The 288,358-nt window shown below is 44.3% G+C and overlaps 7 protein-coding genes across 8 annotated transcripts in view; 1 reads left to right on the plus strand and 6 right to left on the minus strand.

Annotated features, from left to right (window-relative positions):
* LOC145850357 (membrane-associated guanylate kinase, WW and PDZ domain-containing protein 2) overlaps positions 1-14,337 on the minus strand; it is a 184,672-nt gene extending 170,335 nt beyond the window's left edge. The window contains exon 1 of the mRNA XM_045722163.2: positions 13,594-14,337. Coding sequence (XP_045578119.2) covers positions 13,594-13,891 — 298 coding nt within the window. The 5' untranslated portion in view covers positions 13,892-14,337. The remainder of the gene's footprint in view (positions 1-13,593) is intronic.
* A 50,511-nt stretch (positions 14,338-64,848) lies between these two features.
* On the minus strand, positions 64,849-85,812 carry LOC106609493 (guanine nucleotide-binding protein G(i) subunit alpha-1). Its single transcript, XM_014208366.3, has 9 exons — positions 85,356-85,812; positions 75,934-75,976; positions 75,107-75,248; positions 74,744-74,901; positions 73,296-73,424; positions 71,450-71,579; positions 69,399-69,552; positions 66,673-66,894; positions 64,849-65,758 (listed from the first exon to the last, which is right to left on the minus strand). The coding sequence occupies exons 1-8, from the start codon at positions 85,471-85,473 to the stop codon at positions 66,704-66,706; spliced, it is 1,065 nt and encodes a 354-aa protein (XP_014063841.1). The 5' UTR covers positions 85,474-85,812; the 3' UTR covers positions 64,849-65,758; positions 66,673-66,703.
* Positions 85,813-93,478: 7,666 nt separating this feature from the next.
* On the plus strand, positions 93,479-101,384 carry LOC106609495 (platelet glycoprotein 4). Its single transcript, XM_014208370.3, has 12 exons — positions 93,479-93,754; positions 94,116-94,276; positions 94,633-94,780; positions 96,713-96,859; positions 97,066-97,157; positions 97,956-98,005; positions 98,242-98,311; positions 98,865-99,049; positions 99,391-99,509; positions 99,742-99,815; positions 99,913-99,967; positions 100,105-101,384. Exons 1-12 carry the CDS (start codon positions 93,632-93,634, stop codon positions 100,273-100,275), a joined length of 1,395 nt encoding a protein of 464 aa, XP_014063845.1. The 5' UTR covers positions 93,479-93,631; the 3' UTR covers positions 100,276-101,384.
* A 642-nt stretch (positions 101,385-102,026) lies between these two features.
* On the minus strand, positions 102,027-154,055 carry LOC106609494 (semaphorin-3C). 2 transcript variants are annotated; one of them, XM_014208368.3, is made up of 18 exons: positions 153,872-154,055; positions 139,025-139,199; positions 120,912-121,072; positions 119,330-119,392; positions 117,097-117,216; positions 115,760-115,850; positions 114,473-114,592; positions 114,095-114,237; positions 113,881-113,995; positions 113,238-113,307; positions 111,477-111,621; positions 110,982-111,204; positions 109,427-109,515; positions 108,756-108,797; positions 108,368-108,525; positions 106,710-106,777; positions 105,714-105,844; positions 102,027-104,556 (listed from the first exon to the last, which is right to left on the minus strand). In XM_014208368.3, exons 2-18 carry the CDS (start codon positions 139,158-139,160, stop codon positions 104,125-104,127), a joined length of 2,307 nt encoding a protein of 768 aa, XP_014063843.2. In that variant the 5' UTR covers positions 139,161-139,199; positions 153,872-154,055; the 3' UTR covers positions 102,027-104,124. The 2 variants fall into 2 exon arrangements, with proteins under 2 accessions (XP_014063843.2, XP_014063842.2); XM_014208367.3 differs by lacking the exon at positions 153,872-154,055 and adding an exon at positions 146,095-146,311.
* Positions 154,056-162,111: 8,056 nt separating this feature from the next.
* On the minus strand, positions 162,112-166,613 carry LOC106609489 (bile acid-CoA:amino acid N-acyltransferase). The gene is made up of 4 exons (XM_082977757.1): positions 165,227-166,613; positions 164,116-165,054; positions 163,684-163,837; positions 162,112-163,512 (listed from the first exon to the last, which is right to left on the minus strand). The coding sequence occupies exons 2-4, from the start codon at positions 164,167-164,169 to the stop codon at positions 163,409-163,411; spliced, it is 312 nt and encodes a 103-aa protein (XP_082833883.1). The 5' UTR covers positions 164,170-165,054; positions 165,227-166,613; the 3' UTR covers positions 162,112-163,408.
* Positions 166,614-166,684: 71 nt separating this feature from the next.
* LOC106609496 (protein FAM180A) lies at positions 166,685-181,442 on the minus strand. Its single transcript, XM_014208371.3, has 3 exons — positions 181,077-181,442; positions 175,086-175,183; positions 166,685-167,668 (listed from the first exon to the last, which is right to left on the minus strand). The coding sequence occupies exons 1-3, from the start codon at positions 181,156-181,158 to the stop codon at positions 167,321-167,323; spliced, it is 528 nt and encodes a 175-aa protein (XP_014063846.1). The 5' UTR covers positions 181,159-181,442; the 3' UTR covers positions 166,685-167,320.
* Positions 181,443-216,499: 35,057 nt separating this feature from the next.
* Positions 216,500-233,379, minus strand: mtpn (myotrophin). Its single transcript, NM_001165386.1, is given in 4 exon segments — positions 216,500-217,795; positions 226,809-226,892; positions 228,585-228,698; positions 233,128-233,379. Coding segments are annotated over 4 exon segments (354 nt in total). The 5' UTR covers positions 233,197-233,379; the 3' UTR covers positions 216,500-217,708.
* Between the last annotated feature and the right edge of the window lie 54,979 nt (positions 233,380-288,358).

A 288,358-nucleotide genomic window follows, 5' to 3' on the forward strand; every position in this document is an offset into this window, starting at 1 on the left:
GATTATTTACATAGTATTTTCGATTTTAGATCTCCCCAACATGACGACTAGTCTGTATCGCAACGCGTATTTTTCTGGGCGCAGTGCTCAGATTATTGCAAAGTGTGATTTCCCAGTAAGGTTATTTTTAAATCTGGCAAGTTGATTGCGTTCAAGAGATGTAAATCTATAATTCTTTAAATGACAATATAATATTTTACCAATGTTTTCTAATTTTAATTATTTAATTTGTGATGCTGACTTGACTGCCGGTTATTGGAGGGAAACGATTTCCTCAACATCAATGCCATAGTAAAACGCTGTTTTTGGATATAAATATGAACTTGATAGAACTAAAAATGCATGCATTGTCTAACATAATGTCCTAGGAGTGTCATCTGATGGAGATTGTAAAAGGTTAGTGCATCATTTTAGCTGGTTTTATGGTTTTGGTGACCCTGTCTTTGAATTGACAAAACATTACACACAACTCTTGTAAATGTACTGTCCTAACATACTCTAAATTTATGCTTTCGCCGTAAAACCTTTTTGAAATCGTAAAACATGGTTAGATTAAGGAGATGTTTATCTTTCAAAGGGTGTAAAATAGTTGTATGTTTGAAAAATTTGAATTTTGACATTTATTTGGATTCAAATTTGCCGCTCTTGAAATGCACCTGCTGTTGATGGAGTGCACCACGGGGGGGACGCCTGCGTCCCACCTAGCCCATAGAGGTTAACTTCCTGACTGATGTCTTGAGTTGTTGCTTCAATATATCCACATAATTTTCCTGCCTCATGATGTCATCTATTTTGTGAAGTGCACCAGGCACTGAGTTTGAAGGTTATCCTTGAAATACATCCACAGGTACACCTCCAATTGACTCAAATGATGTCAATTAGCCTATCAGAAGCTTCTAAAGCCATGACATCATTTTCTGGAATTTTCCAAGCTGTTTAAAAGGCACAGTCAACTTAGTGTATGTAAACTTCTGACCCACTGGAATTGTGATACAGTGAATTATAAGTGAAATAATCTGTCTGTAAACAATTGTTGGAAAAATTACTTGTGTCATGCCCTAAGTAGGTGTCCTAACCGACTTGCCAAAACTATAGTTTGTTAACAAGAAATTTGTGGAGTGGTTTAAAAACGAGTTTTAATGACTCCAACCTAAGTGTATGTAAACTTCCGACTTCAACTGTATCCAAAGTGATTATACCAATAATTCTGACCAACTGTGCAACATATGAGTGCCAAACAGACAGGCTGAGCTGCAACACAATTCAACGTCCAGTAGCTCAGACAGGCTGTGCATTCCTGTCTGTGGATGTTGTTACTAGTGGGGGAAAAATGTACCCCCCTGTGTGGGGCGCGCATGCTGGAGAGGGTGTTGCTGAGTCAGGTCCTCCTCCCTATCCTCCTCTCTCCTTCCGATAAAATGCTCTTGACAGGTCAGAGCGCTCGAGGAGAAAAAGACGGAAAGACGGAGTGGTTTTAAAATGAAGCCAGCAAAGTTTATAGATGCCTTCTTGCTTGGAGGGTAGTCATGGACATGGTTGCTTGTTGCTGTGCAGAGTGCCAATGCTCCAGGAGTCCACAGATTCTAGAGCCCATGCCACTCAGATGTAATTCATTTTTCTAGCCAGGGTGCCTAGTGGGCCACAGATGAGGACCACTAACGCCTCGACCTGAGTCTGAATCTTGGGCACTCAGCCAGTCTCTCACTAATCTCAGAACCAAATCTCATGTTCACGCTGGCCTGGCCAGCTACTCAACGTTTCGTCTGTCACGAGAAACTGGTGTCTCACTATGGTGCCATACACTCCCACTTCCGTACCCACTCGCTGACTAAGACTGGCTGAGAAGCAGAGCCTGGCTGTGAGGGAAAGCAGACTGGTTTGCTGAACCATAGCTTAGCCTCTGGAAAACAGAGCAGGAGTTGATGGGTTTAGTGACAAACATACAATCACCTTTACATAAGAGTACACCGCTAGTGTCAGTCCACTGACTGAGGCAATACCAGAATACAGAGCTGGTTCTGCTGCCTTCCAGTCACACCTCTTTTGTGTCCTTCTCACAGTGAAGATTTATTAGACTGCAGTTGCCTGAGTCTATCCATTCAAATTCAGGGTGTCACTGTCCTATGTTGGGTCCTATCTTGGGTAATGTCCCAATCAGCTGTAGTTGAGATATTCTAATTACATCCTGAGCACAGAGTTGATTGCTGCTGGCAATCTCATCTAATCCTCTCCTAGAGGACCAATGAAGACCTCAGATTCTCAAATGTAGGTCCGGTGTGTGTGTGGACTGCAACAGGAATACTTGGATTACTTACACAGGTCATGAAAAATGTACGGGAAATTGTGGGACCCATTTTCAATGTTTATTAAAAGAAAAATGATACAATGAATTATTTTTTCAACCTGAGACTCATTGGCATTGGCTCATTTTCTGTGAAGAACATGTAAAAGAACACATTTCCATTGAGTGCACACGGTGCACCCCCTACACATTTATATTACATATGTGCTGTTCGTGTCCACTGGACCCGAGGATAATAGAAGTGTGGAAAAGTGTGTGTGTAGGTGAAAACAAGTAAAAATGAAACAAAAAGGTTTGCTGTGTGCCTTCACTCTGTCTTAATCCTCCCTGGGCCTGCTGTTTCAACATAGCACTAATAACCTGTCTGTCTCCTTGCCTGTCTGCCTGTCTCCCGCTTTTCTTGTACTCTTTACCCTTTGTAGTGTGTGAAACTACACAATGTCTTGTGGGAACCTGCACAATGTTATTACAATACATTATTTCGATACATTGTAAAACAAAAAATATAAAAACTGTTCCCACCCTCTACCCCAGCCAGGTGCAAATTGGGGGAGGGACACAACAAATAAATAGCTTTGCATGTGTGGCTCTTTACCACAATCAATCAAAATGGCAAAAATGGCAAAAAAAAATCTCTGCTCAGAAGGCCTTAGAAATAATTTTTGCAGAGAGAGAAGCTAGTGTGGAAGGAAAGTCTTCCACTTTGGAAGATGAAGAATTTTCAGAATATGAGGATCATGTCTCTGTCAATTCGGAGTCTGACATTGAGTTGGAAGAAGAGGATGAGATTGACCCTCAGCCAGCCTCAAGATCAGCCCGTCAGCAGCCAGCCCCAGGACCAGCCCGACAGCAACCAGCTCATCAGCAGCCTGCAGGAGGAGAAATATGGATGTCAAAAAATTGTGAAATTGAATGGTTTTCTTGCCCAAGGAATGAGCCACCCCGCATGGCTGCCAATGTGATGAGGATGCAACCAGGGCTGATACAGATGGTGGTTACTCAAGTGCAGGACATAAAGTATTCTTTTGAACTGTTCATCCCAGACACCATCCAGAAAATAATTCTGGACTGCATTAATTTGGGGGGGGAAGGCGTGTTTTGGAGAGGTGGAAGGAGATGGACTAAACTCATTTACATGCATACTTTGGGGTTCTTATCCTTGCTGGTGTTTTTATATCCAATGGGGAATCCACAGAATCCCTGTGGGATGCAGAAACTGGCAGAGAACTTTTCAGTGCAACAATGTCTCTGGAAAACTTCCACACTATTTCCAGGATTATCCGCTTCGATAACCGAGACACCAGACCAGCTCGGCGGCAGAGAGACAAGCTAGCTACAATCAGGTCAGTGAAGGACAAGTGAGTGGATCACCTTCCTCTGTTTTACAACCCTGGGCCCAATGTTACTGTTGATGAGCAGCTTATGTCATTTAGGGGCCGCTGCCCCTTCAGGCAGCACATACTGTTTAAACCCGCAAAATATGGAATCAAGATCTGGGCTGCCTGTGATGCTGCTTCATCATATGCGTGGAACTTGCAAGTGCATATGGGGAAGCCAGATGGAGGAGCCCCTGAGAAGAACCAAGGGATATGGGTTGTCCTGGATGTGACACAGGGACTCCGTCGCCACAACGTCACTTAAGCTGACGATGGTTGGAACAGTACGAAAAAACAAGCCAGAGCTCCCACCTCAGCTATTGAATACACGGAACAGGCCTATCCATTCATCGAGGTTCGTGTTCACAGCCGACACATCCCTAGTGTCCTACTGGCCAAAGAAAGGCAAAAATGTGGTACTCATGAGTACGCTGCATAGGAATGGAAGAATCTGTGGCCAGGAACATCAAAAATAAGAAATCATAATGGATTAAAATGCCACAAAAGGAAGGGTGGAAAATGTAGACAAGCTGGTGACTGGCTACAGCTGCAAAAGAAGAACCCTAAACTGGCCACCACTGATATTCTTCAACATCTTGGACATCTCGGCGTACAGCGCGTTTGTCATCTGGATGGCGTTGAACCCAGATTGGAACAGAGGGAAGCTCCAGAAGAGATGGTTCTTTCTCGAGGAGCTGTGCAAGGCATTGGTAAGACCTCAAATCCAGAGGAGGCAACATATCCCAAGGACCCCAGCTTCTGCAGCCATCATGAGGAGGATTCAGGAGGAGGATGCTGGTACCCCATCCGCCCGACCCACAGAACTAACAACTCCAATATCGGAAGTAAGTGTGTGTGTGTGTGTGTGTGTGTGTGTGTGTGTGTGTGTGTGTGTGTGTCTGACTCTCCACCCTTGCCTGCTGTAACTACACTACCGTTCAAAGTTTTGGAGTCACTTAGAAATGTCCTTGTTTTTGAAAGAAAAGCACATTTCTTGTCCATTACAATAACATCAAATTGATCAGAAATACATTGTAGACATTGTTAATGTTGTAAATGACTATTGTAGCTGGAAACGGCAGATGTTCTTATGGAATATCTACATAGGCGTACAGAGGCCCATTATCAACAACCACCACTCCTGTGTTCCAATAGCACATTGTGTTAGCTAATCCTTTTGCAATTATGTTAGCACAGCTGAAAACTGTTGTGCTGATTAAAGCAGCAATAAAACTGGCCTTCTTTAGACTAGTTGAGTATCTGGAGTATCAGCATTTGTGGGTTCGATTACAGGCTCAAAATGGCCAGAAACATTGAACTTTCTTATGAAACTTTTTAGTCTATTCTTGTTCTGCGAAAAGGCTATTCCATGCGAGAAATTGCCAAGAAACTGAAGATCTCGTACAAGGCTGCGTACTACTCCCTTCACAGAACAGCGCAAACTGGCGCAAACCAGAATAGAAAGGCGACTCCCGGAAGCTGGCCTTCTAGGCAGAGTTCCTCTGTCCAGTGTCTGTGTTCTTTTGCCCATCTTAATCTTTTCTTTTTATTGGCCAGTCTGAGATATGGCTTTTTCTTTGCAACTCTGTCTAGAAGTCAAGCATCCCGGAGTCACCTCTTCACTGTTGACGTTGAGACTGGTGTTTTGCGGGTACTATTTAATGAAGCTGCCAGTTGAGGACTTGTGAGGCATCTGTTTCTCAAACTAGACACTCTAATGTACTTGTCCTCTTACTCAGTTGTGCACCGGGGCCTCCCACTCCTCTTTCTATTCTGGTTAGGGCCAGTTTGCGCTGTTCTGCAAAGGGAGTAGTACACAGCATTGTATGAGATCTTCAGTTTCTTGGCAATTTCTCGCATGGAATAGCCTTCATTTGTCAGAACAAGAATAGACTGAAGAGTTTCAGAAGAAAGTAGTTTGTTTCTGGCCATGTTGAGCCTGTAATCGAACCCACAAATGCTGATGCTCCAGATACTCAACTAGTCTAAAGAACGCCAGTTTTATTGCTGCTTTAAACAGCACAACAGTTTTCAGCTGTGCTAACATAATTGCAAAAGGGGTTTCTAATGATCAATTAGCTTTTTAAAATGATCAACTTGGATTAGCTAACACAACGTTCCATTGGAACACAAGAGTGATGGTCGATGATAATGAGCCTCTGTACTCCTATGTAGATATTCCATAAAAACATGTGACCCCAAACCTTTGAACAGTAGTGTATGTATGTGAGTGTGTGAGTGAGATGTTAGTAAAATTCCTTTACTAAGTGTTTTCATCATTCTTGATTTCAGCCGGTAGCAACAAGAAGAAGCGCTGCGTTGTGTGGGGACCCAAGAAGGACAGGAAGACACAGTACACATGCATCAAGTGCAAGAAATACATTTGCAACACACACACACACAGTAAAACTCTGTCCCTCATGTTTTTTGTAGACCGGCCATAATTTGTGTTCAATGGGGCTCATTTATCATTTCCATAAAATACTGTATGTAAAATGTGTCCTTCCAATTTCTTCAGTTCAAAGCAATAAACATCAATAGTGATGAAAACCTTGTATTATTTATATTTGTTCAATATACAGATGAAGTTGGAAGTTTACATACACTTAGGTTGGAGTCATTACAACTCATTTTTCAACCACTCCACAAATTTCTTGTTAACAAACTATAGTTTTGGCAAGGCGGTTAGGACATCTACTTTGTGCATGACACAAGTCATTTTTCCAACAATTGTTTACAGACAGATTATGTCACTGTATCACAATTCCGGTGGGTCAGAAGTTTACATACACTAAGTTGACTGAGCCTTTAAACAGCTTGGAAAATTCCAGAAAGTTATGTCATGGCTTTTGAAGCTTCTGATAGGCTAATTGACATAATTTGAGTCAATTGGAGGTGTACCTGTGGATGTATTTCAAGGCCTACCTTCAAACTCTGTGCCTCTTTGCTTGACATCATGGGAAAAATCAAAAGAAATCAGCCAAGACCTCAGAAAAAATATTGTAGACCTCCACAAGTCTGGTTCATCCTTGGGAGCAATTTCCAAACGCTTGAAGGTACCACGTTCATCGGTACAAACAATAGTACGCAAGTATAAACAACAGGGGACCACGTAGCCGTCATAAAGCTCAGGAAGAAGACGCATTCTGTCTCCTAGAGATGAACGTACTTTGGTGCGAAAAGTGCAAATCAATCCCAGAACAACAGCAAAGGACCTTGTGAAGATATTGGAGGAAACAGGTACAAAAGTATCTATATCCACAGTAAAACAAGTCCTATATCAACATAACCTGAAAGGCGCTCAGCAAGGAAGAAGCCATTGCTCCAAAACCACCATTAAAAAGCCAGACTACGGTTTGCAAATGCACATGGGGACAAAGATTGTACTTTTTGGAGAAATGTCCTCTGGTCTGATGAAACAAAATCAGAACTGTTTAGCCATAATGACCATCATTATGTTTGGAGTAATAAGGGGGATGTCACGTCCTGACCAGTATTTAGGTATTATTTGTATTATATTTGGTCAGGGCGTGGCAGAGGTATGTTTGTTTTGTATGGTGGGTTTTTTTCTTGTGTGTGGTTTAGAGGGGTGTGTTATTTATGTGTTCCTGGGTTTTGGGTGTATGTTTCTGAATTAGTATGTTCTAGGTTCATTTTTCTATGTGTAGGTTTGGGTGCTGGACTCTCAATTGGAGGCAGGTGTTTCTAGTTGCCTCTGATTGGGAGTCCTATAAGTAGGTGTGTGTTTGGTTTGTCATTTGTGGGGAGTTACATTTTGCACTGCTAAGTATTATTGCTTTAGCCTGTGAAACTGTCCTTTGTCATTCTTGTTTTCTGTGTATGCGTCATTATATCTAATTAAAAGATGAGCATCCACATTCCTGCTGCGTATTGGTCCTCCCTTCAACACGGCAATACATGTGACAGGGGAGGCTTGCAAGCCGAAGAACACCATTCCAACCGTGAAGCATGGGGGTGGCAGCATCATGTTGTGAGGGTGCTTTGCTGCAGGAGGGTGCACTTCACAAAATAGATGGCATCATGAGGATGGAAAATTATGTGGATATATTGAAGCAACATCTCAAGACATCAGTAAAGGAAGTTAAAGCTTGGTCGCAAATGGGTCTTCCAAATTGACAATGACCACAAGCATACTTCCAAAGTTGTGGCAAAATGGCTTATTAAGGAAAACAAAGTCAAGGTATTGGAGTGGCCATCACAAAGCCCTGACCTCAGTCCTATAGAAATTTTGTGGGCAGAACTGAAAAAATGTGTGCGAGCAAGGAGGCCTACAAACCTGACTCAGTTACACCAGCTCTGTCAGGAGAAATGGGCCAAAATTCACCCAACTTATTGTGGAAAGCTTGTGGAAGGCTACCTGAAACATTTGACCCAAGTTAAACAATTTAAAGGCAATGCTACCAAATACTCATTGAGTGTATGGAAACTTCTGACCCACTGGGAATGTGATGAAAGAAATAAAAGCTGAAATAAATCATTCTCTCTACTATTATTCTGACATTTCACATTCTTAAAATAAAGTGGTGATCCTAACTGACCTAAGATAGGGAATTCTTACTAGGATTAAATGTCAGGGATTGTGAAAAACTGAGTTTAAATGTATTTGGCTAAGGTGTATGTAAACTTCCGACTTCAACTGTGTGTGTATGTATATATATATATATACAGTCGTATGAAAAGGTTTGGGCACCCCTCTGAGGCTGCATAATAATGTATTCTGTCATCACAGAAAATGATCACAGTGGCATGCCATTCATTTTCTAATAAAAGCAGAGTACTGGGGTATTGTCCAGACAAAGATTTTTAGTGTAGCAATATTAAGCTGTTTGAAATTAAATCAGATGTGAAAAATAGGCTATGCAAAAATTTGGGCACCCTTGTCATTCTGTTGATTTGAATACCTGTAACTACTTAGCACTGATTAATTGGAACACACAATTGGTTTGGTGAGCTCATTAAGTCTTGAACTTCATAGACAAGTGCATCCAATCACGTGAAAAGGTATTTAAGGTGGCCAATTGCAAGTTGTTGTTCTCTTTGACTCTCCTCTGAAGAATGGCAACATGGGGGCCTCAAAACAACTCTCAAATGACCTGAAAACAAAGATTGTTCAACATTATGGTTTAGAGGAAGGCTACAAAAAGCTATCGCAGAGATGTAAGCTGTCAGGTCCACCGTGAGGAACATAGTGTGGAAATGGAAGACCACAGGCACAGTTCTTGTTAAGGCCAGAAGTGGCAGGCTAAGTAAAATATCGGAGAGGCAAAGGCGAAGGATAGTGATAACGGTCAAAAACAGCCCACAGACCACCTCCAAAGACCTACAACATCATCTTGCTGCAGATGGTGTCACTGTGCATCGTTCAACAATTCAGCGCACTTTGCACAAGGAGAAGCTGTATGGGAGAGTGATGCGGAAGAAGCCTTTTCTGCACACACGCCACAAACAGAGTCGCTTGAGGTATGCAAACGCACATTTGGACAAGCCAGCTTCATTTTGGAATAAGGTGCTGTGGACTGATGAAACAAAGATTGAGTTATTTGGTCATAACAAGGGACATTATGCATGGCGGCAAAAGAACACAGCATTCCAAGAAAAACACTTGCTACCCACAGTAAAATTTGGTGGGGGTTCCATCATGCTGTGGGGCTGTGTGGCAAGTGCCGGTACTGGGAATCTTGTTAAAGTTGAGGGTCGCATGGATTCCACTCAATATCAGCAGATTCTTGGGAATAATGTTGAAGAATCAGTCACAAAGTTGAAGTTACGCCGGGGCTGGATATTTCAACAAGACAACGACCCAAAACACTGCTCAAAATCTACCCGAGCATTTATGCAGAGGAACAAGTACAATGTTCTGGAATGGCCATCCCAGTCCCCAGACCTGAATATCATTGAGAATCTGTGGGATGATTTGAAGCGGGCTGTCCATGCTCGGCAACCATCAAACCTAACTGAACTGGAGATGTTTTGTAAGGAGGAATGGTCCAAAATACCTTCATCCAGAATCCAGACACTCATTAGACACTATAGGAAGCATCTAGAGGCTGTTATTTTAGCAAAAGGAGGCTCTACTAAATATTGATGTGATTTTTCTATTGGGGTGCCCAAATTTATGCACCTGTCTAATTTTGTTTTGATGCATATTGCACATTTTCTGTTAATCCAATAAACCTCATTTCACTACTGAAATATTACTGTGTCCATCAGTTATTTGATAGATCAAAATGAAATTGCTGATCCAAACACCCAATTATTTATAAATGGAAATCATGAAAATTGTCAGGGGTGCCCAAACTTTTTCATACGACTGTATATATATATATATATGAGATTGTATTAGATCTTTTTTTTGTACAAAAATCACATTTTATTTAAAAAAATTAACAGCGCTTTTATTGATAAATGTGATCTAGCAGAGGTAAATGGCAAGTATTAACCATGTTTGCGGTGTATATTGCTTGTAAATGATATGCGTAGATTTTTACGTAAATTGTTATGGCTGTATTGTTTTAAAAACCCAATAATGTTGTGGGTCCATCAGACCCGCGAACATTGGTTGAATAACAAAAACATGAACACCACACGGGTTAAAGCGCAACGGAAATGGAGCACTCCAGCACGGCTAATCACATAAACTGTGCCCATCACTACTGCAAAACAGAGATGCAGGGCTGTAAACCCATTAAACTAGGATCTAGAACTATTTAATGGCATCAAAGACCACAATGAAGGAGGAAGGAATGTGTAAAGCAATAGTCTGAGGGGGAGGATGTGTTCGAGTTATGACCTTATTGAAGCATCACACCGTTCAACATGAGCTCTATTATTTAAAACATCCTGATCAACCATTGGAGATTAACCAAGTGTGTAAACTTGCCAGCGATACTGCCCTTCAACTGGAAGGTATAAGAAGAGGCAGAGTGACGCTTTGGCTTCGTTGAGCTATCTAGGACAGGCAAGCCATTGGTTTATTGTGCTAAAATAGGACTTGGAGAAATGTATCTTTGCTTATAACACTGTCATGGCTGAGAATGATGAGCACTTTGTCTACGTTCAGCGGTGTCCCCAGCTCTCTTGATAAGAGGACTGGCATGTGGCATCAAAACGTTCAAGGTCACTATCAGACTTGTGCCGCTGTGCTGTATATATTACTGTGTAATCTATTCTGAACGGGTAAGACAGTAGCAGTCGGGATAAACTGTCTACCCTGCCAATCTGCATGGGGAATCTCCATATCATGTCATATCAGACCTGACACGCACCGTCTCTCTGGCATACCAAAGCTCTTTGGACTGGAAAGATACAAAGAGCATCTAAATGGAACAGATCTGAGCCATCTGAATCATCTTCACTGAAAGATACCAAGAGCTTCTAAATGGAACAGATTTGAGCCAGCTGAATCATCTTCACTGAAAGATACCAAGAGCTTCTAAATGGAACAGATCTGAGCCAGCTGAATCATCTTCACTGAAAGATACCAAGAGCTTCTAAATGGAACAGATTTGAGCCAGCTGAATCATCTTCACTGAAAGATACCAAGAGCTTCTAAATGGAACAGATCTGAGCCAGCTGAATCATCTTCACTGAAAGATACCAAGAGCTTCTAAATGGAACAGATCTGAGCCAGCTGAATCATCTTCACTGAAAGATACCAAGAGCTTCTAAATGGAACAGATTTGAGCCAGCTGAATCATCTTCACTGAAAGATACCAAGAGCTTCTAAATGGAACAGATCTGAGCCAGCTGAATCATCTTCACTGAAACATGACCTCTACAACATAATGTATCAAGAATGCCAATACATTACAAGGTATCATTCATCTGATAAAAAAGCAATTGAATTAAACTCATTAGTATTTGATCATTTAAAAATGAACATATTACTGTCCAATCAAAGTATGTCCACATCTGTAATTAAAAGATTTGCTTTGGCACAAGCAAAACCTGCTTGATAAACAACTACAGCAAGAGAGAGTTATTAAAGTGATCCAAACAAAGCCATGACAAAACTTCCACAGCTTGAGCAATCCGATGGGGACGTGTCTAACAGAGGAAGTGTGAAAATGAGGTTCATATTTCTTTAATTTGAGAAAATCCCCTGGGTATGACGTGGAACGGCCTCCCAATCACACAAAGCACACAGCCAAAGACATTGATCCAAAGCTCCTTACAGGGTTATGCTTATTTTTTACCCCAAAGAGGATAGATGACAGATCTCTCACCCAGCCTGAAATGCAAAACATCCCATGTTATTAGCTCAGAGGAGATGAAAAAAAATCTATAAGGAAGGGCATAGGATAGTCACAATGTACAATGCAAATATAGGTTTTCCTGCAAGTGTTATATCTCTATAGGCTCTCTATCATAACTACTGTGTGTGTTTAAAGCTGCCCATAATCAGAAAGTAGGCCTACATTCAGTAAAACCCCATAGCCTATGCAGTTGAAAGGTTCATAGCAGCATGTTATTTATATGGAGCTGTCTACTGCTCACATTCATGGAGCTAAAGAAGACACTCTGAACCAACGGCGTCTTGCAGCTGAAACACTTTGTGATGTGTTGCTTTGAGTTTCTTTTGTTTCTTTTGTGATCCATGTATGTTCATTTCATTTGATCCCTTAGGTTCTCAGGTGGGGTGGGATTGGGATGGGAGGTGAAACTTCATTTTGTATGTATGTGTTCATGTTTGCTGAAAATTATGACTAAATAAAAAAACATTTGATCACAAAAAAAAAGGTTCATAGCTGCCACCTTCACTTTTATTACAACCATAATGAGTCCAGTTTTCACCACAGGCTACATTCTCCATGCATACTGAGAATGTATGTTTTCTATCATTTATTTAACTAGGTAAGTCAATTAAGAACAAATTCTTATTTTTGATGACGGCCTAGGAACAGTGGATTAACTGCCTTGTTCAGGTGTAAAACGACTAATTTGTACCTTGTCAGCTCGGGGATTCGATCTTGCAACCATTCGGTTACTAGTCCAACGCTCTAACCACTAGGCTACGCTCCCTTCCAAAAGACTGTTGACCTTGAGGTGCCCAAAACAATACAAGGCTAATCAATGAACGTTGCTGTTCAATAGCCTTGTCTCCTGATATGGTTTACAAATAATACACGGTCACGTAGGCTACATATTGTAATGCATAACTGAATACTGTATCCATAAAAATGTCAAAAATTCGCCCATGGCATGGGTGACTTATTTCTCATGCAACCGTAGTTAAACTTCAGTACCTTTTTCCGCTAAATTAATTCAAGAAATGTGATACTTATGTAGTAGAATATATGTCCCTGAAAGTAAATTATAACATTTAAATGTTCCAACATCAGAACTCACATTACTAAATCATTAAAGAAAATGCCACACCCACACGCCTGACAATAACATTCCAGAGTGACATTCCACCCTGTCTGACAGCCAGGCCAACGACATAAATCCCAAAACATGACTCAATGCAGAATATTTACAAACCATTCAAAATATATAGCATATTTTACAAGATCATAGATAGCTGCCGACCGCCTCCGGGATATGCAAACTGAATCCGATTACACCTCCTCCTCAAACATAACACACCCCCATTCCAGTCATGACACCAAGTCTGCTACTTAGCAACATGAACTGTACAATAGAGAAATACAAGGAGCTGTGCTACAAAATAACCATCATTTGAATGTAACTTTGTTGCACGTCCGCCCTTTGAACACAATAGATTAGGAAGCAAAAATAAAAGTTTGCGCTCCCCTAGCCGCGTCTTCTTTCAATTTAAGATTCATTATTTCAATATTTCGGGGGGAACAATAGAAATACGTGTCAAAGCATTTGTTTAATCAACAGCAGACAAAAGAGTGCATAACTGAGTTGTGCAAACAGTTCACTCACCTTGTTTGACACACTTAAGGCGGACAGGGTCTTTGCTGTGTCTGACCACTGCATGTACGTCCCTGATGGTTAGTCCGGCCACTGGCGTTTCATTTACCTCAAGGAGTAGTTCATCTTGGGACAGTCTGCCGCTCTGGCAGGCCACCTTGCCTTGCCTAACCTCCCCAAGATATGGGAACTGTCCATTCTCCGCGCCTCCCTTCAACTCGAACCCAAGCTCCCCTTCCTTATTCCTGCAAAGGACACTCTCATAGACTTTGTTGGTCCAGTGGTTTTTCTTCTTCAGGCTTTTGGACATGGCTGAATAGTGGTTATCCCTTGAGGGCACCCATGCAAGAAATGATCGGTCCTGTCCGCGGGCGTCCCTGGTTTTAGCTTCCCAGCTTGATGTAATGGTGAACAGTTTCAACAAACGCCTGTGGTAGTATCCATGTCAGCACAGGATACACAGCAGCTGTCTCAGCCTGCGTTGCTGTACTGAGCTCGCTATACACACAGTTGCAGCCAACTGACCCGGATGTGATGTCTGTAGGAGGAGAGAAGGCAAGGCTCCCGAATCCGAAGCTTCCCGCAGAAAGGAAAAAATGAAGGAGAGAAATTAACGGCATTTTCCACTGGCATAGCCACACGCATCAGATCAGACTGAACTGGGAAGAAGCAGAAAGCAGCTGCCTCGCCTCCATCTCTCACAGACACAATTTCCGAGTTCTTATAGGCATGGATTTGTTGCCGAAATTCCACAGTCGTAGGATGCAGAGTTGCCTATAGTGAAAGTGGCATTTAAAAAAAAAAGAGGATATTTTCTGTATGCCCATTGTTCTCGTGTTCGATTTTGAAACCTATTGTATGCTGCTACACTTACATATAGCCTATTCTCGATAATATCTACAACAACCAAAAAATCACTGTAGGCTATTCAGTTCCACAATATGTATTTATTTCATGGTAATTACATTGGTATACGTTTAACAAGTTGAACAGTTGAAATTGTATGCTGTAACAACATTGACCTGCACTGTAATGACACTAACTTAATTGTTATGTAAATACCTATTTATTTAAGCTTGAATAAAACGAAATGTAATTGCAAACACTTACTGTGGCACAATGGTCCTCCTGTCAGACACTCCTACTGTATGTCAACTATTCACATGGGACTAGTCCTCTAGTATGGCCATACATGTTTGAATGAGTGGAGGCCTTTTAGTTGATATTACAATTTAAAAGGGTAGGCTACACAGCTACCGTACAGTACAAAGTTAGTTTCATACAATATTCAATACTGTTGTTGCAGATTTTTCCCCAGGTTCCACTCTGTTTATTTAGGTTTTTGGGAAAAGTTTTATTCACTTGTTTACTTATTTGTTTCCCCTAGTACAACATGCATTATGGTCAGGCGACTCTTATGCAAACAGTCTCTGATTGCAGTCCAGGATGCTAGCCTACAAGTCCCTGTCACATAACCACACACAACCCTCACTTCACAGCACACCTTGGCCTGAATGTTACTGTATATGCTAGAGTTGATATCTGGCAAGACAGAACACATTTCTATACATTCACATACTGGATTCAGATATCAAAATCTGAATCCATGCACTGGAATCTGATGCACCAGCACTGGTCTCTGTGATACTTTTTCTTGAATACATTCATTCCTTTGTTTACCCTGAGCATTGATGCAGGGAAAAGACAAATGAAAGACAATCTGAAGCCTTTAAGTGAGACTGCTGCCACCCTCGGTTTCTATTTCTCTCCAAATGAGAACAGATTAACTGTAATTAAATAATGCAGATTATACAGGACTATCCCACGGCCATTGTAGATTAGAGTGAATATGACAGGAAAGTGGATGGAAGTGTATATCTGGATGAATGAGGAGATAATCCGATGATGGTGTACATGGCCTGTAGTGGCCACAGAGCCTCATGTCCCTGCTCAGTAAGACAACATGCTCTTCAACTGACACAGTGAGAAGAGCACAATTAAAACACTGTGGTCTAGTATACTGAAATAGATTTGCCCAAAAGTGCAGTCATCTCTCCACATCCTGACAATCACAAGACAATTAAATATTTATTGCTCTTTTTTGCCCAGATTTCCAATGAGATTTTCTTCAAATGAAGCAAATTCCCATTCCTCTAAAATGAGTCTAAAAGGAGCCAAATGAGTTTAAAAGTTATTATTTCTCCCAGTATAATCCATCTTCAAACAGGAACGTAAGTATTTCATTTAGGAACCACCTTCTCCCAGGAGACATACAGTTTTTAGTTCTATAAGCAGTGTAGTATCTTCAACTCTGTGGGCAATCCACTTTCAACTTTCTCCCTCAAAGCGGCTCAATCTCTCTGATGATAAGTAGGCCAACGCAGTATGCCACTCCGTCTTCATTCAGAATATCCCAATTATTATGTCATAATTATCAAGTCCTTCCTATGGAGGGTCTTTTAGTTCTTTTTACTCAGTAGTTGAATATGCCTTGTAACACAGAAACGTTCATTTAGATAGAGATTCCTACAGCTTTCTCTAACTCCATTATAATTATGTTTTCTAAAAGTCACTTTTGGTGTCCTTGATAAGTGATGGCAACAATGGCCAGTGGATAGACTCCTCCCCAGCAACCAGAGAAGTGGCCCCCTGCATTCCAGAGGTGGGAGTACCACTGACTCCGGTCAAACTGAGAAAGAGGAGTGTTTTGAAGGCTGGAATTTCGTGGAAGAAGGAGGAGTTCAGGCCATCGTCTACACAATGGGTGAGATGAATGGGACGAGAATAACAGACTGTGAATCGACTGAGTCAGGGTGACATGAAGGATGTGCTCTGGTATGGCACATCCAGGACTGGTGGATTCACCGTTATTTAACCAGGTAGGCTAGTTGAGAACAAGTTCTCATTTGCAACTGCGACCTGGCCAAGATAAAGCAAAACAGTTTGACACATACAACAACACAGAGTTACACATGGAATAAACAAACATACAGTCAATAATACAGCAGAAAAAGTCTATATACAGTATGTGCAAATGAGGTAGGATAAGGGAGGTAAGGCAATAAATGGGCCATGGTGGCGAAGTAATTACAATATAGCAATTAAACACTGGAATGGTAGATGTGCAGTAATATATATATAAATGTGCAAGTAGAGATATTGGTGCAAAGGAGCAAGATATATAAATAAATACAGTATGGGGATGAGGTGGTTGGATGGGCTATTTACAGATGGGCTATGTACAGGTGCAGGGATCTGTGAGCTGCTCTGACAGCTGTTGCTTAAAGCTAGTGAGGGAGATATGAGTCTCCAGCTTCAGTGATTTTTGCAGTTCGTTCCAGTCATTGGCAGCAGAGAACTAGAAGGAAAGGCAGCCAAAGGAAGAATTGGCTTTGGGAGTGACCAGTGAGATATACCTGCTGGAGCGCGTGCTACGGGTGGGTGCTGCTATGGTGACCAGTGAGCTGAGATAAGGCGGGGCTTTACCTAGCAGAGACTTGTAGATGACCTGGAGCCAGTGGGTTTGGCGACGAGTATGAAGCGAGGGCCAGCCAACGAGAGCATACAGGTCGCAGTGGTGGGTAGTATATGGGGCTTTGGTGACAAAACGGAAGGCACTGTGATAGACTGCATCCGATTTGTTGAGTAGAGTGTTGGAGGCTATTTTGTAAATGACATCGCCGAAGTCGACGATCGGTAGGATGGTCAGTTTTACGAGGGTATGTTTGGCAGCATGAGTGAAGGATGCTTTGTTGCGAAATAGAAAGCCGATTCTAGATTTAATTTTGGATTGGAGATGCTTAATGTGAGTCTGGAAGGAGAGTTTACAGTCTAACCAGACACCTAGGTATTTGTAGTTGTCCACATATTCTAAGACAGAACCGTCCAGACTAGTGATGCTGGACGAGCTGACAGGTGCGGGCAGCGATCGGTTGAAGAGCATGCATTTAGTTTTACTTGCATTTAAGAGCAGTTGGAGGCCACGGAAGGAGAGTTGTATGGCATTGAAGCTCGTCTGGAGGTTAGTTAACACAGTGTCCAAAGAAGGGCCAGAGGTATACAGAATGTTGTCGTCTGCGTAGAGGTGGATCAGAGAATCACCAGCAGCAAGAGCGACATCATTGATGTATACAGAGAAGAGAGTCAGCCCGAGAATTGAACCCTGTGGCACCCCCATAGAGACTGCCAGAGGTCCGGACAACAGGCCCTCCGATTTGACACACTGAACTCTATCAGAGAAGTAGTTGGTGAACCAGGCGAGGCAATCATTTGAGAAACCAAGGCTGTTGAGTCTGCCGATAAGAATGTGGTGATTGACAGAGTCGAAGCCTTGACCAGGGTGATGAATACGGCTGCACAGTAATGTCTCTTATCGATGGCGGTTATGATGTAGTTTAGGACCTTGAGCGTGGCTGAGGTGCACCCATGACCAGCTCTGAAACCAGATTGCATAGCGGAGAAGGTACGGTGGGATTCGAAATGGTCGGTAATCTGTTTGTTAACTTGGCTTTCGAAGACCTTAGAAAGGCAGAGTAGGATAGATAATCATGTACGCTAATGTTTAAGTGTGAAAGATTGTGCATTAGCCATATCAGAATGTGAAAACATTATAGCCCTTGCAGTATCTTCAGGAACTTTTTAAGTACATACCCATCGCTCTGTTTCGTCGACTGAGTGGTTCACAGTAGGAGGGACTGCAGGTGTGATACTGGTATGGGAGTTGGCACAATGGGCTTTGGAGTTGTGAAGGACTGCTGTGGGAACTGTCCACTCTTCCATAATGCACTGCTCCAGATGGGAGCTGCCAATTGGCTCTAACGGTGATGCTGCCTCCAGGACCTCTGTATGCTACGCTGCTACGTGATGTAATGATTATGACAGGGGTAATTTCAAGGCAATTAAAGTCGGTCCAGGAATAAAGCAATGTGGCTGATGGCTCCAATTGTGTTGCTACACAGCATAAAGAGAGAGGTGTGATTGGAGAGGACAATGGCCACTTTGTGCCATCCCTTACAGTGATGCTCATTGTCGCCGCAATGAAGTGTGTAAGTCTTGTTGACGGTGATTTGGCAGCTTGAGTTTTCATATCGCAATATAAAAAGCGGTGGAGTAATTGAACGGGGCCATGATTGTTCCAGGCCGTCGGCAGGGCAAGGAGATAATAAACGGGCCGTCTGCGATCCTGCGTTTGCTTCATTTGACGTGTTTTTTTGCCCTGCCATCTGTTCAACCTAGCTAGCTGCCTAATAAAGGGTTTTCTCTCTCTTATGCGCGCCCAAAGGAATTGAATATGCCAAGAGAAGTAGGGTGGCCGAACCGATACAGCTGCCGGCATCCTCTGGTTTTACTGGGGCACAGAATGGCTGTGAAAGAGAAGGAGATTCAAATCTCTCGCCATGTTGACAATTAGCCAGTCCTTGTGTTTGAAATGCGTCAAGGACGTCACAATGAATGTATTGCTGTTTATTGAGGGGGAAATGGAAGAGGCCTGAAAAACTGAGCTGCATGTTCAGTTCACCAATGAATCAGTCGATACACCACCGTCTCACAATGCTCTCAGATAACAGAACATCTCAGAGTTATATTATTTATACCTTTCAATGAGGGAACTAGCTAGTAGAACCCTGTTTTGATTGATTTCCACAGACTCTAGAGACTGCTTCATATACGAAGCTCTGGTCTTCATAAACTCTTTTGTTCCTTCAGCGGAGTCCCTTGCCACACTACCATGTTTTTTTTAGTTGTCTCACGGTACTCAGTGTGCGAATGAGAAACACCACTACTTGTTGTATGGCAAGGACATGAACCAGTCTACCAGCTCTGACAAGCTGATCCTCTTTAAAACAATGAACGGCAGATGACCTCCCTCCCTCCCTGGAGGATATATTTAGGGATTTTACAGTGAGTGATTGAGGCGGAATCACAGCGTAGCAATAGCGACGGCAGTCACTCTGGAGAGTCCCAGTGAGAAGCACACACTGCTTCAGGACATAAATGAGGACAAGTGTCTCCTCCCTATCGGCTCAGAGATAAGTTCCCCTTCCTTCTCCCAACACTCTAGGCTTTTAACCCCTCTTAGTTACACACATGGGTCAGGTCATCTGAAAACAGAGCCTCCCACTGCTGTATCTAGTGTAGTCCTCTGCTGATTCTATGGTGTGATGAGAGGGAAAGTTCCAGTCATACGGTGTAATCTGTCATGGACTGACGTCCCAGGGCCCCTCATCCATCAACGCGGAATGCTGTCTTTATTGCACAATCAACGCCACACTGACGGTTTGATGGACTTAACCGGAACTGGCTTTAACATCATGTCACAAAGCATGCTTGACAAACACGTAGAGACAGATCGAACTGTGACACCTTTCTGCTCTTCTGACATCTCACCGACCATACTCCTTTCACTGATATTATTACCACCTAAAGCTGCTGCTGAAGATGAATACAACAACGCTACATCAACAGTGTCAAAGGTCATATCTGAAGCATGGCAACCTCTTTTTTGGCCTTTAGAAGAATGCATGTAGGTTAACCTTATTACACATTTTCCAACATAGGATCTCTCTGTGGCGCTCTGTGATCCATGACTCATAGGTAAAGCCTGCAACTTCTAACCCTGACATTTCCCCATAGCTTCTATCAGATGTAATTCTAAAGACATGGGAGTATTAGCCCTGTTACAGCAGCCACCTTTAGCTGTTGGCTGTGGATGTTTCATCTCGACCTGGCATAACCCTGTGATGAGGCACAGGCAGATGACAGTCTTGAATCATGCCGTTGAGGGCCGTGTGGTGCAGTGGCAGATGACAGTCTTTAATCATGCCGTTCAGGGCCATGTGGTGCAGTGGCAGAGGCGGAAAGGGCAAGGAATTAAAGCACTTCACCAACGGTGACAGGGAATGATCCAAAGGGTGTCCTTGTTGCGAGGTCGTTAGTTAGCGCCGAGCCCGGGGCGGTGACAGCATCGGCTGGCATTGTCAGCGAGCCCACATTATGAGAGGGAAGGCGGGACCGGCTGAGAAAGGAGGAAACAACAGGCCTAGAACTGGGTTCACATAATATTTGAGCATTTGCTTGAACCCTTCTGGAGTTCCAGATGGACGGAGTTTGCACTTTTGGGACTATACAATTGGGTCCAATGCATCAGGCAAGTTCGAAAAAGTACAGCATAAAGTACACTGCTCAAAAAAATAAAGGGAACACTTAAACAACACAATGTAACTCCAAGTCAATGACACGTCTGTGAAATCAAACTGTCCACTTAGGAAGCAACACTGATTGACAATACATTTCACATGCTGTTGTGCAAATGGAATAGACAACAGGTGGAAATTATAGGCAATTAGCAAGACACCCCCAATAAAGGAGTGGTTCTGCAGGTGGGGACCACAGACCACTTCTCAGTTCCTACGCTTCCTGGCTGATGTTTTGGTCACTTTTGAATGCTGGCGGTGCTTTCACTCTAGTGGTAGCATGAGACGGAGTCTACAACCCACACAAGTGGCTCAGGTAGTGCAGCTCATCCAGGATGGCACATCAATGCGAGCTGTGGCAAGAAGGTTTGCTGTGTCTGTCAGCGTAGTGTCCAGAGCATGGAGGCGCTACCAGGAGACAGGCCAGTACATCAGGAAACGTGGAGGAGGCCGTAGGAGGGCAACAACCCAGCAGCAGGACCGCTATCTCCGCCTTTGTGCAAGGAGGAGCAGGAGAAGCACTTGCCAGAGCCCTGCAAAATGACCTCCAGCAGGCCACAAATGTGCATGTGTCTGCTCAAACGGTCAGAAACAGACTCCATGAGGGTGGTATGAGGGCCCAACGTCCACAGGTGGGGGTTGTGCTTACAGCCCAACACCGTGCAGGACGTTTGGCATTTGCCAGAGAACACCAAGATTGGCAAATTCGCCACTGGCGCCCTGTGCTCTTCACAGATGAAAGCAGGTTCACACTGAGCACGTGACAGATGTGACAGAGTCTGGAGACGCCGAGGAGAATGTTCTGCTGCCTGCAACATCCTCCAGCATGACCGGTTTGGCAGTGGGTCAGTCATGGTGTGGGGTGGCATTTCTTTGGGGGGCCACACAGCCCTCCATGTGCTCGCCAGAGGTAGCCTGACTGCCATTTGGTACCGAGATGAGATCCTCAGACCCCTTGTGAGACCATATGCTGGTGCGGTTGGCCCTGGGTTCCTCCTAATGCAAGACAATGCTAGACCTCATGTGGCTGGAGTGTGTCAGCAGTTCCTGCAAGAGGAAGGCATTGATGCTATGGACTGGCCTGCCCGTTCCCCAGACCTGAATCCAATTGAGCACATCTGGGACATCATGTCTCGCTCCATCCACCAACGCCACGTTGCACCACAGACTGTCCAGGAGTTGGCGAATGCTTTAGTCCAGGTCTGGGAGGAGATCCCTCAGGAGACCATCTGCCACCTCATCAGGAGCATGCCCAGGCGTTGTAGGGAGGTCATACAGGCACGTGGAGGCCACACACACTACTGGGCCTCATTTTGACTTGTTTTAAGGACATTACATCAAAGTTGGATCAGCCTGTAGTGTGGTTTTCCACTTTAATTTTGAGTGTGACTCCAAATCCAGACCTCCATGGGTTGATAAATTGGATTTCCATTGATTATTTTTGTGTGATTTTGTTGTCAGCACATTAAACTATGTAAAGAAAAAAGTATTTAATAAGATTATTTCTTTCATTCAGATCTACGATGTGTTGTTTAAGTGTTCCCTTTATTTTTTTGAGCAGTATATTTTAAATATTGAATTTACTATTTGAACCCAGATCTATTGAGGGTTGAAAAGGAAGGAGGTTGAGAGGTTAGGAGGGCGGCTCATAGGACCATGCAGGCAGTAGTCCTCATTGTCTGGGTCTGGTTCAAAGGTAGATCTCTCACTAACAGCCCATGGACTGAGTGGAGCCGGCATCAGCCTGGCTGCTGATGAATGGCTGGATGACCCCAGTCAGATCTCCCAGAGTCCTCTTCTCTGTGTTCCTTTCATACAGCCTAGCCCGCCTAAAGGCTTCCAATGGTCTATTTTCTCCCTGTGTTCCTCTCTCTAGGCCCACAGTACAGTATTACATCACTGTCATACACTATATCTAGGGCCCTGTGTTTTGGACAATCATGTCCAAAACACAGGGCCATATTTTAACCTTTATTTAAAGCCTTTTCCAAAAAGGAGAATTACACCAAAAATGAAAGGAATTGTCTAAGGATGGTGCTGAAGGATTGGTTCTGGACCATCTGACATCAAAAGAAAAGGGCGCAGTTTGATGAAAAAATCCAGGTCATGTGATTGTCCAAAACATAGGGCCCTAACTCTATAGTATCAAACTTAGAAACAAGTAGACATTAATATTACTGGTGGTAGGCCCATGTTTCTTCTCTCCTCCACCTAGTCCCAGAATGAATAACAGACTGAGCACTGAACAAATGACAAGACAACTTGGTCTGTTCGAAATAAATGAAGTGAGACTATGATAGGCATGTTTCACAATAAAAGTAAGTCCGTTTTTATTTGGCAACAGTTGAACAGGCTCATGGTTTTGACAGGTATGATGCTCTTTGACATTCATGATTAGAGTAAAATGGATTAAAGGGGCAATATGTCACTTTTTGGGCGAGCAGACCAAATTCACATAGAAATGTGAGTTATAGATCTATAATTCTACTTAAAAGCCTAAGAAGCGGTAGATCTGTTATATGTGCGCTATTTCTATGCTTCCCGTTAGGTACCATTATTGTTTAATTGTGCTATACTTTACACAGGTGTGTGTTGGTCTAGTACCTTGCTGAGGCACTTAACCAGTGACATGATCAACTGAAATGAACCAGACATATGGATTACATTTCAAATGTTGGTAGTAATGAAACTAAGCATAATGGTGTGTGTTTTTCCATTGATAATGAGCTAATTGGAGGGAGAAATGATTAAGAGAACTATCAGACACTCACTCTATAAGACACTCACTCTCCTACCTTGCATATAGCAAAAATCAGACTAACATCAAACCTTTTCTTTAAAAATTCCCTCTTCTTCTACGTATCCTCTCTAATTAATGAGACTCAGGCCTGATTTTCCCTTCTGCTTCCCCCTTTCCTCCCACAGGTCTTTTGAAGAGGTGATGTGGGCTATGACAGGGGTGACACCTTGCCCCCTTCACCATCTTATCTGTTTTGCGGATGCTTCCCACCACAACTCTATAATTCATCCCTGAATTCTGATTTATAACAGCTCGCAGCAGTGCATGTCGCTCACTGCTGGTCAATAAATATTTTCTTTGCCGAGATTAGATTGTTTCAGATGACCCAGATATTAAATCATGTTTCTTCTCCCAACCTCGTTTATGGTAGATTTTCTCAGAGAGAGGAGTTGAGAAGGAATGCTCTAGTTCAACAGTGACCCCTGCTGTAGAGATCCTCTTATTCCAGTGTTGAGACTGCAAGTTGACGTTTATTGTCATGAATCATCCCCTGGAGGCAGAACTGAGCGATTTCTGCTAGATGGGCCAGCCGCAAATTCAAAATTGGTTATATTGTAAAAAAATCATCAAAACAAAAATGTAAGGTTATGGTTAAGCATTGGGTTAACAGTGTGGTTAAGGTTAGGTTCAAAATCTGATTTGATGACTTTGTGGCTGTGCCAGCTAGTGACCACTTTGCAGAGCTGCCTCCAGGGCAAGATTCATGACAACATTTAACACCAACCCGCATTGAGATTCCTACCAGGATGTATTATAACAGGTGACAGGATGTGCTGAAGGACAAAAGGCTATTCTGAAGTCGGAGACAATCCTCCCCAAAAGGAGATGTACTTATTTACTTGCTACTGAATTGGCTCCAGTGTGACTTTGTCCATCCATGTTTTTGTCACTGACTGCACTGTAGGGCAGAGTGGGGTAAGTTGAGCCACTCTTGTTTCTAGGATACCATACACAAAATGTATAATTTTACCAAATATTTAGGAAATGATCATTTCATGGAGTCTGTGAAGGAAGAAACCACATAGAAAAGTGCTAAGCAAGTTAGGTCCCAAAACCAGATTTTCACCAAGTCAAATGAATGTATTGTGTTAGAGGTTTCAATATATAATTGCAAGATTGTTCTATACATCAGCTGGGGTCTCTGCAAGCTTCAATATGAGGTTCTAAACCTTGCATGAAAGAGCATTCTTGTAGCTGTGTGGGCTAAAATAGTCTAAATGTTTGCCTTGCGGTAAGTTGAGCCAATGGCCAAGGGGTACGTTGAGCAAACTGAAGTGTTTTCTTCCCAGGCTTAATGCAAGGCATTCACCAGGGTTGGGGGCCACCGTCACTGTCATATTTCTACCCGGTGGTGACAGTATGATATTCTTTGTGAGTTTACTGATCCTGTCCTGCATGTGTGACCGCTCCATGTGTTTTATGTGGCTGGCCAGAGGTAAAGAATAATCACAGATTCCCTGACGCCAGGGAAGATTTAAGGCTTTCACCGTCAGCCCTGACCGCCAGACACTCAGAGAGGAGCAGCTGCCCTGGGCTTCCAACGAACTTGTACTGAACATCATCCGCCTGTCATAGGCCTCCTCCTGTCCCACACAGTTGTTACCCACCCACATGCACTACGAGTCAGCCTGTCAACCTCATTATTCATGAATGCAATGAAAATAACTAACTTCTACACAGCCAAAACACTAGGCTTGACCAGATTACCATCACTACTAATATTTATTATAGAGGTATTGGAAGATCAAAGGCTTTTTCAGTGTAAAGCCGAATATTTACAGAGCCATATAAAAGCTGAGAGATTCACTGGAGTGTGTGTGTTCAGTAGTTGTGAGTTTATGTTCATTAAATTATGTTGATTTAGACAGGCACCATGGGGTTGTGGGTAGCCCAGAGCAGGAAGGCTTGAGTGCTGGTGTAAGAGAAGGTGCTTATCAGATCTCTCTAGCTCTCAAAGCAATTGGGAGGCATTTCTTACAATGAAGGAAAGTGCTTCTGTTTGAAAAGGATGAAAATATGGGGGAAACCTTGGGTCCATTTCAAGTATTTCACTGAAGAGATATGTGACATCGGTTTCTACGCTACAGCACACCTGAAGCATAACTGACAGCTCAGCGAGGCAGACTGCTCGTTTACATTCAGGTCAAATCATACCATCAGCTTTCAGACTGAATGAGCTCTAAAGGCCTCTAGCGTTGTCGGAGCCACTGATGTCAACCACTTAAGATTCCACTCAGACAATAAGGTAAAGATGAAACTTTCTCTACAGGGCCAGATAAAACTAAGCAAACGAATGTCAGACAAGGACATAGGAAAGTGGTCGATACCGTGCCGGTGCCCACAAGCGAGCAAGTTTGAGGATGACTTTCCATGTCACCTGCAGGCAGGGGAATGGGATGGAGGGATAAAAAGGGGGAGGAGGAAAGAGAGATGAATGACATGGACAGTCGTTACTTTAGTCCCTTCTCCTTCCTCTCAGGTAACCATCGGCTTTCTTATCTGGACGGGCTGATTTGAGGGCCCAGATACCCTCCTCTACCCTCGCCACGTACCCAAAACACACTTCAGTTCTACCAATGAGCTCACAGGATGGGAGACGGGAGGATGGCGTCATTCAGGGCGACAGGTAAGGTGATGGTGTCAGGGAGGTTTGCGTCATTCAGGGTGACAGGTAAGGTGATGGCGTTAGGGAGGTTGGCGTCATTCAGGGTGACAGGTAAGGTGATGGCGTCAGGACTGTCAGTCTATGTCCTGACTTTGCCCTCTCCTCTGAAACTTTTACAACTCTATAAACTCAGAAGAGAAGCTGAGGATCCCAAGAGGGAGAGACAGGCTGGCACAACTGTTGAATAAAATGGCCACCTCAAAAGGTTCATAAATTCACTAGGTTATTAAAGACGAATATCCAGACTATCCATCAATATACAAGTATTGCATTTTCACAGTGGAAATGTCAAAATTCACTGTAACACAAATCATATTGCCATCTGGGGAGTCTATTACTGGGGTGAGCTACAGATGTAGGATCTTAATTTGAATAAGTTTTCTACAGTAGGGAAATACTCCTGCAGCAACAGTAAACCTGAAATATTATGTGGATTATAATTAATGAACATTTACAGTATGTAGGGGTTGATACATTTTTCGTAAGGAAAAATCTAATGGAAATGACAAACTTCATAAGCCTTTTTAAACCGAAAATAAAATGTTCTGCATTGCAGGAAGGTTCTCCTGCAACAGGGTGATCAAATTAAGATCCTACATCTGGAATGGACTGTAATGACCCACAAGTAATGAAACTGTAGGACCACAGCTAACAAACCATTTACAGGGTCAGTACACTTTCTAGATCCGGTCACCTGAGCTGACCATAGACAATGCTGCAGTGTGAACCTTTGGGGACATTTTCTCAAAGGAGAGACAAATTGTTTGGGGAAAGAAAACAAGGAATTATAGGTCTGAATGCAGCAGACCCAATCTCTTATCAGAGTAGCCCAGGGCAGTAGGCTTACCTCAGAGACCAATGTGGGCTGAGGCTGGCCTGGCACTAACTATACCTAGTTTAAAGTGCCAACTTGGCACTGGAAGAGACAGACATTCAGCTCAATAGTAACATCTTGTCAGCGCTTTGATTCTACATTCACTACAGGAGATAAGACAGTGATAAGATAGTGTTTTGAAAATCACATGATTCCTTGTCTTTGAGGCCAGGCTGGATTGCTGCAAGCGAGAGACTGACTGAATAAGCATCTCTGTATAGCTCTCTTCCTCTGTAATTCTGACTCCCCCCCTCTTTCCCTCCATTTGCTGTGACTGTTTTTTTCATGTAGATGTACCCAGTGCGCTCCGATCTCTGCTATGGGAGAAATATCTGTCCCTAATACCATGCTGACAGATTGCTTTCTGCTCGGAGAACGATAGCCCTCAAAGCTCCATTGCTAATTCCCCTGACATCACACACGCTCGTGGAAAAACTACTCCACTTGATTCCCTATATTCTCAAAGAGAAAACAACTCTAATAGTAGAGGTAAAACCCCAAAGGCTAGTAGCAACGCCCGCATCCCAGTAACCCAGCCTCGTCCAACAGCAGAGAGGAGACCCAGATGAAAGACACACATGCTGAACAGAGAGGATGGAGATTATGATGGAGACACACATCACACACCAAGAACGAGGAAGTCGTGTGAGATTACAGTTGTTGACTGTTATACTAACCACACATACCGTCAGCAGTACTGAGTAGACTAACATCTATCATTTGTTGATGGATATGTGGTGTGTATGTTTAGTGCTCATAGCGAGTGCCCACTGGGCACAGACGTCAGTTCAACCTCTAGTTGGGATTTACATTTGGTTCAGTTGTCAACTAATGTGATTTCAACTTGAAATCAACAAAACATTTCACCATGTCATTGGATTTAGGTTAAACTTTGGCTAAAAAAAAGACTAAATGACCTTATGTTGATGACTTTTTGCAAATCCAATCAGTTTTCCACATTGATTCAACATCATCGCATAGATTTTTTTTCTCACTGAAATGACATAGAAACAACGTTGATTCAACCAGTGGGCGTGTTCTCCTCTATGGTGCTGTGTGTGAGAGGCTGAACAGGGAGAATAGACATGAGCAGCTCTCCCCCTATGGGCTTCATTAGATGGTTGGATATATCATTAGGAATGTGCTGTTGGTTGTCTCTCTACATCTTCTATTGAATAACAGGTAGAATGGAATCACGGCAATGAAGAGACGCAGCGACAGAGAGACAGAGGAAGATCATTTACATATTGCGCTGTAATGATGTGCAGCGCTAGCCTGGTAATACACACACGCTCACAAACACACACATTCACACACACTCAAGGACGCGTTCTTAACTCCGTCCCTTCCACACTGTTCAGCTCATGCTGTCATTTTATAAACGAAGGGGGAGAAATGTGTCAGGGAATGATAGAACTGTGCTTGGCTTATTACAGACCTATTTGAAGTGGCCTATTTGGAGAGAACGCTGTCAGGGAAAGTGTTTTTTGTTTTTTTAATGGTTGTTGGTGGGTAAATGGCATCTGCTATCTGTGCCAACCCTTGTCATGCCTTTGCGGATGGGATGGGACAGGGTCAATGATACACCCTATGGCTATCAGTGGCGTGTATTCATGGATGCCAGGAGAAGCCAAGCTTCCCCAAATATTTGACCAACAAAACAAATTAAGATTTCTCTTTCGTCTCTCTCTGTTTCCACAATCTCCCGTCAATTTGCTTATTGGCTATGTTTCATCATTAAGGACTACCCTGCTATCAGATCAGTTTGTGTGGCCCATTCCAAATCAGCATCACAGCCCATGGACTTTGAAGGAGTTCATGTGAAGAATTTGCGAAGATCAAAGTGATGGTCAATGCATATGTGCACACGCATGAACGTACAGGGACACACACTGATGATTTGCACTAGAGAGCAGTCGTTCATGGGTGCTTCTTGAATTACGGTGGCATTTGGGTATAGCATTTGGGAAAACATTTGCAGAATTTTTGTAGATTGTTTTTATTTAAATGAATTTGGGTTTTGTACATCTTACCATTCTAAATAAACTAATACGGTATCTACATGACTTTAAATAAGTGTTACCCTTATGATAACGTTGTGCCACCAGTAGGAATAGTAACACCAATGATGGTAACACCAATGAGACATTTGAGGTAAATTAAGATTTTCGAAAATGGCAGCCACAAATGCTCCAATCTAAGGTCATCAATCCTTTCCAAATAATTTTGTTTAAAGTTATGCCAGGCCATACTTGCGAACATTAGAAAAGATTAAGTGAAAACCTTTTCTCTGTCTCAAAATGCACATCAACCAATTAAAATCGTTGATGTGGTTCCACGTGATCAAACGCTACACGTTAACTGTTTCCATTAGATAAAATGCACATGTAGCCCTATGCTAACCTCACAACTGGCCGCGATTATATGTAGTTACAAATTCTGTATCAGCCAATTATATTTGTGAAAATAGTTGAACGTGATCCAACACTTGTTCATGAAAGCGTCCTCAACAGAAGTCCAACGGCACGTTCAAATAGCTAGGATTGGAATCCCACATGAGTTTCCCTCCCTATGAAATGTATAATTACATTTACTGTGTTAGTGTGTTGAGAAAGGAGTTGCAGCGAACATCTTGAAAGTGAAGAATAACAATACATTTAATGAGGAGCTGCATAATTCTTATGAAAAAAGTGTCATGTCATACATTATTTTCCATATAACGCATGGCCCCTCGTTGATTATCCTTCACATATATTACATAGAACTTTGTGACATGCATTGTTTGAATCGAGCATTGAGGACCAGCAGTGTAGTGTTTTCCTTAACAAAACTGCTTAACTCAAGGGGGGCTCGTACCCACGGTTAATTTGCACTATAATTTTAGAGTCAACAGCTTTAGCAGTGTGTGCCACCTGGAAGCAGTAACAATAACGATACATAATGGTTATTTGGTAAGTCCATAAGGCTCTTCGACCTTTTACAATATATGATGAACTTAAATGTTGTATAGACCTCCGTTCTTTTTTTCTCTCGTAAAAGCACATGGATGTGTGTGAAATGGATGAGCAAAACGTGGGATTTTGTCATACATGCGAAAATGTGCCTTTTTACTTTTGTCTAACGTTAGCAGCAAGTAGCGTAGTCATGGACGCATCATGCAATATTGGCACTCTACACATGAGACAGACCAATTGGAACAAAAGTAAACATTCGGAGGTTAAAATTTTCCCTCTGGTGGCCAAGTTTACCTATTTTAAGAAATGCCATTGGTTGGTGATTATAAAGCCTAACTTCTTTGATAGGCTGATGCAGAATTTACTACTGGAAATAATCAATGCCATCTCGTCAGGTTAGTTTAGGGATACATGTGCCAGGTTATGTAATGGGAACGAGGTGTTTGATCACGTACGTCAACGAATTGAATTAGCTGCATTTTGAGACCGAGAGAAAGTTTTAACTTTTTCTAATGTTTGCAAGTACAGCTCCATAGTATCCACGACTTGTACTCACCCCCCAACCACGGATTGTTTGTTTGTGGACTGATTCTTAGAGTGTGCTCACTGGTCCCGTGTGCATTGTCATCCAGCAGATGCGCCCGCTCAGTAATTAGAATCTTCAGTTGAGGGTTAATTTTTATTAGTTGAATGTTTGTGATATTATGTCCCGAGACAGTGAAATGTATTGGGCATTAATATTTAAACTATTGATAAGTGGGTATTTACTTTGGAGTGACATGTTAATTGATTAAATACCTGCTTAGGTACATTTTGGATTAGTTGCTACTGTTAGGGGCTGGATCCACTATTTTACACACACACACACACACACACACACACACACACACACAATCTTGCATATTCTCACTATTTGATATACAGTGACATACAGTGCATAACAGAAAGTATTCAGACCAATTAACTTTTTCCACATATTGTTACGTTACAGCCTTATTCTAAAATTGATTAAATTATGTTTTTCCCTCATCAATCTACACACAATACACCATAATGACAAAGCAATAATAGGTTTAGACATTTTTGCAAATTTATGAACTTACTTTGGTGCGAAAAGTACAAATCAATCCCAGAACAACAGCAAATGACCTTGTGAAGATGCTGGAGGAAACAGGAACAAAAGTATCTATATCCACAGTAAAACGAGTCCTATATCGATATAACTTGAAAGGCCGCTCAGCAAGGAGGAAGCCACTGCTCCAAAACCGCCCTAAAAAAGACAGACTACGGTTTGCAACTGCACATGGGGACAAAGATTGTACTTTTTGGAGAAATGTCCTCTGGTCTGATGAAACAAAAATAGAACTGTTGGGCCATAATGACCATCGTGATAATTGGAGGAAAAAGGGGGATGCTTGCAAGCCAAAGAACACCACCCCAACTGTGAAGCACGGGGGTGGCAGCATCATGTTGTGGGGGTGCTTTGCTGCAGGAGGGACTGGTGCACCTCACAAAATAGATGGCATCATGACGTAGGAAAATGATGTGGGTATATTGAAGCAACATCTCAAGACATCAGTCAGGAAGTTAAAGCTTGGTTGAAAATGGGTCTTCCAAATGGACAATGACCCCAAGCACACTTCCAAAGTTGTGGCAAAATGGCTTAAGGACAACAAAGTCAAGGTATTGGATTGGCCATCACAAAGCCCTGACCTCAATCCTATAGAAAATTTGTGGGCAGAACTGAAAAAGCATGTGCGAGCAAGGAGGCCTACAAACCGGACTCAGTTACACCAGCTCTGTCAGGAGGAATGGGTCGAAATTCACCCAACTTATTGTGGGAAGCTTGTGGAAGGCTACCCGAAATGTTTGACCCAAGTTAAACAATTTAAAGGCAATGCTACCAAATACTAATTGAGTGTATGGAAACTTCTGACCCACTGGGAATGTGATGAAAGAAATAAAAGCTGAAATAAATCACTCTCTCTACTATTATTCTGACATTTCACATTCTTAAAATAAAGGAGTGATCCTAACTGACCTAAGACAGGGAATTTTTACTAGGATTAAATGTCAGGAATTGTGAAAAACTGAGTTTAAGTGTATTTGGCTAAGGTGTATGTAAACTTCCGACTTCAACTGTAAGTATTCAGACTTTCTGTTATGAAACTCGAAATTGAGCTCAGCTGCATCCTGTTTCCATTAATCATCCTTGAGATGTTTCTACAACTTGTTCGGAGTCCACCTGTGGTAAATCCAGCTGATAGGACATTATTTGGAAAAACACACATCTGTCTACGTAAGGTCCCACAGTTGACAGAGCAAAAACGAAGCCATGAGACAAGAGGATGATGAATGGAAACAGGATGCTGCTGAGCTCAATTTCGAGTCTCATAACAAAAGGTCTGAATACATATAATGTATTTCAGTTAATTAAAAAAAAAATTGCAAAAATGTCTAAAAACCTGTTATTGCTTTGTCATTATGGTGAATTGTGTGTAGATTGATGAGGGAAACAAATATTTAATACATTTTAGAATAAGGCTGTAACATAACAAAAGTTAAGGGGTCTGAATGCTTTCCGAATGGACTGTATACCACTCTTAAGGAATTGTCCGTAGAGCTCTGAGACAGGATTGGGTTGAGGCACAGATCTGTGGAAGGGTACCAAAAAATGTCTGCAGCATTGAAGGTCCACAAGAACACAGTGGCCTCCATCATTCTTAAATGGAAGAAGTCTGGAACCACCAAGACTCTTCCTAGAGCTGGCCGCCGGGTCAAACTGGGGGAAAGGGGCCTTGGTCAGAGAGGTGAGCAAGATCCCGATGGTCACTCTGACAGAGGTCCTCTGTGGAGATGGGAGAACCTTCCAGATGGACAACAATCTCTGCAGCACTCCACCAATCAGGCCTTTATGGTAGAGTGGCCAGACAGAAGACACTCCTTAGTAAATGGCACATGACAGCCTGCTTGGAGTTTGCCAAAGGGTACCCAAAACTCTCAGACCATGAGAAACAAGATTATCTCAGCTGATGAAACCAAGATTGAACTCTTTGGCCTGAATGCCAAGCGTCACGTCTGGAGGAAACCTGCCAACATACATACGGTGAAACATGGTGGTGACAGCATCATGCTGTGGGGATGTTTTTCAGTGGCAGGGACTGGGAGACTAGTCAGGATTGAGGGAAAGATGAATGGAGCAAAGTTCAGAGGGATCATTGATGAAAATCTGCTCTAGAGTGCTCAGGACCTCAGACTCAGAGTTGCCCAGCCAGAGCCCAGACTTGAACCCAATCGAACATCTCTGGAGAGACCTGAAAATAGCTGTGCAGCAACACTCCTCATCCCACCTGACCGAGCTTGAGAGGATCTGCAGAGAGGAATGGGAGAAATTCCCCAAATACCGGTGTGCCAAGCTTGCAGTGTCATACCCAATAAGACTCAAGGCTGTAATTGCTGCCAAAGGTGCTTCATCAAAGTACTGAGTAAGGGTCTGAATATTTATGTAAATGTGATATTTCAGGGCTTTTTTATACATTTTTATTTTTAATAACATTTCTACAAACCTGTTTTTTTCATTGTCATTATAGGTTATTGTGTGTAGATTGATGAGGATTTTTTAAATCCATTTTAGAATAAGGCTGCAACGTAACAAAATGTGGAAAAAGTCAAGGGATCTGAATACTTTCCTAATGCACTGTATGCATGGCATCACCTTTTGCCCTCAGAACAGCCTCAATTCGTCGGGTTATGGACTCAACAAGGTGTCAAACATTCCACAGGGGTGCTGGTGCATGTTGACTCCAATGCTTTCCACAGTTGTGTCTAATTGGCTGGACGTCCTTTTGGTGGTGGACCATTCTTGACACGTGAAACTGTTGTGTGAAAAACCCAGCAACGTTGCAGTTTCTGACACACTCAAACTAGTGGATTTAACAAGTGACATCAATAAGGGATCATATCTTTCACCTGGATTCAGAGACGCGTACAAAGCTCTCCCTCGCCCTCCATTTGGCATATCTGACCATCCTCCTGATTCCTGCTTACAAGCAAAAATTAAAGCAAGAAGCACAAGTGACTCGTCTATAAAATGTGGTCAGATGAAGCAGATGATAAACTACAGGACTGGAACATGTTCCGGGATTCTTCCCATAGCATTGAGGAGTACACCACATCAGTCACTGGCTTTATCAATAAGTGCATTGAGGACGTCATCCCCACAGTGACTGTACGTACATACCCCAGCAGAAGCCATGGATTACAGGCAACATTCACACTGAGCTAAAGGGTAGAGGTGCTGCTTTCAAAGAGCGGGACTCTAACCCGGAAGCTTATAAAGAAATCCAGCTATGCAATCCGACAAACCATCAAACAGGCAAAGCATCAAAACAGGACTAAGATCGAATCGTACTACACCGGCTCCGACGCTTGTCGGATGTGGTAGGGCTTGCAAACTATTACACACTACAAAGGGAAGCACAGCTGAGAGCTGCCCAGTGACACAAACCTACCAGACGAGCTAAATAACATATGCTCGCTTCGAGGCAAGTAACACTGAAACATGAATGAGAGCATCAGCTGCTCCGGACGACTGTGTGATCACGCTCTCCGCAGCCGGTGTGAGTAAGACCTTTAAACAGATCACCATTCACAAGGCCGCTGGGCCAGACGGAGTACCAGGATGTGTACTCCGAGCATGCGCTGACCAACTGGCAAGTTGAACAGCTAATCAAATGGCTACCCAGACTATTTTCACCCCCCCCCCCCTTTACACCGCTGCTACTCTGTTGTTATCTTGTATACATAGTCATTTTAATAAATGACTCTGGCCTGCTGGCCCCCCTACCTCTGAGGAAGCACAGTTCCCGCTCAGCCCAGTCAAAACTGTTCGCTGCTCTGGCACCCCAATGGTGGAACAAGCTCCCTCACGACGCCAGGACAGCGGAGTCAATCACCACCTTCCGGAGACACCTGAAACCCCACCTCTTTAAGGAATACCTAGGATAGGATAAAGTAATCCTTCTAACCCCCCCCCCCCCCCCTTAAAAGATTTAGATGCACTATTGTAAAGTGGTTGTTCCACTGGATATCATAAGGTGAATGCACCAATTTGTAAGTCGCTCTGGATAAGAGCGTCTGCTAAATGACTTTAATGTAATGTAATGTAATGTAATAAGTCAACCTACATGTACAGTTTTTCACAATTCCTGACATTTAATCCTAGGAAAATTCCCTGTTTTAGGTCAGTTAGTATCACCACTTTATTTTAAGAATGTGAAATGTCAGAATAATAGAAGAGAGAATGATTTCTTTCAGCTTTTATTTCTTTCATCACATTCCCAGTGGGCCAGAAGTTTCCATACACTCAATTAGTATTCGGTAGCATTGCCTTTACATTTTTTAACTTGGGTCAAATGTTTTGGGTAGCCTTCCACAAGCTTCCCACAACAAGTTGGGTGAATTCTGGCCCATTCCTCCTGACCGAGCTGGTGTAACAATCAGGTTTGTAGGCCTCCTTGCTTACACACGCTTTTTCAGTTCTGCCCACTCCAATACCTTGACTTTGTTGTCCTTAAGCCATTTTGGAAGAACCATTTGCGACCAAGCTTTAACTTCCTGACTGATGTCTTGAGATGTTTCTTCAATTATCCACATCATTTTCCTGCGTCATGATGCCATCTGTTTTGTGAAGAGCACCAGTCCCTCTTTCAGCAAAGCACCCCCAGAACATGATGCAGCCACCCCCGTGCTTCACGGTTGGCATGGTGTTCTTCGGCTTGCAAGCCTCCCCCTTTTTCCTCCAAACATAACGATGGTCATTATGGCCAAACAGTTCTATTTTTATTTCATCAAACCAGAAAAGTACGATCTTTGTCCCCATGTGCAGTTGCAAACCGTAGTCTGGCTTTTTTATGGCAGTTTTGGAGCAGTGGCTTCTTCCTTGCTGTGCGGCCTTTCAGGTTATGTCAATATAGGACTCGTTTTACTGTAGATATAAATACTTTTGTACCTGTTTCCTCCAGCATCTTCACAATGTCCTTTTCTGTTGTTCTGGGATTGTTTTGCACTTTTCACACCAAAGTACGTTCATCTCTAGGAGACAGAACGCATCTCCTTCCTGAGCGGTATGACAGCTGCGTGGTCCCATGGTGTTTATATTTTTGTACTATTGTTTTTACAGATGAACGTGATACCTTCAAGCGTTTGGAAATTGCTCCCAAGGATGAACCAGACTTGTGGAGGTCTACAATTCTTTTCTGAGGTCTTGGCAGATTTCTTTTGATTTTCCCATGATGTCAAGCAAAGAGGCACTGAGTTTGATGGTAGGCCTTGAAATACACCCACAGGTACACCTCCAATTGAATCAAATTATGTCAATTAGCCTATCAGAATTTTCTAAAGCTATGAAATCATTTTCTGGAGTTTTCCAAGCTGTTTAAAGGCTCAGTCAAGTTAGCTTATGTAAATTTCTGACCCACTGGAATTGTGATTAAGTGAAATAATGTCACGCCCATGACCGTAGAGACCCTTGTTATTTCTCTATTTGGTTAGGTCAGGGTGTGATTTGGGTGGGCATTCTAGATTATGTATATCTATGTTTTTATTTCTATGTTGGCCTGATATGGTTCCCAATCAGAGGCAGCTGTCTTTCGTTGTCTCTGATTGGGGATCATATTTAGGCAGCCTTTTCCAACTGGGTTTTTGTGGGATCTTGTTTTTGTATAGTTGCCTTGTGCACTGCATTACTGCACGTTTGTTATTCTTTGTTGATTTGGTTGTAAGTTTCACGATTAAAGAGAATGTGGAACTCTACGCACGCTGCGACTTGGTCTCCTTCATACGACGAACGTGACAAATAATCTGTCTGTAAACAATTTTGAAAGATTGTCATGCACAAAGTAGATGTCCTAACCAACTTGCCAAAACTATAGTTTGTTAACAAGAAATTTGTGGAGTGGTTGAAAAACGAGTTTTAATGACTCCGATTTGATTCGTCTGGTCAGTCCATCATGGCAAGAGCATGTTTTGTACACTCAGTGCTCATTCTGATATTTCTTCATTTCTTTATTTATATTTTGGGGATTTTGTTTGTATTGCTAGTTATTACTGCACTTTTGGAGCTAGAAACAAACATTTCGCTGCACACGTGATAACATCTGCAAATCTGTATACGCGACCAATATTTTGATTTGTAATATTTCATCATGTGGTCTAGTAGACAAACAGATCTGCAGACAGTTCCACCCCATCATCCATTTCGCAGGCATCTTAAATAATAAACTAACTATTAAATTGCCGGAGACATGTTGAAAAGCAAACACACTGGATAATTGAAATAGCTTCCGACAAACCCTACAATCTTTAATTAATAACACACTGTGATAACGTTAACAAAGAGGTAAACACTAATCAACACACACAGAGTAATGAGGAGATGGACATGTAATTGGAGGCAAACAGCAGCAGACCTGGGTTCAAATACTGTTTGAAACGCTCCAAATACTTTGAGCATTTGCATAAGCCTGCGTGGAGCGCCAGATGGGCGTGGTTTACACTTATGAGACCATTTTTTCGTGGTCCCATTTCGCCAGGCAAGTTCAATCGACGAGAGCTTATGTTTTTGAAATGATCTCAAATACTATTTGAACCCAGCTCTGAACAGCAGAGGCTTCCAAGAGACCTCCCTCATTTGAGCGACGAAGAGAATTTAAGTATATGTAACAAAGCAGTGGCTTGAGGTAATAGGGAGAGCCCCCCACTGTTTGTTTGCAAGAATACAGGAGAGGCAGGCACTCTGTGGGGAAATGGTTCTCTTCAGTCAACAACAACAACAACTGCAGAGCAGGAATACCAATGAGAAATTCATAACTAGGAATGCTGCCAAAAAAAAGAGCTCTCAAATTGTCTAAATGGGTTCTGAAGTCCTATGTGTTGTATACAAGCAGCCAGAATTAAGTGTCGAGCTATGTGGTATTCATTTTCAATGAAGAATCCTCTGTTCTTTTTACCATATACGTCTGGATGTGAGGGTTAAGTACACATTAGTCTGGGATCAAAGGGAAGATGAGGCTGTGAAGTTGCTCTAAAATGCTAGCTAGCTGTAAATGTGAACAACACTTGTTGTAAATCCAGATGATAGAGTCTGGCTGCTGCAGCAGGGTAGGACAAAACACAGGACATCCAATATCAAGATCAGTGTTCCAATGCATTAAACTGGCCATGCAAGTTCCCTGTCATCTTGTAATCCACAGATGAGTCATACTGCCAAGGGGCCTAGTTGAAAAGATGGTGTGTATGATGCAGGTGAACCCAGCTGCAGTGAGTCTTCCCACCCTGTGGAGGGCAGTGTCTCAGCGACAGGCTGTTTTCACCACCATCAGTGTAACCTTACAATCATGAATCTGTCACAGCCCCTGAATTCTCTGTTATTTTTCCTTATTTGTCACATAAGCATTATGTTGTGGTGTGTTGTCTGTCACAAAGCCAGACATGTTAGGAGAGTGTTTTAACGTGGAGAACAGCAGGACTTTGCAGGTGTGTCCAGTCGAGCCAGTGAGTATGTGTCAGCTCCTGCTCCAGACGAACAGCGCTCAGACAAGCCGTAACTGGCATTTCAGAAGGACAAAGAGAGCGTGAGAGAGAGAGGGGGAGGAGAGGGAAAGCAGGGTATGGGGTCCTAAGCAGTGAGCACTCAACTGGCTGCTTCTTACTTGAGTGGAGTTTCATGGCCCCCTCACTAAGTACCACCTCTCTCCCACCTGAGTTCACGTCTCACATGTTCTCTCTCTTTCTCTCCCTCTCTCAAGCTTGCTGTGTTCGTCCCCACCATTTCTCACATCTCTCTTCTTCTGTTTCTTCCTCCTATTCATTGTGTAGGGGTGTTTATCAGAGAGAGGCTAAGATAAGAACTGACCAGCATGAATGTTTTGGCTTGTTGTTGGTCCTGAGGTTTGCTCTCAAAATACAGTTGATGTTTCAGTCCCTGATGAACTCACTCACCATCATCTGAGTTTATCCCCCTGAACTATTGACAGGAAGAGAGAGGGAGAGAGAGACAGGGAGATTAAGAGCATGTCAAGGGGTTCTGAGCAGTGCACTCACCTCACCTGCCTCTCACTTGAGTGGCCTTTCATAGGCTCCTCTCTGAGTGCGACCTCTCCCCCACCTGCTTCCGAGCCTCAATCTCTCTCTCTCTATTTCACTCTCTTCAGAGCTTGTTGTGTTTATCCCTACCATTGATCACGTCTCTCCTCCTCCTCTGTTTCTCCATGAAGAGGGGTAAGAGCTGGAGCAGAATGAGTGTTGTGGGTTGTTGTCCGCGCTTTCAGAATAGTACTGATGTTTCTATCTGTGATTAACTTTGTCTCTCTCACCTCAGCTGCTATGGATGTAGTTTATCAATATCCCTAACCTCAGTGAAAGTGACCGCTCAAAAGGAGCTACGGCTATCAGACTCTTTCTATCGGAAGTGGTTCTTTCAAACGGGCCCCTCGCGATGCGGCTGCTGCTGCTGATGATCTAGCCCCGGCAGAAGGTCAGACTAACAATTTCAGCTCGATGGGTGGAAATGTCATGATATTACCCACACAGCCTGCAAAGGTCACATGGATCTGTGACTCTAAAACACAGACGGGAAACACAGAGATGGGAGAGGAGAGGTTGGTCTGTAGGCCGTCTGCCTGAGTGCCTGTTTCCACTTCTAAAGAGCTCTCTTAGAGCAAAGTGTGCCATCGCCATAACTTCTCCCTCCTCCGCCTTCATTCAGAGCCATTTCACTCTCATAAACAACAAGGTGCGAGAGTGATGGTCGAGACTAGCCTAGCGCCATGCATAAAAGATGAGCTATCAAACAGTGTGTGTGGCTGTAACACAGAGAATAATAGAGGGCTCTAGTGGCCAGAAGGCAGCATCAATATGAGCAGTGCCATTGAGAGCTTCCACCATTTCAATGTAGTTAACTGGGTGGGACTTTCAACTTCATTGACTGATCTCTCCTGCTGACCCTGTTGGAGTCATGTCCAACCAGGTCATCAGGAGGGATCAGCCAATCGTGAAGAAGAACATTTACTACTTCTGTTGTGGAAAATATTGAGTCAAATATTTTCATAGATACCAGATTCAGTTTAGACTTTACTACAGAGTAACAGAGCTGAGCCATTCCATGGAAAATGCTAAATTCTCTAAATCAGAGTCCTGCCTTTATAGTATTCTGTCTTTGCATAACGTAAAGAATCCCCTCCCTCTATACGAAAGTAACTCCTCTTGACCTTTCTCCACCATCATCTTTCCGTCTCAGTTCTTGCCTGTTAACGTCCACATCTGACAGCTGTCTAGGTTATAATGGTAGCGGGCCCTGTTCATATATATATTCCATTCCCCATATAGCCACTCTGTCTCAGCACCTCAAAGTGGACAGTCCAAATACTGCCTGCTTATATTGGAAATGTAATCATAGTCATGTGCTTTTCTCCCACACTTCAAAATAGAGATTGCCTCAACTTTGTGTCTGAGAGAGAAGAGAGGACAGCATGGACTGGTGACTGGTGTCTCAGGAGTTTCTGAAGGAAACGGAAGGTAAAGTACAGACAAGGTGAGGAGAGACGAGGTAAAGTAAACTCTGCAGAATGTGGGACCAAAGGCACTCTCACTGTGTGTGTGTGTGTGTGTGTGAGAGAATGATTATGTATTCCCCGCCCAGCCACAATCCCCATCTCTCAGGCCCACACAGGAGGGGGGAGAGAGAGAGGGAGGGAGGGATGACAGATCTCTCTCCCCTTGAGTGTCAGGGCCCTGGTCCCTGTGTGTGCAGATAACACACGCCGGGCTAATTAATTACCCTCCGCCGCATACATCGTCCAGCACAAACATTCATAACAGTCACAGAGGCCTTCAGTAGTGGGAGAGCCACACACACGCTGCAGTTGCCTCTCAAGACAAAGTCACCCCACTCCTCCCCTCTGCAACTGGCAGCCTATGTCCCCAAAATGGACAGGTGCTGAGGGGGACATTTCTCTGTTCAATCCTGTCATTTATCAATAGAATGAGCCAATATGAGCCATATTAATTTACTATCTATTTTTCACAAGGCTAGTGCTTCACCAGGGCGGAATTCTCTCTCCATCCAGACAAGAAAGCCTAGGAATGTATAGCTTCAGTGTGAATTCATTTTTGCGGCTACACTTGTTATTTACCAAAATAAATCAGTTGCTTCCCATTTGTTATGTTTGGAATACTTCATCCTGTAGATCTTCACAGAATGAGAGAGGTAGATAAGAGGGTGTGTGTGTGTCATCTTCTTGATGCAAAAACAGACAATGACCTGAAATTGATGGTTTATCAAGTTCTACAGTATAGGGAGATCAAACAGTGTGGAAAACACATGTAAATGGTTACAGAATGAAGAACACGCTACATTGCTGCCCTGTCCTTGGATATTCAACTTGTCCTCATCAGCTCCACTATATCCTAAAGAACACAGGGTCTCTTGCTAAGCATGGACTCTGACAGCCAGGGCCCTGTTTGGACTGTACAAGGCCCTTAGCTGTGACATGGCTTTATTCAAGTGCAGGAGTGGGGATCTCTGGGCCAAAAAGCCCTGAGGCTCAGTAGTGGGGAAAAGACAGTACCTTCAGTCAAAGTCTGATTTAAGAGAGAGCCCTGTCAAGGTTGCTCCCTCTCAGGGATGTCTGCTTCTCTCCCCTGTGTAGCCTCACTCACAGAGGTAGATAGACAGGGTCCATGACATGCATCCATAACAACATCAGGTGCAGAGAGGCAGAGTTGTCTCTAAGGTGTGTGTGTGTGTGTGTGTGTGTGTGTGTGTGTGTGTGTGTGTGTGTGTGCCCACTTGCTACTGGCTTTGCATAGTGATGTGTTATTCAAGTCCTTATTCCCCTCCTGATGCCTGTCTGCCACGATCCTTGACTTTCCTCCAGTGGGAGAGAGGGAGAGAGAAGGAGAGAGGGAGAGGGCTGCCAGTCTGAGTCTCAGTGCACTAATACATTGAGATTAGAAGTGACATAGGGGATCATTAACAGTACAGCCGTACACTGTCTCCCTGAACAGCAGTCATACGGCAGCTCCATTTTAATCCACACCAACAGGACGAAACGGTGCCAGAGTTATCACTGGCATCCATTTTCTTTTCACCTTCCTCCCTCTTAAATCTCTGCCTTTCCTCCAGAACTCTCATTACAGATCTGCATCTGCCTCGTCTGTGCCGCTGCCAACTAACGGATTCTCACTCCACTGAGTTCTGCACTGGCAGGCTCTAAAGGCTCTCTCTCCCAGACCCATACACACTGCTGTCTCTGTCAGGGAGCTGTGAGGGGTACAGCTGAGGTGTATGTGGGGTATGCTGGATAGGTCAATCTAGACCTGATTGGTTGAGAGATGGATCATGCACTGGGATAATTCTATCTAAAGTGACCAATCTATCTAGGGAGAGATGAAGGAGAGAAGAGAGTAGAGAGAGGCGAGAGAGAGAAGAGGGGCGAGAGAGAGAGAGGAAGAGAATAGAGAGTAGAGAGAGGCGAGAGAGAGAGAAAGAGAGAGGCGAGAGAGAGAGAGAGAGGAAGAGAGTAGAGAGAGGCGAGAGAGAGAGAGGAAGAGAGTAGAGAGAGGCGAGAGAGAGAGAGGAAGAGAGTAGAGAGAGGCGAGAGAGAGAGGAAGAGAGTAGAGAGAGGCGAGAGAGAGAGGAAGAGAGTAGAGAGAGAGGAAGAGAGTAGAGAAAGAGAGTAGAGAGAGAGGAAGAGAGTAGAGAGAGGCGAGAGAGACGAGAGAGAGAGAGGAAGAGAGTAGAGAGAGAGAGAGGAAGAGAGTAGAGAGAGGCGAGGAAGAGAGTAGAGAGAGGCGAGAGAGAGGAAGAGAGTAGAGAGAGGCGAGAGAGAGGAAGAGAGTAGAGAGAGGCGAGAGAGAGGAAGAGCATAGAGAGAGGCGAGAGAGAGAGAGAGGAAGAGCGTAGAGAGGCGAGAGAGAGAGAGGAAGGGCGTAGAGAGAGGCGAGAGAGAGAGAGGAAGAGCGTAGAGAGAGAGGAAGAGCGTAGAGAGAGAGAGGAAGAGCGTAGAGAGAGAGGAAGAGCGTAGAGAGAGAGAGGAAGAGCGTAGAGAGAGAGAGGAAGAGCGTAGAGAGAGAGAGGAAGAGCGTAGAGAGAGAGGAAGAGCGTAGAGAGAGAGAGGAAGAGCGTAGAGAGAGAGAGGAAGAGCGTAGAGAGAGGCGAGAGAGAGAGACACCATTAGATCTTATTGTATACTTGGAGGTACAAAGGCTGTTTCACTGCTGCATGCTACACAAATTGCTTTCAGGGAGTAATCCATACTGTTAACACAAGCTGCTCATATTTAACACCATGTCATTACAGCCCGAGGGAGATGTTTAGAAAATGAAGCACTACACAGAAGTAACAGTCAACCACATACAGACAAAGTGCATACACACAACCACATCGATATCAACAAGCCTGCCCTTGTCTCTGCAAGTGACAGGCATGGTGTGGGCTGTACTGCTCTTATCCTCTCTCTGTGTGTGTGTGTGCTCACTACTGAACACAACGCATGTTCCCCTCGCGCTCCACTGATCCATGAAACACATTGGCCACTAGCAGCCAGACTCCTGGCTAAATCAACAGATGCAGCTCTCTCTCGCTCTCCCTTCGCAGGCAGAGCGTTTAACCTTTTCCTTCTCAGAGACGACCTATGAGAACAGAAAACTCAAACGAAAATCCATTCTCTCCTCCTCTGAAGGACCTCGGATCTGTGGTGAAATCTCTCTGAATGGGTGGGTGGAGCAGCGATTCATAAAGGAAGGCTGTACTGTAACATTCAAAACATAAAGCAAAAGGTAGGCTATCAGCTGGGACATCTGGATCATATTCAACCAACGCCTGCTGTTTGTTTGTTTACCTGTATTTATGAGCCATGAACACTTACCTATTGCTCAACAGGTAATCTCATCATGTATATTTGGTAATGTGAAGGAGGGTATCTATTACAAGCCGTCTCAGTAAGAGGCCGACTGCACACTTGGTGTTGACTGATGCCAAGCATCACCTTCCACATTCAGCGTCTCTCAGGCTGTCACACAGGAAATGTTAGAAGCAAAGCAAATCAGAGCAATTTTCCTAGGAATTATGTTTTCAACTTCTGAAACGTCAATGGAAATTCAAATAGACTTGGCTGAGGGAGTGAAGGTGGTAAGCGGGTAGGCTATGAAATACATGCGCTGTGTGTAATCCTGAGAACAGAATAGGGGAATATATGTTATACACATCTATGTAAACACGGTATGACACTGAGTGTTCCCCGTACTCCCCGAGGCAGTGGATGAGTGTATCATCGATTCAGCAGCATCTCCACACCACCATTACCCAAACAGACTGGAACGTCTCCTATTGATCTGTGTCCCCTGTACAGCCCCAGCCATGTGACTGGCCTATGACCATGTGATTACAGATACATTTCACAGCCATAATAAGATTATTATCACCGCCTAGAGCCAGCCACTGTTTAATCCATTAAATATGCTTTTCTAATTACTAAAATGCCAGCAGAGAACAGATTGCATCAGAATGCAATTTATTTTCAAAATGTGGCCAGCGCACTGAAACAACTCACAGGCTGTCCCAAATAGCACCCTACAGTATATCCCTATGGGTCTTGGTCCAAAATAGTGCAGTATACAGGGAATAGGGTCCCATTTGTAACGCATACATATTCCTTTTTGAGATGTGTCCTGCACACCAAAACAACACATCGTCCATCTCATTCTCAGCCCTGTGTTGCACCTGTGACAGGGTTTTCAATGGGTGTCTGACAGACCAAGGACAATTTCTCAGAAATGGGATGCTGTTGTGGATTGATTGATAAACAGTAAGACATGATCGCCTTTGTGAGAAACAAGTGGGTATTGTGGAGCTGTAATCAGATCGATAAGGAGGGCCTGTGGGAGACAAATACAACACTCCACATACGGATCAATGGCCGTTTACACCGACTGACCGCACGCACACTCCATGGGATCAACAGTATACAATAGTCACTTGTTGAAACTACAGGTAAGATGAGAATCACTGATAAATAATTGATTTGAAAATATTGAGCGTTTTTTTTTTCTTCTCAATTTGAGTAACTGGTGCTGCTGATGCACACTGGAGCAAGCCAAGCTTCTGTTGGTTGGGATTGTAGGCTACCACACAATCCATCAAATCAGAGTCTGTAGTTGGCATTAACATTTTTGCCTTGCAGAGATAGAAAAATCTGTTTAAGGGTCTGACATAACCTGTCATGTGTTCTTGTAAGCTTGAAGTGTAAACTGGTTTACATGACAACCACTGAAATGTTTTTCCTTATTTAATGGACATCTGTTCAGTTTCTCAACCACTTTCCACCAGAATAAACAACCTGGTGAAGAATTCCACTTCAGACCTTTAGCTGGAACACATCTACGGTGATGAAATGAAATACTGCAGCAAATGGGTACATGCAGGGAATGTGCACTCTGTGGCGAACCATAGCAAACCGTTTCGAAGCTGAAACGAGTTCCTATTGGCGAATTCAGGTAGGTCCCTCCCCGTTTGGTTCCAAGCGAATACATTCCTGTTCCCACAGAGAGGCTGTGGTGTCCAGTGGAGCAGTTTCCCTCTCCCCGTGCACATTTTGGTTTTTGCCCTATCAATACACAGCTGATTAAAATAATCAAAGCTTGATAGTTGGTTATTTGAATCAGCTGTGTCAAATCAAAAACATGCTCCCGGGGGGAGGGGGCACATCCTTGGTTGATGTGCCGTTTCCACGGGCAACTAGTGTCCTTATCACATGGAGAGAGGGTTGCTATGCCAGAAAGCCAGAGCGGGCTCAGATAGCCTACCTCTGCTTTATATTTTGAATGTAACTATCAGTTGGGTAATCTGGATCATATTCAACCAATGCTTCCTGTTTACATGTATTTATGAGCCATGAACATTTGTCTATTGCTCAACAGGTACAGTAATCTCATCATATATATATATATATTCTTTTTTTTATTGATTTATTTAACTAGGCACGTCAGAACAAATAATTATTTACAATGACGGCCTAGAAACAAACAATGGTCAGGGGCAGAACGACAGATTTTTACCGAATCACCGAGCTGACAAGATCTAGCAACCTTTCGGTTACTAGTCCAACGCTAGAACCACTATGTTACCTGCCGCCCCAAATGTATATTTGATGATGTGAAGGAGGGCATCTATTACATGCCCAAGCATCACCTTCCACATTCAGTCTCTCTCAGACTGGCACACAGGAAATGTTAGAAGCAAGGCAAACCAGAGCACATTTCAAGGGATATGTCTTCGATTTTTAAAATGGAAATTCAAATAGACTTGGCTGAGGGAGTGAAGAGCCCATACTGCCATCTAGTGGCTAAGATATAAGCAGACAATCCATGAAATACAGAGTACAAACATTAAGAACACCTTACTAATATTGAGTTGCACTCCCCTTATGCCCTCAGAACAACCTCAACTTGCCAGGGCCTGGACTCTACAAAAAGGTGTTGAAAGCGTTGGAGCCCATGGTGACTCCAATGCTTCCCACAGTTTGTCAAGTTGGGTGGTGGACAATTGTTGTTAAAAAAAAAATAAAAAAATGTAACCCCTTTTTCTGCCCAATTTTGTGATTACGATCTTGTTTCATCGCTGCAACTCCCGAAACATGACCCGCCAAACCGCGCTTCTTATAACACCCGCCCACACCAATGTGTCGGAGGAAACACGGTTCACCTGACGACCGAAGTCAGCCTGCAAGCGCTTGACCCGCCACAAGGAGTCACTAGAGCTCAATGAGCCAAGTAAAGCCCCCCCCTCCGGCCAAACTCTTCCCTAACCCGGAAAACGCTGGGCTAATTGTGCACCGCCCTATGGGATTGAACCCCAGGCTGTAGTGATGCCGCAATACTGTGATGCAGTGCCTTAGACCACTGCGGAGGCTTGGTGGACCATTCTTGATACACACGGGAAACTGTTGAGCACAAAAAAAACAGGAGCATTGCAGTTCTTGAGACAAACCGGTGCGCCTGGCACCTACTACCATACCCTGTTCAAATGCACTGAAATATTTTGTCTTGCCCATTCACCCTCTGAATGGCACACATACACCATCTGTGTCAATGCTTAAACATCCTTCTTTAACCTGCCTCCTCCCCTTCATCTACTCTCATTGAAATGGATTTAACAGGAGACATCAATAAGGGATCATAGCTTTCACCTGGTCAGGCTATATCATGGAAAGAGCAGGTGTTCCTAATGTTTTGTACACTGTGTAGATCCATTATGCTGTGCGTGTAATCCTGTGAACAGAATATAATAAGGGAATATATATGTTGATTGTTAAACAGTAAGACATGATTCCCTTTGTGGGAAACAACTGGGTATTGTGGAGCTGTAATCGATAAGGAGGGTTGTGTGAGACAAATACGACATTCCACATGCTTCCCATCTGGAGCAAGCAAAGCGTCTGTTGGTTGGGATTGTAGGCTACCACACAATCAACCAAATCCAAGTCTGTAGTTGGCATACCATTTTGCCCGTGCAAAGATAGAAAAAAAAATAATCGAAATATCTGTGTAAGGTTTTTTTTAAGGGTCTGACATGAAGTTTCGTCCCGTTTACTTACATTTGGTTCCCAGTAAATACACCCCTGTTCTCACAGAGAATCTGTGGTGTCCAGTGTTTGTTGGCTCCCATGCACGTCCTTGGTTGATGTGCCGTTTCCACTGGCAACAGGGTCCTTATGACATGGAGAGGGCTGCTATGCCATAGAGCCAGAGCGGGCTCAGATAGGGGGCTTTAAATAGCCGTCTGTAGATTACTACTCCGCTCTGGCTGGCTAAGACGAGGGTTAACTGCCTAGGGCGATGTGAGCACCCTCCAAACAAATAGCCCTGCCCTGTCTGGCCTAAATAACTCCCTGAAATAACCCTGACTTAAACACCTCTAGCCCTCTTATTCACGCCCAGTTAGTCTCGATAACCTGCGTACGGTTCTATTCTATCAACAAATTTAACCGGAAGGCTACTCACGCTACACATCAAAGGAACTGTGTTGTAAATGAACGTTTCTGGATAAAGAGAGCTCAGGGTTTAGCTGTCTTCCACAAGTGTTCATCCACAGAATGCGGCACATCTAGCACTGAGAGGAATAGAAACGGTTCCTGGAAATCGATTGCATGTGTGCCAGGTAGTGAGTTAACAAGGCATTTGAACGACGGGTTGCGAGGTTGCTTGCTTGTTTATCTTGTGGTACACACATTCCAGTAGCCTAATGGTCTGTTTAGCAGAACGGGCTGAATGTGTTTATTGCCTGTTGACATGGTTCGATTCTGATGAGATTTAAAAAAAAATAATGTTTAACACTTGCTTCAATAAGATAGTGACAAGATATTGCTGTGAAGGCCTAGATCATAGAACTGCAGTTAGTCAGAAGAACTATTTGCAACAGGCCACCATAGCTTGGGGGGTGGGGGGGCTTGTCTGACTGACATTGGCTTGGTTTCAATTTACTTCTTAAAGCTATTTTTAAAACAAGCGTTTTAGTCGTTTCCATTAATTGCATTGAGTCCTTTCCACTCACCACACTGCCGCCCTAGAGACGAATTAATGGTTAGCAAACACACTGGGTGGACTGTTAGTAGATGCTTACCCTGCATTAGCATCTTCTCAACTCCCCCTAAAAGGCTGTTATGTTGTTTGAAGGTTATTTTTGTGTTCAGGATGACAAACATTAATGAAATCCTATTTGGACGGTGAATCTAAATTTGGATCTGAACCATCTTCCTTTGAAGTCATTATCAATCTAATCTCACACAAGCCCTTTTCTTCAACCCTCACACTGAAAAACAGCTTTCTCATCAAGAAATGATGAAGACAGAAAGATGGCTTACTGTTAACACATGAATAGGTCCTATGAATAGCAGGCAGCATCTCTGCAAACCAAAAACTATTATACCAAGGTGGTTACAGAAGGGTGAGAGTGATTTAATAAGAGTTTACAGTTCTGATGCGAGTTGGGATTGGAGGAGACGGCCGTGCAGTCTCAAATCACCACGCTCATTAGTCAGAGCACATTACAGAACTATTGAAAAGACACACGAGCTATTAATAATCATTCAACACTACTTCACAGACCAGTTGGGTCTGAGATCCCATTGTTTACAAAATATACTGTTTTTCTTGAAATATCCATCTTGTCCACTGAATGAATAGATTATAAAAATGCACTATAAAAATAACTTGACAAAAAAAATGTAGAAAATGCATATTTTTAAGGGGATGACTGAATTATTGGCACTTCATTCTTGGGATTGGTTGACTGCTCCAGTGATAATGATGCAGCTTTGTTATGGTTACGTCAGCATTTATTGGCCAATCCTTTCCTGAGAAAAATCAATGCTGTCATGCTGATGACGATAGCATAACCGTGCCTTTAATTACATACAGAGAGAGGTTACATCTCGACTCCAGGGGGTGCTATAGTAGTCTGACTCCAGGGGGTGCTATAGCCTATGAGTCAGGTGGTCTGCTGTCGAGTCCACAGCCACTGTTCAAGCCTGTCTAAAACTGTAAAACTATACTGTAGAACAACAAGTGTGAAAGTGCCAATCTATCTCAAACCCTGATTTCAGGCTAAATACTTAGCAATCATTGCACCTCGTTATCAGACTCAGAACAGTATGATTACTTTAGTTTTACCTTGGAAAGGACCCAAACCCACCATTAGCAGCAGCCTAAGTGCTAGACGCCCTGAGCACTCAGTGAATGGTTTACAGTAACACCCCAATCCTCTCCTTCACTCCCTCAGACCTCTGCTCAGTTCTACAGACACAGCCTGGTCTCATAGCCTAGACGTACCATAGTAAATGTAAATCCGGGTCACTCAAATGAGTAAGATATGTTACGTTTGGCATGGTTAGATAAGACAGAAGGTTGCAACCCCCGTGCATCAATCTAAGTTACTTAACAAAAAAAATCCCCATCAAATCAGTCAGTTGAAGTTAGAGATATCAGTTGTTTTGCATTGCATGCGTCTCAATCCACCTCATCTTCCAGTGTCGCACTTCTGTATCTGCGGTGAAAGGTGGCAGAGCTAGAGCTGTGTTTTTCAGACAATGAGACATCCTGAAAATTGGTCTTCAAATCAAATGTTATTTGTGACATGCGCCAAATACAACAGGTGTACACCTTACTGTTAAATGCTTACTTACACACCCTTAACCAACAATGCAGTTCAAGAAAGAGTTAATAAAAATATTTACTAAATAAACTAAAGTAAAAATCAACATTGATTACATAACAATTACGCGGCATTATACACAATGGGTACCGGTACCGAGTCATTTTACATTTACATTTTTGTCATTTAGCAGACGCTCTTATCCAGAGCGACTTACAGTAGTGAATGCATACATTTCATTTCATACATTTTTTTTTTGTGCTGGCCCCCCGTGGGAATCGAACCCACAACCCTGGCGTTGCAAACACCATGCTCTACCAACTGAGCTACAGGGAGTCAATGTGCGGGGGTACAGGTTAATCGAGGTCATTTGTAAAGTGACTATGTAAATAGTCTGGGTGGCAATTTGATTAGTTTAGTTGTTCAGCAATCTTATGGCTTGGGGGTAGAAGCTGTTAAGGAGCCTTTTGGTCCTAGACTTGGCGCTCCGGTACTGCTTGCCGTGCGGAAGTAGAGAGAACAGTCTATGACTTGGATGACTGGAGTCTTTGACAATTTGTTGGGCCTTTCTCTGACACCGCCTAGTATATAGGTCCTGGATGTCAGGAAGCTTGGCCCCAGTGATGTACTGGGCCGTATGCACTACCCTCTGTAGCGCCTTCCGGTCAGACGCCGAGCAGTTGCCATAACAGGCGGTAATGCAACCAGTCAGTCTTCTCAAGTAAATGTCTGTAGCATCTAAACGGTTTGACCTACAAACTATTATGACCACTCTATGGAGGTTCTCGTGAGGTGCTCAACGACCTCCACAAGTGTCACAGGACTTGTCTGAAGGTAACCGGTACCGGTTTAAAAAAATACATGTAAGTATGAAGGTAGTTTTGTGCCTAACCAAAAAAAGGGGTTAAAGCTGTTAGGGCTAGGGGGCAGTATTTACACCGCCGGATAAAAAACGTACCCGATTTAATCTGGTTACCACTCCTACCCAGTAACTAGAATATGCATATACTTATTACATATGGATAGAAAACACCCTAAAGTTTCTAAAACTGTTTGAATGGTGTCTGTGAGTATAACAGAACTCATTTGGCAGGCAAAAACCTGAGAAGGTTTCATGCAGGAAGTGGCCTGTCTGACAAGGTGTTGTTGTTCTTGCTTCTGTTTATTGAAGAGTCAGGATCTTAGCTGTAACGTAACATTTCCTAGGGCTCCAATAGGCTCTCAGAGCCCAGGAAAAACCTGAACGATGACGAGGCAGCCTCAGGCTGAAACACATAATCGCCTTTGCCAAGTGGCCCATCAGAGGACAATGGAATTAGGCGCGTGCCCGATTCGACCCAGTGATATATTTTCCTTCGGCTGTTTATCTAATTGCAGATTCCCGGTCGGAATATTATCGCTTTTTTAGGAGAAAAATTGATTTTAAACAGCGGTTGACATGCTTCGAAGTACGGTAATGAAATATTTAGAAATCTTTTGTCACGAAATGCGCCGTGCGCACGACCGTTATTTACCATTGGGATAGTGTCTGGGACGCACGAACAAAACGTCACTGTTGGAACATAACTATGGATTATTTTGGACCAAACCTACATTTGTTATTGAAGTAGAAGTCCTGGGAGTGCATTCTGACGAAGAACAGGAAAGGTAAGACCATTTTTCTTATAGTAAATCTGATATTGGTGAGTGCTAAACCTGCTGGGTGTCTAAATAGCTAGCTCTGTGATGCCGGGCTATGTACTTAGAATATTGCAAAATGTGCTTTCACCGAAAAGCTATTTTAAAATCGGACATATCGAGTGCATAGAGGAGTAATGTATCTATAATTCTTAAAATAATTGTTATGCTTTTTGTGAACGTTTATCGTGAGTAATTTAGTAAATTGTTAGTAAATTCGCTGGAAGTTTGCGGGGGTATGCTACTTCTGAACGTCACATGCTAATGTAAAAAGCTGTTTTTTGATATAAATATGAACTTGATTGAACAAAACATGCATGTATTGTATAACATAATGTCCTAGGTGTGTCATCTGATGAAGATCAAAGGTTAGTGCTGCATTTAGCTGTGGTTTTGTTTTTTGTGACATTATATGCTAGCTTGAAAAATGGGTGTCTGATTATTTCTGGCTTGGTACTCTGCTGACATAATCTAATGTTTTGCTTTCGTTGTAAAGCCTTTTTGAAATCGGACAGTGTGGTTAGATTAACGAGAGTCTTGTCTTTAAATAGCTGTAAAATAGTCATATGTTTGAGAAATTGAAGTAATAGGATTTAAAAGGTTTTGAAAATCGCGCCACAGGATTCAACTGGCTGTTACGTAGGTGGGACGAATTCGTCCCGCCTGCCCCATAGAGGTTAAATCCCGGTCAAAAGTTTTAGAACGGTAGTAAATCTCACATTTGGACTCCAGGCCAAAAGGACAGACTTCCACCGGTCTAATGTCCATTGCTTGTGTCTCTTGGCCCAAGCAAGTCTCTTCTTATTGGTGTCCTTTAGTAGTGATTTCTTGGCAGCAATTCGACCATGAAGGCCTGATCCACAGTCTCCTCTGAACAGTTGATGTTGAGATGTGTCTGTTACTTGAACTCTGAAGCATTTATTTGGGCTGTAATTTCTGAGGCTGGTAACTCTAATGAACTTATCCTCTGCAGCAGAGGTAACTCTGGGTCTTCCATTCCTGTGGCGGTCTTCATGAGAGCCAGTTTCATCATAGCGCTTGATAGTTTTTGCGACTGCACTTGATGAAACTTTCAAAGTTCTTGACATTTTCCGTATTGACTGACCTTCATGTCTTAAAGTAATGGACTGTCATTTCTCTTTGCTTATTTGAGTTGTTCTTGCCATAATATGGACTTGGTCTTTTATCAAATAGGGCTATCTTCTGTAAACCCCCCTACCCTTGTCACAACACAACTGATTGGCTCCAACGCATTAAGGAGGAAAGAAATTCCACAAATGAACTTCAGGCACACCTGTTAATTGAAATGCATTCCAGGTAACTACCTCATGAAGCTGGTTGAGAGAATGCCAAAAGTGTGCAAAGCTGTCATCAAGGCAAAGGGTGGCTACTTTGAAGGAACTAAAATATATTTTGATTTGTTTAACACTTGTTTGGTTACTACGATTCCATATGTTATTTAATAGTTTTGATGTCTTCATTATTATTCTACAATGTAGAAAATAGTCAAAGTAAAGAAAAACCCTTGAATGAGTAGGTGTTCTAAAACTTTGGACCGGTAGTGTATATGTGAAGATAAAAAAAGTATATATTACACACACACACACACACACACACACACACACACACACACACACACACACACACACACTATATATATTTCCTGAGATTTAGGGACAGACACTTAAAACCTTGTTTCCTATGATTTTTTTACTCTCCTTTTTGCAATTTATTAATGTTATTCAATGCGTTTCTATGGCCTTTAGTAGTAAAGGCCAAAATAAATACTTATTCAAATAATAGTTAAATTAGCTAAATTATCCATAGTGTGACCATCTTAAAACAATTCCATATTTCAGCTTAGCACCCCCCCAACATCTTAAAGGCAAAAACAAAATGAAAAGTTGGTCGGGCGCATAATGTGAATGTCTAGCAAACCAAATGTTGTGTATTCAAATCTCATCACGGACAACTTCAGTATTTTAGCTAATTAGCAACTTTTCAACTTACAACTTTTTAGTTACTTATCATGTTCGGTAACCCTTCCCCTAACCCTTTAACCTAACTCCTATCCTTAACCCTAACCCCTAGACTAGCTAACGTTAACCACCTAGTTAACATTATCCACAACCAATTTTTTACATATCATACATTTTCAAATTCGTAACATATTGTACCTTTTGCAAATTTCGTAACGTATCATATGAATTGTAATTCATATCATACGAAATGGATGATGGATATCCAGAAATTAATACATACCATACGAAACATCTTACTAAAAACGGTGTCTCGGATTTACGTACAGAATAATATGAAATGCTCTGACACCAGGTTGACAGACAACTCTTCCAGGAAAACCACCAAAGAGGCCCGTAAACAATCATGCAATGCCATGAATAATGAAAGTAAATTGCTCCAGACATTAAAATAGATGTGGGAGCTAGACAGAGGGGTTGATAATTACTGGCTCTGTGTTATGCAATGGTAGCCTATTGATTTCTGCTTTGCCTTGGGAAGATTTTTCCTTTTAATTTTTATTATGCATCAGGTTCCAGTGGCTCTAAATGGCCAATTATCTTCTGAAATATAGATGGGCCCCTCTCTGGCTCCATGCATCCATTAGGTCCTATCTATTCATGATGTATAGAGGATGAATATTAATTAAGGATCTACGTGTTGGAACATATCAGGCTGCATTAGCAATGCCATTATCCTCCTTTACTGTATTGGATGTTTTGAATAATTTACATTTTTAAGTGCTTTTCATTATAGAGCAAAGGGCATAAAATGTAAAAGAAACAGAAACAAAACGGAAACAACTAGACAGGGTAAACACAAAGAAAACAGCTGACGCTACACAGGACAAGGACACCAAGGAGCACAGCTATCAACAGAAGGCCATCCTGAAGAGAAAGGTCTTTGGGCCCGTTTTAAAGGAGCCTTCAGGCAGTAGTATTTATTAGGATCACCAATTAGCAGCTGCCGAGGCAGTGGCTACTCTTCCTGGGGTCCAAACAGCAATCAAAACAACAAATAAAATACATAGCACTACATTTGTTACAATTGACCATTTAGCAGATGCTCCCATCCAGAGCGACCCACAGCTAGTGCATTCATCTCAAGACAACCAGGCGAGACAACAGCATATCACAGTCGTATCGCATTATCACTACATAATACAATACAACATACACAGTGCCCGTCATGTTTTTGAATCTGGTTTTATTGCAAGCTTGAGTTACCTGGGGTGGCAGAGAGTTCCATGTAGTCTGGCACTATTTAATACTGTGCGTTTCCCAGCCTCTGTTCTTGACCTGGGGACTGTAAAAATACCTCTGGTTGCATGTCTTGTGTGGTACCGATGAGTGTCTGAACGGTGTGCAAACAGCTTGAACAGACAGTTCGGTACCTTCAACAACTTGCAAAGGCCAATAGTGATGCAGTCAGTGTCTCCTTAACTTTGAGCCAGGAGAGATTGACATGCATGTTGACATTTGCCCTCCGTGTACATCTAAGTGCAATACGTGCTGCTCTGTTCTGGACCAACTGCAAATCGCATATGTCCTTTGCCACACCTGACCACACATCTGGACAGTAGTCTACGTGCGACAAAACTAGGCCCTGTGGGACCTGTCTGGTTGATTGAGATGTCAAGAAAGCAGAGCAATGCCTTATCATGGACAGACCTCTTCCTATTTTAGCAACCATTGAGTCCATACGTTTTGACCATGACGGCTTGCTATCTAGGGTTACACCCAGCAGTTTAGTCTCAACTTGCTCAATGGCCACATTATTCAATAGTAGATGAGGTTTAGATTTGATTTGTCCAAAATAAGATGTTTTTAGTTTGAGCTATTTAGCACCAGCCTATTGTCATGACTGTCCTGTGAGGATCTGAATGGGTCAGATCAGCTCGGCAATGGATGACAATAACCAGACCCTCTCTCACCCACAGAAGAGGGGAGGAGGGAACTGCTGCTGGTTCCACAGCTCACACCCTGTCGTAAATTAAAGGAGAGGGGATCTAGGGTTTTCCCCACCAGTATTAACCAAAGGAACGTTTTTATTAACAGACTCTTCCCGCCGAAACTCTAACACATTCTAAAGCGAATACTGGAACATTATTTCTAACATAAGAATGTAGGGAATGGTCAGAAATGATCTATAGAAAACTGTCATATTGGTTTTTATTTTGTGATGTCATTAAAAAGGTTATAAAGGAAATACTGTAACTTGGAAAGTATATCCCCTTTATCTGTCAAGTTTCCATCCTTAACGTTGTCTATGAAATATGAAAAATTATGAACGTATTTTTGTTAAGATGGGAATGTGATTTTAGGAGGTATAAGAGAATCTCTCTCCTATAAAAACTGTGCATAGTAAGAAGCCACACCGAGTGAGGTCAGACTGATGGAATTGTCCGGTCGGCCAGAGTGAAAAAAAGGATTGGTAACAGAAATTAACATTAGACCAGAAAGCGTGGAGCATAGCTACACATTGGAACTTTGAACCTCAACACGAGGTGAAGGAAATAAACATACCTCCCAGACTAGACCAGAATATCGCCAGGCTGCAGCTGCACGTGTAAAGGGGTGCAAACTGACTATCAACACGAGGTGGAGAGAGGAGAAATCTCCCTTCTCGGACAATCACTGGTATGACTGATTAGCTGACTTGAGTCGAATATCTAGAAAAGAGAATCTAAGGTGGGACCATCCTACTACTCTTCAAATCATCCTGCTTTACTACTCTTCTCAAATCACCTTAGTACACTACTCTAAATCACCCTGAGGGAACCATCGACACGGCTAGCTAGCTATCTTCCCAGGAGCATCTTCCAGAGTGAACAACAGTAGAAGAGAAGGGTCCGGACCCTTTCGGACAATCCGAGCATTACAAGCGTGCCGCTGAAAGGCCAACCCATCACCCTTCCTAAGGAGGGCTAGTTCCGACAGAGATAAGGCATTCACACGTAAATACTTTCATGATTTTTTTTTTACTCCAAAATGGGCGGCGGTTCATGTGCAAAGTATATGATTACTGTGAGAATAGTTCTAAAAATGTATCAACGATAAGTCTCTCTCTCTCTCTCTCTCTCTCTCTCTCTCTCTCTCTCTCTCTCTCATATATGTTGTCGGTCCGTTAATACATGAGAAACAGGTCCCTAAGTTAATAAATAAATAAACCAATTTGTGTAGTACTGAAATCATGATTAAGGATGGGCTTTTGCAGATTCATGAGGTTACGACTGTTCAGACTGATAAGAGGTAATGATTGTTTTATGGATGTGATAGGAAAAGACCTTTAGAGTTTAATTCGGGAGATGGTAACTCGATAAAAAAAACACTCTCGTGGTGCCCCAAATCCTATTGAGTTAATCGTTACATGATTCATTTAAAAATTGGGTAACAATTAAACATAGTTAGTTGATTGTTATTTAGTCATCAGATTAATGTAAAGTCACAACACTATTGCTAGTGACATTTTAAAACTGACTGTAGCTCTCTGTTAAAGGTGTCAGTTATTTTACTGTTGTAGCTGACTTGTATACTGTTGAGTCATCATCGTACATAGACACACAGGCTGTATTCAAGGTCAGTGGAAGGTCATTAGTAAAAACAGAAAACAATAATGCACCCACCCCACCACTTTATTTTTACACTGCTGCTATTCGCTGTTTATTATCTATGCATAGTCACTTTACAAATTACCTTGACTAACCTGTAGCCTCGCACATTAACTCGGTACCACCCTGTATATAGCCTCGTCATTGTTATGTACATTTCTTGTGTTAATATTGATTGATTTGATTTCTTTACTTTATTTAGTAAATATTTTATTAACTATTTCTTGAACTGCATTGTTGGTTAAGGGCTTGTAAGTAAGCATTTCACGGTAACTTCTGTACACCTGTTGTATTCGGCGCATGTGACAAATACAATTTGATGCTTCCATAAAAGAAAACACTGTGTTCTATTAGATAGGCAACTCTCCATCCATGATAAGACAGGATGGAAATCCATGACGCCTACATTTTTCCGGCAGTAGGTTATGATCAATGATAGTTTTTTCAAACGTAAAATAGCCTTGTAGTATTTGGTCAAAAACAATTTTTTCAAAAGTTTGCTAAACCCCGGGAACAGGCTGATTGGTCAGCTGTTTGAACCATTAAAAAGGGTGCTTTGCTATTCTTGGGCAGCGGAATGACCTTCGGAATGACCTGTGCCCCGAGTGCATACTCCGTCTTCTAGGCATAAATTGAAGATGTGGCAAATAAACTCAGCAAAGAAAGAAACGTCCCTTTTTCAGGACCCTGTCTTTCAAAGACAATTTGTAAAAATCCAAGTAACTTGACAGATCTTCATTGTAAAGTGTTTAAACACTGTTCCCATGCTTGTTCAATGAACCATAAACAATTAATTAACATGCACCTGTGGAACGGTCGTTAAGACACTAACAACTTACAGACGGTAGGCAATTAAGGTCACAATTATGAAAACTAAGGACACTAAAGAGGCCTTTCTACTGACTTTGAAAAACACAAAGAAAGATGCCCAGGATCCCTGCTCATCTTTGTGAACATGCCTTAGGCATGCTGCAAGGATGCATGAGGACTGCAGATGTGGCCAGGGCAATAAATTGCTATGTCCGTACTGTGAGACGCCTAAGACTGCGCTACAGAGACAGGACGGACAGCTGATCGTCCTCGCAGTGGCAGACCATGTGTAACAACACCTGCACAGGATCGGTACATCTGAACATCACACCTGCGGGACAGGTACAGGATGGCAACAACTGCCCGAGTTACACCAGGAACGCACAATCCTTCCATCAGTGCTCAGACTGTCCGCAATAGGCTGAGAGAGGCTGGACTGAGGGCTTGTAGGCCTGTTGTATGGCAGGTCCTCACCAGACATCACCGGCAACAGCGTCGCCTATGGGCACAAACCCACCGTCGCTGGAACAGACAGGACTGTCCAAAAGTGCTCTTCTCTGACGAGTCGCGGTTGTCTCACCAGGGGTGATGGTTGGATTCGCGTTTATCGTCGAAGGAATGAGCGTTACACCGAGGCCTGTACTCTGGAGCCGGATCGATTTGGAGGTGGAGGGTCCGTCATGGTCTGGGGCGGTGTGTCACAGAATCATCGGACTGAGCTTGTCGTCATTGCAGGCAAGCTCAACGCTGTGCGTTAGAGGGAAGACATCCTCCTCCCTCATGTGGTACCCTTCCTGCACTCATCCTGACATGACCCTCCAGCATGACAATGCCGCTAGCCATACTGCTCCTTCTGTGCGGGATTTCCTGCAAGACAGGAATGTCAGTGTTCTACCATGGCCAGTGAAGAGCCCGGATCTCAATCTCATTTAGCACGTCTGGGACCTGTTGGATCGGAGGGTGAGGGCTAGGGCCATTCCCCCCGGAAATGTCCGGGAACTTGCAGGTGCCTTGGTGGAAGAGTGTGGTAACATCTCACAGCAAGAACTGGCAAATCTGGTGCAGTACATAAGGAGGAGATGCTGCATTAAGTACTGCAGTGCTGGTGGCCACACCAGACACTGACTGTTACTTTTGATTTTGACCCCTCCCCCTTTGTTCAGGGATACATAATTCTATTTCTGTTAGTCACGTCTTTGGAACTTGTTCAGTTTATGTCTCAGTTGTTGAATCTTATGTTCATACAAATAATTACACGTCAAGTTTGCTGAAAATAAAAACGCAGTTGACAGTGAGAGGATGTTTCTTTTTTTGCTGAGTTTAGGAGTCAATGTATTCCGCTACCAACCTCAGTAATTTACCATCCATGTTGTCGGCACCAGGTGGTTTGTCCTTATTGATAATATTATTGCTATCACCTCTTCCACACTAACTTTGCATTATTTAAAACTACAGTGCTTGTCTTATGTTATTTGGTCCGTTATACATGAATATTTAGGCTCAGCATTTGTTTGCATGTAAATCCCACAATTTGCTAATCTTGTTAACAAAAAAGTTATTAAAAGTGTTTGCAATAAAGGGTTTTGTTATGAACAAACCATCTGCCTCAATGAAGGATGGGGCTAGATTTAGTTTGTTTTTCTTGCCTAGAATTATATTTAAGGCACTCTAGAGCTTTTTCACCATCATTCATCTTTGTTCCATAGTATAGATTCTTCTTGTTTTTGTCAGTTATGGGATTTCTCAATTTATGTTTGCCAATCTGCTGTGTTGCCAGATTTATTTGCTATTCCCTTTGCTTCATCCCTCTCAGCCCTGGAGTTTTTCAATTCATCATCTATTCATTGGGATTTGGCAGTTCTAACGATCCGTTTGTTGATGGGAGCACGACTATCAATAACCGGAAGAAGCAATGGTCAGAGAAGGCATTCCATATCATATGTACAGTGGGCTATTAGGCTACTTAGCTTGGCTGAAGTAGATGCTCTGGTCTGAGTACCACTCATCACTGTCTGGAAGGAGAAACCTGAGTCCAACTCCAAAAGCCTTCCAGTAGCAATCAGCCTGAGAGGTATAGTTACACCAGCCAGGTCGCAAGCATCCTTACAAAGTGGACAGTTTGGTTTCTATGAGCATAGTACACAAACAAATACATGACATCACCATTGCCCCATTTTCCCAAAGTAGGACAAAACAAGTACATGAGCCATAGTCTTTTGCATAATGAATGATTCATTCACAGGAAATCAGCAGAGGCCCGCCCACGGACAGACAGAGAGCGGGAGCTTGAGAGTTCCTCAGCGGTGGCCCAGTGAGCAGCCATAGTGGTAGGGCAAACTACACCGCCTGGCTCCGGACTTCATCTTCCATAAGCCTTCGTGGCAGCCTGATGGGCACAAACTCCTGTCCGGAGGTAGGTAACCCTTGACCCTCCATGACCACCACCCTACCCCAGCCAGCCATGCAGCTCATGTGACTGGGTCATTCTTTTCTCCCACCTTTATTTAACCAGGCAGGCTAGTTGAGAACAAGTTCTCATTTACAACTGCGACCTGACCAAGATAAAGCAAAGCAGTGCAACACAAACAACAACACAGAGTTACACATGGAATAAACAAGTGTAGTCAATAACACAATAGAAAAAAAATTAAGTCTATATACAGTGTGTGCAAATGGCGTGAGGAGGTAAGGCAATAAATAGGCCATAGTAGCGGAGTATGGTATGGGTTGTTGGTCAGCCCAGGCAGTGGGCACACAGGAATGTTAAGTCTGCAAAGGCTGTTTAATCCCAGGCATTTCACATCAAAGCACAGAGAGAGCTAACTCTCCCTGGACTATTGTTCAGGCTGCAGCAAGGAGTGGATGAGGTGTGAGAGCTGGAACTGTTCCAAACACATCTGGGTCCCTGGGCTCTCTGCACCGAGGCCTGCGGAAAAGAAGGGTTCTTTATCACACACACACACGCTGTGTTATGGATTTGATGTGGGTGGTGGTGGCATAGTGTAGTACACACACGTTACTAGATTTAGGCACACACTGCAGTGGAGAAGTGATCAGTGAATCTGTTGGTGTTTCTGCATCAAACTAAATGAAGCATTATCACACAGCAGTCAAGGACAGGAGAGAATGAATGAGAACTGGAAAAAGAACTGGAAAAAAGCGGAATAAAAAAAGTTGGAAATGACAACATTGCTCAATGCTGTTGTGACGATTCTGTGAAACGCTTCTCTTGGCTCAATGCATGCACTCTACTTAAGGAGACGTACTGTCATTGATAATAAAAATACATCTTTTTTTTTTTACTAAATCTTGGGTCAGCGTCATTCTTCAATTGGCCCCGTAGAATCACATGACCGCTTCGTCAAAGGCCCAATGTTCAATATGCAGAAAATAGCTCGGTGACGAACGACGGCGTCTTACGTCCCATCATTTCCCAACACATAGAAACATCAGGAGCTATTTATAACACGTCTCTTCTCCACTGAGCTGAAGGTAATGCCTGTCTAAAGAAATATCTCTGCCTGTTGCCATGGAGCCCAGCGTCGATGACATCACGGGGAGAGGACGAAGATGAAAGCGAGTCGTGGGGACTGAACAAGAGCAACAAAGATCAGGTGACGTTGTGGGGGGGCTGGGGAGAAAAAGATAAGCAAGGAGCGTAACCAAAGGCTGTATAGTAACACACAGATAAAAGAGTAGATTGATATCACACACGTTTAACTATCCTTGTGGGGACCAAACAATTGATTCCCATTAAAAATAATTTTAGTGGGGTGGAGAAATGCTTCCAGTTTTAAAGCTAATTCCCTGCAATTCTACACATTACGCCATGACTAATGCCATGTTAATGATATCCGAGTGAGAGTGACTAACAATATCAAAATGGAGGTCAGGGCCCCTGGGCACGTGCCCTGCGTGCCTGGTCAGTATTCGGCCATGATTACTACAAAAATAGACAGCTGGCTAGACTAACTTCCCAATCAACATTTATTTTGCCGACATGGCTAATTGATTGACTGCCACGCCAACTACACCACATCTGTGAAAACTAAAATCCTTCAGGGAAACACTGTCTCACACACCACAACGTTACAGAAAGAGAGAACATCCATACACAATATCAACAGGTCCTCTGACTGGTAATAACAGGAGAACTGATAAGACCAGGGTTGGTCAGCTGTGGACAGTTTCCAGGCTTTGGAAAGTGACATTGATAAATGTATCCTTCTCATGTCACAGCTTCAGTGGTGTATCATATAGTATCTTAACTGGTTTTGAATTGCTAATAGCCACACTGATGCTGTGCACTGACTATAGTCTCCAATCAGCTGTTCTCTATATGGACATGCAGAAGTGTGTGTTGGTGCTCCCCAGGGTTGTAATACAAACAATGTGTGTGTGTGTGTGTGTGTGTGTGTGTGTGTGTGTGTGTGTGTGTGTGTGTGTGTGAGAGAGTGTGAGTCCTGGGGAATGTGTCTACACCGGTAGGCTGAAAGCAAAACATTGCAGATTTTGTGTGTGTGTGCATACAGCACCCATAGTGACTTGGTGGTAGCCAGACAGACAAAGTGTGGCTAGTTTAACCATGTGGCCGGTCCAACACAGCCACCACCGGGACCAGATCACACAGATAAGCCTGTCTTCGCCCTCCTGCGGCCAGCTGCTTCATACAGAGATACCAGACACAGTAAACAAAGAGTAAACGCTGTACAGTTCCAGGCAGCACAGGAATAATGTGTCCATTGTTCTGTCACACACACACACACAACAACCTCCCTCTGCTCTTCAGCGTTACCCATTCATTAACAGTGTCACTATTGTTTTAGTGTTTCACACCGAAGCTGCTGCAGGGGGTGCTAAAAATATCTCCCGCCAAACATGGTGCCCATGGGAGCCAAATCCCTGAGCCCCGCTTCACATAAATACATTTTCCTCCCTCTGTCCGTCACACATCTGTCTCTCCCTCCCTCTCTGTCATATTGTAATGACAGCTAAACTATGCAAATGTAGCTTTCCTGCACAGACACGCTGCCACAGGGATGTGCACACATCTATAGATGCAAATCAGCGTGTCTATCATGTGCACACATTATGCAAACTATGGTGCCCGACCCAGTCCTTAGAAAGTCCTTAGAGAATAGAGATCCCCGGGTGGAAGACAATCTGTCCAGGGATGTATGGAGGAAGTAGTGAACGCTCCACAGCGTTGAAGGCCAATGCCTCCTCGGGATCCCCTGAGGTAGCCCAGATCTGACTTGGGATATGGGAACGCACAAGAGCATGTCACAGAAGTGGACAGTAGTGGTCTCTGCTTACGTAAAGTGCGAACTCATTTACATTGCAAACAGTGTTTCTGGGATAACATCTATGACCAATACAAATTTGTCAGCTAATCTTAACAAGCTCACACAATATGGGAACTGAGTAGGTGTGTCACACACACACACACAACGTTGATTCAAACAGTATGCCCCCAGTGGGAGGTTACGGAGGAGATTCACCATAGAGAACCTCATCTCTCATGACAGGCCCTTCTGGGTTGTAAGGTTATAAAGACCCTGTAAACTACATCAAAGGTTATAAAGAACCTGTAAACGACATGAACGCGTTTTGTTTCCCCCGAAAACCCAAACCAACAATAGCCCTGCAGGGTAATCTGGCTAATGAGATTAGAGAAACGAGAGTGATTTTTTTATGTCATTATGACTAAACATGTCACCATGGACACGGACCAGACTCTGCTCAAGTCACCCACAACCCAATGACAACAGGATGTCAATCATTCAACACCCAACGAACAACAGTAGTGCCACGCTCCATACAGCTGTATATTCAAACAGACAGGGAAATCCCACCGGAGAATATTCTAGACAAAGAATTATCTCCAGTTTGCCAGTTTCCTTGATCACACACACTATGATCTGATGTGTTTTGTACGTGTTTGTGCCAAACACTCAAGAAACACTTGAATTTCAAAAATGTTACGGTACGTTAAAATGAAAAAGTTACAGAACAAAGACACTGGGAATTAGCATGGTGGAAAAATCACTCCCATTATACCACTGTTTCACAGTGAAGTGTGTCACACCGTGTGAAGTTAAACAAAAGTGAAACAGAAGGATTCATTTTGGGGTTTTCCCCAGCCAACTGGATATGGCAGTGTGACATCAACATGGCATAAAGAAACAGGATGGTAAGACATAACAATGATGACATAAGGATGACTACATGACATAAGGACGAATGCATGACAAGGATGAATAAATAAGGACGACTACATGACATAAGGACGAATGCATGACAAGGATGAATACATAAGGACGACTACATGACATAAGGATGAATAGATGAAGGTGACTAGAGGAAATGCTCAAACTCACCTGCAGTAAGTTGACTCCCTCTCCCTTTTCACCAACTGTAACTCAGGAGAGCAGTGAAGACGCCAGGTTCACTGAATGGTTTGTAAAGGGTTTTATTAGCAAAATAAGGGAATGAGTGTACAAAGGCTCCCGTCTGTTGGAGAACACTGACAGCTGTGGCTGGTTACAGACCATAACCATGTGTTTGTTCCCCATTCATGTTTACAATTGTGATTCTGCAGTGATCGCAGAGACCAAGTCCCCGAAGCCACCTTAAATAAATCTTAAAATATACAGTAAAATATGACTCCGGTTTAGCTATTCTGTATTTCCACAGCATAACGTAAGCTCCTTGACCTAGCTAGGGTTCCTATTGGATACACATTGGATATGGTGTACTGTTAAAAACCACATCCCTTTGTCAGTATGGGACAGCCTGTGGGCGGGGCTGTGTTGGTCACCATCGAGACACACATACACACCTTTGGACCACGGGGAATCTCGCCACTAAATTGGTTGGGAATGTGCACAAAAGATTGTGAATATCCCTCAGGAAACGTTTGACCTTTTATGTTGGAACGATTTCAGCAGGCAAAAAAAAATTGCAATTTGGTCAGTGACTGCAGAGAAAAAGGACATGCAAAAGGCACAAGTACAAACAAACTGAGCTCAAATCAAATCCTTTTCACCTAACAATTGGGGAGGGAGAAAAGGAATACTTTCACCAAAAGGCAAGCTTCCTTTTCAAGAGAGGGCTTAAAAAAGGAACAAACTAAATAAAACAAGCTTGCTCTTCCAAAAAAGAAAAAAGTGTGAAAATGATTTTACAACGACACAAACATCCAACACAAATGTTTTAACGCTAATTCAAAATGTTCCAAGACAAAAACATAAATAAATCCATTAAAAGTGGCATATAGTACAGCAATGGTCCATAATTGATTCTCCCCACTCAGATTCTTGTGAACTTCTCCCCGAAAACGCACATTATGCTGGCTTTTCACCGCCTAGAGAGAGAAAGAACGAGAAATAGAGAAAGAGTGAGAAATAGAGAAAGAGTGAGAGAGAGAGAGAAATAGACACCATTAGATCTTATTGAATGCTTGGAGGTACAAAAGGCCATTCCATTCAAATATCCTTAAAATATTGTTTGACCATGCCATGATCATCTCCCAAACATCTTAATGGAGCGGAACATTTAATTAGGCTCCCGAATGAAGAGGGCCTTGATTTCAGCTGATTAGATTTAACAAGCATTTGATCATGAAAGGGTTAAACTGCATCTCTGAGGCAGCCTGGAAGCAGCATAACTTGGAACAAATCAAATACTCAACTGATTTTAAAACGTTTGAAGTTAGATGCCAGTCGTCAGGAGGTAGAGATACACACGACAACAAGAGCTCCTGTGGATAACTTTCACCATCTGGGAAAGCTAGCATACTAGTTTAGCACACTGGCAATGTGGATAATACCACGCAGCCTGCCTGAAACCAGCCTTGGCTATGATTGCAGCATGCTAGTGTAACGGATCTCATTGTGCTGCTAACAGTTCGCTTCCTCCACTCTCCCTGTCCCCATACTGGGCTCGAACCAGTGATCCTCTGCTTCGCAACACACGTGGCCTCCCACCGTGACAACGTACCAACCGTTTGAGCTATCGAACTGGTGGTTGCGACATTTGAAGCTCGCTGTGGGGTGAGCATATGGTATGTTTGTAAGTCCTCAACACTGGCACTGTGAGCACTCATGGCAGCCACCAGTCAGACATGTGCCCTCAACCATGTAGCCCCAACATCGATCCCCCAGCACTCTACACATACGAACACAAGTTCACAAGTCTGCAGTGTATGGGCAGGGCTATGTTGCACAAGGAGAAGTGATGAGAAGGGAGAAAGGGAACGAAAAAAAAAGGTTGGCTCACCAGAAAAACTTCCATCGATCAAATCCAGGTCTTAGAAGAGTCCACAGTCCTTCAGGTTGTTCTTGATGATGACGTCAGTGACGGCGTCGAAGACGAACTGCACGTTCTTGGTGTCGGTGGCGCAGGTGAAGTGGGTGTAGATCTCCTTGGTGTCCTTCCTCTTGTTCAGGTCCTCAAACTGACACTGGATGTAGGCCGCAGCTTCCTCGTACGTGTTGGAGCCTGGCCGCAAGACAACAAGAAAACCCCCACACTTCTAATGACTTGACTCATAAGGGGGAATCCCAGCCTCTATTTCAGGCATTCTCACTATGTCATGAATTGATGTCAACAGGAGACTAAGTGAGAATTCAACTGAAGTGCAAGACAGTACATCAACTCAGCAAAAAAAGAAACATCCTCGCACTGTCAACTGCATTTATTTTCAGCAAACTTAACATGTGTAAATATTTGTATGAACATAACAAGATTCAACAACTGAGACATAAAATGAACAAGTTCCACAGACATGTGATTAACAGAAAGTGAATAATGTGTCCCTGAACAAACAGGGAGGGGTCAAAATCAAAAGTAACAGTCAGTATCTGGTGTGGCAACCAGCTGCATTAAGTACTGCAGTTCATCTCCTCCTCATGGACTGCACCAGATTTGCCAGTTCTTACTGTGAGATGTTACCCCACTCTTCCACCAAGGCACCTGCAAGTTACCGGACATTTCTGGGGGGAATGGCCCTAGCCCTCACCCTCCGATCCAACAGGTCCCAGACGTGCTCAATGGGATTGAGATCCAGGCTCTTCGCTGGCCATGGCAGAACACTGACATTACTGTCTTGCAGGAAATCATGCACAGAATGAGCAGTATGGCTGGTGGCATTGTCAAGCTGGAGGGTCATGTCAGGATGAGCCTGCAGGAAGGGTAGCACATGAGGGTGGAGGATGTCTTCCCTGTAACGCACAGCGTTGAGATTGCCTGCAATGACAAGCTCAGTCCGATGATGCTGTGACACACTGCCCCAGACCATGACAGACCCTCCACCCTCGATCCCGCTCCAGAGTACAGGCCTCGGTGTAACGCTCATTCCTTAGACGATAAACGCAAATCTGACCATCACCCCTGGTCAGACAAAACCACAACTCGTCAGAGAAGAGCACTTTTTGCCAGTCCTGTGTGGTCCAGCGGCGGTGGGTTTGTGCCTATAGACGACGCCGTTGCCGGTGATGTCTGGTGAGGACCTGCCTTACAACAGGCCTTACAACAAGCCCTCAGTCCAGCCTCTCTCAGCCTATTGCGGACAATCTGAGCACTGATGGAGGGATTGTGCGTTCCTGGTGTAACTCGGGCAGTTGTTGTTGCCATCCTGTACCTGCCCTGCAGGTGTGACGTTCGGATGTACCGATCCTGTACAGGTGTTACACGTGGTCTGCCACTGCGAGGACGATCAGCTGTCCGTCCTGTCTCCCTGTAGCGCTGTCTTAGGCGTCTCACAGTACGGACATTGCAATTTATTGCCCTGGCCACATCTGCAGTCCTCATGCCTCCTTGAAGCAGGCCTAAGGCACGTTCATGCAGATGAGCAGGGACCCTGGGCATCTTTCTTTTGGTGTTTTTCAGAGTCAGTAGAAGGGCCTCTTTAGTGTCCTAAATTTTCTTAACTGTGACCTTAATTGCCTACTGTTTGTAAGCCGTTAGTGTCTTAACAACCGTTCCACAGGTGCATGTTGATTGATTGTTTATAGTTCATTGAACAAGCATGGGAAACAGTGTTTAAACCCTTTACAACGAACATCTGTGAAGTTCTTAGGGACAGCTCCCCTTTTTTAAAGTTTCGCCTAAAATGACATACCCAAATCTAACTACCCATTGCTCAGGCCCTGAAGCAAGGATATGCATATTCTTGGTACCATTTGAAAGGAAACACTGACGTTTATGGAAATATGCAAGGAATATAGAAGAATATAACACAATAGATCTAGTAAAAGATAATACAAAGAAAAAAACCAACCGCTCTTTTGTATTTTTTTGTACCATCATCTTTGAAATGCAAGAGAAAGGCTATAATGTATTATTCCAGCCAACGTGCAATTTAGATTTTGGCCACTAGATGGAATCAGTATGTGCAACGTTTTAGACTGATCCAATGAACCATTGCATTTCCGCAAAAAAAATTGGCGTGACTGCCCAAATGTGCTTAATTGGTTTAATAACTTCTCATGTTGAAAACTGTGCACTCAAACAATAGCAGGGTATTCTTTCACCGTAATAGCTACTGTAAATTGGACAGTGCAGTTAGATTAACAAGAATTTAAGCTTTCTGCCAATATCAGATATGTCTATGTCCTGGGAAATGTTCTTCTTTCTTACAACCTCACGTTAAATCGCATTAGCCTACGTGTCCCATCCCGTGGAAGGGACACCGATCCCGAAGAACCTTTTAAAAAGGTAGAAGTGACTAATGTCTGTTGAACGTCTCCTGTCACAACACTGATGGGTGGAACATACCATCTGCATATGTTCAGTAACTACAGTATATTACCAGCGCTATATGTTTATATGAGATCCTCTTTCCACTCATGTAGACATTCAATTATATTTGTTCAGGTGTGCAAATGACAAAGAAATCATAGAAAATGTACAGACAACTCCAGTGATAAGTCACACATAATTCACAGTTATCCCCAATCATTCTATAAACAGTCTACCATGGCTGGTTGGCTGTGTTACTGTACCTGCGTATTCTGGGTAACAGATAGTTAGAGGACTCTTCTTGATCTTCTCCTCAAACAGGTCTTTCTTGTTAAGGAAGAGGATGATTGAGGTGTCTGTGAACCACTTGTTGTTGCAGATGGAGTCAAACAGCTTCATGCTCTCATGCATCCGGTTCTGGGGAGAGAAGAAGGCAACATTGGACAATGGTTTTTGTGGGGCTTTGAGCTACAGGCCTTCATCTGCACTGATGTGGAAAAACGGACAGGTGAAAGCAAACACCTGCTAGGACGTCCACCATATTGCTTTATGTTTTCAGATCAGTACAGATGAAGGAAAGGAGTTGAGGAGAGAAAGCCTCTTTAGACTATCGAGATATACTCAGAAACATGTTTGGACTCGTAGAGACAGTTTCACAGACCCAGAATGAAGCTTAGTCCAGCACTAACATGCATGTTCAATGTAAATATTATATTGAGAACGATTTTTTGTTCAGGACTTGGTTGGTTTCATACAGATATACAGTACCAGTCAAAAGTTTGTACACACTACTCATTCCAGAGTTCTCTTTATAGAATAATAGTGAAGACATCAAAACTATGAAATAACACATATGGAATCATGTAGTAACCAAAACAGTGTTAAACAAATCAAAATATATTTTATATTTGAGATTCTTCAAAGTAGCCACCCTTTTCCTTGACAGCGTTGCACACTTGGCGTTCTCTCAACAAGCTTCATGATGTAGTCACAATTTGCAGGTGTGGCTTGTTAAAAGTTAGTTTGTGGGATTTCTTTCCTTCTTAATGCATTTGAGCCAATCAGTTGAGTTGTGACAAAGTAGGGCTGGTATACAGAAGATAGCCCTATTTGATAAAAGACCAAGTCCATATTATGGCAAGAACAGCTCAAATAAGCAATGAGAAACGATAGTCCATAATTCATTTAAGACATGAAGGTAAGTCAATCCGTAAAAGTTCAAGAACTTTGAAAGTTTTCAAGAGCAGTCACAAAAAACAAAATGCTATGACGAAACTGCTACAGGAAAGGAAGACCCAGAGTTACCTCTGCTGCAGAGGATAAGTTCATTAGAGTTATCAGCACAGAAATTGCAGCCCAAATAAATGCTTCAGAGTTCAAGTAACAGACACATCTCAACATCAACTGTTTCAGAGGAGACTGCGTGAATCAGGCCTTCATGGTTGAATTGCTGCAAAGAAACCACTATTAAAAGACACCAATAAGAAGAAGAGACTTGCTTGGGCCAAGAGACACAAGCAATGGACATTAGACTGGTGGAAATCTGTCCTTTGGTCTGATGAGTCCAAATTTGAGATGTTTGGTTCCAACCGCCGTGTCTTTGTGAGACGCAGAGTAGGTGAACGGATGACCTTCGCATGTGTGGTTTCCACCATGAACATGAAGCATTGAGGAAGAGATGTGATGGTGTGGGGGTGCTTTTCTGGTGACACTGTCAGTGATTTATTTAGAATTCAAGGCACACTTAACCAGCATGGCTACCAGAGCATTCTGCAGCGGTACGTCATCCCATCTGGTTCGCGCTTAGTGGGACTATCTTTTTTTTTTTTCAACGGGACAATAACCTAACACCTCCAGGCTGTGCAAGGGCTATTTGACTAAGAAGGAGAGTGATGGAGTGCTGCATCAGATCACCCAACCTCAACCCAATTGAGATGGTTTGGGATGAGTTGGACCGCAGAGTGAAGGAAAAGCAGCCAACAAGTGCTCAGCGTATGTGAGAACTCCTTCAAGACTGTTGGAAATGCATTCCAGGTGAAGCTGGTTGAGAGAACGCCAAGCGTGTACAAAGCTGTTATCAAGGCAAAGGATGGCTACTTTGAAGAATCTAAAATATATTTCAATTTGTTTAACACTTTTTTGGTTACTACATGATTCCATGTGTTATTTCATAGTTTTGATGTCTTCACTATTATTCTACAATGTAGAAAATAGTAAAAATAAAGAAACCCTTGAATGAGTAGGTGTTTTCAAACTTTTGACTGGTACTGTACATGTACTCTTATTTAATGTCCATGGTTGGACAGGAACTCACCATCTCCTCATCTTCAGCCAGCACCAGATCATAGTCGCTGAGCGCCACACAGAAGATGATGGCAGTGACACCCTCGAAGCAGTGGATCCACTTCTTCCTCTCTGACCTCTGACCTCCAACATCAAACATCCTAAGGAGGAAGTGGTGGATAATGCACCAGACAATATAAACGGAGCATGTTTCCAGGCATGTCGCACACAAGACAAACAACTTTATTTGCCATTGGCCACTAGGGAAAACATAGAGCTGTGGCCTGGGGCTCTGGGTTTAAGTGTTAGTTGGTTAAACAGGCCACCAAGTGGAAATGACAGAATAAATGCATTTTTCTTTTTTTTGAGGCTTTTCTGTGTTGTGGAGAGATGGTATACAGTAGAAATGTTCAACACAGAATAAATTATTTAGAAGGGAGGGTATACATTTTTTATAGGGTATAAATTGATACACTTTGTTAAATGTAATGTTTTTGTATTTTAAATAACCTATTCTTGTTTATACCCTTACCAATTTGCACTTTGAGCTGTATAACCCATTAACGCAACCCAAGGGAACAAGCCCTAATAATGTCACCCGCTTTGTGAGCCAGTTTTCACCCATTGGCACACAGACGGCTGTGGGGCTCTAATGTACTTAGATATGGTTTGCGTTGGAATGGCTCCACATAGTTCTCTCTGCTGAGTTGCACCGAGTGGCTTGGCTGAACAAACTGTTGAGAAAGAGCATTTTTAAAGGGCTTGCTATTCGAATAGGATGTGGAGTGGGGGACAGACATGAAAAAACAACTAAATATGCAGTGTTGGGGAAGCTAGCCTGAAAATATAGTTTACCAAGCTACTGATTACTTCACACTGGAAGAAGTTAAGCTACACTAATGCTACCATTAAGGAAAATATAGTTTACTTAACTAAAGTTACTTTGAATGTGTAATTTAGCCAATTTAACAAAACAACTGTTTCAAGTGACAATTAGGCAGGTATGATTATTTTTTTGTTGTTGCAAAAGAAGTAGTGTGCAGTTCCAGTAGTTAGCTACACCGCTACATGGTAAAGAAGTAGTGTGTAGTTCCAGTAGTTAGCTACACGGTAAAGAAGTAGTGTGCAGTTACAGTAGTTATCTACACCGCTACATGGTAAAGAAGTAGTGTGTAGTTCCAGTAGTTAGCTACACCACTACATGGTAAAGAAGTAGTGTGTAGTTCCAGTTGTTAGCTACACCACTACATGGTAAAGAAGTAGTGTGCAGTTCCAGTAGTTAGCTACACGGTAAAGAAGTAGTGTGCAGTTCCAGTAGTTAGCTACACGGTAAAGAAGTAGTGTGCAGTTCCAGTAGTTAGCTACACCGCTACATGGTAAAGAAGTAGTGTGCATTTCCAGCAGTTAGCTACACCGCTACATGGTAAAGAAGTAGTGTGCATTTCCAGTAGTTAGCTACACGGTAAAGAAGTAGTGTGCAGTTCCAGGAGTTAGCCACAACACTACATAGTAAAACAGTTCACTACTGAAAACACTACCTAGATTTGAATTTAGTTGAACTACCACCAAGCTACTGTAAAATGCAGTTCAATTACTAGTTCACTAATCCCCAACACTGGAAATATGGGTATTGACCAGTGAGCCAACCATTTCCCTTTCCTCTCTGGCATCAGCCAATGGAATGCTAGAACAGATATGATTCACTGCTGATGTCATATGGTCAGCTCTGTCATCCAGTCACAATGAAACCACTGGACTAAGGACATTTCTATGGGTTTGAGAGATTCAATACGCACAGTAGGGAAGTAGATTAAATAGGATAACTCAAAGTAGGGAATATGACTACACTTAAAAAGGGATTTGGAGGAAGTGCTCACTTAAAGTGGAGGTCCTTGAAGGTGAAATGTGTCTCCACAATGCCTGTGGTTTTGACTCTGGTCCTCAGGACATCCTGCTGGGTTGGGATATAGGTGGCTTGTGATATCCTGTCCAAATCATTTAAGTAACTGGAGAAAGGAGGGAGGGGGAGAGAGAGAATGTTTAGATGGGAGTCAATGCATCCAATACACATACTTCAATGGAACAACAGGACAATAAGCTATTCAAATAATAAACAGATCTTGTCTGGCCATGAACCATGTCTGCTTCTATATCTTGAACTGGGAAAAACAAGTGACATTTTTTTCCACTCTCTTCCACACTATCAGTGCCCCCTTCTGTTGCCTCAGAATGGTCCCTCATCCAATATTTCCACAAATAATCCACATAGGGCTCAGTTCTGGACTCGTCGCACACACCTGCCCCTTCCTCAACAGTAAAATCTACAGTAGAACCCCCCCCCCCCCAGCTCAAACAGCCTACCCTGTATTACTCTTCCAAAAGATTACGGCAGCAGTAATTACACACGACTCAGCAGCACTGGTGTTTTAACCCAAACAAACAGCAGAGATCGGCGTCAGCAGCCTCGCTGTAGAGGCCGGTCGGCAGGCTACGTGACACTGGTCTGTGTCTCTCTCTCTCTCTGTGTGTGTGTGTGTGTGTGTGGTAGCCCTGGCCAAAAGGATTCTGGGTATTGATTTGGAAATGGCCAGCAGTTGCGGCACCCGAGGCCAGAGAGCCAATCGGTGAAGTCTGTTCCGTTCCAAAAGAAGGTGGAAGGGTTTCTCATGACACACCGCAGGGGCTGCCGCTCTGGTGACTTCACTGGCTAATGGAAAGGTTGTGGCACAATGCGTACGAAAAAAGAACCACTTCAGAAGAAAAAAAAAAACTGAACCAAGGGAGTTTCGAGCTCAAACGCTGCTCACTGTCTGAAAGGGATTTGGACATGTTTTCTAGCTCTTCTGTCTGTGGTGTTTTGCTACCAGGGTTTGGTAAACACAACAGCCCTGGCCAATCTGCTGTTAGACAGCTACATGAGCTAAATTCTAAGGTCAAGGACTCAGCAGACACGCTGCAGCCTGCGTGTTACAGTCCTGCTACAGGGGTGACACCCCCACACAAAACAAATATTGACAGTCTCACTCAAGGTTGAAACACCAAGCGGGCTGGACCGTAGGCAGTAGAGATATGTCTGCCAGAGAGTGGGCGGGCATCTGTAATAAATGGACTGCTCAAGGCCTTTGGTTATTGCAGAGGAATGAGAATGTATTTACTTCCAGCAGAAGAGAATTAGGGAGGAAGAGGAACTGCAGGAGGTCTGTGTGTGTGTGTGTGTGTGTGTGTGTGTGTGTGTGTGTGTGTGTGTGTGTGTGTGTGTGTATCAGACCAAACTGAGCAGACTGTGTGAGCAGGACAAGGTGGTGTGGGTGTGTGTGTGACCCACTATGCTGCAGAGTCGTTGAGCTGGTACTCTCGTGAGCGGCTGAAGCAGGCCTGTACCCCTCCGTCCTTCCACAGGCGTTTGATGACCCCGGCCAGCTCCGCCGTCATGAAGCCTTCCTCTGCCGACCCCGCCAGCACAAACAGCTGTCTCGCATCATCCTGGGAGAGAGCAGTCTGTCAGCACAACCATCACTATTACCATCACCATCAGCTCCACTGTGAAAATCATCCCTACCATCATAACCATCAATAGCATTAATAATTCTGCCATGGCATCAGTGTTGGGCATGTGATTGGGTGTGTTTATAGTTTTAGTCAGAAGGCTTTGATAAATGCAATCCGTCATCATGTCTAGCCCACTCACGGCTCTGGCGGCGTCTCCAAAGTCGATCTTGAGTCGTCCCATGGCTCGGATGACGGCGATGATGGACTGGATGGTATTGCTGTAGACCACAGCTCTGTACTGTTTACACTCCTCCTCCGAGTAGCCTGCCTCGTGGATGATCCTGACACACGGGACGGAGGACACAACTACAGTCAGCCACCATGAGGAACATGGAGCGACAAGTCAGTCAGTCACATGGAGCGACAAGTCAGTCAGTCACATGGAGCGACAAGTCAGTCAGTCACAAGGAGCGACAAGTCAGTCAGTCACAAGGAGCGACAAGTCAGTCAGTCACAAGGAGCGACAAGTCAGTCAGTCACAAGGAGCGACAAGTCAGTCAGTCACAAGGAGCGACAAGTCAGTCAGTCACAAGGAGCGACAAGTCAGTCAGTCACAAGGAGAAACATGGAGCGACAAGTCAGTCACAAGGAGAAACATGGAGCGACAAGTCAGTCACAAGGAGAAACATGGAGCAACAACAGTCAGTCACAAGGAGAAACATGGAGCAACACTTTGTTTTTGAGAACATGTTATGTTCATTTTTATTAACAGAAAAAAATAAGACAGAAAAACAGCAGACGAATAACCCCCAACACAATGGCAACCTTTCCATCATAAAATTACGGGGGAAAAGCAAACATTGATAACAACACTATCCAGGTAACAATGTTTACAGCATCTGAATTGAATGGGGCACTAGCACAATAACAATGACTCATTTCTGAGAACTGTCCCCACAGAAGGGCAAAAACAATGCTTTGTTTTGATTGTGTGGCAGATACGGCCTTTGGAAGGAACATACTCACTTCATCTGTTTGACTATTGTGCTCTTCCCCGACTCACCAGCACCTGAGAGAGAGAACACATTTATCAAACCAGTCAAAGCCTATCATTTAACTAATTGCAATTATGTGATTAGAGCGATGTGTTCCGAATCTGCAGTGGAATTTGAAGCCAACACTGACCATAATTTATATTGCCTGGTATGGGATTACACTGACAAACATACTGAGAAAGAAAAGTCAATTGTAAAGAGCTACTCATTACAGGCCATTATCCAACCCCTTTTGAAATGGACCATAGTGGAGAACCCTGAGGTGGTCAAATTCACTGATCATTTCCCTTCCTGCATTTCTGTATTGACGTCTCTCACCCACAGCGTCGCTCTGCAGCCGTCCGGTCGATACAGACCCTCCCCACCTCTCCCTTTATCGGCACATTTCAACAGCAGCACTAACACAGCATTATGGAACTACCTACTGCAGCAGGAACCAACGACCCATCTCAGGCAGCATCACAAGACTCACTGAATGAACAGCACCATAGCAAAACACAGTAACATTCAGAGAGTGCAGAGTGATGAGTGAGTTGGGATGGGAGTACAGTGAAGGGACAGAGGTGAATACATTATGGTCCTCAGTATTATTGCAAAGGCCAAATCACAGGCAGTACAGTACTCATCTTCATTAAGAGCAGTGAAGCATGCAGCCTGCAGTAGTTCCCAGCAACCACTAACACACCATCAACACAAGGCTGCTATCACCCAGTTCATATCTGGTCATTGGGTCTTTGTACATTAAATGAGTTAGTTGTGAGCTCTGATCTACCACCAGAAAGACAACGATCACCAGTTGTAACTAGGGCCTGCTGCCTTAAAGGGCCTGCCTTAAAGGGCCTATGAACACATAGTGTTACTTCAAGATGGTACAAGCCTTCTATATTGAATTACACATTACTGACTGGCTGTGTAAACCACTCACACACGGGGACAAGAGCCAGGAGGGAGGACACTAAGCTAGCAGCCAATGAGTGTGAGGCGGAGAGGTGATTGACATGGCAATACTCCTATGAGAGAGGCAGGGAACACAGAATAGGCGTTGCTTGGGCCTGGCTGCTGCTAGGGGCTCCGTGCCTCCGTCACACATGTCACACTGCCATGGCAACCGGGTCCGTTACCAAAGACATCTCAGCGCTCGCCACACGGTCACCTGAGGAGGATTAGGGGTGGTTGTGTAGTGATGGCTCATCTCCATAGCCAGGGCATGTATTATTGATCGGCAAATGTCCCCAAAATGCACGCAATGTCCCCAAAACACATAAGTAGAGGATGTGTCATGGAGACTGACTAAGCCAGGCCTCTCCTCGACATAACGTCCACCGGTGGGTTTTTCCACTCAGGGACAGTCAGGCCACTGGGAAATATGGCTTGTCCCTGAAAACAAACATGTTATCACGTGTTTGGTGGGCTTGCTAAGTCCCTTCCCATAGGGGTTGCTCAGCTCGGACACAAACACAGTCAGAGAAAAGGGGAACTGTAGCCATGTCAGTCTAAACTTTACTCATTAGTATTACTTTGTAATTCTATAGAAGTTCAGCAGTGGATTAAAAAAAGTCCCAATTTATGTTGTGTAATTACAAACGCCATTGCTGTGCAATAAAATGCAATTACCAAAGTAGTATATAACATTTTAATACAATGTTGTTACTAGTGTGATTAAAGTTCTTCACTGTTTATTCAGAACGGTCCAGGCTGTACTAACACCCATCTGAGTTGCCAGGAGGAAGCTAGTTCTGTAACACCCAATCTTCCCATTTCACAAGAACCAGCTAGTACTGCATTACAGCAAGACAATGAGCACACGCACGCCACACACACACACACACACACACACCAGGGCTTCTCGTTGTGGCAAGTGAAACGTAGGGGCCTGGAACTTTCCCTAACGCAGAAGAGAACCTGAAACCAACATGTAGAAGTGAATTCCTGTGGACAAGCCTTTCTCCAGAGCCTTAGAGCATGCTGATACAGAGTGCGTGTGTGAGAATGTGTGTGTTTTAACAGTGGCTTTCACCAGAGGACTAATTGTTTTAATTACATGTCACTGCTGTGGCCCTGGCCCCAGAGAGGACGACTAACACGTCTCATTGCTACGGAGCCAAACAGTCACATGTGCCACTAAGAACCCCAGAGGGACTATGAGACAGCAGACACACGTGCACTGTAACACACACACACACACACACACACACACACACACACACACACACACACACACACACACATTGGCAGCAGGTAAAGTCACCTCCCTCCTTTTGCTAAGGGCCTTGGTGCCAAGGCAGCGACACAACACAGCATTCCACTCCCTACCACACTGGCTGGCTGCCTCTCAATCTAGATTAAACAAACCCTGTTTACAGGCCGTTGTGTTCACTGAACCCTCCCTCTAGATATGTTTTACTGTCTGACCAACACACACTTGATTTCTCAATATGGAACACAAAACCCTGCATAGGGCCAACAAAATGTATGCTAGCAAGTCACAGGAATAATTATTGGATGATATCGCCACGGTACTGTTCCCTTATGACATTTCTTTAAGTCAGGCAAACAAACGCTCCAGTCTAGACTGACTGACCTTGCTCTGTCCTTCAACTCTAAAGTTACTGGGGTGGGGCCACACCCCTATGACATCACTAAAGTCTAATGGCCCTGATTTGAGCCACATGGGCCATTAAAGAAAGCAAAGGCAGAAAAGTGGACCTCATGGGCTGGGATAGACAGTCACGTTACCCACCCACAATTTGATACACCCATCAAAGAGCCAGACCAAAACCACAGTGAGGCAGCTACTTTCTGGCGGTTGGGAAAAGACTATTTTAAGAAAAATTGTTGAGGCCTGCAAATAAAATGGACGTTTACAGAACAGTACTTCTAAAGCCCACCAACCATCCAACCAATCTCTCCTGGATCTTCCGCCAAGGTTGTTTTCCACAGAGTAAAGAGGACATGCATGTAGACAATGAAGGAACGTTTTACAAAGTGCTGTGGTAGGATTGGCTCCAATCAAGTCTTCATTCCAAATGACAGCTCTGTTAGATTTTAATCTTAAATGATGATTAAGTTAGAGCTTTTATATAATACCAGGGTGGGGAGAATAGCTTTTGGAGTTCCTCCCACTCTCCCTCTCTCTCAGAGCTCAGTCTCTCTGCCTGTCCCAGAGTTGAGGGCTTTCAGATCTAATGAGCTGAGGGGTTTTCTGTCTGGGTCACCAGAAGAACCAGGGCACGTCCTGCCTGGGGTTCAGTTAGGCTGGCCAGGTCATACAGTCCTCTGGGAGAGGGGGACAGAGGGAGAGAGGAAGCGAAGGACAGGGCTGAGAGGGAGTGAGGGACAGGGCTGAACGGACTTACAGCTGGGCCTGGCTCACTCTCCATGAACCACATGAGCTGGCACCATCCCCCGTTACCATCGGGAGCTGTTGAGCCTGTGAGTGACTCACAAGGGAACCCAGGAAGTTACAGTAGCATTAACCCATCAGGGAGTCATGTAGCTAAATCAGCTCGATTCATCTGCCCACATCCAGATCAATGGATAATAGATTTAGGAAACAAACTCCATGCAGGCCGATACTTTACTGGAAGAGACCAGTAACAGATCTAACGGGACGGTGCTGGACAAGTGGAAGCTACTGAATTCATCATAATTCATAAGCACTTCAGTTTACAGTAGACCTACATAAATCACCAAATGTGATAAATGACATGGTAAAATAGCAGATACAGTGATAACCTAGGAATTGCTTGTTTGTTTATTTGAGAGTTATTACTGCAAATTTGGTAACAGGTAATTACCATGTGTTGAACTATTTGAAGTACAAGAAAGACAGACAATTTCCTATCAAACATCCGGGAAATACAAGTGGAAGCATTAGTACTGTAAAATAAAGTACTACCCATAATGCTTTACATAAAATGTAACATAGACCACCTACAGAAACCTCTCGACACCAATGTGGTTAGGTCTAGTAGGCCTAATATAGACAAGACGTTTGCTTGTACAGACTTGACAGCATACACCCAAACATTCATAGCACTCCTCATACAAATGATTGTTCCTCTGACAGCAGGATGCTGGTATACTCTGCTGACAGACTGCTCATTATGCTGTGTGTGTGTTTCAAGTTTTATTAGTCATATAGGATACACATGGTATACACTGGCCAATGAAATGGTTACATGCAGGTTCCTTCTGGACAATGCAACAATTGTTTTGTGTTTGTGCGTGCGTCCTACCGTATGCCACCCCCCATGAAGTCCACAGTACAGACATGGACAGGGTCGGCCCATCAACGCCACCCAATGTAAAACACGGATGCTTGACGGTTGGTGTCCTTGAAGTGATTTAGTAGTCAATATTCACCACCGTTTCTGAGGTGCTGCCTGTGCCGATGTACGCACCATCAGCATCACTGATATGGTTGTGACCTCTTAACCAGGATGTAATTAAACAAAGTATGTTTAGTGGGGCGGCTAGGAGGCAGATGAGAGGAATTGAGACTTTTGTGATAGAAGTATATTAACTGAAAAGACTAATATGTAAACAAAACATCTTCCTCCTCTCCATGAGTACACCTCAATGTGTGTTAGAGTTTAGACCTGATCTAGAACATTCCTTCCTGTTGCTCCTTTATTAGCATATCTCACGGTCATCTGACGAGGCTGGGTGTGTTACCTGGTTACCAACCTGAATGGCTGACACAGGAAGCAGGTCAGGGTGCCAACTCGCAAACAAGTTTCAATGTCACGCACACAAGTACAGTGAAATGCCTTTCTTGCAAGTTCCAACATGCTGACCTTGCGTTGCAAAATAAATTGACAAATGCATGTTAGTCGATCATTTCATCTAAACTGCTCACGCGCGTCAACAAACATCTGCATAGCCAAGTGAAAAGTTAAACTTGGTTCGATTTTTTACGTGCTGCAAGTCCCACCTCTCCCATCTTCTCATTGGTTTTTAGGAGCATATACCCACGTGGGTGATTGAAAGATGAACTGCGGTCCACACTCCAGTTAGTGGTGGTAATACACCTTAAAGTTGGTTGCCCACCGACAAAGTCCGACGACCACCACCACGACCATATTACCTTTAGGAATAAGGTGACAAGTCATCAGGATATATGATTAAATGTATGATTTTTTTAAAAAGAGTAGCAGCAGCGTAACTGATGATTGTATGCGAGTGTGTGTGCGTAGTCCATATAAATGTGTGTGCATGTTATGGGTGTTGGAGTGTTAGTGTGTGTGCAGAGTCCTATGAGTGTGCATAGACAGGGGTCAATTCATTTAGTCTGTATCTATTCTGTTAGCTATTTAGCACTCTTATGGCTTGGGGATAGAAGCTATTCAGGAGCCTGTTGGTGTCAGACTTGATGCACCGGTACCGCTTGCCGTGTGGAAGCAGAGAGAACAGTCTATGGCTCAGGTGGCTGGAGTCTAATGATTTTCCGGACCTTCCATTCACACCGCCTGATATAGAGATTCTGGATGGCAGGGAGCTCGGCCCCTGTGAAGTACTGGGCTGTCTGCAACACCCTCTGTAGCACCATGCGATCGAGGGCGGTGCTATTGCCATACCAAGCAGTGACGCAGCTAGTCAAGATGCTCTCAATGGTGCAGCTGTAGAACTTTGAGGATTTGAGGACCCATGCCAAACCGTTTCAACTTCCTGACATTGAGGGAGAGGTTGTTGTCCTTGCACCAGACTGCCAGGTCACTGACTTCCTACCTATAGGCTGTTTCCTCATCACCGGTGATCAGGCCTAGTCATGTCATCAGCAAACTTGATGGTGTTGGAGTCGTGCGTGGCCACGCAGTCGTGGGTGAACAGGGAGTACAGGAGGGGACTAAACACACACCCCTGTGGGGCCCATGTGTTGAGGGTGAGCGTGGCAGCCTGGGGTCAGTCCGTCAGGAAGTCCAGGATCCAGTTACAGAGGCAGGTGTTTAGTCCCAGGGTCTTAAGCTTGGTGATGAGCTTTGAGGGGACAATGGTGTTGAACGCTGAGCTGTAATCAATGAACAGCATTCTTACATAGGTATTCCTCTTATCTAGGTGGGTGAGGGCAGTATGGAGTGCAATTGAGATTGCGTCGTCTAGAGATCTGTTTGAGTGGTATACAGATTGGAGTGGGTCTAGGGTGTCTGGAATGATGGAGTTGATGTGTGCCATAACCAGCCTTTCAAAGCACTTCATGATTACAGAATAATGGAAGTCATCTGAAAATATGGGGATTACAGACTGGGACAAGGACAAGTTGAAAATTACTGTGACTATGCCTGCCATCTGATCTACGCATTCCCTGAGAACACGCCCTGGAATACTGTCCGGACCTGTGGCCTTGCGACTGTTTACCTGATTAAAGATCTTACATCGGCCTCGGAGAACGAGATCAACAACCGAAGCAACAGCATGTAACATAGCACCTACTTGTATAGGTATGTATGATATTGGGGGAGACCATTTCTATTTCTTATTAATACATTAAACAAAAATGATTTTACTGAGTTACAGTTCATATGAGGAAATCAGTCCATTGAAATAAATTCATTAGGCCCTAATCTATGGATTTCACATGACTGGGAATACAGATATGCATCTGTTGGTCACAGATACATTTAAGGTAGGGGCGTGGATCAGAAAACCAGTCAGTATCTGGTGTGACCACCATTTGCCTCGTGCAGCGCAACATCTCCTTCACATAGTGTTGACCAGGCTGTTGATTGTGGCCTGTGGAATGTTGTCCCACTCCTCTTCAACGGCTGTGCGAAGTTGCTGGACATTGTCGGGAACTGGAACACGCGGTCGTCCGGACACGTCGATCCAGTGCATCCCAAACATGCTCTGGTGAGTATGCAGTCCATGGTATAACTGGGCCATTTTCAGCTTCCAGGAATTGTGTACAGATCCTTGCGACATGGGTCCGTGTATTATCATGCTGAAACGTGAGGTGATGGTGGCAGATGAATGACACGACAACAGGCCTCAGGATCTCGTCACAGGTTGTCTGTGCATTCAAATTGTCCTTGATAGAAGGTAATTGTGTTCGTTGACCGTAAGCTTAGGCCTGCCCATACCATAACCCCACTATGGGGATCTCTGTTCACAACATTGCCATCAGCAAACCGCTCGCACACACAACGCTATACACGCTGTCTGCCATCTGCTCGGAACAGTTGAAACTGGGATTCAACCATGAAGAGCACACTTCTACAGCGTGCCAGTGGCCATGAAAGGTGAGCATTTGCCCACTGAAGTCGGTTACGACACGAAACTGCAGTCAGGTCAAGTGGTGAGGATGATGAGCATGCAGAGGAGCTTCCCTGAGGCGGTTTCTGACAGATTGTGCAGAAATTCTTCTGTTGTACAAACCCACAGTTTCATCAGCTGTCCGGGTGGCTGGTCTCAAATTACCCCGCAGGTGAAGAAGCCAGATGTTGAGGGCCTGGGCTGCCATGGTTACACATGGCCTGCGGTTGTGAGGCCGGTTGGATGTACTGCCAAATGATCTAAAACGATGTTGGAGGCAGCTTATGGTAGAGAAATTCTCTGGCAACAGCTCTGTTGTACATTCCTGCAGTCAAGCATGCCAATTGCACACATCCTCAAAATTTGAGACATCTATGACATTGCGTTGTGTGACAAAAATGTACATTTTAGAGTGTCCTTTTATTGTCCCCAGCACAAGGTGTACCTGTGTAGTAATCATGCTGTTTAATACAGCTTATTGATATGCCACACTTGGCAAATGAGAAATGCTCACTAACAAGGATGTAAACAATTTGTGCGTATGGAAAAGAGAAAATATTTTTGTGTGTATGGAAAATGTCACTTTACATGTTGTGTTAATATTTTTGTTCAGTAAATGATTTTGGGAGAGACCATTTTCAAAAGAGTTCAAAATATTGGACGTCACAGGTCTGGGATTGACTTTACACAAACTTTATAATTTCACTCAGAGGAATATTTGGAGACCTAAGTCGCAGCAAGACCATAGTACTTGACCCGACTTGCTTCGAATCAGTTTTATCATTCATAGCAATGCAGATGAATGTAGCCTAGGCTCTCAACAACAAGGAAGAGGCTTATACCATATAACCATACACCACAAACCTCCGAAGTGCCTTACTGCTATTATAAACTGATTACCAACGTAATTAGAAAAGTAATAATAAAAGTTGTCATACCCGTGGTATACCACGGGTGTCAGCAAATTCTCGAACCACCCAGTTATAAATGGAAAATATCAGCATGTACAACTAGAAGAAAATATCAGGAATACAAAACAAAAAACACAGGGACAATGTCCTCACCAAAAGCTTTCATAGCCATCCAATGACAGGCCTACAGTTTTACAGGACAGCCATTCTTACTCACGGCATCAGTGAAGAATACCCATATTTATAGAGAAGACACATCCCTTCCTTCTCTTCCCCAATGGAGTGGATGGTAGAGCAGTATTTCATAAACAATCACTAGTTTCTGTCAAGGGAATGGGCTCCTTTGTTTGTCAATGGAATATCCACGATTTTAATGGCTTTTAGGTAAAACATATTTAGCAGTAGGCTAAACTCAGAGATAAGTCCATCCACTATTGCACCAACCAATGAGAGTAGCGGTAAGAAAGAGCCTGAAGTTTAATTTAGACCTATGTTTATCTAAGCAATGGCGGAATCATAAACAGCATACATCCATGCCTGAAGTAGCAAAAAAGGCGATGAGGTCTCAAACAAATGTTTTGAACATAGTAGTATGGTTATTGCAATTCTTTATTCCAACAGTTTCTGGGCCAATTTCCAATTTGGAAACATCATATGCACTCAGCTGGACATAGCATTCAAACACAATGCTGCAGACAGGCGACAAGGTGTCAAATGCTGGAGGATTAAGCCAATGAATATGGCCCATAGAAACCATTTGTGTTGCTGGACAAGCGTAACAAAAGGGGGCTACTTTGTTGCAACTGCCTGTAAGGGTGATAACATACCGAAGGCTGGAACTGATGAGCCAGCGTGGACAACGACCTTTGTTCTGCTTATAGGCTAAATCGGAAAAAAAATCTTAAACTTTTGTTTCATTAGGTAGTCCAATTTCGCCAATATGCTTTGATTTCAAGGTAGTCCATGCAAAAGCTGACCGTTTTAAATTTGACGACGACAGTTTGTGTGCTATGCGGAATTGTATGAAATCGTGTTAGAATTCTCAATTAAAATTGATGCCATTATATGTATCCAGACCAATTGTATATCACTGTAAATAGTGCGTTTGACATTTAGTTACAATGTCGCAATCGCAGCTAATATTACAGTTAGTGAAGTTCACGGATAACCACTGCTTCGTCCCACAATGTTTCACGTTGCGGGACGAAGCAAGGACAACCACGTCCCTTACCGAGGAGCAGTAGCTTGACCTCTCTTGCTGCTTTCTCCCCGTCGTCCCGCAGATTCCTGTCGATCATTTTACTGCGCTCCACCGCCGCCTTATCGTCCGTGCTCAGGGTACACCCCATCCTCAAGCAAATCCTCTGGAGCCGAGTGATGCAAAAATATAAAATATATACAGTACCAACATGCAAGGGTTAAAAAGCGAGCCGCTGCTCCCCGAGATCCACACACGCCCTTGTGTGAAAGCTATCCGGTCGCTTGGATTTATACTTTTTTTAAAGATTAAAAAAAGGACCAGGATTGTGCTTCTTTAGTCCACTATATTCCTATTCTTCCAGTCAGCGTAAGCTATTTCTCTCGTCGTGGCATAAATAGTTGTAAATGAAAACAGTTCCACGGCGAATTGCTCTCTCTGTCTCAGCGCGTTCGTCTTTCACTGCCACAGTGAGCTCTGCTCATTCAACTACAATTACCACCAGCTGGCTACACGAATACTTCCTGTTTCAGTTTTTTTCTGTCGAAATACCAGACTGACCTTTGAGTCAATATATTGTGGTCTTTGGAAATGCCTAATACTGTAAGTGACACTTGATATCACATGAGAAAACAATGTACTGTACTTTACTGTTTCTTGTCTGTGTATAGAATATTATAGGGAACACTGGGGCCATCCCACTTCTGACACCGATATAGCTAAACCAAGGCAAACATGATATTCACCCCCAAGAGAGACCTCAAGAGATATATTATACGGTTCATGCAGATTATTAGGCTACTAGGGTGTTATAATATATTTTCATCATCAAACCATGAGGATACGTGAATTCTTATTCCACAGCCTTATTCTTTGATTCTAGTAGCCTACTCCTAAAGTTAATATACAAGTTACAGTACACATATAATAAAAAAAAAAAATATTCCAGAATAAAACAATATCAAAGTGTATGCAACACCTGAGTTGTAGTTGCATTTCTGCCCCCTGGTGGTTTTATAGAGAAAAGACTGATCTCCATGGAAAGACCTCATCTCCACCTGATAGAGATACCATGTGAATAGTCTGCATCACAGGAGACTGCTGAGGGGAGGATGACTCATAACAATGGCCGGAATGGAGTGAATGTAATTGAATCAAACATGTGTTTGATACTATTCCATGTATTTCTTTCCAGCCAGGCATGCAGGGAACATTTCCAGCATGCCTTTTACATAACATTTTACTTTCAAATGGGGATGTTTAGGAGTACATGCAAAATAATGGTGGTGACCCCTGCTATTCTAATGGTTTCCTATGAACAGATTTCCCTTTGTGACCACAGATACAGGCCAGGTGCTGAGGAGAGTAGAAGAGGTAGATACAGAATTATAACGTGGTATGAGACAGCTCCATACAGCGTTACAGCTTGGCTAATGGAAAGCGCCAGCACCCATTTTTCAACTAATCTGTTCTGGGTGATACTTTCTTCGTTCTCGAATGTCCGTGCCCAGTTGGAGGTGGTTCTCCACCTGTGGTCTGTCTGTCTTACAGAAAAGCCAGGGAGATGTGGTGATGGAGATGGTGAGCCTGGTCAGAGAGACCATCGGACCAGTGGCTGCTTTCACGAAGGTGCTGATTGTCAGAGGTCTCCCCAAGAGCGGTTCTGGGAAGATCCCCATGCCAACCTGGTCAACAGGAAGCCATTCACCTAATCTAAATTTAGGATGAATTCAACAAGCCCATTGAATCATATTAAAAAACGTGAGACATTCAGGCCCACTTTGAGGGATAGTTGCATAGAAATTAATAATGGTTGTTTCTGGACAACAAAGGTGGAATTATTCAGTAAGATTCCTGTACAGCTGCCTGTACAGCTGCCAATTCAGTTTTCTGGTGAGCCAGTTGTTGGATAAATTTAATTCATACCAACAAATTGGATAAAGGCTTGAGGATCATATCAAATATCAAATGTAATTCAATTTAAACTGATTTAATATATAAAAAAGGCTACTGGGGAAGCGTCTGTCTCCACAGATCACTCCTACCATTGAGGACCCAGATGTGGGCAAGGACATTGAGAGGATGGTGAAACAGGAGCTGAGACCTGCTGAACAGTGACACTCTATAGGCTGCTCCTGTAACCTCTAACCTCTCACCTGGGCAGCAGTCTAATTAGCTATACTGTCCTTCGCCCGAGTTGTGATGCCGTGAATGAACATTATAACCGACTTCCTACCGTAGGGGGCCATCTTCACAAACCAACACTCGACCCCCAAGCAGTAAGCTATCCAACGGAATATGCTTAAGCCCTCATCAAGATCCAAAATAAAAGATATTGTGATTGTAATGAACACAAGGTGAGACAGAGAGCTGGTTTCAAGCGCAGGGCACAGCAGGTGTTTATCGCAAAGGACCACAGGAGGAGGCAGGTAGCTGGGTCCAGGGGCAGGCAGAAGGTCACACACAGGGGTCCAAAAGGGCTAGTAACCTAGTCCAGGGGATCAGGCAATAGGTAGATAACAGGAAATCCAATAGGCTAAAGTACAGGCAAAAACTATCATACACGCGCGGCGTAAATCACAGTGGAAACCCCAGCGCTCAGAACAACATGTGTCACAAAACAAACAATTCCTCACAGTGATGGGGTGCAAAGAACTGAACTAAATAGTGTGTGTAAATGACATACAGGTGAGTGAACAGGTGATTATAATTCAGGTGATTGGGATCTGGAGTGTGAGCTGCGCTCAGGGGATCTAGGTGTTTGAGAGTGAGCTGGAAAGTGAGCTGCGCTCAGGGGATCTAGGTGTTTGAGAGTGAGCTGGAAAGTGAGCTGCGCTCAGGGGATCTAGGTGTTTGAGAGTGAGCTGGAAAGTGAGCTGCGCTCAGGGGATCTAGGTGTTTGAGAGTGTGAGCTGGAAAGTGAGCTGCGCTCAGGGGATCTAGGTGTTTGAGAGTGAGCTGGAAAGTGAGCTGCGCTCAGGGGATCTAGGTGTTTGAGAGTGAGCTGGAAAGTGAGCTACGTTCAGGGGATCTACGTGTTTGAGGGTGTGAGTTGGAAGCAGATGTTACAGTGATATCAATTAAAAAAATTAAACTTGCCATGAATGGGATCTTTTTCACTTACTAATACACTGGAGCCTTCAGTGGCCTCTCATTTAAACTGCACAGGATCATGCTGGTGGCCATCTGGTGGAGAATACAAGTGAAGAGAACATAGTGATGAATACTCATTTGAAGCTCTGAACCCCTGAGTTCCTTGATAGCTCAACAGGTTAGTGCTGGAGAGGCAAGCCAACTCCAACATGGGTTTGAATGCTAGCTTTGCCCAAGATGTTTGTATTTAAGTGTTCTAGAATTGTCTGGTTAAATATCACGGATGAGCACTGGTCAGATCTCAGGAGTGGCTCATGAGGTATATGCTGGGTTTTACACACCCAGCACTTCAAGGTCACATTCCTTGTAATGTGGGTTTGAGCCCCACTCAGTCTGTCTCTCCTTCACGGTGAAGTGGGAGGAGGTGTTTCTGGATCCAGGATCAGGTAAGTGGGCTGGGGTTGCCCAGGATGGTGCACTGGTAGGGATACCCCATAGGGGAGGGGTAGATGGGGGCACTGGCTCCCCTGGGGATAGTGGGAAGGAAAGGAGGGGCTATTAGCGAAGGTGAAGACAAACAGGGCGGCGGTCGACGTCACCGGCTTTCTAGCCATCGCCGCTCCATTTTTCATGTATTTTGTACGCACTATGCTTGCGTGCGTTTTTTCCGTGTTATTTCACGAAGCCTGTTTGTATACATTTGATGTGTTTTGACTGTTTTGCGCGGTTTACATTTTTACATTTACATTTTAGTCATTTAGCAGACGCTCTTATCCAGAGAGACTTGAAGTAGTGAATGCGTTCATTTCATACATTTTCTTTTTTTTCTTTTTTGTACTGGCCCCCCGTGGGAATCGAACCCACAACCCTGGCGTTGCACACACCATGCTGGCGTTGCAAACACCATGCTCTACCAACTGAGCCGGTTTACACTTTGACCTTACACTGAGCCGGGTTTACACTTTGACCTTGTTGGCTGGAGGGTTTTGGACAGCTGCGTCTGTCTGTATATCTCTCCTGCCATAATAAAGTGTGCGCCTGTTCACAATTCTCTGCTCTCCTGCACCTGACTTCAGCACAAGTACGCACATGCCTGACACAAGGGCTAACGCAGGCATCTCCTTCATGTGAGGCATGGGTTCAAATCCTGCAATTATTATCTAAAAGCCTCTGATCATTTGCATGATTAGATATGTCATGTCTCGATGGGTTAATGCACACTCATTCAATTCCTAAACAATCAGCTCATTGACAGACACAGAGGTACAGCTCACAGCACATTTTTGTTTTAACCTTTGACAGCTCTTCCAACCTATGTGAAATGAAAAGCAAACAAGACTGATCTGAGAACCTTGCGCCTATTAATAATCATGGCAGTAATCTGAAATGGTAATGTTAGTCATGACCCCAGTCTTGCAATGTCATTAAATATAACTATTTAATTAAATACATCTTCTAATGTCATTTCTTATATATTGTAACTATTTGATAAGAGAATTATCTAATATAGGTAAATGAATCAATAAACCATGATGAATTATTAGTCATACAGCAATGTAATGATCAATGTAGGGATCGATTAGTCTGATTAGTTCCGGAAAGTCCAGGAACCACTGGAGAGGGAAAGAAATGTGTGTATGCAATTAGTATAGAGAGATAGAGAAGCAGATGGTCAAGGGAGTAAAACCTCAGAGAGTTCCTAACCTTGAAGGAAAGGAACAGGGTGAGCCAGAAGGTGATAAACAGTGTGAGAAGTTTATGGGGGTTGCAGGTCACCAACGGATTGTGTGTAAATGCATGTGCGTAAGTAAGCAAGAACTATATAATGACTGTTTTGTTATCCTGACGCCAGAACGTTCTCTGAATAAAGCTACAGAAACCTTTTGCAGAAAGCTGAGTCCTTGCCTAATTATTTTAACCCATTGTCTTACAAACCTTGGGCATTAGTCAAGGCGAATTGATTATTGATTATTATCATCAAGATATAAAATTCTTATAACACTATTCCAAATGGTTTCACATGAAGAGAGGCCTGCTTATGTGCCTGTTTGCGAAGCAAGGACCAAACATTGAAATAGGTTTAGAACCTTTATTGTGGAAATGGAATGGAGATGAGAATGAGAATTGGAGGGCAGGAAGCCAAGCTCTGTAGATGAAAGATCCAACAGGTGGAATGTGGTGTAATAACACATAATAACACCTAGCTGTGGTAGGCTGTTGTGGTGATGGTGTCATTCTGAAGTATCTTAATGTGTGAAAGACAGTCATTTCAACCAATATTTTGCTGACAGTATTTTTTGTTGTTGACAATTAACATTTGCTTGATCAGCCTCTTTCAGATCGCAGTTTATTATGTAGAATGCATATGCTGCTTTGGCATATTGAACAAGGAATCACACGTAAGCTTTATTCATCCAGGTTTGTGCACCTGTTGTAATGATTCTTCAGGTGGAGTTTGATGCCCTCCTGTGCATTAAATACATTTAAATAAAAATGTGTCATTTAGCAGATGCTCAAATCCAGAGTGATTTACAGGAACAATTTGGTTTGAGTGCCTTACTCAAGGGCAAATCAATAGATTTTTATTTAGTCAGCTTGGGGATTCAAACCAGAAACTTTTTGGTTACTGGCCCAACGCTCTTAACCACTAGCTACCTTGTGCCCGTAAAAGCGAAGAACAGGGTGTGGCAGGTCAGGGGGGCAGAGGAGGCTGGTGGGAGGTGCCATAGGAGGATGTACTCATTGTAATGGCTGGAATGGATTATATTGAACTGTATCAAACATATGGAAACCACACGTTTGAATCCGTTCCATTAATTCCAATCCAGCCATTACAATGAGCCCATCCTCCTAAACTCAGCAAAAAAAGAAACATCCCTTTTTCATTATCTCTCAAAGATAATTCGTAAAATTCCAAGTAACTTCACAGATCTTCATTGTAAAGGGTTTAAACACTGTTTCCCAATTTAATGAACATGCACCTGTGAAACGGTCATTAAGACACTAACAGCTTACAGATGGTAGGCAATTAAGGTCACAGTTATGAAAACTTAGGACACTAAAGAGGCCTTTCTACTGACTTTGAAAAACACAGAAAGAAAGATGCCCAGGATCCCTGCTCATCTTTGTGAACATGCCTTAGGCATGCTGCAAGGAGGCATGAGGACTGCAGATGTGGCCAGGGCAATAAATTGCTATGTCTGTACTGTGAGATGCCTAAGACTGCGCTACAGGGAGACAGGATGGACAGCTGATCGTCCTCACAGTGGCAGACCATGTGTAACAACACCTGCACAGGATCGGTACATCTGAACATCACACCTGCGGGACAGGTACAGCATGGCAACAACAACAGCCCGAGTTACACCAGGAACGCACAATCCTTCCATCAGTGCTCAGACTGTCCGCAATAGGCTGAGAGAGGCTGGACTGAGGGCTTGTAGGCCTGTTGTAAGGCAGGTCCTCACCAGACATCACCGGCAACAACGTTGCCTATTGTCACAAACCCACCGTCGCTGGACCAGACAGGACTGTCAAAAAGTGCTCTTCACTGACGAGTCGCAGTTTTGTCTCACCAGGGGTGATGGTCGGATTTGCGTTTATCGTCGAAGGAATGAGCGTTACACTGAGGCCTGTACTCTGGAGCAGGATTGATTTGGAGGTGGAGGGTCCGTCATGGTCTGGGGCGGTGTGTCACAGCATCATCGGACTGAGCTTGTTGTCATTGCAAGCAATCTCAACATTGCACGTTACAGGGAAGACATCCTCCTCCCTCATGTGGTACCCTTCCTGCAGGCTCATCCTGACATGACCCTCCTGCATGACAATGCCACCAGCCATACTGCCCATTCTGTGCATGATTTCCTGCAAGACAGGAATGTCAGTGTTCTGCCATGGCCAGCGAAGTGTCCGGATCTCAATCCCATTGAGCACGTCTGGGACCTGTTGGATCGGAGGGTGAGGGCTAGGGCCATTCTCCCCAGAAATGTCTGGGAACTTGTAGGTGCCTTGGTGGAAGAGTGGGGTAACATCTCACAGCAAGAACTGGCAAATTTGGTGCAGTCCATGAGGAGGAGATGCACTGCAGTACTTAATGCAGCTGGTGGCCACACCAGATACTGACTGTTACTTTTGATTATGACCCCTCCCCTTTGTTCAGGGACACATTATTCAATTTCTGTTAGTCACATGTCTGTGGAACTTGTTCAGTTTATGTCTCAGTTATTGAATCTTGTTATGTTCATACAAATATTTACACATGTTAAGTTTGCTGAAAATAATTGCAGTTGACAGTGAGAGGACGTTTCCTTTTTTGCTGAGTTTATATGTCCTCCCACCAGGTTCCTCTGGGTCAGGGTGTTTAGTAAAGTAGAGATATGGATGTGGGACTGAGGGTCACCTGGAGGGAAGAGGAGGAACCTATTAACTCTAAGATAACCACACCTGAATAAAGCATGTCAGTACGGTACTGCAATAATAAATACACCCGTTCAACAAAAGATGTAGGTCTGTATTTGTAACACCAGGGGGCATATTTGTGACACAATCTCCCACATACTGAATGACCTGACATTTGAACAGACAGAGGGAGAAGATAACTCCAATATCACTCAAATTTATGGCTGTCATAACCGTGGTTTACCATAATCATATAATCAAGATTACGCATCTACTTCTTTGATATCAGCATGGGATTAATAAAGCTCTGCAAATTCCATTGAAAACCTACAGTTGTGGATATATTATCTGAAAAGTACCCAATTTGTCTCCTCTGACACACCTCCAACAGTGACCATCTCATCTCTTCCACTAAGCAGGGGGAGAGCATAAAGCAACCCCCATCCCATCAGGAAATAATATTAGAATAGAATATCCAGTTAACACAGCATGATACACAGAGACCTGCTCTGTATTTAAAGGTACAGAAATCACAGTGCCTCTCAGAGCATCTCCTTCCTTCTTGACTCCGCCTCAGTTAAGCAGAGCTCTAATCAGCTGTCATATAGTGTAGTGATATCTTTTGGCCAGGAGTCACCATCACTCAACCTTCAACCCCCAGCTGTCACATTATTATATACCTCTTATCAGTAGGTGGCCTGGTTTAGGACCAGCTACGTCTGCCTGTACTTGTCCTTCAGTCTCAGTCTCTCGGGCTCTCCACTGGCACAGCTGCTGCTGGGACCTACATACACCCACAGACAGAAACACACACCACCATGGGTTGCTGTAACAAGCTGTGTGGGCTAAAGGCTGGAATTGGGGCTGGAATTGCAGTGGCCATATTAGGTATAATCCTTATCCCTGTGGGGAACAATATCATCCGTGAGACTGTTACAAAGGTGAGTGTCAGCTTGCTAGAGGTGTAAACATTGTGGAGGTGGTCAATCAAGTGCATGAGAGGTGGGCAAGAGAAACATAGAAATAAGAGCGGTAAGAGGTAATAAGAGGTCCATTTAGGAAAAAGTGGTTTTCTGCTAGCAAGAAAGGGACATGAGAGTAGATTCTAAACAGTAAGTGAAAGAAATATCTTCATTTGTTCAATCTCTTGCATTACTAGGTCCCCGGTCATATTTTCCAAATGCATCTAAAAAGTTGACAGCCACTTTGGACATAACTTAAATAAATGAGTCAAAAGATTGCTGCTTTACCTAAAACCAGGGCACTGTATAGAAAGAGTTTATGTCTGTCTGGTGAATGCAGGAATCGGTCATCGAGCCTGGGACCACAGCCTGGAACAACTGGGTGTCTGCAGACGCACCTGTGTATAGGCAGTTCTGGCTCTTTGACGTGCAGAACCCACTGGACGTGGTGGAGAATGGGTCAAAGCCAAAATTGGTGGAGAAAGGGCCCTATACATACAAGTAGGTCCCTACTCACTCAAATGTCTCTAAAAGATCAACAAAATGATGTATATACGATGTGCATCATCTCTGTTGGGTGATTTCAACGCTGTATAGAGGAAAACCTATGGTGTTGTTCATCTCCACTTTGTATTCTAAATATAATTGGATGACTTGAATTATAAATTGCTCTTTAATATCTACAATTCATATAGATGAAAAGAAAATACCTATATTTTACTAAATCTAATCTAGAATCTAATCTAGAATCTAATCTAATATGGTATAATGTACGAGAGATTAAAAGTCACTGGGTGAGAAAGCAGGAGATGAAAGGGTGGGTGACACTCGTCCGTGTGTCTCTCTCTACCCATCAGGACACGGTACCTGCCCAAAGAGAACATCACGGCCAACCCAGAAAACCACACCATCTCCTTCCTGCTCCCTGCGGGGGCCATATTTGAGCCCTCCATGTCTGTGGGGTCTGAGGAGGACAGTGTCACCTCCCTCAACCTGGCTGTGGCTGTAAGTGGGTGACACCTCATTACCTTGTGATGGCTCTCTACCTGTCTGAGTGGATACTGTGTATTCCACCTCTGTCGGGGTTACTTTGTCTGGAGTAGAGAAAAGGGACAATAACGAGAGCTGGGGTTGAAGGGAACTAAGTGTCTGGTTTGTACGAGCACAACATACATTATGGGGCCCTAGCTTTTACTGTTTTTACATACCACAACTTATTTAGTTGTGAGTCTGGCTGTGGTGGTCTCAGTGTTATTGTGAATGTTTGGTTGAAGTGCACATGTACAGTGCCTTCGGAAAGTGTTCAGATCCCTTGACTTTTTCCACATTTTGTTACATTACAGCCTTATTCTAATATGGATTAAATAGTTTTTCCCCTCATCAATCTACACACAATACCCCATATTGACAAAGCAAAAACAGCCTTTAAGAAATTTAAATATCACATTTACATAAGTATTCAGACCCTTTACTCAGTACTTTGTTGACGCTACAAGCTTGGCACACCTGTATTTGGGGAGTTTCTCCCATTCTTCTCTGCAGATCCTCTCAAGCTCTGTCAGGTTGGATGGGGAGCCTCGCTGTACAGCTATTTTCAGGTCTCTCCAGAGATGTTCGATCAAGTTCAAGTCCGAGCTCTGGCTGGGCCACTCAAGGACATTCAGAGACTTGTCCCGAAGCCACTCCTGTGTTGTCTTGTCAAGTTTCCTCCAGACGTGATGCTTGGCATTCAGGCCAAACAGTTCATTCTTGGTTCCATCAGACCAGAGAATCTTGTTTCTCATGGTCTGAGAGTCTTTAGGTGCCTTTTGGCAAACTCCAAGTGGGCTGTCGTGCCTTTTACTGAGGAGTGGCTTCCGTCTGGCCACTCTACCATAAAGGCTTGATTGGGGGAGTGTTGCGGAGATGCTTGTTTTTCTAGAAAGTTCTCCCATCTCCACAGAGGAGCTCTAGAGCTCTGTCAGAGTGACCATCAAAAATCCTTCGACCTCATGGCTTGGTTTTTGCTCTGACATGCACTGTCAACTGTGGGACCTTATATAGACAGGTGTGTGCCTTTCTCAATCATGAATGTACCACAGGTGGACTCCAATGAAGTTGTAGAAACAGGGAGACCCATGGGGCAACGCACAATTGTCCCAGCGTTGTCCGGGTTAGGGGAGGGTTTGGCCGGCAGGGATGTTCGTCCGATCGCGCACTAGTAACTCCTGTGGCGGGCCGGGCGCAATGCAGGCTGACACGGTCGCCAGGTGTACGGTGTTTCCTCCGACACATTGGCGGCTGGCTTCCGGGTTAAGCGGACATTGTGTCAAGAAGCAGTGCGGCTTGGCTGGGTTGTGTTTCGGAGGACGCACGGCCTTCCTGACCCTTGCCTCTCCCGAGTCCGTATGGGAGTTGCAGCGATGGGACAAGACTAACTACCAATTGGATACCACGAAATTGGGGAGAAAAAAGGGGCATTTAGAAAAAGGATGATCAATGGAAACAGGATGAACCTGAGCTTAATTTCGAGTCTCATAGCAAAGGGTCTGAATACTTATGTAAATAAGGAATTTCTGTTTTTTATATGTTATATATTTGCGAATTAAAACCTGTTTTTGCATTGTCATTATGGGGTATTGTGTGTAGATTGCTGAGGATTCTTTTTATTTAATCCATTTTAGAACAAGGCTGTAACCTAACAAAATGTCAAGTGGTCTGACTACTTCCCGAAGGCACTTTATGTTCAAGGATCTATAAGGTTAGAGGCAATAATACAACCATTTGTAGGACACAGCCCTCTCTCGCATGTCACCACATCAGTCATAAAACGTTTCTGTTGTAATCCTCTATCTGTATGAGCCGGGGAATCTGTAATATGCAGGTGAGCTGAATTATGTCATGTACTCGTTTTGAATAATGGAAATGCAACTTCCTTTTTCTTCTCCTTCCTTTCAGGGTGGGTACAAGTTGTTTCCCCCATGGGTACTGGAAGCTGCAATAAAGTTAAACAATGTCTCACTCTTCCAGCGACGGACAGTGAGGGAAATCCTCTGGGGTTATAAAGACCCCATTCTGAAAGGGACACTGGGCCTCTTTTTTCCTGTAAGCTCACATGCATATCATTTTCATACACCTTCCCTATACAGAATAATACCAATTCTTTATTTAGTTTTATATGTACATCATTCCAAAAAATACCAATCTACATGATTTATGTGACATTCACTGAAAATGTAAGAGTAACTTAATGAAATGTAATGTTGTGTAGCTACCTAACTGTACTATGGTGTGATGTGCTGTTTCCTCAGTACAACGGCACCTATGATGGGCCATACAGTGTCTTCACAGGCAAGGATGACATCTCTAAAGTGTCTATCATTGACAGCTGGCAGGGGGAAAAGTGAGTCTATCTTGAGCCTCAACACACTAAAGTTGATGGAGAGTTGTTGTGAGGGTTGAATCCGAATAGTGAAATGAGTACACACTAACCTTCCCCTCATATCATAACAGGGACCCATGATGTTATTCTCTTACCGTTATTCCGTTACCGGATGTAAATCCACTTCACCTACTGTAATATCAATAAACAAAATAAAAAATTAACTAATTCTGTTAGAAAAATGTGCATCTGCACAGTTCTAGTAAATGTGTTTGAAATTTTCTGTGTAAATTGTTCAAAGTAGTCCTTGTGCATAGAGTTGCATGGTTTGTTATTAAACTTTTAAATCAATGCTTTTTGTTTGGCATACATTTTAAAGTGAAACATCTGAGTCTGTTACCGTTATCGTAGGGTCCATATTGTCAATTCAGTCTAATGGCGTCATGGATTTACAGCATCATCTGTAGAATTCTCCTGGCAAACCATGTAAAACCACAGGTCTTTGGTGAGTGTAGGCAGGCGCGGACTGGCCATCTGGTATTTTGGGCAAAAGCCTGATGGGCTGGTCCATTTGTAGCCCAGTAGGCCTGTCTAACTAGTTTTTTTTGTGCCCCAAATAATTATCTGGCTAATAATGGGGGCCTCTAAGAAAATAAATAGGCCGGTGTGGGGGCCTCAAGGAAAAAAATATGCTGGTATGTTTGAAATGCCAGGGCCAATTTATTGTCCCAGTCCGCCCCTGATCGTAGGTAGTTTTTGTCTGGGTCGTATTACCCAATAACTGATGGCTTTACTGATGAGCCCATTTCTCTCTAATAGGAAGGTGTCTTTCTGGAACAACACATACTGCGACATGATCAACGGCACAGGTACAGTCACCCAAATACCCAGGCAGCAGACAACTTCCATTGCATCACTGTCTTGTTGAATTACATTTTACGCTATCATCACACAACCAAAACATTTCAAATGCGTAAGAAATCAATTAAGAACACTGGAGAATCGTTACTAAGTCATCTTATACTCCCATGGTTAATATATTAAATTCTATGTTCTTTACCATTGTTCTGACTAACTTTACCATTGTTCTGACTATTTTCATCAGATGGCTCGTCATTCTCTCCCTTCCTGGACAAGAAGAAGCCTCTGTACTTCTTCTCCCCTGACATCAGCAGGTGGAGTGATCATTTACCTATTGGGGTGGATAGTAATGTTCAGATCTCATGTAGACTGGTGTTACGGTATACGAAGACAAGTGGAGATAACTCATCAATGTTCAGATCTCATGTAGACTGGTGTTACGGTATACGAAGACAAGTGGAGATAACTGATTATGTTTTGCAGTGGCCCTAGACTGTAAAGCAACTTCTATCAGCTTTAATCCTGTTCACTGCCGTCATACAGCCAATAGAAATGTACTACTTGTTTATCACCCCCCTTGAAGTCTGGAATGGACTCTTCACTATGTCCTTTGGCCTAATATTCAGAGACACTGTAGTCAGATCTGCAGCCATATGCAATAAGCATCTCAGAGTATTGCTGATCTAGGAACCACCCTCCATGCAATCTTATTCATTCATCTAAAAGACTAAACTGATCCCAAATCAGCACTCTTTATTCCCATCATCACTTTTGAAGATGCCTTTCTAATCATGACCACAAGAGGTCAGGCCCCGGCAAAAACAAAGAGCCTTGTCTCCTAAAAGCACTGTTCTTCAATGTCTTCAGGTCTGTGTCGGCTGAGTATGAGAGGAGCCTGAACTTGAAGGGGATCGAGGTGTACCGGTTCAAACTGCCCCCGCTCACCCTAGCCTCACCTGCAGTCAACCCAGACAACCAGTGCTTCTGCACGGACTCTGTGGTCTCTAAGAACTGCACATTGGCCGGAGTCCTGGACATCACCTCCTCTCGTGGTGAGAGACACGGGCAACAGTCACCAACTGGTTCCTGCACTGCTGGACATCAGCGGATGCAAATCATAATATGATCTAATGATCTATTAGCACTGTATGAATGGCACAGAAGTCTAATAATGCATATTATAGTCATGTTAGCAGACGCTCTTATCCAGAGAGACTTACAGGAGCAATAAAGGGTTAATATCAACTAGCATTTACTGCAGTTCCGTTCCAATATAAGCAGGTCCCAGAGTTTTTCCTGGTCAGGGAAAACTGTGGGTTCTACACGTACTGTATGCATGTCCTGTGTACAGTACCAGGTGATCAACGTGTCCATCTTTGATATTCTCAACCAGGACAACCAGTCTACATCTCCCTGCCTCACTTCCTGCATGGTAGTCCATACCTGGTTGAAGATGTGGAGGGCCTTGGTCCTAGTGAGGAGCATCACGTCACGTTCCTGGATGTGGAACCGGTGAGAGCCCTGCATCCATTCACCTTTCACCTCTGATCTCTGTGCATATGCTAACGCTCCCAAAAAAGTCTCAGCACGCATGGTATTCTTGTGCTGTTCTCTCAATAAGCGACATCCCTTTGCTCTCGCATCTATTTAGATTTTGACAGATCCTGATTGTCTGTTGCTGGCGTGTACAGTACAGTAGGCCTAACTGCTGTGGGAATAAATGTGTTTGGTGTTTGTTTGTCAGACCACAGGGTTCAGTCTGAGGTTCGCTAAGAGACTGCAGGTGAACATGATGTACGGCCCCTCCAAGATCATCACGTAGGTTTAATGTCTTGGTTTATTATTTCCCGTACTTTGCTATTGCATATACAGACACTCATCCAAGGATATCTCTCTCTCATTACATATTCTCCAGGGTGTTAAAGAAAGTGAAGGATTACACCATACTCCCTATAGTTTGGCTAAACGAGGTAAGTCATTTGAGCTGTACTTACTGCTGCCAGGTCTTACTTAGAAAACGTTTAAACTTGCGTTTGTTATTGCATATTTCCAATGTATATAACCACTCGTTTCTGTACATGCTATACCTCAACGACTGTTTCTACAGACGGCATCCCTGGATGACGAGACAGCGGACAGGTTTAAGAAGGAGCTGTTATCTCGTGTTGACATGCTGGAGACGGTGCAGTTCACGCTGATAGGCTTAGGGTCAGCAGCCTTTGTACTCTGCGCAGTGGCACATTGTTTGGTAAGCAGAAACAACAACAAGCTTGTGTGAGAGGGACAATGCTGCTGTACAACAGAGGAACAGCGGGGGAACAAGGATGTCAGTGAGCTGTAACTTGTCAGTTTTAATATCATGCACGTTCTTCATTTGTGTTATTTACAATGTCAAAATTCTTGCTCTGGTACATAGCGAGGATATATTGTAGACATTGTGTGAGTTCATTTGTACAAAAACAAAAGTACATTCTATTATATACTGTTCTTTTATGTTACTGTAATTTGATTTGCACACACCTCCCTGCTAGATTTTGGTCAGGGATCTTGAAAGCTAGAATATACGGCAGTTGAAATTGCTATAACATTCATGTAGCGAACATTCATGACTCCAATAAAAATAAATCAATGCCGATTCAAAATGTATTCAACTTAATCTCGGCTTACACTGAAGTTGAGCAATGAATATCAATGGAGGCAGGAAGTGAAGTCATTTTTTTGATACCCTGCTTCTCAAGGGGTCTTAAATAGGATTATGACACGGCATGAGTCTAGCAAAACTGGACCACATCCCCATGAGAAGTAACCAGCTTAGGTTCTCTCATTATTGGAACAAACCGCTCTATTGTACATTTGAAGCAAAAATGATTCAGTTTCCCTTTCACCTCATGTGGCCCGTAAATCAAAATGACAGTGAAAACACCCCCCATACAGATGATTATTCTGTGGTTTCTGCATGGCACTTGGGTTTGTTTGGTGAGAAAGCACTGTTTTTGGTTTAAGGGGGTTTAAAATGACCATTTCCCGGTTCCTGGGGCTCTTTGATACCTCTGTCTACTCTAGATTTTCCACTGTTACTGTACAGTGTTTCATTGAGATTGAAGGAGACATCTTTACTTGCCTTAGTGCTCCTCAGCCTTCTCTGCACCAGCGCACTCTAAAGCAGCCATTTTCTTTCTATGCCATATTTTCTAAGATGTGTGGCTGTTTGAAAATGAATATTAAATACTGAATATGAATCTACAAATGAAAACTAACCAATATGCAATGCTAGTTCTAACAGCAGCTATTGATGTCTTCATTTAAATTTTCTGAAGTAGGCCAGGCCCAAGTATAATTTCAAGTATTTAAACTTGTGGGTACCTAATAAATCACATTGTAAATCTATTCAGCTTCACTTTGAGTCATTACACTGTTTCCCAGAATTCTTTCCCGTTTCCCATATCCACCCCATTTGCATGGGCAGCTTCTTCCTACCCATAATTTATCAGAAGTGACCCCTGACCTTTTTCTCGATATTAATGCCGCATTCACGTGCGAGTCGGAACTAGGAAACTTACATTTTCGACTTGCTAACTGGTTGTAGTTATTAGACACGTGCCGCGTTCAACCAGTTAGCAAGATGGACATTTCAGATTTCCGACTAGCACATGAACACGGCAAATATCTTGCCAATAGAACAGTAATGTGATTGTTTTCATTCATCATACAATTTCATCAGTGGAGGCTGCTGAGGGGAAGATTGCTCATAATAATGGCTGAAATGGAGTAAATGGAATGGCATTCCACCTATTCCACTCCAGTCATTACCACAAGCCTGTCCTCCCCAATTACGGTGCCACCAACCTCAAATGAATTTCATACGTTCAATAAATCTATGTAAAGCCTAAGCGTGACTGTAAATGGTGAAAGTGTATCACATCTGAAGAGATAAGTGAAATATGGGGACTTACTGCTCCTTGGAATGATCCTGCTGTTCCTCTGTCAGATTCATCTAGGACTACTTACCTAAATGTGTGGAATTCACAGTAGTTTCTAAATGCATTTATTCAGGCTGTCATTACATTAATAAATAGAAATACACCAATTTTATGATAACATGGAAATGACATTAAACGTCACTATGACGACACTTCTTTGTTAAAAGTTTGAATCGATCAAAACTTAAACGAGTCATCAGTCTAGAGATATGTTAAGGAAAAGCCAGACCTTCAAAAAATGTCAAAATGAAAATATATCTCTACGATTTGCAGATACGGTCGAGAATATTTGATGAAATGTGTTAAATTATATACACTAGGGTCACATTCAAAAGCGCAGATCCACAAAAACTGGACACAATGACATAAGTTATGATGAAAATATAGAATGAAAAACACTCTGTACACATACCAACCATGAATATATCTACACAGACTATACTTCTGAGACAAACAGGAAAGAGCTATTCACACTATATAAAACAGAGCGCGCCAATCTGACCAGCTCAAACTGTGAATTAAATGCATTATTCAAATGAAATGGCCATCATGGTTATTTTTGATCATGCACGTCTGCCTTGCTGTACGTGAAATTAAAACTCGGGTAAGGAGATGAAATATATCTCCTCAAATCATGGATCAAGAAAAAGCAAACCCCAAAATCAGGAGTGTATGTACCCGAATACAAAAGCCAGGATGTGCGTGACTGCTATACTCCATCGGTATTAAACCAACCCAGCGATGTATTGCAAATAGCCACAGTTTAGATGGCTTTTATATACATTAACATGCTTATGTGCTGATAACACAGTATCATACACTATCGAAGAGATACTTGTACAGTATGGCACAATGTCCCGTACCGTTTAAGAACATAAATGTTCCAAGTAACGTGAATAAATACAGGAAAGACAGAACGTAAGGATGCTGTGACCTAACGTTTTACATGACCTTTGTCCTATTAAACGTGATGTTTAGAAAATGACTGAGTAAAGATTGTGAACATGTAGGGTGGTCTTGCCCGTGTTCCTGTAATAAATTGAGCAGAATCCCTCCCAACAAAGGTTCTTTGCTCACACAGCGCTACATGTTTAAGTGTAACGGTACTGTCCATATGGGTGGCAGCTGAGCTGGAGGTGTACTTTGGCCTAGCCACTATGTTTTAATTTCCAAGGATGGAATATTTTTATTGGGACCACTTAGTATGGACAATATGCCCTTTGTATAGGCAGTGCTGCTATTTTATCTGGTGTTAGGAGGGTTAGAGTTCCTCCATATAGACAGAGCTACAACGGGAACATAGAAACGGGTCATACAATGAGAGATTTGTTTCTGATATTGACGATAGCCCTGTCGTTTTGTCAAATGGAAAACTGTAATAGGTGGTAGTTGTAAACAATGTTCATATGGATGAATATGATATGAATATGAGTCAATGTACAGTTGCAGAGCAGAGTGTAAACAGCTAGCTCCCTATAAAACAACCCTCTTGGATATACACATTAATACGCCAATGATTTCCCTACTCAATCACAATCTTTACCATCTGTAACTCCAGGTTTGTTATCCTTGGACCAGACATCCATCCATCCATACTCAACCATTACATGCTGCCTGATGCATTTCCCCATGCTGTAAATGTCTACACTGCATTATACTACAATACTGCTATCAGACCATTGCCTACTGTATAGCGTGACTACAGTATATATGTGTGGCAAGTATTATCATAGAACTATGGGAGCAGCATTGAATGCAGTAAGTCATCCTGTGTATGTAGCCTACGACACCTGAACCCGATGGCTTAACCCACACATCTCCATGTGTCCTGATCCAGGGTCAGGTCTTACATCTCTGTCTAATTGGCGAGTGTGATAGGATGTGAGGTGTGCATGTATATCACAGTCATCTGGTCAGTGTACCTCATGCATATAAGACTACAGACAGCCCCAGGTAGGGTGAGTCCCACTCTCTCCTTGTAAACCTACAGTAGCTGGAGCTGGGGAAGTGTTCAGTTCAGGTCCATTGCCTCTGGGCAGGGTGGGAGCTCGGGGGTTGTGTGTGTGTGTGGCCAGGTGTGTGTGTGTGTGTGTGTGCTCATGTATACCCCCCTCTACACAGCCCTGTTAACCCCTTGTCTCCCCCAGTCAGACATCAGGTAGTTCCAGGTGGTTCCTGCGGTTACGGCTCTTCCGGAGGTCTAGCAGGGGCTTGAGCTTGGCCATGTCTCCCCGTAGAGGAGGCCCTCCTTTCATCCCCTTCTGCTGCCTGGCCCCCTGCAGGCTCTGGAGCTGCTTTCTCTCCTTACAGTACTGCTGTATGGCCAGGCTCTCTGCAGGGCTGAAGGCTGACAGCAGGGCCTTGGGGTGCAGGGTGCTGGCCCAGGCCCAGGGAGACTGCTGCTTGTCCATCAGCACTGACACCATGGCCTCACTCAGGACACGCAGGCGGAGCTTGGCCACGGTGCGCTTGAAGGTGTTCTCTGTGGCCAGGCAATAGTACAGGCCCTGGTCGGACAGCTGGACGGAGCGGATGAGCAGGCCATGGTCAGTGGCGACCACACGGTCACCCAGCTTCACCTGGAAGGGGGAAAGAGAGGTGTCAGCAGAATGGTCTTAATTGTCCTATAGCATAACACATTATCCCACAGCATGATCTATAGTCAAGTAAATCGAGCAAAGACAAATCAACTTAAAGTGGCACTCCAGTCTCCTTTTCACCTCATTTAACACTGGATTTACTTAACGTAAGGCACATCTCAATAGGTGGTCCAGATATGTCATGACATAGCACAAGGGGGGGGGGGCTTTCCTCCTTTGTTCTCTATTGTTCCTCAAGCAAGGGGGAGGCCCATGACATCACAACTTCCCATCATCCATGAATGCCCTACTCCTTGAAGTTTGCAGTTGTGTCTAAAAAAAACACAATTTTGTTGAAAACAAATGTTTTACCCTCTAGTGTGGCCTTTACTGTATGTATACTGGGGATATCACTTTTCAACAGTAAAAGGTCAAAAATGTCTGGAGAGAGATTCACATCTTTAAACGGCTCACCTGGAGTACTCATTTTCATAGAATCTCTGATATAAATTTGATGCATGAGCTACAAACAGCGAAATCTGTAAAAGATGTGAATCTTTATCAAAGAGCAGGTTCTCTTTGCACAGCCCCGTATCATTTCTCATGGCCTGATGGGTAGCAGGAAGTCTTAGAGGGTGTCAGTAATGTGAAATGTTTCCCCCCGTTGAGAATAAACTCATTAGTTAGGTCCCATATCACATCTGATCTACAGTATATCACTACTCATTATCTTGTTACACAGACAATAAATACATTGTAATGTCATCCCCGAGGCGTGACACGTTAGTGATCTGATATTATTTCAAACACGGCATCACAATCAAAGGATTGTGTCGAATTCCTTGATCTAGTTCCAACTAGATCAAGGCATTCGACACGATCATTCGATTGTAATGACGTGTTTGATATTGTAATCGACCACCAACAGCCTTTGTACTCAGTCTGTCCCTTGTGTTACTGACTGAGGAAAAATGATACCTACTCAATCCTCCTTCACGTCATGGGATTACATTTTTGCCTTAAACGTCATTGATTTGCAAGAAACTGGAGTCGGAATTGAGCCTCCTCTGACGTTGAACACACAGAATGAATCATTCCATTTCTATGGTTCAACCCATCTTCTCAGTTGACTTTGACTCAGGAAGTTGTTTTCTGACCTCTTTCCTCCTGTCATTGTCTCTGTGGATGAGCCAGCGGACGGAGGCCTGAGGGGACTTAGGAAGACACTCCAGGAAGGTGGTGTTGTTCTTCACCCCATACTGGGTCATCTCCACCGCGTTCCTGTACGCTGAAACAAGGGTGTTTCACACACACGTCAACTCATTGACAGACATGAACCACACAACGGGGTGATGTAGGTCTGAAGAGTCAGGGTCAAAAGTAGACCGGAGGGTTAGTGACACCTGCAGTACAACCAAACCCTCCCAGTCACTCGTGGGCAAATCCTAACTTACACTTAAGTCTAATTTTCAATTAGTCTCCCATTGACTTCAATGTACTAAAGACATTTGACTCAAGTTAAGATCATCCCCATGTAAGCTTGTTTGTCAGATTGCATTCCCACTGAGATGCACTTTATATCTGTATAGTAGAACAAGCTAGGTTGACCTGGTCTTTAACTGACAGCATTGCCATCTGATGTTTATGTCCCAGACAACTAGCTCATCTCCATGCTGGATGGATGACAGGGTATAGACTAATTAGCACCAATGACCATATGGTTTAGTCCCATGACATATGTTCAATTACACAGACTTATACTGGAATGTAGCACTATGAGGGCCGTAGCGCCTCCCCTTGTTAGACCGCTTGCTGACAGCTGATTGAGTGAATCATCTCTGTATAGTGTGTTTGCTTACTCACTCACACACACACACACACACACACAGTCTCAAAGGGACAATACAGTAAAACACTATGCACCTGCTACTGAACCACGAGAGGGCCTGAACTCAAATTACCCATAAACCAACAGAATCTATGTTAGACCCTTTTAGAGTAAAATGAGTACAGCTGGGATAGACCAGGCACATAACAAATGAGTTGAGGAAATCAGATAAATGGATAAGCACACCAATGCCCGCTGTTGGCAAATTCAACAGAGCTGTGGGTTTCTCAGGCATTTGGTGCACGTTGGCTGGATGTTGTCATACCTTTCAGGTTGAATCCTCTGCACTGAGTTAGTGGGTTGCCATGGATGATGTCCTGTCTTCTGCTCCTTCTGTATAGAAACCATAACCATCCATAAATATTTCCAATGCCACAATACAGTACCATATATATGTACTGTGAAGTGGCCTAACCGTTGAATCCTGTCAAATATATTGTATATCTAGTTTCATTGCCTACATAAACTAGTTGGAGAATAAATGCCTTTCACAAAGCCCAGTAGCTTAGAAACATGGTTATACCAACCCTCCAGCCCATTATGAAAATCTCTAAAATCCCATAATATCAACAGTGAGGAAGGACCACTGAGCCAGACAGCGGTGTGATGAACATTTGGCAGTGTTATTCCACTATATGGTTCAGTCGCATCCCATCCAACAGCTACAGGGAGAGAGCTTAAACAGCAGGCACATTTCCAGCAGGATTTCTGTGGTGTAAAGGGGCAGAGCCTCTGTTCCCTAACCAAGCTACACTTGAACTGCGGTTGACTGTAATGGCAGCTGAGCAGCCGGTGAGGAGGGAAACCAGAAGGGGGACTGTTCAAAGTAGAACGGTATCACTCACAGTGCTACGGCTGTGTTATGGCTATGGTTGGATCAATTCAAGAACACATGGTGTATACACTGAGTATACCAAACACAGACAAGGAACAGGACAGGAACAGTGTCAGAACAGAGGGAACAGAACGACATGACAACAATAATGCTGAAGCGGGGAACAACCTCTGGAACAGACAGATATAGGGGAGGTAATGAAAGCAGGTGATTGAGTCCAGGTGAGCCCAATGAACCGCTGATGCGCGTGACAAGGGAAACAGGTGTGCGTAATGGTGGCAGGAGTGCGTAGTGTTGGGCAGCCTGGCGCCCTCGAGCGCCAGGGAGGGAGAGCGGGAGTAGGTGTGACAATTATTTATACACACAGGAAACTGTTGAGCGTGGAAACCCCAGCAGCGTTGCAGTTCTTGACACAAACCGGTGCACCTGGCACCTACTACCATACCCCGTTCAAAGGCACTTAAATCTGTTGCCTTGCCCATTCACCCTCTGAATGGCACACATACACAATCCATGTCTCAAGGCTTAAAAATCCTTCTTGAACCCGTCTCCTCCCCTTCATCTACACTGATTGAAGTGGATTTAACAAGTGACATCAATAAGGGATCCTAGCCTTTACCCGGATTCATCAGGTCTGTTGGTCATGGAAAGAGCAGGCGCTCTTAACGTTTTCTATAGTGTATAATATCATTACGACCTGCAGATACATTGTATAACCAGCCTAATACATTTCCTTATACCAGTGAAATAACCTAGCTAAGTAATTACAGTAACAGGCTAGGACGTGCATGCAGTATGTACATTTCTGGGAAAACCAAACAAACATCTAAGAGCTGTATAATGGCTTGTCTTTATTCCCAACTAATTCCCCATGAATAACACCTAAGCTATGTGAAGTGTTGCCCTATACTGTAACCCTTAACAACCTGGGTCCTCAGCACCAATGTTTTATGGGTAAAAGCAGATTGCACCATAGAGTGGCATAACACTGTAAAATGTTAATTGTGCCACTCGGTTTGCTTTAGAGTGGTCTTTTCTCACAGTTGGTATTGTACTGTTGACCCAAACCAGGGTCTGTAGTACCGTACCTCTTGCCAGTGGGGTAGAAGCGGGAGCAGCTCAGGCCGTCCCAGGCACAGTAGGGGTCTCTGGCCAGGCAGCAGTCGGCGCAGGCTGAGCCGTAGGCATGGCAACGGTGCAGAGACACTTGGGACACGCCGTGCTCTGAACTTACGTACAGCTGTTGCTGCAAGGCAAAACAGTTCAAATGTCAACCACACTGTTTGTTTTAATAAGTGGAAGAGTGACTTAACTAAGTTAAGCTCACGGACAATTATGGCTTATTATCTGGCTTTCCGGCTGAGTCACAATTTTAATGCAGAAAATAAACTATTGCACTAGGCGATAGCAATGAGTTAATCAGAAGCATTTTGAAACAATATAGAGATACATTAAGCACTGCTTGCATATACTAACTTTTTTGGAAGATATTCTCAAGTTTGTCACTGGAGCTTGGTTCTGGGAAGAGAGAAACATGCCACAATGTCAATAATATTATGAAACAAATGTTGTGATCCTATGTCATAAAAGTAATGGACCATAATAACTTTCTTATCTTATCATGTCATATTACATAAGATTGTAGGTGTGTTTGAGCTAGTCCTTGTTGCACACCGTAAATCTTAGGAAATACATTTGGTCCTTTACATTCTGTGTAGGGATCTTTTTACCAACACTCAGGTTATCTAACATCCAATTGAATACCACATCACCTTCCACCGCGCGGCACTAGTAGGAACACTGTGAGAGATCTCTATGACACGTCAAACTATACTAGTGGGAGACCGGTGTCGTCCAGGTGCAGAGAGAGATTAAAGCTTGGTTGGGCCTTGATCACACGGATGACTTGCTTTGTTTATCAGGCTGAGATAAAACAGAGCGTATGAGGGTTGATATGGGTGACCGGCACCACCCTCTAATGTCAGTTTGCTTCCCATCAGTCTTGTGTGGTGGTCTAGTGCCCAGGTCATCACTCTCCCTTAGGAGTACAGTCTGCGACCCTTTGTGAAAAAGTCAAGAGCTCCTATTCTGTCTGCATTTGACGTCTGTCTGTCTGTCTGTCTGTGTTTGAGAGAGAGAATTCAAACCTTAAAAACTTCCAGCTCGTCTAGTATCAGATCCTGGTCCAGGGAGCGGTTTGTGGGGAGAGCGATGACCTTTTGCACTGTCCCTTTGTCTGAGGGAACACACAAACACAGAGAAATTTTGATTTGATTTAATAGGATCCCCATTAGCCAACACAACGAAAAATACATTACAGACAAAAGACTTCACAATTGATATACTACATGTTATTGTTTTAAAGTGAGTGTGTGTGCGCATCTATGAGTTCTATATACACGTCAGAGAATGGAGAGTCATTAGACAACCACTTCACAGGCACAAACCCCTACACACACACACACACACACACACACACACCTCACCACAGACCCAACATTGACACATGTGGCTAGCAAAATTAGAACGGCTAGCAAAATTAGAATGAAAAAGTAAATAAATACAGTGCTGGCTCTTCTTCTCACACATATTTGGGTTTGAATTTAACATGACTGCTGTGACTGGTATCCACAGTCAAGTCAGTTGTGGGTTTGTGAGCTTTAGAACCCACAGAGAGGAGAATGGACAAAGGCCACGGAAAGGGGCAGAACTATGTTTGTCCAGGAGTTAGCTAGCGAGCAGAGGAAGGAGAGAGGAGAGTTACAGCAAGATCTCCTGGAAATCCTTGAAAAAAAAACTCTCCACATCCCTGAAACAAAGCCCCCACCTCTCCACCCTGCAGTCTGACATTACTGGCATGTCTTCAGGAATCTTGGAGGACTGGAAGGCTGATAAACATAAACAGCTGTGAGTGAGAGAAAGGAGAGAGGCTCCCTGGGCTGCATGACGTACAGCCAGCTCCACACTCCCCTCTGTGTTGCTCAGACCTGTCCTCCTCCTCCTCTTCCTCCACCCAGTGGGCTGCATCGCCCTCCTGAACGTCTATTTGTCTCTCTTGCAGCTCGTTATAGTGTAGTCTATTGTTCTATTCACTGAAGAGCGAGACAGACTACTTATCTTGAGTTCATATCCCCTCTGTAATCGTTTGCTTATGAAACGCCAACGTTATGGCATGAGAGAGCAGAGATGGATTACTGCAATATAGAATAAAATGGAATTAAGTGGGTTATCTATAATGAGGGCATTGTGGTGGTGCCACCCCCTGGTGACAGAGAGAACAGGTCATTTATGCTGTCATGCTGGGGCCTGGAGATCTATTAGCATCCGTAGCCAACATGGATGCTCCACCATGGACGATGTCACACTCTTTATGAAGCATCCCACTCATATAACCCACCGCATTAGTCAGAGCTCTTTAAAAGTGTAACTCTGATGGTTATGGAACACAAGTGGCGAGACGAGGAATATGAGAATGTTAGTCTGAGGGCATCCTGAACAGGCATCCTGAACAGGCATCCTGAACAGGCATCCTGAACAGGCATCCTGAACAGGCATCCTGAACAGCTACTTAGGTGCTGATGTAGGCGATGTACAGGCGTGACCCTGTGCTGCTCCCAGCCTGTGGTGTGTGTATGTTGTGTGGTGGGAATGGGTGCTAGTTGTCTCTAATAGATAAATAAGGACGTATCGTTCAGTACAAACCTGTGCCCAGGAAGAGGACCTGGTAGTGCCCGTCTGCGGCGGTCACCTGGTCCACAGCGATGGAGGTGTACTTGTAGTCAGCTTGCGTTCTGACCACCAGGGGCCTCCTGCCCACGGGGTGGATAGGATTGAACATGACCGGGTGGTTCCTGACAAACGTCACCACGTCGTCAGGGAACTCCTTGGTGCTCTGAATGTGAGGGGTGAAGGCTCCGCCTGGACACTGGAGGGAGGGAGAAAGAGGAGAGATGCTAGAGGTGAATAAATCCCTATCACTCAGCTCTGTGACAAAGGTACAGAAAGGAAAAGCCTAACCCCTGACCCTGAACTCTGCTGTCCTCATCCTCATTAATTCATGTTTCTCTGACCTGGTTTCCTCAACCACACTGTTAGACACAGTAGATACTGTGTAGGAGAACAACAAGGAACTGTACATTTGCATTGGAGCTCTTGTCTTATTTTGAGTTCAATACAGATATTAGACCCTAAACTCACTGTTCCAGGCCGGGGGTAAGGGATCCGTCCCTGGTACGCCACCCACTGAAAGTTCGGCCCATCCCTGTGAGCGAACGGCCCGTTGAAGACTGTCAAGATGTCTGCCATGTTGTAGACACACACGGCCGAGCCCTTAAACACTGAGCTGTGGGAAACGACACACACACATTCCGGCAGTCAGTGTGATGTGGATAACTGACATCCCAGAAGCCCCCAGATCCACCCAGTTAAAACATCAGTCCTTTAAATCCTGCTGTTCATAGGATATCCAAGCCATCAAATCTGGGTGAAGTTTACTGCCACCCCACTTCACCCTACCCAACTTGCCCCTCTTCCCCCATTCTTGCTTCATTCCCAGAAGGATATGATGTGGTTTGGACCAGACCCTAAAAACCACATGACCATCAGTAATACAGAGAGAGCCTGTGTTCAGCGAGCAAAACAAAGGAGAAAGCCTGAAGGAGCAAAAGGAAGAAATACATTGTGCTGGTTGGAATGACAACGTTTCATAGAGTCTGTCTGTCGCTTTCTTTATATATATATATATATATATATATATATATATATATATATATATATATATATATATATATATATATATATATATATATATACACACAAACAAGAAAGAAAGAGCGAGCTTGGAGATATGGAGACTACAGACTGTTTGTGTTGGCTATAGAGAGAGGATGAGTCTCAACTGCCTGGGTTAAAAGATACAAGTGTTTCCTTAGGATTTAGGGAAGGGTCACGGTACAAGGTTGAGTAACCCTGATCTAGCCTTGATGACTGAAGAAACCAGGGTTGTATTCATTAGTGCACACCATTGCAAAATGTTTTGCAATGTAAAAAAACGTGTTTCTTATTGATAGTTCCCTTCCTGTTTCTGCGCGTTTGCTTCCGTTTAGTTCCTAGTGAATACAAACCAGTGAGTACACATAACAGGCCATCCATACACATCTATAGCCATCCTGCAAAAGCCCTTGAGGATAAATAAAGTTATTGAACACATATATAGTGTCTGATTTACCATATACAGTAACAGTAGACCTCAGGAAACACCAGGGGTACTACATGGTGATACTCATACATAATGAACTTGCTGTCAACATTGCGAAAGGAAGCAGAGCTCACTAACTGCATTGCTAGTACATAAGGAAAAGTGATCAATGAAATGCGAACGGTATGGTAAAGTTAAGTCAATGAGCCAAATACTGTAGTGCCAGAGGAGGCTGGTGGGAGGAGCTATAGGAGGATGGGCTCATTGATACTGTTCCATTCCAGCCATGACAAACACATCAAACATATGGTAACCACATGTATGACTCCGTTCCATTTATCCCATTACAATGAGCCCATCCTCCTATAGCTCCTCCAACCAGCCTCCTCTGGTACTACATGCAGGTCACTAGTGTTCTCCCAAGTGGCGCAGGGGTCTAAGACACTGAATCTCAGTGCAGGAGGCGTCACTGCAGTACCTGGTTTGAATCCAGGCTGCATCACATCCGGCCGTGATTGGGAGTCCCATTGGGCGGCCGGGGTAGGCCGTTGTTGTAAATAAGAATTTGTTCTTAACTGACTTGCCTAGTTAAATAAAGGTTAAATAAAAAATGTTTTTAAATGAAATGCTACATTAAGGTGATACTGGGGGTCTTTATCTAGGAGCTCCTGTCATGTCTGCTTCATTCCTAATGACATCCGGTGCTGCCATGCCAGTCAGCATAGCCACTAATGCTCAAGCAATATTACCATTGGCCTCACCTTGTGGACGTGAAGACGCCGAACACCAGGAGGCTCTTGGGGTGATCGGTTTCCAGCAAAAACACACTCTCTGGAAGGGAAAACACAACGTTGTGTTTAAGGAGTCAACGTCCATCATGCACCTTATCGTTTAATATTCCTGGAATGGAAGAGTCTGAAGTGGAGATGAATTGAATGAATGTCCGTGTTGACAGACCTCCATAGACTCACAGAAGACTAAAATAATACTAAGGGATGAGTTGGGTCACTCTGCTTGAATAGTCCGGATTGTCATATTATCAACAAGCGATCTGTTGATAAGCAACTGCTTGTTAGGGTTAGGTTTAGACTAAACATTAGGGTAAGGGTTAAGGTTGGGGTTAGAGCTAGAAGATGTTACTAATAGTCTGTAGAGCATCTACAGGTGGACTAGACAACTAAAGTGCAACCATGAATTCTTTCAATACTGAGGAGCAGGTCAAGACACAGGTGTAAAGACCCTGTTTATAATCCAAAACACCTGAGAATCTGAGATACATTGGTATTTGTAGAGACTGGCCAGGGAGATGTTTAGTTCTAGGTAAACAGGAGAAGTGGTTTGGGTTGGAACAGAATGTTCCAGGCCTTGGTAAACACAGTAGGTAGGTGATGGTGTATTCCTCACCGAGCTCGTCAAAGTGTGTCTCGGTGCCATCCTCCTCCAGAACTGAACACACCATCCGGGCCTTCAGGAATGTGGTCCACTTGTTCACCAGGCTACGCTGGCCACCTATGTCATTCTGTACACATCGAAAGAGATGCATGTCTCATGTATGCACACATATGTAATGCACACACGCACGTACACACACACACACACTTCCTGAACACACACTTACAGGACACACTCTAGCGACCATGGTGTGGATGTTCTTGGTATTCCCACTGTTGTCCGTCAGTCTCTCCCGGAAGAAGAAATACAGTTTAGCATCGTTGGGATCCGATCCATCTGGGATTAACTGGGCGTCTATGAAGATGGGTTCTATGGAAAATAAATAAACAGGGTAAAATGTTATACTATAACATGCTGTCCATTGTCTCCAGTATCAAAGTAGTTGAAGTACATTTGACGTAGTAAATGTGGATCTCCAACTCCAGATGTTTTAGTGCAGGGCTGGAACAAACCCCTGCCCAACCTCTAGCTCTTCAGGGTCACAGTTGAAGACTTCTGGTGTACATTTACATGTGCTTCATATATTTCTGCTGTATGTGCTCACCGCTCAGCCACTTGGAGTTGTGCTGGTCTGTCCTCACTGCGTTCCTCCTGGTGAGGCTCCTGAAGATGGCAGCGTCCGTCCCCATGAAGTCTATGTACATGCCTGAGAACAGCTCCTGGTCTGGAACACAGAGACACATACAGGGCTGTGTTCATCATGGCACAACATGGAAGAAAACAAAGTAAAACAGGGAGGTACTACCTGAACTTGTCCACTAAGAAAAGCTTGTTTTCATTTTCCATTGCAAAAAGTTTTGCTACGGTGTGCCCTAATGAACACAACCCTGGATCATAGCTGAACCATCTTACTCCCATCTGATCAAACAGAACACTCTCTCCCCCCCCCCACCCCCCACGAGCCCTAAAGACTTACTGACTATTAATGGCCAAGGGAACAAAAATGTGCCTGTCTCAATTTCCATTGACAGCAACGGAAATTCTGGGTTCATATTCAATGGTGATGGACTTTTTTCATTTAACTAGGCAAGTTGTTATTTACAATGACAGTCTTTGTTTACAGAGACAGTACATCACTGTGGACAGGGAATGGTGACAGTAAACAATAATGGAGCCAACAGAGGATTTACAGCCATAGTGTTTGATCTCCCTGTACTCGGCTAATGACCCTGACAGTTAGCCCGCACGCTCTCTTTCCTCTCTCCACACCCTCTGTGCATTTCATCATTCCATTACTGTGTCACTTCATCATTCCATCAGCCCCAGCCCAGCAGCATGTACTCTGGCGGTGTGGCTCAGGTCCAAGTGTGAGTGTTTGTATGTGGTTGGCTGCTCTGAGGGGAGCAGTGGTGTCAACATCCCCCAGACAGCACAGGCTCATATGAGGGGTTCAGTATGAGATGGAGCCTTTAATCTAGCCCAGACACAGGCCTGATTGTCCCCTAGTCTGACTCAGAGGTCCCCTCCCTGCCACCACTACCCCTCCTCTCTGCCAACCCTCTCCTTGTGACCGGACGTCCCGGGCTTGAGGGGCTGATGATGGGTAAGGCTGCTGATGCCACAGGGCTTGGGTGTCAGAAAGTCAAGCTGTGCGTGCGACTCGGTGCCTCTGGCTATTTCGTCAGCAACTTGACACCCGGCAACCAACCAGAGACCAAAGGACGACACAGACTGACAAGGGTGTGCGGCCCGACCTACGGCAGGGTCACCGATAAGGGGGATGGGGAGTCGGGTTAACCATAGGGTGGGGAAGTATAGCGATTTGGGTTTTTGTATGATGCGTCCTGCAGAGACATAAATAGAGCCAATAGAGGGACAGAGGAGAACTTACTAAGCATGACGGAGACGGTATTGACTCTAGGATTGAAGGAGCACCTTCCCTTCCCAGATTCCGCTCTGGAGTCAATGTGGAACACTTGCTCCTACAGGAAAAGAAAATGTAAATAACAGATTTTATATGGGAATTTGGTGGAATTCTACCCTCTGCTCTTTTAAGCAATAAATATGAGATTATGAGCATTCCAAATGTTCAAGGTAATCCAGAGTAAGGTTTTTCCCTCTGATTTAAGATACAAAGCCAGCGCTGGGCTTTACATTTACTGGTCTGCACGGGACATTAAAAGAACATTCCTCCAATGTCCTCCGATGGGCTGAGATGCTGTGGTTCCATCTCAGACCTGGCCCTCTGCCACCCCTCACAGTGAAATGGATCATCCGAATTTACTATCTCGGCGGTCAGCGGAAAATCCCCCCGTCCCATCCCCCCGGTTTGGTCGTACCCACACTTCGACAGTTCTGACGGGGATAATGAAGGGGAAGGGGGTGCCGTCAGCCCAGGGACGTTCTCCAGAAAAGTGCGGCTGCTCTCCAAGTGGTGCGTGAAGATTTCCCGTGGCTCTGGCGGCGATCCATGGCCATTCATCACAGGGTCTGTACGGCGACACACTCACACAAAGGTGACCTGTCTGTGACACTGAAATCCTCCTCACTAGGCTCCCATACAACAATGTGACACACGCTTAGGGGCCAAAGAGCCCAGGGAGTTATGCGTCAAAGTCCGACAATGGCAGCTTGATACTGTTAGCAAACCCAGTCTGAGAAACGATACTGACACATCCAAGCATTGGCGGATGGGAAAAACAGAGCAATGCTGCTTTTTAAACAAACCCTAAATGACAGAAGATACCATACTGAAGAAAGAGCCTGGTTTCGAACTCTGTGCCGATTAGCATTTGGCAGGCGCTGCAGACTGCTGTAAGTGCGAGTGAGTTCAGTGAGCGCTTTTCTCCTGGAGGGGTTTCCCAGTCTCGTTTTCAGGGCCAGGTGGCCAAAGACCGGGGCAGATGGCTCCTCCTCCATCCCTCTTCTCTGTCTCAGAGAGACTGACACACAAGGCTAAACTCAACTGTCATGGCTGCTTTTCTGAGGATGTCTTGGATTAAGACAGACTTCCTCTTGTCCCAGATGAAACATTAAAAAAATCCCATAGTTTGGTTTCAGAAGCAGAGGCGCCCAGCTGTAAACCTACCAACTCTAGTTTCAGCAATAACCACGTCACATATCCACAGGAATTTCCATTTGTATGAGAATATGGTGGTAGAGATTGTACTGTAGGTGAACTATAGCATAGCTCTCATGGTCTGATTATAAGTCAAGGAGCATACTAACCTCTGGTCTCCTGCCCCTGTTGATGAAGGCACAGACAGGACTGTAGGCACCACTCCCACAGATGAACAGATGGGTTCTGTTGAACGGCTGGACCACCCGGATGAAGTTCCCACATCCATGCTGCAGAGAGATGGGGAGGAAATTGGTTAGTACATGTATGGAATCACCAAAGTATCCATACATCAGTCAATCAATCTATCATGCAATATTGCATGTTCAACAGCAACATCCTTCCAGACTGCAATTGTTGAGAAGGTCATAAAGCTAACAGTGGCCAAGTTGTGATTGGTCAGGGCCTATGCTTCATAAAGAGCAATTACACAGTTCCAAATGGTTAGCTACCAATGTTATTCCAACTTTCCTCACTTGCTACTTATATACTGTCATTAAGTACAATCATAATAGCTATTTCCAGTTTGCTCCCTGGCACTGGTGGAGTGGAAAAAAGGGTGTCAACAGTGAAGTGATATTTCATCAAAGCCCTGTCTACAGGGCTGAGTATATACAGCCCTGTGATCTGATTACAGACCCAATCGAGATCTTTCCCTCTTCAGCACGAGGTGAGATTGGCCGGAGCACTGGGCTTTGTGCGTAATAAAAAGTCAGACCGCGGAGCGAGCCAGTGGAGGAGAGGAGCACCCAGGGAGCCATTAGGAACTTGGCCATCCCCACGGAAACGGAGCAGCTGCGCCCACTCACACTCCGCACACCAACTCCGCCGAGAAAAACAATGATACGTCCAACATTACACACCCTTCATTCCCTCTCGCTTTTTCACTTTCTCTTTCATTTCCCCTCTCCTCCTAGCAGATAAACACCCCTCAGATGACACCCTCCATCAACTCTACACCCCCCACTGTCTGCTCATATCCAATAGCAGATTCACATATAAACTAATATCATGTCCCAGAGCTTTCTGGGGTTAACTATCCAGCCACAGCCCCCCTTCAGAGACAAGCCAGAGCAACTGTAGCCGGGGATTTAAAACCAGGCTGATGGCCTTTAAGGGAGGATCACACAGCGAGGGAACTTTTAAACATGGATTTAATCAATCTCAACCTTTTATACATACAATAAAGGAATATTTCTCCCCAAATGCCATCCTCCAGTGCTTAACAATGTGTGGGCGTAGTCTGGAGGCCCGGTGACCCCAGATTCTATCGTAAAGGAGGAGTTGAATATATACACACACACACATCAGGAGGGTAACCATAACAACCTGACAAGGGCTGCGATTCAGGAAGACAAATAAAATGTCCGGGAGAAACTGCATTATAAAAACAGAGTTTAAACAGAGAGAGAGAAAGAAAGAGCGAGTGAGGGGTAGAGAGGGACAGTAAGAGTAAAGCGCGAGAGAGAGGGGAGAGGCCGAGACTGCAAGATAGAGAAACCAGGCAGGGCTGCGAAAGAGAGGGATGGCAGAGTAGAGGCGGAGGAGGGCGGTAAGCCGACCACTGGGCTTCTCCACACAGAGACGCTCAGCCAAATATTGTGCGAGGCTGTCCACAGAGCTGGAGCCGTGACTCTAGGCAGCACTAATCACCATCCACTGACTGGAAACAGCTTCTTCTCTACCCCTACAGTACAAGACTATGGTCCTACACTATAGTACTGAACAAGACCACAGCTCTCTGCCATGGTGGCCATTGTTACTAACTACGACTGCTAGCTTCATAACAGTACACCACATGAATGCCTTTGAAGTCACAGTCCAAATAAAAAATAAAAAAAATAGGCCAACACAGTCCAATAAAAACAATGGAAAAAAAACAGAATGTTTGTCCTAACATGCAAAACAGCCTAATTAGTTACAGAAAACTGAATCACCAGCTGCTGTTTTGAGGTTGTCAATGTTGTATATGCTAATACAGAGACGCAGTGCAGTAAGGGATCAGGGCAGGTTATGGGATCTGTTGTCAGTCACAGTAGTTAGCGTACTGCTTTGATGCTTGTTTATTTTCTCTGGGTGGATTTGAGCACTCCTCTGCCTCATTCATCTATCGAATAACATAAGGAATACCAGGAGGAGTCAATGACTCTCCTCAACTCCACATCTGCAGTCCCACGCGTTTGGAAACCAGGATGCTAACACATGCTAACACATGCTAATGGAGAAGGACCAGAGACATCAGTATAGTGTGTTCGTTCATTTAGTTAGCGGTTAACATCACACATGACTTTCAGTGGATTTAGTTAGCGGTTAGTGCTACATATTGAGTGTAACTGTTCTTACCGTGGGGTCCTTGCCAGCCATTTGGCATTCCTCAATCTTGCTAACAGATGCAGGCCAAAACACCTGGTGAGAAACACAGAAAAAAGCTTCATTAGGGACCATTGCACATCCTGGTCTTCTCGGAAAGTTGGGAATTTTTTAAAACCCAGAAACCAGGGATAGCGTGTGGAGCGGAAGGGATGGCCGCTACGCTGTAGTGGACTTCCTAGTAGGGATGCCCTACGCTGTAGTGACTTCCTAGTAGGGATGCCCTACGCTGTAGTGACTTCCTAGTAGGGATGCCCTACGCTGTAGTGACTTCCTAGTAGGGATGCCCTACGCTGTAGTGACTTCCTAGTAGGGATGCCCTACGCTGTAGTGACTTCCTAGTAGGGATGCCCTACGCTGTAGTGACTTCCTAGTAGGGATGCCCTACGCTGTAGTGACTTCCTAGTAGGGATGCCCTACGCTGTAGTGACTTCCTAGTAGGGATGCCCTACACTGTAGTGACTTCCTAGTAGGGATGCCCTACACTGTAGTGACTTCCTAGTAGGGATGCCCTACACTGTAGTGACTTCCTAGTAGGGATGCCCTACACTGTAGTGACTTCCTAGTAGGGATGCCCTACACTGTAGTGACTTCCTAGTAGGGATGCCCTACACTGTAGTGACTTCCTAGTAGGGATGCCCTACACTGTAGTGACTTCCTAGTAGGGATGCCCTACACTGTAGTGACTTCCTAGTAGGGATGCCCTACACTGTAGTGACTTCCTAGTAGGGATGCCCTACACTGTAGTGACTTCCTAGTAGGGATGCCCTACACTGTAGTGACTTCCTAGTAGGGATGCCCTACACTGTAGTGACTTCCTAATAGGGATGCCCTACACTGTAGTGACTTCCTAATAGGGATGCTCTATACTGTAGTGAACTTCCCAATAATGATGATAACTTGTCTCCAGTAAATGCTAGATTTCCAATCCCGTGAGGAGCTTGAAGGATCTAATGCTGGGAACGTATCAGGCAATTACTTTGCAAATGGATGTGCTACAGCTCTCTCTGGGGTAAACTAAATGCATTCCCATCTGTTCTGCTCTTCACGCCTGTCAGTTATAGACAGGATAGCTCCCTCACTGCACAGATACAATTAGCTGAGAACTTCTGTTACAGAATCACAGAACTGCATCAAGCACCACTAATATATGTCATATTTTGCTCCATGAAATGGGTGTGATCTAGCATATAAAATGTACTATATTTTAACTTAATTACCACCATTACGGCTTTTGTATAATTAGCATAATGTATTCAGCCATGATCTGCCACATGCAAGGAAAGCTAAATGAGATCAAGGTCATTTTGTCTCCTTTATTGAGAGCTTGATAAATAGGATGGAAAGTAATAGAACTCATGTTGGTATCGGACAGAGAGTTATGAGTCATCACACCATCATACTATAATACTGTAAGGCAGAGGAAGTCAGTATCCTGCTATATCCATTCTCTACTTGCAATACTATCACAACAAGCAATGATCAACTAAACATTTCCCTGATGCTGTAAGGAAAATCCTCTTAACAGTTTAACGGACTGCTAAGAGGACCTCACCTTGAGTGTCCCATGGGTGATGTTGTTGATGTCCATAGACAGGACATGGTCCTTACAGCCTACATACATCCTGTCCTGGTCCTCATCCATCAACAGGACCCTGTAGTCCATGGCCTTGTCTGACAGACTGTAGTACTCCACCGTCTGGGACGCCTGCAGGTCTGTGGGATACAAACAGACAATGTTATGGTGGGAAATAATGAGGAATCTGTTGCGTTTACAGCAGGACTATACCAAGTCAGCTAACACTGACTAAACAACAAGTGCATAAAAGGTGATTGCATCCGTTTTGCAACGCATGCAGTAGATTCCAAACAGCGCCACTTTATGAACACTGGACAGTCATGGTGAGCAAAATAAATCTGTGGAAAAACCATTTTACTTGGTTGTCTCTCTGACCGACCAGCTACTGTAAAAGCCCGTATTGTCCTAAAGCTAGAAGGAAGAAGTAAATGTCCTCTGTCTCTAAGCGTCCAGAGCTCTCCATCCAAACCATCAAAGGCCTTCACTGTCTATGCCAAACTCATGCATATTCATCACTATTGACAGGGGGCAGGAGTGGAGGAGTTGAGAGCAAGTTGATCCTTCTCTCTCTAATCAACAAACAGGCTGGCTATGCTCTCCTTGAGGCCTCCAGGCTAAAATCACTTTTCATTACTCTATTCAATAGTATTGCACATTGCTTTTGGAGGTCGAGGCCCTTTTATCCTGAATGAAAGCTGTTTTCCAGTGCCTCACCTCCCCCTCTCTTTCTGATCATGGATGTGTGTTTAGTGCTGTTGCCGTATGGAATAAAGCTAGAGTTGTTTACATGAATAAGTACCATTTCCCACGCCTCTTCACTCTATTGATCTTGACATCTATAAGCATCCTCATATCCTTTATTTGTTTATCCATTTGGTAGTTACAGTCTTGTCTCATCGCTACAACTCCCGTACGGACTCGGGAGAGGCGAAGGTCGAGAGCTATGCATCCTCCGAAACACGACCCAACCAAGACGCACTGCTTCTTGACACAAAGCCTGCTTAACCCAGAAGCCAGTCACACCAATGTGTCAGAGCAAACACCATACACCTGGCGACCATGTCAGCGTGCATGCGCCCGGCCCACCACAGGAGTCGCAAGAGCGCGATGGGACAAGGGCATCCCTGCCGGCCAAACCCTCCCCTAACTCGGACGACGCTCGGCCAATTGTGCTCCGCCCCATGGGTCTCCCAGGCGCGGCCGGCTGCGACAGAGCCTGGACGCGAACTAGGATCTCTAGCGGTACAACTAGCAACTGCGATGCAGTGCCTTAGATCACTGCGCCACTCTGGAGGCCCAAGCATCCTCATATCCTACGCCCCAATCATATGTTAGAGAAATCAACTTAGGCGATATTGTAAAAAAAAAAAGCACAAAGCAGTCGGTTGGTGTATCATGTATATGTTTAGGCATGAGCATTATCTCACAGCGCCTAATGAACAACACACAATGCTTTGTTTCCACCAGACTCAAATGTAATACCCTAGGCCCTTGTCAAACTCCAACAAGTACAATGTGCATTTAACAAAGAGAACCTCTGGAAAAAGGAGAAGATCACGTGTCCAAAGCTTTAGAGCTGAGGAGATAGTGTCGCATTGGGCTCAGGGAGATATTAGGTTAGCTCAAGCATTCGGCTCATCAGGCTACAGATGTTCAACGGCCTGCTCTGCCAGAGATCAGGGAAGCCAGGCGTGCCACCAGGGGTGAAGGAGTAAGTATAAGAACTAATTAAAACCATGCTTCACTCCAAACCACTCTTACCTACATCTCTCCAGAATAAGCAGGCAGGGGAGAGATTTAAAGACCTTCTTGGAAAGGGTTTTATTTTATCTTTTTGTTATGCTTGAGTGAAAGGAGTGTTCAGTTTACAAGCCTGCGGGCTCCTGCTTCTGTTTTTCCTGGAGCAAAAGGTGCTGACTCTCACTTAATGATTCCTGTTTACAGAAAGGTTTATTGTAGCTCTGCTCAATGTGGCTCTGGAAACCCCCCTAAAGTCAATGCTCTTGGTACAGTCTGATTCTATCCATATTGTCCCTCTGGAACATTCCACAAGGGGAACAAAGTGTTCAGAGGGGTGTGGCGGCCCGGGTGAAATAATGATAATAAGTTAACTCTATTGTTTTCTCAGTGGAGGAATTGGAGACTTTCATGTTTCCTACCGTGGGTGGAAGCCCTAACTAAGTCCAGTGTTTTGGGGGGAAACAGCGCGGCAGGCATGCGTCACATGACCCCGCCACCCAGCTGATCCTCTGTGAGGCGAGCATAGCCTCTGGTGCATACCATGGGATCCAGTGTCTGCTCATCATGACCCCAGCAGGAAACACAGGAGTCATGCCTAGGTAAGCATTACAGCCTTTTATCAAAATGTCACAATAGCCATTGGTGTACCGCACCTGCACTGTCTGAAGAAAACATGAAGACTCAAGTGCTTCTCCACCATTTTCTGCCTGAGATACATGGGATTTGCACAATTTAATGTGTCTAATTTATAATGAGATCGGCTTACAAAGAGAGATGGAGGCAGGCAAGTCTGTGGATGTTTATTCTACAACCCATTGACCTTTGACCTGATGGGATCGGAGGTCAGCCTTGTGGGACGAGTTAAGCTTTTGACGCCATAACATTAATACGTGGCTGTGGAAATGTAATCAAAGCAAACCTTAAACAATATATTGGCTGTCATAGATCAGTAATAATGAGTCCCAGAAGTATCGCTTAAACCAGGCATCATGGACAGGATACAAAAACATTTCTGCCCTCGTTACAGAACACGCCCGCAGTAGGAGAATGCAGAGCAGTGGTGAGGACTCAGTAGAGTATTGTGGGTAGTCTATTATTTATGTGGGCAGGTGGGCCGCACCTTCCCCTGCGCGTCTCCTGGTAGGACTCCCGAGTTCACTTTGACTGTGAGCGTTCACCCATGGGGGCTCCGCTGTGCAGGAATAGCGTTCTGACTAGGAGCGGTCATCCACGTTGTGGACTGCGGGTTGCAGAGCAGCCGACCGCTGCAGGTGATCGCACAGTAATACCTCTAGTCCCTTTGAAGAGTGGTTCATTTGTGAGAGCTTGGTCACGCGGAAGCGGCACAAAAACCTTTCGTAGGGGCCAAGAGACCACAACGGTCATTCAATATTTAAGAGTGGTGGTGGGTTGCGGGCTTCGCATGGTCGTACACTGCCGCAGAGCAACTGCAGATGATGTTATCTAGTCTGAGTGAAGTAGTCCACATATTTTGCATGCAAGACTAAAACCCAGATATAAATCCATACTAGCGGTCACCCAAGACAGGTCAGACATCCTCGGTGATAATGTAACTAACGAGCCTAATGAATACACATTCACCTTGACATCACAGCAGGATCTCAGATGATCTATATTTCAGCTTATTAACACACTTTCGATTCACATTTGCATTGATCCCCAATCCAGTGAACCTTGCACGGAGGGCGAATCTGTTTAAGACAGCAGACTTTTAATTCAGTCTAAAAATGTATCCACCAGGAACATCTGATGACATGACCAGACTACAAGCTTTGATCTTCATTCCCTATAAACGAGTCCTCTAAACTAAGGGAGGACAGCAGAGAAAGGCAACAACCGTCCTGCATGCCACATAGTACTGTCCAAAAGGAACAAAACAGTTGTGATGTCAGTCTGTAGAATCTAAGTGAAGGATTTGGGCAGCAGCAGGGACTTGTCCTTCCGCCCATGATGGTTTTACTGTAATTAAAATCGTGGAAGAGATTGCAGTGTTCATTTCATAATTTTATAAATGTAGATGGGATAGGCCTTGTCTTGTTTCATGGTGCTGTGATTACATTGAGGGGGGAGTGAAAGGGAGGGAGACGGGAATGGTGCCACCACAGAGAATAAGAAGTTTCCCTCCGGCGAAGTGAAAACCCATAACACAGAATGACAGACTAACTCTCCCATTTACATTTACGTCATTTAGCAGATGCTCTTATCCAGAGCGACTTACAAATTGTTAGGCTGATCAAAGTAGTGGGCCTCCACCATGATCCCCACCAGTAAACAAGCCAGTGGTGTTTTAGGTTTGGCTCGCCATACAAGGAACAGTTTATCACATTGCAGAATTTTAAAAAGAGAGATTCAGCGCCTCTGGAAAGTACGCCGTCTGGCTTTTACAAGAGTGATGACTATGTGGGTCCCCCCCAAGATCGGGTTCAAGGACACGGAGTCAGCAGTCTGTGCTGGTCGGCCCACTGAGCCACCCTGACAGGCTCATTCTACTCTCCCTATGTAGGGGGGCACCAGCTGGGGACTGACACACTCAGGCTGTACAGAGCCATTACACCTGTAGTCCAGCTGTGTCCAGGCAGGGTCAGGTGCACAAAGAGGCAGGAGAGGTATCAAAGGATCAGGATTACGACAACTTCCTAATATGGATGCCATACACAGTATAGGATGGTTCAAGTCAATGCTCATCTGGAGCTGAAGTTTAAGAGAACCAAGTCTACTCAACCAAGATTTAAATCAGCTCTACTCATAGGAGTACTGAAAAGCTAGACTAGGTTAAATGGTTAACTAGGCCTGTGGAGTGTGAATTCTTTCTGGATGTTGGCTACCTCAGTGTGAGAGCCAAAGGCCCAGAGGTCTTCAGACCCCATTAACACCACAGAGCTGGGCAGGCGGCCAATCAAAAACCTCCCTTTGTGTCTCAGATTCAATGCAGTCCTTTTCAAAATGGACCGCACCCTCAAAGGCCATCATGAATTCATTAATCACATGCAAATGAGGCATCATCTATTTTCAGCGAATAGGACCTGTGTTCCACTGTTTTCAGGGGCAGGAGTAGGCGCATCCCAATCACTCGCCTTGATAAATATTGAAGCATGGGCTTAGTACACTCCCACCCCCTGATTCATGTACCCACTGAAGATGGAGTGGGTTTCTTTATAAACGTCTGACTTTAGACCTCTTGCCAAGTGTCGGTGCTCTTTGTGAGGACAATGCCACATCTCCTTGGGTTCAGTTCTGCATGACTACACTCCTTTAATACAATGTTGGTACATTCACACATACTGCGCCACTCACAACCTTTATCCTGGCAACTCAAAGCGTCAGTCTGGCTCTGGAGACGCTGACCCGCACGGGGACATTTCTTCCATCTCCATGGGGATATAGGCCTAGCCTACAGTACACAGTGTTTTGGGTGGTATATAGGCAGGTAAAGCAGAGGGGGCGGGTTGGGTATCGTGCCAGAGCATGGTCTCATGGTCATATGTAGGATGACTATTCTCCTATCAGCCTTTGGTATGACCTCCCCATCATTGATTTCTCACTCCATCTTCACTACGTAGGACACAAGGGTATAACACGAAGGACAGAGTAATCTTTCTCCTTGGCAGTGAGAGTGTGGTTCTCTAAGACTCTGCAGGGTGAGGTTACCCAGCACCAGCGTCAGAGCAGTCTTGGGTAATATCCCCTCCAGGAGTCTGAAACCGGAGACGCAAACCAACCTGTCCATCACGCTAGCTAGCGTTAGCCTTAATTAGCACCTGGCCTCTTCTTCAACCCCCCTTAGGGCCTCTCATGACCTTTCACTTAACCAGTCCTCCAGTTACTCCTTCACCCCGCCCGCAGGTACTAAATCAATGTATTTTTACTGTCAGTTCAGCTACAGACTACAGGCCCCATGAGACCAGAGGGAGTATCAATATTGGACTATAAAATGTGCCTTCTTGTATTATACTTATGCTAAAATGTTTATTCTATTCTACTGAGTCATTTACTTTACGTTCGTATTCTTATCTTGTATTATTTATTATTGTTGTTGCATTGTTAAGGAAACTGCAAGTAAGCATTTGGTTGGCCGGTGTATACTATGTGTATCCCATACATAGGACTAATAAAACTTGAAACTGTCGGGTGTAGGGGAGGTTTAATAGACAGTACTGGGCAGTGGTGTAAAGTACTTAAATAAAAATACTTTCAAGTCATTTTGGTATTTGTACTTGACCATTTTTGACGACTTTTACTTTACTACATTCCTAAAGAAAATAATGTACTTTTTTAATCCATACATTTTCCCTGACACCCGAAAGTACTCGTTACATTTTGAATGCTTATCAAGAGAACATCCCTGGTCATCCCTACTACCTCTGATCAGGCGGATTCACTAAACAAATGTTTTGTAGTGGTGGTGTGCCCCTGGCTAGCCGTAAATTTAAAGAAAAGGGTGCCGTGTGGATTACTTAATAAGGAATTTTAAATGATTTATACTTTTGATACTTAAGTACATTTGATCAATTACATTTACTTTTGATACTTAAGTATATTTAAAACGAAATACTTTTAGACTTTACTCAAGTAGTATTTAACTGGGTGACTTTCACGTGAGTCATTTTCTAATAACATATCTTTACTTTTACTCAAGTATGACAGTAGGGTAATTTTTCCACCACTGGTGAGGGTACAGAGAGTAGTAACTGGTAACAGACCTGCAGTTTCTTTTAACCTTCACTCAAAACCTATATGTTATGACCAAGATGTCAGAAAATGGTCTTGACCTCCAAAAGGCTAAAATAACTCACATTTTGTCATTGATCCCATCAATAAATGTCACGGCTGTCAAAAGGAGAGGACCAAGGTGCAGCGTGTGGGTAGTTCCACATTTTATTTACTCTCTTAAACTATGCAATACATCCAATAACTGAATAGACAAAACAAACCGTGACGCAGAGGAGAAACAAACACTACTCAAAAATAATTACCCACAAAACCCAGGAGAAAAAAATATATATACTTAAGCATGAACTCCAATTAGAGACAACAAGGACCAGCTGCCTCTAATTGGAGATCATCCCAAACAAACCAACATAAAAATGCCAAAACTAGAACCTAACATAGACATAGAATCAACCCCCCGTCACGCCCTGACCTACTCTACCATAGAAAATAACAACTTACCATGGTCAGGACGTGACAATAAAATACAAACATTTTCACTGGTATAATAAAAAATTATTCCAAAAGAGTCACTTTTTCCATTGTTATTGAATACAGTGCATTTGGAATGTATTCAGACCACTTGATTTTTTTTCACATCTTGTTACATTACAGCCTTATTATAAAATTGATTAAATTGTTTCCCCCTCCCCAATCTACACACAATACCCCATAATGTCAAAGCAAAAAGTTTTTTTAGAAATTTTTGAAAATGTACAAAAATAAATTGCCACATTTACAGAAGTATTCAGACCCTTTACTCAGTACTTTGTTGAAGCACCTTTGATAGGGATTACAGCCTAGAGTCTTCTTGGTATGACGCTACAAGCTTGGCACACTGGTTTTTGGGGAGTTTCTCCCATTCTTCTCTGCAGATCCTCTCAAGCTCTGTCAGGTTGGATGGAGAGCGTCGCTGCACAGCTATTGTCAAGTCTCTCCAGAGATGTTCGATCGGGTTCAAGTCCGGGCTTTGGCTGAACCACTCAAGGACATTCAGAGACTTGTCCCAAAGCCACTCCTGCGTTGTCTTGGCTGTGTGCTTAGGTTTGTTATCCTGTTGGAAGGTGAACCGTCGCCCCAGTCTGAGGTCGTGAGCGATCTGGAGCAGGTTTTCAATCAAGGATCTCTCTGTACTTTGCTCCGTTCATCTTTCCCCTCGATCCTGACTAGTCTCCCAGTCCCTGCAGCTGAAAAACATCCCCAAAAACATGCTTTTTTGGCAAACTCCAAGCGGACTGTCATGTGCCTTTTACTGAGGAGGGGCTTCCGTCTGGTCACACTAACATAAAGACCTGATTGGTGGAGTGCTGCAGAGATGTCCTTCTGGAAGGTTCTGTTCTCCCATTTCCACAGACAAACTCTGGAGCTCTGTCAAAGTGACCATCGGGTTCTTGGTCACCTCCCTGACCAAGGCCCTTCTCCCCCGATTGCTCAGTTTAGCTGGGCGGTCAGCTCTAGGAAGAGTCTTGGTGTTTCCAAACTTCTTCCATTTAAGAATGATGGAGGCCACTGTGTTCTTGGGGACCTTCAATGCTGCAGACATTTTTTGGTACCCTTCCCCAGATCTGAGTTTTACGGACAATTCCTTCGACCTCATGGCTTGGTGTTTGCTCTGACATGCACTGTCAACTGTGGGACCTTATATAGAAAGCTGTGTGCCTTTCCAAACCATGTCCAATCAATTGAATTTATTACAGGTGGACTCCAATCAAGTTGTAGATACATCAAGGATGATCAATGGAAACAGGATGCACCTGAGCTCAATTTCAAGTCTCATAGCAAAGGGTCTGAATACTTATGTAAATAAGGTATCCGTTTGCAAAAATTTCTAGAAACCAGTTTTCGCTTTGTCATTATGGGGTATTGTGTATAGATCCATGAGATGTTTCTATATTTTTTTTTATCCATGTTACAAAGAGGCTGTAACGTAACAAAATATAGAAGGGAAGGGGTCGGAATACTTTCCAAAAGAACTGTATGTAATAGTCTAGCTGTGTTAATTTAGCCTTTTCCATTTTATTATGTAAAGAACCATTGCCTTTTCTATGGAAACGCACTTAAGCTCAAAGCCAGTATGAGAATAGTTCTGTGTGCAAGATAAAATATTTAATGATACATCTGTAAATTCCCAAAGACCAACCGTCACCATTTCCATTTGACCTTGTGCATCTTCCAGAAAGATACCGTCTCTTCCATATTGATGGCCATTGATTACCTTTCAACATGGTGCACGGGATGAACACTAAAACATTCATCTGGGGCGGCAAGGTCAAAGACAGAAATGTCAAAACACAGAGACAGGAAGAGAAAGGAGGAGAAAAGAGAGACAAGGTATGACTGACAGAAGGCTTGTCAAACCCTATCCGCAAACATAGCAGCCGTAGGCTTTGCTGCAGCCTGTACCTGCTAACCTTCATTGGAGAATGTCCAGGTTCTAACTCAATCAATTAGCTCGGCTAGCAACAGGACACATGCCTGGAGACACAAACAACAACCACACAAAAAACGACCCCAGTCAGTTATTTGTACATCTAAACATCTCTCTGTCGACAGTAATGACAGGTCACTGGTTTGTATAGCCTTGAACTCCCTGGAGCATACCATCATGGCACTAGCGGTTCTGTGGCGGGGGGGGGTGGCAACGATGATGATTATGAACATGGTCTTTTGTGTCTGCTAATACCTGCAATGCAGTGAAGAAAACGATATGACAACAATAACGTCTAATGTAACTGGCCCCTCTAACAGTACAACTGGCCCCAGCTTGGCCCCCCCAGTTGAAATGGTCTAGAACCGCCACTAAATCACAGATTTGTGATTTGCAGATATGGGATGCTCTGTGAAATCATAAGCATTTTACTTTAATTCCATGCCCCTGAGCACTAATGCAGACACACTGGTCCACTTTTGCCCTGCGTCAGCCCTGCCTATAACCTTTGACTTCCTATTGACCCTGCTGACGACCATGCAGGCTGCGGTCTGTTTGACCTATCCAGGCCCCGTAATTGCAGAGGGGTCAGAGATAGAAGACAAAAGGTCAAACCCATAGAGAACACATTATCATGAGATCTGGGGCAAGTTAGGCGATTTATGATCAGGTTGAGGTTTAGGTTCGGCAGGGATAAAACCTTGAATATCAAACCCCTGGCTCGGACCTTCCCATTAAATTTAAAGTTTGAGACATTATCTTACAGGAGGTGAATGCTACATTGGCAAGGCTCTGCTGTTTATCTTCCAAATGAGTCCCTCACGTAGGAATTCGGAAAATGTTTACCTTGGCTACGTTTCAATTCCACTGAATTCACCTCTTGATTTTCCTCAGTAAAACGCTGAGGAGTCTTAGAGTTAAATCTGAAAGGGGTCAAACATTTTTCAGGATACCTGAAGTATTCCAAATATTCACTTAACAGCTCACAGCCTCAATTTGTTTTATTAAAAGGGACGTAAAAAAACTGTCAGTTTCCATGGTGATTCAGGGAAAAGTAGAAAGTAATCAAATGTGAAGAATTTGCATGCGCACACACCCACCATCCCACAATTAAATAAACATACTTCACAGTTGGACGACCTCCTGATAGTCATCCTTTATGAATAATGAGGGCTAGGAGGAGATTCTAATGACGCATGATAAAAGAAGGAACTCATCTCTGGAAGCTGGGGAACCAGAACATCCGTTCTATGGTGAAAGGCTGTGAGACAGGCGGCTGTGTGTGTGTGTGACGTCTGGTTCCGCTCAGGGTTTGGGAACAGGAGTAGCTCCCAGAGAGAGGGAACACTCACTACAAGAACACCATCTTAATCCATCTCCCACACGTCTCAAACTACAGCTACACGACCAAGGCTCTCTGCCAAGGTCTAGACAGGAGGATTCAAATAGACACCTGCTAAAACACACACATTTTTTTTACATCCAAATACTTATATATTTTCTTAAGCCTCATTTACACAGTGACACCCTGACCGCCAGCAGTGTTTTACCAGGACAGATGACATTAATGACACCTTAAATAAAGACCAGCACCCACCCTGAGCCACACGTACCCTGTCAGCAGCGACAGTGACCATGACTCGCAACACCCACTGCGTTAGTGTAGAATCCTCTTCACAAATCACCCAGAGAGAGAAACAAAACCCAAATCATCCTACCAGACCGTATACAGACAGCCTTAGATGTGTGATAAGTACCATATAGCCATAGCCCTGGACAGGCAACTCATTAACACGGCCTCCTAACAATTAGATCAGGGCTAAAACATTGTCGTATTGGCTTGTAAACTCACTGGTAGGTGCAGAACGCAGCCAACAAAAGGTTGTCAAATGTTTCACATGGGTCAAACGACAAAGTATCAATATGGCATGAGCCAGGGCCTTTCTGATGATCTAACGTTTTCTTCTATGCTCAGCAATTTGGCCAAATAAACTGAGATGAAATCCAGATACTGTATGTTTGAAAGTATATTTTGCAGGGTAAAAAGCAAAGAGAGAAAAGTGAATTCTGTTTCTGATTAATAGCATATCACCTATGTCACTGAATCGGGTTGAGAAAGGACAATGCTATATGACAACTGGACCAGACCCAGATTCATTTTCCACCTTAGTTGAAATTGAAACATTTCTCCATATAATCTATGGCAGGGATTTAAATAAACACAGATTATCGACATCGCAGTGCACTTGACTTGTACAGTCGTGGCCAAAAGTTGAGAATGACACAAATATACATTTTTCACAAAGTCTGCATGATGGCAATTTGCATATACTCCAGAATGTTATGAAGAGTGATCAGATGAATTGCAATTAATTGCAAAGTCCCTCTTTGACATGCAAAGGAACTGAATCCCCAAAAAACATTTCCACTGCATTTCAGCCCTGCAACAAAAGGACCATCTGACATGTCAGTGATTCTCTCATTAACACAGGTGTGAGTGTTGACGAGGACAAGGCTGGAGATCACTCTGTCATGCTGATTGAGTTTGAATAACAGACTGGAAGCTTCAAAAGGAGGGTGGTGCTTGGAATCATTGTTCTTCCTCCGTCAACCATGGTTACCTCCAAGGAAACACGTGTCGTCATCATTGCTTTGCACAAAAAGGGCTTCACAGGCAAGGATATTGCTGCCAGTAAGATTACACCTAAAATCAACCATTTATTGGATCATCAAGAACTTCAAGGAGAGCGGTTCAATCATTGTGAAGAAGGCTTCAGGGCACCCAAGAAAGTCCAGCAAGCGACAGGACCACCTCCTAAAGTTGATTCTGGAGTATATGCAAATTGCCATCATGCAGACTTTGTGAAAAATGTATATTTGTGTCATTCTCTAAAGTTGATCAGAGCACCACCAGTACAGAGCTAGCTCAGGAATGACAGCAGGCAGGTGTGAGTGCATCTGCATGCACAGTGAGGCGAAGACTTTGAGGATGGCCTGGTGTCAAGAAGGGCAGCAAAGAAGCCATTTCTCTCCAGGAAAAATATCAGGGACAGACTGATATTCTGCAAAAGGTACAGGAATTGGACTGCTGAGGACTGGGGTAAAGTCATTTTCTCTGATGAATCGCCTTTCTGATTGTTTGGGGCATCCGGAAAAAAAGCTTGCCCGGAGAAGACAAGGTGAGCACTACCATCAGTCCTGTGTCATGCCAACAGTAAAGCATCCTGAGACCATTCATGTGTGGGGTTGCTTCTCAGCCAAGGGAGTGGGCTCACTCACAATTCTGCCAAAGAACACAGCCATGAATAAAGAATGGCACAAACACATCCTCCGAGAAAAACTTCTCCCAACCATCCAGGAACAGTTTGGTGACGAACAATGCCTTTTCCAGCATGATGGAGCAACTTGCCATAAGGCAAAAGTGATAACTAAGTGGCTCGGGGAACAAAACATAGATATTTTGGGTCCATGGCCAGGAAACTCCCCAGACCTTAATCCCATTGAGAACTTGTGGTCAATCCTCAAGAGGCGGGTGGACAAACAAAAACCCACAAATTCTGACAAACTTCAAGCATTGATTATGCAAGAATGGGCTGCCATCAGTCAGGATGTGGCCCAGAAGTTAATTGACAGCCTAGGATTAGACCAAGTCCAGTCTAATCTACACCTCACCTGCTCAGAGAAAGATATAGGACGCCTCAATGTTAGTGGTTTATTATTCAGTCCTCAGTCCTGGGCTTTGTACCATTCTCACATTTGAATGATTCATGGGAAAATATGGCCCTTATCTTATCCGTGGTTGACAAAACACAGACTTCGGAGCGGTCCGCTATTCATTATTTTAACTTTCACTGAGACAGATGGAGTTTGTGTTTTGGAATATGTCAAATGAAAGGCGACGCTAGACTAAATATTGGGGAAAATAAAAGTGATTGAAAACAAATTTAAAAACAATCTCTTATCATTCATAATAATTTTTGCTACAAATTGAAACCCCTCATATATTTTCCAGCTTCACTGAAACGTATGGCCGTATTTGACTGTTTATTATATAGGGCTGCGTTCTGGGGCCTGCGTTTCTCAGTGTTTATTATTGTGTTTTGGTTGCCGTCCCATTTGCTTCTCCAAGACAAGATTAAGCAGTGTGAGGGAGCAGGAATGTCAGTGATGGCAACTACTCCTGGAGACGCGAGCTGACTCACTCAGCCACGTGAACTTGCCTTACCCTCGGCTAGAGTTTCAGGAGAGGCAAGAAAAGATGGGTAGCGAGAGGGGTAGCGAGAGAGAGAGGGGTAGCGAGAGAGAGAGAGAGAGAGAGAGAGACTGTGTACTGACAAGTCTCCTCCCAGAGTTTATTTTCTCTTTTTTGGTTTAGTCAGTTTAGGCTGTAATAATAAAGAGTCTTTACTCTAGGGAACTACAGTATATCTCGCCTCCAGTGCAGAACCTTTGACACACACCCTTACACTTGCTGCTGACTGGACCCCCCACCTGTTACCCTCTCTGGGCCCTGCACCTCACCTCTCCCCAACCTGGTACTGGAGAGAGCTCATGCACCCCAAATACTTCCCTCAGTGAGGACGTCCACACTGGAGTTTATTGGAGAGAAGAGCCCTCTCCCTGGGTCAGAGGAGTCTCAAACTCCCTACATCTGGATCTCTCCCAGGCAGAAGCTCCACTGAAGGCAGGGTGAAATATGGAGCCTGTCCGCCCCAACGAAAAAGGATTTCCAGCTCCACCAACATAGATCAGTTCAGCTCAACTCCCGTGCTTAACATCCCGGACAGAATAGCTTTAAAAATCACAGCATGGAAGCTAACCAACACCTGAAATCTTGGCTCACAATCAAATCTCCATTCCTTTATTTACCTTGAAATGTCCTTCCAGTCACTGCCAAATCCCCTTCGCTTCTGTTTTCACACTAATTCAATCCAATGAGTCCCATGGGAATGAAGCACAGCAAAGCACCTACATAGATCATCCTAAGTGACACACACACCTGACTTTTCAAATAAAAAAAATAAATCGAGCTACTACCGGTCCACCACAAAACCAGAGCTACCCAACCAAGAACCACTTTAGGAACTATTTGACTGATAATCGTTCCCTTTGACGTTACACTCAGATACAGTAGAACCAAACTAAAGCAGGAAATGGGGACAAATCATATCCACACATGGAAAAGGGATTAACCAATCACATGATCAGCAGCAGGGATAGATTCATTCCCTGCATGTTGACCGTGAATCCTGGAGGTCAGCCATTTTAACAGGGCAGGAGTGAATAGGCCTACCGTGGTTGTATGTAAAAGCCAGAGGTATTTCAGTGGTTTGGTCTGTTTGCAGTGAGCGAGCAGGCTTTTTCCAAGCCACCCGCAACGCTCCACACATCCCCTAGACAAGTCTATACAGCCTGGGTCCTGTCTGTGAGCAGCTCTGCTGAGTGGGGCGTTTCACTGACCGTCTGTCTGACAGCTGGGCTACAGCACTCGAGACAATCACAGAGAGAAGAAGAGAGGGAGAGGAGAGAGAAAGTCAGGGAAGGAAAGAAGGAGACAGTAGGAGAAAAGGGGCGGAAAGAGGATGAGAGCCAGTTAGAGGAAGAGAAAGGTGCTGGGAGTCAAGGAAAAAGATGACCACAGTATGTATGTATATATATATATCACAGCTTTTCCAAAGACAATGAGTCACAGTCACAACACCTCTTCACACTCAGATGCCGCACAGACACATGTGCAACAAAGACATAGCACAGCCACAGTGTTTCCTGCATTGGACTAAATAAATCAGCCTGGAGGTACTGAAAGATAATCAAACATACCCAGCAGTTGCTGTACAACATCAACACCAGTGTACAGTTACACCACTTATGAGGGGTAGGTGGTTCCTGAAAGCATGAGAAACAACCCCTCCAGCCTCCTCCCCAGTTCAGAGGGTTAATAATTCATCCAATCATCTGTGTCAAGGAAATTAAATAAAACAGAATCAAACCAAGAGGCTGTAACACTCACAGGGAAAGGAAACAGTGCCTCCACCCACTGGGTGTGTTTAAAGTTTAACCAGGACCAGGCTGAGCCAGGGCAGTCAGTCATGACACAGTACAATCTCACAGAGGTACGGCTCTGGCTCGCCGCAATGACATGGAATAGAACTGAAAAATGGAACCACGATCTCAGGGTCTCACAGGCCCAAACCAAGAACCTGACAATTTTTTTATTTATTTCACGTTTATTTAACCAGGTAGGCTAGTTGAGAACAAGTTCTCATTTGCAACTGCGACCTGGCCAAGATAAAGCGTAGCAATTCGACACATACAACAGAGTTACACATGGAATGAACAAAACATACAGTCAATAATACAGTAGAACAAAAGAAAACAAAAAGTCTATACAGTGAGTGCAAATGAGGTAAGTTAAGGCACTAAATAGGCCATGGTGGCGAAGTAATTACAATACAGCAATTAAACACTGGAATGGTAGATGTGCAGAAGATGAATGTGCAAGTAGAGATACTGGGGTGCAAAGGAGCAAGATAAATAAATGAATACAGTATGGGAATGAGGTAGGTAGATAGCCCATCTGTAAACAGCCCATCTATGTACAGGTGCAGTGATCTGTGAGCTGCTCTGACAGTTGGTGCTTAAAGCTAATGAGGGAGATATGAGTCTCGAGTTTCAGAGATTTCTGCAGTTCGTTCCAGTCATTGGCAGCAGAGAACTGGAAGGAAAGATGACCAAAGGAGGAATTGGCTTTGTTTGGGGGTGACCAGTGAGATATACCTGCTGTAGCAGGTATGCTACGAGTGGGTGCTGCTATGGTGACCAGTGAGCTGAGATAAGGCGGGGCTTTACCTAGCAGAGACTTGTAGATGACCTGGAGCCAGTGGGTTTGGCGACGAGTATGACGAGGGCCAACCAACGAGAGCGTACAGGTCGCAATGGTGGGTAGTGTATGGGGCTTTGGTGACAAAACGGATGGCACTGTGATAGACTGCATCCAGTTTGTTGAGTAGAGTGTTGGAGGCTATTTTATAGATGACATCACCGAAGTCGAGGATCGGTAGGAGGGTCAGTTTTACGAGGGCGTGTTTGGCAGCATGAGTGAATGATGCTTTGTTGCGATATAGGAAGCCGATTCTAGATTTCATTTTGGATTGAGATGCTTAATGTGAGTCTGGAAGGAGAGTTTACAGTCTAACCAGACACCTAGGTATTAGTAGTTGTTCACGTATTCTAAGTCAGAGCCGTCCAGACTAGTGATGCTGGACGAGCTGACAGGTGCGGGCAGCAATCGGTTGAAGAGCATGCATTTAGTTTTACCTGCGTTTAAGAGCAGTTGGAGGCCACAGAAGGAGAGTTGTATGGCATTGAAGCTCGTCTGGAGGTTAGTTAACACAGTGTCCAAAGAAGGGCCAGATGTATACAGAATGGTGTCATCTGCGTAGAGGTGGATCAGGGAATCACCCAAAGCAAGAGCGACATCGTTGATATATACAGAGAAAAGAGTCAGCCTGAGAATTGAACTCTCTGGTACCCCCATAGAGACTGCCAGAGGTCCGGACAACAGGCCCTCCGATTTGACACACTGAACTTTATCAGAGAAGTAGTTGGTAAACCAGGCGAGGCAATCATTTGAGAAACCAAGGCTGTTGAGTCTGCCAATAAGAATGTGGTGATTGACAGAGTCGAAAGCCTTGGCCAGGTTGATGAATACGGCTGCACAGTATTTTCTCTTATCGATGGCAGTTATGATGACGTTTAGGACCTTGAGCGTGGCTAAGGTGCACCCATGACCAGCTCTGAAACCAAATTGCATAGCGGAGAAGGTACGGTGGGATTCGAAATGGTCAGTAATCTGTTTGTTAACTTGGCTTTCGAAGACCTTAGAAAGACAGGGTAGGATAGATATATGTCTGTAGCAGTTTGGGTCTAGAGTGTCACCCCCTTTGAAGAGGCGGATGACCGCGGCAGCTTTCCAATCTTTGGGAATCTCAGACGATACGAGAGAGAGGTTGAACAGGCTAGTAATAGGGGTTGCAACAATTTCGGGAGAGATCATTTTAGAAAGACAGGGTCCAGATTGTCTAGCCCGGCTGATTTGTATGGGTCCAGATTTTGCAGCTCTTTCAGAACATCAGCTATCTGGATTTGGGTGAAGGAGAAATGGTGGGGGCTTTGGCAGGTTGCTGTGGAGGGTGCCGGGCAGTTGACCGGGGTAGGGGTAGCCAGGTGGAAAGCATGGCCAGCCGTAGAGAAATGCTTATTGAAATTCTCAATTATAGTGGATTTAAAAAAATACAAAAAAATACAAAAAAATAAATAAAATAAAAAAATCGGTGGTAACAGTGTTTCCTAGCCTCAGAGCAGTGGGCAGCTGGGAGGAGGTGCTCTTATTCTCCATCGACTTTAGTGTCCCAGAACCTTTTTGAGTTAGTACTACAGGATGCAAATTTGTGTTTGAAAAAGCTAGCCTTAGCTTTTCTAACTGCCTGTGTATATTTGTTCCTAACTTCCCTGAAAAGTTGCATATCACTGGGGCTATTCGATGCTAATGCCGAACGCCACAGGATGTTGTGCTGGTCAAGGGCAGACAGGTCTGGAGTGAACCAAGGACTATATCTATTCCTAGTTCAATTTTTTTTTTTGGAGTGGGGCATGCTTATTTAAGATGGTGAGGAAGGCACTTTTAAAGAATATCCAGGCATCATCTACTGACGGGATGAGGTCAATGTCATTCCAGGATACCCCGGCAATACCCCGACAATGTTAAGTCCCACAGGGACTAAGCAGCATCGGTACTATAAAGGTTAGAGCCGCCCTCCCACTATCTGGCACAGAACACTGATTAAATGTCAAACACAAACATCTAAGGGAATGTCTGAGATGGCCTCATCTCAGACATTGCAGAGAAGGTAATTATATAGTATTTTCTTGTTAGTTCAAAATGACGAAGATGATTGTACATCCTGTGGATGGGCATCAATCTGTTATTGACCATATGTTACCCATTAACACCATAAACTAATAGCTTCATTGTGTTCTGTAAGCTCATCACAGCTGTGGTGAAACACAGCAGACCAGGATGAGACTAAGCCTGAGGTAATGCTTTACTGGTGTTCTGGAGAAGGTTAGATGGAGGACATGTCTGTCCGATGCTTAGGGATTCACTGTTGGAGTAAACAGGACATTTCTTTACCTTCGAAGGAGAGGAAGACTCTTGGCAGTGGCTGGAGGAAGCTGGAGACACAAGTGAGGAGGAGAGAGAGAGCCAGGAGGGTAGGTCCAACTCCTATCCAGGGCGGGGTCTTCACGACCCCCTCCAGCGACCTCATGGCAGCAGGGCCTCAGGAATCACACCTAGTCCAAACGACCTGAGGGAGGAGGAGAGAGGTACATCACTGGTCAGACTACAGTACCACAGATACGGCAGGGATGCTCAAATCCAGTCCGAGGGCTACAGCACTGCTGATTTTCTTCTCTTCCCGGTTGTTAATAGATCCCAGTAATTGATTGATTCACTCATCTGGTTTCCCAGGTCTGAAACAATTCCTGATTAGAAAGGTAGGATGAAAATGGAGGGCTGCAGCACTGCTAGTTAACTATTCCTGTCCTATGGCGTCTACTTCCTGTTAAAGGAGAGAGAGAGTGTCACATGACAGTTAAATCCATCAGTTACCATGTCCTTTAACATGGCTCACTGTTATGGATGAGATTCATCTACACAAAAGAGCTGAAGGAGAATCTCCTCTCTGCCTTCACTCGGCTTCCATTACTGGACAAGAGGAGCTCCATTATTGATAAAGACTGGTAATACCTGAGGACTTTCTCCTGTAGAGAGATTATCTTACTGCTAACCAAAGACTGAGCTTCTCACTGCCTCTGAAAAACTGAGCAGGCTCTTCTGCCCATGGCCACGCCACTCAATGTATTGTGCACAAAGGATCCATTTTGGTTTAATAGAAAATAAAATAAAAATGGGGGAAACAAAATGTACCCACACAAAGGCAGATCTATATTCTCATGGCTTATAGATGAGGGTGAGATATCTATGAAACTTTCAGTTTGGTATGCAGCTGATGGAAAGTTTGAGGTACTGGGATCAGATGAACCATATGTCACCCAGCTGAAATGTAACCTGCATGATGGGCTTGGGTCGTCGTGTGAAGAGTTAGAACGCATATGGAAAAGTGCAGAAGGGCTAAGATCTTTGGCAGCATGGCTTCCTAAACCGGCCCTGGCCCTAGCCCCAGCCCTCCCGATCCCAGCCCACCCTAGCTGGGGTGAGTTCCCGGAGAGAGAAGCCCTTACGCCGGACTGGAGATGTCAGCCTCACAGCTGCTTAAACCATCACTGGAGACCGGAGCCTCTACTGCTGCTGAGTGCCAAGAGTCATTACTGTGAGATAAGACACAGGCCTGCCATGACACACCACCTCACCAGACACATACAACTGGAACTTCTCTCCTGCTTTAAATCTACCACTGTATAACCTGTCCGGTGATATCATGGAGATCCCTACAAATATGACTGGCACCTAACTAGTACAACTGACCTGCCTAACCTCCTAAGGCATGTCTAGCAGTGCTCCATGTACACAATCAAGCTCCACATTGATAAACATAACAGCCTTATAAGGAGCAATGCTACACATTCTGGTGTACAAAGCCATGTGGATCGCCATAAACATTCATTTGTCTGGCGAGACTAGTCAGTTCAGAAATATTTCTGCTTGTCGAAGCCTTGCCAGGAATCCTGGAGATGACAATTAAATCGGTCTCCATAAAGGAGGTGGACTTGAATAAATACAGCAATGCATTACCGAAGGGGTATAACGATAATTGGGTTTATTGTGTGTTGCTTGGCCCTTTGCCTAATGAATTTCCTATCTCTTTTCAAAAACGACTAATTGATGAATGTATGATGACATTTTAAGACCAATTTGTTTTTCTTAGATGCCGAACAGGAGATCTGATTGTCTGGCCCTGCCGTCATGTCTTTACTGAATGAGAGCAATTCCCCTGTCTGTCTTTTGTAATGGACTATTAACATTTTAAACAATTGAGCATGTTTACAGTGCATTGGGAAAGTATTCAGACCCCTTGACTTTTTCCACTTGTTAGGTTAGACTTATTCTAAAATTAATTAAATTAATATTTTTCCTCAATCTACACACAATATCAAAACGGCAAACCGAATACAGGTTTAGATTTTTTTTAAATAAAAAATAAAATACAGAAATACCTTATTTACATAAGTATTCAGACCCTTTGCTATGAGACTTGAAATTGAACTCAGATGCATCCCGTTTCCATTGATCATCCTTGAGATGTTTTTACAAAATGATTGGAGCCCACCTGTGGTAAATTCAATTGATTGGAGATGATTTGGAAAGGCACACACCTGTCTATATAAGGTCCCACTGTTGACAGGGCATGTCAGAGCAAAAACCAAGCCATGAGGTCGATGGAATTGTCCGTAGAGCTCCGAGACAGGATTGTGTCAAGGCACAGATCTGGGAAGGTTACCAAAAAATGTCTGCAGCATTGAAGGTCCCCAAGAACACTGCATCATTCTTAAATGGAAGAAGTTTGGAACCACTAAGACTCTTCCTAGAGCTGGCATCCTGGCCAAACTGAGCAATCGGGGAAGAAGGGCCTTGGAAAGGGAGGTGACCAAGAACCCGATGGTCACTCTGACAGAGCTCCAGAGTTCCACTGTGGAGATGAGAGAACCTTCCAGAAGGACAACCATCTCTGCAGCACTCCACCAATCAGGCCTTAATAGTAGTGGTCAGACGGAAGCCGCTCCTCAGTAAAGGACACATGACAGCCCGCTTGGAATTTGCCAAAAGGCACTTAAAGACCCTCAGACCATGAGAAACAAGATTCTCTGGTCTAATTGAACATGAGCGAGTCACACGCTCAAGCATTGCTACCACTTCTACAATGCATACAAGGCCCTCCCCTGCACTCCATTTGGCAAATCTGACCATGACGCCACCTTGTTGCTTCCTTCCTTCCTTCCTTCCTTCCTTCCTTCCTTCCTATAGGCAGAAAATAAAACAGGAAGCGCCCGTTCTTAGGTCTATCCAATCAGTTTCCACACTTCAAAATTGCTTCGATCACGTGGACTGGGATATGTTCCGGATAGCCTCAGAGAATAACATTGACGTATACGCTGACTCGGTGAGCGAGTTTAAGGAAGTGTATGGGAGATGTTGTACCCACTGTGACTATTAAAACCTTCCCTAACCAGAAACCGTGGATTGATGGCAGCATTCAATCTAAACAGAAACCACGTTCCACCGCATATAATCGTGGCACGGCGACTGGGAATATGGCCAAATACAAACAGTGTAGTTATTCCCTCCGTAAGGCAATCAAACAAGCAAAGTATCAGTATAGAGACAAAGTGGAGTCGCAATTCAACGGCTCAAACACGAGACCTATGTCGCAGGGTCTACAGACAATCACGGATTACAAACAGAAAACAGCCCCTTGCTTCCAGACAAACTAAACATCTTCTTTGCCCGCTTTGAGGATAACAGTGCCAGCCACCGACACGGCCCGCTACCAAAGACTGTGGGCTCTCCTTCTCCGTGGCTGACGTGAGTAAAACATTTAAACGTGTTAACCCTCGCAAGGCTTCCAGGCCAGACGGCATCCCTAGCCACGTCCTCAGAGCATGCGCAGACCAGCTGGCTGGTGTGTTTACGGACATATTCAATCAATCCCTAACCCAGTCTGCTGTCCCTACATGTTTTTAGATGGCCACCATTGTTCCTGTTTCTAAGAAAGCAAAGGTAGCTGAACTAAATGCCTACCGCCCCGTAGCATTCACTTCTGTCTTCATGAAGTGCTTTGAGACCCTACCTGACACCCTAGACCCACTGCAATTTGCTTACCGCTCCAATAGGTCCGCAGACGATGCAATCGCCGTCACACTGCCCTATCCCATCTGGACAAGAGGAATACCTACGTAAGAATGCTGTTCATTGACTAAAGCTCAGCATTCAACACCATAGTACCCTCCAAACTCATCATTAAACTTGAGACCTTGGGTCTCAACCCCGCCCTGTGCAATTGGGTACCTGGACTTCCTGACGGGCCACCCCCAGGAGGTGAAGGTAGGAAACAACATCTCCACTCTGCTGATCCTCAACACTGGGGCCCCACAAGGGTGCGTTCTCAGCCCCCTCCTGTACTCCCTGTTCACCCATGACTGCATGGCCATGCATGCCTCTACTCAATCATCAAGTTTGCAGACGACACAACAGTGGGCTTGATTACCAACAATGACGAGACAGCCTACAGAGAGGAGGTGAGGGCTCTCGGAGTGTGGTGTCAGGAAAATAACCTCTCACTCAATGTCAGCAAAACAAGAGAGATGATTGTGGACTTCAGCAAAGGGAGCACTCCCCCCCATCCACGGGACAGCATTGGAGAAGGTGGAAAGTTAAGTTCCTCAGTGTACATATCACTGACAAACTGAAATGGTCCACCCACACAGACAGTGTGGTGAAGAAGGCGCAACAGCACCTCTTCTACCTCAGGAGGCTGAAGAAAATGTGACATGTCATCAAAAACCCTCACTAACTTTTATAGGTGCACAAATGAGAGCATCCTTTCGGGCTGTATCACCGCCTGGTACGGTAACCGCACCGCCCACAACCGCAGGGCTCTCCAGAGGGTGGTGCAGTCTGCACAATGCATCATCGGGGTCAAACTACCTGCCCTCCAGAACACCTACAACACCCGATTTCACAGGAAGGCAAAAAGATCATCAAGGACAATAACCATCCGAGCCACTTCCTGTTCACCCCGCTTCCATCCAGAAGGCGAGGTCAGTACAGGTGCATCAAAGCTGGGACCGAGATATTGAAAAACAGCTTCTATCTCAAGGCCATCAGATTGTTAAACAGCCATCACTAGCACAGAGAGGCGGCTGCCTACTTACAGACTTGATATCATTGGCCACTTTAATAAATAGAACACTAGTCACTTTAATAATGCCACTAAGAATGTTTACATCTCGCATTACTCATCTCATATGTATATACTGAATCCTACACTATCTTTTGCGTCTTAGCCGCCCTGTCACTACTCATCCATATATTTCTATATTCTTATCCAATTCCTTTACTAGATTGTGTGTATTAGGTTTTGTTGTGGAATTGATGATATTACCTGTTAGATACTGCTGCGCTGTCGGATCTAGAAGCATAAGCATTTCGCTACACTCGCAATGACATCTGCTAACCATGTGTATGTGACCAATAACATTTTATTTGAAACCATGATTGTACTCTTTGGCCTGAAGGCCAAGCATCCCGTATGGAGGAAACCTGACACCATCCCTACGGTGAAGCATGGTGGTGGCAGCATCATGCTGTGGGGATGTTTTTCAGTAGCAGGAACTGGGAGACTAGTCAGGATCGAGGGAAAGATGAATGGAACAGAGATCCCTGATGAAAACCTGCTCCAGAGCACTCCGGACCTCAGACAGGGGCAAAGGTTCACCTTCCAACAGGACAACGACCCTAAGCACACAGCCAAGACAACGCAGGCATGGCTTTGGGACAAGTCTTTGAATGTCCTTTCGCCAGAGCCCGGACTTGAACCCGATCGAACATCTCTGGAGAGTCCTGCAAATAGCTGTCCAGCAACGCTTCCCACCCAACCTAACAGAGCCTGAAAGGATCTACAGAGAAGAATGGGAGAAACTCCCCAAATACAGGTGTACCAAGCTTGTAGTGTCATACATAAGAAGACTCAAGGCTGTAATTGCTGCCAAAGGTGCTTCAACAAAGTACTGAGTAAAGGGTCTGAATACTTATGCAAATGTATATAAAAAAAAAATGAAATATTACATTTGCAAGCAGCAGTATTTCTGGACAGAGTACAGTCTCGCCAGACAAATTAATGTATACGTTTATGGCTCTCCATATGGCTTTGTACACTAGATCGTCGTCATTATGCGGTATTGTGTGTAGATTGATGAGGGGAATTTTCTTTATCCATTTTAGAATAAGGCTGTAACATAACAAAATGTGGAAAAAGTCAAGGGGTCTGAATATTTTCCGAATGCACCGTACATGGACCGTAATGAGGAAAAAGCAGTCCCATCTGGATTACGACTTGATAAATGGATTGTTTGTCTAGATTCGCTCTTCTTCCTGGTTCTATTTGTACAAAGATTCCTACTTTAGCGATAACCACACTGTAATTACAACACATCAATTACATGAGAGAGAGTCTCTCTCTCTAGTCATGACAGAGATGCTATTTAGACCTAGAGCATATAAATAAAAGATGGTAAACAGATAATAATAATATTCTGAGAGTAAAGAGTTGAACTCTGTGTGAATTGTCTGTATCGGAGTCTTCCCTCCGCCTACAGGATCTAACAGAGGGGCTCCGAGTGTTCACACCACACCCTGTCACTCACAAGTTAACGGCTCGGGTACATGGACATGTTGCCAAGCACACGTTTGACCAGGAAGAGCTAAGAAAAACAAATGTTTTTGTAATAAAAATTGAGGTTTCAGGGCTCAACAGCAACCTGTTGAATTGAATAATACTTTTTACTATATCTTTGGTTTATAGTCAATCATCTCAGACTCACAACCTTCCATTTTTACTCATATAGTTAACGTCAGACAACGTGACAATCTCAGTCCCAGAGCAAAGGCACACTTGTGATCACCCTGATACATTTGTAATAGTACGTCCTATAACAATTCTACTTATTTCTACTCAATGTTAATAACATTTACCCCACCATAAATACAGTATGGTGTGCAAACATCAGTGATGAAGAACAATAATAAAAAACACATTCAATGGTCAGCATTACTTATCAGACACCTCACAGCATGTCATTTCAGACATATCTTCACAATACTCAACACAGAACCCCTTATCCATCATTATAGAAAGGAGAAAAATAAGCCACCAAACCGTAAACAGGTATCTAAATTAACAAGACACAAATGCAGATATATTTGGATCAAGTCTTTAGGAGCTTTTGCTAATACTTGTGTTCCTTTCTAAATGTGTTCCTTTCTAAATGTGTTCCTTTCAGCCGTTCTTATTCCCTTTCAGTCTCAGTCTACCAGTGGGACCCTGCACCTGTTAGCCCGAGTCCATGCAGCTCTCTTCCACTACCGCCTCTCTTTCACGGCCCCGGTGAGTGATCTCTCTGTCACAAAGATTGACTGTCCACACACCCCTGTCCCAGCCTAGGACAGCCCAGCCAAGGACCCACCTTATAAGGCTCCTCTCCTGCACTGTCTCGATCCCGAAGCCCTGGTTCCCTGATTGTTCCTGTGTTGACCCAGTCCTTATCCTCGTCAAGCACTTAAGTACCACTGAGACGGTTCCCTGGTGACTAACCCAGAAAGAAGGCAGAGGAGAGAGCTCTGCTGCTATTACATCCAACCGCCTGCAGGACAGACTTGATGAGTGAAAGAGATGAGAGAAGGAAGGGTAGAGAGAGGAGGAGAGAGAGAAAGGGCTGGTTTCCTATTACATACTCTACTGAAGTCACCCCCTCCTCGCTTCTCTCTCTCCCCCTCCGTCAGCTAACGAGACAGCGGACTGATCATCCAATCCCTCCCAGTACTAACATTCATCTGGTGGAGGATTCCCATCTCACACAGACAGAGGACTCCTACCTCACACAGGCAGACAGAGGACTCCTACCTCACACAGGCAGACAGAGGACTCCTACCTCACACAGGCAGACAGAGGACTCCTACCTCACACAGGCAGACAGAGGCAACCAGGGAGAAAGCAGGAGAATATGAGAGACTGAGCCAGTAACAATCATTTATGTCCAACAGAGCCCTGAACAGTTTACCTAAGGACACTCACTGCCCACTCCCAACACATTGCCCTTCAGCAGTAGATTAAAAGCAACACAGACCCTTCCTCCTTCACTCCACACCAACCCAATATTAAATATTATTCCTGTTGAACGTTTCCAAATAATAAAATCACATCTAACATGGGCTGGAGACAGTTTCAAAAACAGCAAATTAAATATTTCACAGTAGGGTCGTAAAATGTTATAGCCCAGATATTGAGTTAGTCAGGGGACATGTTTTCTTAATGCTGAGATATTAAAATAGGTTGTTAGACATTATTTGAATTCTGATGATAATTTGATATCCTATGGAAGTTACTATGGCATTCATACAAATATTCCTAACCAATTCATTTCCTCCACTTGTGTGATTTTTTTATAGCCTGGCTCTCCATTCTAATATTATATATTACACTTTATTATTTCATTGCCTTTACTAAGGTATTGCCAGAAGCCTAAATTCTAACTTACAGGGCAGGTTAGTGCATCCCTGAGAGATCTACTATTGTACTGTAGAGTTCTCTCCGGGAGCTTATGACTCATGGTCTGAGTGGCATGTCCTCTCTAAGACCAGAAGCATGCAACCATACCATGCAGAGACCATATCCCTTTCAGAGTCTCCCAAAAACACACCCACCAAACACACTTCATGTTTGAAAGGGTCATTGGAGTTCTGGGTCATGTTTGAAAGGGTCATTGGAGTTCTGGGTCATGTTCAAACGTTTTGCAACATAATATGAAAATGAACATTTCTCATTAGACAAGTCCAGGTAGTCTCTCGTTGTTTCAGTGCATTTTATTCCATTTGGTGCCTAATGAACACAACCCTGTTGTGCTGAGTCAGCTTTGGGGGTTACAATTAAGGGGGTTCTGAAAAGAGGGAGAATTTACTTGGATTTTCCACCAGTGAGTTGAGTAGGAACCTCAGGATGAGATATGTAATGGTATCTCCTCGTTTGTACATCTAATGCCCAGTGAATAGTGCCAAAACAAAACCACATTGTTCAAAGGCCTGACACATACTGAAATTAATGAGATGTGTTACCACACATAGTAGCCACATGCCATTGTGCGTTATATTTCCAGAGGGTTCTCCAGAGAGCTGGGAGGTATTATACATTCTACCCAGGTTGTGTTTCCATGAACGGGCACATGTGTTGCTCTTGGAATGACTTGAATTCCTGTCAGTTTATGTGTAAAGGCAAGCAAGCAGGACTTACACTTCTACATTTTAACAGCTTTGAGGTTGAGTTTTCAGAGTTTGAGAGCTGGGTGCAAACCGCCCCATTGAAAATACACATTTGTCAATGCGTTATGGTTCAATACATTTTCAATATACAATAAACTCGAAAAATGCATTCCAAATGTGTTTTCTGAAACTAAATTGGTTAAAAATACATTGCAACACAATATTAAGACACATTTAATTTAGTGGGTGTGTGTGAGTGCATTTACTACTACTATGTGTGTGTGTGTGCTCCTACATGTCTATTTAAGGGAGGAAGAGAGGGCGGTAAAGCTGGTAGCGGAGACAGGGAAATAATTACCCCTCTCTCTGACAGATGGGCTGATTTATGCCTCTCCAATTAAACTGTCAGGATACGGAGCAGCAGAGCGGGAGAGACCATTTCATAGGGCCGTAAAGCCTCTTCTCTTCACCCAGAGAGAATAGAGGCAGAAAGGTCTCCTCTTTAACCAGCCCCTCTACAGAGGAGAGAAGGAAGGAGCAGTAAATTACTAATGGCTGTGATGAAGCTGAGAGAACGTCAGCCCCAGACAGAAGGGATGGGCTACAACTATCTTCATGACGTTACATACAGAAATGAGACATTATTGTAGAGGACGAGAGGAGGGAAATGAACCTGAACCATTCTGAATAACAGATCTCTGACACTGTAAACAATGTAGGTAGCTGCAACTCTCTCACACTGAGAATAGAATGCATTCTCTGTGGTGTCATGTAAAACATGTCTGCTCTGTGAAGAAATTCTAAAGGCCAGAGATGATAAAACATTGTTATGCTTCATTTGGAGTTTTCCAAAAACGTCTTGTTGGGAGGATAAATAAATCTTTCAGTTTAGAGAATTCATCATGCAATCAGGACTGTCCACCTGTACTTATGACTGTGTCTTTGTTTCACAAGCGGCCACGCACACACACACGCATGTGCTTTTTGTTTGCCACACCGAAGTTAAATACATTGAGCGCTGGCTAGGGTTATGGGTGGTTCCACTCTAAGCAAAAATATTCCGTCACACACATCTGCTTTCATGGTATGTGATTCTATACCGGAGAGTTCATAGTGTAATACAACAAAAACTCAGAGACTATATGGACAATCTCAGGCTGAGCATGGAATATTCCTCCCTTCAAGTTTAGTCTTATTCTTAACACAAATCAAGATTTCTCCACACTCATTTTTCTTTGGACATTTGACTTCAGTTTCGCATCATTTAACAGATGCGAAAGTGACTAAGAGAGCTGTATTCAGTGGCCTGTGTGGGAATTGAACCCACAACCCTGGTGTTGCCAGCATCATGCTCTCACCCACTGAGCCAATGAAACCTCCAAGTGGTTCCTACTGTGTGAGTACTGCCTGGTGAAACAGTACAGTTGCAAAGTCATTATCATAGCTACAGGCTCTAACGAATTAGCTGCAATTAACAACTAATTGGAGATAAAAGATGTGAGGCAGAGAGCCAACCTTGTCCTGCTCCCCCACTGTGTATCCAACACATGGGTATTGAACCCCCACCAGCTGGAGGACAAGCACTCCATAGTGCTCTGGTCAAAAGTAGTGCACTATACACTGAGTGTTCAAAACATTAGGAACACCTGGTGAACGCCATGATCCCTTATTGATGTTGCTTGTTAAATGCACTTCAATCAGTGTAGATGAAGGGGAGGAGACAGGTTAAAGAAGGATTTTTAAGTCTGGAGATGTTGAAACATGGATGGTGTATGTCTGCCATTCAGAGAGTGAATGGGCAAGACAAAAGACATCCAAGCCAACTTGACACAACTTTGGGCGGCATTGAAGTCAACATGGGCCAGCATCCCTGTGGAACGCTTGACACCATGTAGAGTCCATTCCCCGACAACTTGAGGCTGTTTTGAGGGCAAAAAGCTGTTCTTAATATTTTGAACACTCAGTGTATAGAGAACAGCATGCCATTTCAGACAGCCTATGCATCTATGACAAATACAACCCAAATTGCAGTCGACATCCAAATCAGCGGACTGAAGCTTATTGCAAACCCTCTCCTCAATTACCATGGGAATGACGGGCGTGATAACGAGACAGCAGCGTGAGTGGTGGACGCCTGAACGAGCTCATGATGGATTGATTCGCGTGTTACGAGAGGTAAAGTAAGGACATATTGTTTTCTCTGTTGGTGCAGCTGCTCTGGTTTTGCATATCTCTCCCTCCATCTGTCCACACAGCACATAGTTGAGGCCGCCGCTGCCACTTAGCCATGAAAGACTGCAATAACAACAGCAGAAAACGTGAATAGTGGGATCAGTAACAACCTACCAGGCAGCGAGAGGGGGGAATCTGATCTGAAAAGCACTGTGTGTTAGATTAATAGACTGGCCGTAGCCACCCTGGACGTAGAGAGAGAGAGGAGGAATTCAGCAGGAGTCACGGTCGGTGTTGAAACAGCTCGAGGTAGATCTCCTCAGACACTCGTCTTTTAAAGCGCTCCCCTCGGACCGTGTTTAAGAATTCCATTACTGTAGTACAGTTGCAGTTCTGGTAGAATCAGTGCAGCCGAGACTACTTCTTCAGTCTAATGTGGAATGACTTGGCATTTGAAAGGGAAACAGAGGGAGACTTTCTATAAACGAGGGCATTTCCATATCTAAAGGACATCCTGTGATCTCACAGTGGAGGCTGGACAGAAAGTCCAGAAATAACAGCCTATAGAGAAAGGAGAAGAGGAACTCAATTAACTAAGTGACTCATAATACCCAGACAGACTCATAAGAGCGAGTCTGTGTCAAAATGAACGATTACTTCTCAACTAGCTTCTGGCTGACGTCTGTTTGACCCCAGACTACATGAATCCCACAAACTAAATTCAACCCAGAACACTGTTCATAATATCTCCACACCTGATCCTATTATGAATCGCATTCCTTCGAGGTCGCCCAATGAAGACTAAGGCAGCCAGTGCGCGAGGAAAGACAGACATCAGGTGTCTAATAATAGCGCTGCGTCTCACCATTAGTTCTGCCAACACAGTCTCATGCATACCAGCTCCCAGAAAGTCCCACAGGAAGGGCCAGAGTTACATTATGGGATCAATCAACGGTTAAACTCTCTCCTCCTTCCTTCCCTAAAGTGCACTGTACAAGTCAACTTTAATCAACTGCTCCATCTGTTGTCTTTGACCTAGACTGGCTCTGTATGAGGCCTTCCTGTTTATGACATGTATACACCACACCTGGGTTTAAACACTAGCTGAAATAATTTGTAAATACTTCCGCTAGGCTTGAATTTGCTTTAGGAACAATAGAGTAGTCGCAACAGTGCAAACCCTGACCATCTGTCACTCCAAGGCAGGCTAGAGCAAGCACTAAAAGAATTTGAAAGATTTCAAATAGTATCTGAACCCAGGTCTGGTATAAAGCACAGTGAACTGTATGGAGAACCCCACCCCTCACCCCCTGCCACTGAACAATATTGTCTGTCACAGTGCCAGACACCTCAGCAAGGGGTACAGTATAATAATGTCCTATGTGCCATCGCAGGTTCTCTCTAGCTCAGGCATTAACTTCAATAGGAAAAGCATATTGGAGTCGAGTTATAAGATTTATACCACTTCCTGTAGTTTTGTCTAGCCGTTGTCTGTGATAAAGTGTACAGTTACAGTTGCTAGCAGAGATAATTCAGACCTTCCTATCCAGGGATCTATGGCATATAATTTCGATTTATGGATTTTGGAGGGTGACAATGGGTCTAGTACAGATACATGTTACCTTATGATGTGAACAGTTATCAGGAAAAGGTCAAATTTAAAGGACCAATGGCCCATGCAGACTATAATAATTGCCTCCTCCGATGATTCATAATAGCGAATGGACTAGTCTATATCTTTCTGTCCATGTTTCAGCTGCTCAAAGTGCTCCATTCACATTGACATCTGTGTAGCATTACTCAGCGGATGTTACCAGCTACTAAATAAGTTATTCAAATGATGAGAGCGGAAAGACTGACCGATAGGCAGATACCACAGTAAGTTTCACCTCATGACCAGAGCTATAGTATAGTGCTTCTCATTCTCTTCCATTATCATAGCTTCCTCTATGCTTGTCAAGTACATGGGTCATTACCCTCCCATAAAGCACCATTCAATTTCATTACAATGACTTCTGGATTTGATTACATTTCATCCCTCATTTTACATCACTGATATTGTGTTCATTTATTTCTCCTCATCTCCCATAAGCCAACAAGCACTACTGATGAAGAGTTCTAGTACTGATGGAGAGTTCTACTGCCTTTGTGGCAGAAAATTGAAACAATATCAAAGCAAGTGGCCAAAGGAGGGAAAATACCACAGTATGAACAGATCAGAACAGCACAGCCAGCTGGGCTCCTACTCCTGAAATAGGAACATCTGAAAACGCTCTCCTTCAATCCTGAGTGTATCAGTTCCCAGGATCTAACATGGAGCACAAAACGCGACTCCTGTCTGGAAGTCATGTGACCTTGCTGACAGTTGAACACACAGGATGTAGTTTGACCTTCCTTTAGACAGGTGGAGGACTTAACTCTTCCTCCTCAGAGAGGTTATAGATGGATACTAGTTTAAAAACACACAACCGAAGCCTCGGAAAGAATGCACCCGTATTCGTGCCGACCGGTAAGTTGGAAGCTGAAAATCTGGTATTAAAAGCAGCATTCCATCTTGTAAAGGGGATTGTTGCTTTAACCTCAGACTAAATTCTCCTATCAGCAATATGCTAATGATTTGGTTGGTGGGTCAAAAGCTTTTGATAATACCTCTGATTACTTTGACACTGAACACCCCTAAAGACGGACGCTGATGAGTTACTAGTGAACCAATCAGAGCCTAGAGAACCTTTAGAAAACAACATTCCACACAGACCGATCCATCATAATCTACTTGGCTGTAGCTGACAGTTTAACATGAGTGTGAAGGTAGAAGGTTCCTTTAGGGCGTTTTTAGTTCTGCATCTAGACTCCTGTGGATCATCACCGGGATCTTCTGCCGGAATTTTAATCAGTTTGTGTCAATGTAGAGCAATTCTCAACGGGACATTCCTTCTTCAAATCGGCTCACGGCGGTGGCGAATTGGTCAGTAGTCGTTCTGTTCAAAGCAGGGGATGCTAATCAATATTCTAGGGCCATTCTTCCCTGAGCAGATCATGTCAACTGGGAATGGTCATGGTTCTCCATCACAATCCAAGTGTCAATCAGAGGAATGACCTTTTTTGACAGCTGAGGAAATAGAGAGAATGACATCTGCCTCCACTTTTCATCCCTACTCATTCAACACAGAATAGCTGTCAGTGGTCTGTCTGGCAGCCCAAAGTCTAAGCCCAGTTTGTGTATGTAGAAGTCCAAGCCTTTCGCTACATAAATGGTAACAATAAGATATAATGTACACAGTCTCAGAGCAAGGGAAAGTCAGTGCCATCCATCTTGGAACATGTAAACGCCTCACATTCCCCAAAAACAATAGCTTTCAACACAGATGGAGACCTGAATGGCCCACAGATGAACAACCTCAATGTTATTTGAAATGTCTATCTAGATAGCAAATGAATCAAAATATAAATAAATGTTGAGTTTAGCCTGACTTTCAACTCAACCAAAGCTGTTTGAGTTTCATAGAAAGTTCAAAGTTCAAGAAAAACTGCTGCGTTAGATAAGGATAGGCAACATAAATCAGCAAGGGTCAGGCTATCCCAGAGCTTACAACTCCAACTGCCATCCATTTCCAACAGACTGCTATGGATGCACAGAAGCCAGTCACCAGGAATAATGCTTTTAACCTCTAACATCCAGCCAAACATGATAAAATGTAACCCACTCCCTAATCAAAACAAATGAAATTGCATTGTGACCATGCTTTCCCTTCACCAAGGACAGAGTATCTTATCTAGAAATCACATGATCAATGAAGATATACATTTTAATTTTACCTGGTGACTTCATTCTCCATGAGTAACTGCAAGCAGGGGGCCCTGTGTATTGTGGTCCCTCCCTCCCTCCCTCCACATGCTGTAGAAATTAGGTAGAAACAAAGACAAATTTGTCTGATTAGAGTGGACTGGCAGGCTAGCACAGAGAAGGGAGGGGATATTGGCCACTGTGTCTCGCAGCACTTATGAATTGGCCTTGTGCAAACATCCTGCTGTTTTATATGCTTCCTGGGGTCAGGGGTCAACAGGCGTGCATGACCAATCACAGCCCTAAATCAGGAACTGAATGCATTCTGTCATCAACACAGTGGAATTCAATTAGGTTTAATTCATTTTAAAGGCCTGCTATCAGCCTCATTGTTACCTTTGTTGATGCATGTTTTTTTTAACAAGCGAAGGCTATGCTAGGATTGCACGCCTCCCCATGTCAAAAGGAACTGCAGCGAGTGCATTAATGGAAAGAGGAGAAAAGTGACACTTGATATCCGCTTACCAGTTGCATTCCAGAAGCTCTTTTGGTCTATGCCAGCAGACCATTATTTATGTTGGGTCCACAATTCAATCAGGAGGTCCCCTCAGACCAGACCAATCAGCAGCAAAGGGAGCCTCAGACATGTTAATCAATAACTGCATTATTGGTGGGTGGATAGGTTTCTCTGCAGAAGTACTACTTCTGGTTAGTGTCTGCATTTTGAACAGGAAGTGAGTTCTCTTGTCTATCCATTGTTTAGTCTTTTCAGATTAGGTTTAACATATTCCAGTCTTAACTTTTAGAATTAGAAAGGCATTGCCTTTGCCTCGTCTCATATTTCAGATAAGTGAAAGAAAAACGGCCCTATAGCTATTTTATTCTGGGCATTTTAAAAATAGCTTAGTAACAAAAAACCCTCCACTGAAAGCCACTGATCAAGCAGATACAGCTAAATGAAGAGATAAGTGACCATTTAAACCTACCCATTCCTTTCATTCCAGGCTTTTTAAAATGTAATCTGTAAAGTATGTCAATAACAAGTAGTAGGTGTCCATAGGTATTTACTGCATATAACAATGTCTGTTAATAAATAAGAAAATACCATCAATCCAGTACACATTCATTTAATGATACAGTATGTGGATATACTGTAAATCGCTAGACAACTTGCAACTTTTCACAATTTCCAAAAGCGTTCTTACCAGTACATCTTGACGATCTTAGACTTTCCGTATAGCCCGCTGATTGCAATATCTTCCCGACCATATCCTGGAATCACTTACAGATTGATTGTTTGGTTCTTTATGTTGGAAGCTCAGATATGAGCTCATTCTCTGAGGGAGGGTTGATGCAGTGTTAACACCAGCTCTGCATCATAAGAAACATGCTCATTACACCAAACCATCAGGCAGTCACCAGGCTGGATTGCAAACACATGTGGACAACATGAGGCAAGGCTGGGAGCAAGGTGACGATAAGACATACGTATTGGGTAAATAGAAAGCAAACAAGAACACCCTCACACTCGCAGACTGTTCTCCCACCAAAAGCTACGGGTGTGAGGTCGAAACGTTGGCACAAAATAAACAAGTGATTCTATGAAAGTGCAGTGTGCTGGGAGCTTTTTTGCTTTGAATCAATCCATCCTTACCCCCTAGTCTTCCCATTCACTTTCACTCAATTGAAGAGGCATATTTTGAGTATGCTGCTTGAAGCTGCTCGTTCTTTTACTACCACGTCCAACAACTGAATTGCACCCAGGTCTCTGACCTAACAGTAACAATCAGTTATATTACTCTAACAGTGTGACCGCCCTATTGAGTCCCTCATGTTTTAAATGGGATGACTTCAGGCCAGATCAATATGGCCCAATCCACAGGGGATTGGCCGGTGGGATGCCTACCCCTGTGTTCTAATCCCAGAGGTGTGTGTGTGTGTACATGACTGTATTAATACCAGCTATTTAATTGGCCCAGCCTCAGAGCGCTGAGGGAGCTGTATCCAAGCCACTCTCCCCCTGTAGATGAATAGTACTTTGCTAATTACGTGAATGGATTACCTGGGGACCCGGGCGGGACAGGCTTAGGTAATTCTACTTAGGCTCTGATTGATTCTGTCAACATTAACCTGTGGTTCATATTCCTCCAGCACGCTACGGTCCCTCTTCCTCATTACAGCCCCAGAGAGGACCAAGGTTCATCTGCCATGTGTCCGGCGCTGGGCCAACGGTCACTTCTTCCATTTCTGCATCTGCAAATGTATGAGAGGTTCCCTGCATGGCGTGTGTTGAGTCATGGACACTAGAACCTGTTATTACGGTTTTAATGAGTCAACGTTTAGTAAGGAGTAACAGTGAGTTTTGACTCTCAGTATTTCTAGATAAATGGCTCCATATCAGGCAGTATCAACAGTGTTAATGGACTTATTTATGTAGCCGTCACTGGGTCAGGACTCCACGCTTCAAGCCATATACTGGTCCAGATTAATTAACACATTTACTGTTCTGCATAATCAGCATACGGAAGTGTCCTTGAGAGTCACCGCAAAGCTGTAAAGCAATTACGTGAATGTGATAAAGAGAAATCCTCTTATCTAATCATGATGCGTTTAGGGTTCCATGCTGATTCCATGTCTGAACTCCATGTCTGGACTATGAGACTGAACATGCTGCAGGAGAACCACAGCCAACGTTCAGGACAAAGAGCAGATGTTCGCTAGATAACCTCTCTCTGGGCAATCTTGGCACCCTAACCAGACAAGGATTCCCTGGGTAAACTACAAGTCGGCTGTATTGGGAGGGAATCACGAAGGCCGGGCTGAAGTTGAGCTTTGTGCATATGGACATGCACCATGTCTCCCACATGTATATCAGTGGGATCAGGAAGAGTAAAAGCAAAGGCCTAGAGCTATATGCATACCTTAGTTGATTACGCATCAATCATAGGCCTATTTAACAGATAGGAGCAAACATGATCATAACTGCAAAGTCTGTCAGTGATGCCAAGATATAGTGTCTTCGGAAAGTATTCAGACCCCTTGACTTTTTCCACATTTTGTTCAGTTACAACCTTATTCTAAAAATGATTAAATTGTTGTTGTTTTTCTCATCAATCTACACACAACACCCCATAATGACAAAGCAAAAACAGGTTTTTAGAACATTTTGTGAGGTTTTAATACAGAATAAAAAAATAAAAAAAATCACAGCTATTTTCAGGTCTCTCCAGAGATGTTGGATCGGGTTCAAAGTCCGGACTCTGGCTGGGTCACTCAATGACATTCAGAGCTTTGTCCCGAAGCCACTCCTGTGTTGTCTTGGCTGTGTGCTTAGGGTCGTTGTTCTGTTGAAAGGTGAACCGGAGAGCTCTGGAGCAGGTTTTCATCAAGGATCTCTCTGTACTTTGCTCCGTTCATCTTTCCCTCGATCCTGACTAGTCTTCCAGTCCCTGCCGCTGAAAAACATCCCCACAGCAGGATGCTGACATCACCATGTTTCACCGTAGGGATGGTGCCAGGTTTCTTCCAGATGTGACACTTGGCATTCAGGCCAAAGAGTTCAATATTAGTTTCATCAGACCAGAGAATCTTATTTCTCATGGTCTGAGAGTCTTTAGGGGACTTTTGGCAAACTCCAAGCGGGCTGTCATGAGCGTTTTACTGAGGAGTGGCTTCCGTCTGGCCACTCTATCGTAAAGGCCTGATTGGTGGAGTTCTGCAGAGATGGTTGTCCTTCTGGAAGGTTCTCCCATCTCCACAGAGTAACTCTAAAGCTCTGCCAGAGTGACCATCAGGTTCTTGGTCACCTCCCTGACCAAGGCCCTTCTCCCCCGATTGCTCAGTTTGGCCGGGTGGCCAGCTCTAGGAAGAATCTTGGTGTTTCCAAACTACTTCAATTTAAGAAAGATAGAGGGCACTGTGTTCTTGACGGCCTTCAATGCTGCTGAAATCTGTGCCTCGACACAATCCTGTCTCGGAGCTCTAGTGACAATTCCTTCGACCTCATGGCTTGGTTTTTGCCGTGACATGCACTGTCACCTGTGGGACCTTTTATTGACAGTTGTGTGCCTTTCCAAATCATGTCCAATCAATTTAATTTACCCCAGGTGGACTCCAATCAAGTTGTAGAAACATCTCAATGATGATCAATGGAAGCAGTATGCACCTGAGCTTCATTTCGAGTCTCATAGCAATGGGTCTGAATACTTGTGTAAATAAGGTATTTCTGTTTTTTATTATGGGGTGTTGTGTGTAGATTGCTGAAGATGTTTATTTATTTAATCCATTTTAGAATAAGGCTGTAACGTAACAAAATTTGGAAAAAGTCAAGGGGTCTCAATACTTTCCTAAGTCACTATCTCTCTCTCTCTCTCTCTCTCTCTCTCTCATTCAGAGGGGTTGGGTTAATTAAGTGCAGAAAACACATTTCAGTTGTCGGCATTCAGTTGTACAACTGACTAGGTATCCCCCTTTCTCTTTACCTGTATCTTCTCTCTCTCTCTCCACATTAATCCTTAAGTGGACACATTGATCACCACATCATATCCCTCCTACTGTGTGTTACTCTCCTATTCTCCAGGACACGAATGCTTCAACTCCTCAACCCAGAGCATCTGTAGAGTCCTTATGTGACTCAGTCAACACATCTGTTCCCCTGAAAAACACCATTAACAAGAAAGGAGGGGAAAGAAGGATTCACCAAGCCAACAGCTTTTTACTTTCTACCATGTGATCCAAGTAAACATACTTTCCCCATTGTGGAATAAAGCCTGGGTGTGTGTTAGGTCAAACAATGTTTGTCAGATGGATACTGCTTAAAACCATAAGGCACCACTCCCATTAGGCACCACCACCCAGCGGTGACGACTAATGGATGATCTAGGCAGGCTATGTTACATGTGTCTCTTACTGATGAGGTCATCAAGTGGAGACTGTCATACCCCTAAGGTCCATCATACTGTAGGTGGACATTCCCCTGAAATACAAATCAGATGGCGTGTTGACATGGAAGGATAAGCAGTTTGACTAAACGGCTCACAGGGTCAGGTTGGCTCCCCGAGGGCCACACGCGTCTTCACAGCTAGTTTCACACTGAACACACACACACACACATAATGGTCCTGCTGCCTCTGGTGACTGGCAGCTCAGGGGTGGGTTGGAGCATGTCTGAGGGGAACACACACACAGACGAATGCGCGAACGCACACACACAGGGTTCCCTGAATGTGTTGATACAACAGTACGATGCACATTAAAACCATACGAAGATGGCTACAGAGAAAACAGAGCCTGCTGACCACAGACACTATAGTCACTTAAAGGGGCAATCTGCAGTTGCTACATCCATTTTTGCATTTATACATTAATGATTCATTCATGTATTGATTACTCCAATGTTCGTAAACAAAGTAATGTAAACAAACACGATATAGCCTCAAAACAAAGTTTAAACTGTCATTTTGATATTATGGATGGTCAGCCTTGCATCCATAGCTCTGTCTATGAATTTGAGAGTGGTTACATTTCTCCAGCCCAATCCCACAGCTAAATGTATTACTGAAACAGGGACGGGGATTATGCTTTGTTATTGTTTCAACTGTGGATTACCCCTTTAATGATTAATTCTTAAATAAACAGAGAAAATGCTAGGATGGAAATCTGCCAAGGACCTAAACAGCGCAGTGTTTATTCTCAAGGTGTTTTCCACCAGTCAGCACACCTCATGGAGCCAGTTGTTTACTCATTACTCACAGTTATCTCCTTACGCTTTCCAAGAAAATCACACAAGAGCTTCTCCTTGGACGACAACCAATAGAAAAATCAGTTGTGTGAGCGCCTCCATAAAGATGCCAAGCAACAAGGGGAGAGAAACCCTAGCATGTGATGAACTGGAGGAATGGCAGATACATTTGCACAATGTCCAAAGTGAGAGAGTCTATTTAAAACTGCTGTAACCACATAGCTAATACACTGAGTCTATTGTGGGGACTGGGCAGTAAGGGGCAGTGTGGGCGCGTGATAAGGCTGTTGCTCCTTGGGCATTAACTGCTGGGTGTGTTCAGTAGAGAGAAACATTTTTGGTGTAGAGAGAAACGTGGAGGTAATCTACCAAACTTGTCTAGAAGGCCAGCATCCCGGAGTCGCCTCTTCACTGTTGACATTGAGACTGGTGTTTTGCGGGTACTATTTCATTAAGAGGCCAGTTGAGGACTTCTGAGGTGTCTGTTTCTCAAACTAGACACTCTAATGTACTTCTCCTCTTGCTCAGTTGTGCACCGGGGCCTCCCACTCCTCTTTCTATTCTGGTTAGAGACAGTTTGTGCTGTTCTGTGAAGGGAGTAGTACACAGCGTTGTACGAGATCTTCAGTTTCTTGGGAATTTCTCGCATGGAATAGCCTTCATTTCTCAGAGCAAGAAAAGACTGACGAGTTTCAGAAGAAAGTGCTTTGTTTCTGGCCATTTTGAGCCTGTAATCGAGCCCACAAATGCTGATGCTCCAGATACTCAACTAGTCTAAAGAAGGCCAGCTTTTTTGCTTCTTTAATCAGAACAACAGTTTTCAGCTATGCTAACATAATTGCAAAAGGGCTTTCTAATGATCAATTAGACTTTTAAAATTATGAACTTGGCTTAGCTAACACAACGTGCCATTGGAACACAGGGGTGATGGTTGCTGATAATGGGCCTCTGTACGCCTATGTAGATATTCCATTCAAAATCAGCCATAAATAGTGATCTACATCATTAACAATGTCTACACTGTATTTCTGATCAATTTGATGTTATTTTAATGAACAAACATGTGCTTTTCTTTCATAAACAAGGACATTTCTAAGTGACCCCAAACTTTTGAATGGTAGTGTAAATGGGGAACAAAAATTATTAAATGACACACACAGACAGACAGACAGACAGACAGACAGACAGACAGACAGACAGACAGACAGACAGACAGACAGACAGACAGACAGACAGACAGACAGACAGACAGACAGACAGACAGACAGACAGACAGACAGACAGACAGACAGACAGACAGACAGACAGACAGACAGACAGACAGACAGACAGACAGACAGACAGACAGACAGACAGACAGGCAGACAGACACAGGATGAGCATTTCCCCTTGGGAACCAGCACCTGTGGTAGGATTACACCGGGGCAAATTGAGTTATAGACCCTTGCAGTGGGTTGTGTTGAAACAGAGCTTACCAGAAGTCCCATGAGAACCCAGCACCCCTACTCAACAATACCAGAACTCTCATGAGAACTAAGCACCTCTACATAACAATACTAGATAAGAGCTGTAGGGGGGAGTAAGAGAGAACCACCTCATGCCTAAGCCTCATCACTCCCTCCCTGACAACGATCTCCCATTGCTTATCGACTGTGTCAGGGGTGCTATGCACAACAAATTCATTTTGTGGGAACATGGAGCAGAATGCCAGAATTCCAAGAGCTGTGATAACTGTGGCCGCTTCGGTTACTGAGCATTATGGAGTTTTGGAGGAGAAGCACGTCACCAAGAAACCACATCAAAGTGGGCAAGTGCTTGGCAAGTAGTAGATTGACAGTCTGCTGTGAGACTCACTTTTAAGGGCAAAAACAGCGACAGAAGCATATATTAACCCAATCAAATGAACGCATGGCATACATAAATGTGCTAAACAGCTTTTATTTATTTGATCTGTTTTGAGACGTAGTTTTATCTATTCTTGGTGACATGATTCCAAGTAGTGGTAGTGTGTTAATTTAATTTCAGGCTGATCTCATGAGTTTATGCAGGCTGTTAAAGTATTGTTTGTTATGGGTTAGGCACTACCCTCCTCATACTGTGTAATTGGCTGTTGGATACACTGAGGTATCCCATTCCCTGACTAACACATAGGAAACTAACACACACACACAAGCACGCAAGCGCACACAATGTTGGCATCATCACCCCTCTGCCTTCTCACTGTCAAAGCCAGGCTCCCTAGCCATTATACATGCTATATCAGTCTGTCAAAACTCTATGGATGGACAGGGAAATATTTCAACGCTCCCTTCCACCTCCCTACTAAAAGTGGGTGGGTCACATTTCTAAAATCCTAACTCACTATCAGCCCCTGGGGAGTAGGGATTCCAGATCTAGTGTTCTGTGGGCTGCCCACTTAACATGGCATGGACCCTAACCAGAGAGCTACAGGATTTGTAGATTGCCATGGTCACTAGGTGGCATCACTATCTGGGTAATAGCCTCACACTGTGCATGGCTCTATAGCTCATAAATCAGAACATCTGAACCTAACATCTGGAGTCATCTGTGTCTCTAAACCCCTCCCCTCCATCCTCTTCTCTACCGCCGCCATGTGTGACAATGAGTAATACAAATGTTTTATTTTAAAATCGCTTTAATGTATTATTCCCCTTTTTTTCGGGCTCACAACATGAACATATTCTTTCAATGGAGTTTCAAAAGGAGGAATTTGGTCCATATGTGCCGTGCTGAGGGGCTGCCAGTGGAATGTTTTCCATGGCGGGGCCTGAGCGTGGGTCTGATGCATAGGATACAGGCGCTGGATTACTTCCTCCTCTTAATAATAGGGGGGGAAGGGATGGGGACGCCAAGTCACACCACAAGGCTGCTGGAGGAATGAAGGTTGAGGGTATACTCCACTGAGTCTGTAAAGGTTTAACGGCACGGCGGGTTGCCAGATTGGGCATTTATCCACAATCACTAGACAAGGCATTGGTTTAATGGCACGGCGGGATGCCAGATTGGGAATTTATCTTTAAACTACTACTCAAGGCATTGGTTTAACGGCATGGCGGGTTGCCAAATTGGATATTTATCCTTCATCACTAAAGAAGGCATTGGTTTAATAGCACGGCAGGTTGCCAAATTGGGCATTTATCCTTCATCACTAGAGAAGGCATTGGTTTAGTAGCCTACAGATCTGCCCAGATATGTTTGTGCATGACGATGTTTGGGATGACAATGACCATAAGAGCAACACAGTGCAAACAGATCTGAGACCAGGCTATTGGTTTAATATATGAGCAACACACGGAGATGTTTACGCCATCGGTCCCCTTTGCCAGAATGGAGTGATCTGAAGTGAGAATATATGGGTGACATCTCAAAAAAAAAAAAGGTATGCAGTTGATAAGAGTTAAAGGCAGCGGTGTTCATTCTCTCCAACTCAGCTGATATCAATAACACTTCATATCACCTCACAGGAGTTTGGAATCCAAAACAGACTGGCTAGAAGACCACAACTCAACCGTGACCGAGCAGCCAAGGTCTGACCCAAGGTCTTTAAACAGAAAGGGTTCCCCATAAGGACTTTGATGAAAGGTGGATGTCGACCATCTCCTCTTCTTCCTCCTTGTAATTGTCAGGACATTGACTACTATGACACCTAGTCATTTAAGACCAGTCATTTAAGAGACTGTGCAATGCTGCCACCTGGTGAGTAAAAACAAATCCAACCAATATTGTCTCTTTCATTTCAAGAATAGGGCCCTGACAGATAATGAAGCTAGAGAAGCTACAACTATAATGGAGATAGTCCAGGAGGATCTCACAGCTCTGAGGGGACAGAGGGGTCCAGTCTTTGATACAGGTTCTTCTGAAGGAACTCCAGTATCCTCCTCCATTTGGACTGCCCTCCCCACAACATAATCACTGCAACAACACATCACAGTTTTACAGTAGGGTAAAAATACTAATGAAAAACAATCCCTTTCAAAGACTTATAATGTAATGTGTAATGTCTAGTGATACTATCGACTGGGTCCTTGATCTAGCCTTATAGTAAGTAAGAGCAGATGACAGATGCTCTGTAAAATCCCTCACCTTTGCCCCTGTTCTTGGTGTAAAGCCTAAGGAAGGGGCTGGAGTGGAAGTGAGGAGAGTAGAAAGGTTTGATCAGGTGACCAGCCCCAAGGTAGGACACAGTTGTCAGCAGGTGACTGTTCCCTGCCCCTCTCCAACATACTGTACTGCGCATCTGTGCATAGAGGTCAGAGGTCAGGTGATATCTGGGATAGGCCTTTTAGTGTGCCAACTTATACTGTAATCAATGTAGGTCTATGTATGCATTATCAGGTAGTGGCAGGTAGCCTAGTGGTTAAGAGTGTTGGACCATTAACAGAAAGGTTGCTGGTTTGAATCCCTGAGGTGACTAGGTAAAAAATATGTCTTGAGCAAGGAGCTTAACACTAATTGCTCCTGTATGTTGCTCTGGACAAGAGTGTCTACTAAATAACTAAAATGTACAGTACTTACATCCTGGACAGATTCTGCAGTGGCACAGTTCTGGTCAGCTTCTCCAATGACCATCAGTAATGGACACTTTAACCTCCTGACCTATGGGGTCAAAAAAGAGGTCCAAACACATGTTAGTTCCTCACTGTACAAATACATACAGTATAGTGTGCATACAATGCAGTCTGAAAGATACCATCACCTCCACTTTAGGGTCACTCTCAGTGATGGGCTGGATCATGTCTCTCCAGATCAAATGGTTGTTCTCATCAAAGTGCATCTTGTGCATATTTCTAGAGATTTGAGCAAAATACAACTATAATTTCAGTGCATTCCAAATTTGGTCATTTACCATTTCTTTAGAATAGGTTAAAACACACTCACGTGTTGTACTTGTCAGCTATTGACACAAGGGACAATCTAAAAGGGAAAACATGGCTGCCACTTATACACACCATACATCTGGGCTGAATTATCAAACCATATGTTGGAAATAGGGTTGTGTCTACAGAGCACCTGTAAAATAATTGTTTACAGTATTTGCGTTCACTAATTAACTGGTTATCAATCAAACAAGTCAAATTCAAAGAGGAAGGTGTGGAATACGCACGTAAATGACATCAGAGTAAACGGCCAGGGATAAGAATTCCCAGTGAGAAGCCAAACACAGCCACTCTATCACTGGCCACCTGGGGATGGTCTCAGCATAGTGAAGTAGGGGCGACAGGTTCACAACAAACTCCAGAGCAAACACACTTCAGGCCTGTGGCATCTTTTTCCACAATGAAATGAACAAATACCTCAAAGTATTTGCATCCTATGGCAACTGTTGTGGAGAAGTCCGTGAGGTACTGCAGCACTAAGGAGACGTAGCTTTGGGAGGCTAACAGGTGGGAGCGATGCTCAAACAGCCCCCCTCCTCCCCCAGATAGCTCCAGCACAGCAGGGAATGTCAAGGACCTTATAGAGGAAAGCATATACAGTAATATAGTATAGTATAGTATACATATCTTTACACTTGCATCCATTATCTAACAGTTTGTCACACTTCAAGGTCAACATTCTGGTCTAATGATATACCGTAATGCATTTTAGGATATTTAATCGCATACAAAATATCTTATTTAATCACCTGCTGGTATAAAAAGGGTTCCCTGGATTCTGTCCTTGTTGATGTCTATCTTTTGGACTACGGGGGCCATACACCAGCACTCTACGACTGTACAGGCTACAGCAGCCTGCTTACTGAAGTCCTGGCTGATGTGGCCACTGTACACAGAGATCTGAACAAGCAGTGGAGAACGGACATCCTTCTTCTTCAACCTGACAGAGAGAAAAGAAACAGTCAACTATGTAGGGAGAGCTAACTGAAAATAATTCAGAATTCATACAGGAGCAGAAAGCATAATAACAACAACAAAAAAGGTTTTCATCCAAGTTAAATTGGAGACCAGATTGCTCTGAGACTAGAAACATAACATGAAAAACATAAGTTAATGAAAAAAAAAAAACACTTTGGACATGCTATGAAAAAAAAAAAAAATATATAGGACAATTATATTCTTATGTAATTTGGTGTGTGTGTGTACCGGAGTCCTGTTTCACTGCCAGACACTGGCCTCATGATCCACAGTAAGCCCATGAACCGCCGAAACGGATGTCCTCCGCAACTTCACACACGATACAGTACAATAACACAACTCAGTTGCTTTACTATAGCAATTTGTACAGTTGATAAACAAGTCAAAATACTGTACTTTTAAAAAATATTTTTGCATGAAGTATGACAAACATAAATAGTAACATCTGGCAAAACAACAAGTAGGAACCCAAGCCCAAAAACATAGTTGTTCTTGCCTTTGACCATCCCCGTTTCAGAACGGTGAAAGGAACGAAGGGTAATCTTATTTTTTGGGAAAAACATTCTTCACCACAATCTGTAGTTTCTCATCAATGAGGGCTCTAGTGGGCTCTACCAGGAGCATGGGGCTTGGACTCACCCCTGCCTTGATGTGTGACCACTAGGAGAGCTAGACCAGTTCTATCACCATCCTGGAAACAATAGCAACTGGACACAGAGAAGGAGAGGAGTTTTCCATGCAAAATGGCCGCCGCCCTCAACCTGTCATCTGTGGCTGTGGAAGAGTGAGAAACCTTGAGAGACATTGCAGGCAACAGTATGTCAATAGAAAGTCTGTTCTAGCAGCGGAGGACTATGTCGCAAACAGGACACAGATTAGGCACTCGCTTTTTTTTGTAGCCATTGAAGAGCTGGAGTGTGTAGATATGGGGGATGTGTAGAAAGCCTGAGGTCCCGAAGTATCACATCTGGTCTGACATCCTCCCTGCAGGCTAGAGCAGCTAAAATCTTCTACTTCCAAAATAAAAACAGGTTGGGACTGAGGCAAATCCCTCCCCACGTTTTTTGCAAATGTGAGTGAACATTCTCTAGCCATATCCCTCATTTGCACATATTCATAACAAGGCCATATCAAAAGAGGACCATAGTGCTCTCCAAAAAGTCTTGTTGGTGCGTAAAACCTGTGAATCCAGATAAGCAAAAAATATATAATGGGTCTGCAGTCAAAAAGATTTTGCATAAATATATGTTTTTACTGCATCGGGATAGGTTGGTTCATAACATGGCCATAACTATGGTACAGTTATAAAATATATATATTGAGAATTATTTTATTATAATATCAATTACAGAGAAATAAGCTGAGCAAATTGATACCCCTGTCTTCATCCAAAGCAATGTTACAGGTCAATACAATATTTCTGCACCTCATAGGATAACTTTTTCATGAAGCTCCTTTTTGCCATAGGACTGTGCTGGGGAAAGATTATGTGATTGTGATAAACAGCTGAGAAGATTATGACAGAAGATTTGATAAAGACCGGTTATGAATCATGACAGAGTGACTGATAAAATATTTCAAATGTTTGATTACATCTGAAGTCCTAGAACAAGGCGGAATCCAATAGATAGAACATGAACAGCACATAGATCACATCCCTCCTATTCCCACATCCTCCTTTCAATATGATTAGATCATATCATCATAACCAAACATATTACATTATCAGAACAGTCATTTGATAATACAAAACAACTCAATAGAAAACATCCTTCAAATTCTCTGCCAAAAAGTGACTTGTGTTACAGTATAAAATAATCAGTATATTACAGTATCTGAAAGAATGTGTCCACATGTCCATAACACTAGTGCTGAGGTGTCCTGGGTGGGGGCGTCAGATCTTCTTGTATGGCCCTGAACAGCTGCAGCAGGGCGTCTCCCCACAGCGCCTTCTGGTGTTGGGAGGTGGTATGAGCCAGTGTCTGGGCAGTGTACACGATAGTGAGCACTGTGCGCTCAAAGTCCTCCCTGCTCAGGGCACCTCTGCGCTGGGACAGGTGGGAGGTCAGACGTCTGATCTCAGATAGTCTCTTGGGCAGGATGTCCTCACAGATAACCTCCAGCTTTTGGACCCTCCTCAGAGACGCCAGCTCCTTGTCTGGGATCACGAAGGGCTTGTCCTCACCCTCGATCTGCAGGCCTGCCAGCAGGATCTAGAAGACAGACACAGTTGTATTAGATTCTTTACAGGTTCTATCAGATCCACTTTTCATATGTCCATCTGTCATCTCAGTGCCTTCATGTTCTGAGATTGTTTGATTGATTTAATCAATTGACTGAATGAGTCGATCAGAGTGATTTCCCAACAGAGTCATGGTGAAACTCACCTCATGCACCACCAATGGTATAAGTGGAATACAAGTCAAGCTCTTACCACCAGGGGGTATACAATACATTACAAAATATGTTTGCTGTCTTTTCCTCAGTTGAATCGGACTAAACACTCAATAATTAAGACCTTAAAAATAAGTTTCTGTTCCTTCCATGGATAGAGGGACGGTTTACCTTGAGTAACCTGACTCCCGTTGGCATGTATTCATGGATGCCAAGGGAAGCCAGGCTTCCCCAAAAAATTGTAAAAGAAAAAAGTGTAATTTAAAAAAATATTTCGTCTAGGTCTTTCAGAATTTTACTTCAGTTCGCAAGAGGCGGAATGTATCTCATGGAAGTTCAATATGTAGCTAGATGTAGAAGGCTAATGTTAACTAGCTAACGTTGACCATGAAAGGAAGTTAGGCTAGCGAGTAAGCCTTTTAGCCAGGTAGCCTAGGACAACAAAAAATAAAAGCATGTACTGTATAGACCGTTTCGTCAACATGAAAGAGATGAGGATGGCATTGGCATTTCTCTACAAGTAGGGTGAGTCAATGTGTTTTTTCTACTTTCATGCATGCACAAGTGCACACAGACACACACAGACACACAGGAGAGAGAGAGAGAGAGAGAGAGAGAGAGAGAGAGAGAGAGAGAGAGAGAGAGAGAGAGAGAGAGAGAGAGAGAGAGAGAGAGAGAGAGAGAGAGAGAGAGAGAGAGAGAAATCAGAACCATGGGAAGCCACATCATATTTAGCTTACTATGGAAGTCCAGGGGGTTTGGTCAAGACGTTTACACAGATCAGACACGGACAGAGTAGGATAAACTCGGTTTCAAGGGTGTTTATTTAAATAATAAATCAAAAAGAAAAGGATAGGTCTCCCCTATGACACGCCCCTCCCCCCCACCCCCTTAGCTCTGTCGGGGAGGGGACTGTCATCAGTGTGACGTATGTCTCCCTTCTCAATACGGCATCCGCGTTTCCATGCTTCGCCCCTGACCTGTGCACAACAGAAAAAGAGAAGCGTTGAAGGGACAAGAACCACCTGGTGACCCGATCGTTTGTGTCCTTTCCCCTGGCCATCTAGACCAGGGGAGCATGGTCCGTGACCAGGGTGAAGTGGGTACCTAACAGGTAATACTTGAGAGTGTCTAGCGCCCACTTCACCGCTAGACACTCTTTCTCAACAATAGAGTACTTTTTTCTCTCGGTATCAGCTTTCGGCTGATGTACATGATGGGGTGCTCCTCCCCATCATGTATCTGGGACAGAACAGCCCCTAGTCCCGTATCACATGCATCCGTCTGGACCACCATCGGCACCTGGAAATTGGGCGTTACGAGAATCGGATGGGAGCACAGCGCTCCCTTCAGACGGCTGAACGCCGCTTCTGTCTCGTCCGTCCATCTCACTGTTTTCGGGAGGCGGGGGTTCGCGGCCCTGGTTAGATCGGTGAGGGGGGAAGCTATAGCCGCAAAGTTGGGGATAACCCGGCTATAGTATCCGACCAGTCCCAGGAAGGACTTGACCTGTGTCTTGGTACGTGGAACGGGCCAGTCACGTACCGCGTGAACCTTCCTCTCCTGGGGCTTGACGTTCCCCCGTCCGATCAAATACCCCAGGTACTCCACCTCCTCGAAACCTAGTTTGCATTTCTTGGGGTTCGCGGTCAACCCGGCTTGTCTAAGCGCATCCAGCACCGCCTGGAGGCGCGTCAGGTGCTCTTCCCAACCTTGGCTGTGGATGATGATATCATCCAGATATGCCGCTGTGTACTGCTGGTGGGGTCGAAGCACTCTGTTCATCAGTCGCTGGAAGATGGGCAGGGCTCCATAGAGACCGAACGGGAGCACCCGGTACTGATACAAACCGTCAGGAGTCGAGAACGCCATCTTCTCCCGGGAGGAGGCTGCAAATGTTACCTGCCAATATCTTTGGTCAGGTCAAGGGTGCTGATGTACCGGGCCTTTCCTAATTGGTCGATGAGCTCATCCACCCTCGGCATGGGGTAGGCGTCGAATAAGCTTATTTCGTTCACACCCCGGAAGTCATTACAGAAGCGGAGGCTACCATCCGGTTTGGGCACCAACACAATGGGGCTGCACCATGCACTGTGAGACTCTTCAATGACCCTTCATCCTCAGCATAGCCTCCACTTCTTGTTTCACGGCCTTCCTTCGGGCATCCGGAATCCGATATGGCCTCTTTCGTACCGTTTCCCCGGGCCGGGTACGGATGTGGTGTTCAATGAGGGTCGTGCGGCCTGGCGTCTCGGAGAACACCACCGTGTTCCGATCGACAAGCTCCCTGAGCTCTTGCTTCTGGGCAGGGTCGAGGTCCTCGTTGCTCGGGACCACCACTGGTACCGTTGGCGTCCTGGGTCCCGACCATAACATGGCCAAGGCTGCCCTCTCGTACCACTTCTTCAACAGGTTCACGTGGTAAATCTGTTGGGGTTTCCCTCTTCCCGGTTGCCGTACGCGGTAGTTGACCGGTCCCAGCTTCTCGATCACCTCGTATGGCCCATGCCATGTTGCCAGGAACTTACTCTCGGCCGTGGGGATTAATTAAGACCAACACCCTGTCTCCCACCTGGAATTCTCGGGGCTGGGCTCCCCGATTGGAGACCTGGGCTTGGGTGCATTGGGCCTTCTCCATATGTTCCCTCACAACTGGCCATATGGCTGTCATCCACTCCCTCATCGTCTCCACGTGCTCTACCACGTTGCGTAATGGGGTCGGTTGGGCTTCCCACACCTACTTGGCGAGGTCCAAAACCCCGTGGAGGACTGAGGTACTTCTCGGATTAAGAACATTAGGTGGGGTAGTAGCTGGTCCCAGTTCTTCCTGTCCTGCTCGATGACCTTCCGCAGCATTTGCTTGAGCATTTTATTGGAGCGCTCAACGAGCCCATCCATCTGCGGGTGAAAAACGGAGGTCCAGATCTGCTTGATCTGCAGGAGGGCACACAACTCTTTCATTAGGCGGGGCATAAACTTCATACCTTGGTCTGTCAGGATCTCTTTCAGGATGCCCACCCGGCTGAAGAGGTGGAACAGCTCCCGGGCGATTCCCTTGGACACCTCCGCCCGTAGGGGAATGGCCTCGAGATACCGGGTGGCATAGTCTACTATTACCAGGATGTACCTGTGTCCTCGTGCTGTTTTTACCAGGGGTCCCACTACATTCATGGCGATGCCATGAGCACCCCAATGATCGGTAGGGGGACCAGTGGGTTTCGGAAGTGGGCCTTTGGGGCAGTCATTTGACACTCCGCGCAGCTGCGACAGTAGTCTTCCACGGCCCTCCTCATCCCGGGCCAGTGGAACCGGGTGGCGATCCATTCCCGGGGCTTCTCCATTCCCAGGAGGGTGTGGGCCACCTGAAGAATGGTTCCCACGTACCGTCGGGGCAGCAACTTCTCAAAGTTCCCCCTGTTGGAGCGACACCTGATACAAAAGGTTATTCTTGATTTGGAAATGGGGGTATCGCCAGTCACTCACCCACGGAAGTAGCTGTCCATCCACCGCTATCACTTGGGCTGCGGCGGCTCTCAAGTTCAGACCCTCCCACTGGGCCATCCCGAATTGTCCCCACAGTTGGCCCCCAGCAAGTGTCTCGACTGGCCCCTCGAAATCGAGGAGGGGGAGGTGGGCTCCTCCTCCAGTGGTTAACCAGGGGGTCGGGTTCTTGCGCCCCCTCCGACTCTGGACCCGTAGATACAGGTTGGTTAACCGGTTGCTTCCGGGCCGCACAGGCGATGGGTCGTCCCCGCTCTCTTCTTCGGCCGGCTGATGTATTTTTCCTCAACTCATGCCCCCATATGGCCGTGAATAGCGGACAATCCCGTCCCACTAGGAGAGGTACCGGCAACTCTGGTACTGCACCCACCATCATCTGGCAGCTCCCTTGTGGCATCACGATGTTGGTCCATACGATTGGATACCGCTTTGTGTCACCGTGAACACAGGAAATGGACATCTCCCTACCCTGTTCAGTCTCCTGGTTCAGCAGGCTCGTGGTTACGAGCGTAACCGTATTTCCGGAGTCTAATAGCGCTTCCGTGTCGTGTCCGTCAACCTTCACCGGGACCATGGGTGCAATTGATTCGTGGTGCGCCCAACAGGAGGTGACATAGTTCACGGCGTGACCCACCTCGCCTCCGGGGCTAGCTGATGGCATCGACTCCTTTCAAGCCGAGCAATTCCAGGCAATGTGCCCACGGGCACATTTGGTCTCCATCTACCTGGGGTCGTCGGTGGCGGGTCGGCCCTACCTCAGCCGTCTCTCCACGGGTTTGCGGTCCTTTGGCCCTGCCGACTGTCGGTTCGGGGGATACAGCGGTGGGGCTGTCCTTCTGTCCCCTCGTCCCCGTTCCCACTCAGCAGGGCCTGAGTGTTCTAATGCTTCTCCACTGCTTCCAGGAGGCCCTCCAAGGTCTGGGGCTCGCATAAACTCGCTGCCCTCTTCACGTCGTGGGGTAGCACCCGTAAGAAGCGATCCAGTGCCACTTTGTCAAGGATGGAGAGGGTGGATACGTTGGTTAGGAGCCATGCCCTGGTGACGCGCAGTAGGTCGCTCATCTGGGCTCGGGGGGATGCATCGGGTACGAACCTGCAGTTGTGGAACTGTTGAGCCCGATGGGCCAGGCTGTACCCGTAGCGGCTGTGTATCTTCCGTTTGAGTCTGTCATAGTTAGCCGCCTGTTCGCCGTTCAGGTTCCAATACGCCTTTTGGGCATTCCAAGCGAGGAACGGGGCCAGCAGACTTGCCCACTTCGGCCTTGGCCATCCTTCCCATAGCGCGGTCCGTTCAAACGTACAGAGGTATGTTTCGATGTCATCGTCTTCCGTTAGCTTGATTAAAAATTGGTTGGGATGTGATGCAGGAGACGCTCCTCCTTGCAGCTTCCTGATTTTCCCAACGAGGTGGACGTTTTGTAGTCGCTGTTTCTCCAGCGTTTGTTCCTGAACCGTCTGTTGTGCTTGTTGGGCCCAGATGAACTGAGCTATCAACTTGTCCATGCTGATGCTGTGTAAACGTCAACCCTGATCTGACCACGTTATCAGATTGCCCGCATTCTCCACCACTTGTGGCAGACCAGGGGGTTTGGTCAAGACGTTTACACAGATCAGACTTGGACAGAGTAGGATAAACTCGGTTTCAATGGTATTTATTTAAATAATATATCAAAAAGAAAAGGATAGGTCTCCCCTAGGTCTTGCTGTATCCTATCGGGATCCCAACTGCACTCACTCCAGCTCCCTCTGTAACCGTCCCCAACTATACGGGAGTCCTTTCTTCCCCTACTCTCCCTGTGTCCTGCCCTTCTGGCAGCTTTATGGACCTTGCACAGGTGGTGAGCAATCAGTCCTTGATTACTCACCAGCTCCCAATCAGCCCCAATTAGTCCTGGCCGGAGAACCCGTCGAGACCTGGCACGTCCAGCAGATGGAGCCATTGCCTCGTGATGTATACACCGTCTGTCACCAGGCCTCGACGAGTCTCCCCCTGGTGGCTGACCTGCTGTACGCCACATTACGTTGATTGGACTAGATTGTTTTTGGTGTATTTTAGTTGTCATTGTATTAGACTAAGCATAGGTGATTTGATAATGTTGAAATGTTGAAGTTGAAATGGTGGTGGAATAGTGGAGGCAGCTCCTGTTTTCTTTGTGACTTGCGGTAACTCCCCGTGGCTCTAAATCAATAGTTGTTAAGTAGTCTGAAAATTCCAGAAACATTAATTTGCTTGACCATGCTGTAGTTCATGTAACTGTTGGTTACATTCAATATGCTTTGTGGACTTCAACGGACAGAGGTTGCTCTCCGGTTTTGTGATGAAACAAATGTGTGGTTGAATTTATTCTGCCACTGTGTCTTCTTATTGACTCGGCTTTAGGCCTATATATCAATATATCACAGTGGCAAGACATATGAACTAACAGGTTATAGAGCAAACAAATAAATTCTCACAACACATAGGTTGTAATATGGCTTTTTTTCCTGGCTTGGTTTCCCCAATGATTTTACTCACACACTGCTACTGATGATGACTGCTGACTGAGGCTTCAGCTTCCCTTTCCCAGTAGGTCAAAACTACGTTCCTGCTCCAACCATGACTCTCGTAGCCCAAGTTCAACTGTAAGAAATTCATAAAGTTTGAACCCATGAGGACTGTTCCCTTTGCCTACAGCTTCTCTGCCTCTGCCTCTGCCCTTCCAACCTCCATTTCCCTGCAGCACGACGAGCGGTAGTACCCACAAGATTCACATCAAACAGGAAATGTCAAACAGTCAAACATCTAACTTTCACTTCTCTCTCTGAATGGAACTGAGGAGATACACACACCTACACACATAGGCCCACTGCTGAAGACAAGAGCTCTCCAACTTTGCTTACTGCACACGCACTTCTTGGTTTCTGTTGTTTGCTCAGCGATGTTCTGAGTTCTGTCTTAACAGTTGAAATGTAGCCTCTTCCCCTACTGTATTGCCCAATTCCAAATCAACCCTTAGACCCTATGCACTCTCAGATCTCCATAAGTGCAGGGTCTAGGGGTTGATTTGAGATTTGGCACTAACAAGGACTGATAGAAGAGTTTGCTACAGTATGGAGAAAGGGGCCCCTACGCAACCTACAACTCACTTAAGTAACTAACAGAGTTTCAGAAAGTTAAGAATTCTTCCCAAAAGCACAAGAGATGAGCTTTCAGGTATTTTTGACTTGTTATGCCTAAGATATTTTATTTAGAAGCAATGGCGAATATAAAAGCTTGAGTGGCATTGATTCTGATGCAACATGTTTTGCTGCTACCCCACAAGATTCACAAAGATTCAATAACCTATAACCTCTGTGTCCATGTTTTCCACTTAAACATCAGAGCGGTGGATGGTTGAGCGGTATATGTCTAGACATAATGTTTGCTCCTTGGGCTCCAACATACCAGCTGTAATATGTGTGGATGAATCTGGGTTGTGCCCACAGTGGATATGGTCTGGCTCAACAATGAGAAGAAGCAGGGGCCTCTGGGATATGGAGTTCAATGTCAGAACATTATTAAGTATTAAAGACATTGTGGGTCGGAGAGAAGAGCCAGACTGTTAGACTGAGAGCCTGCAATAAAACGTTACGTTTGTGGAAGATTTAACTTTATCTGACAACAATCTTATTGTTTCCAAGTAACATTCACAATTAATTAAATCCCCTTTAAGCTCATTAATGTAATTTAAGCAGAGATGGCTATTTTCGACTCACCTCAAAAAGCAGATTAACATCTTCCACAGAGTTCTGGAAGGTGGGGTTGACCAATGAGTGTGTGCCACGCTTCACTCTAAAAGCTGATGGGTAAAGGGCTGAAGAGAAAGGAGAGAGAAAGTGAGAAGAGGAGAGATAGCATTTTGAGTAGTTGAATAACTCATTAAACCAATGGCAACCAAAAGAAGGCCTGAAATACAATAGATCCATAATTTCCCATTGAGCGGGTGAATATGGTTGCCGTTGTTGTGACCAGGAGGTCAGTCAAACTCAACACACATTGCAGTATTTACGCAGTGGCATACAGTATACAATATAGTCAAATACATTCACACAGTGGCAATAGGTCATGTAAAATCCTACACTTACTGCATACTGTAAACATGTCTATGTAGGTTAACCTGTTTAGGATAGGGGGCAGTATTTTCACGGCCGGATAAAAAACGTAACCGATTTAATCTGGTTATTACTCCTGCCCAGAAACTAGAATATGCATATAATTGTTTGATTTGGATAGAAAACACCCTAAAGTTTCTAAAACTGTTTGAATGGTGTCTGTGAGTATAACAGAACTCATATGGCAGGCCAAAACCTGAGAAGATTGCATACAGGAAGTGCCCTCTCTGACCATTTCTTGGCCTTCTATAGCCTCTTTATGGAAAATAGAGGATCTCTGCTGTAACGTGACATTTTCTAAGGCTCCCATAGGCTCTCAGAAGGCGCCAGAACGGGGAATGATGACTCTGCAGTCCCTGGCTGAAAAACAGTAGCGCATTTGGATAGTGGTCGATCTGAGAACAATGAAACGGGTGCGCGCGTTTACGTGAAGAGTCCATTTTACATTTTCAGTCTTTGAACGAAAACTACGTCTCCCGGTCGGAATATTATCGCTATTTTATGAGAAAAATCGCATAAAAATTGATTTTAAACAGCGTTTGACATGCTTCGAAGTACGGTAATGGAATATTTAGATTTTTTTTGTCACGATACGCGCCGGCGCGTCACCCTTCGGATAGTGTCTTGAACGCAAGAACAAAACGCCGCTATTTGGATATAACTATGGATTATTTGGAACCAAAACAACATTGGGTGTAAACTAGAAGTCCTGGGAGTGCATTCTGACGAAGAACAGCAAAGGTAATCCAATTTTTCTTATAGTAAATCTGAGTTTGGTGAGTGCCAAACTTGGTGGGTGTCAAAATAGCTAGCCATGATGGCCGGGCTATCTACTCAGAATATTGCAAAATGTGCTTTCACCGAAAAGCTATTTTAAAATCTGACACCGCGATTGCATAAAGGAGTTCTGTATCTATAATTCTTAAAATAATTGTTATGTTTTTTGTGAACGTTTATCGTGAGTAATTTAGTAAATTCACCGGAAGTTTCGGTGGGTATGCTAGTTCTGAACAAAACATGCTAATGTAAAAAGCTGGTTTTTGATATAAATATGAACTTGATTGAACAAAACATGCATGTATTGTATAACATAATGTCCTAGGAGTGTCATCTGATGAAGATCATCAAAGGTTAGTGCTGCATTTAGCTGTAGTTTTGGTTTTTGTGACATTATATGTTAGCTTGAAAAATGGGTGTGTGATTATTTCTGGCTGGGTACTCTCCTGACATAATCTAATGTTTTGCTTTCGTTGTAAAGCCTTTTTGAAATCGGACAATGTGGTTAGATAAAGGAGAGTCTGGTCTTTAAAATGGTGTAAAATAGTCATATGTTTGAAAAATTGAAGTTTTGGGATTTTTGAGGAGTTTGTAATTCGCGCCACGCCCTATCATTGGATATTGGAGCGGTGTTCCGCTTGCGCAACATCTAGATGTAAGAGGTTAAACTATCTAGCCCCAGGTTTGTGGGAGACAACTAGGTGGTAAACTGCAGCAGACGTCCCCATGTGAAACCGGGTGAAAACGTTTAAACCTCTGACACCGGTAATCGCAGGTGTGTCCCACGTTATAGATGCCCCCTCTTTTCAAACAGCCAGGTGTGTCTATAGGGCATAGGCTATAGGGTAGTGTGGTCAGATTTCAAAGAGCCAGGTGTGTCTATAGGGCATAGGCTATAGGGTAGTGTGGTCAGATTTCAAAGTGTCAGGTGTGTCTATAAGGCATAGGCTATAGGGTAGTGTGGTCAGATTTCAAAGTGTCAGGTGTGTCTATAAGGCATAGGCTATAGGGTAGTGTGGTCAGATTTCAAAGTGTCAGGGCATATGTGCCGCAGCAGGCCTGAGAGTTCAGGAGCTGTGGTCTGCTCCTCATAAAAGCCCTCTCTCTCAGCCTTCAGAACTGCAGACTATGGCAGCTCTGTCATTTATAAGGGGAGCTAACCAGGAGCAGAGAAACACCTGGACACAAGCTTACCAACTGGGTTCCAACCTTGGTCTCTTGCATACCACAAGACTGCTGAGCTAAAGGCAGCTCCTGACCTAAATGCAGCTAAGGCAGGTATTCTGATCTCAGATGAGACCATTCACTGAACCACCTCCTTCACACCTATTATTTTACCTGTAAGGGTGATGTGGTAGTTATTATATCTACAAAGGACTCGTTAAGTGAGATAATGGGACTAATGGGCTTCTTTTCACAGGGTTTTCTCTGTATTACTCTGAGCGGCTTCTTAACACTAAGGGGACAATTTGAGGCAGGAGTCACAGTAGTGACATGATAATACCCTTCACCAGTTTGAGAGACAGCTACAGTACATAGAGACATTCTTGTGGTCAAGTATTTGACCTCAACAGAAAAATATGACACTTTGAGAAATGTTGTTAACATGACCTAGAGATGACACAGCCCAGCCCAACCCAAAGAAAGTTTGGTGCAACAGCATCTCTCGCTCAATACCTTATTTGCTTTCTTTTCCATTACAGCCTGAATACCTGGCAGGAACTCCGACTGTGTGTTGAAAGTACAGGGCCATGTGCTTTTTGGTTGAAGGGTCAGGTACAGACAGACAAGGTCCAAATAAGAAGCTTGATTGGAAGTCGGAGCATGTATGAAGTGGACACAAACAGACCATCGATCATGCAGTGCTTCAGTCTGTCTGAGGAATGCCTGGGCCCTGGACTGAACAGAAAGGTCATGGTAGGAACACAGCGTGACTAGGGGTAAAATAAGTTGTCCTCTCAACAGTTCAGTGTTCGATGCGGTTGTAACTTAGCTTTATGTAACACAACACACAGGGCTACTGTTTATCCATACCTTACACCATAGTTTACTCATTATTTCATAGATACAACACCTGTCAGAGAGTGACATTCTATCTGAGCTTGGTTAGTTCCCTAATACTGTAGAATGTGCTCTTGTTACTAATCTAAGCCAGATATCCAATCACTGTACAGTAATCTGCTGTTTGAGCCAAGAGAAATATAGGCTCACTGAGCTTAATGAGGATCATAGTTTAAACATTGGCCCTCTTTATGGAAGCTGATCAGGAATCAGCTCCTGGTCAACTGACGCCCAGCACAATTCCACTGTTCTCCGACTGTACTCCATATGGATTCTGATCCAAGATCAGCTCTTGCCATTCCCAGTCCCTCTCCACTGTACTCCTAACCGTCCGGCCACCAAGGCCTCACACTCTCAATGGGACAACACTTGCCATATTCTCCCCATTCAGAAACAGGGTTAAAGAAGCAGCGTTGGAATGTATAAGCATACAGAACACACCCATAGGGACAACAACTTTTATTGGCACATAGCCAGTGTGAACAGTGAGGTTATGAGGTCTATGAGGTTAATTTCCATGCTTCATTTTCCATGAATCGTTTGATGTTAAGGCGATGCTGTACCACTGTGGAGATATTAGCTCCAAAATGGCTGCTCCAACCAGCCAGCAATTTGTATGGGTTTCACCAGTAGTTGCACAGGTGCCATACATACAGCAGCTGCGAGGAATGCCAGACATTGCCGTCATAATTTCCCCCCAGATTTGGGCTGATATGTGCTACTGTGCATCCAAGTGAGATACTCATCCAGTATGTACTGGAAAGCCTAAGCCCCAATGTTGACTTTTATCCAGCAGCACATCCTTTCCTGATGCCTTCCAGTGTATAAGTGGAGGTAGGTGGAGCTGGAATTCCACACACAGATGATGAGTTGAGTCCACTGTGTTGAGCTCGAGTCAGAAGTGAAGAACAGGAGGGAACCTTGTTTTCACCTCAGCAGAACAACAGCAACACAAAGAAACAAATACGTGCAATGCCCATGTGATGTGTAACTTTGCCTGAGACCTGAAGACTTGTGTAATGCCTAGGCTTTAGCTCAGCGGGCCAACACAGTCATCTGATACACAGTAGACTCGGTTTCCAAATCTAGCCGATCACATATGGAATAAGTGGTTGCTGGTTTACAGTGGATGAGCCACCTCTGAAAGCAGATCTCAGTTTTCAAAGCTCTGAGCTAGAAGAAACCAATTATCGCTCATGCTTCTCGGCCCACTGTAGCGCTAGACTAAATAATCAGTGTTTGCTAGGACACTGTCCCCTGTGTCCTCACAAACAAGCAGGGAACTTGTAATCTCCCTCTAAGCACATGGAATGAGCCAGGGGAAAACACAAAGCCATTCATTACAAGCAGTGCTAAATGGTCTTGGCTGGAATTGTGTCGTGACTAGAGAAAAGCAGGCAGAGGTCCCCGTCCTCCAGGTTTACAGTAATGGTTATTTGGATTAAAGTCAGAGCCAAAACCAAAGTCAGGAACATTTCCCATACTACAACTGATGAATGATGTTTGCTTAACCAGTTTCCACATTTGCATTGTGATGTCAAAACTGATATTATCCACAGAATGCACACACTCTGGAGCAAGCTTAGTATATGTCCTAATTAGAACTTTCTCAGTGGACCGAAGACCTGAGAGCTCCAAATATGGGACAAGATATGTCTCAATATTGAAGGGATAACAATACATCAAGTCAGATATGCAGATGTTCTTCCAAGCTGCTGCAGTCAAAACAGCTGGGGAAGAATTTGGCAGCAGTCAGAGTGCGCCAGAGACAGTCACATGGGCTACACTTACAGTTTGTCCCCAATTCTAAATCACCGTCTGTCCCCTTTATCAAATCATAAATATTCAGATGTGATCTTTAGAAGTGACCTGACGTTCAATAGCCATACAGTAGATAAGCTTAGTACTAGTATGACATGCATGTAATAATATTTTCCCTAATGGATACTGAGACATGACTGATTGACAGACCAGTTTTCCCTCTGGGATTAATAAAGTTTGTATTATTTTATCTGATCATGTCAGACTCGTATCCACACAGACACATCATGTATATGACTGGATCTCATCTGCCGCAAAGACCTGAGCTAAGTCACGTTTCCTGAAGCAAGTTCAACATCATGTGACTGATTCAGTGATTTACCAGTAAATCCACCCTCCTACATTCCTTCATTCGGAGGGATCTATTTTCGGCAGTCAACATTTCCAAGGAACCAAACATTGACGTGTGTAGGAGGGAGGGAAAATGTATGAATGTGGATCCAAATGTTTGGCCCCAACTACAAAGAGGCACTTGAAATTGTTTTTCCCTGGGAACTTAGTTGAAAGATATTCAGAAAATAGCATTTCTCTCCTTCTCATCAACACAATCACATACATACAGGAGCCTAACACCCACAGCCCTGCCAAAGCAAACAAAACCTTTGTCTTTTCTTAAAAAAAACCATCAAATCTCTTAAAAGTCTGCAAACACATCAGAAAAAAGTCTGCAGAATTGTTTTTGGCCTACTTAACTCCACCTAAATAATCTATTTGGCAGCAAAATGTTCAGTTATGATAACACACAACGATACTTAATACATAACCATTTTGTTTATTTTTTCCTTTGATTCCAAAATGCAGTTCATTACTTCTTATTGCTACTAGATCTGAGTAGATCTACACAACAACCATTCACTTTCTATAAACGTGTCTATGGGGACCCCTCAAACTGACCTGAAGTCAGTCTAAGCTCTGTGAGGTGCTCAGGCGTCCTACCTTTCCTCCAGTGTTGAGCAGCAGCCAGGTACAGCTGGCAGTACAACACAGTGATGATGAGTAGACCCCACTGATGCATCATGCTGACTCTCGGCCCAGCACATACACACTGACACTGCCCTGTCGTCTGTCTGTCTCCCTGGGATCTGAATGTGGATCAGTCACCAGTCAATCACAGCAGCCAGCTAGGTCCCAGCTGGAAAGAGCTGTGCACAAACAACCCTCAGGAGAATGAGGTAAGAACGCTGACTGGAACACTGCTAAACCACTTCACATGCAACTGCTTCATCCTTTCCTCTCCACCACTCTGTCTGTTTCTCTCCCTCTCCTCCCCTTCCCTATCTCTGCCTCCCCCCTCTCTCTCTGTCTGTGACTGAGTGCTGAGTTCTCTCTGGCCAGGCTGTCTGGGCTGTCATCTGGAAGTAATCAAGACCCAGGGAATGGCTGCTCTGTTAGTGGCTGGCCTGCCGCTCACTGTGCTACTGGCTGAGGCAGAGCTGACACCAGACTGACTGCAGCTGGTCTACAACCTGTAAAACCTGTCCAGTATCATCATCATCATCATCATCATCGTGGTCACCGTCATTTCCAATATGGTTTCCATCAGCATTAGCATAATGGTCATCATGGTCATATCGTAACCTCGTCCCCAGGCTTATTGCTACCTCACACAGAGACAACGGTGGTGGCTGAGACTATCACTACTGTGAGGAATTCCACATCTCCATCATCATCTTCATTATCATCATACTCCGTCTTAGAATCCACCTGTATGCCACATATTGTATACACTGTAAGTGTCTGACAGCTTCATCATAGACAAGAGTAAAACACCAATAACTGCCCACTTCAAATACATCCACTCCACATACAATAGACTACAGTGCAGTATAGCATTTCAGGGTTCTCTTCGTCTCTCCATTGTCCTCTCAACAGTTTCTGTTCTCTTTGTAGTCACATGATGTCAGTTACAATAACATTCTAAACTCTCGCTAGCAGGGCCAAGGAGCATAGTGGTTCGCTCAGGAATCCAGGGGTTTTGCTTTGGTTGGCCTGTCCTCTGAGACGAAGGCAGGGAATAAAGGAAAATAACTGGAAAAAACAAGCAATTTCAGAAATGAGTCTGCTATTATTAAATAGAATTACACCATTCTACCTTAGCTTACTGACTGTGGATGACAAATGTTTTTGCAGTATGTATTTCAGAGCTCAATCGATATCTGCTATACCAGTACTCTACTGCTGAGAACTAATGGTGTACACATAAATGATCATTTGGGTTAAATGTCTTGTTTTACAATTACTGCTTCTATATTACCAGCGCATGATCATAAAAAATATGACTGATGACTGATATGAAATCTAAATGAAAATCTAAAATTGCCAGCGGTTTTAATTACCCACTTCACATCATTATTGCCACCACCTTGATTAGGTAACTTCAAACATTTCACTGATATATCAGGCAATGCTGGAGGGCATGATTAATTGAGCGCCCGCTGACTTTCAAGTTATTTGCTTTACGAGCACAACATGTTGAATTGAAACGTTGTCCTCTAAAACCAGATGGGCACCTGAGGTATTCTGCCCTTCCGTGTCTCACCGAAGGAACAATATATTCAAATAAAGGATGACGAGAGAAGGTGATGATATTCCCAGTGAACAAGTTAACACCTGTCTCTCAGTACATTACACAATCAACTCATAAGGTAATAACAGATGGTGTTCTGAGTCTGAGAAAACAATGTCCAGCAGGTAAAGAAAACTTCACCAGAGCCTGTCTCTTCGTCTCCTTACTGGAAGGGTCATGGTAGAGAGGAACTCCAGTCTTTTTGTTGACCTACCCAGCACCTTTACTCTTAGAAGAAAGACAGTAGTAAATCAGTCTGTTGAAATGGATAAGGAGGTGACACTGTGACACAGGATCATGTCCACAGCCAGGATTTAATCCTAGCAAGGTCAAATGGTCGAATAAAACATATCCCTCACTGTAGGCTAACAAATAAAATGAGGTCCACAGGAGCTCCTGGATAGGAGCAGGAAAAACACCCAGCCCTAGTAATTTCTACTGACGTGTAGTTCTCCATTTACCAGCAGGGGGCAGGCTAAGAACACACATTATTTTTCCATCACTCCAGCATCCCATCAGACTGATGCCGTTTTCAAACTATTTTGGTGATGCTGTGTGAATTTGAGAATGAATTCTATTAAGATAAATGCTCACGATATGAATGCACTTGAGAGAGATGTAAGGGTTGTTTGGGTTCAGGTCCAGGTGGGGACCCTTGAGAAATCGCTCAAGTGCTTAATTGCCCAAGTCGTGCTGTAAAGCTTGGTAATACATAAAATATGCAAATGAATAGGAGGCCATTAGAAGTCTGTAAAAGCCTCAATAGTCAAATTACCTTTAGACAAGAGAAGCGCAGCTGCAGTCCCTATAGGAGAACTACAAAAGAAAAGCATATTAATTTATACACTTCAGACTCTAAATGTCACATGACTGTAATTACCAGCAATCAGGATGGGGCAGAATATACAGAATCGTTATTTGAGCTCTAGCAAAAGGTTTAATGGAAAATATAAATTCTTGGCAGGGTCAGCACCAATGCCTATCTGATACGTCTTCCACCACACAATTCCGAGTCATCCGACATCAAGAATGAATTGAATTTCCCTAAAAACATCCAACATAAGAGAGCCATTATGGATAGACAAAACATTACTGTAGAAACATATCCTAAACCCTGTCAGAAGGATATTAGTTCAGAGCTAATTTGGCTGGACACAGACATCGGCTCAGCTGCGTGATCCATCTCCACTGTGTCTTAACTGCAAATGGAGCTGATGTCTCCTGGCCCTCTCCCATGACAGCTCCTCTTATTATGGTTGGCCAGAGGGCACACACACCATCCAGGCTCTCTTAGAGAGATTCCACTGCTGCTGCTGTTGATTATGCCTCTCCCCAAGACCAGCGGAGCCTGCAGAACTAACCAGCCAAATCACAACACCCAACACCAGCCTCATTACTCAGACATAGAGACAATTACAATGCAATAATGACTCATTATGGACACCATGCTTCGTAATTGCTCTGCAATTAATGACCACCGGTGGTGAAGTTCCCTGAAACGCTCTTTGGGTTTTTCTGTTGCACCCCCACTTTTTGACCAGTCCATCATTTCAATAACGAGAAGGAAACACTTAATTGGTGTCTGAAACTTCACCAGAAGGTGTGATTTGCTCCTTCACTTTGCGACAGCATTGTTTCAGTCATTAGTGTTAGTCATTGCAGTTCCAGTTGCAGGTATACTGAAGCTTGTCTCTGTATTGATGTCAGCGTCTCTGTGCTGAGGCATCATTGCATGTCTTGGCTGAATTCCTCAGAGCTGCAGGTTGTTGTTGGTGTGTCGTGGGCAGTGACACATTCGCCCTGGACAACAGATTTTCCTGTGACTTTCCTGTGGAAAGTGAGAGATGTTGATGATGGTGACACGCTGAGAGCTTCCTGCCTTGTTACATGTGGGCAGTGTGATTATTTCTGACACAGTGATTAGGGAGGTACACAGGCGTCTCAGGTCATGCTATAGCAATTACCAATTATAGCACAGTATTAGTAATGAATACAATGAAGGCATGTTTGCTGACCAGAGAGCCATCACCACCTCTATCTTCTACCCTCCTCTCCCTCCCCCCGTCCCCCTCCTCCCCCGTCCCCCTCATCTCCGCCTCCAGGGACAATGCTGTCACCTGCAGAATGGTAGAGGGGAGTGTCACCGGACCAGTCTGTGAGTGATGGGTGCATGGTGATGGCGACATTGCCTGGTGATGCGACTCTGATTGACGGAAGGTTTGGGAAGGGGAATTCTGGTCACTACGCCCACGGGCTGCACACACAGGCAGGTTAATGTTGAGAGAAATGCATCTGCTGTTGAAATAGTTGGGGATGACTCAACATGCGGACAATAGCTGGTAGAAATTTTACCAACTTGAAAGGACAAAACATTATATTTATCTACACAACCTGTTGTTGTTTCTTGATGGTGCTTGGTGTCAAGTAAAGACGAGATAACATAATTGAGGCCCTATTGTCCAGTCCATGCCACAACCCATCAAGCGATAACTACCAACCGCTTCCACCTGATCTATGTCAGTCTCTCCAACCCCTCTAATAATTATAATAATAGATGTATTTTATCAGTGGAGGCTGCTGAGAGGAGGACGGCTCATAATAATGGCTGGAATGACGCAAACGACGCACTGATTCTGCTCCAGCCATTACCACAAGCCTGTCCTCCCCAATTAAGGAGCCACCAACCTCCTGTGTATTTAATATAAAGCTTTTTATACAGAATCTCAAACAAATTCAGGGAGCTGGCAGTTGATGGGAGATGTCTTCCACAGCTAGATCGTGATGCAGTTCAGTAAAGGAGTAGCTTGAGTAGAGGTGGTGTTGATGGTACAGCCAGGGAGGGAGAAACAACAGTCGAGAGCTCTTTATCAGGCACCTCTGTCTCTGAAGTTCACAGCTACTCCTCCTCTGTAGGTCTGCTGGAACATCCACCACCGAATGTGTAGCACCCACCTGGGTGATGCTTTGGCAGCAAAAGTGCCTGAGAGACACCACACCTCGGCAGTAATCACCAAGTGTCTCCTACGAGGTGAGCCTCTGTAATCCCCTCACACCACAGTCCACATCCTTCCAGAAACCGAGGCAGGTGGAATAAAAATCTGGTGCTGTGTTGATCAGGTGTTGATGCATCATTCAAATTAGATTCGCCAGCTAGCTAGCTAATCCTAGCCAAGCCAAGTAAGCAGACTTCCCAACTAGCTAGTTAATGCTAGCAAAGCCAAGTAAGCAGACTTCCCAACTAGCTAGTTAATGCTAGCAAAGCCAAGTAAACAGACTTCCCAGCTAGCTAGCTAATGCTAGCCAAGCAAAGTAAACAGACTTGCCATTTTCAGTCCTGCAACTCCATGGGCAACCACCACCAGATATTTTTGCTGAACAGGTTATCATAAAAACAAAAAATTGTTTCAAAATGCAACAAAAAAAAACACTTAATAATACTAATATATATACAATATTGACAGAGCTCTCTGCCTAGGCTTCCTGCCGGTGCCATGGCAACAAAAACATCCCAACTTTGTATGCTGTTTGTTCTCACAGAAGAGTCTGCCTTGAGCTTATGAAAGGATGAAAGCGGGGGAGCGAGAGAGAGAGAGAAAGAACAAAAGATAGAAAAGAGAGAGAAAGAGAGAGAAGGAGAGAGAGAGGTCTGGAGGGAACCCGCCTGAAAAGGTGAGTTGGGACACGACAGGGGGGCATTCTAGGACAGGTGAAGGGGGCATGTTCAATGAGGTCCAATAGTCAGGGTGGGGGAAAACGGAAGGACCTCAGAGTAGCGTATGTGTTGTTTTCCAGAAGTGGACACCAAACACATCAAAGCCTGGACCAGAGGTGGCTAATGGTAGGATGAGTCCAGACCTCCTGCTGGATGCACAACACAGGAAACATGCACTGCCAGCAGAAACAGAGAACAGAGAGAGAGAACAGAGAGAGAGGAAACGTAACTGCACAAAGAAGGGGAAAGGATGGGAAGTCTGAACAAAGTAGGGTTAGGATCGACCAATAGGGAATATGTCAAAATGCATCCAAGTCAACAGTATTGGTTTAACAGGATATACAGTGCATTGGGAAAGTATTCAGTCCCCTTCCACTTTTCCACATTTTGATACGTTACAGCCTTATTTTAAAATGGATTAAATAATTTTTTCCCCTCATCAATCTACACACAATACCCGATAATGACAAAGCAAAAACAGATATTTTAATTTTTTTTCAAATGTATTACAAATAAAATACCTGATTTACATTAGTTTTCAGACCCTTTGCTATGAGACTCGAAATTGAGCTCAGGTGCATCCTGTTTCAATTGATCAATCTTGAGATGTTTCTACATCTTGATTGGAGTCCACCTGGGGTAAATTCAATTGATTGGACATGATTTGGAAAGGTACACACCTGTCTATATAAGGTCTCACAGTTGACAGTGCATATCAGAGCAAAAACCAAGCCATGAGGTCGAAGGAATTGCACACAGAGCTCCTAGACAGGATTGTATCGGGGCACAGATATGGTGAAGGGTATCAACAATTGAAGGTCCCCAAGAACACAGTCGCCTCCATCATTCTTAAATGGAAGTAGTTTGGAACCACCAAGACTCTTCCTAGAGCTGGCCGCCCAGCCAAACTGAGCAATTAGGGGAGAAGGTCCTTGGTCAGGGAGATGACCAAGAACCGAGGGTCACTCTGACAGAGCTCCAGAGTTCCTCTGTGGAGATGGGAGAACCTTCCAGAAGAACAACCATCTCTGCAGCACTTTACTAATCAGGCCTTTATGGTAGCGTGACCAGACGGAAGCCACTCCTCAGTAAAAGGCACATGACAGCCCTCATGGAGTTTGCCAAAAGGCACCTAAAGGACTCTGACCATGAGAAAGAAGATTCTCTGGTCTGATGAAACCAAGATTGAACTCTTTGGCCTGAATGCCAAGCGTCTCGTCTGGAGGAAACCTGGCACCATCCCCACAGGGATGCATGGTGGTGGCAGCATCATGCTGTGGGGATGTTTTTCAGCGGCAGGGACTGGAAGACTAGTCAGGATCGAGGGAAAGATGAACGGAGCAAAGTACAGAAAGATCCTTAATGAAAACCTGCTCCAGAGCGCTCAGGACTTCAGACTAGAGCGAAGGTTCACCTTCCAACAGAAAAACAACCCTAAGCACACAGCCAGGACAACGCAGGAGTGGCTTCGGGACAAGTCTCTGAATGTCCTTGAGTGGCCCAGCCAGAGCCCGGACTTGAACACGATCCAATATCTCTGGAGAGACCTGAAAATAGCTGTGCAGTGACGCTGCCCATCCAACCTGACAGAGTTTGAGAGGATCTGCAGAGAAGAATGAAAGAATCTCCCCAAATACAGGTGTGCCAAGCTTGTAGTGTCATACCCAAGAAGACACTGAGGCTGTAATCGCTGACAAAGGTGCTTCAACAAAGTAAAGGGTCTGAATTAGAGGTCGACCGATTAATCGGAATGGCCGATTAATTAGAGCCGATTTCAAGTTTTCATAACAATCGGTAATCTGTATTTTTGGCCACCGATTTGCCGTTTAAATTTGTATTTTTTATTTCTTCTAATTCTTCTTCTTCTTCATTTTTACACCTTTATTTAACTAGGCAAGTCAGATTAAGAACACATTCTTATTTTCAATGACGGCCTAGGAACGGGGGTTAACTGCCTTGTTCAGTGGGGATTCGTTTTTGCAACCTTCGGTTACTAGTCCAACGCTCTAACCAACTGTCTTACATTGCACTCCACGAGGAGCCTGCATGGCAGGCTGACTACCTGTTACGCGGGGGCAGCAAGAAGCCAAGGTAAGTTGCTAGCTAGTGTAAACGATGTGAAATGGCTAGTTAGTTAGCGGTGGTGCGCGCTGATAGCATTTCAATCAGTGACGTCACTCGCTCTGAGACTTGAAGTAGGGTTTCCCCTTGCGTTGCAAGGGCCGCGGCTTTTGTGGCGCAATGGGTAACGATGCTTCGTGGGTGTCAGTTGTTGATGTGTGCAAGGGTCCCTGGTTCGAGCCCAGGTTGGGGCGAAGAGAGGGACGGAACCTACACTGTTACACTAGCATTAAACTTATCTTATAAAAAACGATCAATCTTAACATAATCACTAGTTAACTACACATGGTTGATGACATTACTAGTTTATCTAACGTGTCCTGCGTTGCATATAATCGATGCGGTGCCTGTTAATTTCTCATTGAATCACAGCCTACTTCGACAAACGGGGGTGTTGATTTAACAAGCGCATTTGCAAAAAAAGCACTGTCGTTGCACCAATGTACCTAACCATAAACATCAATGCCTTTCTTTAAAATCAATACACAAGTATATATTTTTAAACCTGCATATTTAATTAATATTGCCTGCTAACATGAAATTGTGTCACATCTCTTGCGTTCATTGCACGCAGAGTCAGGGTATATGCAACAGTTTGGGCCGCCTGGCTCATTGCAGAATAATTTGCCAGAATTGTACGTAATTATGACATAACATTGAAGGTTGTGCAATGTAACAGGAATATTTAGACTTAGGGTTGCCACCCGTTAGATAAAATACGAAACGGTTCCGTATTTCACTGAAAGAAAAAAACTTTTTTTTCGAGATTATAGTTTCCGTATTCGACCATATTAATGACCTAAGGCTGGTATTTCTGTGTGTTTATTATATTATAATTAAGTCTATGATTTGATAGAGCAGTCTGACTGAGCGGTGGTAGGCAGCAGCAGGCTCATAAGCATTCATTCAAACAGCACTTTAGTGTGTTTTGCCAGCAGCCCTTCGCTGTGCTTCAAGCCGGGTGGGTATAATTTGTGGAACGTTCCATCAGGAATCTATTCCAAAAACTTCGTAAATAACAAGGTTGCCAAAAAACAACGCATACAAAGTTGTATAGCGGCAGAATAAGATACCGGGTAGGGAGTGGTCTATTTCATTGCGTTTTTCACCCATCACGTTTATTCCGAAAAATGTCTGTCCTCACTCTGGTTGCCTATGGACAAACATTAAGAATAAGCTACGTGGTGAGTTGATGCCTATTCGGCAGCTAGTTAGCTAGGTTTGAATGCGTTGTTGGTTGGTAACCTTTTACTTTACGTTTTTTTTGGAACAGATTCCTGTTGGAACGTTCCACAAATTATACCCACCCCTTCAAGCCTATCAACTCCCAAGATGAGGCTGGTGTAACCGATGTGAAATGGCTAGCTAGTTAGCGGGGTGCGCGCTAATAGCGTTTCAAACGTCACTCGCTCTGAGACTTGGAGTAGTTGTTCCCCTTGCTCTGCATGGGTAACGCTGCTTCGAGGGTGACTGTTGTCGATGTGTTCCTGGTTCGAGCCCAGGTTGGAGCGAGGAGAGGGACGGAAGCTATACTGTTACACTGGCAATACTAAAGTGCCTATAAGAACATCCAATAGTCAAAGGTATATGAAATACAAATTGTATAGAGAGAAATAGTCCTATAATTCCTATAATAACTACAACCTAAAACTTCTTAACTGGGAATATTGAAGACTCATGTTAAAAGGAACCACCAGCTTTCATATGTTCCCATGTTCTGAGCAAGGCACTTAAACGTTAGCTTTCTTACATGGCACATATTGCACTTTTAATTTCTTCTCCAACACTTTGTTTTGCATTATTTAAACCAAATTGAACATGTTTCATTATTTATTTGAGGCTAAATTGATTTTATTGATGTATTATATTAAGTTAAAATAAGTGTTCATTCAGTATTGTTGTAATTGTCATTATTACAAATAAATAAATACATTTTTTTAAATATTTACAATTTTTTGTAAAGCGGCCGATTAATCGGTACCGGCTTTTTTTTGGCCCTCCAATAATCGGCATCGGCGTTGAAAAATCATAATCGGTCGACCTCTAGTGTGAATACTTATGTAAATATGATATTTCGGTTTAAAACCTGTTTTTTCTTTGTCATTATGGGGTATTGTGTGTAGATTGATGGGAAAAAAACTATAAAATTAGGTTGTAAAGTAACAAAATGTTGAAAAAGTCTAGGGTTCTGAATACTTTCCTAATGGACTGTAGGTGTTGTATCAGAGTAGCCAGCACGCTTATGTTGGTTTACATAAACCCACAGGAGAAGAGGATATTGTAACTGTTGGCTGCAGTATATACAGTATGTTGTGTTCACACCTAATGCATTATACCGTATATATTGTAAATGTACTAGAAACGCAACATGCAACAATTTCAAAGATTTTACTGAGTTACAGTTCATGCAAGGAAATCAGTCAATTTAAATAAATTCATTAGGCCCTAATCTGTGGATTTCACATGACTACAGATCTGTTGGTCACAGATACCTTATAAAATGGGCCTCAGGATCCCATCAACGTATTTTTGTGCATTCAAATTGCCATTGATAAAATGCAATTGTGTTCGTTGTCCATAACTTATGCCTGCCCATACCATAAACCCACTGCCACCATGGGGCATTCTGTTCACAACGTTGACATCAGCAAACCGCTCGCCCACACAACGCCATACACATTGTCTGCGGTTGAAAGGTCGGTTGGACGTTGGAGGCGGCTTATGGTAGAGAAATGAACATGAAATTATCTGGCAACAGCTCTGGTAGATATGCCTGCAGTCAGCATTCCAATTGTATGCTCCCTCAAAACTTGAGATATCTGTGGCATTGTGTTGTGTGACAAAACTGCACATTTTAGAGTGGCCTTTTATTGTCAACGAGTGAGTGTGTAAACAAATGTGTGTACAACATTTGAGAGAAATAAGCTTTTTGTGCGTATGGAACATTTCTGGGATATTTTACTTTACCTCATGAAACATGGGACCAACACTTCACATGATGTGTTTATATTTTTGTTCAGTGTATTATATGATGACTGCGGTTATTATGTCACTCACCTCTGGTACTCTCTAATAAGGGCGTTAGGGTAATAAGCTCCCACAAAGCAGAACCATTATGTGATAATTCCACTAACCTCCCTTGAGACAGTGATGCAGCTGATAATATAAAATATTATGTTTGGCACAGAGAATTTACATCTCCCATTCTCTACTCTCAGTGATTGCCTTGTTGCTATGCAGTGTGCTCATTTCCCTAACCACAGATTTATGTAAAATAAAAATGATGAAAGATCAACAAAGGGTGATCTTAGCTACATTCATAACCTTACCCTCTGGGCAAAAACTGGTGGAATCAACGTTGTTTCCAAGTCATTTCAACCCTCCAAAAATCAATGTGATGACATTGAATCAACGTGGAAAACTAATTGGATTCGCTAAAAGTCATCAACATAAAGGCATTTTGTATTTTTTCACCCACATATCAACCTAAATCCAATGACAATGCGTTTTTTTTTTGCTGTTGATTTCACGTTGAACTCACGTTAGTTGACAACTCAAACAAATGGAAATCAAAACTAGACGTTGAACTGACATCTGTGCCCAGTGGGTACCTGTACTGCATGTAAATGAGACTGTGACATCAAGCTGATGTAAAGAACTAACATTCATAGTCAATGACCATGTCAATCTTGTCAATGAAAGTGATGAAAGCAAACTGATTGGCTGGATGTGCTGTAAGGTTAGTGTAACGGACATACAGTATGATAGAATAAACGAAAACAAAGTCATTAGATAACCCAAGGCACATTTCTTTACGTCTTTAGCAGACAGAGAAGCATCTTTGTATGAAAAGCTAATTCCACAGCTTTAGCTAAATTTGAGGCATTTTTTTATGTTACACAATGGTAGTTCAGGGCTTTGGTTCCTATATCCAATTCTAAATAGACGCACAGCATTTGAGTGGGTGGGACTCAGCTTGAAGCCCATCTTTTTTTTCACTCCTTTGCAACCTTTTCTCCGCTCAACGTTTGCCAAATCAAATCTTCTCCTTGTTAAAATCTCACACTTCCTCTTCTGAAATCCCCTCAAAGCTGTCTACCGTAGAGCATAATGCCTCGAAAGATCAGAGGCAGAGCTGCCATCTATATTCCAGACCGAGACATTTCCTAATGCAACAACGGCTCTTACATGTAACAATCAGCCCATACAGAAATATATTGTTACACTTCAAAGCCCCTCACAAAAAGACAACTGCACATTCCCCTGCACACATATAGACATCCAACAATACACCTGCACATTCCCCTGCACACATATAGACATCCAACAATACACCTGCACATTCCCCTGCACACATATAGACATCCAACAATACACCTGCACATTCCCCTGCACACATATAGACATACAACAATACACCTGCACATTCCCCTGCACACATATAGACATACAAAAATACACCTGCACATTCCCCTGCACACATATAGACATACAACAATACACCTGCACATTCCCCTGCACACATATAGACATACAACAATACACCTGCACATTCCCCTACACACATATAGACATACAAAAAGAATCGTATAGCCTGTAGTCCGTACACACTCACTCATATGAACTCATTCAGAAACACGCACACACTGATGAGGACAGAAAAAACATTAGTGAGGTGGCAGACAGTTGATGTGTATGTATCCACAGGCCCTCCCTCCCTCTGTGTTGTTTACTGTGAGTGGACGTGATCCCCCCCTCCTCCGGTCCCCCTGCTGTGTCTCATTCATTCCCCTCATTAGATATCTCATTATATACCCCCTCTAAAAGCCTCTCTCATTACACTCTATCCTCTGCAGCAGCAGATTCACTCTGGTGACTCTCTTCTCTAACACAGCTTTCAGGACAAAGGGGACCGGGCAGCAAACAGCTAACAATGTGCTTTGCCTCACATATACTGTACATCCCTGCTAAACTTCTTAACCCAACTATAAGTTTTCATTCAGCCTTGTTAGAGACAGAGACATTGTATGAATTCCTAAACGCTGTACCCACCATAGAGAACGTGTTTGTCATCACTATCATGTACATAAATATCTATCCAAACTATCTATCTAAAAATGCCATATCAAGCACCGCTTTGCCTGCTGGGCCCATCTGCAGAGTGAAAATGCAAGAGGGAGGGTGGGAAGGAAGGAAGGACAGAGAAAAGTGTGTGCCCTCTCTACGGTGTTCTCTCTCCTGTACTGGTGGTTGCCTCTCTGCAGAGGTCAGAATGTTTAACAACAAGGCTGCTCAAAGGCACAATCTCCTGTCTGAGCCTCTGGATTGAGCTCTCTCCCCTCTGTTTCCATCTCTCCATCTCTCTCCACCTCCACCTCTCTCTCCCCCTGTTTCTCTCTCTCCATCTCTCCCTCCTCTCTCTCTCACCCTCAGTTTCCCTCTCTCCATCGCTCCCTCTCAGTTTCCCTCTGTTTCTCACTGATTCTGTCTCTGCCTCTCTCTGAGTTGCCTGTTGTGAGAGTGTGTGAGTTTCACTCCTCAACATCAAGGTCAGTTTTAGGTATAATCAGAGGTAGACAATGCCTGACAAAAACTGTTATGGCTGACTGACTGTCTGAAAGGTCTGACAGGTCTGGCTTTGAACACAGCGATGTAGTACACTCTTAGAAAAAAAGTGCTGTCTGGAACCTAAAAGGATTCTTCAGCTGTCCCCATAGGAGATCCCTTTGAAGAACCCTTGTTGGTTCCATGTAGAACCCTTTTGGTTCCAAATAGAACCATTTTGAGTTCCATGTAGAATCCTCTGTGGAAAGGGTTCTACATGGAAACCAAAAAGGTTCTTCTTGGAACCAAAAGGGTTCTACCTGGAACCAAAAAGGGTTCTCCTATGGGAACAGCCGAAGAACCCTTTCAGAACCCTTGTACTTACAGTGTTCCCGCTTTGTCCACATTCCCCGACAGTAACTCTTTATCCCCCCTCCTCTCTCTCTCTCTGTCTTTCTCTGTGTCAGACAGTGTGTTTGGCTTTCATCCTTTTCATTGGAGAGGTATGACTGGATAATGTCTGTCCTGAAGAATACGTTTTTGTGTATTCTGTCTCGCGCCCAGTAGGGCTGTTCTGAGAGAGAGATTACACAAGCCCCTCCCAGGCCTAACTGTGCACACGCACATGCACACGCACACACCCCTTAGCATGCTAACAGATGGAATCTGGCCACTGGTGGGGCTAATAGATTTGTCCTGTTATTGGCCAGGGCTCAGTGACCAGCCCCTGGGGACATATGTGATCCAGGGGAGAATTAATTACCCAAAGCTTTTTTTTATCCTGATCTTCCTTCCACTCCTGGAATCTCAAAACCATCCCTGTTGCCGAGTCTCGTTAGTAAGGGGGGGGGGGGGGGGGGGGGCTCCCATGTGGCGTTGCCTTCACTTGTGCAAAAGATGTCTTTTTTTCATGACAAATTAGCCACAGAGAGAAATGGGATGGGCCCCTGTGAGCTCTGCCTTTTGCGCTCTTCTCCCTCTGTTTGACAACTGAATTGCTAATGCAGAGATCCTGAGCAAGTAAAGAACACCACTGTTGACAGAAAGGGCCTGGAGAGAAAAGAGGGACTAGACACGGGACGAGTCTTAGCAACAGACAGACGCTGTTCTAAGAGGGATTCTCTTAGAGCGCACAACAATGCTGACAAAATAATGAACAGAGTACTGAAAAGATAACGAAGAGGGTAAGAGACACGGATAAAAAAAAATACTGGATATAAAACCTCCCTCTAAATGTTGCATTATCAGCAGGATCTGGGGACCGTAGACGATTAGCAAATCACAGGGGCTTAAGCTGTGTGACATTTCCTGCCCCTTATAATGAATCTCCTTTTGTTAGCCGTGCTGAGAGCTGGGTTGAACTTTGTTGTGCAGGGTCAAGATGAAGGCTGGATCGGGGTGTTTTCCCTGGTTGTTACCCAGGGAGCAGTCTGGCTCAGGCTTGGTCCCCTGAGGGCCCCTGGGCTGGGCTGGATAATGAGCTGTTCAGACATCCAGGTCAGTGGACTCACCTCCAAGGTCAGCCCTGGCCCAGACCACTCAGCCGGTTAGGAGAACCCTGGGGTGGGTGGGAGTAGAGGTCATACACACAGACGGAAATAGTCCATGCTTTTACTCTCACATTAGCATGTACAGACACACACACACACACACACACACACAGGACAGCAAACAATGTACCTCAATAGAATGCTGTGGCCACGAGTTTGAAAAATATACATTAGCTCATTGTAACTACCTCACAATATCATTCATTTCATGATTAGCTGTGGCTCCATACTGTCCAATTAGCAGAAATCTAAAGTAGATTTACATTTATAAACAAGATTACAGAATCTCGGCAGACCGGTTAGTTAGACAAGCAAAGTGATCTTAGACAGTTACTGTCCGAAGACGTAGTTCCCACCTATACAAATATCCTCTCCACTAAGCATCATCATTCACTGCCACTCCTAATGCTGTTATAAGCACACAGTTAGCCTACGCTATGACACACTGTCCTGTTTTGAGCCAAGACTCCCCACTGCTGCAGATTAATCAGACACTTCGTTCCGACAGGAGAAGAGACTCTAATTACTCCTGGCTAATCATTCGTACCTCTATGTCAAGCCTTCACCCCTCTGGCCAGCAGAGAGCTCTCCTAACCCCTCTCCAAGACAGAGAGACTCATACATAACTTGATGTCATCACAAATGACAAAGAGCGTCCAACAGATCCACATCCCCAAGGTAACACAAAAGCACCCTTCTCCAGGTGAAGTCTGGTTTGTTTCAATAGTTGGCGAGCGGTGGAAAAGTTGAAGCCGTTTTGACAGCATGCACAAGCACCCAAAAGACAGCAAACTTAAACTGTCCTAACCCCACCCACCAAGAAACACCCACTCAAAATCCCCTATTGTCTAGACTGTCTTTGGGCGTGCGATAAACAAACAAGAGAGACAGAGCTGAATTCAAACTGTTTTGTTATCTTTAGTCTGGTAATTCCAGCAGCCTTACTCAGTGAGAAGAATATTGAACTCCCTGAAATACCATACCAACCCTCTAAGCACTCTGAATGCAACAGACCAAATAATCAGCTATGAAACCGTATTAATGTCAATTCTCAATCTGTGACTGTTAGCAAAAAAATCTCAAAGTGCACACTTTTTGATTAGTCTGATCATTTGTTTATTGGCAGGTTTTGGATAGGTACAGAGTTAATTTATTTATGAATATGTGGAAATATAATGGGAGTTGAGTTGTAAAAATCATAAATAACAAGGCATTGGGGCGTTGAAAGATACAATTGTCTGCATAACTAATATACTGAGCCACTAAATCAGCCTTTGAAAATGTAATATGCCGTTATGGAAGTGTTAACTTGCTTTTGGCAATAGTTTATGATGCAGAGTCCTAGATTAATTTAGGATGTTAACAACTACAGTAACTAACTTCTGCACAAGTCATGCATTTATATCAATAGGGCATTTACAAGGTTTGAGTACCTTGTGTGTATCTCAAATTTGCATTCAACCTATTGTGACCAAGGAGGAAGAGTTCACAGAACTAGAAAGTACAGCGCAGTAAGTGATTGGTAAGTAAGAGATTGTGAAAAGTCATGATCATGACAGTCCAATGTTCATATCAATTATTTAAGAAATTGAGCTCCCTAAATCAATACCACTGATTGCATGTTTTCCTCTTCAGCGAGGAAAGATATTCCAGAAACTAACGTCTGAAGGGTCCCTGTTTAGAAACCACTCAGGGACTCTGTGGCTCAATAGCCAATCAGCTGAGAGCTCTCCATAACAGTATTAACCACAATACACCATTAAGGAACTCTGAAGTCAAGTTGAACAATCAGACCTGTCCCTGACTAAAGCCTGCTGCTGGAGCCAAATCAAAAGGCTGGCAGAAAGGGCTCCTGAGGCAACAATGAGTGAAACAAAACAAGTTGCTTACACAATTTCTCTGCACAGTAAACAAGAAATGTTCTGGTAAATTGGAACTATTAAGAGGTGCAGAGTAATTATTCTGATCAATAGCAAAAGAGACGCATCAACATTTAACAGACAAAACTTCTATCTTGCTGTCCAGGTCATCTCAATTCACAACATTTCATCTGATCTCCTGATGCCCTCTCCTGTTCTCCCCATCTAAAGGGCTTTCATATCCAGCCCTCTGACCGTTCTCTTTCTCCCTCCTTCTCCACGTCATCCTCCTTCAACACCTACTCCTTCCCATCGTCCTCTTCCTCCTACGCTCCCCCTTCTCCTCTACCTCCTCCAGTGGCCTGCCCCCTCTTCCACCACCTCCACTCTTTCCCCGACTCCTCCTCAGCCCCCTCCTGTAATCACTGTTCACCCATGACTGCGTGGCCACGCACATCTCCAACTCAGTCATCAAGTTTGCTGACGACACAGCAGTGGTAGGCCTGATTGCCAACAATGACGATACAGCCTACAGGGAGGAGGTGTGAGCCCTGGTGGAGTGGTGAAAGCGCGTCTTCAACCTCAGGAGGCTGAAGAAATTTGGCTTGGTCCCTAAGACCCTCATGTACTTCTACAGATGTACCATTTATATCCCAGACTCAGACAAAGCTCGTTCTGGTATTTCTTAATTTCTATCGTTTTACTTTCTGGATAATGTGCGTATTGTTTTGTATTGGTAGGTATTATTACTGCACTGTTAGAGCTAGAAACACAATAATTTCGCTGCACCTGCGATAACATCTGCAAATCTGTGTATGCGACCAATAAACGTTGATTTTCCTCCCCTCTCCATACACCACCAATATGGCCTTCCCTCTCCACACTGCCTGCTAGACATTCCCTGTGTGGCTCAGGTCTCAGGACACATTAATGCACTGGCCTTTCACTTAATAACTGATGATCAGCTTTCCAATGACTTTATAATCTCCCTCTTAGGCCAGCTCCTCTAGCACCAGGGCTAACGCTGCCTCTGTCTCCCCCCTCTGTCTCTACTTCTCCCTCTGTCTCTACTTCTCCCTCTGTCCCCAAAGCCATTAAAGATGATATCAGCTGGGGCAACAACCTATGCATCCTGCCTCCTCCTCAGTCAGTATGGCTACCTTTAATATGATGATATGGTATGTTGGGAGAAACTAAAGGTTAGCAAAACTGTTACTGTAAAACTATACAGTAAAAATAACACCAGGGATGCAGTTGAGGGTAAAGGCTAGACTCCAACCGTCATCTCAACAGGCGTTGAGAGTTTAGTTTTTCTACTACTACATCCCTGAACACAACACTGTAGTGTAGTGCAGAGGTAAAATAATTGGTTTCATCGTAACATTTACATTTTCTACTGTACTTTGCAGTACAGTTTTCATGTTTTTATTTTTCAGGTAAAGGATAGACCCAAGATGGAAAACCACACAGGTGTGCAAACTGAGGAAAATGAATAACACTCCAAAACCAACATCACACATTTGTAGATCAAAACCTGGAAGACCTGTATGAGATGTCAACTAGACTGCCAACACTCCTACCTGACCGTAAATCTTTTATGGACCGAACCTTGATTTTTTTATAGGACACATCTTATTACCTCGAGAGCTCAAGGAGATATTTTCTTTCTTAAATTGAAAGCAGGACCATCTGCCCCCCCCCAAAAAAACACACAAGTATAATAAATATAAAGACAAATGGCCAAAGAGGAGCCCAAATAATGACTTATTGAGAAATTAAAATGAATACCTTTCCTCTCGCCCCAAGAAAGAGACACGGATAGAGGGGGCAGGGAGAAAAAAATTATAATCGAGGCGATTCTCCAAAGTAATCATTTCTAAACCTGTGAGCGTCGCCCACCCTGCTTTGAGGGACTCTTGGGATGCACAATCTCCAAATCTCCATCTAATTGTCATTCTATTTCTGTCCATCCTCCCTCCCTATTTTTGATGCCATGCCTTCTCTATCTAACAGATTGAGCAGTGATAGAGAGGTGATCAACCTCCAATGAAGGATTATTTGGCCAATGAAACGAGGAGGAATTTCTCTCTTCCTCCCACTCCTTGAAATGAAAAGTTAAACATTGCAATCATCTGCCTCTCAACGGACATCCCACTATCCCATCCGTCTGAAGCCATGCGGAAAAGTCAATTCAGTTTGTTTGTGTTCCCATTAGAGGAGAGATAAGGAAACTAAATGTCCCCATTCTGTTGATGGCTGAAGAGGAAACACGGGCCTCTAGCTCTATCAGAGGAGGCTGGTGGGAGGAGCTATAGGAGGACGGGCTCATTGTGATAGCTGGAATGGAATAAATGGAACAGAGTCAAATATGGTTACCATATGTTTGATGTGTTTAATACCGTTACAATTAATTCCATTCCAGCCATTACAATGAGCCCATCCTTCTATAGCTCCTCCCACCAGCTCCTCTATTTTCTATAATACAGTGAGGGAAAAAAGTATTTGATCCCCTGCTGATTTTGTACGTTTGCCCACTGACAAAGAAATGATCAGTCTATAATTTTAATGGTAGGTTTATTTGAACAGTGAGAGACAGAATAACAACAACAAAAATCCAGAAAAACGCATGTCAAAAATGTTATAAAATTATTTGCATTTTAATGAGGGAAATAAGTATTTGACCCTTCTGCAAAACATGACTTAGTACTTGGTGGCAAAACCCTTGTTGCCAATCACAGAGGTCAGACGTTTCTTGTAGTTGGCCACCAGGTTTGCACACATCTCAGGAGGGATTTTGTCCCACTCCTCCTTGCAGATCTTCTCCAAGTCATTAAGGTTTCGAGGCTGACGTTTGGCAACTCGAACCTTCAACTCCCTCCACAAATTGTCTATGGGATTAAGGTCTGGAGACTGGCTAGGCCACTCCAGGACCTTTATGTGCTTCTTCTTTAGCCACTCCTTTGTTGCCTTGGCCGTGTGTTTTGGGTGATTGTCATGCTGGAATACCCATCCACAACCTATTTTCAATGCCCTGGCTGAGGGAAGGAGGTTCTCACCCAAGATTTGATGGTACATGGCCCCGTCCATCGTCCCTTTGATGCGGTGAAGTTGTCCTGTCCCCTTAGCAGAAAAACACCCCCAAAGCATAATGTTTCCACCTCCATGTTTGACGGTGGGCATGGTGTTCTTGGGGTCATAGGCAGTATTCCTCCTCTTCCAAATACAGCGAGTTGAGTTGATGCCAAAGAGCTCCATTTTGGTCTCATCTGACCACAACACTTTCACCCAGTTGTCCTCTGAATCATTCAGATGTTCATTGGCAAACTTCCGACAGGCATGTATATGTGCTTTCTTGAGCAGGGGGACCTTGCGTGCGCTGCAGGACTTCAGTCCTTCACGGCGAAGTGTGTTACCAATTGTTTTCTTGGTGACTATGGTCCCAGCTGCCTTGAGATCATTGACAAGATCCTCCCGTGTAGTTCTGGGCTGATTCCTCACCGTTCTCATGATCATTGCAACTCCACGAGGTGAGATCTTGCATGGAGCCCCAGGCCGAGGGAGATTGACAGTTCTTTTGTGTTTCCTCCATTTGCGAATAATGGCACCAAATGTTGTCACCTTCTCACCAAGCTGCTTGGCGATGGTCTTGTAGCCCATTCCAGCCTTGTGTAGGTCTACAATCTTGTCCCTGACATCCTTGGAGAGCTCTTTGGTCTTGGCCATGGTGGAGAGTTTGGAATCTGATTGATTGATTGCTTCTGTGGGCAGGTATAAGATTAGGAGCACTCCCTTTTAAGAGTGTGCTCTAATCTCAGCTCGTTATCTGTATGAAAGACACCTGGGAGCCAGAAATCTTTCTGATTGAGAGGGGGTCAAATACTTATTTCCCTCATTAAAATGCTAATCATTTTATAACATTTTTGACATTCGTTTTTCTGGATTTTTGTTGTTGCTATTCTGTCTCTCACTGTTCAAATAAACCTACCATTAAAATTATAGACTGATCATTTCTTTGTCAGTGGGCAAACGTACAAAATCAGCACGGGATCAAATACTTTTTTCCCCTCACTGTACTATGTTATCTAAAGGCCTCGTAACCCCAATATCAGTCTTCGGGGTAAGAAGGCTCACTAAGCTTTGGTCTGTACTGCTACCCCAATTGAACCATATACAGTACCTCATATTTGTTCAGGAAATTGAGTCACTAGGAGAAACCTGGAATAGCTACTTGATGTATTTACAGTTCTTGTTCATCACTAAAGTCTTCCTCAATACACAGAGTACAGTATATGATTCTTCAGACTGTGGGTTGGTGCAGGATATGTGGATTTACCATAGAAGATAAGTAAAAAGGCTGAGCTTGTCTGCTGTCCATTCTGTCTTTACTGAGGTACTGTAAGAGACAGATGGCTGAGGACTATTGGGAATTCCTGTGAAGTTGGGCTTGAAAAACAACAAGCAGAAAGAGTATGTGCCAGTGAGTATAGAGAGAGGGAAATATCGCCTCAGACCTTCTATTGAAGAGGGTTTCAGTGGAGAATTAGAACCAACACTTAGGCAAGAGATTGAAGCCTCAATCAAGGGTTTAACCAGCATATACAGCATAATTCATTAACAACACGGAGACTTGTGGGGAGAGAAAAGACTCAAGACTCCTTTAAATGAATGGAGATAATCAGCTACTGTCCTGCCTGACTCGCAGGTCAGGAAAATGACTTAAAAATAATCCACTAAAACTTCCGATCCTAAAGAGCCAAGCACAAAAACAACTTCCTGCCAATCACCCAACTTGTTCAAACGAGCTCGAGAACGACGTGTCCTTTTAAGTCTGGAACCTCTCGTCACCCCACACCAACCATCCAATCAAAGATCTCAGAGGACTTTCATCAACAGTGATGTTACATAGGTGTTAAGACGTCTCATCGCCTCGTCCTGTCCGTCTCTGGCTAATGGCCTTGGCTGACAAGGCTCTACAGCGGGAGATGGAAATAATTGGCTTTTTTTGGAAGAAGCTCATGCTTGCTTGCATGCACGCACACACATACATGATTTATAGGGCTGGTTGCTGCTTGTGCAGTGCATTTAACTGGTGCTGAACATTTCAAATGAAATCCTAAGAAAAATGTATAAAGTGTCCAAATGACTACAATTCACTCATCTTCTAATCTAGATGATTCACTATTAGAAGACAGTTTTTTTTTATTCCCCATGGAACGTAGCTCATTTTTTAATAAAAAACATACGCTGGATGTCTCCAGCCGATTGTGCGTTCATTAGCAACACTCTTACGTTATTAGCATTACGCACGGTGAAACAATCTGCCCGCAATGGAACGGAAATTGAACAATGAAAGAAACATAAACCAAGAAGAGATACGACCAAATGAACAGCTTACCCAAACAGCCAGCAATGCACTGAAACACAGTCAATTTAGTTTCACTATTTCCCTTTGAAAGGCCAAAAATCACATATCCACCATCAGCTTCCCTCTCTTCTGATCCAGGCCACAATATCTCGCAGATGTGAATGGAAAAAACTTGTTGTTTTGACTTCAGCTCTTGGCAAAATATAAAATGTTCTATTTTCTTGATATTTCTCGCTGTTTCTCTCCCAGAAGGAGAACCGCAGGACATTACTATTATGAACATTGTGTTTCTTTGGAAACTCCACTCGACTGGTGTCGGATGCTTCGACCAATGACTATTTGAGACATGAGCAACATTTAGATGCATACTGAGTGTACAAAACATTAGGAGCAACTTCCTAATATTGAGTTGCATCCCGTTTTGCTCTCAGAACAGCCTCAATTCATCGGAGCGGACCTCGGTGTCGAAAGCGTTCCACAGGGATGCTGGCACATGTTGACTCCAATGCTTCCCACAGTTGTGTCAAGTTGGATGGTGGACCATTCCTGATACACACAGGAAACTGTTGAGCGTGAAAAACCCAGTAGCGTTACAGTTCTTGACACACTCAATCCATGTCTCAGTTGTCTCAAAGCTGAAAAATCCTCTTTAACCTGTGTCCTCCCCTTCATCTACACTGATTGAAGTGGATTTAACAGGTGACATCAATAAGGGATCCTAGCTTTAACCTGGATTCACCTGGTCAGTCTATGTCATGGAAAAAGCAGGTGTTCCTAATGTATTGTGCACTCAGTGATACACTTTAGACAATCCTGCTCTGCCAGCCTGGTCTCATACACTAGATGTAACATAGTAAATGTAAATCCTAGACACTCAATTTAGTATGAAATGTTACGTTTGGTATGGATACATATAACAGAGGTTTACTTAAGGCAAACACTAAAGTAGGGTGGTTGGTCGGGATGGAATGTTTACGTATAACGTGAACCTCTAGCAACCCAAAGGTTGTCTGTTTGATTCTCATCATGGACAACTTTAGCATTTTAGCAACTTTGCAACTACTTACCATGTTAGTTAACCCTTCCCCTAACACTGACCTTAACCCTTTAACCTAACCTTAACCCTAACCCCTAGCCTAGCTAACCCGTAGCTTAGCTAACATTAGGTACCTAGCTAACATTAGCATTAGCCACCTAGCCAACTAGCTAATGTTAGCCACAACAAATTGGAATTCGTAATATATCATACGTTTTGCAAATTAGTAACATATTGTACAAATTGCAGATTGTAACAAATACGAATTGTAATTCGTAACATATCATATGAAATGGATGATGGACATCCACAAATTAATACATACCATACAAAATGTAACATATCATATGAAATGGATGATGGACATCCACAAATGAATACATACCATACAAAACGTAACATATCATACTAATTGTCTATCACTGAGTCCAGGTTGACTTTGCTCAAATTCTCCTCATGGAGAAAAGGGCTGAGGCAGAAGGGAGAGGACCAAACACTGAAAACACTATTGATATTCACACAGTAGCCTAGCTGGGAAGCAGTGAAAAGGTTAATAGAGTGCACATAATCTATTCTCTTCAAAGATTACAATTAAATTACCCCTGATGCTCTGATAAACGATTAAAGGTAATAGGCAAATTAACAGAGATTGAATGGGAACAGGTATTTGCTCTTCTGTTACTACTGCATAAAGACCAGTGGAGCGAATAGGAACCCCACAGTATCAACTCCCAATTCCAACACTCAGTTGGACGACACAGTACATTTTTGACCTGTGGCTAGTCTACGGCACACCCTGACCCCAGATACATCCAAAATGTGATTCCAACTAATTCCATCTCAATGCAACTGAAAACTAAGACATGCAAATAAGCTTAACCATTCGCCCAGCAAAGCTCCTGCTGATGGTTTGAACAAGCAGCTCTGTGGCGGTCAGAGCCATTAGCCACCAGCTAGCGCAGGGGAGGGACGCCCAAGAAGACTGAGACACCATTTGGGCCGGTTTCATAATTGAACCTAAGCTAACGTCCTCCGAGTCTAAAGATATCAATGAATCTTTACAACTGAGCAGGGAATCACACAGCGCCCAAGTCTCCAGTTCACAGAATCTCAACTAAGGAGCATCGGAATTGTGTCTAAGACAAACAGGATATGGAGGAAACAATATGGTAAAGCTACCTATGGTGAATTGGTTTTAGCCTCCTTAATATCAGTGCAGATGAAAGGGAGGAGACCAGCCACTTAACACTATTGACATGCCCCCAGAGTATCTGATGGATGTCGTCTGCTCTTTAGATGTTGATGCAGTAGCAGCAAGCGCTGATCTGGAGACAGTCGCTAAAGAGCTTGATTTATTCCCTTTGCAGAAACACAACAACAAGTGGCAAATATAAACCAGGGAAATTATATCTCATATCACACTCTCCATTAGAATAAAGTCCATGGGGAAACACTAAACAGTTGACAAAGTATTTGCTCTCTTTGTTGTTGGCCAATCTAATAGGAAGTAATGTGTTTTACACCTCGTACAGCGTGGTACCGTAGACACTTTATTAACAGGATACATGGTCGCACTGTCCAACACTGACCAGTTAATGGAGAGATCGATGCACTGACATACAGGCCCTCTCAGCACTACTACTGTGCATCTCCTGCTCTGCATAATGTGCATTAAAAACCACATAATCAATGAGCACACATCAAGTGTCCCCCATAAGGAGTAGCATGGGCTAGGGCCTGGGAGGGGAGGTGGAGACAGGAGAGAGGGCCAATTGGCTAACTCTATTATTATATTGGCATCTTGAGTGATTCATCACAATATCTATGGGTCTCTGTTTATATGTTTTTCAATGAACCACCGTTGTCAGGGCCTGTATTGACCCTGTTATGAGGGTGTGAGTGAAGTAGACGTCTCAAGGACATCAAATGTGCTTACTTTACAGGCTTTTAATAGGCCACTTCTCGCCAGCCCTGCACACACTATGCACCTTGGCAGGACCACAACATCCCCGAGCGACGACTGAGGCAGCATATCCCCAAAGAGCTCTCCCTTCACAATGTCTGCTCTGTGCTATTATCGTCCTTATCATTCAAAATGTGCAGAGCAAAGACATAAAAAAAATAAAGAGCTGTGTTTGTATCTATTGATTAAAGTCAGCTTCTGAAGGAGTTTGTGAATAATAACAAGCAGCGACTGGCACAAAGGAGTCATTATACTTGTACTCAGATTCCTAACTCTGAAAGTATGGAAGACCTCAATACTGAGTTGAATGACAGATAGAGTTTTGATGCGTTCTACAGGAGATGCCATTAGTCAAAGGGTGACAGCAGGAGTGAACACATCATTGCTGTCATAATGCCAGCGATTCTATTACTCAGTCCTATCTATCTATCACTCTGGCAGGAAGGAACACAAACTGCCTAAAGAATGTAAATAAATCAATAGACAAGACAATAGAAGATGTTTCAAGATTTCACAGCACCATAGGCTACATACTGTCATGGTGTGAATGAGTTTTGACGGCAAAGGTCCTCCTCATGCATTTAATAGACAGAGAAGAGATAGCTTGATCTTAATGGAATTGACACTTCTCAAAAGGATTTGCTGTAGTCTATCTGCACTGAAAGTACTCAGAAATTTAAATATGGTTAATTTGAGTACACAGGTAAAAACATTTACAAAAGGGGTTCAGTGCTACTCACCATATTCTTGATCTTGATGTGTTGATGGATCACAAACATAATCACCAAGGGCGTTCAGTACGCAGATTTGGTTGCAAAACGTTTCTTTGTAAATTGAAGCAAACGGAACGAAACGGGGAGGGACCTACCTGAATTTGTCCAATAGAAACTCTTGTTTTGATTCCGTTTGGTTCTTAAACCTTAAACAGTTTCCGTAATGAATACACCCCGTTTCGCACAAGAAACAGTTTACTCCAAACGGAAAAACATTTTACAACAAAAACAATAGTTTCTATTTGACAAAGTCAGGTACAGTAGGTCCCTCCTGTATCTTTCAGTTTGCTTCCGTTTAGTTCCTAGTGAATAAACCCTGTTTCAAAATCAACACCACCACACTTTAATGCACTGCCCCTTGTGAAGAAATATGTCCACCCCCAAAAGTTAAATCTACACTTAGGGGTCGTTAACCCTACAATAATGAAACAGTTCTTGAGTCAAACCCTCTATTCATTCGATCAGGGATAAAAGTTCGAACTCCCATCTAAAACCAAACTTAGAATTCCTTCTATGTAATAAAAACAGAGGGAACCAGAGATTTTAACATGGGCACAGTTTGCACATCATCAAACCACTAGTGGAATGGAATCTGCTGAAGAACATGATGAATCGATACTATAGACCAGGGAGGAGGGGCAGCTGCCCGACAACTCGCTGCTCTATTGATCGCTGTCATCCTGGAGAAGAAACGTCAGTTTGGCTGCAGAGATGTGGATGGGTAGCCAGGCAACAGGGGTAGTTCAGTAAGGGTCCAGGGGTCCATTGGTTTGGTGTTTACCTGTAGATAGGTCATGCTAAGAGAGCATTAGGGGGATATATGTTGAATAGGAGACAGCTAATTGTGGACTCAAATCAGGTGAACACAAAGGCTGGATGGGAACACAGGCCGCCCTGCACAGCAACAGGAGGGCTCGTGCATGTGCTCTGCGGTGTGAGATGTAACACAGACACAAAGAGCATCTCGCTGACCAAGTCTGGCTAATAGGGGTCACAAAGCCAAGGCAGTGGGAGGGAAGATTGCGGTAAGGGTAGATGTCAGGTTTAACAACAAAGGTAGAGAGGCCGAAGGTGAACAAACACTTCCCACTACTAATACCTGGCAGCCTATAGGGAGAAGGTCAAACAACTGGCAATGTGGTGCCAGGACAACAACATCTGCTTCAATGTGGGCAAGACAAAGGAGCTTATCATGGACTACAGGAAATGGAGAGCCAAATGCCCCCATTCACATCGACGGGGCTGCGGTTTGAGAGCTTCAAGTTCCTCGGTGTTCACATCGCTAACGACATAACATGGTCCAAACATGGTCCAAACACACCAAGACAGTAGTGAAGAGGGCATGACAAGAGCCTCTTCCCCCTTAAGAGGCTGAAAAGATTTGGCATGGGCCCTCAAATCCTCAAAACATTCTACAGCTGCACCATTGAGAGCATCTTGACTGCCTGCAGCACTGCTTGGTATGGAAACTGCTTGGCAAGGCGCTACAGAGGGTAGTACGTACAGCCGAGTACATCACTGGGGTCGAACTCCCTGCCATCCAGGACCTCTATACCAGGAGGTGTCAGAGGATGGTCCTAAAAATTGTCAAAGACTACTGCACGGCAAGCGGTACTGGTGCACCAAGTCTGGAAACAACAAGACCCTGAACAGCTTCTACCCCAAAGCCATAAGAATTGCTAAATAGCTACCCGAACTATCTGCGTTGACCCTTTTTGCACTAAGTCTTTTTGACTCTGTGCATATACACTGGACTCCACACACTCACACAGAGTGCATTCGGAAAGTATTCCCCAAGAACACAGTGTCCCCAAGAACATAGTGGCCTCCATCATTCTTAACCTGTCTGGGCTAGGGGGCAGTATTATCACGGCCGGATGAAAAACATACCCAATTTAAACAGGTTACTACTCTGGCCCAGAAACTACAATATGCATATTATTAGTAGATTTGGATAGAAAACACTCTGAAGTTTCTAAAACTGTTTGAATGGTGTCTGTGAGTATAACAGAACTCATATGGCAGGCAAAAACCTGAGAAAGTTCCAAGCAGGAAGTGGAAAGTCTCAGAATTGTAGTTCTTCTTTTGATTCTCTATCTAGTGCCTGTGGGGTGACGTTGCACTTCCTAAGGCTTCCATTGGCTGTCTAAAGTCTTCAGAAAGTGGTTTGAGCATTTTCCTGTCACTGGGCAGATAATAGGAGCTCAGTTTCTGAGTGGTCTGCCTGGCAACAAAGGAATTGGATATGCTCAGTCCCGCGAGCACGCCCCTCCTTCTTTTTCTTCTTGAATGAATATGCTATTGTCCGGTTGGAATATTATCGCAATTTTACATTCAAAATACCATAAAGATTGATTTTAAACAGCGTTTAACATGCTTCTAAGTACGGTAATGGAACATTTTGCCTTTTCGTCTCTCATTCCACGCTCGCGCGTTATGCCTTTGGATACGTGATCTGTACGCATGAACAAAACTGAGGTATTTGTACATAAATATGGATTCTTTCGAACAAAAACAACATTTCTTGTGGAAGTAGCAGTCCTGGGAGTGCATTCTGACGAAGATCAGCAAAGGTAAGAGAATATTTCTAATACTAATTCTGAGTTTAGGTTGACCCGAACTTGGCGGTTGTCTGAATAGCTCGCCGTGATGGCTGAGCTATGTACTCAGAATATTGAAAAATGTGCTTTCTCCGTAAAGCTATTTTAAAATCTGACACAGCGGTTGCATCCAGGGGTAGTCTATCTATAATTCTTAAAATAATTGTTATATATTTTGTCAACGTTTATGATGAGTATTTTTGTAAATTGATGTGCACATTCACTGGACGTTTTGGTGGGAATACATTTTTTGAACATCACGCGCCAATGAAAATTCTGTTTTTGGATATAAATATGAACTTTATCGAATAAAACATACATGTATTGTGTAACATAATGTCCTAGGAGTGTCATCTGATGAAGATCGTCAAAGGTTAGTGCTTCATTTAGCTGTGTTTTGGGTTTTAGTGACACGTCCTTGCTTGGAAAAAGGCTGTGTGATTATTTTTGTCTATGTGCTCTCCTAACATAATCTAATGTTTTGCTTTCGCTGTAAAGCCTTTTTGAAATCGAACAATGTGGTTAGATTAACGAGAAGTTTATCTTTAAAATGGTGTAAAATAGTTGTATGTTTGAGAAAGTTGAATTATGACATTTTGTTGTTTTTGAATTTTCCGCCCTGATATTTCACTGGCTGTGTCCCGCAGGTGGGACGCTAGCCTAGCCCATAGAAGTTAAATGGAAGAAGTTTGGAACCACTAAGACTCTTCCTAGAGCTGGCCGCCCAACCAAACTGAGCAATCGGGGGAGAAGGTCATTGGTCAGGGAAGTGACCAAGAACCCGAAGGTCACTCTGACAGAGCTCCAGACTTCTTCTGTGGAGATGGGAGAACCTTCCAGAAGAACAACCATCTCTGCAGCGCTCTACTAATCAGGCCTTTATGGTAGTGGCCAGATGGAAGCCACTCCTCAGTAAAAGGCACATGACAGCCCACTTGGAGTTTGCCAAAAGGCACCTAAAGGACTCTCAGACTATGAGAAACAAGATTCTCTGGTCTGATGAAACCAAGATTGAACTCTTTGGCCTGAATGCCAAGCGTCTCGTCAGGAGGAAACCTGGCACCATCCCTACGGTGAAGCATGGTGGTTGCAGCATCATGCTGTGGGGATGTTCTTCAGCGGCAGGGACTGGGAAACTAGTCTGGATCAAGGGAAAGATGAACGGAGCAAAGTACTGAGAGATCCTTGATGAAAACCTGCTCCAGAGTGCTCAGGACCTCAGACTGGGGCAAAGGTTTACCTTCCAACAGGACATTGACTTTAAGCACACAGCCAGGACAACTCAGGAGTGTCTTCGGGGCAAGTCTCTGAATGTCCTTGAGTGGCTCTGCCAGAGCCCGGACTTGAACCCGATCCATCATCTCTGGAGAGACCTGAAAATACCTGTGCAGCGACACTCCCCATCCAACCTGACAGAGCTTGAGAGGATCTGCAGAGAAGATGGGGAGAAACCCCCCAAATACAGGTGTGCCAAGTTTCATACCAACAAAGTACTGAGTGAAAGGGTCTCAATACCTATGTAAATGTAATATTTCAGTTGTATTTAAAAAAAAATGCAAAAAAAAGAAAAAAAAAAAAGATTTTTATTTGTCATTATGGGGTATTGTGTGTAGATTGATGAGGAGAAACAAAACAATTTAATCAATTTTAGAACAAGGCTGTAATGTACATTTTGGGGGAAAAAGTCAAGGGATCTGAATACCTTCCAAGTGCACTGTACTTACATTGACACTCCAGCACATACACACACATACACACACACACACACACACTCACTCACTCACACATACCACGTACACACAGACACACATTTGCCACACACACACTTCCACACATACGCTGATAATGTTTATCATCTATCCTGTTGCCGAGTCATTTTACCCCTTCCTATATGTACATATCTACCTCAATTTCCTCGTACCCCTGCACATTGACTCAGTACTGCTACCCCATGTATATAGCTAAGCTATCATTGCTCATTAAGTATTTATAATATTAATATTTTGTTTTGTATTCTGCATTGTTGGGAAGGGCCTGTAAGTAAGCATTTCACTGGTAGCTTCGCTACCTGTTGTTTACGAAGCATGTGACAATACAAATTTGATTTGGCCTGGAACATTCTGTCTCATGATTCTCCCTCCAGGCCTATGTATTGTTTAAATGCCACCAGCTGTTGTACTCACAGTAGTTGTTATCAGCTAAGTGCCCTTACAGTACACACCCACTTTTAAATAGTCTGTTGAAGAAGACTGAAATAGACGGAAGAAGCTGCCAGTGTTCTGTAAATCACTTTCTAACTCTAGCTGTGCAGGAGGAAAGTTTGGGGAGAGAGTGGAGGCGGAGTTTCACCAAAGTCACTGAGGCAGCCATAGCCCCTCCAACATATTACCCAGCCTGCCCCGATGTTGTTCAGTAGCCCACGCCTCCATAGCCGGCAGCCACGCTGCACCTGGGGTGCTCCGTCATAACAGCAATCATAAATCTCCTTTTATTCCAAATTAAAATGTTCCTAATAGCTTTCCAGCCACCATTGATTTCTCTACAAATGATTATCCAGCTGAGAAAGCTTGGAGTCTGGGCCCTGGTCGGTTTGGGACTGAGGCTGGGGCTCTGTGCGCATTAGCTGCGAGTACAAATAAAGCGGTATTGATAAGTAAATAGCCCATAAGAGATTTATAGGAAGCAACTACCACTACCTCCCTCCACGATAAAAATGCCATACCTGAGCTGACCTGCTTTCACCTGTAGACAACTCTCCAGTCCAGTCCCCTCTACCCCCACCTCCCTACCACCCTGCTCAAACATCTCCCTCCTGCTCCCCTGGGCCGGATGGAGAGACAGAGAGCAGGATGAAGGAGCAGAAAGAGAGGAGACGTAGGCTGGGGCCCAGGCCAACCCCTGTGCCTCCCTAACAGCCTTTAACTCCAGCCCATGGAGACAGTGGCTTTGTGACCACTGGACTGAATCTTAAAGTCTTGCATTGAAAATTCCTTAAACGCTTATGTGATTAGCCTTGATATGGAGGCAAGTCAGTCAGTCACCCACCAGCACTTTATTTATTTCATTCTCCTGCTGACTTCTTCATGGATCAAACTTACAAGATGCTGTCCAATATTTCAAATCCACATGCGTACAAGCACACACTGACAGAGCAAGTACTGTTCTACACACAAGCACACAGTGACAGAGCAAGTGCTGTTCTACACACAAGCACACAGTGACAGAGCAAGTGCTGTTCTACACACAAGCACACAGTGACAGAGCAAGTGCTGTTCTACACACAAGCACACACTGACAGAGCAAGTGCTGTTCTACACACAAGCACACAGTGACAGAGCAAGTGCTGTTCTACACACAAGCGCACACTGACAGAGCAAGTGCTGTTCTACACACAAGCACACACTGACAGAGCAAGTGCTGTTCTACACACAAGCACACACTGACAGAGCAAGTGCTGTTCTCATGTATTCAGAACAGTTTAAAAGCCAAACAGTTTCGCCAATCTAAACTGCCTGAGGGATTTGAGCGCAATTTAAATATGAAGGGTGTTATTTTTTCCAGAGGCATGGTTTTCCTTTTTTTTCTCTCTGAAGATACATTATTTATTGTAATTAAAAGTACAAACATAGGGGATCGTCCAGAGGCAATAACTGATAGGACAAATTATTATCACTATCATACTCTGCATGGATTCTCAGTAGCAACAGGAAGGAGAGAGGACGGTGTGTGTGTGAATGTGTGTCCATGCGCTCACACACGAATTACTGCATCTGGCAATTATGTCTGTAATACAGGACACTTAGCAATCAATCTGCTTCTACTATTCCCTGTACTATGTAGTGTAGACCATGCCTTTTGGTGAAAAAACGGGAGACAGGCAGAGGATCGTCCAGAGACAATCATAGATAGAAAGACAAATCATTATTATTATAATGACCGGGATTTGTTACTTCATTTGGCAGCATTTCGAGCTGGTTAATCACGAGCTCCACTCTACATGGAATTTCTGTAGAAATAGAAAAAAAAATAGAGGAGAGAGGATGGTGTGTGTGTGTCCATGCGTGCACACACTAATTACTGCGTCTGGCAATTATGTCTGTGAGACAGGACACTTAGCAATCAATCTGCTACTACTATTCCCTACATTATCAGGTTTAGACCATTCACTTTGGTTAAACATAATCATGAACAGAACAGTGTTCTTTGTGAATTGGTATTTCACAAGTATGATATCTATTTGTGTCTAAATGCAAGTATGTGGTTGCATGATCATTTATGGAAGAAAAAACCTACAGTTGGTGCAGTTCTCTTTTCCATACAGAAGGTGGGAGTAGAGTTCAAGGGAACAGAAAAAAACCCATGGATCTTTATCATGTCTGACATGTAAAATAGCCTTTTCTTTTCACTTCATTAATATATGAAACATTAGACCAACTCCCTGATAGGAAGCGCTAGTTCAAACATCGGTTTTTATGTCTATTTGACCTGGTTCAAACATCGGTTTTGATGTCTATTTGACCTGGTTCAAACACCGGTTTTGATGTCTATTTGACCTGGTTCAAACACCGGTTTTGATGTCTATTTGACCTGGTTCAAACATCGGTTTTGATGTCTATGTGGCCTGGTTCAAACATCGGTTTTGGTGTCTATTTGACCTGGTTCAAACATCGGTTTTGATGTCTATTTGACCTGGTTCAAACATCGGTTTTGATGTCTATTTGACCTGGTTGAAACATCGGTTTTGATGTCTATTTGACCCAGTCTTACCATCACATATAGAATAGCCTTCTGAGAAGCAGCACATGAAATAGATGGCCTCCAAGGGAGAATCTCATTCCATACTCCTCGCGTCTTCACTCCTCTCTCCTCTCCTCCTTCTCAAAACCCATTGGATGAGAAAGCCAGAGGTCTCGCCCCTCTGACCTTCTCCTCCAGTGGGTTTTTAGAAGGAGGCGAGGAGGGAGGACATGAGGAGTATGGAATTGAGATTCTCCCCTAGACTACCAACAGTATCTAAACTACTGGGGACGGCTTCCATTTTCAAGCAAATTATTATTGTTTGATTATAAAACAGGATCCCCCTCCCTGGTCTAGGCAGATAAAGCTCAGTTGAAAACGCCGGAACTGCCTGTGAGCACGTCTGCAGGCCTGTGGAGAGAGGCAATATAGGCTAAATAACAAGACGGAGGCAATGAATCAATTCTTATTTATCATCAGCCTAAATCATAGGTTCTCGCCACATATGAATACTATTTGTGCCTCTGCATTGCAAAGACAGAAGGAAAATAAGTGCTTTATATTCCCAAGCAGAATTTCCTTGCCAATCAAGAATGGACGGACAGACCTTTCTAACCATTTCAATCGTGTAGACGCCCAATCAGAGAAGAGACAAGGTTTGAGCAAAATTTGCACTCGCAGTCTGCGTTTATCTCGATGTTTCACAGCTCCGGAATAATTGATTTCTCCTTTATTCTCGGGGAGACGGACAGGGGAAGGCTTTAGACATGGGCAGGGGAAAGAGAGGCACGAGTCTGTCTGATTAACAGAAGACCTAACGCCAACACTTCACAGGCCTGCCACTACACTCATCCAGTTTCACTCTGTTCCCTCTCCCCTGCTCTCTTCTCTCCAGCTGTATTTACAGACTAAAGAAGACATTATGGTGACTGCTGTCTATCAGCCGCAGGTTAAGCTGGGTGAAATGTCTTTCTTTCACCTCCTACTGAATGCTTTCGTTTATGTTTTGTGTTGCCGGGTTCCATCATAGACTCTAGTCAAGCTTGAGTGGCAGAGCAGGAAACATGTTGCAGCCAACTGTTGCCTCACCATTTGAAATGGTTGGGTACTTTTAGTGTGGGCCCCAGGGTTCACTGCTCTTAGTGTTGTGCAGAACAGTGCAGTTGATCATCTCCAGTAATGCCTTTTAGAGAAGAAGGAAAAGCCTCTATAACAGAAGCACCATTGGATACTAGGCAGCCCGCCCACTTCAGCCATACTCAATATACTTCAAACACGTACGTTAGCACCATTCCAGTGTTCTTCTCTTTTCAATGATACCATTGTTTTAGATGGGGTGTGTGTCAAGTAATGGCCAATGGGCCAGGACGGAATGGGTTTCCTGACCTAGTCCACGGTATTCTATTGACGGTCAGGGAGCATAACATGCAATGTGTAGGGATGAAGATAGCGGATTATGATCTCAGACGGTACAGAGCTGGCTCTTCATTAAGTCAGGCGTCATTTAGTGAAATATGAAAAAGACCTGGGACCTGCCCAGTCACAGCACATTGTTGTATGTTTCAGACTGATGTCATGCTCTCCTCTGCACAGAGCAATGTGCCTGGTAGGTGACCCATGTCTACAAGCGTCAGGGAAGCAACTCAATGGTCATACTCCCCCATACCATCAAGATTCCTCATTCAACTCCCGAAAGACACACAGGCCTATCGAAGTTGAAAAGGGAGACTTTGTTCATGTCAAGCTCATGAACACGGGCTGATTTCTATTGAAAAGCCAAAGGATATGAACCAAAAAGGACAACAGCGAAGGGAAAATAAGACGCCAAGATGTCAAAGAAGTGATAAACATCCCTTCCTCAAACCTCAGCGTATATTTCCTAATGTCATCCTATAGGCTGGAGAGAGCAGCAGACCTTGATAGTGTTCCATTGGCCCTTTACCCAATGGGAGGCAACTGGCTAGGTGTTAGTCATCAAGCAGAGGAGGGTATTTAACCAGGGGGAGAGCGAGCTAGCTAGTTCACCTGGGACTGGGGGCACTCTAGAGGCAGCAGCCAGCAGTCAGTGAAGAATATGAGCAAGTCATTTTTTCCCCTGCCAGAGACATTCACCACTCAGAGAGCCCAGACAGTATGAGGAATCAATGGAATCAATAGCTGCTGCTTGTTATTCATTCAGGACAACCCACTGGGCTCCAGGCTCAGACACCGCTGGAGGGGGGGGGGGGGGGGGGGCTTTGCTGCTGCTGACAGTTTGACAAAGACACAAGCAATACTTGAGTCATTAAGATGGAGGGCATGGCTGTATACAAAGCACCTAGTATGGATCGCAGCCTCGCAGGTAAGTGGGTGCACAGACGTGTAAAGCTGTATACAAAAGGAACTAATATAGATTACAGTTAAGTGTACGCACCGCTCAGAAGTGTCCGTTCTAAGAGCAGAGTCAATGAGTGTTTTTCTATTTGTAAGACTGACTGAAAAGTTGACAATACCTGCAGAAAACAAAATCAATGTATTACCACACAAAGAGAAGAATAATTAAGATTTTTTATTTCAGTTTTCCCCTCACAACAATGCCAGAGAGAAAGCGTTTTGTATTTTGTTTCCATTGCATTGTAATTATTTGAAAGCAACCAAAAGAGGAAGGCAGCCATTTTGGAGAATGTAGCAGTAGAAGCAGTTCTGACATGCAGCAGAGCCGGCAGGTTGATCAAACCCAGAGAGCGAGAGGACGATCATTTTCCCGATCCACAGTTTGAACCCTAAATCCCTGTATATCCCTCTGTTCAGAGCCCACCCACCAAATTCATCTAATACAAAACACACTGCGGCAACAAAGGATTGCAGATCTGAACACGTTCAAAACTCACTCAAAAAGGGAAAAACATTATGCAATTCTAAATTGCATAATGGTCAATGTTGACATAATGCCATCACTACACAGCAATGTTTTAATAACAGATTAATCAATTATTATTTTTGTAATAGCCAACATGGTGATTGGTCAAGGGGGTATTTACGCTATTATACGTTAGAGTAACCTTGGTCACTAATGTTTAGTGTGATATGTTATCAGTAGAGGGTTACGTAGAGAGTGGGTAACCAATATTATTAGCGACCTAAACAGGACCTACCTTCTCATACAGTACACCCCCCTAGTTGAAGCACTGAACAGTTAGCCAGTCAGGTCTACAGAGAAGAGCTACAGTACACAGCCAGGGGAAAGAGGAGGCCATCTTACTGGGCTAATAGAATATGTTTACAACCGTTCTCCATCTAGCACAACCGATGTCAGGAAGATGAATAGAACCAAGTGGTCTTACAATACTGAAAACGGCCAACAAAAACTAACACTATTGAATGTCTCCGTTTTTTTCCTGCCAACATCTCTGTGAAAGGAGTGCACACAGGACTTGAGAGCGATCATATTTAAGTGTTAAGCTCTATTCATTTTTACATTGCATCCTTGTGTGTTCAGGGAGGGTCCAAGTTGGTGTTTTTCCCCTCAGTGTTTGGTCCCTAAGGGAGACATGATTGACAAGTCCATCCATTCAATGGTTACTTAAGAGGCAAGAAGAGAGAATCCCTACAACTTCAAAAATAAAACAAAAAAGGGAAAAAACTAAAAGCGCAAACAGACAAAGCAGTGCTAAAGACAGAGGTCGGGGAAGGGGTGTGTCCATCTTGTCTGTCTGGGGGACCACTGCTGCAGCCGCCTGTCCGTCCCTTCTAGGCTCCCGTCTCACTTGAGGAGAGCCTTGATGGCGTCGGTCTCGGCTGCTTCGAAGGCGCTCTGTCCGTCTGGTCCTTTCTGCTCCTTGTCGGCTCCCTGGGGGGGGGGGGGGAGAGGGGGGGGAGAGAGAGACAGACATGACAGGGAGACATTATGACCTGAGTGGAGCATCAAGGCCTCAACCTCAGTCTGAACCCTCTCAAAGTGAACTACAAGCCGAGGTAAGAATCAGTGTTCAGCCTACACCCCCCCATCAGGCCCTCTACCCAAGGCCACAGGTTCAGCCCATCAGTAACGCTCTGTGAGTGTGGGCCAAACTGCCTGTCCCCCTCAACCCACTCTGTGATGATGTAGTCTCTCTCACCCTCTCCAAGTGCATTCCAAAAGGACCGGCAAGGCACTGCGCAGAATCACTGATTAACTAATCAACAAGCATCCCAAACTACTACTCATTATAGGTTCAAGATGAGCAAAGCTGTGCAGTGCCCTGGCCAACTCCCTCTAACCCAATGTTTCTCTTCATCTCTCACACACAGTTTTTGAACAAGACAGTGAAGGTGAATGAGGGTGAAGGGAATGCAGCAAGGGTTGCAAATAACGGACAAAGTGGGATAAAACTTACTAGAAGACAAGTTGACGAGTGGTCGAGCATTACCAGACTAACGACTTTAATGGAAAACTTTAGCCTCTTAGCGGGGGCTTATGGAGCCCGGGCAGAGAACACGCCATTGTCGAGCGGAGAAGCCTGACCCACTTTGAGTGCCAGGCAGAAAGTATGTATGTTTGTGCTGCCAAAAGGGGCAGGGGAGCGGGGCTCGGCCTATAGGGATTAAACAGGACTGGTGGATACTCTCTTAAATAGAGGTCTCTAAAATTGGGGGAAACGTTACATGTAAGAGTTTACTTGCATCTAGCAACACAGTTTACAGTGTTCTGATGCAACTTTGTGAAAAGTTATATCTATTTTTTTATTTAGAATGACGACCTGGCTTAATGAGATTGTATGGGTTTCAATATTCATAACATGACCAAACTATCCCTAAATAAATATGCGGTAACATGGTTAAACAAACCAGCAATTTGCAGCGAGAGAGCGAGCGAGAGCGAGAGAGAGAGAAAGAGAAAGAGAGCGAGAGCGAGAGAGCAGGAGCGAGCGAGACCTCAACAGCTGTAGTTGGATGGTGCGTTAGTGAGGCATCTTGTGACCAAGCCTGGTGTTCTCCATGATCATCGTGTTCTCAGCTCTAGCGGGCTGACGGCAAAGAGAACAAGGAGGAAGAGGAGGCAGCCCTCTAGCTCAGGGGAAGTCATTAGCTAGCAGCTGGTACCGGTGGAGGAGGACCGAGACGTAGCAGTACTCCACAGGCCTCATTTACACAACAGCACCACTTCACCCCGACGCTCACCTCAACAAGACTCCTAGTCAACACAGCCTGGGAGAAGGCTGCTACCTAGCCGACTACCTACAGGAGCCTTCCAGCACCATATAATGAGCATTCCCTGACTCATTATATAACTGGAGCGAGCTAGCTGTATTATCCAGTGAAGACCAACTCGTGTTGTCGTATAACGACACGGCTTCTCACTCTCCCTGGGCTCTACTGAGGGGGGAGAAAACAACTGCAGACTTCAGGGACGTGGACATCTACCATGGACATCCACCGGTCTCCACTTAGAATAATGAGCTAGTCTAAAATGGGAATAATGATGGTAGCCAGTAAACACTGATGGTCCAAAACATCCAGCCAGGAGGAGATTGAGGCTGCAACTATTTGTTTTAATGTATTTAACCTTTAACTAGGCAAGTCATTTAAGAACACATTCTTATTTACAATGACTGCCTACCCCGGACGATGCTGGGCCAATTGTGTGCCGCCCAATCACGGCCGGATGTGATACAGCCTTAGCTAAGTGAGATGTAGGCTGAGAAGTAGGCCAGTCAAAGCATCCTGGAGTGACAGAGCTAAAGACCACAGTGTGTGTGTGTGCAGTAAGTAGTAATAAGGGTTATGTAAGTCTGCCTCTTGGCCGAGGTGTCCATTAGGTCTTCATTATGCCATTATTGAGTGGAAAGGAGACTGCCCATGCATAATCTATCAGGCCCTGAGATCTCCTCCCCTCAGGATTGGTTATAAGATGTGATGCTTACAGGAGTCCATCGACCCGCCCGCTCCAGTCAAGCGGCCGCAGGGCCGTTCACGGGGCATATTTTACATGGCCTTGAACAAGGGAGGAGAGGAAAGAAAGGAGAGATCGATATCTGTATGGGGATGGAGAAACAGACTTCTGTTGGCTGCACTGTGCTCAAAGAAGTGGAAAAAGATAGGATGGCTGTTTGACCAAAACACGAGCAGGGTGCTGTACTGCAAGACAACAGTGAGGGTAAGGGGGGGGGGGGGGGGTTGCTGTACTGCAAGACAACAGTGAGGGTAAGGGGGGGGTTGCTGTACTGCAAGACAACAGTGAGGGTGGGGGGGGGATGCTGTACTGCAAGACAACAGTGAGGGTAAGGGGGGGGGGGGATGCTGTACTGCAAGACAACAGTGAGTGTAAGGGGGGGGGTGCTGTACTGCAAGACAACAGTGAGGGTAAGGGGGGGGGTGCTGTACTGCAAGACAACAGTGAGGGTAAGGGGGGGGGTGCTGTACTGCAAGACAACAGTGAGGGTAAGGGGGGGGATGCTGTACTGCAAGACAACAGTGAGGGTAAGGGGGGGGATGCTGTACTGCAAGACAACAGTGAGGGTAAGGGGGGGGATGCTGTACTGCAAGACAACAGTGAGGGTAAGGGGGGGGGATGCTGTACTGCAAGACAACAGTGAGGGTAAGGGGGGGGATGCTGTACTGCAAGACAACAGTGAGGGTAAGGGGGGGGATGCTGTACTGCAAGACAACAGTGAGGGTAAGGGGGGGGGGATGCTGTACTGCAAGACAACAGTGAGGGTAAGGTTGTACTACAAGACAACAGTGAGGGTAAGGGGCGGATGCTGTACTACAAGACAACAGTGAGGGTAAGGTTGTACTACAAGACAACAGTGAGGGTAAGGGGGGGGATGCTGTACTACAAGACAACAGTGAGGGTAAGGGGGGATGCTGTACTGCAAGACAACAGTGAGGGTAAGGGGGGGATGCTGTACTGCAAGACAACAGTGAGGGTAAGGGGGGGGGGATGCTGTACTGCAAGACAACAGTGAGGGTAAGGGGGGGGATGCTGTACTGCAAGACAACAGTGAGGGTAAGGGGGGGGATGCTGTACTGCAAGACAACAGTGAGGGTAAGGGGGGGGATGCTGTACTGCAAGACAACAGTGAGGGTAAGGGGGGGGATGCTGTACTGCAAGACAACAGTGAGGGTAAGGGGGGGGGATGCTGTACTGCAAGACAACAGTGAGGGTAAGGGGGGGGGATGCTGTACTGCAAGACAACAGTGAGGGTAAGGGGGGATGCTGTACTGCAAGACAACAGTGAGGGTAAGGGGGGATGCTGTACTGCAAGACAACAGTGAGGGTAAGGGGGGATGCTGTACTGCAAGACAACAGTGAGGGTAAGGGGGGATGCTGTACTGCAAGACAACAGTGAGGGTAAGGGGGGGATGCTGTACTGCAAGACAACAGTGAGGGTAAGGGGGGGATGCTGTACTGCAAGACAACAGTGAGGGTAAGGGGGGGGATGCTGTACTGCAAGACAACAGTGAGGGTAAGGGGGGGATGCTGTACTGCAAGACAACAGTGAGGGTAAGGGGGGGGATGCTGTACTGCAAGACAACAGTGAGGGTAAGGTTGTACTACAAGACAACAGTGAGGGTAAGGTTGTACTACAAGACAACAGTGAGGGTAAGGGGGGATGCTGTACTACAAGACAACAGTGAGGGTAAGGGGGGATGCTGTACTACAAGACAACAGTGAGGGTAAGGGGGGGATGCTGTACTGCAAGACAACAGTGAGGGTAAGGGGGATGCTGTAGTGTAACATTTAGCAGACGCTCTTATCCAGAGCCTCTCGCAGCAGTGAGTACATTCATTTTCATACTTGTTCCCCGTGGGTATTGAACCCACAACCCTGGTGTTGTGTGACGCACCCCTCCCACTTGAGTGGGTTGAGTCACTGACGTGGTCTTCCTGTCTGGGTTGGTGCCGCCCCTTGGGCTGTGCCGTGGCGGAGATCTTTGTGGGCTATACTCGGCCTTGTCCCGGGATGGTATGTTGGTGGTTGGAGATATCCCTCCAGTGGTGTGGAGGCTGTGCTTTGGCAAAGTGGGTGGGGTTACATCCTACCTGTTTGGCCCTGTCCGGGGGTTTCATCGGATGGGGCCACAGTGTCTCCTGACCCCTCCTGTCTCAGCCTCCAGTATTCATGCTGCAGTAGTTTATGTGTCGGGGGGCTAGGGTCAGTCTGTCACATCTGGAGTATTTCTCTTGTCTTTTCCGGTGTCCTGTGTGAATTTAAATATGCTCTCTCTAATTTCTCTTTCTCTCGGAGGACCTGAGCCCTAGGACCATGCCTCAGGACTACCTGGTTTGATGACTCCTTGCTGTCCCCAGTTCACCTGGCCGTGCTGCTGCTCCAGTTCCAACTGTTCTGCCTGCAGACCTGTTGACCTATTCACCGGACGTGCTACCTGTCCCAGACCTGCTGTTTTCAACTCTCTAGAGACAGCAGGAGCGGTAGAGATACTCTCAAAGATCGGCTATGAAAAAGCCAACTGACACTTACTCTTGTGTTACTGACTTGTTGCACCCTCGACAACTACTATGATCATTATTTGATAATGCTGGTCATTTATGAACATTTGAACATCTAGGCCATGTGCTGTTATAATCTCCACCCGGCACAGCCAGAAGAGGACTGGCCACCCCTCATAGCCTGGTTCCCCTCTAGGTTTCTTCCCAGGTTTTGGCCTTTCTAGGGAGTTTTTCCTAGACACCGTGCTTCTACACCTGCATTGCTTGCTGTTTGGGGTTTTAGGCTGGGTTTCTGTACAGCACTTTGAGATATCAGCTGATGTAAGAAGGGCTATATAAATACATTTGATTTGCAAGCACAATGCTCTGCCAACTGAGCCACACGGGACCACAAAAAGACTGGAAAATGTTGTACTATCTATATACTGAGGTGTGCTGAGGTCTACATTTAGACAGGGAGGAAATGGTAGTCTGTACAATCATACTAACTCATTTCCTGTTACCCAGCCCACCCAGCCCACCCTTCATGCAAGTCTTAAATCCATCACGACACATTATTCACTCCGCGGTACCCATACACAATCACTCTCCCTGGCTTGCCTAGCACAGTGTAGACTGGGGCCTGATCAGGAGGATGTAACGTTACAGAATGTTCTTCTGTAGATAGAAGCGTATGACGTAGAACAGATTAAACAGAGAACAGTGAGCTCTACTCATTCTATTTCTATCTGTAACGTTTCACATCACTGAATACAGCCCAGGTCTAATGCAGCTAGAAGACTAGGCTGAATAATATCATACTCCTGACCCAACGGCCATGGTCAACAGTTTAGAGTGTGGTCTATGGTGATAGGTGGGATGTGCTGAGAGTGGCGGGATTGAAGAGCTTATGTTTGGTAATGTATTTTTGTTGTGACTGCTTCATATAAAAGTACCATGTATGTAAAATGTGTATATGTAGCAGAAAAGCTGTAAAATAAAAAAATAAGATATTTGTCCTCTGAAGAGGGGGGCTGGCCGATGGGTTAATAAAAATAAACGGGTGGGAGTTGTTAAGGGAGGTAGGGAGGGCTTCAGTGTTGATTCATAATTAACAAGCCTCGTGTTCTTCTGAAGCCGTCTCTCTGGCCTGTAGTCAAGTCAGCAACTCTCCCTCCCTCAGCTTGCTGGCTGGTTAGGGTTAAACACAAGGTTATAACAGGCCTTCGATAATGCAGGAACCACCTGGGGGCAATCAGAGTTCAGCTCCCATGATGCTCAGGGGCACACTTCCGAGACTATCAAGCATTTTGTCCAGAATGAATACTTGAGTTATCATGAGTGAAACATTCTGGTAGTAGTGGACCACCGATGCAGTATTCGATTCCTCTGAATGTTTCTTAAAGCTGAATAAACGAGCGGACATGAATCAATGAGTAGATATTCAAGCACTGCCCTGCTGTTGCGCTTGATGTGTAATAACAGTGTGGGTAAAGGTAGCCAGAGAGAAAGTGCTTCAGAGCTCGAGTCCTGCTGGTGGTGCTGGTGCTTCTGGCTGAAATGAGACATCAGGCTGCTGTGGCGTGGAGCGTCAACTCATATCTCCTCACTCCACTTTTGTTTTCATAACAATCGGTATTTTTGGACGCCGATTACATTGCACTCCACGAGGAGACTGACCACCTGTTACGCAAGTGCAAGGAGCCAAGGTAAGTTTCTAGCTAGCATTAAACTTACCTTATAAAAAAACTCTTATCATAATCACTAGTTAAACTAGTAATATCAACCATGTGTAGTTATCTAGCTTGTCCTGCATTGCATATAATCACTGCGGTGCCTGTTAATTTATCATCGAATCACAGCCTACTTCGCTAAAACAGGTGATGATTTAACAAGCGCATTCGCACTGTGTTGCACCAATGTACCTAACCATAAACATCAATGCCTTTCTTAAAATCAATACACAAGTATATCTTTTTTTAAACATGCATATTTAGTTAGAAGAAATTAATGTTAGCAGGCAATATTAACTAGGTAAATTGTGTCACTTCTCTTGCGTTCAGTGGAAGCAGAGTCAGTGTATATGCAGCAGTTTGGGCCGTCTGGCTCGTTGCGAACTGTGTGAAGACCATTTCTTCCTAACAAAGACCGTAATTAATTTGCCAGAATTGTACATAATTATGACATAACATTGAAGGTTGTGCAACGTAACAGCAATTTAGACTTTGGGATGCCACCCATTCGATAAAATACAGAACAGTTCCGTATTTCACTGAAAGAATAAATGTTTTCAAAATGATAGTTTCCGGATTTGACCATATTAATGACCTAAGGCTCGTATTTCTGTGTGTTTATTATAATTAAGTCTATGATGATGTTTGATAGAGAAGTCTGACTGAGCGGTGGTGGGCAGCAGCAGGCTCGTAAGCATTCATTCAAACAGCACTTTCCTGCGTTTGCCAGCAGCTCTTAGCAATGCTTGGTGCACAGCTCTGTTTATGACTTCAAGCCTATCAACTCCCGAGATTAGGCTGGCAATGCTATAGTGCCTATAAGAACATCCAATCGTCAAAGGTATATGAAATACAAATGGTATAGAGAGAAATAGCCCTATAATTGTTATAGTAACTACAACCTAAAACTTCTTACCCGGGAATATTGAAGACTCATGTTAAAAGGAACCACCAGCTTTCATATGTTCCCATGTTCTGAGCAAGGCACTTAAACGTTAGCTTTTTTTACATGGCACATATTGCACTTTTACTTTCTTCTCCAACACTTTGTTTTGCATTATTTAAACCAAATGGAACAGGTTTCATTACTTATGAGACTAAATAGATTTTTATTTATGTATTATATTAAGTTAGTGTTCATTCAGTATTGTTGTAATTGTCATTATTACATACAAAAAAAAGGGTGGAAAAAAAGAATAATTCGGCCGATTAATTGGTATGAGCTTTTTTTGGTCCTCCAATAATCGGTACCGGCGTAGAAGAAAAAAATAAATAATCAGTCGACCTCTAATCCATATGATATCTCGGTCTCTACATGCATGATGACCGTGTCCCCTCCCAGTAGTGTTGGTGCCGGGTGATTTACGTGTCAGGTCGGGTCCGTAGGATGCAAAGAGGGGCGCCGCTTGGAGTTTGGACACAGGCGAGTGGCGGAGTGTTTTTGGCGGTCCCGTCGCGAGTAAGCCCCTTAACTGCTGTGGCGCTGGGCTCTCTCGGCGAGTGAGGCCGCCTACGCCACTCTCGGAGAAGCGAGGCACGGTGCTTTTGTATACCCCGCCTCATTTAGCCTGGCTGGGGCTGGGAGATGACCGATGCTTACCCACTGGAAATATTACACTGTTGGTTTCCATTCTCACACAGTCAGAAATAAGAAAACACAAACATCCACATACAAACGCTGAGGCACACACACGTTTTATGAAAGTCATTTGTAATTGTACTGACATGTCGGCGCTCCCCAGATACAGACCAGAGACATAAAAAAAAGCACAATCACGAGGTAATGAAAATAGCCATATTGTGCTTCTACCCTTTGTGTTGTGCAGCTACGAGTGAGGGAGAGAGGGGGACATCCATTTCACAGCAGTTTGGCATGTTTTCAGAGGGAGGCAGGGAGAGAGAAAGAGAGGGAGAGAAAGAGGGGAAAGTGATACAAGCCTCCACAGGGCTTACTATTAGAGAACGGAGACATCTGTAATTTCTATGTGGCTGCACCACAGGTACCTCACTGAGACGGCACGCCAGGATAACAGATAGCAGCAGGGAAAACGTGAGCTGAATGAAAACTAACACCACACAGTGAGTGACTGACTACTCCACAAGGCAGTGCCCAAATCATGTCCTGCATGTACACAGTTCTGCATCAAACAAATATGGTCTAAAATCACTGCTCTACGACTGCACTGTGAAGTAGTTACTGTGTACTAGGAATAAGATTTAATAATTTGACAAAGATCAACTCTCAAAGAATACATCAATCTACTTGTATGAATCCAAAATGGCCCCATTACAGGACTGTAAAAGCAGCTCCTTGGTGTTCAGGAAAAGTGTTGGCTCCTCACTACAGCAGTGGGTAACTGCCAGGACTGAGGTGTCACATTCAGCCATCGTATCATCTCCTCAGTGTTCCAGAGCTGAGTGAGAGGTGTGTGTGTGTGTGTGTGTGTGTGTGTGGAGCTAGCTAGTGGGAGAGTAACAAACAGCAGCAGTGCTGTGTGATGAAGTGTGGGAACATTCTAGCTCCCTCCACACAGAACAGAAGGTTTGGGCAGGCTGGACCAGACTGTCACTGAACATTCAGCCTTTATTGTAGTCCTTTGTCATACAGGAGTTACCTCATCAGCAGTTACACATCCCACAGAACTTCGAACACAGAAATGACTGACGAGTGTAAAGACAGCTCTGTGCATGCGTGTGCGCACGCGAGTGTGGCGTTACCTTTTCTAGCAGGATCTTGACACAGGTGAGGTGGCCCTCGTACGTGGCAGAGAGAAGCGGAGTGATACCATGTTTGTCTGGGGCCTGTGGGAGACCAAAGAAAGTGAAAAAAAGGGAGTGAGCGGGTTTGTGCGTGGACAGGCGCCATTAGCAGACCAGTCGTCCTTAGCAGACCAGTCGTCCCTAGCAGACCAGTCACCCCTGCCTCCAACACAAGGGCACTCTCGTTATCAGAGGCAATAACTCCGAGAGGGAGCGCTTTTATTTCTCTCCTTATCACATCAATGAAATAGAGAGGAAACCCACTACCACTATTTATCTCCCCCGTTTCAGGAGCCCTGGCTAGGGCCCCTCACCAGAAGGGACTGGGGAAGAGAGACAGAGTTACACATTGTGTGTGTGTGTGTGTGTGTGTGTGTGTGTGTGTGGGGGGGGGGGGGGTTAGTGATACAAGACTAGAGGAAGCAAAATGGTGTAACAGCCAGACTGATGGATGTTGTAGTGAATGACAAGTGTGGTGGTGATCAGACCACGAGGCAGATAAGGGAGGTTGGGACAGGACATGGCTCTACAGACTGTGTGCAGTGAGAGTTGGGCCTAGTTAACAAGCATTCCAAATTCACACTGGTACAATGAAGGTCAGAACTTCCAGTTCTAGCAAGTATCGCCTGAACGGTCAACACGTGTGTGTGTGTGTGTGTGTGTGTGTGTGTGTGTGTGTGTGTGTGTGTGTGTGAGAGAAACTAACTATAACGTCTTGGGTCAGTGACACCCATAAGCACGTTCAGGCTTGTGGGGCAATATTGAGGGGCTAAGGGGACTGAGACCAAAGAGCTTCGAATAAGGTTAAGAATTTCTAATATTAGTAGTTGCACACCGAGACTACCTAGAAAGATACTAGCGCAAAAATGTACAATACGGTCACCTTCCCTAACTTGTAAATGCCACAAGCATCACTCTACTCCATCCCATTGTAAAAGCAGATCGATTCCCTCCACTGCAGTGTGGTAATGGGTTGAGGCTCAGGGGAGCGTTCTGACAGACTATGTGGTCTGGCCAGTTAGACTGTGCTGCTCTCTGCCCACTGAGGGAATTGGGGGGGCTTCAGGAGAAAGACAAGTCCCTTATAATGGAGGAATCCCATTGGTCCAAACATTGGTTTAAGTTCTCTCTCTACATGTCTGAACAAAACGAGCAGTCTACAGTAGTCATGTCAGTCTGAGTCATTACTACAGGATTTTTTTTACATTTTAGTCATTTTGTGGTTGACTATAGTAGAAGCTTTGTAGGAGTGGATTCAGAATAAGGGACTTGTTCTCTCTGGTACCATTAGTTATATTCAATAAGCAAATTAATGCAAACACAGAATGGAAAATGCATCATTCCTTCCTCTTTGGGCATCAGTAATAACAGATCTCTCTAACGTGAGCAGATAGAGGGCTACTACCATAGCCTTCTTCCATATCAGTACTAATAAAACAGAGAGGGACTGATATTGGAATACAGTTAAATACTAACAATATAACAGCAGTAGGCCTATATTAATAGCAGGATTCTAATAACTGTATAACAGCAGTAGGCCTATATTGACAGCAGTATTCTAATAACAGTAGGCCTATATTGACAGCAGTATTCTAATAACAGTAGGCCTATATTAACAGCAGTATTCTAATAACTGTATAACAGCAGTAGGCCTATATTGACAGCAGTATTCTAATAAGTGAATAACAGCAGTAGGCCTATATTGACAGCAGTATTCCCACTAGCAGCTCTTACGTTGACATCTGCTCCCTTGGAGAGGAGGAACTCCAGCATCTCAGCCTGGCCACAGTCAGCAGCATAGTGCAGGGGCTTCCTGCCACCCTCCAGGGTTCTGTTCACATCCTCATCCTAAATAAACACAAAAAAAAAACAGTTGAGATAACATCACCTACACAACTTCCCCTCCTATATCAAGACTTGTTCACCCGCTTGCTAAAAAGGAACAAACATTTACTGCATGGACATGCACACAGTTAATATAATCACATAATAGAAATCCTTTCTTGTGCCAGAAACACCCCTCAGTTCAAAACAGAGGCCGTCACACAAGACGCCTCTTCCCAGAGTCTCCCTGCTGCGGTATTGCGAGGCCTCAAAATGTCAAGCCTGTAGGCGAGAGGAAAGACAGGCTCTATAGCCCCTCCACAGTCCATTGTGTGGAGCGGTGGGGTAGTCCTGAAGAGACAATACTCATTACAGAGACCGGTCACTCAGACCGGGCAGCGTTGTCAGTGCCATGTCATACCATAGCACCTTTCTCATTAGCTGGCTATGTGGCCTGAGGAAAGAGAGGACTGGAATGTATTCACCTGCTAAGCAGCCTGCATAAAACCAACCCATTTTAATGACTTTTTATTGTACCTGGCTAGCTACAGGACAGAAATGGATTCCCAGACAGCAGCTCTATAAGTTATACATTAGCTAGGACCTACGGTGTACCCATGAACATGAAGCAGAACCTACTCTGAGCTTGTGTGACAGAGAGACATATCTTATTACAGGAAGCAAGAGTGTGATGGAGAGACTAGAGCTGGGGTTGAGAGGGCATGGCCATCCTTCGTCTGTGTTGGTCACCAGCAGATTTGATAAGACTCCGTTTATTTCACTTTAAAAATGTATGCCAAACAAAAACCATTGATTTCAAAGTTTAACAAAATCATACAGCTATATGCACAATGACAACTTTGAACAATTCCCACAGTAAATAAATGTAAGAAAAAAAAGTACAGTAAAATCTGTTTAATGCAGTTAATTGTTAAGAGTAGATAAGTCCTTGCGCATAGAGTTGTATGGTTTGCTAAACTTTGAAGTCAATGGTTTTTGTTTGAGTCTCCGCATAATTCCATTAACGCGTAACAGCCCTAAGGCAACAAGCCTATCAGGAGATGAGTCAGGGTCTGGGCTAGTCTTTAGCTGTGCCGGCCGGGTGTGATAATCAATCTGGCTCAGTAAAGGTTACAGCCAGGCTTTGGGTAATGCTAGCACCACTCACCTGCTCTCAATAGCTTAGGCTAGACAGCACAGTGATCCAATGGATGCCCTTGCTGCAATTCATTGGATTTCTGAAGCTTGATAGGCTACATTTACCTGAGTTATGGAGACCTATGGTCCATCCATGTGTTGTAATCAAAGTTTACACGTTCCTCTCTACTCTCCCGTGAGTTAGGCTAATGTAGCCTGGTGAGAAAGGTTCCCATTGGATAAACTGAGACAGCAGCTGCAGACACTAGTTGCCCTTCCTGCAGTTCAAATATGAATACATATGAATGACAAACATAACGGCATAACCAGACAGTGATGTGTAGTCAAACTGCTATCCTGTCACTAGCTGTAGGATAGATATTTCTATCGATCTCCCACAGAGGCCCATCTCTGGCATGCTCACCTGTGTCACCATTCCCCTGAAGGTCAAGGAAAACAGTGGGAAACGGATTCCACGCCTTCATTTTACACCCAAGCCAACTGAATCCATTAGGCATGATGGTATTACCTCCAGGAGCTGGGTAATATGGGGCCAATTTAAATGGTTTCATTCGGGTTGAGGGATAAGGGAAACCACAGTGGATCACAGTCTAATATCCACATGTACAGTATGAAGTGTTTAGGAGCTGCCTGCTTTTGAAAAACCTTTGGCAACGGGCGTAAAAACCCATTTCCACAACTGATTGGCCCAGATCTGAAACATTTCCATCCTATTGCAATTTAATTGCATTGGTAATGTTCTTGCTTGCCAAAAATCAGTAAAGACTTTTTTGAAATAGCTGTACCTCTGACTTTGATTAGACTCCATCACCAAAAGCTGAAAGGAAAGCAGAGCCTAAATACAGTCCACCCTAATTGTTATGGCGAGGCTATTTCACAGAAGTTAACTAATCAACTGGTAGGTCTATAAAGAACAGAGGTCTGATTGTCTAGCTCCAAGCCTACTGTCTAAACAAAATGCATAAAAAGACATGTTGCTTTTACACAGGAGCTCTACAGGACTAACGATTCATCAGTGTGGTTCAGCTTTCAACAAGAGTTAGCCCACAGCTATTTTAAAGGTGTTCAACCTACACCAGACTGGCTAAACCTCAAACCACAAGCCATGTTTCAGTATTATTTTCAGGTACTTCACAGAAAGATTCAAGGGGGGGGGGGGGGGGGGAGTTCAGACCCCTTCCCCTTTGCTACGTTAAAGCCTCATTCTACCGCATAATGAAAAAGTGAAAATAGGGTTAGAAATGTTTGCAAATGTATTAGAATAAAAAAAACATCAATACCTTATTTACATATGTATTCAGACCCTTGACTATGAGACTCAAAATTGAGCTGAAGTGCATCCTGTTTCTATTGATTGGACATGATTTGGAAAGGCACACACCCATCTAAGGTCCCACAGTTGACAGTGCATGTCAGAGAAAAAAAACAAGCCATGAGGTCAAAGGATATAGTCAACAGAGCTCCTAGACAGGATTGTGTCAAGGCACAGATATGGTGAAGGGTACCAAAAGATTTCTACAGCATTGAAGCTCCACAAGAACAGTGGCCTCCATCATTCTTGAAATTGAATTAGTTTGGAACCACCAAGACTCTTCCTAGAGCTGGCCCGCCCGGCCAAACAGCAATCGGAGAAGGGCCTTGGTCAGGGAGGTGGCCAAGAACCTGATGGTCACTGACAGACCTCCAGAGTTCCTCTGCAGAAATGGGAGAACCTTCCAGAAGGACAACCATCTCTGCAGCACTCCACCAATCAGGCCTTTATGGTAGTGGCCAAACGGAAGCCGCTTTTCAGTAAAAGGCACATGACAGCCCTAAAGAACTCAGACCATGAAAAACAAGATTCTCTGGTCTGATGAAACCAAGATTGTACTCTTCGGGACAAGTCTCAACTTCCTTGAGTGGCCCAGCCAGAGCTTGGACTTGAACCCGATCGATCATCTCTGGAGAGGCCTGAAAATAGCTGTGCAGCAACGTTCCCCATCCAACCTGACAGAGCTTGGAGATGATCTGCAGAGAAGAATGGGAGAAACTCCCAAAATACAGGCGTGCCAAGCTTGTAGCGTCATACCCTAGACTCAAGACTGTAATCGCTGCCAAAGGTGCTTCAACAAAGTACTGAGTAAAGGGTCTGAATACTTATGCAAATATGAACATTCTTGGTTTTTAATACATTTGCAAAAATGCCTAGAAACCTGTTTTTGCCTTGTCGTTATGGGGTGTTGTGTGTAGATTGTTGAGGGACTTAAAAAAAAAAAAAAATTGGATTAAGGCTGAAATGTAACAAAATGTGGAAAAAGTCGAGGGGTCTGAATACTTTCCAAATGCACTGTGTGTGCCTGGAATGTAGGCCTACAGAGAATGCAACATTGGTGATAAAATCTATTTCAAGGAGATGCCTACAAAACGACTGCCACCATTAAAGTGTTCTTCAAATATGACTGATTCAAGTTGTCTATTTTATGTCTATAATTTGACCAAAATAAGTTAGTGTCTAAAGATGACCAGTTTACAGACCAATAGCTAATGTTTCACTGCACTAAAAATGGCACAGGTGTGGCCTGAAAATGAATGAGACTCGGTCAGTATGGAAGCTGAATGATAAGATTTCCCGGAACATCCTCATTCAAAGCAGAGCGCAAACAAGTAGTATGATTAGGCCTACTTCATGTTTTCAACAGCATGAAGTTAACAAGCTAACCACCAAGCCCGGAGACACCCGCACACTTCACACTAGCTAACTGTCACAACAACACGGGCCTGTGGATTTGGCTATAGCTAGTTAGGCTGCTTGCGAAAACCAACCATGACTGATTCTCAAGCAGGAGCCAACTATCTAGCTAAGTAAGTAGTTAACGTTAGCTAGGTACTTGACCATATATATGCGTGTCTGCAGAAAGATAGTCATTCATTAGGCAATAGCAAACAGACACACACCGACACACTGTGATTGAATCAGATTACAACAAGTTGTTGCAGTAGCTAGCTAGCCATCTGTTTAGCATGGTAGTTTGCTAACGCTAGCTATCTAACAATCTCCCCAATCTAGCTACCGATTGTTTTACAAACGTTTGTAAAAGCAAACCTTCTAGCTAGCTAACTACAGTGAGCTGGTGATAGGTGAACGGATAGTTAGCTAATGTATGTACGCTAAGCTAGCTATGAAAGTTAGCTACCTAGTTAGCTAACCTTGCAATGCCATGGCTAGTTAACGTTTGCTAGTTATACAGACAAAACATAGCTAGCTAGCGCACTTAGCTGGCTGATTTGCGAGTAAGATAGCTACAGTATATCGTACCTTCATTAAGGTCTTAACCTCGTCAAGGTCTCCATTTTTCAAGGCCCACATCAATTCTTTATCCCCCATTTTCTTGTGTCCAAAGAGTTAACTGCGGCTTCCCTGGTGAAAAAGGCAGCTGTCAAACTTCTCTCAAGGCAAGCAATACTTGACAGATCACTCCGTAGTCAAGGGAAAGCGGCTATAAAATTTGCAGCGTTACAGGAATTAAACAATTTGCTAAATTGAACACCTGGTACTTCTAGAGTGCAGTGCAGGCAATTGTTAAAAAATAAAGTTTCAAAGAAAGGACAGCAGAGGAGGGGTCCGCCTTTCTCTCATGAAGCGTTTCCGATGCCGCACACCCGGAAGTTAACCTTTCCTTCATGCCCGAAATAGAAAACACAAAGTCAAAATTGTCTAGATATGAACAATTCACTTTTTTTTTTAAATGTAAGTTTAGGCTTAGTCATAATGTTAGCAATGTCGTTAAGGTTAGGTTCAAGGTTAGGTTTAAAATCACATTTTAAGAATATAAATTGTAGAAATGGGCGGGGTTTATGCATTTGTGGCTGTGGTAACTAGTGATTACAGAGCTCTTCTTCGTGTGAATTTCCGCCTGATGAGACTATTTTTGAGTATTCCAGCCTTTCTCAGTTCTGAATTTGACAAATATATATATATAGAAATATGAACGGTAAAATAACATTTCCACCACCCACTAACCCTGCACCTATAAAATCAAAACACACCCCTTATCCCACAACTGTTCTATAACTGTTCTTACTCCTGGCTTCTAGCTTGGGAGGATGGGACTCCTTTCAAGATCTCCTGTAACTATTCTTCAGTAAAATCGTTCACTCCTAATAACTTTTCTGCTGCTGCTACTACTTGCTGCTACTACTACTTTTATCTTCTGCGACTTCGGTTCCTTTTCATCTGTGCTGTACAGTTAATTACCATAGCGATGAATGCCAAGAAACCAACCTTGCTAAAACACAAACTATTTCAGGACACTCATTCCTGCCCTACTACTTACTGGTATTCTCTCATGATTCCTTACCCTTTGCCCATCATCCTCTACTTTCCTCACTGCCTCAGCATTTGTCACTTTTTGCACTGCTCAAACCCTTGGAACCTCAACCTGTTTCACTCGCACATGATCCCCAGCAATATGGACTCCCCCAACATTGCAACACACTACTTTTTCCTCCAAAACTACACACTCCTTTGTCCCATGCCCTCCTGCACACTTCCCACACCTCGGAATGTCCCTCCCACACACTGCTGCAACATGACCATAACCTTGGCACCCACAATCGCTCTCACGGGATAACTAACATATCCTAGCATGACTTTATCAGGCAAACACTCAATATCAAGGATAGACAGGGTCTCCTCAGATACCAGGGATCTTCAACTTCAGTTGATCCATCTCCACACACAAAGCCACCTTGGTAGTCACTAACTTCAGTGGTGCTCTGCTCTGGAGAGCATAGCTAGACACAGCTCTTGTCCTTTTATTTATTTTAATTTAACCTTGTATTAACGAGGCAAGTCAGTTAAGAACAAGTTCTTATTTACAATGACGGCCTACCCCGGCCAAACCCTAACCCGGATGACGCTGGGTCAATTGTGCACAGCCCTATGGGACTCCCAATCATGGCCAGTTGTGATACAACCTGGATTCGAACCAGGGTCTGTAGTGACGCCTCTAGCACTGCGATACAGTGCCTTAGACCGCTGCGCCACTCGGGAGCAACAAGGCGCTTGACACACATAGCGTCCACTCCCTCTGGGTGGAAGACACACAGAAAATCAATATAAGTCCACTTCTGGATACTTTGACTGAGTTAACAACACCCAACTCCCCCTTCCACCGAGCCTGATACCACAAATGGGTCAGCCAAAAGACATGACTCTACTTTCTCCGCGAAACGAACTCCCACTGGGCCAGAGTCATCTCAGGCATGTCCCTGCTCATTGAGGTGAGGTGAGGAAGCCTTCACCACAAGTTCTTCCTTTTCACTTCTGTAGGATTCGATTTCTTTACTTCCACACTCCTACTCCATATCAAGGTTTTCAGGAGAGGAACATGTAACTCTCTCTCCTGTTGTTGACTCATAGGAGAAAGTACTCAGTTTATATTTCGCAAATGTTGGTTTGTACAGTTTGTTCTTAGCGCCATTCTTTCTCCCTCATGTCATCCTTCCGTCTCCCAGATCTCAGATCAGTGGCAGTTAACCTTTTCACACTACTCAAACGTCTATGGTTTAAGCAAAACTGATCTTACATCAGTGCTTAGACAAAACTCCATGGTATACTATTTTATTCTATACTGGTGAAGTATTAGAGATGGTTTTTCATATTTTGATTTATTGTTAAGATGCAGTAGTATGCATGCAATTTTACAAAATAACAAAAGGTTACAAAAAATGGCTACCACTGAGTGGATAACAAATTTGATTAATTAAGCCATTGCTGAATTTTATTGTATTTATTTATTTAACCTTAATTTAACCAGGTAGGCCAGTTAAGAACAAGTTCTCATTTACACCTGCAATCTGGCCAAGATAAAGCAAAGCAGTGCGACAAAAATAACACAGTTACACATAAACAAACGTACAGCCAATAACACAATAGAAAAGTCTATATACAGTGTGTGCAAATGAAGTAAGATTTGGGAGGTAAGGCAATAAATAGGCCGTAGTGACGAAATAATTACAATTTCGCAAATAAACACTGGAGTGATAGATGTGCAGAAGATGAATGTGCAAGTAGAGATACTGGGGTGCAAAGGAGAAAACAAATAATAAATAAACAACAATATGGGGATGAGGTAGTTGGATGGGCTATTTACAGATGGGCTATGTACAGGTGCAACGATCTGTAAGCTGCTCTGATAGCTGATGCGTAAAGTTAGTGAGGGAGATATGAGTCTCCAGCTTCAGTGATTTTTGCAATACGTTCCAGTCATTGGCAGCAGAGAACTGGAAGGAAAGGTGGCCAAAGGAGGAATTGACTTTGGGGGTGACCAATGAAATATACCTGCTGGAGCGCGTGCTACGGGTCAGTGCTGCTATGTTGACCAGTGAACTGAGATAAGGCGGGGCTTTACCTAGCAAGGACTTATAGATGACCTGGAGCCAGTGGGTTTGGCGATGAATATGAAGCGAGGGCCAGCCAACGAGAGCGTACAGGTCGCAGTGGTGGGTAGTATATGGGGCTTTGGTGACGAAACGGATGGCACTGTGTTAGACTGCATCCAATTTGCTGAGTAGAGTGTTGGAGGCTATTTTGTAAATGACATCGCCGAAGTCAGGGATCGGTAGGATATTCAGTTTTACGAGGGTATGTTTGGCAGCATGAGTGAAGGAGGCTTTGTTGCGAAATAGGAAGCCGATTCTAGATTTAATTTTGGATTGGAGATGCTTAATATGAGTTTGGAAGGAGAGTTTACAGTCTAACCAGATACCTAGGTATTTGTAGATGTCCACAAATTCTAAGTCAGAACCGTCCAGAGTAGTGATGCTAGGCGGGCGGGCAGGTGCGGGCAGCGATTGGTTGAAGAGCATGCATTTAGTTTTACTTGCATTTAAGAGCAGTTGGAGGCCACCGAAGGAGAGTTGTATGACATTGAAGCTCGTCTGGAGGTTAGTTAACACAGTGTCCAAAGAAGGGCCAGATGTCACAGGTGTAGCCGTGTTGAATAGACCAAATCGCAGCGGGAATGTGGATACTCATATTCTTTTAATGAAACACGAAAAGCATCCACAGGGAAAACAATAAATAGTACTCACGACAACAGGAACAGTTTTGCAGGCTCACAAAACGCAGTGCAAAAACAACTACCCACAACCCCAAAGAAAAACACACACTACTATATAGGACTCGCAATCAAAGGCAACTCAACACACCTGCCTTCAATTGGGAGTCCAATCACCAACACAACACTTAACACACAAAAACCCTGCCACGTCCTGACCAAAACTAATACAATTGCTCCCTCTGCTGGTCAGGACGTGACAGTACCCCCCCCCCCCCCCCCCCCCCCTCAAGGTGCAGACCCCGGAATGCACCTTAAAAAAGAAAACACTAAAAAATCCCCAATACCCCAACAAAACCAATAAACAATAACCCCTAAACAATAAGGGAGGGAAGGGAGGGTGGCTGCCGTCAACGACAGCACTGTGCTACACCCTCCCTCCCCAACCCACCTATCCTGGAGGTGGCTCCGGTGCGGGACGTGGACCTCGCTCCACCTTCGGCGTCGCCCACTTCGGTGGCGCCGATAGCTGCGCCGGGCAGACGGGCCACTCGGGCTGACCCTGGCAGACGGACCACTCGGGCTGGGCCGGAGGACAGGCGGGCCACTCGGGCTGGGCCGGAGGACAGGCGGGCCACTCGGGCTGGGCCGGAGGACAGGCGGGCCACTCGGGCTGGGCCGGAGGACAGGCGGGCCACTCGGGCAGCTCCGGGCAGTCGGGCCGCTCTGGCAGCTCCGGGCAGTCGGGCCGCTCTGGCAGCTCCGGGCAGTCGGGCCGCTCTGGCAGCTCCGGGCAGTCGGGCCGCTCTGGCAGCTCTGGGCAGTCGGGCCACTCTGGCAGCTCCGGGCAGTCGGGCCGCTCTGGCAGCTCCGGGCAGTCGGGCCGCTCAGGCATCTCCGGGCAGACTGGCCGCTCTGGCGGCTCCTGACTAGCGGGCAGCTCTGGTGACTCCTGACTGGCGGGCAGCTCTGGCGACTCCTGACTGGCGGGCAGCTCTGGCGACTCCTGACTGGCGGGCAGCTCTGGCGACTCCTGACTGGCGGGCAGCTCTGGCGACTCCTGACTGGCGGGCAGCTCTGGCGACTCTTGACTGGCGGGCAGCTCTGGCGACTCTTGACTGGCGGGCAGCTCTGGCGACTCTTGACTGGCGAGGCTGGGCTGACGCACTAGACGCCTGATGCGTGGGGCTGGTACCGGACGTGCCAGCCTGGAGACACGCACCTCAATGCTAGTGCGTATAGCGGGAAACACCAGACCATAGAGGCGCACTGGTGGTCTTGAGCGCAGGGTTGGCATCACCCCTTCAGGCTCGATGCTTACTTCGCCCTGGCACATGCGGGGCGCTGGTACTGTGCCTACCGGCCTGAAAATCCCAGGCCTCACCACAGCCCCAACCCCAAAGCACGGGACCTGTCCAGTCTGTCTCTGCCCTACAAGGGTACGGGGAGCTGGCCTGGGGCTCCAATCTCGCCCCGCCAAACAGCCCTTGTGCCCCCCCCCAAAAAAAAATCTTGGGGCTGCCTCTCGGGTTCCCTTAGCTCCCTTAACTTGTCCTCCCAGAATCTTCGCTCCTTCTGCCAAGTCCATCCATCCATGCTGTTCTCCTGTGGCTCCCTCCTCTTCCGCTGCTTGGTCCTTTTGTGGTGGGTAGTTCTGTCACAGGTGTAGCCGTGTTGATTAGACCAAATCGCAGTGGAAATGTGGATAATCATATTCTTTTAATGAAACACGAAAAGCATCCACAGGGAAAACAATAAACAGTACTCACCACAACAGGAACAGTTTTGCAGGCTCACAAAATGCAGTGCAAAAACAACTACCCACAACCCCAAAGAAAAACACACACTACTATATAGGACTCCCAATCAAAGGCAACTCAACACACCTGCCTTCAATTGGGAGTCCAATCACCAACACAACACTTAACACACAGAAACCCTGCCACGTCCTGACCAAAACTAATACAATTGCTCCCTCTGCTGGTCAGGACGTGACACCAGAGGTATACAGCATGGTGTCGTCTGCGTAGAGGTGGATCAGATAATCACCAGCCACAAAAGCTACATCATTGATGTATACAGAGAAAAGAGTCGGCCCGAGAATTGAACCCTGTGGCACCCCCATAGAGACTGTCAGAGGTCCGGACATCAGGCCCTCCGATTTGACATACTGAACTCTATCTGAGAAGTAGTTGGTGAACCAGGCGAGGCAGTCATTTGATAAACCAAGGCTGTTGAGTCTGCCAATAAGAATGCAGTGATTGACAGAGTCGAAAGCCTTGGCCAGGTCGATGAATATGGCTGCACAGTATTGTCTTTTGTCGATGGCGATTATGATATCGTTTAGGATCTTGAGAGTGGCTGAGGTGCACCCATGACCAGCTCTGAAACCAGATTGCATAGGTAGGTACGGTGGGATTCGAAAGGGTCGGTGATCTTTTTTGTTAACTTGGCTTTTGAAGACCTTAGAAAGGCAGGGTAGGATAGATATAGGTCTGTAACAGTTTGGGTCTAGAGTGTCTCCCTCTTTGAAGAGGTGGATGATCGCGGCAGCTTTCCAATCTTTGGGAATCTCAGACGATACGAAAGAGAGATTGAACAGGCTAGTAATAGGGGTTGAAAAAATAATGATCCGGTGTGAAGGTTCAGAGCTTGCGATAGGAATCCGGAGATGTAGTAGAGAAAAAGCAGTCTGATATGCTCAGGGTTGATATCGCTCTGTGCAGACTGGCAGGAATTGCCCGGGTTAAGGCTGGCTGATGTCCGAGTTAACGGTGAGGACCGCTAGCAGTGGCTAACTGACTACTAGCTAGTAGCTAGTTAACTGGCTAGCTCCTGAAGGGGGTTCCAGTTCTAAAGTATAAAAATAGCAGATCCGTACCACATTGGGTGAGGCGGGTTGGAGGAGAGTATATTCAGTCCGTAGATGGAAAGTGAGATTAAAATATATACGAAATATATATGAAGAAAACAATATATACATGGGACAGGACAGGATGGGACAAGACAAAGACACACGTCCGACTGCTACGCCATCTTGAATCATTTGGTGTTCACATAAGTGATTAAATAAATAGGAAGACAGGGCTTTATTTTACTGGAAATGCTCGGCCCAGACAATTAAGTTCGTTAGTTTGGGGTCTGTAAGGCATGTGGTGTAACAGCTCCTGTCATCACTCAATCAGCCCAGAGGAGTGTGACTGGCTCTGGGTGGTAGAGAGGAAGTAACCCCCCATCTCCTGGCATCTGCTCTTCACTCCATGGCAATTTCCATTACCTCCCTCTTGCTATTCAATGGGACATCACTAATAGATACCAGGTCTGTTGAACCCACAGGTTAATAAAAACACATCAGAACTAAACCAAACTCCCAATGGGGCAAAATAGCCACTGATGATAGTAGATTGAACATCTTATCAAAGGTTAATGTCAATCAATGTGAAGGGGTAAGGCCAAGATCAGAGAAGTTTAAGGCTATGAGACGATCTCAGTTGCATACTCCTCGCATCCTCTCTCCTCATCTCCTTCTCGAAACCCATTGGATGAAAAAGCCAGAGGACCCTCCTCTCTGGCCTTCTCTTCCAATGGGTTTTCAGAAGGAGAGGAGAGAGAAGAAATGGGGAGTATGCAACTGAGATCTTCCTCATGTCATAGTCTCTAGCCTCCCTAACAGGAAGACCCGCACATCTATTTTCCACCCTCTATCCCCCCCCCAAACCCACGCTATCAAATGGCTTTATATGTCCCTCTCTCTGTGATGAATGGCTGTTTGTAGCACTATTATTACATCAAATAAGCACTGGAGCAAAAACAAACTCGGCCAGCAGACGAAAAGCGACTATAAAAGTCGCCATTTGGAGAAAATTCAATAGGGCTCTGCACTGGGGATAGAAATGAAGGTAATGATATTCTCTAACTCTCCTCCAACGCCCTGCCTGCAGCCCAGCCTCTTCCCCTGTCCCCCCACTCTTCTAAGCCTGGTAGATGTACAATACACACACACTGCTTGTCTGAGGAGAGGCTCAGGGTGACCATTAAAACTGCTTTATGTGTTTGTAATAAACTCTCCAGAGTACGGGTTGGAGTATCTATTCACCACATGAGGATGAGGACATAGGCCATTACTCCCTACATTCCCCTGCTTGGCATGCTAATGTCTCATACATGTCTCAAATTAGTCACCATTGGGTGATCTAAAGTTCATACAGTGCAGTATATATGAGCAGCAGGCTGATATACAGAATGTTGATGGCTGGTTAAAACTCAAATGAATGTTCTTGGGTGCTGCTGTGTTCCTTTGAAATGTCCCCACTGCAATACCTAATGAGGATTGTAGTGAACATTTCAATGTGCTAACGTAATTATCATTGGCTGGTAATCTGGCCGCCTGCTGATTATAGTGAGTCACACTTTAAAGCAGATGATTTGCAGGACATCCCACCTTATTATAGACAATAAAGTCTGAAGAGTGCTGGACTAAGAAGTAAACATAGATGGATTGGCACCATATTCAAAATGAATGCTCGGGCGGAACTCTAAAGGGAGAGTAAAGTTAGGACATACACTTTTCTGTCACATCTCTAGATGCTGCATTGATGTTGTGTAAAACAAATTCTCCCTACAGATTTGACAGTATCAGGGCACCTCCATTTTTCACGTTGGTAAAACAATCCCAAGGTGGCAAAAATATGAACCCGTTTTCAATAAAAAGCGTGGCAACAATTTAAATACATGTTTTCTTTCTCAAAACGATGAATAAACCCCTATTTTCAGCTATATCTTAAATGATCAGGGAAACTGATATTGAACGTGTTTTCTAGTACATGTCCCCTTTAGTTGTCTTACTAGTGATCAGGCAGCAGTTTTTTATCGCACCGCAAAGATAAAGAAAAGTTGGAGAAGAATCTCATTAAATGAAAGATCGCATTTTCAGAGGCCGTGTCCAAAAACTTTGACAACTAAGCAACTTTTCCTCCTCTCAAGCGAGGCCATTCATTCTCATTGCAGAAGGTTCGAATTAAACATGAAGGTGAACAATATTAAAGTGTGCCACATGGTATATAGAATGGTATGGATGAGGGAGATATGTTTTCAGTGTGCGTCCAGGGGTAACATTGTGTAATTGGGGCAGTTTCTCTTCATCACCGAGCATGAGTCTTCACCTGCCAACGCAGAGGGATCAAACATCTAGTTCACCCTACATGCTCTCCTTATATTCCTCCCTCCTCCTCCTCTCTCTTCTTCTGTCTGGCCTGCTTCTTCTTTTATTTCCTCTCTCTTCTTCTGTCTGGCCTGCTTCTTGTATTTCCTCTGTCTTCTCCTGTCAGCCCCGCATAGTAAACTCATCTCCAGCTTTCTGTCAAGCTCTGATACCTATAAGAGCTTCTCCACCTCTCCAGCTCTGTCAGCTAGTCAGAGTACTGACAGCTAATCCATGTGCTGACCATGTTGCAATAATCCATCTCTATCAGTCTTGTCAATGCTAACTGGCTGATGATTAGTGAGACAGACTGTACCGGGTTCATACAGCAGCCAGGGAGATCCCAACACAATGACATCACTGCATTAGCACAGATAGGGACAGACTCCAAAGTGACAAAGACTACAATAACATTGTGCTTCATGATTATATACATGATATACATGATTATAAACTGGGTGGTTCGAGCCCTGAGTGCTGATTGGTTGACAGCCGTGGTATATCAGACCGTATACCACGGGTATGACAAAACATTTATTTTTACTGCTCTAATAACGTTGATAACCAGTTTATAATAGCAATAAGGCACCTCGGGGGTTTGTGGTATATGGCCAATACACCACGGCTAAGGGCTGTATCCAGGCGCTCCGTGATGTGTCGTGCATAAGAACAGCCCTTAGCCATGGTATATTGGCCATATACCACACCTCCTCGTGCCTTGTTGCTTAACTATATAGCATTACTTAAAAATGTTTTACATTGATTTAATGAAAATGTTCATTGACAGAGACTGCACTTGTAAAAGTTATGATTAATTGAAGGGATTTAAGTGATTTTATATAAACACTTGACGATTGTTTATGGAACCACCGTGCTTCTGTATCAGTGTTCGCTTTAGCCTTCAACTGCTTCAATATTTGCTTTGCACAGAATTCCACAGAGAACATTTACATTAAGTCACCCTCAAAAGTAAGCAGCCGACCATGATTGATATAGACTACAATGCTCTGAAACCTTGCAAACTATTTATACCCAAAGATATTCCATATGAACCCAATTCAGTTTCTGATGTTGAGGAGTGAAATAGATGATGATGAAGAGAGACAGCATCTGGTCTTGTCGCTTTACATTTTGGAAAGTTTTGATAAGACAGTTGCATAATATAGTTCTGTTTTCTCTTTGCCGTGTTTGTAGAATGAATCAAAATGCAGATTGGAAAAGTAATAAAGGGGAACAGGAAGATACTGAGTATATTGAGAGACGAGGAAGTTTGGGGCTTATATGCTTTCCCTTCCCCTCAGCACAACCAAACCATTGTTTCTGGAGAGCGGAATCACAACAGCACCAGTACAGTATGACAGCATGGTTCAACAATACTATTATCAGTCTCGTTACATATTAAAGCTAGGATCCTTAATTGGAACAATAACAAAGTGTCTCTCTGCCTCTGTTTTGATTAAAAAAAACTGAGGGATGGGCTTGGAGCAATGTAACCACTCTGAAATTCCTAGACAGAGCTATGGGTACAAGGACTGACCATCCATGATATCAAAATGATAGTTTTAACCATGTTTTGAAGTTATATAGTGTTTGTTCACATTTCAATTGTTACAAACATTGAAGTCCAACAAGCTCATATTTTGGGATCTGATGGGGTACAACAGTTTAACTAAGCTCATGAGGCCTTTATAAGTTATGTTCTTCAACAATCAATGAGTATGTATCATTCATTTATAATAGATTTAGCAACTAAGGATTCTAGCTTTAGGAGACAGTTTAGCAATTTGTAGAAAGCACAGGAGGCTGCTGAGGGGAGGACAACTCATGATAATGGCCGGAACGAAGCAAATGGAATGGTATTTAACACCTGGAAACCATGTGTTTGATGTATTTGATACCATTCCACTAATTCCGGTCCAGTCATTAACACGAGACCGTTCTCCCCAATTAAGGTGCCACAAACCTCCTGTGGTAGAATGAGTTTTAATGCATATCAGCTTAATACTGCTGCAAATGAGTTGCAATTCTAAACCAATAAAACCAGATCTATATAAATCTACATCCATCTTCCTCTCCACATTGGCTTCACACCACATGTAATCCACGCTAGATTCCCCAAGCACCTGAGGAATAACCAATAATACATTTGAATCAACTTAATGGAGTATCATTTTAATGTACTGTGCGATCTCATTAACTTTATGAAATTAATAACAAGGTAATAAAGGCTTCACTCTGAAAATAGTTTGTCAGAAGCAACACTGGGAAGTTCTAAAAGCATGTTCTCTTTATATAAAGCTCACTGACAGGTTTATAAAAAGCAGGCCATTGTAAAACGGTGAAACCACTCAGAGACCAGAGATCATCATCAACGGTGTGGCGGGAACATGTTCTGTACTGACCATGTCGGACCATTGACCATGTCTGACTCTCCGCATCTATTAAAGGCAGTGGAAATATGGAACTGTGGGTGGACAGCTGCTTTCTGACTCCAGCTTCTGCCTCCCTCTCGAGGTCAGGCCCTGGATACTCCTATACTTCCACTCCACATGGGAGCGTGGCTGTGTGGGTGGGGAGAAAATAAGAAGGCTCCTGGACGGGACCCTGTCTACAAAGCCGCGACGGTGTAATTCTAACTACAGTCCAACCGTTGGAATTATGTAGCACACAGCAACAGCTACTCTCACTCAAAGGTGCAGAGAAGTGGATTCCAATGATTTGTTTAGATTTTAGTGGCGACAGGTAGCCTAGCGGTTAAGAGCGTTAGGCCAGTAACCAAAAGGTCACTGGTTCAAATCCCAGAGCCAACTAGGTGAAAAATCTGTTGATTTGCCTTTGAGCAAGGCACTTAATCCTAATTTCTCTGAATAAGAGCATCTGCTAAATGACTAAAATGTAAATGTATCACTTCACTAGACGAGGGGTGCTGTGTCACTAGAGGAGCAGTGTGTTCTGGCTGCACTAGAATACATCTACAACATTGGGAATAAAATCAACAATGCTATCTCATAACATATTTACAACTACATAGTAAAAATACTGTACAGCTACAACTGCATAGTAAATGTAATGTGCATGTAACAGGTGTCGTGTGTGGAGGACCAAGACGCAACAGGGAAGTGTATACTCATCTTCTTTTTTTAATATTGAAGAAGGAGAAACAAATGAACCACGTATACAATTAACAGAAACGACACTAACAGTTCTGTCAGGTGATAAACACAAAACAGAATACAACTACCTACCCACAAACCACAATACAAACACACCCCTAATTATAGCACCTTCAATCAGAGGCAACGATAGACAGCTGCCTCCAACTGAAGGCACCAACACCAATTAACTAAACATAGAAATACAAATGACTAGACAGAACATAGAAATAAACTAACATAGAACAATAACCAAAACCCTGGACTAATAAATCAAATACCCCTCTCTACATGGACACATACACACAACCACCCTGAACCACATAAAACAAATACCCCCTGCCACGTCCTGACCAAACCACCTTTACAGGTCAGAACGTGACAGCGCAAATATACTGTACAAATACATAGTAAAAATACTGTACAACTACATAGTAAATATACTGTACAACTACATAGCAAATACATAGTAAAAATACTGTACAACTACATAGTAAATATACTGTGAAACTACATAGCAAATATATTGTAGAACTACATAGTAAATATACTGTACAGCTACAACGAAATAGTAAATATACTGTACAGCTACAACTACATTGGAAAAATACTGTACAGCTACAACTAAATAGTAAATACACTGTACAGCTACAGTTACATAGTACATATACTGTACAGCTACTACATAGTAGATATACTGTACAGCTACAACTACATAGTAAATATAATGTACAACTACATAGAAAATATACTGTACAACTACAACTACATAGTAAATATACTGTACAGCAACAAATACATAGTAAATATACTGTACAGCGACAAATACATAGTAAATATACTGTACAACTACATAGTAAATATACTTTACAGCTACAACTAAATAGTAAATATACTGTACAGCTACAACTACAAAGCAAATATACTGTACAGTGCATGTCCACTGTCCAGAGTTAACCCTTTTAACCTTCTATCATCCACCCCCGCTCCCATCAAGCAGTGCTCGTCGCATCATCCATCCCTCAGCTAGCCCTGTCATGCCATTGGCTGGCCCTGGTCACCCCTAAACAGCCCTGGCTGAGGGCTTGTGCTGTACGTTGTCAATGTGGCTGTTGATAGGATGTGATAACTTTATTAGGCACAAATCAGTCAGCCTGCTTCCATTCTCTGCTGGACGTGTGAGCGATGTACGCCGCGGGCCCCAGTTTTCACGGGCAGCCCTTGCTCTCTCTGTTTCCCACTCGCTCTCTCTCTCCTGCTCGCGCTCTTTATCTTCTTTCATTCTTTCCTTCCAGCATATCTCCCCTTATTATCTGCCCCGCTCCCTCACCATCTAGCAGTCCTCCCTTGGGATGTAGTCTCTCCATTCTCTCCTGGCCTCGGTGATCCAGGGACTAAAGTCACGCCCATCACCCAGAGCAGCCAATCACCACCTTCTATTGACCTGTAAGCATCATCAGCTTCTTCATCTAGCACTGTAGAGGGTGTGGCGGGGGAGGTGCAATAGAGGTTGCACTAATGTACCACACATTTTTATGTACTGTAGGCTAAATCACTGAAATTCCTCAATGTAAGGTCGATAACTAGTTCAATGTACCGGTCATGGACCGAGGGAAATCATGTTGATCATACTGATTATACAAACTACTTGGGCCCACAGTAAAATACATTAGCCAATATCTATATGATTGAAAATATGGTAATACATGAGAATGTCTAATAGATTAATAATTATTCCATTGACGTATATTCCATTTACAGGAGGAGTCAAGTTAGATGATTTGTTCTAACACAGTAAAGAATGGAGAAATCCCTCTGTCAATATGTCACAGGATGAGTTAAACAGAGGGAGATCTGGGAGATTAGCAGTGCCTTGTGAAAAAGCGTCTCACTCAAGTGCCAATAGAAATCATCCAATTTCTGCCTCCAAGTTTAGAGTTAGAGACAGAAGGGGAAAATGAATGGGATTAGGTGAATACAAATTTTCGCACACTTTAGCAAAATGTTTCTGCATGTTTAGATTTCCTTCTCAAAGAGGGATTGAGGGAAGGTTACCGGAAGATAGAACAGTCAACTTTTACAGCTGTTTCTCTTCATACTTAATCAAGGTTGGGCGATATAAAAACATTTACCATGTATTTCCCTGTTCAGATCGTTCACCACAAAGCTACCCTATTAATATTGTTCCTTATCTTACACAGCTTGTGAGACATAGACTTCACTTGTGATAAGTCTGGTCAGAAAATCTATGCAATCTCCAGTCGCCCAATTAGACAGCAATTCATCAATATGAGTTTTGCTACACTTAGAAAAAACTGTTCTTCAGCTGTCCCCATAGGATAACCCTTTTGAGTTTCAGGTAGAATCCTTTAGGGTTCTATATAGAATACTCTGTAGAAAGGGTTCTACATGGAACCCAGAAGGGTTCTACCCGTAATCAAAAAAAGTTCTTAAAATGGGTCTCCTATGGGGACAGTCGAAGAACCCATTAAGGTTGACATTAGCTACCCTGCGTAGTTGCTTTGCCTGAGACCACAGAAGACAGAGGTGAGCATACACAGAGCTATGGAGTAACTGCTCGCCTCTAGCTCAGGAAGCTTACTGTCTTCTTTGATATGCATAATACTAGATATACAATACTTGAATAGTCTGTCTCTGATTCTTACGAGAGCAAACAACACACTCCTGTGAATTGTTGTTGAGTTCAGGTGATTTCGCAAGGATGCACGGGACAAAACAGAGAGCAATTCACAGCCTTTTGAATCAATAGGGCTCATCTGCCGAGGACGCTGAACTTTGCTTTTCAGTTGCTCAGGAACACAAAGTGAAGGAGAGGGGCTAAGCAACACATTAGATCACTTCTGACAGCTAAACCACCCAAGGGGTACAGAACACCTCAGTCTACACTACTCACTTTTCCATTTCTGGGTTTTTAAATTCAGGTTGTTTGTACCCTGGTTTCACATTGAGAGCACAGGAATGCTCCCACATGTTTCACAGACATGTAAAGCTCATCAAATATGGTCAATATTCACCCTTATTACTTAGCATTTAGTTTAATTGCAGGTTTCCAAGGTGACCCCTGTGCACGCTTCAATGGAGTCACCGCTTCCTGAGCCTATGCCACTAGGCAGAGCTGGGCTGTCGCCAGTGGAACGGCAATACAGGATCGACACGAAGAGTTGTCTGTATTGCGGGACTCTTGGTTATTTTGTGTCCTCTTGTCCTTTAAAGAAACCAGGCTTACCCGTAGGATCGAGTACTCTGGCGGGCCATATGGAGAACGTTCCCGCTTTCCATGCTCGCACCCCTTTTCATGCCATTCTGGTGTGGGGAGACGAGTCCAAATCTCTCCGGGTTCTCATTGACTCTGGGGCCGACGAGAGCATTTTGTACGCTACCCTGGCGTCTGAGCTGAACATCCCCACTTAGCCCCTCTCCATTCCCATGGACTTTAGAGTGCTGGACAGGCGCTCTATAGGCCGAGTCACCCACAACACCACTCCCATCAACCTACATGTGTCAGGGAACCACAGCGAGGCGATCCAATTCCTGCTCTTCAAGTCCCCTCAGATTCCCGTGGTATTGGGATTCTCCTGGCGACACAATCCCCTCATTAACTGGTCTACTGGCACCATCATGGGCTGAAGCCCGTTCTGCCACGCCCATTGCCCGAAGTCAGCACAACCTGCCCCGGGACGTCCTCCTCAGGGCTCAGAAGGTGCCACAGACCTCTCTGCCATTCCCGTGGAGTACCAGGACCTCCAGGAGGTATTCAGCAAGGTCTGGGCCACTTCGCTCCCGCTGCACTGACCTTATGACTGCGGGATTGACCTTCTCCCTAGCTCGACTCCACCAGAGGACCAGATATCAAGGCAATGGAGACCTACATTGGGGACTCCCTTGCTGCAGGATTCCATTTGGCCTTACCAATGCCCCTGCTGTGTTCCAGGCTCTGGTCAATGATGTTCTCCGTGATATGTTGAACTGGTTCGTCTTTGTCTACCTAGATGACATCCTCATCTTCTCCCTTTCCACCTAAGAACATGTGCTCCACGTCCGACAGGTTCTCCAACGCCTCCTGGAGAACCAGCTGTTTGTAAAAGCAGAGAAGTGTGAGTTCCATCATTCCACCGTCCCTTTTCTGGGTTTCATCATCGCCGCAAGGAGTGTGCAAATGGATCCCGGGAAGGTGAGAGCGGTGGTGGATTGGCCCCAGTCTACTTCCAGGGTGCAGCTGCAACGCTTCCTGGGGTTCACCAACTTCTATCGCCGCTTTATCCGGGGTTAGAGCACCCTGGTATCCCCCTGTCCACACTATACTGTATCAAATCAAATCAAATCAAATGTATTTATATAGCCCTTCTTACATCGGCTGATATCTCAAAGTGCTGTACAGAAACCCAGCCTAAAACCTCAAACAGCAAGCAATGCAGGTGTAGAAGCACGGTGGCTAGGAAAAACTCCCTAGAAAGGCCAAAACCTAGGAAGAAACCTAGAGAGGAACTAGGCTATGAGGGGTGGCCAGTCCTCTTCTGGCCGTGCCGAGTGGAGATTATAACAGCACATGGCCAAGATGTTCAAATGTTCATAAATGACCAGCATGGTCAAATAATAATAATCATAGTAGTTGTCGAGGGTGCAACAAGTCAGTAACACCAGAGTAAGTGTCAGTTGGCTTTTTCATAGCCGATCTTTGAGAGTATCTCTACCGCTCCTGCTGTCTCTAGAGAGTTGAAAACAGCAGGTCTGGGACAGGTAGCACGTCCGGTGAACAGGTCAGGGTTCCAGCAGGTCTGGGACAGCAGGTCTGGGACAGGTAGCACGTCCGGTGAACAGGTCAGGGTTCCATAGCCACAGGCAGAACAGTTGGAACTGGAGCAGCAGCACGGCCAGGTGAACTGGGGACAGCAAGGAGTCATCAAGCCAGGTAGTCCTGAGGCATGGTCCTAGGGCTCAGGCCCTCCGAGAGAGAGAAAGAAAGAAAGAGAGAAAGAGAGAATTACAGAGAGCATATTTAAATTCACACAGGACACCGGAAAAGACAAGAGAAATACTCCAGATGTGACAGACTGACCCTAGCCCCCCGACACATAAACTACTGCAGCATGAATACTGGAGGCTGAGACAGGAGGGGTCAGGAGACACTGTGGCCCCATCCGATGAAACCCCCGGACAGGGCCAAACAGGTAGGATATAACCCCACCCACTTTGCCAAAGCACAGCCCCCACACCACTGGAGAGATATCTCCAACCACCAACTTACCATCCCGAGACAAGGCCGAGTATAGCCCACAAAGATCTCCGCCACGGCACAACCCAAGGGGGGGCGCCAACCCAGACAGGAAGACCACGTCAGTGACTCAACCCACTCAAGTGACGCACCCCTCCCAGGGATGGCATCGAAGAACACCAGTAAGCCAGTGACTCAGCCCCTGAGTACTGTACTCACTGTACTCTATACCATCTACTGCATCTTGCCTATGCCGTTTGGCCATCGCTCATCCATATATTTATGTGTACATATTCTTATTCATTCCTTTGTTGTTGTGAAATTGTTAGATTACTTGTTAGATATTACTGCATGGTCAGAACTGGAAGCACAAGCATTTCGCTACACTCGCATTAACATCTGCTAACCATGTGTATATGACCTATTTGATTTGATTTGATTTGACCTCACCCAAGGTTCTGTTCATGTGGTCTCCAGCTGATAACCGGGCATTCCGGGACCTCAAACATCGCTTCACCACAGCTCCCATCTAGGTTAATCTGGACCCTTCCCGTCCATTTGTGGTGGAGGCCGATGCTTCTGATGTCGGAGTGGGGGTCGTCCTGTCTCAGCGTTCTGCCCTAGATCTCAAGCTACATCCCTGTGCCTCCTCCCACTGCCTCAAAGCCACGGAAGGCGTTGGAGGAATGGAGGCGCTGGCTGGAGGGTGCGGAACATCCATTCATCGTGTGAACCGACTACAAGAACCTGCAGTATCTCCGCACCGCCAAGCGCCACAACTCCAGGCAAGCCAGATATGCCCTGCTGTTCACACGGTTCAACTTCTCCCTCTCGTAATGGCCGGGATCCAAGAATGTCAAGTGGATGCACTGTCCCGCTGCTATAGCCCCACGGGTACCACACCGGAGCCCGAGACCATCCGTCCCACCTCGAGCCCGGTGACGACACTCAACTGGTGTATAGGGAAGCAAGTCCGGGAGTTGCAGCGGTCCCAGCTGAACCCTTGGGGGTTCCGGATAATCGTATGTTTGTGCCTGACGCTGTCCGCTCTGCGGTCCTGGAGTGGGCCCATTCCTCCAGGCTTGCCAGCCACACGGGCTCCTGTCAGACCCTGGCCTTCATGAGACAACGCTTTTCATGGCCTACAATAGTTCCGGCTGTCGCCACGTTTTTCTCCGCCTGCATGGTCTGTATTCAGAATAAGACTCCTCGGCATGTTCCAGCGGGTCTTCTGCAACCACTGCCTGTCCCTCACCGTCCCTGGTCTCACATATCCCTGGATTTTGTCACGGGTCTCCCCCAGTCTAAGGGCAACACTGCCATCCTGACTGTGGCGACCGGTTTTCCAAGGCTGCACTCACTTCATTCCTCTCCCCAAATTACCCTCGGCCAAGGAGACGGCCCAGCTCATGGTGCAGCACGTCTTCCGGATCCATGGACTTCCCATGGACATGGTCTCCGACTGGGGACCTCAGTTCTCGTCCGGTTCTGGAAGCCGTTCTGCGCCCTCATTGGGTCTTCGGCCAGCCTGTCCTCTGGATTCCACCCGCAGTCAAATGACCAGTCGGAGAGAGCCAACCTGGATCTTGAGACTACTCTGCGGTGCCTGGTCTCCGCCAACCCCACCTCCTGGAACCAGCAGCTGGTGGGGGTCGAGTACGCCCGCAACACCCTTCCCTGCTCTGCCATGGGCCTATCTCCATTTGAGTGTTCCCTGGGGTATCAGCCCCTGCTCTTCCCGGATCTGGAGCAAGAGGTCGGCGTACCTTCTGCCCAGATGTTTGTCAGCCGCTGTTGTCGTACCTGAAGGAGAGCCCGGTCGGCCCTCCTCAAGACCAACTCCAGGTATCGACGACAAGTGGATCGCCATCGTCTCAGGCAGAAGGAATGGCTATCCACCCAGGATCTGCCCCTCCAGGTGGAATCCCGCAAACTCTCCCCCTGGTTTAAGGGCCCATTTCCCATCTCCAAGATTATTAGCCCTTCTGCTGTTCATCTTCTGTTGCCCCATACCCTTCGTATACACCCCACCTTTCATGTGTCCAGAGTAAAACCTATGTCTCACAGCCCTTTGTCTCCTGAGCCTGCTTGCCACCCGGTACCGTTGCCCCACCTCTGGTTTACTGACCCCTGCCTGCCTTGACCTATCTATTGCCTGCCCCTGTTGGAATATTAAACCATTGTCAATTAGACGTGTCTGCATCTGGGTCTTACCTTGATTCCTGATAAACTTGTTCATTATGAAAAATGTTCCCTCTAAGCTGTGCGTGGGACTGCCTCACAGAAGAAACATAGGAGTGCTATGCGTGTCCCAGTTGCTGGGTGATTAACCTGGGAGGAACTCAACAGTAACTTCCGAGTCAGTTCGAGAGGTTCAGCTTGAGCAAAGTGAGGTGTAGAATCACTGATCTACAAATAGTATTCCCTAACAAATAATAGGTTTTGTGAGATTAAGATTAGCAGAGCTACGCCTCCCCTGTTTTAGGCAATCCCCCCCTCCAAATACACATGCACAACCAGACATTGATTGATTGGAGACAGTGGACAATACTAGTGGACAATGCTGTAAATACTGGTAAAAGCACAGTTCCTACAATTGTGGCCAGTAACCCCTGGCCCTACTCATAAGGCCCTGGTCCAAACCATGTTCCCTCCCCCTCTAATCAACAGTCTCACGACTTCAATCTCCTTCCCAAGCCAGTCTAGGAAACCAAATCAGGAACAAGAGAGAGAAGATTGCGATTGAGACTTTGCCTTTAGTGTGGCAATGATTTGCCCACTTATGTCCTTTTGTGCTAGATGTATAACTTAGCATTTTTAAAGCTAGAATCCTTAGTTGCTATATTCATTTTTCAACTTGAAAATGAGTGATATTTACATGTGTGTATGTGTGTGTTTGACTGTCTACACTGCTCAATTATCAATTTCTTTCGGCCGCATGGCAGAAAGTTTTTAGCTTCCGGTTGTTTGTTCACTGGTTTCACATTGGGCACACAGGAATGCTCCCACATGTTTCACAGACAGGTGAGACTCATCAAATATGTTCAATAATCACTGGTTTAGCATTTAGTTTAATAGTAGGATTCTAAGGTGACCCCTGCCACTGGGCAAAGGTGTCAGTTCAACATCTAGTTTTGATTTGGTTGAGTTGGTTGAGTTGTCAATTAACATGAATTCAATGTGAAATCAACCAAAAATGTCACCCTGCCATTGGATTTAAGCTAATTATTGGGTGAAAAATATTGAATATTCTCTTATGTTGAGGATTTTTTGCAAACCCAATCAGTTTTCCATATTGATTCAATGTCATCACATTTAATGTTTTGGTTGAAATGACATGGAAAAAATATTGATTCAACCTGTGGGCTGTCTTTTAAGGAAAATGAACAGCTCTCTATGCTGACTCAGCGATGTATCAATGCATAGTTCAACGAGAGCTGAGAGCACGTCAGCAATAAGAATGATCATCATGAGATACAGTCAGAGTGATATGAGAAAATAAATTAATCAGAGGCGGGTGATAGCACTTTTTCACACACATTCCCCCGTCCAATTAGAATGGAGATAAAGGAACACCCTGATCCACCACAGAAGTTCATTACTGAAGTCCAGATGTGAGTGTGTCCATGCGTATGTGATGTGTGATGTGGCCTGCAATAGCACATTGTAGGTGGTTGTGTGTGTGTGTAGTGTGTGTGTGTGTGTGTGTGTGTGTGTGTGTGTGTGTGTGTGTGTGTGTGTGTGTGTGTGTGTGTGTGTGTGTGTGTGTGTGTGTGTGTGTGTGTGTGTGTGTGTGTGTGTGTGTGTGTGTGTGTGTGTGTGTGTGTGTGTGTGTGTGTGTGTGCGTGAGACAGGAGAGCCACAGCTGAATGTTGTGCCACCGTTGAGGCTGGCTGAGTGAGGCTAATGGTGGGCGGTGGCAGGAGGCAAGGCAGCCCTCCACAGTAATGGACCATGCAGGCAGCGGTATTTACCACAGAATCCTGTAGAGTTCCTCCCAGGTTAATCACCCAGCAGCTGGGAGCCGCATGGCAGAAAGAAGTAGAGCCCCGTGGATGGGCCATGCTAAATTAAATTAAGGGAAGATGGCCTCATTAGCACTCGCTCTGTTGCTCCGGGAGGCGGGAGGGAATGTCTTGGCCTGGCCACTGCCGGCTTTAGGGTGCATAGGGCGTAGGTTGTATTGGCTGTAGGTTGTAAATTAAACTGTAGGCTGCCAACTATAGGCTCTTGGCTGTGAGCTATACCAGTCCTGGCCTGCGACAGGCATCACTATGCAGCAGGGAGAGTGATTGCTTTTGGAAATGTTGCTGCATCATGGTATATAATACATTGATTTAAACTTCATCAAGGGCTGCTGTCAATCTGTTTCTCCACTTGTACTGTACCTACACTCATAAATCACTAGGCATAGGCATAGATGCTAAATGAAACGTTGTATAGTTGTATGTACCCTTTCTGGTTAATGTTGAGTCCTGTGCTATTTTGCCCTATCCAGAGGTGCCTTACTGACATGGTCTTCCACTGCCTCCTGTGCACACTCAAATCACCTTAAGAGTGCTCAAATCATCACTTGTCCTGTGTCTCATAAGGCCCTAGTCCAAAACCTATTACCTCCCCTATCCCCCCACCCAGTTTCATGGCTTCAATCTCCTTCCCAAGCCAATCTAGGAAACTGAATCAGGAACAAGAGAGAGAAGATTGCGACTACTTTCAGAGTTCTTCTTGAGAGTGGCCATGATTTGCCTGCTTATGTCCTTGTGTGCTAGATGTATAGCCTATGTATAGCCTAGTATTTTTAACCACTTGTTCATTTCATCAGTTGCATAATCAGTTACATGTAATCCAAGTTTTTTTTTTACGTAACTCAGGGTTTCCCAAACTTGGTCCAACACCCCCCCCCCCCCCCCCCCCCCCCACACACCCGCCTGCACTATACAGCTGATTCAAATCATCAAAGCTTGATGATCAATTGGTTATTTGAATCAGCCATGTAGTGATAGGGCAAAAAACTAAATGTGCACCTACCAGGGGCCCCAGGACTGAGTTTGGGAAGCCCTGAGTTACGTTACCAGCAAAAATATTGTAATTAGATTACAGATACTTTACAAAAACAAGATGATTACTTCTTGGATTACTTTAAATTCAGAAATTATGTTTGCGAGGAGAAAAAAAACGACACCTTTCTGTTTTATGAATAAAATTCAATTAATTAAACATTGAAAAAAGGGGCAATTTTTTGTTTGCTCCACATGAGCCAGTCTGACCACAAGTCAGAGACTACTATGATGACACACCAAATGTATTTGATGGATCCTGTTTGTCTGCTGCTAATGCCTCTTAAAGGGAAAGTAATCCAAAAGTAAGAAAGTAATCAGATTACGTTACTGAGTTTGGTTAATCTAAAAGTTACTTTACTGATTACAATTTTGGAAAGGTAACTATTTACTGTAACGGATTTAGAGAGTGACATACCAAACCCTGTGTGAGTGCAAGTGGGCGTGTCTGTATATGTGGTGTGTGTTTATATAGAAGGTGTTTGTTCCGGCCCAAATGGTGCAGTTGATTAGCATAATTGTAATTACCTGTATGGAATGCAGCCAGACTCATGCCCCAGGTGAGTATCAGATGATGTTGGTATTCCTCCCGTCCTCCTCGCTCCTCAGTGGTGAATAACTGAAATTGCCCAGCGTTAACACCTTTGAGACTGCAGCACCAGCTTTACAGCCCTGAGAGACGAGGGGTGGAAACATAATGAAGAAAATTAGGGCCGTTTTATTCTTGCTGACCAAACAGTTTTATTTCCTTACTTTGATGCATTACGCTTGGGTCAGCTTCAGTATCTGTGTACTGTAGCAGTTCACCTGAAAAAACCCTTTATGCACATTGTTGCTCCTCTGTCAGCATTGATGATTAGTTCCAGGTGAAAACATTTACCAGGGTTGGGCACATGCAGCGTTTTTGAGTGTTTTTTTGTTCATGTAACAATCCCATTCCATTCCTGGGGGACGCCAGATATACTGTATATAATGACGAGATGGTCTAGTCTCCGCCCTAACAATGGGAGTCGTTGTCCCAAAGGCGGGAAGGCAGGTGTTCTGCTTATCGCTCTGCTTATTGCTGTGTTTGTGGACAGATTTCAACGGGAGTGGACCGTCCCACATCGCCTCTTCCTGTCTCTACCCCAGCACTAACACACCATATTCAAATAATCATACATTCCACGAATCAAGGCTTGGGGAAAAAAAACTGAAATAAGCACATGCTTGAGAAACAATGCTCTATACTAAGTAGTGGCATAACTCCCCCATGATGTACACCCATATTCTCATTGAGCTCTCAGAGCTGTCTGATGAGCCACGCAGTCCTAACCAGCTTGTTTCATTTGCTGCTTTCCCCTCTTGATTAGGCACATATGAGAGAGAATGATTCACGTCTTTTTCACTTGAAATGTGTTGATTACAAAAATCACTCGCTGTGCAAAGGAGATTATGACGATGAATCATACTTGGGCTGCCAAACCATCACTGCTCTGAGAATCAGACGCCTTTCATTTAATCAGATGTCCCTTTATAGGGAGAAAAACAGTTCAGCAGATTCATCAGAGCTCAAAGTGAAAGTCAGATGAAGCCAGACCTTACACCCAGAATGCAAAGTAGGATACTTTTGACGTGAATCTAGGCAAGAGCATCACTGGGCAAAACTTCTTCATCATTCAGCGAGTTAGAGCGTCGAATAAATACCCATATTTTTCTGGTCACAATCTGAATTGAAATTCATTCCTTAGGCAGCAGGATTTCAGTGACAGATATTTCCTCTCCTATCATGGATGCTGTGTTCCTATCCCACAGTAGATGGAAACACAACCTACTTGCATAACAGGTGGTAAACACAGAACATTTGAGCATTTCCTTTACTCTCTCCTCCCCCTTGCATACATCTTTTGAGCCTTAATCAATGCTCACATGTTGACATGATGAGAGAGAAAGAGAGAGAGAGAGAGAGAGAGCGAGAGAGAGAGAGAGAGAGAGAGAGAGAGAGAGAGAGAGAGAGAGAGAGAGAGAGAGAGAGAGAGAGAGAGAGAGAGAAAGAGAGCGCCTAGTCTCTGTTTTGCCTTTCCACTCTGCAGACAGCTTGGGGGCTTTAGCAGCTCAAGCTGTGAAGCTGCAGCTCACTGTAGATCCATGGCACCTCCACCAGTAGTCTGTCATCACTAGTGTTGCTTGGCAGTCTAAATCTGGCCAGGAAACAAGCAGCAGCGTCTCTCCTGCTGCCTACATATCCTGCTCTGTGGGGATATAGCACTCCGCTCCATTGCAATCAATATTGGATGCACCTTCAGGGACCAGCCGAGCAAATGGCCTCAGGCTGGACTGGTCCCATCCCACCCATTTTCTATATTTAAAACTAGCCTGGCGTATAATGAAATACATTACCTGCCATGAGCGCTCATAACTCTACCAAAGAACAGACAGAGGAGTTATGGGGAGCGGGACGAAGAATGATCCAATTACACAAATACTGTTTTTTACTCTCAAGAATATTTATCACGTATGCTCTAGCAGATAAATCATAACTGCTTTGGTGGGAGATAAAAATTCCTCGAAATCACTTGATAATGCTGGATTAGAAGCCACCCTTGATGAAGTAAGTAAATCTGGCTCTTGCATCTGGGATGATACAGTGTCTGTGTGTGTTGTGCGTGTGAGGAAGAGAGTGAGAGCCAGAAGAAATGTGTGAGATGGAAACAGCCCGGATTTCCCCAAGGGAGGCATAGGGCTTTGGCTCTCCCCATCAGAAAACAGGTATGTCAGCTATCAACACATGATCCTCCAGCACCACGCTGCACCTCCTCCTCCTCCTCATCGCCCCTCATCCCCAACATCTGCACCCATCACAGTCTGGTCTCTACGGGCTGCCAGAGCAGGCATACCGCTCCCATCACCAAGAAAACCTGGAAAGAAAAACCAACCCTGAAGTGCCAATTGGGGAGAGTAGAGAACAACATGGGATAAGAATCTTGTTAGTAATTTGTGATAGTATAAATGGTACACAGATAAAAAATCTATTGTGGCTTCGGAATTAGTGAGATTGAAGCAATCCTGTACTGCAGTTTCTAAAGTGAAGGAGCCACTGTCCGATTTTACTTTTATGAGGCACTTCAAGGTGGGCACATGCAATCGTTAATAACAACGACAGTGGGTCGTTCTGTGGTGTGGTTGCAGATATCCCTCGAAACAGTGTAAAGAGGGGGAAATTATTCTAATCCAAAGTGAGAGATAGGAAGATACAAGGCAGTGGAATAATTGCTGTGCTAAAAGCCATTACCTGGCACCAAATGGAGACTGGCGTCAAACAAGAGGAAATGACAGTAATTAGGTGAAGGCGTGGTGTTTCTGCTGGGGACATTTCAGCCATGTAAATGGAACTAATGCATCACAGGCAAATGGGTAGGAGCATTGACACACTCATAGACCAGTAATAACCTGGCCTTTGTACTCTCTGATCAATATGGGGTGATTACATTCAACAGCACTGGGTGCCTCCTAAATGGCACATCCTTCCCTATTCCCCATTTAGTGCAGAGCCCCATTCTGAGTAGGGTGCCATTTGGGACAAAGCCCTGGTCCTTCATCTAAAAATAAGCTCTTAATAGATACTGTACAAAGCTAAATCAACTGTTCACTGGATTTCAATATTTTCTAGATGCACTTGGAGGGAAGAATAATATTTAAGCCCTCGGCTATAACTGGCAGTTAAAAAGAGAGAGAGAGAGGAGGTTTCTATCTTCCAAGGCTATTAGTATTTCAATCAGAGAAATACCTCCCACGTCCCTTCGCGGGGATTTGAAACACCTCCCTAGCTCTACGTTCTCCTCCACACACAACGTCCTTGGCTGAGTTATGATGATACTGCAATAATGAGCAGACACTCCAACATGTTGAGCTCACATCATTCTCTGGCAGGGTTGGGGACGATGGAGGGGGTGTTAGATATTCCACACCGTGGTACGCTCCTGCCAGCCTTGGGAGAGTAATGAGGCAGCGCCAGCGTGGCAGACCCACCACGCAACACCCCCGTCTCGCTGCCTAATGAATGAATGAATGAGCCGCGCCCAGAGCGGTGAAAAATGAGCCGGTTCCGCACCAGCCCCTGAAGGGGAATTCCTTCCTTCCCCAGCCAACATCCCACATCCCAACCCCTCCTCCACCTGTCCCTCCTCCTCGCGCCCCTGATTTCTGCGGGGGTGATTGATTAAACCCAGAATGGTGAGCACCCTCCCCGCTCCACCTCGTGTTCATTTGGTTTGTGCCCCAATACAATGCAGTGATACACCATCAGCAATGACCTCATCTTATATATTTTTTAAATCATCGGATCAATACTACAGTAGGATGTGATCTGAGGTCATTCAGGTCAATGATTAGCATCAAACTGAGACTGTAAGGTTCAGGAATCATCATAAATAAAATGTTGGTAAATAAATAGCATTTGTGATTTGTCACACGGGAGTTGGGGTTGTTTATCATAATTCTGCTGAATAGCATAAAAAATAAGTTTAGATTTAGTCAACTGAAGAAGAAGTGTTTAGTGTTTACTATGCCCCTGAAAGACACACTGTCACACCAAATGCAGAATGCGAGCTGCAGGCCCCAAGAGCTCACAGATTTGGATCACAGGGTTGCATCTCCGCTCCTCTCCCCCCTCTCTGGCCTGCGGTATGTCCCTGTCCAGGTGCAGAGCAATGCAAAAACATGTCTGGAACAGACTGTCAGCCACAGGCGCCCAGGGGACAACGAACCAGATTGCAGAAAAAAACAACAGTTGGACCCTGAAAACTAGTTTCACCGTTGATATCAACCTTGTCCTCTGCTGCTCAGGCAGAATTCTAGAAAACACATCTGTCACTTTCCTTTCTTTGTCTCCCAGAGACTGAACCAGGGTGCCACCTCTCTCCTCTCCGGGCGCTGTTCCATGTGTGATGAGGTCTGTGTGAATATGTTGATTAGCAGGAGAGACCACTAGGTCAGGATATAAAACACCAATGTCAACACGCTAGGCATCATACTCTGCACAACAACATCACTAGAATAAATAGGTTTGAAAAAGCAAATACAATCAGATTAAATTCATACTGACAGACATGTATTTTTTCTCTTCATGCAAAACAAATTAAAATATTTTCTACTATCATGCAAATCCCATCCCAACTTTAATTCTTATAATCTGCAAAAGTACCTCGGGTTATTTCCTCATGCATACAAATGTGTAATAATCCATGACTGCTGAACTGCAATCTTCAAAGCATTATCATCCTCTGTTTTGTTCATCAGTGATATCCCCACGAGGTTTCCTTCATGTAAAAGCTATCTGACTGTCTCTTTGCTCCAGTGACGTTGATTTATATACCGTTATATTCCAGAGGACAGTGCAGTGTGTACGTTCTATGCTCTATGACAGCATGTGTCTGTCTGTGTCGGTTTACCGGTTTGTGGATCTGTTGGGGTCTTGAGCGCCTCTCTCCAGGAAGCAGTAAGCCCTGAGGCCCCGAGGCCCTGCTGCAGAGGACACGAGTCTTCAGATCTGAACAACAGAAAGTTCCCTGCAGAAGTCAAACCACGGTCCCAAGGCATTGCAACCTCACAACACACTTGATCAATAGTTCCATTGATCACAATTGGACATGCTTACTGCATGATTACACAGTCCTCTAGACTTAGCACACGTTGCCTGGCTTTTCTCTGAGGGCTAGACATGTGTATAAAAGGGGTGGATATGGGGAATATAAATTAACTCACAACGCACACTACTGGTTTGGCGTCATTAGTAGAATGGCTAGACCAACCTCCACCATGAAGGAAAGAACTGTACACTCCTTAACTGCCTACTGTAGCAATCTCTATTTTTATTCAATCGCATTACCATAGTAATGATAAAAACAGGACTTGTAAAACCTCAAAGAGCATTCAGAGATCTCCTGAACTCCTGTGTGTACTGACAGTGTTCAACCTACTAGCTCTCCCTGTGAGGGTTAGGTGATATTGAGCAGGTAGGGGTGGGAAGGAGGAGGCTGCTCTGTATATTGAGGTTGGAGGGTGAGTGCAGGTCACCAAGGAGACAGATAAGACCCTACCTTGCATAATAAGCCATTTTTCACCTGAATGAGAGTGAACTGCTGCAATGTAAAAAAAAATAAACTTACTGTAAAGAAAAGTACAGTATGTTAGCGTAAATTCCAAAGAAACTTTGGTTTAACAGTACATTACTGTAAAGCTTACAACAACATATTTTTTGTGTGTGGGATGTGGTACATGATTGTGTAGTATATAGGGTCTCTATCCGTCTAAGAATATATACATATGTACTTGGGTCTAAGAGCTGTAGATGGGTCACAGTGGTATCCATATTGTATTTATGTGTAATCTGTGTGTTGTTTTGGAGGTGGGGGTGTCCTATATGTCTGTGACCACAATTGTATTAGGTTGGGGAAAAGGGGACTGGTATTTTACCAGGGTATCATCTGATAATAACATTATGCTTATGCCATGGTGACAACGACGACGAGCATGATAATGATGATGATGATAATGACAACAACGATGACTAAATAGACAACAGCACTGACAATGATTTTGCTGATGAGTGATTATGGTTATGGTTTCCTTAAACATAATAGCTCTGATTTGGTCTCAAATGACTTTGTATTATATTGCGGATCATAAATAACCCATTTCTACAAGTAAGGCTGAGTCAACATTTCATCAGGCAAACTACAGTCACCCCAGAAATAATGACTTCTGACTCTGTTATTAAAGCTGTGTGTCACGTCCTGACCAGTAAAAGGGGTTATTTGTCACTGTAGTTGGTCAGGGCGTGGCAGGGGGTGTTTGTATTGGGTGTTTTGATGTTTTTGGGGTTTTGTTCTGTGTTTTTATTTGTATGTTTATTCTAGTTTTCTAGTTCTATGTTGGTTTGTGGCAATGACCTCCAATTAGAGGCAGCTGATTGTTGTTGTCTCTAATTGGAGGCCATATTTAGTTGTGTTCGTTTCACTTGTGTTTTGTGGGTGGTTGCTTTCTGTATAGTTGGGTTACCTTACGGAACTGTTGGTTGTCATTTATTGTTTTCGTTTAAGTGTTCACTTTATTTAGTAATTAATTAAAAGAAGATGATCACTATACCCGCTGCGTTTTGGTCTCCTCAATACGACCGTTGTGACACTGTGCATAGAATGTGCATATGAGGAAGGGTGATGAGGACCCACGGATCCTTACTATAAGGAGATCTAATATTGGTTCTGCTTGAATGTATAAAGTTAGAGTTTCTAATGCAACTCTGTGAGTGAATGGTCACTACTTCTTAGTGTGCAATAGGTAGATAGAAACATGACGTACCCCATGTAATCTAATAGAATATGGGATTTTAAGCTGATTTAACATTAGTCAAATGTAATGTTTCAGCAAGAATAGGATTTTGAGCAGGCCAATAGTGTATTTGAGTGATCTGTATTGGTCATCAACATTACAGTAGCTGTGACCAGTGTTGGGGTTTTTACTTCATTCAAAAGCAACAAATTACTTATCACTCCCTGGGAAAAGTAATTAGTTACACTACTGGATATAGCACTTTCGCGTTACACCAAAACATTGAGCGTCCTCACTCATTGTATATAATGTCAAGGTTACAGTATGTAGGTGTCACGCTTTGACCTAGGAGAGCTGTGCTTTGTTTAGCTAGGCCAGGGTGTGATAGGTGGGTGGGCATTCTATGTTTTGTGTTCTATGTTTTGGCCGGGTATGGTTTCCAATCAGAGGCAGGTGTCTATCGTTGTCTCTGATTGGAAGCCAAACTTAGGCAGCCTGTTTTTCCTTTGGTTTTTGTGGGTAGTTGTTTTCCGTTTAGTTGTAAGTACCTGACGGAACTGTCGGCTGTCATTTTTGTTTAATTTGTATGTGTTCATTTCTTTCATTAAACATCAAGATGAACATGTTCCACACTGCACCTTGGTCTACTCATTTTGACACCTGTGACAGAACTACCCACCACAAGAGGACCAAGCAGCGTGCACTCTCCAGGAGGAGGAGTGGGACCAAGCAGTATGGCTCAGAGGAGTGGACCTGGGAGGAGATCCTAGATGGGGCAGGACCCTGGACAAGGCCTGGGGAGTATCGCCGTCCGCAATGGGAGATAGAGGCAGCGAAGGCGGAACGACGATACTGGGAGGAATGGCTAGGCAAGCAACAGGATGCCAAGAAACAGCGCTAAAAACATTTTTTTGGGGGGGGGGGCACACGAGTAGATTGGCAAAGGCGGGTTTAAGACCTGAGCCAAATTCCCGTGCTTACCGTGGGGAGCGAGTGACCGAGTAAGCACCGTGTTATGCGATGATACGCACTGTGTCGCCAGCGTGTACTCACAGCCCAGTGCGCTCGGTGCAAGCTCCTCACCGTTGCCGTGCTAGAGTTGGCCGGCAGCCAGGGAGAAGTGCACCGGCTCAACGTATCTGGCCTCCAGTGCGTCTCTTCGGCCCAGGTTATCCTGCACCTGCTCTATGCACGGTACCCCTCATTCACCAGCACAGCCCAGTTCGTCCTGTACCAGCGCTCCGCCCTTGCCGGGCTATAGTCAACATCGAGCCAGGACAGGTTGTGCCAGCCCTAAGCGCCAGACCTCCAGTGCGCCTCCAAGGCCCAGTGTACCCTGTGCCTGCTCCGCGCACTCTCCCTCCAGTGCGCCATCATAGCCCAGTACGTCCTGTGCCTGCTCCTCGCACTCTTCCTCCAGTACGCCTCCATAGCCCAGTACGGCCTGTGCCTGCTTTGAGCATGCGGTCCTCAGTGCGTCTCCCCAGTCTGGTGAGACCTGTTCCAGCTCCTCGTAGGAAGCCTCCAGTGATAATCAATGGTCCGAAGCCTCCAGTGATAATCCATGGCACGAAGCCAGTAGTGATGATCCATGGCCCGGAGCCTGTAGTGATAATCCATGGCACGAAGCCTCCAGTGATGATCCATGGCCCAGAGCCTGTAGGGATGATCCATGGCATGAAGCCAGTGATAATCCATGGCACAAAGCCTCCAGTGATGATCCATGGCGCGGAACCAGTAGTGACGATCCATGGCACGGAGCCTGCAGCGAAGGTCCCCAGTCCGGAACCTACAGAGACGCTCCTCAGCCCAGAGCCTCCAGCAACGCTCCTCCAAAGGCGGGTTTAAGACCTGAGCCAACTCCCCGTGCTTACCGTGTGGAGCGAGTGACCGAGTAAGCACCGTGTTATGCGGTGCCATGGATCATCACAGCCCGGAGCCTCCAGCAACGCTCCCCAGTCCGGAGCCTCCAGCGATGCTCCCCAGTCCGGAGCCTCCAGCGAAGCTCCCCAGTCCAGAGCCTCCAGCGAAGCTCCCCAGTCCAGAGCCTCCAGCGAAGCTCCCCAGTCCGGAGCCTCCAGCGACGCTCCCCAGCCCGGAGTCTTCAGTGACAGTCCGCAGCCCCGAGTTTTCAGCGGCGGCCTGCAGCCCAGAGTCTTAAGCGGCCTATACAAGTAGCCCCCTGGGCTCCAGCCTGTCCTCCTGAACGATTAAATCAAGCCGGTTATTTGGTTGAGGTAGGCCTACAGCAGCAGTGGTCAGGCCTCCGGGGTCTTTCTCTACGAGTTTTGTCTTGGCGTGTTGCTTTTGCAGGTTCTTCAAGAGATTGGAAGTTGTGTTACTAGCAGTGGAGAGATGTTTCTCTCCTGGACACAGTTTACATTCTACAGTTATATTATTGTGATGTTGTCCTTCTACGAAATCAAAGTAATGGAAGTACTTCCACCCTGAGAAACTCAATGTTTTAGACACTTCTGACATTTTTCATCTCCCCACTAAAACAGTTAGTAGTAATAGTGTGTACATAAACAGGAACTTGGTGAAAGGACTAAGGACAAAAACAATTAGAATCTGGGACGGGGGGATTTAATATTGCGTCAGCAGAGGGAATAATAACCATCACAAATATTTACTTGGATCTATAACTGTAATATGAAGGTAATGATAACAAAAGTAAAGAAGTAATGGCGACCTTTCTTTGATCAGTAACTGTAATATTATTACTCAAATTAGAACAGTACTCCGTTATATTACTCGTTACCGCAAAAAGTAATATATATTTTTTTTAAACATTTTTCTTTTACACCAATTTCGTGGTATCCAATTGGTAGTTACAGTCTTGTCTCATCGCTGCAACTCCCGCATGGACTCGGGAGAGGCGAAGGTCGAGAGCCATGCGTCCTCCGAAACACAACCCAACCTAGCCGCACTGCTTCTTGACACACTGCACATCCAACCCGGAAGCCAGCCATACCAATGTGTCAGAGGAAACACCGTACACCTGGCGACCTGGTCAGCGTGCACTGCGCCCGGCCCGCCACAGGAGTCGCTAGTGCACGATGAGACGAGGATATCCCTGCTGGCCAAACCCTCTCTAACCCGGACGACGCTGGGCCAATTGTGCGCCGCCCCATGGGCCTCCCGGTCACGGCTGGCTGCGACAGAGCCTGGGCTCAACCCCAGAATCTCTGGTGGCACAGCAAGCACTGCGATGCAGTGCCTTAGACCACTGCGCCACCCGGGAGGCCAAAAAGTAATATTATTACTGTAACTCCCCAACACTGGCTGTGACACATCAACAGTGAAATTAAGATTTCAATTAATATTTAATGTACAATTTTTCTTCCCTCAACAGACATTAGCCCATCAATGTTTTAAGAGGCTCAAAACTTTTTAAGGAGACCCAGGCGTCTTCAGTAATATGTCTACTGATCTACTCAAAGCCTCTGTCAGGAACCAACCGTTAAACTTTTCTGTGGGTGGGTGATAATGTTAGATTAGCTGACAGAGATCATTATCTATGCACATCTAAAAAGGAAATTTATACAATCATCTGCAATTGAGCTGAGCGAAATCAATATTGATGGCTGCAATCTCCTCCTTATGAGAGGAAAAGAGCCCTGTATTTCAGAAAAGAGGAAAAGCTTGAGAGAAAAAGAGTGAATTGCGCTGCTGAAGAGAATATAACACTCAAATGTTTACACTGCAAGAACACCTCTGTGTCGGGAATATGACACCTGCAATGAATGCAATGGACTGCGGCTCTATTTTCGTCATCATTTCCTGTTACAGTGTTTGCATTGTGTTTGTTGTATTTATTTGACAGCTCAATCTCTGTGTACAGTACATAACACAGGAAGACCATAAGCTGGTGTCTGGACTCCCCTGACTGTGGCTGGGTGACTGGCCGGATGGGTGGGTGGAAGTCCCGGCTGTCGGAGTCCTCTACATTTATCTGTGCTCCGACAGCACCTCACTGTGCCACAATCACACTGCAATAAAACCCAAAATTGCTTTGGATAAAACAAATGGCTTTGCCACTGGAGGAGATAAGCAAAGGGGACATGAATAAAATGCAACAAACAAAGGGAGAGTTAGGGGGGAGTTGAGTCGAGCTACAGACTCCAGCAGCTGGATTAACGGCCACGGTCGGCCGGCCGCGTCTCCGGGGGGAATAAATGATGAGGGTCCTCTGCACTCCTCCGATGAGTGAAAGGGCACTCTCTCCATCTACAGAGGCAGAGGAAATTCATTGAAGAAAAAAGAAATAAACCAAGAGTCCAGAATTACGTTCTGAATCAACCACTTCATTTCATGGCTGGTGTAGCAGCTGTGGTACTGCTGAAATATCTGGCAGAGAAATACGGAGACATTCCAATAACAGTACTGCCACTTGAATTACATTGAGTTCCTCCGCAGTCAGTCAGAAATAATTTGTTAATCATTGAGTCTTCGCAAATCTTGCTTGAACTTCGTTTCAGAAAAAAAGGAACAACTATTTTCTCCACATCTTGAAATACAGATGAGTGTTTTATTAATTTCCTCATAGAGAGAGGAGCGACTTACAACCTCGGGTCCTCCTTCCCCAGGAGCACAAAATGGCTGCCTTTTTCCAATCACTATACCTGCAGAGGCACAACCATTTTTCACAGCCACCGCAGGCGGAGTCCCACTGATTAAGACCTGGCAAGTGGCAGCTAGCCCACACAATGCTCTACCCCAAGGAGAAACTAAATAGAGGTGATGGTTCTCCTCAGGGAGGGAAGTAGATAAATAGTCTTTGGGAGAATATGAGGTAATTTAACCTCAGTAATCATTCCTGTCTGCCATTGGTTCTGTAATCTCAGCTCAGTATTTGGCTCAGCAGACAGTAGTCTCTTGCTTCTCCCTGCATATATTAAGTGCAAAGACACTAGTAAAAAAGAAATATAGTCTGTACTGTAATGCGCATTTTCATTCTTCTGTCTATTCTATTTGAAAATAACCACAGCGAGTGCAGTAGCTGTCAATCAAATCAATGAAATTAGCTACAACAACAGCGTATCTATGGAGCCCTCTGACGCTAAATGAATACGGACCAAGGACGAGTTGAAATCAACGTTTTTTATTCTTCAGATTCCACCAAACTCAATGTCATCTCGCTCTCCCTCTTTTTCTGTCTTCTCTCCATTATAAAAGACATCTCTTTCTCTTTCTCTTCTCTCCAGACTCACTGGAGCATGTCCTACACAGTCTTCTCTCCCCGCATGCAGGAAATGCAGAAGAAGAAATTAGTCAACTGATGAACCGACTCTTCCCCCTCCCTGGTCGGAAGAAACAGATGAAAACATCTAGTGTCTCCTCTCTGTTGCCGTCATAAATCAGAGAGGACTACTGTGGACAGAAGACACGCAGGCCTCTGCATCGTAATTAAAACACTAATCCTATTTTCCACACACACACGCACACACACACACCAAGCCTCTTAGTTTTGACTCCCGAAGCCAACCCATTCCTAATTAAAAAATACAAAAATAGTGCCAATAGTGCACAATAAACAACTGAAAGATGTTGCTGCCCTTGTTGTCTTTGATTAATTGCCGCACGCCGCCTTATTATTTAGTCCAGCATGATTAATGACAAAATAAATAAATAAACTCCTCTGCATTTTTGCCTGGGACTCTTCTTTTTCAGGGGGTTTCAAACAGGCTTGAAATACAAGATCATCGGCAACGTGCAAAATGGCACAAATTAAAAGGCCATTGTTCTCAACTTAACTGGAGGACACTTGGTTTTCAGGAGGAAGTGAAAAGGCTCTGTGGAAATCAGCGAGACACACTCAACCCAAGGTGAGGGGAGTGGCCGTCTCAACAATAGCTATCTAATGACTGAGCCTGGCATCCCAGGAGGATAGAACAGAGTACAATGTAACCCGTGACCCGTCCTATACCGTAGCTAAGAGAACCTGGGCTACTTACTCCCTGTGTTAAATATGTTGATGTTAGCGGTCAGTTTCACAGGAAGTAATGTGATCCTAGCTGACCTCAGTGGCCTATTTTTTAAATGTATTTAACCTTTATTTAGCTAGGCAAGTCAGTTATAAGTACACCACAGTTCCATCGCTACCACACGCACGTTCTGAAAGCTAAGCCTTTGACCATTCTCAGGCTACAATGAATGGAGCCACGGCCACAGTACAGGAAAGAGGCAGAGCACAGCAGAAAATCTGACGCTGCTCCACCTCAGATGTTTGTTACTCCTAACGCCACTAACTGACAATATTGACAGCTAATGAGCAGATGAAGTAAGAGAATTACAATCCACACTAACGACGCCCCCTAATTAGCCTGTTCATTATCTCCCCAACAGCTACAATGACATAGGATTCAACTTGTTGCTTCGACACTTGGACGACGGGAACTAAACAAGGGGTGAGAGAAACAGAGGGGGGACACTCACTGAGGGAGCACAAAGACACTGGAGAAAAGTTGGTTGTTTCTATTCTTCTTCACTGCTGGGAAACTGTCTGATCTCCACACAAAATAAGAGAAGAAGAAGCCTGCAATCCTCCTTTCCTCCTCTCCCAACATCACACCATCTCTCCCTCCTCTCAATTATCAAGGCGATGCCCCAGATGTACAGGCAATTATGCATTCAATTTCCTTTTAAATTAGGTGGCGTGTAAACAATGCACCAGGAGGTTGAAGGCACGGCCCCTCCATTTCTCAATTTAGACTCACTGATTGCCCTCCCCAAATCTGGTTGCTTCCATTATGGGCTGCATTATGTGCTGCCTGAATACCAAAAGGATTAGGATGAGGGCATTCAAAGTCTTAACCCGTAAAACCTGGTGGTTTTAATGAATTTGGGTAACACTTTACATTAAGTTGCCCCTATTACTATATAACTACACATGAATAACTAGTAACAACATAGTAGTTACGTGTTACTATGCCATTATGTGGTAATAAGGGTGTAGAGCTAATAGCAATCAGTTACTACACAATTGGAACAAGGAATGTGTAATCACACATCCACTGGCCGAAGGTTATTCCACATGTGTAATTATTGATGCTATGACACATTTTCTTGTTACACTATGTAACTAATGTTTTGTAATTACACATTTGAAAGTCACCTGTGAATTACCATGTTAATAACTGTACCTTGTTAAACATGCAGAAAATGTAAGGAGAATTGACAGACGCTCTCTTGGATTCAGTGACTACATGCTTTACTGCTAATATATGGGTTTATGAGAGTCTTTGTGACTTGCCTTGAGATAGGTGTGTTGAAAATAATGTTCTGTTCAGATCAGGTTCATTGGATATTTATTGACTTCAGTTCACAGATTCCCGCTTTTGAGATTGTTTGTGCGTCATCCATCCAGTTAAAAGACCAAGACTCATAATCAATGTTCCCTCAATTGTTTTACGTCACTGAGCAAATTTCAGGTCTGCTGAGCGCAAACTTGAATGTTGTGAAAATTCTGTGCAACTTCTGACACAAGTTTACTGTGAACACTGAGGCTGTACACACTTTAAGTTAGTTTTAAGAGTGGTCAATTAGACTACTGTGGCTATTTGATCATAATGTAGGCATATCAGAGTGGCCTACCGTCAAAAATAATGGAGAAAATGCATTAACATGGAAATAGCTGTTCTGTCATTCAGCCTACAGTAGCAGCCAATGTGTGGTGTTCAGTGTAGGCCTACATTCCATGTGACTTTTGATAAAAACATGCAGGGCTTGACATTAACCTGTTTATCCATGTCACGACTTCCGCCGAAGTCGGTCCCTCTCCTTGTTCGGGCGGTGTTCGGCGGTCGACGTCACCAACATTCTAGCCATCATTAATCCATTTTTCATTTTCCATTGGTTTTGTCTTGTCTTCCTTCACACCTGGTTCCAATCCCATCAATTACATGTTGTGTATTTAACCCTCTGTTTGCCCTCATGTCCTTGTCGGAGATTGTTATATTGTATGTGATTGTGCTAGTATGTGTTGGTGTGCGACGGGTTTTGAACCCACTTTGTTATTTTTGTATATTTTGGTTTTTGGAGTTTGGTCAGCTCTTACTAAACGACTCCATTTATATCAAGTTCGTTCTCCTGTGCCTGACTTCCCTGCCACCAACATGCACCCATTACAATGCACTTGTCCTTCAGACAAGGAGTTGACTGAAAATATTATTGTGTTGTTTGATGCAAGAAACCACTTCACAAAATAAAATGCATAATTATTCCCATACCATTATTACAGAGAATCAGACAAATTATGCTATCCTCTGCCTATTGTCTACTTAGCTTATTCAAGCCTGTCTCAAAATACACCACTACCCCTTTCAGACAAAAAAAAGCTCTTCATCTGACTCACTTTTCAAAGATATCATAGAAATGCACACGTTTTGTGCTCTTGCAGGAAGCAATCTATCAGGTATGTGTAACGTCTGCTTCCAACTCACACTCTCAAACACCTAGATCCCCTGAAAGCAGCTCACTCTCCAGATCCCAATCACCTGAATTCTGATCACCTGTTCACACAGCTGTATGTAATTTACACACACTATTTAGTTCAGTTCTTTGCACTCCATCATTGTGAAGTATTGTTTGTTTTGATACACATTTCTATTCAGAGCTCTGTTTTTTCCCCCAATATTTGTTCTCTTGTGTATTATAGTTTTGGCCATCCTTACTAACGATGCCTTTTTGCTATTCCCTGCCTGTACTTTTGCCTATCGGATTTCCTGTTATCAACCTCGTGTCTGATCTCCCAGACTTCGTTACTAGCCTTTTCCCTGCCTGTACCGTTGTCACAACTTCTGCCGAAGTTGATGCCCCTCCTTGTTTGGGTGGTGTTCAGCAGTCGACGTCACCGGCCTTCTAGCCATCATTGATCAGTTTCTAATTTTCCATTGGTTTTGTCTTGTTTTCCTACACACCTGTTTCCAATCCCATCAATTACATGTTGTGTATTTAACCCTCTGTTTCCCCTCATGTCCTTGTCGGTGATTGTTTATGTTATGTTACGTGTGTTTTGTATCGGTGTGCGACGGGTATTATGTTACCCATGTTATTTTGGATTTTGATTGTGGAGTTTTTTTTTTTAATTAAATACTCCAGAATAACCAATTTGGTTTCTCCTGCGCCTGACTTCCCTGCCACCATCATACACGAATATGACAACTGTTGCCTTTTTGGACCCCTGTGTGTGACCTTCTGCCTGCCCCTGGACCCAGCTACCTGCCTCATCCTGTGGTCCTTTACAAATAAATATCTGCTGCGCCCTGTGCTTCAAACCAGCTCTCTGTCTCCCATTGTGTTCATTACAGTATGAAGGTAAGACCCAGATACAGACAAGGTCGAATTAACAATGGTTTAATAATTCAACAGGGGCAGGCAATAGGCAGGTCAAGGCAGGCAGGGGTCAGTGAACCAGAGGTGGGGAAAAGGTACAGGACGGCAGGCAGGCTCAGGGTAGGCAGAAGTCAATAATCCAGAGGTGGGGCAAAGGTACAGGTCGGCAGGCAGGCTCAGGATAGGCAGAGGTCAATAATCCAGAGGTGGGGCAAAGGTACAGGTCGGCAGGCAGGCAGGCTCAGGGGCAGGCAGAGTGGTCAGGCAGGTGGGCTGAGAGTCAGGACAGGCAAGGGTCAAAACCAGGAGGGTGAAAAAAAGAGAGACTGGGAAAAGCAGGAGCTGAGACACAAAAACGCTGGTTGACTTGACAAACAAGACGAACTGGCAAAAGAGAGCACAGGTATGTCACATCTGTCGGAAGGATTGGACCAAGGCGCAGCGTGTAAAGTGCTCATCTTCTTTTATTAACGTGAACACTTAACCAAAAAATAAACAATACGACAAAACAGTTCCGTAAGGTGCACAGACTATACGGAAAACAACCACCCACAACCCACAGGAAAAAACAGGCTGCCTAAGTATGGCTTCCAATCAGAGACAACGAAAGACACCTGCCTCTGATTGGAAACCATACTTGGCCACAGATAGAAAATGATCATAGAAAATGAAAACTAACAAATCCCCATGAAACAAACGAACCCCAAAACACACAAAAACACCCCCTGCCATGCCCTGACCATACTACAATGACAAATGACCCCTTTTACTGGTCAGGACGTGACAAGGTATAAATACACAGGGGATAATGGGGAGGATGGGCGACACCTGGTGGGGGGTGGAGACAATCACAAAGACAGGTGAACCAGATCAGGGTGTGACACAATCACTCCCCAATCACTCCCCTATCCCCTATTGATCTCAAAACAAGCGCATCTACTCATAACCGCTTACGCTGTAAAAACAGTCCAGTTCAAAGTGAATTTTTTATAACGTTTTTTATTTCACCTTTATTTAACCAGGTAGGCTAGTTGAGAACAAGTTCTCATTTGCAACTGCGACCTGGCCAAGAAAAAGCAAAGCAGTTCGACACATAAAACAACACAGAGTAAGACATGGAAGAAACAAACATACAATCAATACAGTAGAAAAATCTATATACAGCATGTGCAAATGAGGTAGGATAAGAGAGGTAAGGCAATAAATAGGCCATGGTGGCGAAGTAATTACAATATAGCAATTAAACACTGGAATGGTAGGATGTGCAGAAGATGAATGTGCAAGTACAGATACTGGGGTGCAAAGGAGCAAGATAAATAAATAAATACAGTATGGGGATGAGGTAGATTGGATGGGCTATTTACAGATGAGCGATGTACAGGTGCAGTGATCTGTGAGCTGCTCTGACAGCTGGTGCTTAAAGCTAGTGAGGGAGGTAAGAGTCTCCAGCTTCAGAGACTTTTGCAGTTCGTTCCAGTCATTGGCAGCAGAGAACTGGAAGGAAAGGCGACCAAAGGAAGAATTGTCTTTGGGGGTGACCAGTGAGATAAACCTGCTGGAGCGTGTGCTATGGGTGGGTGCTGCTATGGTGACCAGTGAGCTGAGATAAGGCGATGCTTTACCTAGCAGAGACTTGTAGATGACCTGGAGCCAGTGGGTTTGGCAACGAGTATGAAGCGAGGGCCAGCCAATGAGAGCATACAGGTCGCAGTGGTGGATAGTATATGGGGCTTTGGTGACAAAATGGATGGGACTGTGATAGACTGCATCTAATTTGCTGAGTAGAGTGTTGGAGGCTATTTTGTAAATGACATCGCCGAAGTCGAGGATCGGTAGGATGGTCAGTTTTACGAGGGTATGTTTGGCAGCATGAGTGAAGGATGCTGTGTTGCGAAATAGGAAGCCGATTCTAGATTTAATTTTGGATTGGACATGTTTAATGTGAGTCTGGAAGGAGAGTTTACAGTCTAACCAGACACCCAGGTATTTGCAACAGTGAGAGATGTGGACACATATTCTAAGTCAGAACCGTCCAGAGTAGTGATGCTGGACGGGCGGGCAGATGCGGGCAGCGATTGGTTGAAGAGCATGCATTTAGTTTTACTTGCATTTAAGAGCAGTTGGAGGCCACTGAAGGAGAATTGTATGGCATTGAAGCTCATCTGGAGGTTAGTTAACACAGTGTCCAAAGAAGGGCCAGAGCTATACAGAATGGTATCGTCTGCGTAGAGGTGGATCAAAGAATCACCAGCAGCGAGAGCGACATCATTGATGTATACAGAGAAGAGAGTCGGCCCGAGAATTGAACCCTGTGGCACCCCCATAGAGACTGCCAGAGGTCCGGACAACAGGCCCTCCGATTTAACATACTGAACTCTATCGGAGAAGTAGTTGGTGAACCAGGTGAGGCAATCATTTGAGAAACCAAGGCTGTTGAGTCTGCCGATAAGAATGTTGTGATTGACAGAGTCGAAAGCCTTGGCCAGGTCGATGAATACGGCTGCACAGTAATGTCTCTTATCGATGGCGGTTATGATATCGTTTAGGACCTTGAGCGTGGCTGAGGTGCACCCATGACCAGCTCTGAAATCAGATTGCATAGCGGAGAAGGTACGGTGAGATTCGAAAGGTTTGGTAATCTGTTTGTTAACTTGGCTTTCAAAGACCTTAGAAAGGCAGTGTAGAATAGATATAGGTCTGTAGCAGTTTGGGTCTAGAGTGTCTCCCCCTTTGAAGAGGGGAGTGACCACGGCAGCTTTCCAATCTATGGGAATCTCAGACAATACGAAAGAGAGGTTGAACAGGCTAGTAATAGGAGTTGCAACAATTTCGGCAGATCATTTTAGAAAGAGAGCGTCCAGATTGTCTAGCCCGGCTGATTTGTAGGGGTCCAGATTTTTCAGCTCTTTCAGAACATCAGCTATCTGGATTTGGGTGAAGGAGAAGTTGGAGAGGTTTGGGCGATTTACTGTGGGGAGCGCAGGGCTGTTGACCGAGGTAGGGGTAGCCAGGTGGAAAGCATGGCCAGCCGTAGAGAAATGCTTATTGAAATTCTCAATTATTATGGATTTATCGGTGGTAACAGTGTTTCCTAGCCTCAGTGCAGTGGGCAGTTGGGAGGAGGTGCTCTTATTCTCCGTGGACTTTACAGTGTCCCAGAACTTTTTTGAGTTTGTGCTACAGGATGCAAATTTCTGCTTGGAAAAGCTAGCCTTAGCTTTCCTAACTGCCTGTGTATATTTGTTCCTAACTTTCCTGAAAAGTTGCATTTCACGGGGGCTGTTCGATGCTAATGCAGAACTCCACAGGATGTTTTGTGCTGGTCAAGGGCAGTCAGGTCTGGAGAGAACCAAGGACTATATCTGTTCCTGGTTCTACATTTTTTGAACGGGGCATCCTTATTTAAGATGGTGAGGAAGGCACATTTAAAGAATAACCAGGCATCCTCTACTGACGGGATGAGGTCAATATCCTTCCAGGATACCCGGGCCAGGTTGATTAGAAAGGCCTGCTCGCTGAAGTGTTTTAGGGAGAGTTTGACAGTGATGAGGGGTGGTTGTTTGACAGCAGACCCATTACGGATGCAGGCAATGAGGCAGTGATCGCTGAGATCTTGGTTGAAAACAGCAGAGGTGTATTTGGAGGGCAAGTTGGTTAGCATGATATCTATGAGGGTGCCCGTGTTTACGGAGTTGGGGTTGTAACTGGTGGGTTCATTGATCATTTGTGTGAGATTGAGGGCATCAAGCTTATATTGTAGGATGGCCAGGGTGTTAAGCATGTCACAGTTTAGGTCACCTAGCAGCACGAGCTCTGAAGATAGATGGGGGGCAATCAATTCACATATGGTGTCCAGGGCACAGCTAGGGGCAGAGGGTGGTCTATAGCAAGCGGCAACAGTGAGAGACTTGTTTCTGGAAAGATGGATTTTTACAACTAGAAGTTCGAATTGTTTGGGTACAGACCTGGATAGTAAGACTGTAGGCTATCTCTGCAGTAGATTGCAACACCGCCCCCTTTGGCAGTTGTATCTTGTCGGAAAATGTTATAGTTAGGGATGGAAATTTCAGGGTTTTTGGTAGACTTCCTAAGGCAGGATTCAGACACGGCTAGGACATCTGCGTTGGCAGAGTGTGCTAAAGCAGTGAATAAAATAAACTTAGGGAGGAGGCTTCTAATGTTAACCTGTTAGGGCTAGGGGGCAGTATTGACACGGCTGGATAAAAAACGTACCCGATTTAATCTGGTTACTACTCCTGCCCAGTAACTAGAATATGCATATAATTATTGGCTTTGGATAGAAAACACCCTAAAGTTTCTAAAACTGTTTGAATGGTGTCTGTGAGTATAACAGAACTCATATGGCAGGCAAAAACCTGAGAAAATTTCATGCAGGAAGTGGCCTGTCTGACAAGGTGTCATTCTTCTTGCCTCTGTTTATTGAAGACTGAGGATCTATGCTATAACGTGACACTTTCTACGGCTCCCATAGGCTCTCAGAAGGCGGCAAAAAGCTGAATCGTGGCTTTGCAGGCTCTAGCTGAAAAAAAGTAGCGCGTTTGGGTAGTGGCTGGTTACAGTACTGTGAGACTCAGGCGCGTGCCCGCGTCGACCGAATGCTTTGTTTTCTTTCCTGTTTACCTAAACGCAGATTCCTGGTCGGAATATTATCGCTTTTTTTACGAGAAAAATGGCATAAAAATGGATTTTAAACAGCGGTTGACATGCTTCGAAGTACGGTAATGGAATATTTAGAATTTTTTTGTCACGAATTGCGCCATGCTCGTGACCCTTATTTACACTTCGGATAGTGTCTGGAACGCACGAACAAAACGCCGCTATTTGGATATAACGATGGATTATTTTGGACCAAACCAACATTTGTTATTGAAGTAGCAGTCCTGGGAGTGCATTCTGACGAAGAACATCAAAGGTAATCACATTTTTGTAATAGTAAATCTGACTTTGGTCAGGGCTAAACTTGGTGGGTGTCTAAATGGCTAGCCGTGATGGCTGGGCTATCTACTGAGAATATTGCAAAATGTGCTTTCACCGAAAAGCTATTTTAAAATCGGACACCTCGATTGCACAAAGGAGTTCTGTATCTATAATTCTTAAAATAATTATGTTTTTTGTGAACGTTTATCGTGAGTAATTTAGTAAATTCACCGGAGGTTTGCGGGGGGTATGCTAGTTCTGAATGTCACATGCTAATGTAAAAAGCTGGTTTTTGATATAAATATGAACTTGATTGAACAAAACATGCATGTATTGTATAACATAATGTCCTAGGTGTGTCATCTGATGAAGATCATCAAAGGTTAGTGCTGCATTTAGCTGTCTTCTGGGTTTTTGTGACATTATATGCTAGCTTGAAAAATGGGTGTCTGATTATTTCTGGCTGGGTACTCTGCTGACATAATCTAATGTTTTGCTTTCGTTGTAAAGCCTTTTTGAAATCGGCCAGTGTGGTTAGATTAACGAGAGTCTTGTCCTTAAAATGGTGTAAAATAGTCATATGTTTGAGAAATTGAAGTAATAGCATTTCTAAGGTATTTGAAAATCGCGCCACGGGATTACACTGGCTGTTGCGTAGGTGGGACGATTTCGTCTAGCCCAGAGAGGTTAACATGCATGAAACCTAGGTTTCTACAGTTACAGAAGTCAACAAATGAGAGCACCTGGGGAGTAGGAGTGGAGCTAGGCACTGCAGGGCCTGGATTAACCTCTACATTACCAGAGGAACAGAGGAGGAGTAGGATAAGGGTACGGCTAAAGGCTAACAGGACTGGTCGTTTAGTGCGTTCAGAGCAGAGAGTTAAAGGAGCAGGTTTCTGGGCGTGAGAGAATAGATTCAAGGCATAATGTACAGACAATGGTATGGTAGGATGTGAGTACATTGGAGGTAAACCTAGGCATTGAGTAATGATGAGAGAGATATTGTCTCTAGAGATGTTTAAACCAGGTGGTGTCACAGCATATGTGGGAGGTGGAACTAAATGGTAGGTTAAGGCATATTGAGCAGGGCTAGAGGCTCTACAGTGAAATAAGACAATAATCACTAACCTGTACAGTAATGGACAAGGCATATTGATATTAGGGAGATCAATAGGGGTCCAGTGAGTGGTTGGGCTGGCTGGAGACACGGCGATTCAGACAGCTATCAGGCCGGGGCTACAAGCTAGCAGACCAGGGCTAGCAAGCTAGAAGAAGAGCCTTAGAGGGATGTCTCGACGGAGTAAAGTCTGTTTTGGTCTCCGCGTTGGTGACGTCGATAGACCAGTTGTGATGGATTAGTAGGGTTCCGAGTAGCAGAGGGGTCCAAGTCCAATTGGCAAAAAAGGTATAGTGGCTTAAGAAATTGGCCGATGAATCTATACAGCTAACAGTCCAATATGCTCTAGACAGCTAGCAGCTAGCGGGACGCGGCTTGTGGATGGGCATTCAGGGGTGGTCGCAATGTAGAGGCCAGTTGAGTACCCCCTCGAGCATATTAAGTTGTAGTGCAGTCGTGAAGGATCGGCGGGGTTCTGTGCCCCGTACCGGCAGTAGAAGGGGTCCGGGTATTGTAGCCCAGGAGTGGCTGATGGGCCTCTAGCAAGCCGGGAGAAAGGGCCTAGCATGGGCACCAGGCCGATTGGTGGGACCAACGTTAGCCAGTACTCGGGTAGCAGCTAGCTAGCTGCAAAGATCCAGGTGAAAATGTCCAGAGCTTAATAATACTTTAGAAAAAAACAGATCTGCACCACATTATGTGAGGCGGGTTGCAGGAGAGTGTTTTGAAGTTGAGTTTTAGAAAAAAATATTTAAAAAGATACGCGCAGAAAAATATATTTACACTGGACACGATAAGACGAGGACAAAGGATGTCTGACTGCTACGCCATCTTGGATTGACACAGATCCATATATGGCAATGGTCTATTTGCATGTAGGTCTACTGCAGCTCTGATTTGTTATGGCACAGCAGTCTGTGTAGAGTACAGGCCTGAGTTGTTCCTGTCAACACAATAGAATCCTACTCCAATGCATTCTGCCTACAACATAATATATTGTTTAGTTAGTTTTACATACTAACTCTTGCATCGTTTGTTTTGTTTCGGTATGTTGTATTGAAAGTTTCTAATAATGCGTTGATTCGATCACAATTCCCACAGTAAAGGGAAACATTGATAGTGTTAATTAACGGGAAAACTCTAGAACGTTAATTGATGTTCAATCTTTTGCTTCTCTGTGCAGGCTGATATTTCTTCTGTGCAGCAGTCCCACGCACAGATTAGAGGGAACATTTTTCATAATGAACAAGTTGTTCTTTAGACAAAACACTATCAACTCTGAATTTGACTTCAACAGTGAATGGAAACATGTTGTCAACCTTGATAAAGCAAATTCTGAAAACCATGACAGCTCAAAAACACAAACTCAGATCCTTGCAGATGGTCTTGAATATCTGACTCCACCAATATGACTACACGATCATGTTCTCAGCATATTTCAACTGAACACTGCAATGTGTATGTCATTAGACCACCCATTCCAGTTGTTCCACACCAGGCTTATAAAATAATTCCATTTAGCCTCACACGGTGAGTCAGTAGTGTAGTCTAATTGTCTGGGGACTCTGCCTCGCCTTTGGGGTCAGCTTGATGCTCTGAACACCATCACACAGATTTAATTGAATTGCAGAGACTAGCTTCCTAATTAAGTGATTAGGGCTGAGAACATGGGGCCAATTAGGGAATTAAACCCCCCCCTCCCCCCGATGGTGGCCAGACAGACAGAGGGATGAGAACATGGGGGTAATTAGGGAATACCCCCACCTCCCCACACACCTCCGATGGTGGCCTGACAGACAGTGGAATGAGAACATGGGGGAATAACCCCCCCCCCCCCCCCCCCCTCCCCCGATGGTGGCCAGACAGAGAGTGGGATGAGAACATGGGGGTAATTAGGGAATAACCCCCCCCCCACCTCCGATGGCCTGACAGACAGTGTGATGAGAACATGGGGGTAATTAGGGAATAACCCCCCCACCCCCCCCCCCCCACCTCCGATGGCCTGACAGACAGTGGGATAGGAACATGGGGGTAATTAGGGAATAACCCCCCCCCACCCCCCCCCCCCCCACCTCCGATGGTGCGCCTGACAGACAGTGTGATGAGAACATGGGGGTAATTAGGGAATAACCCCCCCCCCCCCCCACCTCCGATGGCCTGACAGACAGTGTGATGAGAACATGGGGGTAATTAGTTACAGTAGTGATGGGCCTGGTCATTTTGAATTCATATCTGCTCTTATTGGGAGGGTAGAGATAGGAAAGCTGTACAAACCTAAGGGATGACCCTCATTTGAATGTCAAAAAAAGAGCTAGTACAACCTGCCGGCTATAGAACAGAACAGAACATGGGGCCAATGTCCTTGACCACTTGTAAGAGGAGAGGAAAGTAGGCAGCATGCATTCCCTGGTCCCTCCTCCAACCCTGCCTGTCGACCTGGTGTCTGTCGTCATAATGAAATGTCTGGACAGACAGCTAGTCATACAGACAGACGGACAGATGCAGGGGATGGAGGGAGAAACACAGGGTGGGAATGAGAGGATTATGTAGGTGTTGTTGGATGGTGGACTGTGGGGAATAACAGTGTTGGATTGGGATCTAGCATGTGTCTATTCACAGTAGCAGGGCTCCACAAGGCATGGGAGGGAGGGAGAGGTGGGGAGAGTAATGTACGACTCTGGGGCTGCAGAGAGAGGGGGGAGCTCTGTTTCTGAGGGGAGCCCACCATGCAACTCACACTCCACAACATCACTCAAAACTCAGGAAAAGTCAGGCAGAGTCTAATGAGAATGGATCTTTCACCAATCATAATTTGCGTTCTTGGTGCGATAATGTCTCTGCACTGTTGCTTCTGCTCACCAGAACGAGAAGAGGAAAGAAGAGTACAAAAGACAAACAGAACGTTCTGGAATCTGACTAATGAATACAAACAACTTGAGATCACCAAAGGGTTATGAACTATGGCTTATTTACAGTGTTCATATGTGCTGTTTATTAGATGAGTTTGTTTACTGTTGCAGGAACCACAAACCAATTATTCAAATTCTTTCATGCTATTGTCATCATCATAAATACATTACTTTCATACACAAACACACAACTACACACAGGTTTATGAAAAGGGCTTGATGTATGAGGAGAAAAACTAACAGCCATGTATTCCATACAGAATTTTCTTAGTTTTTGTATTTTCCTAATGACCACAAATTTACTGTATTTAATTAATGCTGTTTCAAATGGAACATTACCACAGCGTTAGTGCTATCCGGGATCCTTGGGACGTCCATACCCTAAACTTAACCCCTAACCCTAACATTATTCCTTACCTTAAGCATTTTAAATGTCAACTTCAATGGGGTAAGAGTTGGGACGTCCCAAGGAAACCTTGGATAGCAAGGACCCATTTTTCTCGCATGGCTCTCTCTCCTCGCTGCCTTCCCATCTTCCCTGATCCTGACTGATAAGATTAATGCCTGCTCTGACACTAATCTCCAGAATGATGTACGAGGGTTAAACAAATGCTATTTTTCACACCGTCACGTCATACCTTCTCACTCTCCTGTTTAGCACTGAGGGGCTGGCGGAGAGGAGGCTGACTGGTGCTGCCGACGTGATCGCGCCCCGTCTGTCTGAGCTTTGAGTGACAGGCGCATCGCTCAGCACCCATTGCAGTTTAGAATCACACTCTGGCTCCGCTACATGTATAATAAATGAGGCTGTGGAGCACTGCAGGTAATCATTTAGAGACCACATTTCAACCCAGAGTCTGGGAAGTGGAAGAGGAGTGACTGGCACATCAGTGCAAATTCAACTAAATGGCACCTTGAAGGGAACGATCTTTAACTCATACCTGGCTGAGAGAGAGGAACAATTTTGCTACAAATTTATGACATTTCGTCCATTTGTTTTCTGTAATGGATTATTTATTTGCCAAAAATATTAGCTTGATCCCTCTCTGGTTCAGTATAGATGAGAGACTTTGGCTGAGCAATTTCTTGATAGTTTGCAGTCCTGTGCCAAACCGCCAACACGTGTGAATGCGTTTTGTCTTCTTTGAAGGACAGGCAACGTCTCCGACCTCATTAGAAAGTGGACACCACATATTCAGGTTGACTTCGAGCTACACCGACGTGGCCTATTTTCTAATCAGGGTAATTGCAGCAGGACAATGGACAGTCAGATACCTCTTCTCTCCTCTGTCTGAGCAGGAGGCAGAAGGCTGAGGTGGATAGCTGGGAGCCAAACATTTGGGCTGAGGGGGCCATTGGTCACATGGGACTGAAGGCTGGCAATAGGAAGCTCAGGGGATAGGTAGCTGAGCCTGGCAGTAGGAAGCTCAGGGGATAGGGAGCTGAGGCTGGCAGTAGGAAGCTCAGGGGATAGGTAGCTGAGCCTGGCAGTAGGAAGCTCAGGGGATAGGGAGCTGAGGCTGGCAGTAGGAAGCTCAGGGGATAGGGAGCTGAGGCTGGCAGTAGGAAGCTCAGGGGATAGGGAGCTGAGGCTGGCAGTAGGAAGCTCAGGGGATAGGGAGCTGAGGCTGGCAGTAGGAAGCTCAGGGGATAGGGAGCTGAGGCTGGCAGTAGGAAGCTCAGGGGATAGGGAGCTGAGGCTGGCAGTAGGAAGCTCAGGGGATAGGGAGCTGAGGCTGGCAGTAGGAATCTCAGGGGATAGGGAGCTGAGGCTGGCAGTAGGAAGCTCAGGGGATAGGGAGCTGAGGCTGGCAGTAGGAAGCTCAGGGGATAGGGAGCTGAGGCTGGCAGTAGGAAGCCCAGGGGGTAGGGAGCTGAAGCTGGCAGTAGGAAGCTCAGGGGATAGGGAGCTGAGGGCTAAAAGGACCATAGAGCTAAAGCAAGGGGCTATGAAACCAGGGAGGTGTTCTAGCCCCTAATAGGCTATGGGAGTACGGAGGCTTAGACATGCTGGGGGACAAAACGGGCTGGTGTGCCTGGGGACAGAGGGTGATCTAGAGACAAGGCTGTGGATGGCATAGGAGATGAGAGCTAGGGGCTAGAGTGGCTGCAGAGCTGTGGTATCTAAGGGAGCTGCAGGTTCAGAAAGAACCATAGAGAGCCCAAATACTCCAGGAGAGGAGAAAGACAACTCTTTCAGTGTGGAAATGATGCTGCCCTAGGATAGCCGGTACCCTCTCCCTGACTGACTGCTTCTGACTAGGATAAAGCAGACCATTATAGCTGTTATCATACCTCCAGAGCCTCCACTAGGGAACTACTGCCTGTCTAAAACAATTCAGGTTTTTGCTTTGCATAATTTTATTGTATTAACCTAACTCCAGCAAGCAATTCCCTCTTGTAGTAGGAAAGTTCCCAGGTAAGTAAGATGAATCTGTTGAAAACTTACTTTTCTAGCTAGAATCCAGCAAACAAATAGTCTGATTAGATGTTAGGTTGTTAAGGGAGAGAGGGCTTCAGGGCCACAATAAGATAGAATAATCTAATTAAAGAAGAGATTGTGATTCATATCATCTAAACAATGAGCGTCAGCTCTGTACACAAATGTAATGATACACAGCTTTTATCTAGGCTGGGTCTGACTATATCCTTTGTGAACTCACGGCTTTAAAAGTCCAATGCAGCTGTTTTTATATCAATATCCAATAATTTCTGAGTAACAATGAAGTACCTTACTGTGATTGTTTTCAATTAAAATGGCCAAAAAGAAACAAAAATAGCTTCTTAGCAAAGAGGGTAAAACTGTAAATGAGCTGTTATTCGCAGAGAGGTTTGAAACTCTCTTTCTTATTGGTCCATTAACTAATTTATTGCTTGGTGATGTCACCAGGCAGGCCAAAACTCCATCCCACCAAAACAGGCTGAAATTTCAGACAGTCTTTTCAAACAGCTCTTACACTAAAAGAGCATTATCATAATTTTCACAATTTCACAGTATTATTCCAACCTCATAGTGTGGAAATATATATAAAACAAAGGCAAATCATGTTTTTGACTCCACTGGGACTTTAATATCTAATATCGAGAGCAGTATGCCGAGGGAGCAAGGTTTTTGGGGCGTGGAGCACAAATCTTAGAAGCCAAATACATCTATTTAACTAGGCAAGTCATTTAAGAACAAATTCTTATTTACAATGACAGCCTACCAGGGAACAGTAGGTTATAACTGCCTTGTTCAGGGGCAGAACAAGATTTTTACCTTGTCAGCTTGAGGATTCAAACCAGCAACCTTTCAGTTACTGGCCCAACACTCTAACCACTAGGCTACCTGCTGGCTACCTGACTACCTGCCACCTAAACAAGTGGAGCAAGTGGACGAAACTGTTTTGTTGCAATGGGGGCAGCGCTGAGACTGCCTTTTTGACCATAAAGATTTCAAAGAGAATAAAACACATTGAAATAAAGTTACAGGGTGTAACTCGGAGCTTCTACATCAGGCTGCGGTGGAAATGTTTGTTCAAAGGAAATGTTTGTTCAAAGGGGCCCAGTGCAAGGTTCAATACAATATCAGCTTTGTGTTATCAGACTTTCAGCTGTAAATTACTTTCTTTAAAAACAACGATTATTTCAAGTGTTATGCCTCCATTCTTTGAATAACAGACAGACACTGATACACAGTTACTAAATAACACATATGAAATATAATTTAAAAATGAAGGGGTCGTTTGATGTTACCTTTCTTGATGTTATTTCATGAATTCTGTAGATTTTTCCAAAAGCAAAACCCATTAAAATCAATCATTTAAACTTTTTAGTTTGCTCTTTTCTGTATGCCACCCGAGGTCTAGAGATCAGAGAGCGTTCTGAGGCTCAAAGAAAGTGTTTTGCAAATTCAACCAAATGCATTACCTTAGCAGACCTGCTAGAGAATACAAGCTGTACCTAACCACCAATACGCCTATCATCACGCATAATCAGCCCCAATAAATTCATACCAAGAGGAAACGTCTCCACAGACGTCGCATTCAAATGACTGCTGCCCTCGGCTTTGAGTGCTTGACACAAATTGCTGTTGTAACCCAAATTACCCTAATGCCTCAGTTCTCCTTCTCTTAATGGGTGCCGGGGATGCAGGCCTTTCAAGTCCCCTTTCCACTCCAAACACACAGGGTCCAGGAGAGAAAGAGAGAGTCCGTGGGAGTGCTCTGTCTGCATCTCATCTCCCTCTACCTGGGAGAGAGACGGCTGCAGATGGGGCTGTAGAAATGGAGAGTGACAGGGTGAGGGGAGGGGCCGCCAGAGTAAAAACTGCTGTCGGCCGTTTTCCCGCTCCACTCCAATATCCCAGGTAGATAAGAGGAACGCCCAGGCGGGCAGGTGGGCTGTCGTAGTGGGACTCTTATCTGTTTACATCATTACACATTGTGTTGAGCTGCACACGGATGGATGCCCTGCAGTGACAGCCAGGGAAGGGGATGCCTTTCAAAGTGTACATGGGAAGAAAGGGGAGGGGGAAAAAGAGGGATGAAGAGCGGGGGAAAATTCACTGATAAGAAGAAGAAAAAACTGGTGGGATTGGGAGTTTATGGCATACCGAGGAGAGAGAGCTTTGATGTAGGTTTCACATCTCACCCTTTTTACTTATTCAAGTTCTCTCTGCGTCTTCCAGCACACACCCTGATGTTTTACAGTTTTTCTCAATTGCTAAGACACTTTTAATTGAAACTGGTGTCCTCTGGATCTCCATCATAACCTAATTAGCACAACAGTATTATTTTTTCAAAACTGTAAGTCATTTCTCATTGCTTTCACACACAATGCAAATGCTAAGCACATTTGTGCAAAGCAGTAAACACAACTCTCTACAAAAGATGCAAAACTCAAATCATGACAAACAAAATAAAAACATTTGCTCACAGCTGATACAAATTACTGTCATGAATGTGAACCTCTTCTGCATGTGTGCAAAACTTCTTTGTGCAATTGTTCAATCAGCAATCAGTCCTTATTCGTGCATAAAAGAGTTGCTGTTTGCAAGAATGGACCAATCAAGAGGCAGAGGGTAAGGACAAAGAAGAGATAGAGCGGCCCACAGAGGAAGATGGTTCAGCTCTCAGTTAAAATGGAGAAAGGTCAAATAAAGCCTTTTGTTTCTGGATATTCATGCTTTTGAATGACATTCTTTCTGCATTGGTTATCGTTGGTAAAATAATTTTAGTACAAAAGAATAGAGCCCATACTGTGATAATATGTTTACTTGCCTTTCATGGTGCATACTATAATTATAGAATCAATAAATGGTACAGACATATAAAAGAGGATTAACCATGTTAGCGTGTATTGACAGTTGTAGTTAGTATTTATTGGGACATTTTGTAACGATTGATTTAAATATTTTTTTTGTATGTTTTGATGGAGGTAGTTGATTTTGTGTCATGAAATTTGAAATTCTTAATGCATTTTGCAAGTGAAATGTGTCATTTTGGCCAATGTGTTTCAGTTTGGGGCTTTGTGTTAATTGTTCTGAAAAGTTAAACCACCCTTCATGTTATTTGGATGGCAGAGAATGCACTTCAGCCTTACTGCTATGAAAAGCCTGGTATTGTTTATGAGGAGGTAAGAAAGAGGGAGAGTGAGGAGCGAGAGAGAGAGAGAGAGAGAGAGAGAGAGAGAGAAATAGAAAAATAGAGAGAGAGAGAAGGAAAAAGGAAAGAGAAAGAAAGAGATATTGGTATAGAGAGAGAGAGATGAAGGGAGAAGGAAGGTAGTTGGACAGGAACCAATTGACTGAGCTTTGACTGAGGGGGAGAAAAGCAACACTGAAGGATCAATACAGTATGTAACTTATCCTTATAGAAGACGGAGAGAAAGAGAGTTTTAGTATGGAAGAGGAGTAGGATGTTTTGAAGAAAAAGGAACATTTGTCACTCTTTTATCAGGCCGAGGTGAGATTGAATCAGATAAAAGAGAGAGAGAGAGAGAGAGAGTGAGAGAGAGAGAGAGAGACAGCAGCCTCACAGCAAATAACCCCATGACAAATGGAGAGAGCCAATGTGAGATGACATCTGTTTCATTACTGGGGGCCCTCAATGGGGTTTCTGGTGTGAGAGGAGGTGAAAGAAGGCCTCCAGGAGAGAAGAAGGAGCTGAGTACAATCTCTCCATCTTCCTCTTTCCATATCCACCTATCTCCCTCTCTCTCCCTCCCTCTCTCTCTCTCTCCCTCTCTCTCTCTCTCTCTCTCTCTCTCTCTTTCCACCTCTCTCTCTCTCTCTTTCCCTCTCTCTCTTTCCCTCTCTCTCTCTCCCTCTCTCTTTCCACCTCTCTCCCTCTCCCTCTCTCTCTCTTTCCACCTCTCTCTCTCTCTTTCCACCTATTTCTCTCTCCACCTCTCTCTCTCTCTCTCTCTCTCTCTCTCTCTCTCTCTCTCTCTCTCTCTCTCTCTCCCTCTCCCTCTCTCTCTCCCTCCCTCCGTCCTGGACCAGGGTTATTGATCAGCAGCTACTGTTTGACAGCTCAGTCAGGCTATTAAGATGTGTGGGTGTAAACAGCAGTGGTAGTAGTAAACATAACTACCCCAGTCATCACCATGGAATACACATCACCAACCTCCCGAGAGGACAGCACTAATGGCAGCCCACGCAACAGTCAAGCAAAGAGGTCATCACAGCTGCCAGAGGCACACTAGACAATCACACACATGGGGAAACATGCGTGCACACATAAACACAAGCACACACACGCATACAAATACAGGCACACATGCACACACACCCACACCCTCACCTACACAGGCATGCACAAGAAACCACACACGCAAACGCACACTCACTACAAAACACATATAAGACATTCAAAGGTACCAATAACGTCATGTGATGAGAGAATCTTGACGTGAAGTACACACACCATGCATCCATTATTATCCACTGAATCAAAAATACCCCTTGAATCACAAACAACCTTTTCTCCATCTCCCTGGGCGGTAAGTAATGTGTGTTTGGTGATTGAAACGGCCCTTTGAAAGGAAGTGACTGTTTGACTGACAGCTCTTCCCTTCAGGCAACTGCTCCACTTCTTGTGTTGGGTGTCTCAAATGGCCCCCTATTCCCTATATAGTGCACTACATGGCCCCCTTGTCAAAAGTAGTCAACTATCACAGGAGTAGGGTGCCATTTGGGACGCAGTCCTTCACTGAGGAGAAGGGAGGGCGGGCAAACCCATTAACCAGGCTTAG

This window comes from Salmo salar, chromosome 07, assembly GCF_965601325.2.
Source record: "Salmo salar chromosome 07, fSalSal1, whole genome shotgun sequence".
Classification (NCBI taxonomy): Eukaryota; Metazoa; Chordata; class Actinopteri; order Salmoniformes; family Salmonidae; genus Salmo; species Salmo salar.

Coding starts and splice junctions, on each gene's coding strand:
- LOC106609493 (XM_014208366.3), bottom strand. CDS start 85,473: ATGGGGTGTACCCTGAGCACGGACGATAAGGCGGCGGTGGAGCGCAGT. Junction 75,249..75,933: donor ACAATAGTCAAACAGATGAA/GTGAGTATGTTC, acceptor CCCGTGTGTCAG/GATCATCCACGAGGCAGGCT. Junction 71,580..73,295: donor TTCAAGGACCTCCACTTTAA/GTGAGCACTTCC, acceptor CTTCCTCCTTAG/GATGTTTGATGTTGGAGGTC.
- LOC106609495 (XM_014208370.3), top strand. CDS start 93,632: ATGGGTTGCTGTAACAAGCTGTGTGGGCTAAAGGCTGGAATTGGGGCT. Junction 94,781..96,712: donor CCCTCAACCTGGCTGTGGCT/GTAAGTGGGTGA, acceptor CCTTCCTTTCAG/GGTGGGTACAAGTTGTTTCC. Junction 97,158..97,955: donor GACAGCTGGCAGGGGGAAAA/GTGAGTCTATCT, acceptor TCTCTCTAATAG/GAAGGTGTCTTTCTGGAACA.
- LOC106609494 (XM_014208368.3), bottom strand. CDS start 139,160: ATGAGGTCGCTGGAGGGGGTCGTGAAGACCCCGCCCTGGATAGGAGTT. Junction 121,073..139,024: donor AGTCTTCCTCTCCTTCGAAG/GTAAAGAAATGT, acceptor TGTATCCCACAG/ACCTGCAGGCGTCCCAGACG. Junction 106,778..108,367: donor TTCTACCCCACTGGCAAGAG/GTACGGTACTAC, acceptor GTTTCTATACAG/AAGGAGCAGAAGACAGGACA.
- LOC106609489 (XM_082977757.1), bottom strand. CDS start 164,169: ATGGTCATTGGAGAAGCTGACCAGAACTGTGCCACTGCAGAATCTGTC. Junction 163,838..164,115: donor CTGCAGAATCTGTCCAGGAT/GTAAGTACTGTA, acceptor CTCTATGCACAG/ATGCGCAGTACAGTATGTTG. Junction 163,513..163,683: donor CACCAAGAACAGGGGCAAAG/GTGAGGGATTTT, acceptor GTGTTGTTGCAG/TGATTATGTTGTGGGGAGGG.
- LOC106609496 (XM_014208371.3), bottom strand. CDS start 181,158: ATGATGCATCAGTGGGGTCTACTCATCATCACTGTGTTGTACTGCCAG. Junction 175,184..181,076: donor TGCTCAACACTGGAGGAAAG/GTAGGACGCCTG, acceptor CTTTCTCTTCAG/CCCTTTACCCATCAGCTTTT. Junction 167,669..175,085: donor ATGTTAATCTGCTTTTTGAG/GTGAGTCGAAAA, acceptor TCTGTCTTCTAG/ATCCTGCTGGCAGGCCTGCA.